Below are 269,548 nucleotides of genomic sequence, written 5' to 3' on the forward strand. Positions count from 1 at the left end.
CAGGGACATGTGGCAGTGTCTGGAGACATTTTTGGTTGTTACAAGAAGAGGGTGATGCTACTGGCAGAGTGGGCAGAGGCCATGAATGCCGCTAAACATCCTACAAGCTCCAACAGTAAAGCATTATCTGGCCCCAAATATCCACAGTGCCAAAGCTGAGAAACCCTGCATTAGACTGAGGTCGCCCTGTAGGGTGCAGTGCTGACCACTACTGTGAAATGTTCTGAGGGCAGCCCGGGCTCAGGAGGCATTTGTTAGTGCCCAGGCATTTAGAGGAGAGGCCTCCTGGTCCCACCAGACTTGCTGTAGTTGTATTTGTGTAAACTGATTGACTTTCCCCCTCTGCTCCCATCTAGGTGTGGTACCCAGGATAGGTGAATTAGACGCCTGGCTTGGTGGAGGAACAGACTGCTTTGTGAGATAGTGAGTTCGTCGTCAGTGGAGGCATCCAAGAGAAGGCAGCATGGCCACCTGTCGGAGATGTGGAGGAGGCGCCCTGCCTCTGGTCTGAGGCTGTCTAGTGGCGATTTCGAGGCTCCTTCAGGCAGGAGGTAAAGCGGGAGAGTGCCCTGCGTAAAGCTCTTGGCTTCCCCACCTGCCGGTCCGGAGCGGGAGCGCCTTCCTTCCCACGCGACTCTTCGCCAAGCTGGAAACTTTTCTCTAAGTTTTTCTCCCGGGTCTCCGGGAGCCGCCGGAGCGGCGGAGGCAGCACCCCGCGGCTGGGCGCCCGCACCCGGCGCCCCGGCCCGACACCACCCGCCGCCAGGTCCGGCCCCGCGGGCGCGCCTGCCGGGGTTTCCGTGTGCCCCAGGGGGGCTCCGGGCTGCGAGCTGCGGCCGAAAGGCTTTTGACAAAAAAAACTCTTGACCACCAAGGCCAGCCTCTTCCTGAAAGCCCCGCTCGCTCCGATACAGGAAGTAGAGGGAGCGAGCGCCCCAGAGCGTGGCGGCCGCGGCGGCTGTGGCTTCCCGACTCCGCGCGGGGCTGGCGGCGGTGCCCGCGCGGGCCCTTCCCCAGGGCAGCGCCAGGGGCATGCGGGCGCCCGGGGCCCCGCGGCCGGCGCCGCCCGGTGCCTGAGCCCCTGCGTTCACCGTCCCGGAGCTGCTGGCGGCATGATCCGACGGGCCGGGGCGCCCGAGTGCGCGGACCCCGCGGGGTGAGTCCGGGGCCGGCGCCCCCTCCTCCCTCGGTGCCCCAGGGCTCCGCTCGGCCCGCGTCCCTCCCGCCCAACTGCCCCTCCCCGCCCCCGAGGGTGCTCGGAGCTCCGGAGTAGCCCCGGCTGTGGGACCTCGAGGTGTCGGACTGAGACCGAACCCCTGGCCACGGCCAAGGCCGGTCTCCCGGTTCTTCGCGGAAGGGGGCGGCCCTGGTGCCTCTGCCGTACCCCGAGACTTGGCTAAACTTTTAAGCCCAGATGTCGCTCGCCGGAAGACCAGCTGGCACGTTCGGCGGCTAGGTTGGTGGGTGCCAGAGGGGCGCCTCTACCAGTCACAGCCGAAGCGAAGGGGCTGTGTGGACGCGGCCCCTCCCCGGGCTCTGGTCCCGCCTGGACTTTAGATGCAGTCACTCGCGGTCCGGGCACCGCCATCCTCCCGCACCCGCCGATCCGCCTGTGCCCCGTGCGCGTCCTCGGGTGCTGGAGCTCGGTAGGGCAAGGGGCTGCGGACCCGGGTCCCCGTAAGTTTGGACGCCCGCGGCCTAACAGCTGACCAGCCCGCCTACACCGAGGACCCACCGGGATCCCTCCCCCACCCCTCTTGCGGGTCTAAGGACAGTGACCTTCGGACCGGCCTTTGCGAAACCCGGAGCTTGGGGAGGGTCCAGGGTGCACGAACTGCGTGTGGCCTCCGGGATCCCCCGCCTTCACACACACCGGGAGAAGGCACAGCTTGGAATGCGTGAAGCCGAACCGGTTTGGGAACTAGCTTTCTAGAGGGGTCTCCGGCGTCTAGTTAGTTTCATGTCCCTCACCCCCCAGCTCACAACCTCGGACTTGTGGACATTGCTCAGGGCTATGCTCCCGAAGTAGGTTCCCTCGTGCCACCCAGCCCAGCCAACGTCCCGGGAAGCTTCAGGGGGGTGAGGAGGCTCCAGTTCAAAGGCGGATTCCTGGGAAAGCTTCTTAGAACCTTTCTGGGGGCTAAGGTTGATGGGCGCCCCCGGGGAAGCCAGTCCTGGCTCTTTGGTTTAAAAGTCCCGGGCTACTGCTGTGACGGACAACAAGCTGCTCACTGGCCTAGCTCCTGACCTCGGCTCCCAGGGCCTCAGTTCTTTGCTGTGTAAAACGGAGGGGTGAGCTGTTCTTGTGCAGTCCCGAATTGGGGGGCAGCTGGAGGTGACTGGCCCCCACGCTAGTGGGGGGAGTGTCTCAGAGGGGCCTGTGATGCAACTAGATCTGAATGTCTCCCTCGTCCCCGCTCCCCCATTTCCGCCCCAGCTGGGAAGCCCTGCCTGGATGTTTTCCCCTGGAAGTGGAAAGACAAATGCCATCCGCTGGAGGAGCTGGAAATTCTGTTGGGGAGGGGGGCCCCCCCAGGGGCAAGTATCTGCCACACCCAATACTGATGGGTGGAGCTAGCAGGAGTTTCCCAGGAAGGAAGGGGAGGTGAGGGGCCAGGGTCCTGATCCCTCTGACTTCCCATATTTCCCCCAGGATGACCTCTCCTTACCCACTTCCTCTTGCCTTTCTTTGTTCATTACTAGGCCAGTTACTTAACCCCTCCATGCCTCAATACCTATCTAGAAAATGAAGATAAGTAATAGTAACTAGCCTTTAGAGTTGTTTTGAGGATTAAATGAAATAATGCATAAGAAGTTTTGCCCATGGGCCCATGGGCAAACGTTTAATAGTTATTATTATTACAACTATTATCGTTTGTTGAGTGTAACCCCTCTGTTTGCCGACTGTTTAACTGTCCTTGGCCAGGTAACACCTACTTCTTAAGATTGGTTATGAGGATTGAATGAGTTAATATTTAAGTAGCTGTCCACAGGCAGCTAAGGGTTAACACACCAACACAAGCCTGCTTAGAACAGTGTCTGGCATATCATAAATATTAGATGAATATTGGTTTGTTGCTAAAAACGTCGCTTTAGTTAAGAGGACCTTTGGGGTTGGAAGAGTTAAATGAGATAGTATCTCATTTAACCTTGCACCCAGTACAGGAATCCCTTTGACAACATTCCTGAAAGGCACTTGCATACCTCCAGTGATGGAGAACTTGCCACCACTGTGGTAGCCTTTCTGACAGGCAGATATCGAAGAAAGTCTGCCTTCTTCTAACTTCTGCCATTAGAAACCCTGTTCAGAGGAGCCCAATCCTTCTTGGCTCTCAAATACTAGAAGGCAGTTCTCAGGCGCACCCATGCATCCTCTGTTCCCTGGGCTGCACAGTACCCAAAGATGACGAGGACCAATAATCTATGACCCCTCACCCCCCAGGCCACCCACAGAGCTTGCCGACCACTCAGGGCTGGGTCCTGAGTCCTCATCAGAGCCCATCTTTCCACCTGGCTCCCGAAGCCCCCTCCTCCTCGCTGGCAGAAAATGGATGTCCAGACAGCTAGGGGAACACCTCCCACCCCACACCCAGGGGCTAGGTGGGGGTCGCTTGGAAGTTAGCCTCCTGGAATAGGCGTATGAGGATCTTGGCAAGCAAGCTCTCTGTCTACTTGTTGAAAACGCTGTCTGGGGAGAAAGAAAATGCCGACAGGCTGCCCAGTACTCTGGACGAAGACACTTTTCTCCCTCCATTCATTCAAGTTCGTTCAACAAATAGTATCTGCATTAGGTGGACGTGGGGGCCCAGCATTAAACCAAGCCCCTGGCGGCTTGCAGGTGACTTTCCCAGAAGACAGAAAGGGGCTGTTCTGTAGCAGGTGGTCAGGGAAGGCCACTCCAAGAAGACGGTGTTTAGCCGAGGCCTGAAGGAAGTGGGGAGAGTGAGTCAAGCCCCTGGGGGATGTGGGGTGTGGTCTGTGTGTCGGACACAGAGAGGCTGGAGTGGAGTGGGGGAGAAGAGGCCAGAAGAAAGCTAGTCGGTGGGTAGAGGCTCTGGAGGGGGGCTCTGAGTGAGCAGGGGCCACGGGTGGCGTTTGCACAGAGAGGTGACCTGGTTTGGATTTGGACTGTATTGAGGACAGGCTGTAGGGGGAAACAGGAACAGAAGGGGGGGGGCGCCCTGTGGTGGCTGTGAGAGAGGGCTGGGGCCCCGGGTGGAGCAGGCAGTGGAGACGTGAGAAGCTGGAGCCACAGGATGCGCGGGTGGATTGGAGGTGAGGTGGGAGACAGAGGCGTCGGGATGATGTGGGTGAAGCTGTGACTGCCAGGCGGCCAGACGCCAAACTGAATGGCAGGGTCCTGTGGATGTGTGTGCTCAGAGCCCACGCACTTTCATATGTTTGATCAGTTGAGGGTCTGTTTAAGATTTTATTTGAAAAAGGATTCCACTCTTGGAAAAAATGTGGCCATTACAGACAGACCTCATCCAATCCCCTGATATGATGACAAGGAAACGGAGACCCAGAAAGAGGAAGTGCCTTACCCAAGGTCAGGGGAGCTGGGCCTAGGACTCGGGTGTCCTGAGCCTTGGGCCTGCAAGGGGCTGCCTGCACAAGGCCCCAGGGCTTGTGAGAGCCCTGGCTTTCTGCCTCATGGCTGACATAATGCAGGGGGCCTGCCAGTCCCCTTGAGGAGCCCCTCAGCCACTCCCAGCTCTAAAATGGGGACTCTTCCTGGACAAGGCCCACCCAGAACAGGATCCAGTGATGAATTCAGGGTCCCAGCTACCACTCTGCTCACTGACCCGGGTTTCTTTGTCGTCAGGGGCTAATGCTCCCAGGTGGTTCTGGCTGGTACTCAGCTGGGATACTGACCCCCTTCCAGACCCTAAAAGACACTCTGGCCCACAGGAAGCAAAAGGTACCTCACCAGCTTAAGCCTTCAGTTCAGGCCCTGAGAAGCCCCAGTGCACCCCTGGGAAGCAAGTAGGAGTGCAGGGGATGGGGGCACGGGGGCTGCTTGGGATAGGGGAGTCTCAGCACATTTGCCCATGGCCCCCTTCCCATCTCCCCTACCACTTGACAGGCCTTATCCTGGGCCTCAGTCCCTATACTGTGGTCTTTTTTTTTTTTTAATAAATTTATTTAGTTTTATTTTTGACTGAGTTAGGTCTTTGTTGCTGCACGCAGGCTTTCTCTAGTTGTGCTGAACGGGGGCTACTCTTTGTTGTGGTGCACGGGCTTCTCATAGCAGCGGCTTCTCTTGTTGCAGAGCACAGGCTCTAGGCGCACGGGCTTCAGTAGTTGTGGCACATGGGCTCAGTATTTGTGGCTCGCGGCCTCTAGAGCGCAGGCTCGGTAGTTGTGGCGCACCGGCTTAGCTGCTCCGCGGCATGTGGGATCCTCCCAGACCAGGGCTCGAACTCGTGTCTCCTGCACTGGCAGGCAGATTCTTAACCACTGCGCCACCAGAGAAGCCCATCCTCTTGTCTTTTTTATTTTGACTAGTAGCCTCGTAGGTGCAAAGTGGTATCTCATGGTGGTTTTGTCATTTACTGCTTTAAAAAAAAATTATACACGTAACAACACATGTTCTTTGTAGAAAATTTGAGACTATAGCAAAATACTGTGATCGTCTTGTTTTATATGTCATTCTGAAATCGTGCACCTCAGATTGGGACTTGAAACCACGTGCTGGGATTCAAACCCAGCCAAAACCCAGACTGGGACTTGAACCCACATGGCCGGGACTAGAACCCCTCCAAAACCCCCAGTCTTCCAACTGAGATCACACACCTGGTCTCAGGACTTAATGAAGCTCAGGTTCTTGATGGCTCATCGCAGAAAGGATTCAGTGAGACAAAGTAATAGGTAAGAAGTGAGAAACACACTCCACAGACAGAGTGTGGGCCATCTCAGAAGGTGAGAAAGGCCTATACTGTGGTCTTTACTGAAACAGCAAGTATTAAAATACAAGGACGCCTGCATTTTAATCTAGGAGATCAGGAAATCAAATCGGAAACCGGCCAGGAATGGGTGTGATATTTGAAGGGGGTACCCACCCTGGGCCCTGGCTGCCCTCTCAGGCCTCCCAGGAGCTCCCTTTTATAGATGGGAGTCTGAGCTGGCCTGCGGTGCCTCCCAGCCATGGGCCAGAGCAGAGGGAAGGGGAGAACGGGTGCCAGACAACCACAAATTCTGTCCTTCCGGCCTCTCACAGATTCCATCTGTCGTGGCGAGATTCTCTCCTGAGTGAGAGTCGTCCCCTAGGTTGTATCATCCAGGCAGTGACAAATGAGCAGCAATGAAGGGGGTAGGAGGGGCAGGTTCAGAGGAGGGAAGTGCCTGAGCAAAGGCTTGGAGGTGGGACAGTGTAGAGTGGGACTCGGGAGGGAGGGAGTCTACCCCCTGGTTATAGTGGGGATCCAGGGAACAAGAAAGGCAAGCTTTGGCCAGAGAGGGATTGATGGAAAGGGGCAAGGAGTATGAGGGGGACTGCCCACGGAGATCCATCCTCATCCCAGATTACCCTAGGAGTTCGGGGCACCTATATGCCCAGAAAGAGCCCCAACACAGGGGAGGTGACCAGGAAAAGACCCAAACTTCCTGTTTGTCCCTTGCTATCTACCTTCCATTAGAGAGTCCCCTTTATTTATTTATTATTATAAAGGCAGCCCTCTTTTTTTCTTTTATTTATTTATTTTTTATTTATTTATTTTTGGTTGCATTGGGTCTTCATTGCTGTGCGCGGGCTTTCTCTAGTTGCGGCGAGCGGGGGCTACTCTTTGTTGCGGTGCACGGGCTTCTCATTGCGGTGGCTTCTCTTGTTGTTGAGCACGGGCTCTAGGCGTGTGGGCTTCAGTAGTTGTGGTGCATGGGCTCAGTAGTTGTGGCTTGCGGGCTCTAGAGTGCAGGCTCAGTATTGTGGCGCACGGGCTTTGTTGCTCCGCGGCATGTGGGATCTTCCCAGACCAGGGATCGAACCCTTGTCCCCTGCATGGGCAGGCGGATTCTTAATCCCTGCGCCACCAGGGAAGTCCCGGGAGTCCCCTTTATTTTTTTTATTTTTATTATTTTATTATGTTTTATTAAAATTGTAAGAAACCGTGTGTTAATTTCTCCCCTGCTTTCTTTCTTCCTTTTTTTTTACATCTTTATTGGAGTATAATTGCTTTACAATGGTGTGTTAGTTTCTGCTTTATAACAAAGTGAATCAGTTATGCATATACATATGTTCCCATATCTCTTCCCTCTTGCGTCTCCCTCCCTCCCACCCTCCCTATCCCACCCCTCCAGGTGGTCACAAAGCACCGAGCTGATCTCCCTGTGCTATGTGGCTGCTTCCCACTAGCTATCTATTTTACGTTTGGTAGTGTATATATGTCCATGCCTCTCTCTCGCTTTGTCACAGCTTACCCTTCCCCCTCCCCATATCCTCAAGTCCATTCTCAAGTAGGTCTGTGTCTTTATTCCTGTCTTACCCCTAGGTTCTTCATGACATTTTTTTTTCTTAAATTCCATATATATGTGTTAGCATACGGTATTTGTCTTTCTCTTTGTGACTTACTTCACTCTGTATGACAGACTCTAGGTTTATCCACCTCATTACAAATAGCTCAATTTCGTTTCTTTTTATGGCTGAGTAATATTCCATTGTATATATGTGCCACATCTTCTTTATCCATTCATCTGATGATGAACACTTATGTTGTTTCCATCTCCGGGCTATGGTAAATAGAGCTGCAATGAACATTTTGGTACATGACTCTTTTTGAATTATGGTTTTCTCAGGGTATATGCCCAGTAGTGGGATTGCTGGGTCATATGGTAGTTCTATTTGTAGTTTTTTAAGGAACCTCCATACTGTTCTCCATAGTGGCTGTACCAATTCACATTCCCACCAGCAGTGCAAGAGTGTTCCCTTTTTTCCACACCCTCTCCAGCATTTATTGTTTCTAGATTTTTTGATGATGGCCATTCTGATAGGTGTGAGATGATATCTCATTGTAGTTTTGATTCTCATTTCTCTAATGATTAATCATGTTGAGCATTCTTTCATGTGTTTGTTGGCAATCTGTATATCTTCTTTGGAGAAATGTCTATTTAGGTCTTTTGCCCATTTTTGGATTGGGTTGTTTGTTTTTTTGTTAGTGAGCTGCATGACCGGGAGTCCCCTTAGAAGTGAGCTAGGGGCCAGGAATCATCTTATTCTTGGGACACCGCCACATCCTCCATGCAGCCTTCCATCCATGCCAGCTGGAGATTTTAGAGAAGCCAAAACCCCTTTAAAATATTATGTCTTCCTATTTAGATTATAAACCTCCAATTAAAAGGGATCAGGACCGTTCCGTATCTTTCTGTCCTGCCCACAGTTGTAACTCAATAGATGCTTGAAGAGGATGATATACTGAACAGGATTCTAAAAATCGCCTCGCAGCTTTCTCTTTTGTGTCCTGAAGCACCTGAGCTTCTGGAACTATATGCAAGGCGGCCCAGACCTCAGGGGTAGGAGGGCCCAGATCAGGGAGGTGAGGAATCCATCTCCCCTTCTGCAGCAAGAGGTGAGGCCGAGGCCACCATACCCTTCCCCCAGTCTGGAACGAGGAGGGGGCTGGCCACCCAGGGAATTGAGTAGGGACCCCATTCCCTTCATTATCCTCCCTGTCTGTGTCCCTCACTTCTGTGGGAGAGAGGCTGGGAGAAGGTGAAGGCAGCTCTGGATCACGGATAGACATGCAGCCTCAACCAAGAGAACGGAGTCAGCTGGGTGTACAGGATCTGGGGGAACCCTGGCTGGTCAGTGGGTCCCAAATGAAGGTCTGTGGTCCACTGAGAAACTGGGAAAATAAGGTGTTGTGTTGTGTGTGTGTGTGTGTGTGTGTGTATCAGCCAAGGTTACCAAGCTATCTTTTCTTGGGCAGAACTGTTCCTTATTCTGAGGTTAAGTCTTTTTGCCGTATTAAGCTTCTTTTCTTTTATGAAATGATTGGGCACATTGATGGTGGTTGTTAGATGTTAATGTCCTTTGGGCAAAATAAAAAGTTGCTAGAGGAAAGTCAGAAACACTGCTCAAGCTGCTTCAGTGGAATTTATCCATTTTGTGTCCCCTTCAGCCCCTCTGCCGTCCCTGCCACACCTGGCAATCAGGGAGTCGACCTAGTTATATTGTCCTTTGCTGATTTGGAAGATGCTTGGGGACGTGCATGCTGTAGAACATCAGTAGGGCTGGAGCGTATCCTAGGGTCCTGTGCCTTCTGGTGATTTGGGATAGTACTCTAGGGAGCACGTCCCTTACTCTCCCTTGGCCTCAGTTTTCCCATCTGAGAAATAAACTCAGTGATCTCTAAGGACCCTGCTCCTCCTGACACTCAGTGATTCCCTGAATTACTGGCCAACACATGTCTGGGAGCGATACTGGAGTGCCAGTCGGAGATGAGACAGCTCTTCTTTCCTCTGATACAACAGTCCAGAACATACTTTCATAAGAAACAAAGACCCAGAATGGAGACTTCTGGGTCATCACCCTGATCAAGTTTCTGGAAGAAAATGTCTTCATTGCTGTGGGGTGATTTTTGAAAAACTGGTGTTGCAAAAGGCGCGTGTCTTTTGGGAGCCCACTTTGGGGAAGGGCCCCTGGCTTCCTGGTAGCGTGCGCGGCCTGGTCAGCAGGTTGGGAAGGTTCCTTGGAGTGGCCTGTCTGAGTGTGACTTGGATCCGTGAGTGGCGCCTGCTCTGGTGCCGGCTGGCACGGGAGCCGTGGGGATGCAGAGGAGGTGGTGGAGGCCTGGTGTCGCCGGGTTCCTGGCTGGGAAGGCTGCTCCCATCGGGGTTTGAGAGGGGCGCGGTCTGAGGGAAGGCCCAGCAAGGGAGGGGTCGGGCAGGCCCCCCGGCTGAAGGAAGGGGCTCCCTGCCAGGCAGGCCAGGTCTCCCCACACACACCCAGTGCTGTGCTGCCCTGGCAGGGCCATCCCGTCCCTGCGCGGCGGGGAGGTGGGCCGAGGACACAGTGTGCCCGCTCCCCTCCCCCCAGCCTGCTACACACACACACACACACACACACACACACACACACACAGAAACCAGCCCTTTCCCTCCTGCCAGTGTGGCCTTGAAGGAGAAGAAAGGAAGTGGGCAGGTCCAGAGGAGCCCTTCCCTCAGCCGGGGTGTCCACAGGGTAGTGGGGAGGGCCTTACTGACTCCATTCCCGTGTGGCTGTCAGCCTCAGGCCTCTGATAGAAGGATCTGGAAGCTGTCAACACGGCCGCCGCCACTGTCTCCCCCCACCTGTCAGCGAGGCCCCCGAGCAGCCTCAGGCCCATCTCCTCTCTAGGCCTGGGCTTGGAGGAGGCTATCCCCCGTGGCTGGAACAGCTCTGGTGGTCAGGGACATCCAAAGTGGTGGCAGTGCCCCTTGCCCCATCTTGCCAGTAGCTCCTGGGGGTGCCCCTACTGCAATCTGTCCGTGTTTGAAAGACCCACCCAGCCTGCTATGAAATGTCAGTTCCCTTGTAGAAGAAACGGCCTACGGGGCGGTTGTGGTCAAGGCCTGTTGCTGCCATAGGTGCACAGCACCAGCGCACGCTCAGGCCACATCCTATGGGGCAACGGCGCCAGCCCGAGGACAGGGCCACTTGCGTCCTCCGTCCTGGGACCAGGCAGGGTCAGAGCTCCCCCAGAACCTGGCTCCACCTGCCAACCTGGAGCCGGGGGGTGGGGGCTGGGTGTAGGGCCCAGGATTCCAGGAGAGGGAGGTCAGGGTGGTGAGGGACTGGCCTTGAGGGGCTCTCTTAGGGGACACTTTGCCCCATGAACGTGGGCCCCATTTCATCACCGACTCTGGCATCTCAACTTTGTATTCCCTAGTTAAGAGATGGGACTTCAAATGCTAGACACCACCTCAGCTCCTTGACTACCATTTAATGTGAGGTGTCAGGGCTGATGGAAGAGCCTGTTTTCCCAAGAAAGAAAGAAAGAAGAGAAAAGGGGATGCAGAGGGACAGCCCTCAAGAAGGAGAGGAGACCCCAGTGGTAGCAGAGATGCATTCCCTCCTGCACAGGTTTTCCCAGGGCTGGGTTGCTCCCTGGGTTAATAAATGTGCATCTTCACCCACCTCCAGGGACCAGAGAAATAAAGGACTTTGCATCTGAAATTCACAATTTGACGATCTCTGGCTAAAGGGGAAAGCTCTCAAGAAGGAATGCACTGGGGATCTGTTTCCTCAACCACCATGGCCCCAGCCTCCTTAATCTCAGTCAGTGTCAGAGATGGATACTATAAATTTCTCTAGGGATATTGCAGTTCCAAGCAAGGACTTAACTCTACCCATGGCGCCTGATGACAGCATTTATTATGCTTGCTCTTTCTGTTCTTGACATTTTGACAGAGCATCCATCTAAAATATATTCAGGGATTCTTTTCCCAATGAATGTCTTCCACATCCATCCTCACCTATCCATCCATACATCCAGTTCTCCAGCTCTCCATCCATTTATCCATCCGTCTGTTCCCCCATGCATACACCCATCCATTCATCTACCCATCCGTTTATCAAACATTTGTTGTACATCTAGGAGTTTCCAGTTTATCTACTAGGGAATATAAGAGAAATATGCACATAATAAAAGTACAGGGCACTGTATTAAAAATTGCCGGGGTTCCAGCCACGGGGGATAGCCTCCTCCAAGCCCAGGCCTAGAGAGGAGATGGGCCTGAGGCTGCTCGGGGGCCTCGCTGACAGGTGGGGGGAGACAGTGGCGGCGGCCGTGTTGACACTAGGCTGGGGTGAGCAGGAAGAACTCCCTGGCAGAGGTGGCATCTGGATGGGGGCTTGAAGGATGATCAGGATTTTAACTGAAATCGGGCTTATGCAGGGAGGGGTATCTTAGACAGGAGAAAAGCATGAAGCGGGAAAATGGGAAAGGACAAGCTATATGGGGGAGCCCTAAAGAGCTTGGTTTGGGGACAGGAAAGAAGGGTTCTTTGTGCAATGGGCCTAGAAAGGGAGTTGGGGCCCACTTGGCTGCAGGTGGAAGAGTTGGATTTTACCACTGTGATGAAGACCCCAGTCTGCTCTCCCTCTTAGAGCTGAGCAACCCTGGGCAAGTCACTGGCCTATACCTGCCAGGACACCTCCCTCTTCCTCCTCTGCCAAGTAAAGCAGTGATCCCTACCTCACAGGGTTGTTACATGAGAGGCTGTTCTTACTTATTTGGGCTGTGGGACCAGGTGGGGGCTGCCACCTCTCTGTATATGGGGTGTGTGTGTGTGTGTGTGTGTGTGTGTGTGTGTGTGTGCTGTTGATTTTCAAAAAAATATTTTATTTTATGCCTGAAAAAGTTCACACACAGACACACAAATAGTGAAATTTAAAGCATCAAACACTTCATCTTTTTGAGGCTGCACCAGTCCAAGTGCATGTTTACTTAATTTCGATCTTTGGTGCACAGTTTTGAGCTGTGTGTACATGTTGATTAGTGTTCCTCTTTTTTCACTGAGTGTTATTTCCTGTACGTATTTCTACATGCCGTGCTGTGGACGTATGTTGCCTACCTATCATCTTTGATGGCCTTATCATATTATAATCATTTTAATGGTTGGAGTTGGCACAGACATATGTCAATGTTTTTCCAAGTCCCCTCTGTTTTAAATGAAGCCCCTGAAAACTTATGTGGGTCTAGGGTTTGGGGACCATTTCTTTGAGATCTATCACCATCTTGGGTATTTGAGTTCAGGGGTGAAGCAGAACCTGTTGATTGGCCCCCTGAATTTTAGTTGGGCATAAATTTTAGCTAACACTTCCCAGTTTCCTTGCAGTTAGGTGTGGCTATGTGATTAAGTTTGGACGGTAAAATATGTGAGGTGTAAAATTTGCTTGGTGATGTCCTTAAAGAGAAGGGTCATGCTTTCTGTTTTCTTTCCTCTTGGCTGGAATGTAATGGCTGGAGTTGAAGCAGCCATCTTGGACTCTGAGGTGAACTTGAGAATGGAAGCTATGCCGAGTAGAGCAACAATATAATATATAATATAATAAGGGTGTCAGACATGTTGACGCATCAGCCCAGCTTTGTACTACTTACCCAGACTTGTATATGAGAGAGGAATACATATCTACCATCTTTAACTCACTGTTATTTTAGATTTTCTATCACAAACTTAATCCTAACTGACACACACACACAATTATCTTTTGTCACATAGCACCAGAGTATATGCCAGAAATACTAAAGCTGCTTTGCAGGGCTACCTGCAAATCTTTATTTCCTAGCGGAGGTGGGAAGGAGGAAAAGGAGGAGAGGGGAGAGGTGTTTTGCATCAACTGAACCTCTTATTTCAAGGACTACATTGCAAACATTTTTTTTTTTCTCATATTGAGTGTTTGTGAGTTTTAGATCTCACCAGAAGCTTCAGACTAGTTATTCTGGTTTCAGTTCTGACTCCCAAACTCTGTGCTTTGACAGGGCTAAATATTGCTGAGCAAGGCAGCCATGTCGCTTCCCTCAGCCTCAGTTTCTTCATCCGCGCTTTAGATGGAGAACTCTCCTAGGTTAACTCTCCTTGTGCTGACGTTCTGATATTGGTTCTCCCATTGCCCCAGCATAAGAAAAGCCGGGACGTGTTCTGATTCAGTGCCTGTATCCTTGCTGGCTGCTGCTATTCATTCATTCATTCTTTCTTTCTTTCACTGCTTCTTTATTGACCACTCGCTGGGTGCCAGGCTGGGTTTGTGCTGACCACTGGCCACCAGGGGTCTTGAGTGGTCACCTTACCTCTCTGCTCAGCCTTGAGAAAGGTTTGTCCTGAGATGGCTAGGACTGGCCTTCCCTTTTCCAGGGACAGCACAGGCTCAGTTGGAGCCTGTAAGAGCCTGCTCCGAGCTGCCATCCCACAGCCCAGAATCACCCCTCCCTGCCCCCGGGCGTGAGGAGGGCCTCAGGGCTTTGCCTGAGAGGCCACATGTGAGACCTGGGATTGAGCAGGGTGGACTGTCTTGAAAGGCTGGGCGAGTGCCTTTGAAGTGGTTTGAAAGGCAGGCAGGGGGCTTCTTTCCACGTGCCAAAGCAGACCCCCATCCCTGGCTCTAGCATCGTCAGGCATCAGAGCTCAGTGTTGCTCTGGTGACCCCCTAACCCAGCCCCCGCTTACAAATAAGGCTCAGAGAGGGGAAGTGGTCACCCCAAATTCTCCCAGCTGCACCCAGCCTTTTTTCCAAGGCTCTGTGCAGGTGCCTAGGCTGCTCCTTTTCATGAGGCCCTAGAGATGGGTGATGGGGTGGGCACAGACACATCGGCCTTCACTGGTTGCCTCTCCCTCCAGCCTCTGGAAAGTGCTGAGCTCTTTCCTGCCTCAGGGACTAAGCATACACTCCCCACCTCCAACCTCCTGCAAAAGCCTTCCAGGCTGTCAAGCCTCTAGGGCTGTTGCATACAGTCATGCAGGTTGTTCACTGCCCACAGGCACCTGCTGAGAGGGAAACAAGGGGGCACGGAAATTTCATCCTCTTGCCAAGCCCTGTGTGAGTCAGGTGTGTGTGCGGGAGTGGAGGTGGGGCTGCCTGCATCCATGGGGAGCAAGGATCATCTTTTCCTAATTTGCACAGAGGTGCTGCATAGGCTACTGGGGACACCAGTGTGGCTTAAACAACAGCTGGGCCAGCAGAAGACCCATCGGCACCATCAGAGCCTCGTGCCTCATGCCTGTCACGGCATATTCTCTGTCTGTGGCCCCGCTAGCCTGTAAGCTCTCAAGGGCAGAGACAGTGACTCCTCCGGGCAGGTGTCATTGTCAGATCGGCACTGTGCTGGGCACAGAGCACTTGACTCAGAGAACGCCGTGCTGAGCGGGAGTTGTAAGGGCTGGAGAGGAGTGGCCCGCACAGGCTTGGCAAATGTTTGTCAAGGGCACATATGGCAGGTTACTGCCCAGGAGACTGGTGAGGAGGGACTGACCAGGATAGAGGGCCTCAGAGAGATGGGAAGGGGCCAGCCAGGAACTTGCAGAGGGGGCGTGGGCTGTGCAAGCCTGAGTAGCAGAGTGAGGGGGGTGGCTGGGCAGGGCGTCGTGCTCAACTCTGGGCGGGAGGCCCTGAGAGCAGAAGCTGTGGCCGGAGAAACCAGAGACACACCTGGCCTCACCCGGGCTCCACTCTGCAGGACCAGGGTGGAGCGGGGCACGGTGTGGGTAGTTGCCAAAGCCTCCCAGCTCCTCCCCAGCCCTTAGACTCCCACCCAGCCGAGTCCTGGAGCCCCTCTCTGGCCTGTACGGTGCTGGTCCAGCAGGTACCCGACAACTCAGCCTTGTCCCAAGATCCCCAGTCTTGTGGGCCACAGGAGTGGCAGGCAGTGCTTTGCCTGCAGGGTACAGGATGGTCCCCTGGAGTGCTGGGGTCCCCAGCTGGCTCAGGGGTGTCCTGCTCAGACTAGGGTGCGTCTGGGGGAGCTTTCCCAGGGAGGCGAGAGCCAAGCTGAGTGACGTCTAGGAATTTCCCAGGTAAACCTGGGCGGGGGGTGGGTGGGAGCGGGCACCCAGCGTGGCCCTCTTGCGCGTGCCGCGGACTCAGTGTGCCTGGAGTTTACTCTCCGCGTGGCCTGCGCAGGAGAGGGGACCAGGCAGCAGAGGCTCTTAGGCTGGATCCTGAAGGCCATGGAGATTGAGACAGGCTTGTTCCCCCCACCTTTTTTTTTTTTTCTGCGGTACGCGGGCCTCTCACTGTTGTGGCCCCTCCCGTTGCGGAGCACAGGCTCCGGACGCGCAGGCTCAGCGGCCATGGCTCACGGGCCCAGCCACTCCGCGGCATGTGGGATCTTCCCGGACCGGGGCACGAACCCGCGTCCCCTGCATCGGCAGGCGGACTCTCAACCACTGCGCCACCAGGGAAGCCCTCCCCCACTTTTAAAGTTGGGCTGTGTATTGGCTTCCTAGGGCTGCTCTGACAAAGTAGCAGAAACTGGGTGGCTTAGAACAATGGAAATTTGTTTTCGCAATTCTGGAGCATTCTGAAATCAAGGTGACGGCAGGGCTGTGCTCCCTCTGAGTCTCTGGGTAGCATCTTCCTCCCTCTTCTCAGCTTCTGGTGGCCCCGGCAGTCCTTGGGGTCCCTTGGCCTGCAGCTACATCCCCGCAGTCTCTGCCTGGTCACAGGGCCATCAGCTTTCTGTGTGTCCGTGTCCTTGTGTCTCCTCTTCTTATAAGGATGTCAGTCCTATCGGATTAGGGCCCTCACCCTGCTCCAATGTGACATCATCTTAACTAATTCCATCTGCAACGACCCTATTTCCACATAAGGTCACATTCTGAGGTCCTGGGGATTAGGACTTCGCCCTATCTTTTGGGGGGGACACACTTCAACCCCATAACAAGGTAAAATTTATAGAGAGTAAACTTCACCCTTTTCTGTGTACTGTTCTATACGTTTTGGCAAACGTAGAGAGTCAGGTAACCTCCGTCACAATCAAGGTATAGAACCGTTCTGTCACCCTCCAGAATTCCCCTCTGCCCTTTTGTAGTCAGCCCCTCCTCCGCCCCAAACTCTGGCATCACTCCTCTCTTCTCCATCCTTGAGTTCTGCTGTTTCGAGGACGTCATGTGAATGCTGCCTTGCGAGTCTGGCTTCTTTCACTTGGTGGTAGGTGTTGCAGACCCATCCGTGTTGTGTATCTCAGTACTGAGTTCCTTTTTATTGTTGATAGTGTTTCATTGCATGGATGTATCACAGTTTGTTTATTCATTCACCCCCTGTGGCACATTGGAGTGGTTTCCAATTTGGGGCAATTGCAAATAAAGCTGCTGCAAACGTTTGCGTATGAGGTATAGGTTTTTTTTTTTTTTTTTTTTTTAGTTTCTGCTTTATAACAAAGTGAATCAGTTATACATATACATATGTTCCCATATCTCTTCCCTCTTGCGTCTCCCTCCCTCCCACCCTCCCTATCCCACCCCTCCAGGCGGTCACAAAGCACCGACCTGATCTCCCTGTGCTATGCGGCTGCTTCCCACTAACTATCTACCTTACGTTTGGTACTGTATATATGTCCATGCCTCTCTCTCGCTTTGTCACAGCTTACCCTTCCCCCTCCCCATATCCTCAAGTCCATTCTCAAGTAGGTCTGTGTCTTTATTCCTGTTTTACCCCTAGGTTCTTCATGACTTCTTTTCTTTTTCTTAAATTCCATATATATGTGTTAGCATACGGTATTTGTCTTTCTCTTTGTGACTTACTTCACTCTGTATGACAGACCCTAGGTTTATCCACCTCATTACAAATAGCTCAATTTCATTTCTCTTTATGGCTAAGTAATATTCCATTGTATATATGTGCCACATCTTTATCCATTCATCCGATGATGGACACTTAGGTTGTTTCCATCTCCGGGCTATTGTGAATAGAGCTGGATTTTGCATAGGAATCACATGGCCGCTTGCATCGGCTGCTGTGTGAAGAAGGGCCTGGGGTTTGGGGGAGGAGCCCATGGGGAGACCGGAAGGATGCTTACTGTAGGGGTCGGGGCGAGCAGTGATGGAGGCCTGGACCAGGCTCTCGGCAGTGGGGGATAGGAGCCTACTGGTGTATATCTAGGATGGAACCTGGTGCTGGACTGCGTCTGCACCCCTGAGGCCAGGAGGCCACCTTTATTATCTCCCACCAGCCCGCCCTTCACCTCTGCAGGAGATAGTGGCAGTCGTGACCCAGCATGGCTGTCTGGACATGAGGACGTTGAGCGGGGAAAGGTGCAGCCAGAGGCGCCAGAGGCTCCCCTGCAGCCGCCCAGGGTCTGCTGGGCCCTACACGGTGACCAGGATGCGTGTCCAGGTTGGCCACAGTTGGTGCCAGCCTAACGAAGGGACATTTATGGTCAATCCTTGTTATTCACAGATTCTGTATTTGCAAATTGGCCTACTTGCTGAGATTTATTCGTGACCCCCAAATCATAGTGCTTTGCAAGTCATGTGCAGCCATGCACAGAGTGATGAAAAATCTTCTGACACTCATGTTCCCACCTGAGGCACCATACAAGGCGAATCTGCCTTCTAGTTTCCGTTCTCATACTTCAAACAAGTGTCCTCGTCATGGTCTGTTATGTTTTTCGAATTTTCATGCTTTTGGCTGATGCTTTCGCTGTTTAAAATGTCCCCCAGGTGTAGTGTTGCAGTGCTGCCTAGGGTTCCTAAGGGCAAGAAGGCTGCGACGGGCCCCGTGGAGAAAATACGGGTCTTAGAAAAGCTTTGCTCAGGCATGAATTGTAGCGCTGTTGGCTGGAAGTTCAAGGTTAATGAATCAACGATATGTATGAAATAAGGTGTCTTTAAACAGAAACACACATAAAATAAGATAGGTCTTGATCAGTTGATGAAAATGTTGTGACCGGCAGCTTGCAGGAACCTACCCGTGTGTTTCCCCCAGAAGCAATGGTTCTGTTTCCGCTAACTCAGAGTCCGTGGTGACTTTGTAAAACATACCAACTACAAATGCTGAGAATGGACCGTATGTACGTCGTATAGATACATCAGCCCCGAAGCTCTGCGCCAAACTCTCTGCACGTCACTATCAGCAGTTCATTCCTCTGGATTAAGAAGTGCCTGACTTGTGCGTGCTCTGTTTTTAAGACGCACACGTCCTTGAGATAGGCGCCATCCCTTCTGTCCCTGGACTTTGGTCCTCTCTCCCTCCAGTGAAACTCAAGGCTTGGAAAGGACAGTTTCCAAGGACAGGAGCGGTCAGTGACAGTATGTCACATTCTGTGATTCTCACAGACGCGTCTCTGTAGGGAGCAGCGTATCCATCAAGGCATAAAAATCGAGGGTCTTTGGCATTCACAGATTTGACACTAATATCACAGCGATTATGTCAGACCCCTTTGCTAAAAGCTGTTTCTCAGTTAATTGTCACAGCCCTGTGAGGCTGGGGTTGCAGTGCCCCATCTACAGGCGAGGAAATTGAGGCACAGCAGGTGACTCAGTGGAAGCCCTCAGCAATCCATGGCAGAGCCAGGACCCGAATCCAGGTTTGCCCGAGCCCAGAGCCTCTGACCTTCACCCCTGAACTCCCTGCATCCCTGTGCTGCATCCCAAGATTCCAAGACCCTGCTGACTCCCCTAGATCCAGGTGTGCCTGGATCCTGGGAGGGATGCTGCCCCCAGCCTTCTGAGCCCCACGGAGGGGGTGACCTCATAGCCCCCTCCCTGAGTTGGCTGTATATGATGGGCCAGGTGGAGAACCTTGGAGGTGCAGAAAGGGGCACCGACCCCACCCGCCAACCTCTCCCTTGTCATCCACTGACCAAATCACACCCTATAACCCCTGTCCTTGGAGTCGCTGGGAAACACTTTAACCCGGAGGGACGGCGTGTTCCTCCTCAGTGCACCTTCCTCTCTCCCCGCCCCAGTGCCTCTCGATGGTCCCCAAGGTAATGAGCCAGTGGCCTCGGCTTCCTCCACCTCCCACTCTTGAAACCTCACCACCAGTAACTTCCCTTATGCTAAGGCACAAGGGACCCTGCACACTGTAAAGTCTGACGGCGGGGGGGGGGGGTTGGCGGGCGGGGGCCGGGTACCAAAACCCTAGAAAGAATGCAGCTCTGAGGGTGGGATTTCAGGTGGGAGGTGGGGCGTCCATTTAGTTTTGTGAGGTGGGCCCAGACCCAGGAGGCACACTGCCAAGAAGCATCAGGACCGGCGAGCCTGGGGCGTGCTCGTGACCCAGCCGAGGAAGTGTGGTCACGACAAGTGTGAGGTGGGCTTCAGGGTGACTCAGTGTGGCCATGGGGTGGAGGAATGTGGTGCTTTCGCAGTTCCTGCAAGGTGCAGGTAGGGGCCTGGCGTCCACAGCCTGCGTCCTCGGGGTGCAGGCAGTGCCCGCAGGAGGGCGGCTGTCGGGCGTCAGCATTGCATTCGGCCCCGAGCCCTGGGCTGGCCCTGGACCTGACCCCACTTCCAGTTTAGAAATGGGGGTTCAGTTTGTCAAAGCACATCCCTCTCCCTCGGTGGTCATGTTTCACCCTTCTGGCAACCTCTGAAAGAGCGGGGGATGGGTATCCTTTCACTTGTTTCACTACTGAGAGAACTGAGGCCCAGAGAGGGGGGGAGGCTTGCCCAAGGACACACAGCAAGTCTGTAGCAGAGGCTAGCATAGAGCCCCGCTCCCTTTCCAGGGCAAAGCATTTTCTGCACCACTCAGAGCTGTCCAGCATGAATAGTGTCCCCAGCAACCATCGACGGAGCCATCGTGAAGCTCCAGATGCAGTCGACTGTTTTGTCCTCACAGCAGCCTTATGGGGCCTGTAGAGTTGTCAGTCTCATTTCACAGACCTTGAAAGGCTGGTCTCAGAGCGGAATTCAGTCAAGCCCCGGACACTAAGGGTGAGAGAAGGGGAAACGCCAGCAGAGGTCCAGCAGGGGTGGGGCCCTGGGTGAGGGCGTGCAGGGCCCTCGGCTCCCCTTCTGCGCTGAGTCCTGTCCGCCGTGGGGCTGCTGCTCTCTCCTCAGCCCCACTGTCAAGCCCGGGAGGGGCGGGCTGTGATCTCCTTCCCGTTTCCCCCAGATGCTGGGGAGCCGCTGAGTAAGCAGCAGGCCGGGCCAGAGACCAAGGTCACGGTGTGACCTGTGGGCTGCCACGTGGTGTGGGCGCTCCTGGAGGGAGGCTGGCGGGGGCAGACGGGGGGCCTCCCCAGCGCTGTCAAGGCCTCGTGTTTTCCAAGCCTGGCTCATCTGGGGAGGAGAAGGCAGCGGAAGGGGGGTGGGCAAGGACTCTGGCAGCTCTGTAGGGGCAGGCCTGGGGAGGCCTGGGCTGGGATCCATGTGCAAAAGGGGCCTTGTCTGCAGCCAGCCGCGGGGGGCAGCTCCTGAGAGAAGGGGGCCTTAAACGCTGGAACAAATGACCGAGGTCACAGTCTCCTTTCCCGAAGAATTTTCCAAGTAAGGTAATGGCTAATGGTAATAACATTGACACGTATATCGTTGTCTTTTTTTATCTTCTTTCTTTTTTATTTCTTTCTAATTAAAAACAAATCCCACACACAGTACACGACTTCACACACACTGAAAAGATTTAAACAATAGAAAAGTCTAGACCTACACTGTCCAATACAATAGCCACTAGCCACATGTAGCTATTTTACAAATTAAATGAATTAAGATGAGGTAATAGTCGCACTGGCCGTATTGCAAATGCTCCGTAGCCACAGGCAGCTGAGGGTGACCATACTGGACGGTGCAGACATAGGACATTTCCATCACTGCACGAAGTTCTTTGGGGCAGCTCTGGCTAGATCACGAACAGGGAAAACCCTACCAACTGAAAAATAATTTCTGGAATCAGCTTGGTTCCTTTGGACCTGTTTTATGTATTTACTTATGTCTGGGTGTCCACCCTTCCCATACGCAATTCTGTCTGATCCGCCCAGCTACTTGGCCCTATGAGTATGAGGATGATACTTCTCTCTCTCTCTTTTTTTTTCTTTTTTTTTTTGCAGAAGAGGAACTGAGGCTCAGAGAAGGTATATGGGCCAGAGGTAAGGGGAGGGTCAGAATGGGTTTGTTCCCTAGGGTCAGAGGCCCTTCCCTTGGTGTGTCCAGGTGACCGAGGTGCAGCCAGGCAGGGCCTACGGCAATCTTTTCACATCCCTGCACATTTCACTCAGTGGTATGTGAAGGAGAGGCCAGACAAGCACATTGATCTTCCAGGAAGACTCTCTCCAGGGCGTCTATTCTTCCGTTTTAATTGTGTCCCCTGAAATGTTCGCCTGTTATTTTCTGATTTTTGTAGTAATACACACTCAGTGTAAAAGTTTGGAATGTGCAAAAAAAAGTGTCAGGAAGGAGACAGAAATCACTTAATCCCAGGATTAACAGCCGCTGGCTCGTGGACCAGCTTATACTCCTGCCGGTAGAGCAGGAGCGGTCCGCTTCCTCCACAGCCCCGTCGTGTAGGTCTGCCTCACGATAACCGTTCTCATGTAAGCTCTTGTAGTTTAAATTCCAGATTCCCTGATTCCTCAGGCTGTTGAGAAGCTTTTCAGACCTTTGTTGGCCATTTGGATAGCCTGTGTGTGAAGTGCCAGCTCAAGCCTCTTGCCCATTTTTCTGTTATATTCGTTTTTATTTGTCTTGTCTTTTCATTATTGATGTGTCAAAGTTCTCTGTATAATCTGCTTCTGAGCCCTTTGTGTTACAAATGTCTTCTCCCACTCAGGGCTTAAATTTCACTCTCTTGATGGTGTCCTGATGAACAGAAAGTCTTCATTTTAATGCAGTCAATTTTTTAAATCATTTATTTATTTATTTATTTATTTGGCTGTGCTGGGTCTTAGTTGTGGCACGAGGGATCTCTGTTGCTGCGCGTGGGATCTTTTAGTTGCGGCATGTAGGATTTAGTTCCCTGACCAGGGATCGAACCCGGGTCCCCTGCATTGGGACCGCGGAGTCCTAGCCGCTGGACCACCAGAGAAGTCCTTTAATGCAGTCAAATTTAACAATTTATTTAAGGTTGGGGTGTGTGTGTGTGTACTGTTTAAGAAGTCTCTCTCTTCCATCAGATTATGAAGGTATTCTTTATTTCCTTCTAGAAGCTTTTTTGTTTTGTTTTTTACATTTAAGCCAGAAGAGTCTTTGTGGAACTGATTTTTGTATGAGCTGTGAATAAGGGGTCACGTTTCTGTCTTTTTCCCATGTGGATACCCAGTTGTCTCAGCACAGTTTGTTGCAAAGACTGTCCTTTCCTCAACATTCTACTGTGACCATATGTACATCAAGTGACTGTGTGGGTGGGGTCTATTTCTGGACTCCTCTAGTCCACTGACCTACGTGTCTGTCTCTGCACCAGTACCACACCTTCTTAATCACTGTAGCTCCATCATAAGTCTTGATATCCAGCAGACCAATCCTACCCTTTTCTTCAAGTGTGTCTTGGATGTTCTTGGCCCTTTGCATCGCATGTGCCTTTTCACAGAGCACCTTTGGGGTTCTATTTGGGAGTGCACCGATTCTTTCAGTCAGTTTGTGTAGAATTCATACCATGAGAGTATTAAGTCTTCCACTCTGTGGACAAGATCTACCCTCCATCTCTTTCTTGTATTGTATTATAATGATTAATATTTAACCTTACATTGTGAGTAGGAGTCTGGAGGGATTTGGCAGAGTGGTTAAGTACATGGACTATAGACGTAGAGAAGGCCAGGGTTCAAATCCCAGCCCTGCCATATTCCACAGCCTCAGTGAGTTGCTTTAACTTCTCTGTGTCTCAGTGTCCCCCTCTGTAAAATGGGAACGATAACCAGAGTTACCTGGTAGGGTTGTTTGTTTGGTTTTGGCCACTCTGTGTGGCATGCGGGATTTAGTTCCCTGACTAGGGATCGAACCCGTGCCTGCTGCATTGGGAGCACGGAGTCTTAACCAATGGACGGCCAAGGAAGTCCCTTTTAGGGTTGTTTGAAAAAGTTGACTTAGTTAATATACGTGAAGCAGAGCGATGCCTGGCACACAGAAATCTCTGGAAACATTACTAATTTAGTTTTGAGTGGGCCATACATTCGCAGGATTCAAAATAAAAACGTATTTTTTAAAAAAGACATACAGTGAAATAGTCTTCCCACCAACCTTATCCCCCATGTGGCCGTTCACATACCTGCCCCACTAATCATTAGTTTCTTCTGTTTTCCTTCAGAGCGACTTTATGCAAATACAAGAAGTTCTTCTTTTTTTTTTCCAACAAGGGAGCACAGTCTACATACTGTTCTGTACTTTGCTTTTGTCACTTAACCACATATACTGGAAACCTTTCCATGTCAGTACACAGAGAGCTTCCTTGTTTTTTTTGGTTTTTTCTTTTTTTACAGTTGCATAGTGTTTACAGAGGCACTGTATTCATTGATTTACCTGTCCCTTTATGATGGACATTAGATCGTTTCCAGTCTTTTCTCCATTACAGACAATACTCCAATGAATCCAATGAGTATCTCTGTCCAAGCATCATTTTGCACATGTGCAACTCTGTCTTTACAGATGTATTATTCCAGTGTTTGTATTAGGTTGAATATCTAAAATCACTTTCTCTGTAGGTCAAAAACGGTGGAATGTTGCCAATTTCATGTAGTACTAATATTTCCTTAACCACTCAGTCATTTAAAAGTTTTTATTGAGCACCTGTTCCATGCTGAGCCTGGACACACAGCGGTAGATGTGACCGACACCAGAACACAGAGTTTGGGGAGGGGAAGAGATGGGCATGTAGCAAGCAGTATCGTTTACCTTTTGATTGTTTCCAGTTTCTGATGACTGTAAGTCACGTTCCAGTGAATATCTTTGTCCATTGAGCTTTATCTGCATTTTAAAAATATCTCTTTGAGGGCTTCCCTGGAGGCGCAGTGGTTGGGAGTCCGCCTGCCGATGCAGGGGACACAGGTTCGTGCCCCGGTCCGGGAAGATCCCACATGCCACGGAGCGGTGGGCCCGTGAGCCACGGCCACTGAGCCTGCGTGTCCGGAGCCTGTGCTCCGCAACGGGAGAGGCCACAGCAGTGAGAGGCCCACGTACCGCAAAAAAAAAAAAAAAAAAAAAAATCTCTTTGAGCAGATTCTAGAAGGGGCGTGACCTACACTGTGCAGTTTACACCAAAACAAGAAAGCAGAGTTCTCTACTGCTCCTTGTACAGAACTCAGCTCAGTTCTGCATCTGAAACCCCCTTGACAAGAACTTTTCTTTTTCAAAGTTACGAACTGTTTTACTTCTTTTTCAAATAGGTGATATAATCACATGGTTCAAATCCAAAAGGCACAAAAGGATGTATGGGGAAGTGCCTCCCCTCCCAGCCCTGTCTGCTCATCTCCCAGTCCCCTCCCTCTCCCCCCTGCCCCCCACCCCGCCCCCGGGGGCGTCACTTGATTACCCTCCCCTGTCTCCTTGGAGATGCCTCAAGCGCATCTTAATGTGCACGTGTCACAGAGATGCACGGGGCCTGCCCACTGCCCTTGGTGACCTGGGTTCTTGTGTCCCCACTGCCTCCAGCTTCAGTCTAAGCCAAGAAATTGGTTCCCCAGATTCTGTCTTCTCCAGGAACCGTCTCCATGTTCAGTGAAGTTTCCAAGGATTTTCAGGGTGGAGGGGGCGGGGGAGGGAACGTCAGTGCTCTTTCACCGCGTGTGACTATTATTGTAAGTATTACGGTATTACGGTAAGTATTGCGGTACGTGGGCCTCTCACTGCTGTGGCCTCTCCCGTTGCGGAGCACAGGCTCCGGACGCGCAGGCTCAGTGGCCATGGCTCACGGGCCCACCGCTCCGTGGCATGTGGGATCTTCCCGGACCGGGGCACGAACCTGTGTCCCCTGCATCGGCAGGCGGACTTTCAACCACTGTGCCACCAGGGAAGCCCTCAAAGAGATATTTTTAAAATGCAGATAAAGCTCAATGGACAAAGATATTCACTGGAACGTGACTTATAGTCATCAGTCTCGAATGGCGTCGGTCCATAGTAGATGCTCAGTAAGTACTTACTGGATGAATGAATGTATGATAATAACGTCATTGAATGTTTGCTATATGCCGGGCACTATCTTGAACTCTTACAACAATTCCATAATGTAGTGATGCTTATATTTCCTATTTTAAATATGAGGAAATTGAGGCAAGAGAGGTTTAGTTACTTGCCAAGGCCACTAAACTGGGATTCTAACCCAGGCTGTCTGGTTCCCGAGCCTATACTTAAACTGCTAGTCGACATACCACTCAAGGCCTAATTGCACACAGCACTGGGGACAGAATTGGTACCATCATCTAGATCTAGATCAGAACCGGGTCCTGATGGGAGTGGCCAGTCCTAACCTAGGCCTGGCACTGGGGGAGGGGAGCTCAGCAGGACAAGCAGGCCGGGGCACGTGAGGCTGGATTCAAGGGCCTGGCTGGGATCGGGAGAGGGACTGGGACCCGTGAGCCAAAGAAGCTTACAGAGGGAGGGTGGAGGAACTCAGCCCCAGTTCCAGGAAGGCTGTGGGCATCCAGGGCTGGAGGCCGGGCGGAGGGAAGCTGTGCGCCAGCAGTCAGAGCATCTGAGAAACGGGGTCTGGGAACAGCCACCAGAAGGGCCTCAGCACTGAAGCCAGGTGCCTCCCGCGGGCTCCACCCAGGCCCCAGTGGCCAGGTGGACGGCAGGGCACCCAGCAGGCAGCCTGGGAGGCAGGGCTGCGAGCCGGGCACTGCCTGACACGCTGGTGGCGGAGTCCTGCAGCACACAGGTGTGGAAAGTTTGAAGGCCTTTGACCCACTCGACCCCTTGATGTGGGCTGTGACGTGCGAACTGAGACAGCCAGACCCGTTCTCAGCACTTCCGGGGCCCGGAAGACCTGCTTGAGCTGACTTCCCCTCTGCGAGGCTCTGGGCAGGGGCCTGCCGAGCCCAGTCCTGGCTTCCCTGGGGTGACCCACCGAGGGGTCGGGGGCTCAAGCTGCACCCGTGCTCCACCTCTCCTTGGAAGGCATTTTGGTCTCCAGGTGAGGAGACACGTAAGGAGCTTTCTCACAACAGGATTCCAAGCACAGTCCTTGGAGCCTCAGGCGTCTGTGGGAACCTCCTAGGGCCTCTTGCAGTTATTTGGCCGGTGGAACTGGGCTGGAAGCATTGGCCGAGCGTTTGCACATTATACATGTGAGAGATGCTGATTCTGAAACCGGCTGCCTCTCTTCCATCTCCATGTGACCTCTCTGGTCATCCTGGAGCTGCGTTGTCGGTTCTGTGTCCTCCAAAGGCTGGGCCAGGGGTGCACCCAGGCGGCAGCTGTAGCTCAACTTCCACACGTCCAGGAAAAAGCACTTGGTGGAGTGGAAGCCACAGAGAAGCTGGCCTGGCTGCCTGCCTTCTCTCAGGCTGTCTGCTGGGCCAGAGCCAGCCTGGCTCGGCAGAGTGCCTTCCGGTGGCACCGGGCCAGGGGTCAGTTGAGTCACAGAATCATGGAATGCATAGTGCTGGAAGGAGCCCCAGTCCTGGGTCTCGTCCGTGCTCAGACAATGCATAGCCCAGGACAGAGCCCATGGCAGACATCACTAGGAGATCCTAGCAGTCTTTCTCAGCTGAGCCTTTAGCATAACAGTCCAGGCAGCTGCTGCCTATCAACTGGGGTTCACAGGGAAATCCAGCCTACTTACTCCAGATCTAGTCTAGGCTTCTCATTTTACTGAAGAGGCCGCTGAGCCTAGAGAGGGGAAGTGAGTTACCCAAGGTCACAGAGTGAACAGCACAACCAGACCGTGGCCTCTTGAGTCTGAGCTCAGTGCCATTTCCTTTATATCATACCCATTCTCCTGATGAATACAGGATTTGCACGTAACTACTCATCTCCTAAACTCTTGTTACCTCCCTTCCTTTCCACAATGTGACCACAACCTCAGAATCCAAAAAAATTTCCCATAGTTCCCCAAGAATGTTATATATGTAGCTGCAGAAAAGCTGATGCTGTCTTAGGTCATGTTAATAGGAGTAAACTATCTAGATTGAGGGAGGTGATGGTCATGCTCCTTTCTGAGCTGCTCAAGGCACACCTGGGGAATCCTTTCCCTGCTCAAGACTCGACATTTCAGATGGAGAAAGACAGGATGAGAAAACAGTGGGTACTCAGAAGGATAAAAACGGTGCAGATGAGGGGGCTCAAAACCACTCCATTATTTATGATGAACTGATTCTCAACAAGGGTGTGAAGAAAATTCAATGGGGAAAAAATAGTCTTTTCAACAGATGGCTCTGGGACAACGGGATATCCAAATGCAAAAGAAGGAGGTTGGACCCTACCTCACACCATGCACAAAAGTTAATTCAAAATGGCACAAAGACCTAAGTGTAAAAGGTCTCAGACGAAAACAGGGGTAAATCTTCATGATCTTGAATTAGGTGTTGATTTCTTAGGTATGACACCAAAAGTACAAGCAACAAAAGAGAAATAGATAAATTGGACTTCACCAAAATTAAAAACTTGTGTTTCAAACGACACAGTCACCTTTTCATCAAGAAAATTAAAAGACAATACACAGAATGGGAGAAAATATTTGCAAACCAAACACCTTATAAGGCACTTGAATCTACATAAAGAACTTAACAACTTAATAATAAAAAGATAAATAATCTAATTCTAAAACAGGCAAAGAATATCTGAATAAACAGTTTTCTAGAGAATGTATACAAATGGCCAATAATTAAAAGATTCTCAACGTACTTATACATCAGAGAAATGCAAATCAAAATCACAATGAGATATTCACTAAACTTATTGTGGCGATCTTCTCATGATGTATGTAAGCCAAATCATTATGCTGTACACCTTAAACTTATACAGTGTTGTATGTCAATTATATCTCAGTAAAATTGGAAGAAAAAAAAGCACAATGAGATACAACTTTATACCTGCTAGGATGGCTATAATTATAAAGATAGATAATAACAGGTGTTGATGAGAATGTGGAGAAATTGGGACCGTCCTGAACGGCCAGTGGGGTTGTAAGTTATTTAGCCATTTTGGAAAACAGCCTGGCAGTTCCTCACATGCTAAATATAGAGTTACCATATGACCCAGCAATTCTAATCTTAGGTATATACCCATGAGAATTGAAAACAATGTCTGTACAAAAACGCATACTTGAATATCAGCAGCATTATTCATAATGGCCAAAAAGTGGAAATAACCCAAATGTCCATCAACTGATGGATACGTACAGTGTGGTATGTCCATACAATAGAATATTATTTGGGAATAAAAAGAAAGAAAGCACTGATGCATTCAGTGAGCTGTGACCACAGGGGTGAACCTTAAAAACATTATGCCAAGTGAAAGAAACCAAACATAGAAGACCGCATATTGTATGATTCCATATATGAAATATCAGAAGACAAACCTATTAAGACAGAAAATGGATAAGTGGTTGACACCAGCTGGGGCATTAGGAGGAAATGGGGAATGACAGCTAATGAGGACAGGATTCCTTGCTGGGGTGGTGAAAACGTCCTAAAATTGATTGTAATGATAGTTGCATAATTCTGTGATTATACTAAAAACCATTGCATCGTACACCTTAAAATATTATTAAAAAGCAAACCACTCCGTGTGCAAATTCATGGAGACAATGTGTGTAAACCACTGTGGGGCTCAGTGTCAGCCACAGGGGAAAAGCTGGTAAATGTTATCTCTGGGTACCACGTGGAAGAGGGGGGCTCTTCAACTTGGAGAAGAGACGGCACTAGGGGTGGGGGGAGAAGATGTGTTGGCCTTCTCCACATAGTTGAAGGGCTGTGTGGGGGTGGGGTGAGTTGTCCCTGTGGCCTTAAAAAGTGTAGAAAAAGAAACAAAAGGAGAAACTTCAGAGGAGCAGATTTCATCTCCATAGAAATTGAGGATTGCTTCTTGGAATGGGTTGCCCAGTGAGGTAGTGAGCACCCCGTCATTAGAGGTCTTCAAACAGATACAACTACGTGTTGGGATGGTACAGAAAGGACTCCAGCGTTAGGGGAACATCTGAGGTAGAGGACAGTGTTAAAATTCCAGTGGGTGTGCCGCAGCTGATAGGTTCACAAAGGCCTATTGTTCAATATTTAGGAACTTTAAGCTAATTGTTAAGCCATTGATAGCTTATTATCAGCAATGGTGGGAGTACTTACAATGGCAATCAGCATTCACTACATATCAGGACTTTTTTTTTTCTTTTGTCCTAGACCAGTGCTTACTAGCACATCACTGATCCAGACCAACTTCTCCAACAGGTCTTTTGGTATGCTTGTTACTCAACAGAACTTGGGTCCGCTCACCCACATACAGCAAAGCCAGTCTACTGACGCCAGGTTGTAGTGAAGGAAAGTACAGCGTTTACTGTAGGTGTCAAGCAAAGAGAATGGGCAGCTCATGCTCAAAAGAAAGACCCGAACTCCCCAATGGCTTTCAGGGAAGGGTTTTTTTTTTGTTTTTGTTTTAATTAATTAATTAATTTTTGTCTGCCTTGGGTGTTCGTTGCTGTGCGTGGGCTTTCTCTAGTTGCAGTGAGTGGGGGCTACTCTTCGTTGCGGTGCCTGGGCTTCTCGTTGCAGTGGCTTCTCTTGTTGCGGAGCACAGGCTCTAGGCACGTGGGCTTCAGTAGTTGTGGCACGCAGGCTCAGTAGTTGTGGCTCGCGTGCTTTAGAGTGCAGGCTCAGTAGTTGTGGCGCACGGGCTTCGTTGCTGCGTGGCATGTGGGATCTTCCCGGACCAGGGCTCGAACCCGTGTCCCCTGCATTGGCAGGTGGATTCTTTTTTTTTTTTTTTTTTTTTTCTTTTTGCGGTATGCGGGCCTCTCACTGTTGTGGCCTCTCCCGTTGCGGAGCACAGGCTCCGGATGCGCAGGCCCAGCGGCCATGGCTCACGGGCCCAGCCGCTCCGCGGCATATGGGATCCTCCCAGACCGGGGCACGAACCCGTATCCCCTGCATCGGCAGGCGGACTCTCAACCACTGCGCCACCAGGGAGGCCCGGCAGGTGGATTCTTAACCACGGCACCACCAGGGAAGCCCAGGGAAGGGTTTTTAAAGGCAACATTTGGGATGAGGGTTGCAGCTCAGGGATCTTCTGATTCGTTGGTGGTGAGGCATCAGGGTGGTGTTTTGGGACTCTTAAGCATCCTGGTTCCAGCCAGTCTGGGGTCTACTGCTTATTGTGGTCAGCATGTAGTCACCGTCCCTCACCTGGATGGCTTGTCTTAGTTTCTGCAGAACGATTGTTATGTATACCCCTTGAGGAGGAGCTAGGACTCTGTTTTATCACTGAACTCTTGTTGAAGCTGTCTTTACTTTTCTTGATTGACTGCTTTCCCTTTGTTTCTTCATTCTTTCACTTCCCTAATTAGTAACTGCTTGAATCTGCTCTTTGGAACGCAAGGAAGGCCTAGGAGACCAAAGCCTTTTTCTACAAACAAGAAACAGGGGACAACGAGGGGCTTTTGTATCCAGGAAGGCCCCAAAGTGCCCTACTCAGTTTTAATTTCCACTTTTCTTTGATACACCTCGATCCTGAGGGGAACAGGGGCGGGACAAGAAAGGGAATAAAGTTTTGGATTGAGAGGTTAATTATAAACTTGGCAGGGCAACTCAGTTCCAGGGGGGCTCACCCACCCCTGAAATTCCCAGATCCTTCTTTTCCAGTGGGAACCCCTTCCCTGCTCTGCCCCAGGGTCTGATGAGCCTTGACTTCCTCCATGAACTGTCTTGAGCTCTCCATGTCATCTAGGAGTTACCACTTAAGTGTCCGCCGGGTCTGGGTTCTTCCTTATGCTGTACCATTTGACCCTCACACAACCTTTGAGGTAAGTGGTGTAGATGAAAGAGTTCATCAGTAGTTGAGCTGGAAAATTTTGTTTGAGCCAACCTGAGCATTATAACCCAGGAGACAGTCTTTCAGAAAGCTCTGGAAACTGTTCCACCCTTTAGAGGTCAAAACACAAGTATATACGTTTTTGAGACAAAGGGCCATACTCAAATGACATATAATTGACAGTTTACACAATCCAGATCTACATTACAAAGCACGCAGTGGGTCATGGGTCATCGTGGCCCCTTACAAGATTAAGAAGGAATGTTATCTCCTAAGGAGGTCTGGTTAATGCAGATGCACAGCACACACTAAAGAGGGGGGAGGAGGCCCAAACCGGCAAAGAAAACTTTTATGTTTAAATTTTCTCGTCTTGCCATAAAATACGAATTTTATTTTCTCAGTGGCGTAGTCTCCCTGTTTACAGTGGGGGATACTGAGCCCAGGGAGGGTGTTTGTTCATCATATCAGAGCCTCCAGAGGAGGCGGCTCCCAGCCCCAGATGCCTGCCGCCCATGCTGGACTGTTCCTGTTGGCATCTTCACCTGTAGTTGGAACTCCAAGCTGTTACCCCCTCTGGCATCAGGTGCTGCTCTTTGGCCCAAGTCTTGTGCTGCCACAGTGCAGAGCAACAGCCCCAGTGACCTTCTCTGGCTTCTGCTCTGGTGACCTTGTGGCAGCTGTCAGAGGGTTTTCCTAAAAGTCCCCTGGGGCCTGATTCTTTGAATGGACTCATCTTGATTACCTTTCAGCACAGGCCCTCAAGGCTCCAGAACTGGCTTAAAAATGCCAAGAAAAAGTAGCGGGAGTCAATCCCAGGGAAATGGCCCTGGCGGAACGAACAGGCTTAGGTGTTCGGAGACCCCCGCTCTATATCGCCTCGGCTTGTGACGTGCTTTGGGACCTTGGGAAAAGGTGTGTGCATGTGGGGTTTTTGTTTTGCTTTTTAATTAAATATTTCAAAGGTAGCGAAATCTAGAGAAAAACATAGCAATGCCCTGATCATCCATAACTCAGCTTTGTTAAATCCTACCCTTTTGCCATCTTTGCTTCAGGTGTTTTAAAAGCAAACAGATCATTACAGAACTGGCTGAAGCCTCCTTCACACAGTTCCCTGACCCCATTTTCTTTCAGCCCCTCTGAGGTCACCATTATCCTGAATTTGGTGTGCATGTGTATCCACCAACAAGACACAGAACTGTTGTGCACGTTTTTACACTTTATAGAAATATTTTCATTCCTTCTGTAATTTGCTTTCTTCACTCAACATTGGGGATTTGGTTTGTTTGACTTTAAAAGCTCGTTAACTTTTTACTTTTGAAATAATTTCAGACTCCCAGAAAAGTTACAGGGTTTTTACAATGAATTCCTGTAGTACAGTCTTCATTCAGATTTACCAGTTATCCACATTTTGTCAATCTGCTGGTTCTCTCTGTTTCCTTCATTTTTTTTTGAACCTTGTGACAGTAATTTGCAGACATTGTGCCTCTTTATACCCATATATTTCAGTGGGTATTTCCCAAACATGGACATTCTCTTACCTGACCTCAGCACAAGAATCAAGATCAGGGAATTAATATTCATGCGGTTGACAGGATTTTGAGATTTAACCGTGTAGCGATTGGTTCCTACCTTTCAGCAGCTGTGCGATAGTCCAGGGCGGACTAATCACAACTTATTTATCGTTCTCTCATGGACGGACTTTGGTTGTTCCCATTTTTTCTCACTATAAATGCTTCCATTATCAATCATCTCCTTATACCATGTGCATCCTGGGAGTGGGGCTGCTGGGGCCTGGGCTACGGCACCTCCATCTCTTTTAGATTTTGGAAATCATTTTCAGAGCAGGTGCAACTGTCTTCATTCTCATGGAGTGCTGTACCCCGTTGGTGCTCTGGTGGCATTTAGGGGCTGAGCCATGGGCTCTCGCCTATCTTAGGCCACTTCTCATGTTGCTAGTGTTCGTAAGAGAAACAGGGCATGACCATGTGCGTGGTTACCCCAGGTAGAATAATGACCTATTGGAGGTGTTCTCATGTACCAGGCGATGCTTGATGCATGTTACATGTGGCAGGTATCACCAGCTCCATTGCACAGATGAGAAAACTGAGGCCCATAGAGGTTTAATACCTTGTCCTAGGTCCCACGGCCAGATATGGCAGGGATTGGGACTGAGGCTGTGTGAGTCCTAGTTCCTCATCTTCAGGCTGTGCAGAGTGTGTGAAATGACCAGCGCATCTCTGATTGTGAGTTTGTCGTGAGAGGGGTCCACTGAGAGGCTGCTGCGTCTTCCTGCAACATCCCCCCTCCCCCCACACCCCTACACGCCTGTCCCTGTCATCTGGTCCCTTCCCCTCTGTACAGAGGGAGTCATTTCATTTAAGAGCAGTCAGCGTGGAGGAGAAGGGAGAGGAGGAGGGGTGAGGGACAGCAATGAGCGACTGTCCTCCCTCACCCTGGGAGTGTCAAGGCACGGCTGGTTCTCCGGGCCTTCAAGGTCAGAGACAGAGAAAACTCCCCTCGGGGGCCTCTGGACAGTCCAGCCCCAGCTCAAGAAGTCGGCGCCATTTCAAAAGGAGGAAGGCTTTGGGCTTCTGGAAGCTCACGGTGGGCACAGGAGCCCCACCAGGCAATTCAGTTACAGCTCTTAGAGGTTTACTCTTTATCACTGCAGAGATAATCATCAAGCACGGCGTGCCCTCTCATCTCATTTACGCCCAAGAGAAACCCTCTCCGCTGGTTTTACTTACTCCCTGTTTTACAGAAGAGGAAACGGGAGTCAGCGTGGTTCTATAGGCAGTTAAGCCCCTTAGCGAGTCAGTGCAGAGCTGGGCTCGGGAGGCCCCAAAGCCACCAGGTCTCCACCCTGCATGCATTTTTGTGACAAACAGATGTATTTTCACATATTTATTTAAAATGAGTTTTAATCCTGTAAGTAATGCATAACTAGCGTACAAATTTGAAACAACTCCCCTGCACTTCTCAGAAATAACTGTCCTTAATGATGTCTCACAGAGCCTTCAGGAAATTATTTTTGTGTATAGTTATATTTCTATGTCTCAGTGTGTGTTTGTATATATTCCAAATGGGATAACGAACATTAATGAACGCTCTTTCTTTGCCAGGTACTACAAGGATACATATACATGGGAAATTTTTAAAATTTCTTCAAGGACTAGAATAGTGTAGAGGTTATAAACACAGACTCTGGATCCAGATTGTCTGGGTTTGAACGCCAGCTCTGCCACTTATAGGCTGTGTGACCTTGGATGAGCTATTTAGTCTCTCTGTGCCTCACTATCCTCGTCTTTATTTTTTTATTTTATTTTATTTTTAATTTATTTATTTTATTTATTTATTTTTGGCTGCATTGGGTCTTCGTTAATGTGCGCGGGCTTTCTCTAGTTGCGGAGAGCGGGGGCTACTCTCCGTTGCAGTGCGTGGTCTTCTCATTGCAGTGGCTTCTCTCATTGCGGAGCACGGGCTCTAGGTGCGCAGGCTTCAGTAGTTGTGGCTCGCGGGCTCTAGAGCGCAGGCTCACTAGTTGTGGCACACTGGCTTAGTTGCTCCGCGGCATGTGAGATCTTCCCAGACCAGGGCTTGAACCCGCGTCCCCTGCATTGGCAGGCGGATTCTAAACCACTACGCCACCAGGAAAGCCCTGTCCTCGTCTTTACATGGGACTATCAGGTATAGGGTAGGTATATTAGTTTCCTAGGGCTGCAGCAGCAAGTTATCACAAACTCCACAGCTAATAACAATAGAATTTTATTTTCTCACAGTTCTGGAGGCCAGAAGTTCAAGATCAAGCTGTCAGCAGAGCTGGTTCCATCTGGAGGCTCAGAGAGAGAATATGTTCCATGCCTCCCTCCTAGCCTCTGGTGGTGACCATCAATCCTTGGTGTTCAAAACTCATAACTCCACTCTCTTCCTCTGCCTTCACATGGCTTTCTTTTATCTCTGTGTCTTTTTTTTTTTTTGGCCACGCCGTGTGGATTGTGACATCTTAGTTCCCTGACCAGGGATCGAACCCGTGCCCCCTGCAGTGGAAGCGCGGAGCCCTAACCACTGGACCTCCAGGGAAGTCCTCTGTCTCTCGTTGAATTTAGGGCCCACTCTAAATCCAGAATGATGTCATCTGTAACTTAACTACATCTACAAAGAGCCTTTTTCCGAATGAGGTCACATTCACAGGTGCCAGGTGTTAGGATTTGGGCCTATCTCTTTGGGGGACACAGTGCAGCCCACTCCAGTAGGTGTGAGGATGACGGTGTGCTGTGGCTACTGATGGATGAAGGGGCACGTTGCTGCCCTGATTGGCATTACCAGGGCCCCTCCTACCCTGGTGTCATTTGTATACTCATGCATTTGTGTCATTTGTATACTCATGCACCTTGCACAGAGTGATCGGGCCGTCCCATAACATTGATTGCTGGGACCAGGTCTCTTTTTTTTGTTTTCTGGTTTTTTTTTTTTTTTTTAGCGGTACACGGGCCTCTCACTGTTGTGGCCTCTCCCCTTGCGGAGCACAGGCTCTGGACGCGCAGGCTCAGCGGCCATGGCTCACGGGCCCAGCCGCTCCGCGGCATGTGGGATCCTCCCAGACCGGGGCACGAACCCGTGTCCCCTGCATCGGCAGGCAGACTCTCAACCACTGCACCACCAGGGAAGCCCTGGGACCAGGTCTCTTTATCTCAATACAGCCACTTAGCCTTGAAGCTGGGGTGAGGCCTGCCTGAGGTCAGGATCGTGGGTGGGATGGAGACGGCCTTTTCCTGGTCCTCCCCTTCCATCCCACACTCCCCCCAAGTTCCAGCCAAGTCTGCACAAGGGGGCCTCAGTTCTCCTTACAATGAGGCTTCATTGGAACTTTCTGAGCTGCTTCCCTGGGACCCACACAGGCAGCCCGAAGCTGGCGCCCTCATAAGCTGGGAAACGGCGGGGCCTTCTCCCATACAGGCAGCATCCAGCCAGGATGCTGCACCCTGAGCTGACCCCACACCACCTGGGTGGCCCCCTCGGGCGGCCTCTCCACCCCAGAGCAGAGCTCTCCTCTCCACCTCACCCAGGTTTCATAGGCCGGTGACCGGATGCAGCACCACGCCAGGGAGCGTGGACACACCACGCCAGATCACTCCTTCCCTAGCTGAGGCCAGGATGCTGAGCCCAGACCTTGTCCCTGTGGCCCAGGGCAAGGGTTTCCCTGGTGTCTGACCACACTGCGTCTGGGTGGGGCAGCCTGGGTGTCCACGGACAACCCGCCCCTTGAATCGGAAGGCTGTTAGGACTGCTGATTAGAGCTTATTGCTCTCCTTCCCATGAGCAAGCAGAAGGAAAACGAGTCATGGAATGATTTCTCTTTCCGATGGAATTGCTCTAAAGTTTCTAGGCTCATTATTTTGCGGTAACAGTGCCATTAATTACCCGGGGCTCCCGGGGCTGCCTTTGCAGGGCCCTCGGCTGGATCTTGGCTGGTGAGAAGGTGGGCATGGGAGCTGGAGTGGCCGACCGTGCCAGCAGATGACGTATCCAATGTGGGCTCAAGTGATGGTCCCTGGCAGTTAAAGCTGGTGTGGCCAAGCTGTTTAATAACAGTAATCATGGCAGGGAAGCAGCCTGCCCGGGTGCCGGCTCAGGGCGTTCACGTCTCTGCCATCCTGCTCGAGCCCGACAGTCCAGCCTGGAACCCCAGCATCAGCACCAGCATTTAATAGTCTCAAGTGGGCATCCAGAGAGCTCAAGTGACACGAGGCCCAAGGTCAGCAGGGACTCAGAGATTAGAAGGCGACTTCCTGGCCCCGTTTCCATTCTTTGGCCTCGTCAAAGCAGGTGTCCATGTCACCCTGTCCCTTCAGGGCTCTGCTGCTCCTGTGACCTGGTGCAAGGCCCAAGCCTCCCCTAGCCTCAGCTGCTCCTGCTCTAACGTCTAGACCTTGCTGCGGCCTTTGACACTGACAGGCTCCACTCCAAGCCTCAGGTCCTGCCAAGTCACCACTCAGGGGGCCCTGAGCAAGCCCTTGTGATTTCTGCCCTGACCCACCCAGAGGGAAAGGAGAACACTGAAAGGCTTGGACAGTTCCTGGAAAGCAATATCCTAAGAGCCTTTGGCCTCTTGAGTGGTTTAGTCTGAGAAGCAGACAGATGCAGAAACTGAGACCCTAAGAGGGAACAGACTTACCCATGGACTTAACGAAGCTACCTGAGCCTAGTTAGTGGCAGAGAGGGAGCCAATTGCTTTCACTCCAGCTGCCGTTAGACTCCTAACTGGCCTCTGGGGGAAGCCCTGGGCCAAGTGAGAAGGTTTTAGGATGATGATAAAGCCTTTTGGTGCCAGAGGATGTTTTGTGTTTCCACGGGAGGTTGGAAAAACCTAACAGGCCCCGAATGCTTATTTCTGGGTAATTCTGGCCTCCACTGTTTTCACTGCTTTCCCAGAGGAGATGCTGGACCACATTTCAGGGCTTGGGAAGAGGTCACATCAGTATGAGCTGGGCCGCCCTGGCCTTGAGCTCCAAATGGGACCTAATTCCACAGCCTGTGGACACCCATGGGGCTGCCTTGCTGCCCCTTCCAGACCCATGACGCCTGCAGCTGCCTGGGACACTCCTGTTGGCCTGGTGACGTGGCACACTCTTCTGTGTGGACCCAGAGGGGAAATCCATAGGAACCCACGGCCCACGCAGCATCCAGGGAGGGAGGGCTCCTCCGAAGGTTTAGAGTGGAGGCATCAGAGGAGGGAATTTTTAGCACACTGACATTGCCGGATCTCTCATCACCACACACCTTTCTAGTCTGGTCTCTGCAAAACCCAACACCGCTAGACCTGTTTCATCCCACACTTCCCAGCCTCCCCACCACCCAGAGAACCACCAGGACCCTCGCCCTCCCCTTGAGGAAATGCGCCTCCCCTCATCAGGACTCCTGGCTCCCGCTGCCCTCTGACCTCAGCAAATGATTCCACTTTTCTGTGCCTCTAACAGGGTTCATCTTGGCCTCCTCCCACCCCCCACCCCCACCCCCCGGCAGCTCCTTAACAGCCAGCTTTATCTCTGGTGCCCATGGGCAACATCAAGGGACGTGGAGCAAAGGAGACGCACCAGCCACATCTTCCTGGCTTTATAACTAGCCCCTTCTGTCTGATTAAGGTTTTCACCCCTGCAGATATCCTGAGATTTCGTTCCTCTTGTAGAAGGCAAACAGACCACACAGCCCACCCGACTCAGGATTTGAAGCACCAAGATGCTGTTCCTCCTTTTCTGGAATCCAAACTCACATGCCAGTGTGTAGGGGGTCGGGTGGAGGGAGCGTGTTGGGAACGGTCTGGAACCTCTTAGGCTGGACCTCTACTTTGTCTTGCCATTTCTCAGGCCTGTGATTCTCCTCCTTTCCCTGGGGACCCTGACGTTTTACATCCTCAGCTTGGGGGTCAGGGAGTGTCGACTGGGAGGGGCACAAGAAAGCCTTCTGGAAATGTCTGTATCAGCATATCTAATAGAAATACAATGCAAGCCACATATTTGGTTTTAAATTTTCTAGTAGCCCCACCGAAAGTAAAAAGAAATAGGTGACATTAATTTTAATAATGTTTTACTTATCTCAATATATCCGAAAATTATCCTTTCAATATAAAATCAATGTAAAATATTATTAATGTACTATTTTGTGGTCTTTTTTTTTCATACCAAGTCTTTGAGATCCTGTGTGTATTTTATACTTACAGCATGTCTCAGTTCAGACAACTCACTTTTAAGAGCTGATGTGGCTAGTGGCTATGGTATTGGGTAGCACAGCTCTCTCTCTTGATCTGGGTGGTAGTTACACGGGTGTAGACATACGTAAAACTTTGTCTAACTGTATACTAAAGACTAGTGCATTTCACTGTGTATAAATTACACTTCAATTAAAAAGTGTTTTAAAAATCCTCTTCAGGGCTCTGCTCAAATGCCATTGTTTTCCTGAACCCACCCTGGGTTGGAATTAGCTACTTCCGTTGCACTGTGCTCCTGTTATATTTATTCCAATCTTGTGCTACAGCTGGTTTTTTCCGTGTATGTCTTACTCATTTTATTATAAGCGCCTTAAGGCGAAGATCACGGTTTGTTCATTTTTTTAATACCCCAAAGGGCCCCTGGCTACGTAGATGCTGAATAAATAAGCATGGTTGAAGTGAATCCCCGTTTGTTGTAAACCCCTCTCTGAGCTGGCGGCAGGACGGGCTGGTCATTTGATTCTATTCTCAGTCCTATTCCAGATGTTGGCAAAGGAAAGGGACAGGAAGAGGAGGAAGATGGCGTGGGGCCTTGCCTACCAGTCACTCCGAAGAACTGCCTTCCTCTCCGGGGCATCAGCGTCCTGGAGAAGCTCGTCAAGACCTGCCCGGTGTGGCTGCATCTGGGTCTGGGCCGGGCAGAGGCGACCAGGATCCTGCACCGGGAGGCGGCCGGGGTGAGTCGGGGTCTCTCCACCTCATGGCCGGTAGGCGGGTCCGGCTGTCAGGAACTGCGCGGGCTCCTACGGAAGTAGCTGCCCTCTGGACAGCTGCCCATTTGCTCTCTTTTCTTAGGTTTTATCATCTTTTCGACCAGAACTCAGGAGCAAGGGACTGGTGGGAGGTGCAGTTTCTGCTCTGGGGAGCAGGTGTCCCACTGGGGATGTACGGCCGGCGGGGGCTCTCTGGGCGTATGGGTGCCCGCGGCAGGACTGGCACTTTGAGAACTTAGCCAGGCATCCAGGGACTAGAGAGCATCCGAGCCGAGCCGGAGGGAACTGAGAAATCATTTTACACCCCCTTATTTTACATGTGAATATGAGGGGCTGTGTAATGGAATCGAAAGTGTTTTGTTTTGGAGTCAGGCTCTGTGAGTTGGGAAATGGCTTAAATTTTTTGAGCCTCACTTTTCTCACTTTGAAATGGGGCCATTAATAGTATTTTCCTCCTCGTGGTATAAGCATTAAAGAGGAAGATAGATGCCACGCACCACGCATTTTCTCTTACGTGCTACTTCCTTTAAAATTGTTTTTAATTTGTTTAATTTTAAAAGTGATACATATAAGTATTTACTGTAAAAAAAAAATATCAAGCTGGACAGAGGTGATAAAGTAAGAAGTAAAGTGTCTGATAAAGGTCTCTGCCACCCACTCTTTTTCACCTAACCTATTTCCCAGAAGTCTTTTTTGGTTTGGGGCTTTTTAAAAATTGAGGTGAAATTCACATAACGCAAAAGTAGCCATTTTTTAAGTGCACAATTTAGTACATTCACAAGGTTGTGCAAGCACCACCTCTATCTAGTTCCAAAACATTTCATCACCCCAAGATAAAACCCCGTATCCATTAAGCAGTTACTCCCCATTCCTTCTTCCCCTGGCCCCTGGTAGCCACCGGTCTGCTTCCAGAAGTCATTTCTGCTGGGCGTGTGTGGCGTATCTGTTCATTCATCTTCCATGCAGACACCCACATTTGTAACAGCTAGCATTCACCAAGCACTTTACTGTGTTCTGGGCACTGTCACATGTATTAGCACAGTTTATCCTCACAGCAGCCCTCTGAGGTAGGTAATACTAATATACCCATTTCACAGAGGAAGTAACTGAGGTACAAAGCAGTTAAGTGACCTCCCCCAGGGGACACAGCGATCGAGTGCCTGAGCTGCCTTTTGAACCCAGGCAGTCGGGGAGCTCCCGTGCTGTATCATACACACAGGTTGTATTTGACCAAGATGGAATTGCATCTTATAGCCATTTTTTGCTGTTCTTACCTTCAGTGTGGTATGTATCGCTACACTGTGTCCGGGGAATAGTCCAAGCTCCTAAACACAGGGGGCTCAGGTAGTTAGCAGACTAATTCATCTTGGACTAGATAAAATCCATCAAGTCAGCAGTTGTACCTGAACTTTGGAATTACTGGAACTCATGGGGCCTCCAGCAAAGTCTCACAAAGTCCCACAGAGGCTCCTGCCATAGTGAGTGGGGACCGTAGAGGCCTAAAGACCCAGCTGAATCCCTCCGGGGCCAGGGGAGGCCTCCCCCGCACCGGGCATGGCCCCAGGGTCAGCCTGGGAGAGGGTTGGGGCGAGGGGTGGGGGGCGTGGCAGGGAGACGCATCCTCAAGGAAACAAGATCTGTTGTTTCATTCCTCCCCACCTAAAGGCTTTCAGTTTCGAACTGCCTGAGGCTTTAGAGCAGATTATGAAACTGCATAGAAAATAAAATCAGGGATTCATACCAGCAGGTGTTCCAGTCGGTATTCCCAGGCTGCAACCCCAGCTGGTTGCACTCCCCTATTAGGATCTGAGGGGATTAGCATCCCACCCTTCTTGGGAGGATGCAGCTGAGAAACAGGCCCAAGCGCAAGGTTGTGGTGCTGAGGAATGGCCATCTTCTGGACCTTACTTGGTCATCAGGAGAGGTGTGTCCAGGCATGCGTGTAGATGGGGGTGGACCAGACAGTGGGGACCGTCCCGGGAGATGGCAAGTGGGTCTCCAAGGTGAGCTGCACTGGGTGTAAGTCATGCCCGCTTTGTCCAAAGGTTCGATACTCTCTTCAAAAAGTTTACGACAAGCCCAACTCAAAACAACAATAGTGGTTCTGTGTGGAGATGGCTCATTAATGGCAGGCCCTGTACCAAGTGTTGTATGAACATCATCTCATTTAATCCTCACAATAATCCTGTGAGGTGGACTCTGCCATTATCCTCATTTTACTGATAATGAAACTGTGGCGAAGAAGAGTGCCCTTGGGCTTCCCAGAAGCAGACCCAGAGCTGAGGATCTGGGAGGTGACCCCAGGGGACACCAGTGGGGGAAATAAGACAAGGAAGGGAAGGCAGCTAATAAAAGGTATGTGTTGGGCTTCCCGGGTGGTGCAGTGGTTGAGAGTCTGCCTGCCAATGCAGGGGACGCAGGTTCGTGCCCCGGTCTGGGAAGATCCCACATGCCGCGGAGCGGCTGGGCCCGTGAGGCATGGCCGCTGGGCCGGCGCGTCCGGAGCCTGTGCTCCGCAACGGGAGAGGCCACAACAGTGAGAGGCCCGCGTACTGCAAAAAAAAAAAAAAAAAAAAAAAAAAAAAAAGGCATATGTTGATGCAGGTTACCCCTGGGGGCAGTGGAGCTGGCTTCTGCTGGGGCACTTTGGGAGCCAGGGTAGAACACACATCTCAAGGTCATTCTGCCCAGAGGGCTGAGGGAGCTGATATTATCCACTGACTGCTGATAGCCATTGGTTCCAGGCGATGGGGGATAAGGATTCATGTTCCAGCACCACCTCTCTGCTCTCAGTATGAGAAGATCTGACTCTGGCCAGAAACAGCCGGTGAGCAAAGTGATGCCAAGCTGGCTGTTGGAGGCAGGACTGGGGTCCACTAAAAAGAGTGGGCAGGGCCCCAGCAGTCTCTACCACTGGGAGTGAAGTCACCTGCCCAGGGTCACACAGCTAGTGAGTTACAGGGCTGAGATTTGATCCCAGTCTTGGCTAAGCCAAAGCACGCCCCTCAGAAGGGTGAAGGTTAGTAGCCGGAAAGAAAAAGAAGTAATGTTTTGAGGTCAATCAATACCAGATGGGTTTGGGTATAAGACACGTTTTTAAAGATGGATAAAATCTGATCTTACCACTGTCCTCTCAGAGGGTCTGGTAGGGGCTTCATGCATGGATATGAATGGGAAGGCATGGGGAGGGGATGTCTCAGTGCTGGGTAAAAGGCAGGACAGCGAGTGACCTAGAGGAGGCGGGGAGCCTGTCCAAGTGGGCTGATCTGGGCAGACTTCCTGGAGGAGACAGATGCTGAGCTGGGCCATGCAGGATGGATGGGCAGGATTGGGATGGGGGAGCTGAGTGGGTGGATGGGTGATGGAACAGCCCAGGCTGAGCCCCAGAAGTGGGCATGAGCTGGGCTGGGGCACACGGGGAGGGAAGAGAGCACGACTGCAGGGATTGGAGCCAACTGGAGTCGCTGGAGGGCAGCACCAGGAAGCATTCATTGCCTTGCAATGCCAGCATCTGGCTCAGGCTTGGGTGCAGAGTATGTCTGGCTTTGGGTGTTCGTTAGAACAAGTGAATGAAGGATGGCAGGGAGGATGGGGCTGGTTCTGGGGAGCTGGCAAAGCCGGGCCAGTTGCTCAGGGCCTGCCTGCAGTGAGGGACAAAGGTCACGTGGCTGTGTTTACTTTCCAGGTGAGCACACAAGGCTTTAAGCCTTCATCCCACGTTCCGTGGCTGCAAGAGGCCCAGACACCTCTTCACCCCAAGTAGGTGGAGGTACCCAGGTCGCTATTTTATAACTCAGGGGCTGAGTATAGAAAACAGAAAGCTTCAGGCTGGGTCCTGAAGTGACACCCTTGGCCAGAGCCTTGAATCTAATCCCAGGAGTGAGACCACAGGCTACTGTTAAGACCGAAGGTGACGGGCTAAAAGAGGTCAGCCGGGCCCTTCCCGCTATTGCCCCCTTACTCTCCCTCTGAGACCACAGGGACTGGGTCAGCCCCGAGGACAACAAAATTGGAGGAGATGCACCTTCTGTTCAACTCTCCGCCCTCACACCCCACTCCTCCCTGTGAGCTTCTGTATTTTCAAGCAGAAAGCAAAGCCCTAAAGCTCATGCTCTGATAAAAGACTGGCCAGCTTTTACCCAAAGTTGTTCTTTGCATGATCTCATTGATCCTCACAGCGACTTCTATCTGGTTGGTCTTATTAGTGTCCCCATTTCCAGATAAGGATATGAAGGCACAGAGAAGTTAAGTCACGTGCCTGAAGTCACACAGCTAGTAAGAGCAGAGTCTGCGTAGTATGATCTTCAGGAGATGCTGGGAAGGCCCTTTGCTGCATAATATCACTCTCATGGAACTGTCTGAAATTCCACCCGTGCAATGGCTTCATCGTTTTTAAGATATAGACACTGGGTAGCCCCCAGGCTGTGAGAGTTCAGAGGGTCCTCAGAGATAACCTGGACCCACCCCTCATGGCACCAGTGAGAGACAGTGCTTCATCATGTCTGGGGCCAGTGGTCAGGAGACTGGAGATCCAGCCCCTTTGTCCCACATATCTGTATCACCTTGACCTTGTCCCACCCCCTCTACTACTCCCCATCTCCTGCAGTCTGCTTCTCTGATAAGGTTCTGGGAACATATTGGCCCATTTTTGATTTGCGTGTATCCAGAGCAAGGCAATCAAAAGCCATCTTTATTCATTCTGCACCCAAAGGGTGGGGTGTTTTTTTCTTTTAGTTTTATTTTAGAAGTTTTTGATTTATAGAAAAGTTTCAAGGACAGTACAGAGAGTTCCCTTACGTACCTCTCACCCAATTCCTCCCACTGTTAACATCTAACATGAGTATGGTACATTTGTCACAATTAATGAGCCAGTATTGATACATTAGTATTAACTAATGCCCATACTTTATTCAGCTTTCCTTAGCTTTTACCTAATGTCTTTTTCTGTTCCAGGATCCCATCCAGGGCACCACATCACATATAGTCATAGGTCTCCTTAGGCTCCTCTTGGCTGCAAGTTTCTCAAACTTTCTTTGTTTTTGACGACCTTGATGGTTTTGAGGAGTACTGGTCAGGTGTTTTGTAGAATGCCCCTCAGCTGAGATTTGTCAGATGGTTAGACTGGGGGTATGAGTTTTGGGGAGGAAGATCCCATGGGCAAAGTGCCATTCTCATCACATGACAAGGGTTCATACTGTCAACATGACATCACTGTTGATGTTGACCTTGATCAGCTGTCAGTTTCCGCTGTAAAGTTACTCCTTCTCCTCCCCCTTTCATACAGTTGGCTTTGGAAGGAAGTCACTCTGCACAGCCCACGCTCAGGGAGTGGCGATTTATGCTCCACCTACTTGAGGGCAGAGCATCTACATAAACTACTTGAAATTCTTACGCACAAGAGATTTGTCTCTTCTCCCCCATTTATTTATTTATTCGACCACTTGCTAATATCAATATAGACTCATAGGTACTTATTTTATGCTTTGAGTTATAATCCAACACTACCATAATTATTTTATTGCTCAAATTGTTCCAACTTTGGCCACCGGGAGCTCTTTCAGTTGGCTCCTGTGTCCCTCTGACATAACCCCATCCTTGTGCGTGTGTTTTGATTATTTGTTTGTTCAGAGCACTTCCTTACTTTCTTACACTAAAAGATGCTCCAGATTGTCTTGTATATTTCTTGCCTCAGTCCTAGGATCGGCCATTTCTCCAAGGAACCCTTGTTCCTTTTATTGGAGAATCATGTTAGAGACCAAGATCTGGCGTTATGTGTGTTCATTGCTACTGAAGTGTCATTGCTTCTAGGCCAAGAGGTGGTCTTTTAGTGAAAGAAACCTCTTGTAAGATTGCTTTTTGTAGTGAGGGGTTAGCTCAAGAGTTGCAGTAGCCTGAGTTGCATATGGACCAGTCCACGTTCAAGGCATCTTCCCCTGCTGTGAGACCAAGGAATACCAGTTACGTCCAATATAGTTTGGCGAAAGCATCGGTGAAACCCCTTTCCTGCCCCTTCAGGGTGCCAGGGCCAGGGAAGAAGGCACAGTCAGCAGGTCTGCTGTGTGCCGAGCACCGTCTCTCATCTTTCCAACAGCCCTGCAGAACAGGGGGCAGGCTCTCTATTTTATAAGTGAGGAAACCTACCTCTGACAGAGTAATATGGCCACTAAGTGATAGAGGGTGATTTGAACCCACCAACGGACTGCTTTCAAAGACTTTTTTTTAAAAAAAACCCACAGTGTCTCAGCCTCATCCCCAGAAATGCTGATTTCGTTGGTTTAGAGTGGGGCTCAGCCATCAGCTTGGTCTTAAAGCTCCTTGGGTGATTCTGATGCGCAGCCAGGATTGAGAAACTCTGCCCCATGCCAGGCTACAGCCTCGTTATAAGTAATGGGAAAGGTGGGCCACGTGTGTCCAGAGGGGGCTTCGGCCACTGGCCCCCTGACCTCCACAGACACTTGTGGTGCCTGGGAAGAACCAGCCACTTCTGTTCCAGCCCTAAAGAGCGTGATTGGAAAATGTCCCCAAGCAACTGGAAAATAGTCCTTAAAATAACAAAAGTAGAAAAGCAGACAGCTCTGGATTGTCCAGGCCAAAAAAGGGATAGTAAAAACAAAACCATTTATAGTGTATTTAGCTTTGGGTTTTTAAGTATTTATTTGAAGAGGAGGAGGGGAATGCAGTGGCTGCATAATTCTCTCCCTAAGCGTATTTCTGTCCCAGCTGTTACTGAAATCAGTTGGTCTTTCCAAAACCCCTCTGGCTGAAGGTGCATACGGAAAGGCTCCAACCCAGCCAGGGGCTCGAACCTCCTGGATTGCAATAATTTACCTGTGAAACTAACCCTCATGTAAGCCTCTTGGGGTTTGGGAAAGACCCCAGGACACTGATGCTGGGAGAGAATCTTCTAGAAGGAAGGAGTCCTGGACCCTTTAGTCCCCCTCCTTCACTAGACTGGAAAAGCCAGCTCAGAGAGGGGAAGTGACTTGCCGAAGGGCACAGCAAGCCAGGGTCAGCACTAAGAGGGACACTGTGTCCTGCCTCACAGCCCAGGAATCTGACCATGAACCCCCTGTTGTTTCAGGGGGTGGGGGTAGGGGAATCCTAGCTCTTCAAAGAACACTGGACCCTCAGAGTGGGCATGTTGCCCGTCAGCTTGTACAGTTGGGGAAAGAGGATTCTTCTGCTTTGGGCGAGTTCCTAATTCAGTCTATTGGGGGAGCTGACAAAAGGGGAAAAAAAGAAAGAGGGAACAGAAGGAGTGGGTGACTCAGATGTCAGCTCAGCAAGGCACCAGACGACACTTGTTCCCGTAGAGGAGAGACGCTGAGTGAGGACCCTGGGGCACAGCGAGCTTTGTAGGTGGCCCGGCTAATCGGAGAAGGCTTTCAGGAGCAGTGGCTCAGGGAGGGTCCCGGTGTGAGCTGGGAGCAGTAGTGTGAGTTGCTCCATTCCTAATAACCCCAGGCAGCCCACAGGCGAGGGTCCTGGAGGTGGACAGAGAAGGCCCCGGTGCCTGGACTTGCCACCTCACATTCCCTCACTGCTCACCTTCAGCTCTTCCTTTCACTCGGGGCTGAGACCTGAAGTCTGGAGCTGCTAGTGAGGGTGTCTTTCCGTGTCCAGGGTGCCTGGTGCCCCACCATGTTGCCTTTCTGAATCATTGAGCCATCCATGAACAGGAGGATGGAAACACTTCCTCTGTACAGCAGGGGGGCTCTGAGGCAGGTAGAGACACCATATATTGGGTGCTTATTATGTATTTTTTTATTTTTATTTTTTTTTGCGGTACGCGGGCCTCTCACTGTTGTGGCCTCTCCCGTTGCAGAGCACAGGCTCCGGACGAGCAGGCTCAGCGGCCATGGGTCATGGGCCCAGCCGCTCCGCGGCATGTGGGATCCCCCTGGACCGGGGCACGAACCCGTGTCCCCTGCATCGGCAGGCGGACTCTCAACCACTGCGCCACCAGGGAAGCCCTGGGTGCTTATTATATAGCAGGCACTCTACTGAAGTCACGTGGGCAGTTCTTTCATTAATCCTTTGAGGCACTGGGCCTGTGGTAGCTTCAGCCATAAGGCTACTGTTGTTTACCTAATGAGAAATATGGAGGTTTGGGGTCTAGGGCTGGTTTAGCAGTTCAGTGATGTCTTCAAGACCCAGGTCCTTTCCACCTCTCTGTTCCTCCATCTTCAAGGTTGGCTTTTGTCCTCTGTTTGTCACCTCATGGTTATAGAAGAGCGGCTGCAGCTCCAGCCATCTCACCCATTTAAAAGCAGGAGGTCATGGGCGAAAGGCTTTCTTCTCTTAGGCTCAGCCTTTTTGTCAGGGAACAGATGCTTTTCCAGATACCTTATTGGCTACCCTGACTGTGAGGGAGCCTGGGGAAGGGGGTGAGTGGCAGAGGGGAACAGAATAGCCATGATTGGCTTTGACCCAACAGGATTCATCTCCTGAGGCAGAATGCACTGCTCCCAGGCCAGAATTGTGGTCAGTTAGCAAGGAGAGGGGGGGGACTGGTTCTCAGGGGGCTAACTCATAGCGACCATCACAGGCAGGAACTATCATGATCCCATTTTGCAGAGGAAGAAGCAGCCTCAGAGCAGTCACACAGCTCAAGAGTAGCCAACGAAGGACTGAACTCTTAGAGTCTGGCTCCAGAGATCGTGGGCTAAAGTCTTACACAGAAGGGCCCCAAGGCCCGATGCTCTGGACCCTCCCCTTTCCCTCTCTCTTTGCCAGTCCTCTTCCTCACTGTATTCTCATCTGTACAAGGGGTAAAATATTCTAAACGCCAGGGAGGGAGTTGCTGCAAGGTATCTAAAACCTCTAACCAGTTGCCTGGCATAAAACACATGCTCAGTTGGTGGGTTGGCTGGGTTGGAGGACATGTACTATAATGGTCACAACCCTGATCTTAAGGTCACTGGCCTTGCATTCTTGTCCCGGCTCTGCCACGAACAAATAATGTGACCTCAGGACGTCTTTTTGCATTTCTGGGTCTTGGTTTCTTTGGCTGTAGAGTGAGGAGCTGGACATACCCGTGGCTTTCAAACTTCCCCACCAAGCTTTGGGGACCCCTCAACAGCACCTCATAGGAGGAAGAGAGGAGGGGGGTACCCAAAGGATGGGGTCCCACCTCCACATAACCCACAGCTATAGCATTACCTACTGTGGCATAACGAACCACTCCAAAATCCAGTGGCTTAAAACGGTCACTGTTCAACTTTCTCAGGATTCTGTGGGTCAGCAGTTTGGGCTGGGTTCTGCTGAGTGGTTCTTCTGCTGGTCTCTCCTGGGGTCAGTCAAACAGCTGCAGTCATCGGGCCAGCTGGCCAGAGATGGCCTTGCTCCCCTGTCTGGCGGTTAGTGCCAGCTGTGGGCTGGGCCTCACAACTCCAGCGGGCTCACTCAGCCTTCTTCACATGACAACTGTGGTCCAACAGGGTGAGCATGGAAGCAGACACGCCTCTTAAGGCCTAGGCTTAGACCTCCACAGGGTCACTTCTGCTACATTCTTTTTTTTTTTTTAATATTTATTTATTTACTTAGTTGTACTGGGTCTTTTAGTTGCGGCAGACGGGCTCCTTAGTTGCGGCTCGAGGGCTCCTTAGCTGCGGCTCGCCAGCTCCTTGGTTGCAGCATGTGGGCTCCTTAGTTGTGGCATGTGAACTCTTAGTTGCAGCATGCATGTGGGATGTAGTTCCCTGACCAGGGCTCGAACCCAGGCCCCTTGCATTGGGAGCACGTAGTCTTAACCACTGCGCCACCAGGGAAGTCCCCGATACATTCTTTTGGTTAAAGCACATCCTAAGGCCACCCTTCCAGATGCAGGGAAATAGACTCCACCTCTTGATAGGAGGAGCTGCAAAGAATTTGTGGCCATTTTAATCTACCGCATAGGTGAATGATCTTTTGAGTCCGTTTTCCTATCTCTTTGTTTGGAAAAAAGATGCATAATAATAATCGTATTAATAGTTATCATTTATTTGTCAAACAAGATTATGCAGATAAAAATCTTAGCATCTGGTTTAGTGCTCAGTAAATGGTAGCAATCTATAATAATAATAAGTATCAAGTGCATGCTCTATGCCAGGCATTGATATATATGACCAGCAATTCTCATAGCAACCCTGAAAGGTGGACATTATTATTCTCAGGCTCAGACGAGGAAGTCGAGACCCGAGGAGTAAAAGTAACTTGCCTGCAGACCCCCAGCTGGTAAAGAGCAGAGCTGAGATTCGAGTCCCCCTGCAGCTCTAAAAAGTGGGCTGCAGGGCGTAGAAAGAGAAGTGAGAGGGGCTTGGAGAATTGGCACATGGACCCCCCTCCAAGGGTGCTGGAGAAGGAGCTCTGGGAGGCACACCTAGCCCGTTAGCCCCCTGGGTGCTCACCTGCAACAACCATCACGGGCAACATCTCCTTAGAGGATCAGCAGTGGACACCTGGTGAGGGGAGGGGTGTGATGGGGACACAGGCAGTTCACTCAGATGCCCTTCTCCTGGCACTGGCTTTGGCTGAACTCTGCTGGGTTTAAGCATGGGAGCTGCACCTTAATCTAGAACGCTTTGTAGGAGTTACCGCTCCGCATACGTTCTTGCAGTGAGCCGCACAGCGACACTGTTTTTGAGGTGCTGTCTGTGGCTCCTTCCTAGAAGGGACCCTGTGACTAGCTGAGGTGCTAAACCTCCCCAAAGGGGAACGCAGAACAGGCCATCTTATTCCGAAGGACAGTGGCCAAGGCAGGCACCTGTCAGTGCCCCCTCCTCGACTGCCATCTCGCGGGAAAGGTCAGAGGACTCCTCTAGCTCCGTCCCTGCTCCTCCCCCACTAACTCAGCCCCCCAAACCCCCGACCCAGTACCTGATCTTGGCTTTTCAGATAAGAGCCCCAGGACTTGGCCACGGCAGAAGGAAGTGCTACAGGAGGCTTTGTGGCCATGCTGAAACAGTGGGTGTTGGATGCTCAGAATTGGGAACCTGAGCCCAGCCTGGGGGACTTTCCACCCCTGTCTGCACCCCTGGCCTGCAGTGAGTAGATAACACAGGCTTGATGGCAAGAGATAAGTGAGATGTTCTTGGCGGCACCTGGGTCTGCATCTTGCTTCTGTGCTTCCTGTTTGCGTGGCCTTGGGTTTATTTAACCTCCCTGGGCCCTGGGTCTTCATCCATCAGAAGGAATGGTAATAGTGCCTGCTTCATGGGGCCGTGGGGAGAGCTGGGTGATGCCAAGCGTAAGGTACTTGGCCCGGAGCGCAGACGTCAGCCGCTGTTTTCAGCTTCTGGCTCCTTACCCTCCGCTGAAGCACACTCTCAAGGAAATCCCTTCTGAGTTTTTTTCACAAGAAACACATGTGGTAGACTGATCCCCAGTTCTAGATGGAGCCCGAGACTGGGAGACTGAGGAATATCAAGCAGCCATGGGGAAGGAGGGTGGAAGCACATGGAGAATTAATCCTTAGCGAGCATCGGTGGAGACACGTGTATCCCATTGGGTGCTTTCCTAGGCAACGTCTCATTTACCCTTCCAACACGGAGGCGTGGGGCTTTGGTTTCATTTCTTGTTTCTGCTGGGTGGTCGTGGGTGTTATCCCCACTTACAGATCAGAACACTGAGGCTCAGGGAAGCCACGGAATTACCCAAGGCCACAGAGCTCACAGCTGACTGCTCTGGGCCCTCTGGGAGCCCAAGAAGAAATGCAAATTGTGACAGACTGTGACTCTCCCCCTAGCTGGAGGAGTTCCTGTCCGAGGGCTCTTATCTCCTTTCTTTCTGTCTGTGGAACGGGAGGGTGGAGAACGGGGTCCATGTCTCAGCGGAGTGAAGAAGTCCAGAAATAGTTACGTGCTGGGTGTGAAAGAGCCAATTAGACTGCAAGGCGGCATTGCTGGAGGTCCCAGTTGAGGCTGGCAACCGTGATTTGTCATTGCAGTCACCCTAGAGAGAGATCAGTGGGGGTCAAATAGTCCAGGAAGAAGTTGACAATCAGTGGCGTAGGCAGTCTATGTTGTACTGCGGCCCTGGCCCTCCACTCGTCTCTCTCGATCTCTCTGTCAAAAAGTCCATCCTTATGATAGGTGTCCTTATTGTTTTGTTTTATTCTCTTGTATTTTCTTTTGGAAAGATAAATGGTTGGTGGCATTTGCCTTAATGGGTCATGACCCACAGTTTGAAAAACACTGTTTTCCTTCCTGTGCCATTCCTGACACTCAGGGTGGCGAGGGGCCACTCTGCCATGTACATGTGCTTCTGAACCAGTGACCTGGCTTGTGTCCCTCACACATGTGCCCTACAAAGACAGAAACCCCCAGTTCGGTTTCAGTTCAGGAGAGTGCCAGCCTCAGCTCCTTCCTGGTCAGGGTCAAGGATCCAGCTTTGCTGTCTGCCTTCCCAGGGGCACCACCGGCTCCCCAGAGTTCCAGCAGGGGGGACCCCGGCGGCAGCCCAGAGTTCCCTTATTCCACACTCACTCCCACATATGTTCACTCACATGTGCGTTCACACACTTGCACACACTCACTATGCTCCGGGCAACAGTTCTCTGATACCAGTTGTATGTCCTACAATTCAGTTCAATTCTGACATGACTACCCAAAGCGAACACAGACCCCATAAGTTAAAGGGAAGGTCCCCAAAAGACTGCTTTCACTGCAGATGCCAGACACACGTGGGGTCCCTAGGCTCCCTACACTTCTGTCTGACTTGGTCACAAACATGACCCCTCTTTAGGTTTGATAATTTGCTAGGAAGACCCAGAAAACTCACTGGCAGCACTGGGCTTATGGTGACAGTTTGATTATAAAGGATACAACTCAAGAGCAGCTGAATGTGAGACACACGGGGGTGAGGTCTGGGCTGGGGAGGGGGACACGGAGCTCCAACACCCTCTCCCGATGGAAACGCGGCACGCACCCTCCCCACGTGTCAGTGTGTTCACCAGCCAGGAGATTAAATCATTGCCCGGTGCTTGAACTCAGTTTGCAGTCCCTCTCCCCTTTCCAGAGGTCAGGGTGGGGCTTTGGGTTCCAACCCTCTCGAATTATGCGACTATCTTTCTGGGGCAGCCCCTCCTTTAAGGTCCCACTTGAGCCGACTGTTAGCATAAACTCAGGTATGGCCCAAAGGGGCTCTTTATGAATTACTAAAGACCCCCATCACTCAGGAAAATCCAAGGGTTTTTGAAGCTCTGTGCCAGGAGCCAGGGACAAAGACCAGCTGTAATTTTTTTTTTTTTTTTTTTGCGGTACGCGGGCCTCTCACTGTTGTGGCCTCTCCCGTTGCAGAGCACAGGCTCTGGACGCGCAGGCTCAGCGGCCATGGCTCACGGGCCCAGCGGCTCCGCGGCATGTGGGATCCTCCCGGACCGGGGCACGAACCTGTGTCCCCTGCATTGGCAGGCGGACTCTTAACCTCTGCGCCACCAGGGAAGCCCCCAACTGTATTTTTTATAGCACCCACAGGCTTATTCTCACACACACACACACTCATTCTCTCTCTCTCTCTCTCTCTCTCACACACACACACACACACACACACACTCCTTCACACATGCTGGGTCCCATGGACCTGATGGGTAGGCGGCAGCTCGGCCTTGGATCTCTGAAGAGGAGCCAAAGTGACCTCTTTTCTTGGAAAGACGCGTTCCTGGGGGCATTCCGGGTCCAGGTGGACGCATCAGCTCAGTGACGCTGCCGCTTACAGCGGGCGAGGCTGTGCCGGGAGTGCAGAGAAGCATCTAGAGGAGAGCTGGCCTCCCGCTGGGTCCCCTAGGAGGGCCGTCCTTCCAGGTGGGGCACCAGCGCCCCCGCCCAGCTCGCATTTCTGCCCCAGAAGCCTCCCTCCCGCCTTCCTCTATCCGCTGGGTTCTCAGGCTCTCTCCACCCTGCCCCGCACGAGGAGAGGGGCTGGCATGCTCATTTCTGACCACGGTTCAATGACTGACGGGTGCATTGTGTCCCTACTCCCAAGAGGCCATCTCACGGAGGGCAGAAGCTTAAGCCAAGAGACTGCCCTCTGGGGGCCGGGGGCCGGGCAGCCGAGGGCTCAGGATCTAGATCCGAAGGGCCTGAGCTCAGATACCAGCTTCAGCACTTACTAGCCCTGTCGTCCTGGGCATTACCTGCCTCTCTGTACCTCAATTTCCTCATCTGTAAGATGGGGATAATAACAGCAGCCCCTCTCATAGGAGAGTTAAGTAAGATCATGCAATCTAATGAACTGGGGTTAAGGCTTGGGTAGAGGAGGGAAGCGATAATGTGTGAGCTGCTACTAGTCAATAATAACAATATTATTATAATGTTTTATTGACAATTATAATGACATTGTATTAACAATTATAATACTATAGCAATATCATAATATTAATAGTAATCAATAACAATGGCGGGTAATTTGGAGCATCACCCAAGGGGTGGCAAGACAGTGTGCCTTGGCGGGGGTAGGGGAGAAGCGCCATCTCTGTGCTTCTCCAGAGCCTCTCACGCTTGGGGCCACGTCCTCTGGAGGCCCCAGTGGCCCTGCTCCCCAGTCTTCTCTCAGCATCTTTGGCCAGACTTCCGGTCTTCCAAACTCTAGACCGGGCTCTTGGAGCCTGAGTGCGAACGGCTTAGACCCCTCGTGGGGACGAGGGGGGAGGGGAGGGGGGACACCGTGACCAAGTCCTTTCTCAGGAAAGGAAGGAGTGACCCTTCCTGGGGGGAGGACCAACCCTCTTCCTCCTCCCCAGGGGGAGCTGTGCCCCAGGAGGTTGGGGAGATTCCAGAAGGTGTCTGTCATCACCTGGAAGAAGGGACGAGCCTGGGTGGGGCCAGTGGAGACTAAAAAGAACATTTTAAAACCACAGAGTCTGTGAAAGGAATCAGGGGTCCCCTCCCCCTGATGGCCGTGGGGAGGGCACTGCCCCGGGGCTGCTCTGGGTGTAACAGTGGAAAACTTCAGAGTCACGGTCCCCTTAACTGAGCAGAACCATTGTTCAGAACAGGAGAAGTAAAAGTGACGCGTCTATAAACGCGCTGGCTCTGGTTTAGACTTCGGGTAGTGCTGGGTTACTAGAGCACAGATAGGTTCCTGGGGCTCAGAAGCATCGTTTTGTTTTTGTTTTTAATTTATTTATTTTTGGCTGTGTTGGGTCTTCGTTGTTGCACGTGGGCTTTCTCTAGTTGCGGCGAGCGGGGGCTACTCTTTGTTGCGGTGGGTGGGCTTCTTCTTGCAGTGGCTTCTCTTGTTGTGGAGCACAGGCTCTAGGTACACGGGCTTCAGTAGTCGTGGCACGTGGGCTCAGTAGTTGTGGCTCTTGGGCTCTAGAGCACAGGCTCAGTAGTTGTGGCACACGGGCTTAGTTGCTCTGCGGCATGTGGGATCTTCCTGGACCAGGGCTCGAACCTATGTCCCCTGCATTGGTAGGCAGATTCTTAACCACTGCGCCACCAGGGAAGTCCCAGAAGCATCATTTTCGACTAGAGTAAACCCACAGGAGAAGAAAGGGCAGGTCCCTCCCTGGGCAGGATGTATAGAACAGAGAGGGGCTGCATAGCGTGGGGTCTGGAGCATGGACACCAGCATCCAGGGCTGAATCCCAGCTCTGCCCCTTTCAGCTGTGAGGCCTTGGCCAGGCAAAGCCTCCAGGGTATGTCCTAGGGGCCAAGCCCATATGGGTATTTCCTCAGTTGATCTTCACACCAGCCCGAAGAGCCAGGTCCTGTTAAGGTCAGAGGGCACCTCAGTTTCTTCATCTGTGAAGTGGGGATAACAGCAAAACTCACGTCACAGGGTTATTGAGAGGATCAAGCAAGTGAATATATGCAAGGTATTCATAACAGTTCCTGTCACAGAAAAAGCTGCTGTGTATATTAGTTATTAGTTATTTTTTTTTCTATGGGGGAAAAATAGTGTGAATTGACTAATATCTATGATTGTTTCCAGCAGCCTCCCCCAGGGCATATGTGCTGGGGTGTGAGTTGAAATTCAACCCGTCCATTTGAGCTTTTCCAAGCGTGACCCTGGATCACTGCCTGTACCAGATTCAGCTGATTCCAGACCCGCTCCCCTCCCCCACAACTAACCAGCATCTCAAGGGCCAGGACTCAGGAATCTGCACTGATTTAGTTGACCCCCCTCGATGGACAAATGAGAAGTTGAGACTCAAGGAGCCAGGGCACATGGGCCATGTGACACATGGCTCTTGGGGCAGAACCCCTAGTTCTATCTCGAGATACTAGACTCCCCCACCTTGCCTTTTTGTTTCTGGAACATTCCAGATGACTTCCATCTCACTCTTGTCCTTCGAAATAACCTCCCCCCCAAATCTGACTCATGGAGTGCCCCCTTCCTCCATTGCAGACATTCCTGGTCCGCCGGGACAGCAGCTTGAAGCAGCCGGTGCTCTGTGTCCACTTCCCTTCCCCAAACGAGAGCTCATCCGCGGTGCTGGAATACACCATTAAAGAAGAAAAATCGAGTGAGTACCATGTCCCCATTCTGCCTGGAGCCACACAGCAGCGGCAGATGCTACACCCTGTAACCACAGACACTCCTCCCAGGCCAGAGGGTCTAAAATTAGAAGAAGGGGGAAAGCTTTCATCCGCTGAAGTTATTTGACCTGGTTTGTTTTGAACTCAGTTTATCACTCAAAGTCAATGCGAGTTTCCACTCACCCATGTCACAGCTTGATGGCTTTGCTTCCTCAAGGCCTCTATGAAGTTTCCTCTTGTTAGGTCATGGTGGAGAAAGGGAAGAAAAAGAGAGGACATGTCTGTGCTCCTGGGTCCTAGTGACAGTTCAGCACACACTCAAACCATGATCTTGGACAAGTCACTGAACCTCTCTGAGCCTCGGTTTTCTCATCTGTCAAATGGATATAATAGTCACTTCCTGTCTGTATCACAGGACCTTTGTGAGGGTCAAATGGGCAAGCACTTTGAAAGACAAAAATCCTGTGTGTGCCCAGGGCTGCTAGGAGCAGGCTTGAGCCTCCGTGGAAAAATGTTTGGGGACCCCCAAACAAGGGTGGGTTTGTACGCCATTGAAAGGGTTTGGGCTTCCCCCTCCTCTCGTGGGCCAAGCCAGGTATTAAGATCCAAAAAGCTTGTTGACAGAATCTGTAGACTATTCCAAGCACCGGCTTAGATCCTCTTACACATTGATCCAGGGATGTCAGAAGCTTTTTACTCTTGGTTAGCAGCAGAGTGACAACATTTAAAGAAGGTAGAATATTTAAGTATTTTATAAATATTATAAGTATATGATAGAAATATATACTTTAATCATATATTTACATAATTAAATGTTATATAAATATAATAAATGTTTTTAAAGTATTTATTAAATATTTTAGGGTGCTTGTTTCTCAAGAGACACTTGTGCCCGACACTGGGAAGATGCAAAGATGAAAAAGACAGAGCTCTGGCTTCAAGGCTCTCCCAGTGTAGTTGGAGGGTGGGGGGCAAGGTGGGTAGGAGAGACACAGACCTCAACACTTGCTGTGCAGCGTGACAGATGTAACTGCACAGGGACCTCTGGCCGAGGGGCACAGAGAATGCAGACCACGGTGGGAAGGATTCCGGGAGGGTGTCAAAGAGGAGGGAATACAGGCTGGCTCCGGAAGGGTGAGGATTTAGTTCAATTAAATGCTGCTTTTCTAGCTCCAGAGGTGGAGGAGAAAGCAAAGCAGGGGCAGTTTCCTGTTCTTGCCATACACTGAATAGGTGAAACAGTTCACTCATTCTGTATTCAACAGTTGATTATTAAGTGTCTGCTCTGTGTCTCAGGAGCTGTCCTACCATTGGGGACACAGCAGGGAACAAAACACAGTCCCTGCCCCTGAGAGAGGAGACAGTAAACAAGTGGGGAGAGTCATGCTATGGAGAACACATAAGTGGGAAGATTAGCCAGCTGTAGCAATAACAACAAAAAATGTAATGGGTTAAACCCAGAAGGGGCTAGTTTCCCAATCATGTGCAAGATTCCTGGTCAGTGGGGAAGGCTCATTCAGGGACCCCATCTGGAGCACGCAGCCCACAGTTTCTTGTGGTTGACTCCATGCCATATAGGCTGGAAGGCGAAAGAGGAGGCTTGTGGGCGGGTCTTACCTCAATGCCTGGAAGTAGGTGTGTCACTTGTGCTCACATTCCATTGGCTAGAACTTGCTCACATGGCCACACCCAACTGCAAGGGAGACTGGGAAATGTGGTCCAGACACCTGTCCAGGGAGGCGCAGAGGGGCTGAATCTTGGTGAACTGCTTGGAGTCTGCTCTCTGGGTAAGGGGTAAGGAGTGTGTGGGGTTGTTAATTTATACAGCAACCCTTAATGACTCCTGCCCTACAGCATCCAGCAGGGAAGACAATGTAGGGATCTCAGAGAGGAAGGAGAGTTTTACAGTTTCCCCAGACCAAATATATAGCACCCTCTGATGACTGCAGAAGGGGTGAGGTTGTTTGGGGCACCTGGGGCTGCACAGACCCTGGGTGTGCTTTTTTTTTTTTTTTTTTTTTTTTTTGCCGTACGCGGGCCTCTCACTGTTGTGGCCTCTCCCGTTGCGGAGCACAGGCTCCGGACGTGCAGGCTCAGCGGGCATGGCTCATGGGTCCAGCCGCTCCGCAGCATGCGGGATCCTCCCGGACCGGGGCACGAACCCGTGTCCCCTGCATTGGCAGGCAGACTCTCAACCACCGCGCCACCAGGGAAGCCCCCTGGGTGTGCTTTTGATCTCCTGGGAGAAGAGACAGCCCTCAGCCTGTGTGCTTATGGTCTTGTGCAGTCCTGCTACTTATTGAGAGTAGCCAGGCTCTCGGGGACCTGGCTGCCCAGACACCAGGTATCTACAATCCTTTAGAAGTCCAGGAGCCAGTTGTGCTCTTGAATTTCAACACTAACATTAGAAAGTAGCTGAAAGTGGGGAGTAGCATTGTGCTGAGCCTGTTTCACGTCAGCATGTGCTCTAGAAGTGGAAGGAGGGAGCGTTGCTTCAAGGGCAGGCTGACCAGGGAGGCTTCTTGGAGGAAAAGGGAGTTGGGCTGGACTGACGGAACGTCTGGAGGTTCTGCTTTCCTCCCTTGTCCCTGTGCTGCTTCCTCCACCTCCCTGCCCCATCTCCAGGGTAATCTCTTCTGGGTTTGCCCAACCCATCGACAACCTGGCTGCCCTGGGCTTTTGGAACTTGGTCAGGAAGCATGCACAGGCTCTATCTACCCCATGGAACCAGGATGTCATGTCTGCTTATGTGTCTCATTTCTGATAAGGAGCCCAAGGAATAAACCAAGGTGTTCGGGATGGAGGAAGCTTCCTTCCCTGGTTTCATGTCTTCCTCCCATGTGGTAGAATCCCATTTTCCATTTTTCATTTTTAAACCTTTAAAAATGTATGCTCAGCTCAGCTGAAAAGAGCAAACCAAACCCCCTTTGTGAAACATAACTGTTCCAAATCACGATTCGTGTCCATTCACTGTGACTACACGGATGCCATAAGTTTGCATGTGTTTCATTTCGCTTTTTTAATTTTACGCCACTGCTCCCCAAACCTCAGACCCCTGAGATCTGCCCCCAGAGAAACCAGACAACAGCAAGAAAGCAGCAGGTCGTGTGTTTCTTTGCCATGTTGCTTCGCTGCTTCAACCTTTGTCTTACCTTTCTGTTCAGTACCTGCCTCCTTAACGTGGTGTTTGAGCATGGACCATGGAAGCCACACAGCCTGTGTCGGATCCGAGCTCTGCCTTTTGCCACCTGTGTGACCTTGGGCACCTTGCTTAAGCTCTCCAGGCCTCTAAGGTGGGGGTGATAATGGTGCCTGCCTCACAGGGTGCTGGAAGGAGGAGTTAGTGTGTCTGAAGTGCTTGGGGTGGGTGGTACCCAGAGCACCACAGAGGGTTATAATTGTGTTGTTGTTATTGCTGAGCCTCCTGCAGGATTAAAGCAAAAGGAGGGGGCTTCCCTGGTGGCGCAGTGGTTGAGAGCCCGCCTGCCGATGCAGGGGACATGGGTTCGTGCCCCGGTCTGGGAAGATCCCACATGCCGCGGAGCGGCTGGGCCCGTGAGCCATGGCCGCTGAGCCTGCGCGTCCGGAGCCTGTGCTCCGCAACGGGAGAGGCCACAGCAGTGAGAGGCCCGCGTACCGCAAAAAAAAAAAAAGCAAAAGGAGGAGTGGAATAAGCCTGCACACAGGGTTCCAAGGCTCTGGGTAAATCACAGCCCAGCATGTGGGGCCTTCTAGTCCCTCCTGGGAGGAAGGAGCCACCAACTTCCTGAGTCCTCGCGTGGCCGTGGTCGCTGCAGTGGGGGGGTGGCCTGAGGAGGAAGCGGGCGAGGGAAAGGCCCAGAGCCTGGAACCGGGACCTTTTGCTGGGGTTCCCCACACAGAGCTGAGGTGAAGGAAGGAGACAAGGGGATCCCCCAAAGTGGGTGGTCAGCCTCATCTGTGACCCCACTCCGTTTGCTCTGAAAGGGAAAGACCCACGTGGACCACCTCTGTGCTTCTGTGTGCTTGGGTCACCCTCTAGTTCCTTGTGAAGCGTTTCTTGGCAAAACCCTGAACCAGTCAACTCAGGCTGGTTATGCTGCGGTGACAAACAGCCCTGCACTGCAGTGGGTTGTACACACACAGTAATGTGAGTGTATTTCTCACTCACGTCACCTGTCAGGTGAAGCTCTTTACAAAAACATTTCACTCTGCAATCCGGGCTGAAAGAGCAGCCCCCAGCTGGGGGCAGAGGGAAGGGAGAGAGAGGGCAGAATTCCAGGATGGGAGCCGAAAGGGTTTACTCAGAGGTGGCAGGTGTCACTTCCCATCACATTTCACTGGCCAAACAGGTCCGATGGCCAGGTCAGACTCAATGGGATGGAAAGTGTGATCCTCCCGCCAGCATGTGAGTAGCAGGGAGGGGTCGCGACTATTTTGAACAACGGTTACCATCTACTGCATCCCCGATTCCCTTCTGTGCTGCACCAAGGTGACAAGAAGGCTTTGCGCTGTCTGGGTCACCACTTAGCTTCATCAGGGACCCTCAGAGGCCAGATATGTGTCTGGTGGGTGGGGGCAGAGAACTGGCAGAAGAGACATTGGCTCAGGGGACATAGGAGACGAAGGAGCAGGACATGGGGTAGATGGAGGCTAGTCCCGCCTCCAGGCTCAGCCCTGCCCCTTTATGGCTGAAATTAGCCACCTGGCTGGGGGACACTAGCTACTTTTTCATTAATCTGCACCCTTGAAGATGGTGGCAATGACACATTCATGGGATGGCATTTTTCTGCTGGCCACCAAATAACAGAAAACCATTTGGCCCCACCTGTAGAAGAGGAGCTATGAGACAGCGGTGGATGATGTGGTCTGGCCCTTACAGGAAGTGACTGCCTGGTACTTGGCCTGAGCCACTTGGCTGAGTTTCGGGGGGCAGCCCCACTTCACTCCCTGCCTGTTCCCTATGCCGGACCCCTGGCTTTAGAGAGGCTGGCCTGTCGAACTCAGTTAGGATTTCTTCTTGCCCTGAGCAAATCTGCCACTCTTAGGGCTGAGGTTTTAGGCCAAGTAGTTGAATCGGATAGATACACTTGCACTTGGGAACAGAGCCCACCTCCTGGGCACACGCGGTGAATGTTGTGCTGATTGGTGCTGATGCTTATCACCGCTGGACTGGGGGGACCTTTTAAACCAAGGAAGGGAGAAATTCTAGATGAGTCCTCCTGGGCAGTAGAGATCTGTATGTATAGGAGGGCAGAGTGTCACCCAAATTGCCTTTGAGGTCCACACGGGAGATTTGCTTTCTGTGCTCTTGGGTTTGACCCTTTCACCAACTGACCCATTATCCTAGAATGAGATTGAACCTGTATTTGGAACAAAATGTGATAAGTCCATAAAAAGGTAAGGAATGATTATTATTAAAAGTCAGGGTTGGTGTGGAGAAGGCAAGGTCTTGAGATTTTGTCAGGGAGCAAGTATTGCCTCGTGAGCGAGTCTTGCGCTCTTGTCAATGCAAACCTTTTGAGAGCATGAGCTTTGGAAAGGCTGACAGTTCTAGGTTTTTATTCTATCCCTGTCACCTTCCAACATGAGGCAAGTTACTTAACGTCTCTGTGCTTCGGTTTCCTCATTTGCAAAATGGGAACATCTGCAACACAACTGTTGGAGGATTGACGAGTGAACTCAGGTAGGGGCGTGGGACAGTGTTGCCTGGCACAGAGAAGCACTCAGCATTGTGCTGTTGTGACTTAGAATAAGAAATATATCCATGGTCTTCATTCCCTGGCACAGAGCTCCTAAAACCTTTGAAATTGCCTAAGTGACAAGAGCCATAACTGTGTCTTGAGATTCAAAAGAAGCCCTTTCAACCACACCTGAGTTCATGTCCATGTGATGACTTTTGGAAAGTGTCTAAGGATGGGGGCTGGTTGCCAGGGAGACCAACCCTACGATTGGAGCGTTGGAACTTTCCGTTCCACCCCCAACCTCTGGGAAGGGGAGAGGGGCTAGAGGTTGAGTCAATCACTGATGGCCAATGATTTGATCAGTCATGTCTGTGTAATGAAGCCTCTGTAAAAAACCCAAAAGGACTGGATTCAGAGAACTTCCTGTCAGTGAACACATGGAGACTGGGGAGACTGATGCGCTCAGAGAGCACGGAAGTTCTGCACCTCTTCCTGCGTACCTTGTCCTGTGCGTCCTTTCCATCTGGCTGTTCCTGAGTTATAACCTTTTATATAAACCACTGATCTTGTGAGTAAATGGGTTTCCTGAGTTCTGCGACTCACTGTAGCAAATTAATGGAACCCAAGTGGTTGGAACCTCCGGTCTGTAGCCGACTGGTCACAAGCACAGGTGACAACCTGAACTTGTGATTAGTGTCTGAACTGGGGGGCGGAGCTGGAGGTGGGGAGTCTTGTGTGACTGAGCCCTTAACCCGTGGGATCTGACACTGTCTCCAGGTACATGGGGTCAGAATTGAGTTAAATTGTAGGACACCCAGCTGGTGTTGGAGAATTGCTTGGTGGTGTGGAAAAAACAGACATTGGGATTGATGTCAGGATAGAAGTAACTCTAACATCCTAGTGTTGTCTCCTGGACAAAATGAAGACGTTTATGGGGAAAAGCTATCACAGTGTCTGAGTGTAGTAAGCACTCAGTAAATACTAGCAGTTATAATTAGCTGTGGAGGTTGAGTAACAGGCAGCTCAGACCTCAAAACCATCACTTCCTTCAGCACCTTGCTTCTGCAGGACTCCTCTAAGAAGTTAATTCATTCTGCTTATCTCACATTGGTTATTACCCATGGAGGTTTTGGTTAAAAAAAAAAAACAAAACTAACCGCAGTTTGTATCTTTCTGTTTTCAGTAATTCCCTTTTCAGCCTCCAAAATTGGGGCTGGCCCAGGAAAAAATTACATCACCAGCTAGTTTAACTCCAAGAACCTGATTGTAAAACTTTGGTGAATTTGTTTCTGTTTTTTTGAAAATAGATTTTGAATCATAGTGGTGCATATATTATTTAGGCTTCCTTTTTCACTAAAACATTTTATTATGAGCTTTCTCTGCGTCATTAAACATTTCAAAGACTTTATATCCAATGAACTGCATGCTGAATGACACTTACGAAGGCTCTGTAAGACATGGCCCCTGACATTGGCCCAGTGATGAGACAGACACACACGCATTTAACCAGAAATGCAAGTCAGACAGTCCTAAGTGCTAGAATGTAAGTGCGCACTTAGAGGGCACCAGGAGTTTGTCTTGCTCTGAGACAACGGAACACAGGGGGAGGTTTTGACAGAGGCGGGAGAAAGATCTAGGACACATGGCCTTGGAGCAAGAGAAGAGGGAAATGGGTTGAGGGGGGAGGGGATGTCTCATCCCAGCACCAGGCCCTAGTGAGTGGCCTCAGCCTGTGTGTACAGTGACTGCCACCTTCAGGGCCTTTGCAGCTTCAGAAAACGTGTCTAAGGGAAAACAGTCCAACTCAACTGTTTCAGAGGGCCGAGGGCCTCTGCACAGCTACCCCTCTTTTAAGGGTGACTACAGAGGGGTCAGGCACCTCCTGGGCTTCCTGTCACAGGAAAGCTGTGCGTGTGGATTATTAATATTTGTGTCTGCAGCTCCCACCTTCCTTTCCAGCTGTTTCTGCCTCCTTCTGCCACCCTCCATGAATAGCTGCTCTCTGGAAATTCTCTAGCCGATAAACAGATTTATACGGACGTGTGAAAGACTAACACCACCGTAAAGTAGTGCTCCCGGCCGTGAGGGTGTGCATCGCAGTAGAAATAAGGTTATTGTACTGACGTTACAGGAGTGGGGCACCAGGCGTCAGCCAGCAAAGAGTGGGAGTTAGTTGGTCCTGGCTGTCCTGAAATAGCAGAGCAGGGGGCACCTGCTCTAGTTAAGGCGCATCTGGCCTCCGGCATCCTCCCCACGCCCACCACCCACCCAGGCTGGCTGACTTCCCGAGGAGACGACTTAGGTTGACGGTGAAGTTTCATGATGCGTCTCTAGCCTGATCTTGCCTGTTCGGGGCAGTCTCTCCTAGGTTATCTCCACATGGAGGCCCCCCCTTCCCAGAAGAGGAGTAATGCCTGCATCCCCACCTGGCCCCACCTGCCCCCTTTCTCTTCTCCTCCTCTGCACTCACTGTGTCACCCCCCACCCCTGTGCTGTTCTCAGGGGCTCGAAGCCCACTCCTCTGGGCCTCTCAGGTCTTCTCATCATTCTTTGTTGTCCATTTCATATTTTCATGTCTTATTTCCCTAGCTGGCTGAGGGTAGAGCTTATGTCTGATACAGTATCCATGGTCCCCATAGCCTAGCAGAGGGCAGGGCCACCACTCAGCTGGTTAATCACACCTCACAGTTATGCAGAGAGACGGCCTGGTCTGGAAAGACTGCGAGAGTGGGCTTTGAACCCAATGGACCCAAATTGAAACCCACCCCTTTGCTTTCATCAGCTGTGAGGTCTTAGCAACGCTGCTCAATCCTCTACCTCACTAAGCCTTGGTTTTCTCAACCGTGAAATGGCTTCATAATTGTAGTGATGACTAACTGGAACTGCATACAGTAGGTGCTCATAAAAAGTTAATCGCCTCTTCCCCTTCTCTGACTGCCCACCCCCCCCCCCCGCCTTGGCATAGGTCTTCGGGTCAGAAAACCTGGATCTGCATTCAGTTCTTCTGCTTAACTAGCTCTGGGAACTCAAGCAAGGTGTTTGAGTCCTGGGCCTCACTTTCATCAACCACAAATAGGGTTAAAGATGCCTCCAAGGAAATTGTTATGAGGAATAGACAAGAAAACATATTTGTCCATTTGATTACTATGTGTCTTGGAATGTTTCTCCTTGGGTTTATCCTGCCTGGGACTCTCTGGGCTTCCCAGCTTGGGTGTCAGGGAAGTTTTCGACTATAATCTCTTCACATATTTTCTCGGGTCCTTTCTGTCTCTCTTCTGCTCTGGGAACCCTGTAATGCGAATGTTGTTACGTTGAATGTTGTCCCAGAGGTCTCTTAGTCTGTCTTCATTTCTTTTCATTCTTTTTTCTTTATTCTGTTCCACGGCAGTGAATTCCACCATTCTGTCTTCCAGGTCACTTATCCGTTCTTCTGCCTCAGTTATTCTGCTATTGATTCCTTCTAGTGTATTTCTCATTTCAGTTACTGTATTGTTCATCTTTGTTTGTTTGTTCTTTAATTCTTCTAGGTCTTTGTTAAACATTTCTTGCATCTTCTTTTTTTTTTTTTTTTTTTGCGGTACGTGGGCCTCTCACTGTTGTGGCCTCTCCCATTGCGGAGCACAGGCTCCGGACATGCAGGCTCAGCGGCCATGGCTCACAGGCCCAGCCGCTCCGCAGCATGTGGGATCTTCCCGGACCGGGGCACGAACCCGTGTCCCCTGCATCGGCAGGCTGATTCTCAACCACTGCGCCACCAGGGAAACCCTCTTGCATCTTCTTGATCCTTGCCTCCATTCTTTTTCCGAAGTCCTGGATCATCTTCACTATCATTATTCTGAATTCTTTTTCTGGAAGGTTGCCTATCTCCACTTCATTTAGTTGTTTTTCTGGGGTTTTATCTTGTTCCTTCATCTGGGACATAATCCTCTGCCGTTTCATTTTGTCTGTCTTCTGTGATTGTGGTTTTCGTTCCTCAGGCTGCAGGATTGTAGTTCTTCTTGCTTCTGCTGTCTGCCCTCTGGTGGATGAGGCTATCTAAGAGGCTTGTGCAAGCTTCCTGATGGGAGGGACTGGGTGGTGGGTAGAGCTGGGTGTTGCTCTGGTGGGCAGAGCTCAGTAACACTTCAGTCAGTCTTGTCCACTGATGGGTGGGCCTTGTTGGTTGTTTGGCCTGAGGCAACCCAGCACTGGAACCTACAGGCTCTTTGTTGGGGCTAATGGTGTACTCTGGGAGGGCTCACACCAATGGGTACTTCCTAGAACTGCTGCTGCCAGTGTCCTTGTCCCCGCGATGAGCCACAGACACCCCCTGCCTCTAAAGGAGACCCTCCAACACTAGCAGGTGGGTCTGGTTCAGTCTCCTTTGGGGTCACTACTCCTTTCCCCTGGGTCCTGGTGCACACAAGACTTTGTGTGTGCCCTCCAAGAGTGGAGTCTCTGTTTCCCCCAGTCCTGTCAAAGTCCTACAGTCAATTCCCACTAGGCTTCAAAGTCTGATTCTCTAGGAATTCCTCCTCCCGTTGCCGGACCCCCAAGTTGGGAAGCCTGACATGGGGCTCGGAACCTTCACTCCAGGGGATGGACGTCGGTGGTATGATTGTTCTCCAGTTTGTGAATCGCCCACCCAGCGGTTATGGGATTTACTTTTATCGTGATTGCACACACACCCCCCCATCTCACGGCAGCTTCTCCTTTGTTTTGGATGTGGCATATCTTTTTTGGTGATCTCCAGTGTCTTCCTGTCAATGGTTGTTCGGCAGTTAGTTGTGACTCTGGTGCTCTCCAGTGCCTTCCTGTCAATGGTTGTTCAGCAGTTAGTTGTGATTCTGGTGCTCTCGCAAGAAGGAGTGAGCGCACATCTTTCTACTCTGCCATCTTGAGCCCAGTCTCAAGAAAACATATTCAAACATATCTAAAACCTGGCAGAGATGCAAGAGTGAGCTGAATACTACTGCATCCATTCATTCACGTGTATACATAGCTAGCATCTATTGAGCCCTAAGCTCAGATAAGACCAAATTCTGCTCTTAAAAGGGTCACTTGGGTAGCTGAGTAGGTTGAGGCAAGAGTGGAAGAAACAAGGCCAAGTGCTTTCGCGAGTGCTTTGTAGTTCTCACGGCATTCCTGTGCAGAGGCTTGCTCTGGGAGGGGCACCCCATATTCAGGACTCCTAGGGAGATGTTCCTGGGGAACTCAGCTTTGGGGGTTTTCCCAAAAGGGAAAGCTGTCACCTCTGAGCACTTCTGAAGCACTTCCCAGATTTGCTTGGCTCTGGAAGCTCCCAGACAGCTTCACCACCAGGAACAGTGACGGCATCGGTGTGAACGTGTGCAAAGCCATGGCAGGTGTCAATAAGTAGGGTTCTAATCTGGCTCCCCCAGTAACTTGCTGTGTGACCTTTAGCAAGTCACTCAATGTCTCTGGGCCTCCTGTGAAAAGGGACTCCTGACCTCACCAGGCAAGAGATGGATATAAAATCCCTTGGAAGGATGAAGCCCCACAGAGAGAGAAGGCGCTGTTCTTGGTTTGCCTGGCCCCAGACATCCCAAGCACTTGGATATAAAGCCTCATCATAGTGGAGGAAACTACATGTTGTTCAGTGTCCCATGCAGCCCAGCTGGCCACTTGGGAAGCCACAGTGTAATGCCTGTCCCACCAACTTCTCCTTTCTGCCCAAACTATTTAAGGAAGCAGTCAGAGGTGAGACCTTCTGGAAAGTTCTGTAGAAATGGACTGGTGACTTCAGTGTTTTTTTGTGTCCGTCTCCCTGGATCTGTTAAGAAGCAGTGAATAGTTTGCACTGCTTTTATTGGCAGTCCTGAGCCTGTTGCATACATTCTGTTGTGCTTATTGCTGTCTCAGCCTTGGTTTTCACAGCGGAAACTTTCAGGGAACTTCCCGTCTTGGGGATGTTCCTTTAATGTAGTCATTGTTCCCAGTCCAAGGTTGCCCTGGGCAGCCCCCAGGTGAGACCCAGTTCCTCAGTTCTAGGCCCTACCCTTGAAATCTTATAGCCTTTGGGCCCCAGTTATTGGGGAAACTCCCTGTGTACCAGGCACAAGGTGAGCATTCATGGAAGCTGTTCCTCTTGTCTTCACCATGGCCCTAGGAAGCAGGTGCTAGACCCCTATTTTGCAGCTGAGGGAATTGTGTCCAAGGATGGAACAGGGATTGAACCCGGGCCGTCAACTCCATGTTCAGAGCGGCTTCATCTGGGCCAGGTTGTTTCATGTCTCGCCTCTCATGGTCCTCATGCTCGTGATGCTCCAAGTCAGGGAGTGATGGGGAGTGCCTGTAGGGAGATGGAGCAGAACGTCACCAAGTATATGTAAGGACTTTGGAATCACCCTCAGAGTCTGAGGCCTTAGCTGAGATTTACCCAAGAGCTTTATGTTTATTGCACAGAAGAGAAAGCTGGAGAGAAAGGGGCAGACAGAGGCTGGACGGCTTCAATAAGGACAGCCCTGGAGAAGAATCAGTGGGGTCACCTGAGTTCCAGGCCTCTTAACAGTTCACCCTCTTGATGACCATCCGCAGGTGGGTTTGTCTCTGAGCCGCGGTTTTGGTGGCGCACCAGAGCCCGATCGTTCCAGCCCGTGAGGGTGCTCTTCCCAACTCTGCGCTTGAAATCAACATGGTGGGACTATTCACATCATGGAAATTGGCAAGTGCCATAAAATTGGGGCTTTCTTTCCCTGGAGAGCCAGTGGTTAAACATTACCAGCACACCACTGCTCAGTTTCCTCGTCTATAAAATGGGGACAGTAGTGCCCACCTCATGGAACCATTGGGAGGGGATGTATGTGTGAGCATTTTGCAGACTAAAGCATGATGTGTGTGTGTGTGTAGATATGATGTGTGTATTTTATGTAGTTTGTTGTAATTCTTACACAAAAAGCTGTCTCTTTAAAAAGGGGTGGGGCTGTATCTTTGCAGAAACAGGAAATAAGTTGGAACCAGGGAGTGGTACTGCAGGTGTGGCGTAGATTCCCCGAGGAATCGGGAGTAATGTGAGACTATAAACTGATCCTGGGATAACATCTGAGATCATGAGGTCCTCTCTAGTGGAAGCCTGAGGGGCTCCTTCGTACCGGCTTCAGGGTTCCAAGGACCAAAGCCCTGTCAGTCATTGAGAAGACATGGTGGAGTCCACAGTTTTCTTTGTGGCAGTGGCAGTGGCTGTCGTTTTGAAAGAGCCGACACACAGGCAGCCCTCGATGTAAAGGCTGCTTTGTCGCTTACTAGCTGGTTGAAACTGGGCAAGCTCCAGAGCCTTTTTGAGCTCGGTTTCCTCATCTGTGACATATGGGTTTGAGGAGACCCGTGGGGAGGGGCTTGTGGGTCTTGGCATCCCTGGACTGTATGTGGAATATGTGTTGGTTCTGCTCTCTCCCGGGCTCCCTCAGAACTCCATTTTCACAGCACCATCTTAGGATTCCAGGTGGACCCCTGGTTTGCAGAATGTGGCTCAGGGGTTGGTACAGGAAGCTCCCTCTATGCAGCCCGAACTAGAATGTTCTCCCTGTGCCTCTTCCTCAACTGAGTTATGACATGGAATATTCATTGAGAACTTTGCCGGGTACAGTGAGAGATTCTAAGGAAGTAGAATGCTGAGAGCAACCATTCCCTGAGCCCTTTATATGAATTAACTCATTTAATCTGTATATCAGCTCTAGGATATAAACACTATCATGGGGCAGATTAAAAATAGCTGTGCTGGGCCTCCCTGGTGGCGCAGTGGTTGAGAGTCCGCCTGCCGATGCAGGGGATACGGGTTCGTGCCCCGGTCTGGGAGGATCCCATATGCCGCGGAGCGGCTGGGCCCGTGAGCCATGGCCGCTGGGCCTGCGCATCCGGAGCCTGTGCTCCGCAACGGGAGAGGCCACAACAGTGAGAGGCCCGCATACCGCAAAAAGAAAAAAAAAAAAAAAAAAATAGCTGTGCTGGGCTTCCCTGGTGGCGCATTGGTTGAGGGTCCACCTGCCGGTGCGGGGGACGCGGGTTTGTGCCCCGGTCTGGGAGGATCCCACATGCCGCGGGGCGGCTGGGTCCGTGAGCCATGGCTGCTGGGCCTGCACGTCCAGAGCCTGTGCTCTGCGGTGGGAGAGGCCACAACAGTGAGAGGCCCACATACCGCAAAAATAAATAAATAAATAAAATAGCTGTGCTTTTTTTTGTCACTCCTCCCCTCAAGAGGTGGGGGGCTATGGCTCCTCTTCTTGAATCTGAGTCAGGCTGGGACTGCTTTGGGCAATAGAATAAGGCCAAAGTGGCACTATGCCAGTTCCATGTGCAGCTTTTTAGAGAACTGGCAGCTTCTGCTTGGACTCTGGGAACCCTGAGTTGCCATGTAAGAAGTCTGATGACTCTGAGACCACCATACTGGAGAGGCCCCGAGATATATGGACAGGGAGAGAGGCCCAAGGAGGCCTGCTGAGTCTAGCCTTCCAGCTCTGCCTGCCAAGGCACGGGCATGAGTAAAGGCTTCTTGGACCCTCTGGACCAGACCAGTCCCCCGCTGAGTATCAGCAAGTGACCTAGTCAGTGCTAGGAGCAGCAGAAGAGTCTTCCAGCAGAGCCCTGCCCAAATTCCTGACCCAGGAAATCATGAGCTACAATAAGATGGTGGTTGCTTTATGCCACTAAATTTTGCAAGTAGTTTATTGCACAGGAGTAGATACCAGAACAAGTACTATCCTATTTTACAGATGAGGAAACTGAGGAAAAGAGAGGCTAAGTGGCTTGCTCATGGTCACACACTAGTAAGTGGCGGGGCCAGGATTTAAACCCCAGCAGCCTGACTCCCCAGCACGTTCTTGGCACTGTGTCACACTACTTGCTCTTAAGTTGAAAACATGGCTCTGCTCTCAGGGAAACGTCTGTCTACTTTAGGGTGCAAGGATCACACACACTACATAATTAGAGAATCGCATGAGACATTTCACTTATTCTTTTACTCGAGTTAAGAACACTAGACCCTAGGGATACAGAGGTGATGATATTAAGAAAATGTTAGGATTTTACTGCCCTCAGAGGAAGGACCCCACCCCCCCAACGCTGGAGGGTGAGTGAGACCCCAGGGGGCCACCTCTGGGGAGTGAGGACATGTGAGCTGTATCTGGAAGTATGAACAGAACTGTCCCGTTTGGATGAGGGAGGAAGAACATGCGAAGTGGTGGGGCGGGATGTGCAAGGACTTGGAGTTTCAGGATGTTGGGGTCCGCCCAAGGGACGTGGTGTCAGCTGGAATGTAAGGCGTGCGGAGGGAGGGACAGGCAGAGAATGGGACCACTGGCCAGAGCTGATCACAGGGTGGCGTGCACCCAGGTCTTGCCACTCAGCCTTTATCTAAATGGCCACAGAGAATGGGGACGGGCTGGGGGGGGTGGGGAGGAGATCTGATGCTCCTTTTAAACAGAAGTCCTGTGCCACTGGGGGCAGCATGGAGGCTGGAATGCAGGGGAGACCCCTGGGGGCGAACACCAGAGGGGACTCGGCAACCATTTAGGGGCAGCGTGTGGGGCGTGGAGAGGAGGGGCCCCGGCCAGAGATATCCAGGAGGAAGACTGACAGCCCAGTTGGCAGAACTGGTTGAGGAGGGAAGAGGAGCCTGTGTGTCGGGGACCTGTGGCAGCGTCACCCCAGATCCAGGGGAAGGGTGGTTGGAGGGGGTGACAGCAGGGAACACGGGGAGCCACCGTGCCAGGGAGAAAGAAACCCACCACCATCACCCCGGTGCCTGGAGCAGTGCCTGGCACATAGTAGGTGCTCAGCAAATATTTGATGAATGCAAATTGAATAAACCCCTGGGTCCAGGCCTCTGGAGGGAGGGCACAGCCTGGGGTAGAGATCTGAGAGCCTCCAGGGGGTGAGATGCTAAGCCTGCATTGTCCCTCTGTGGTGGTCATGTCCTGTGCGTTCAAGAGGCCCGTTTCCACCTCTGTGCTTAGAGATAAGTCCACTCTTCTTACTGGGCGGTAAAAGTGCCATGTGGTAGTTAAAGGGGAACTTGAATTAGATGACGGGCTAGAGAAACCTAAGACTCTGAATCTAATTGCCGGAGGACTTTGAGTCCTGACCCCCAGTAGGTCACGGGAACGTCCCTGTGCCCATAGAGATGCTTCTTGCGGCAGCAGCAGTCGTGTCCCTTTCCCTGTCCAGGGGCATTTACCGTGATTCAGGAGAGCTCCCAGCCCTATGCCTGCCGGGGATTTGGGGAATGGGGGCGGTTCTATAAATAACACCCCTTTCTTCCACTCCTGCGTTCAGAGCCAGTGAGGAAATTAAGGGTCAGGACATCAGCTTTCCTACTGATGGACTGACTTGAAGGAAGCAGTTTGACCTCCAGCTGAATTCAAGTGCCCTAGCATCACGCCCCTCATGGAATTTGTTCCCTGAAACCACAGGCCTCCCCCTGGCAAGGGCCAACCCTGCCCCAGGGCTTTTACACCAGGGCCGGCGAGAAGAAAGCTGCATCCTGAGCCCAGCTGGCTGGGTCTTTACCAGCAGGTGTTTCAGTAGCATCTCAAAGCAAGTGAAATGTCAGTTGACTTGAGACTGGTCCCTTGACTGGTTCTTGACTCCACACTCAGTGGCTCTGCGCTGCTGTGAAGCGGACTGGAATGTGATTCCTGTGTCTGAGGTCGTGGATTCTTTTTTTTTCTTTTCTTTTTGCGGCATGGGGGCCTCTCACTGTCGTGACCTCTCCCGCTGCGGAGCACAGGCTCCGGACGCACAGGCCCAGCGGCCATGGCTCACGGGCCCAGCCGCTCTGCAGCATGTGGGATCCTCCCGGACCGGGGCACGAACCCGCGCCCCCTGCATCGGCAGGCGGACCCTCAACCACTGCGCCACCAGGGAAGCCCCAGGTCGTGGATTCTGAGTCCTAGCGGGCACTCCGATCTGGCATTCAGCTCCGTGCCAGCACTGATGTCGGGCACCCACCACGTGCAGGCAGCTCTAGGTGTCGGCATCCACAGGGCCCCTGGGCTCCTGCCGGTTGCCCTAGCAGCACAAGCTGGTTCTCCCTCTGGTGCTGGGTTTCTGAAACTCAGCACTCGACATTTGACGCTGGGGCTGTCAAATGTGAGCTATAGTATGTTTTGCTGTGTGGGGCTGTCCTGTGAGCTACAGTATGTTTAGCAGCATCCCGGGCCTCTGCCCGCTAGATGTCTGTAGTACCAACCCCTCCCCATTCCCCCCAACAACCTAAGATGTGTCCATGCGCTGGGGGGTAGATTTGCTCCTGGTCAAGCACAGCCGACTAGTTAGGCAACCACGAGCCACATGAGACTACTGAACACTACAGATGTGGTGAGTCTGAATTGAGATGAGCTGTAAGTGTAAAATATACACCAGATTTTGAACACTTTGTATGAAGAAAAGAATGTGATGTGTCTCAGTAATTTTTTTATATTTATGGTTTGTTGAAATGATACTATTTTGAATACATTGCGTTAAATAGAATATATGATTAAGATGAATTCTACTATTTACTTGTTTCTGTTTACTATTACTAATATGGCTATGAGCAAATTTTAAATTGCACACGTGACTCGAATCATATTTCTACTGGACAGCAGGGTCTAGAGAGCCAGCGGCCTGGTGTGCTGGGTGAGGTCACGGGCTGCAGAGTCAGGCTCGCTGCAGGTCACATCCTGGTACCACTTCCCAGCTCTGTGACCTTTGGTGAGCCACTTAACCTCTCTGGGTCTCACAGCTCTCATAAGTGGCAGTCACTTTCCTCTAGACCACAGATAAAAGTTCCGGAACTCTGGGGCTTCCCTGGTGGCTCAGTGGTTGAGAGTCTGCCTGCCGATGCAGGGGACACGGGTTCGTGCCCTGGTCTGGGAAGATCCCACATGCCGCAGAGCGGCTGGGCCCGTGAGCCATGGCCGCTGAGCCTGCACGTCTGGAGCCTGTGCTCCGCAACGGGAGAGGCCACAACAGTGAGAGGCCTGTGTACCGCAAAAAAAAAAAAAAAAGTTCCGAAACTCTGAGATGGGATGAACTTTATAAGCTCCTGAAGTTGAAGCTGGGCTGTTTTCTGGGTGGGGTAGTTTCTCGATGGGTCCTCCCGTGGCCCTCGGGGCTGTTTTTGCCATCAGGGTGGTGCCCTGAGCCACCTCCCTTTCCGCCTGTCCTTTCTGCTCCCAGAGAGAGCCATGTTTTTTCATGATGGGTACAATCAAAGATGCCTCCCCGCCCCTACAATCTGAGTGGAGGAGCTGGCGGATTGCTTTCCCAGCCTTGCAGCTCATTCCCTGTGGGTAATTCAAGCCTTGGGATGGCGGGCCTCTGCTCAGCATCTCTCCTCCACCCCTCCCTGTTCCTTCTCCCCAAACACCTCCCTGTTGCTTACTCTTTATTTAGTCTTCCCTGCCATTTGGCAATTCACACTTCTGTCCGATGTCTCCCCTTCTGTTTCGGCATCTGAACCTATAAAGAGTTCCCAGGCAAAGTCCCATCTGCATTGTGACAATTCATTCTGTATTCCTTTTCCCAGACCAAAATCCTCATCTACACGGTTGCTAAATACGGAAGTGCACCATCCAAGAAAAGGAATCTTTTATTACAGCTGGGACAGTGTAGTGGCAGTGGCTGCAGATGTGGCTGCCAGTGTAGATTCAGAGATCATGCTTTCAGTAATGACAAGATCGGTTAAACATACGGGGTGATCCAGGCGAGGCCCTGGATCTGGGAAAGAAGAAGAAGCTCGCCCTTGCTTTCCGGGATCTTCATTCTGGGCCAGAGTCAGGCCTGTGAACACATCATGATGTGGTGTAGTCATGCTCTAAATTGGAGTGTGTGTCCAGTGCTGGGGCCAGAGGGAAGGGAGCATAGTTCTGCCCAGGAAGCCCTCTCTGAGGGTAACACGGGGCCTGCCTGGTGGCTGAGGTGTGTGACCCATGGGAAGGCGTCTCTGTTAGCTGATAGGTGAGGGAGTCACACTGAGTGCATTCGGGCGTGAAGCACTGGGATGCCCTCCCTGTGCCCCACGCCACCTCTGCTGAACAAAAGGTGCCTCGTGCTCCAAGCTCCCAGGCTGGTGGCACCTGCTCATGACTGGCTGTGCCCTCGGGCCAGTTTCTTAAACTCTCTGAGCCTCAGTTTCCTTTCTTATGAGGATAATGGAGTTGTCATGATGATTAGAAATACAGAGGCTAGAACACAGTAGGCACTTGGTAAGTGGTAGATGAGTTTTTTTGTTTTTTGTTTTTTGTTTTTTTGCGGTACACGGGCCTCTCACTGTTGTGGCCTCTCGCGTTGCGGAGCACAGGCTCCGGACGCGCAGGCTCAGCGGCCATGACTCACAGGCCCAGCCGCTCCGCGGCATGTGGGATCTTCCCAGACCGGGGCACGAACCCGTGTCCCCTCCATCGGCAGACAGACTCTCAACCACTGCGCCACCAGGGAAGCCCTAGATGATATTATTACTGTTGTTGTTAAAACTTTGAAAATGATAACCCTCTATTACTAATCAAGAGGCTCAAATCTGAACAAAGCCCACACTGCGAAGTTGGAAGAAGGGGGCAGAACAGCAGTAGTCCAGGCTCAGAGTCTAGACTCTAGAGAGCAAAGGAATCAAACTGTAGAAAACACCCACGCTAACCCTCTTTCACTGGATGATGCTGCACCTTCTCTGGACTTCAGTTCCCCCATCTGTGCAGTGAGGGAGTTTGAACCAGAGCTGTCTCTAAGGGCCCTTTCATTCTGACTTTCAATAGTTCCCCATCCACTGGGAGGCATAGCTGAGTGTGCTTGGGTCTAGTCTGGGCAAATTTGAGGTGTGGTCGAGAACTCAGTAAAAAGACATTTCTGCCTTTTACGTCCTAAAATTCTTAAGATGAAATCAAGAGGAGATTGCTCCTTATGCCGAGAACAACCAGCATAGAAGGCCATGACTCATACCCAGGGTTTCCATGGACAGTTGCCCAGCTTGTGCACTGCTCAAAACTGCCGGGTAGGATTAAATCCAGCTGGCATTCTGCTCGTCACGTTGTGCAGTTTTGTGCAGGGCTGCAGCCACCTCTTTGCTCCCTTGCCAAACCCTGTAATGGGGCACTGGGAGCATGTGGAAGTGGCCCCCTGCTTGGACCCCTGGCCATGGCTGCTAGGCCCTCCCCTGTTCCTTTCCCATTGGCCTCTAGGCAAAGGTACATAGGGCAAAGGCTTGCTGTGCCCCAACTCTGAACAGAAGCCCCTGCAGCAAGTCCTTCCCTCAGGGGCCCATGGCTGATGGGGGAGACTGAGGGCTAAGGAGGGATAATGTACCCTGAGAGGCTTCAGGGCTGGTGGGGGTGTGCGGGATTTACAGAGGACAGGCTGGTAAATAGACAGGGAAGGGACTCCAGGGCCAGCCAGTGAACCAGGGGCCAAGATGCCCACCCTGGACCATCAGTAACAGCCAGGGACAGAGAAAGGGAACTGCTTTCAGACATTTGCAGATCAGCATCCTCTCCCAGGTTCCTGAGCTCTAACTTGCCCCCCTGCCCTCCACTCCCCACCCCAGACCTTCCGGACCTCGGTGTCATCTTTGGTGGAGGGGCTGCTATTCCTCACTCAGGGTCTGCCTGTGGGGTACCACTCAGCCTCTGCACAGCCAGCGGCAGGGTCCGGGAGGGCCTTGGTTACTCTTATCCTCACTTGGCCGTTAGAGAAGTCAAGTCTCAGAGACTTGAAGGATTTGGTCTCCAGGCTTGTGGGGGATGGAACCAGGAGCCCATGCCCGGTCAGTACTGTCCGGGTTTGGGCTTTGCCTGGAACGGGAACAGGAGTTTGCCCCACTCCGAGCTCCGGTCGTTGTATGGCTGGGCAGCAAGTCAGCTCCGAGAGCACAGGAGATCTGCTGCCTGGCGCTGGCCTGTTTGTTCTCACTTCTCCTGGCAACTCTCCTTCTGCTGGAGCCAGAGCTTCCAGAAGCCCTAGTCCAGCAGCACCCTTCCTTCTGGACTGGGTAGAGCCATTCTCCCATTTCACAGGTGACCCAGCTACACTGCAGCAGCATCTTGAAGTAAGTGGTACCAGAGCTGGGCCTGGAACCACGGGGTCCCCTGGGCTCCAGAGAAATTGCCACTCTTCCCACTTCCACCCCAGGAAACAGGGCAAGTAGTTTTCATCTATCACGGAAAATTGGGCCTGATGATAGCAGCAAACAGTCCTTTTTCCTCCTCAGCCACAAACTGTCCAGGTGGTGGCTCCCATGGCAACCATGGTGTTGCCGGGCAGCGGTGGGTCCCACGAGCCAGAAGGCAACTGTGACCTTCCAAGTGGGGAAGGAGCTGAGGGGGCATGGGAGGGACACCTGGAAGAATGGGCCTGGCCTCACCTGTCCAGCCAGCAGGTGACCCCCCCGTCCTGCTCCAGCTGTGAACCACTCCCCAGCCTCTGGTCACATTGGCTTTTTATCCTCAGGCTCTGCACTCCTGGCCTTTGCTGTCAGGGACCCAGCTTGGTGACCTAGGGCCCCTTTTAGGAAGTGGGATCAGAATGCATTAGGATCTGTCTTCCAACCCATTCTGGGTGATCCGTTTTAGAGAAGGTTGGCTCGACAGTGTCACGTAAGGCTCTGGAGTGAGGCCACTTCCTGGGCCCAGACTTCCCCCAGCCAGGTGTGACGGCCTTTTCTGAGAGGCCCAAGACCCGATCTCTTCTGCCAACACCAGCCCTTCCTGTGTCCTTCCCGGGCAGTTCTCTTCCATCTGGGAATGTGCCCATTGCATAAACGTACATACTGAGGCCTTGCTAAGTACAGGGTTTTTTCTTAGATAAAAATCAACGAACATCTCTCCCGCCCTCACCCAACCAAATTTTCAATCATAAAAGAGAATGAGCGGGTTGTTTGGAATCTCTGCCCCTCAGGAAGGAGTTTCAGCTAGGTCCTGTGGCCAAAACCATCGGCCAGTTCCCTGTCACCCTGCTCACCATGAGGCTTCCTCTCGATTTCTAAATCCATTTCCCCTTATTTCTACAGAGTATGAGCACATAAATATTTGTCAGTGGTTGAATACATAATGTCCTAGCTAAAGAGTAACTCTGACCCAGCCCTTTAAATGAGGGTCATACCTGGAGATTTATTTATAATTCCTGTTGTCAACCGAACTGTGTTTGAATAGAGATCTCTTAGGTTAACAAGGGTGTCTGCCAACAAGGAAGACAGTTTGCGTTTCTTTTTTTCTTTTTTTCTTTTTTGGCAGTACGCGGGCCTCTCACTGCTGTGGCCTCTCCCGTTGCGGAGCACAGGCTCTGGACGCACAGGCTCGGCAGCCATGGCTCACGGGCCCAGCCGCTCCGCGGCATGTGGGATCCTCCCGGACTGGGGCACGAACCCGTGTCCCCTGCATCGGCAGGCGGACCCCCAACCACTGCGCCACCAGGGGAGCCCCAGTTTGCGTTTCTTGAGTAATCTGTACACGTCACAATTTTAATAACTGTTGGCAAGGCGTACCTTCATTCTGCGTTTTCGTGTGACCGTCTTTTCCTCATCAAAGCCCAGGGTCAGGCTTAGGTGAACAGATGCTCATCCTTCACTTGTTAGTAAAGACAAATCAGACCCTAAAGAAGGCACATGCCAATAACCATTCTCTGCTTAAAATGAACATGATGTAGAACGTCTCACTTGTCGATTTCACTCACCTCAGTCACTAGGAATGTGTGGTAATTAAGCCAGGCTTGGCTAAACTTTACCTTTGGACCAACTATGAAGAAAATGTCTGCAGAGGGACTTAATAGTGTCAGTAAGATTGCACAGGGGACTTTGGTCTAAATAAGGATAATAACTGGTTAAAGACCCCTCATACATTAATTATAACAATAGATACTGCCAAATGCAAAGAAGAGCTGACTTTTCATTAAAACAGGTTGGAAATATCCCTACTGAATCATTTATGCAGCACCAGTCGAGTGCTTACTATTTCGCAAACTTGGACAGTATTCATTTTTTTATTCTCTTTTTAAAAATTTATTTATTTATTTATTTATTTGGTTGCATTGGGTCTTAGTTGCAGCAGGCAGGCTGCTTAGTTGTGGCAGGCGGGCTCCTTAGTTGTGGCTCACTGGCTTCTTAGTTGCGGCATGTGACCTCTTAGTTGCAGCATGCATGTGGGATCTAGTTCCCAGACCAGGGATCGAACCTGGGCCCCCTGCATTGGGAGCGCAGAGTCTTAACAACTGTGCCACCAGGGAAGTCCCATTTTTTTCATTGTTAACATAAAATTTGAAAGACCCTGTTCACGGATGAAAAGACAAGCTATAGCTGGGAGAGAATATTTGCAAATCACACATCTGACAAAGGCTTTGTTACTATAACATAAAGAACTCTCAAAACTCAAAATTAAAAACGAGCAACCCAAATAAAAATGAGCAAAGGATCTGAATAGACATTTTTCCAAAGTATATATACAAATAGCCAATAAGCACATGAAGATATACTTGACATCACTAATCCTTAGGGAAATGGAAGTCAAAACCACAAGGAGATACCATTTCATACCCACTAGGATGACTCGAATCAATAAGACAGACAAAGTACTGGCAAAGGTGTGGAGAAAGTGGAACCTCATCCATTGCTAGTGGGAATGTAAAATGGTGCAGTTGCTTTGAAAAACAGTCCCACAGTTTCTTAAACATGTAAGGCTTCCCTGGTGGCGCAGTGGTTGAGAGTCCGCCTGCCGATGCAGGGGACACGGGTTCGTGCCCCGGTCCCGGAAGATCCCACATGCCGCGGAGCGGCTGGGCCCGTGAGCCATGGCCGCTGAGCCTGCGCGTCCGGAGCCTGTGCTTCGCAACGGGAGAGGCCACAACAGTGAGAGGCCTGCATACCGCAAAAAGAAAACAAAAAACAAAAAACATGTAGAGTTACTGTAGGACTCAGCAATTCCACTTCTAGGAATATACCCAAGAGAAATGAAAACATATGTCCACATAAAAATTTGTACACAGATGTTCAATGCAGTATTATTTGTAGTAGCCAAAGAGTGGAAACAACCCAAATCTCCATCAGTGATGAATGGATAAACAAAATGTGGTGTATCCATCTAACAGAATATTATTCAGCCATAAAGAGGAATGAAGTGCTGACCCCTGCTGCAACACGGACATGGATGAACATGGATGAACATTTAGCATGATACTAAATGAAAGAAGCCAGACCCACAGGGCCACATACTGTATGATTCCATGTATATGAAAAGTCCAGAACAGGCAAACCCATAGAGACAGAAAGTAGATTAGTGGCTTCCAGAAGCTAGGAGGAGGGAGAGATGGAAAGTGACTGCTAATGGGTACAGTGTTTGTTTTGGGGGCTAATGAAAATGTTCTAAAATTGATTGCGATGATGGTTGCACAACTCTGTGAATATACTAAGACCATCATGCACTTAAAATTGGTGAATTGTATGGTGTGTGAATGATATCTTAATAAAACGTTTTTTAAAAATTCAACATTAAAAGAAACTGTCCAATTAGAAAATAGTAAAAGACATGAATAGACACTTGAGCAAAGAGGATGTACACACGAAAGGGCATTCAACATCTTTTTGAAATGCAAATTAGAGAAATGCAAATTAAAACCACAATGAGATATCACTCTACACCCAGTGGAATGGCCAAAATAAAAAATAGTGACAACACCCAGCTGGCGAGGATGGGGAGAAATTGAATCCCTCCTTCATCGCTGGTGGGACGTAAAATGGTACAGCCACTCGGGAGAGTAGTTTGGCCCTTCCTTTGAAAATGGAGGGTAGACTTACCATGTGACCCAGCAGTTGCACTCTTGGGCATATATCCCAGAGAAAGGAAAACATATTTTCATGCAGAAGCATGTACATAAATGTTCCACAGCAGCTTCGTGCATAATAACTAAAAACCGGAAATTCCCAGATGTCCTTCAGTGGGTGAATGACCAAGGGAACCATGGTACATCCAGACCATAGGTTACTACTCAGCACTAAAAAGGAATGGGATATTGATTCACTCAATACCTTGGACGACCCTCGAGGAAATTATGCAGAGTGGGAAAAGCCCATCCCAAAGAATATGTACTGCATGACTCCATTTATGACATTCAATAATGTAATCACAGAGATGGAGCCATTTGCTAAAAGCGCCATGCCTGGTGCTGGGGGTACCATGGAGAACAAAAGATACATACACAGTTCCTGCCTTGGCAGTTCATTTGTATTATTGAGTGATAAAATGGAATTTCTTTTTTTTGTTTGTTTAATAAATTTATTTATTTATTTATTTTTAGCTGTGTTGGGTCTTCGTTTCTGTGCGAGGGCTTTCTCTAGTTGTGGCGAACGGGGGCCACTCTTCATCGCGGTGCCTGGGCCTCTCACTGTCACGGCCTCTCTTGTTGCAGGAGCACAGGCTCCAGACGCGCAGGCTCAGTAGTTGTGCCTCACGGGCGTAGTTGCTCCGTGGCATGTGGGATCTTCCCAGACCAGGGCTCGAACCCGTGTCCCCTGCATTGGCAGGCAGATTCTCAACCACTGCGCCACCAGGGAAGCCCAAAATGGAATTTCTTAAAACAAAAAATCTTCTAACGGCTTTCGGTTCTTCATGGATAACTGACGTTGAGATTGTAAATGCTAGAAGCCAGGCCGGCGTGTGTAGACCTGGAGTCTCCACCTTGTCCCGATTCAGCCTTGATGGTGAGTCATGAGGTGAAAAGTTTCCTTTTCTCTAGGCAGGGGCAGAGCTCCAATGTTGTCACCTGTTGTCACCTTGGGACATAGCAGGTGGGTCTGGCTGGTGCTCATTCTCTCTCCTCACTCTTTGAAAGCGGGATGGTTTAGACAGGGTCTGGCGTATTCCCACCGCAGTTTCTGCTGAGGAGGCTGGAAGCTGTATACAGTGGAGGAGTTGCTGCCCAAGGATTCAAAGGTGACCAGAGGCAGCCGGCGTCTTTGTCAGGAGGACCCAGCCGGCAGTGGCTGACTCGGGGAGCTTGTCGGCTCTGCCCACAGTGCTGGGAGGGGCACCGAAGCAGCATGAGTGAGAGGACTCTGGGAACCCATTGGCTTCTGAGAACAATTTACAGAGAGATTTAGGAAATTCAAGAAAAATTTAGAGAATTTACGTATATGCTCATTATAAATGCTCATATATGCTCATTATAAAAATCCCAGAAAAACGTACAGGAAGTGAAATTCAGCCCACTCTGTATGTATGCATTTTCTTTTCTTTAATAATGGCTTTATTGACATGTATTTATTCCATGTAATCAGTATCAGACAATTCACCCATTTAAAGTGTACGATTCAGTGGCTTTTGGTATATTCAGTTGTCTAGCCCTCACCAAGGTCAATCTGAGAACATTTTCAACACCTCAGAAAAGGAGCCCCGTGTTGCACAGTGTGAATGTACTTAATGCCACTGAACTGTACACTTAAAAATGGTTTAAATGCTAAACTTCATGTTTTTCATAGTTTAGAACAATAAAAAAAAAGAAACTCCATCCCCTGTCCCCTGTCCCCTTTCCCCTCCAGCCCTAAGCAACCACGGATGTACTTTCTATCTCTGTAGATTTGGTTCATTCTTGATTCTGACACCAGGAGGCCTGGTCAGCCCAGCTGTCCTCCTCAGAGCCTTCCCTGCGTGCTGGGCGCAGGGCTGGGCACGGTGTAGGTGATGGGCAAAGTGAGACCCATTCCTGTTCTCAGTCTCACCGTCTGAGAAGCCTCAGCTCACGTCACAATGTGAGCACATTATACCCTGCTTCCTGAGCCAAAAATGTGTGATTTGGACAGTACCTCCTGCGTGTGGCTTTCCTGTGGGAGAGGTCAGAGTACCAGCAAGGCTTTGAGGCAGAAAGTGGACCTGGAGCTGATCCCTCAAGGCAGGGAAGGGGGAAACTGGATCCTCCGTGCACGAGGAGACAGCATGAGCAAAGGCCCAGAGGCCAGCAATCCCAAGTCGAGGTTGGCAGGGTTGGCTCCTTCTGGAGACCAGGGAGAATCTGTTCAAGTCACTCTCCTGGCTTCTGGTGACAGCCAGCAATCCTTGGCTTGTAGCTGTATTCCAATGTCTGCCTCCATTCACATGGTCTTTTCCTCTCTGTGTCTGTGTCCCAGGTCTTTACCTGTCTTTTTTTTTTTTTAATTAATTTATTTATTATTTATTTTTGCCTGTGTTGGGTCTTTGTTGCTGCGCACAGGCTTTCTCTAGTTGCGGCGAGCAGGGGCTACTCTTCATTGCAGTGCACGGGCTTCTCTTTGTGGTGGCTTCTCTTGTTGGGGAGCATGGGCTCTAGGCTTCAGTAGCTGTGACTTGCGGGCTTCAGTAGTTGTGGCACACGGGCTTAGTTGCTCCGCGGCATGTGGGATCTTCCCGGGCCAGGGCTCGAACCCATGTCCCCTGCATTGGCAGGTGGATTCTTAACCACTGTGCCACTAGGGAAGTCCTACCTGTCTTCTTATAAGGACACCAATCATTGGATTTAGGGCCCACCCCATGCATTCTGACCTTGTGTTAACTTGATTCCACCCGACAAGACCCCCTTTCCAAATAAGGTGACATTTATAGGTGCCTGGGGTTAGGAATGAAACGTATCTTTTTGGGGGACACAATTCAACCCACAACATTTGGGTACTTTACGATCCTTGTTATACAGCTGAAGAAACCGAGGCGCAGGGAGGATAAGCAGTAATGTGCTGGAGACACGTTCACACTCAGGCTGTTTGGCCTGGGCGCCTGCGTGCAACCACCAGGCCGGTGCAGGACACAGGGCGGTCCTGGAAGCTGAGCTCTACCACCACCCACCGGAACAAAGGATTGTCTCACTCTTACCGGTTTGCATTCACCTCTGCTCCAGAGCAGCGTGAGGCTGCCTGTCGGGACTCCCTCAAGTCCCAGGTGTCCCGCTGGGTTCCTGCAGGGAGGACCCTGATCTACGCAGTGGGAGGTCTGAGACTCTAACTCCTCTGGGGTCTCCCTCCCAGACAGACTTTGAGCAGACATTTATTATCTCCCAAACCGCATGCCACACACTGTGCTGGGCCCTGGCCCTGGCATACAGGAGCTCCCCCGGGTGTGTCCTTGGTGTGCAAGGATGCTACTCCCACGAGCAGGACGGGAAGGCACAAGCAGGGGGCTGGGGCAGAAGAGACCTGGTTACAAAGAAACAAACATGAGCCTTGACCATTGCTTGTGCTTTGACAAATCTACCGTTTTCACTGTAAAAATGTGATTGGGTCACTAGAAGTTTGCTTGGCCCCAGCTACAAAAGTGAATGAGCCCTGGTCCCTGCACCCGAGGAGCGGACCAGAGTGGGGTAAACGAAGTCTAAAGGAGCTGCAGGCTTTATAGAAAGTGCCAGGGGCACAGGAGAGGGAGGGACTGACTATCTTAAGGGTTTCATCTGTGTCTGCAGAGGTCAGACCATGTCTCAATGATGAAGAAAACCTGCTAATGGTTGAGCAGGCCCAGCATAGGAGGCTAGGCTTTTTGCGTGCATCATCACTAATCCCCCTTGAAGGATTCTTGAGAAAGGTCTTTACATTCCCATTTTGCAGTTGGAGCGTTCTCTTGACCTCTCCCAACTACCGGAGGGAGATCTTTTGGCCAGTTTGTGCTGCTTCCTGTGGAGAGAGTGGGCGATGCACTAATGTGCCACTAGGTGGCGCCATGGGCTGCCTCATGGCCATTAACTCATAGAGGCTGGTAATTCCGTGCGCTGATGTTTCTCAGACTTACCCTTTATGGGCATCTTCCCGGTACCTCCGTGTACTGTAATCTATCTAATATTTTTCTTTAAACTCCCTTTTAAATTTTTATGTCTATCCAAATGGGATACCATGGTCTCTTTGCCATAAATAAATGATGAATGTAATCTTTTAAAAAATCACGTTGGGCTTCCCTGGTGGCGCAGTGGTTGAGAGTCCGCCTGCCGATGCAGGGGACACGGGTTCGTGCCCCGGTCCGGGAAGATCCCACATGCCGCGGAGCGGCTGGGCCCGTGAGCCATGGCCGCTGAGCCTGCGCATCCGGAGCCTGTGCTCCGCAACGGGAGAGGCCACAACAGTGAGAGGCCTGCGTACCGCAAAAAAAAATAAAATAAAAATAAAATAAAAAATAAAAAATCATGTTAACTGTGTAGAACAGTGCAATAGTACTAGAAGGAAGGAAGGAATGTATTAAGCGATGAGAACAAAACGTGTTGGTTCACGTGTCCCCTGTGACCACCTCGCAGATCACCAACGCAGTGGAAAGCTGTCCTAGGCTTTGAAAATAGGACAGCAGGTTGCTATCACCTAGATGCGCGAGCGTTTAGGGTTGGAAGGGCTCTTTGCCTTTGCAGGTGGAGGATCTGAGGTGCTGAGAGGGGAAGGAGTGTACCCAGAGTCACACTGCTGATCCCAGGGTTGGAGCCAGGCCTGGAACCCGGGTCCTGCCTTCCCCCTCTGCCCCGTGGACGCTAGAAGAATCTCAGGAAATTGGAACTGAAGTGTGATGCACACATATTTCCTGGCTCCTCTGAGGCCCAAGAAAGTACACTGTGGGGTCCCACGTGCAGGGAGCATCACCTGTTGGGCATATGGAGCCCTGGGATGAGAGTCAGGAGGTGAGCGGATGGACGGCTGCTGAGACCCCTGATGAGCAGCTCGCCCAGGTGGTCTGGGCCCCTCGCCCTGGGGCTCTGCAGCAGTGCATGGTGGGGTGCCACGCTTTCCTTTGGGCAGTCCACCCCAGCTTCGGGCACTGACTGCCATACCCCGGCGCCCTGTCCCTCCAAGCAGCCATATCCACCCTGGGATGGGCTCTTGGGCAAATGCTTTGATCCCTCTTCCTTGTCAAAGCTGAAAAATATTGGGGTCACCCTCACTCTTGGATTACATGTGCAGCCAAATCAAGTGAGGTTCTAACAGGCCCTGGGGTTCTTGGGCAAAAGGCCAGTGGCCCCAGCCCAGCACCCCTGGACCAATGAACTTCCTGGAGGCCACAGCAGAACAGGGAAACTGTCCTCCTGCTGGCCCCTCACAGCCCTCAGAATTGTCAAGTGGAGATGACTTTGAAAGTTTAATTCACGACTTTTCTTTTTTTCTTTTTTTTTGACCACGCTGTGCAACTGGCGGGATCTTAGTTCCCGGACCAGGGATTGAACCTGCACCCTCAGCAGTGAAAGCGCCGAGTCCTAACCACCAGACCGCCAGGGAATTCCCTCAAGACGTTTTAAAATTCTGCTTTTATAATCTAGAGTCTTTTGCGTTATTTTGCTCAAAATGAGGAGTGTGTATTAGTTAAGGTAACACCATCTGCTATAATAGAAAGGCCCCTGAAATCTCAGTGGCTTAACACCACAGAAGCTCATTTTCTCACCTCCCTGTGGTCCAATGGGCAGCTGATGTACATGCGGCCGCAGCAGGCCGGGGGCTGCAGCAGGTGCCGTGACCTACAGTGAGCACAGAGCAGACACGTCCTCCCCAGGGACCTTCCTCCCCTTTGACAGGGACACTCATACAAGGCCTCTGTCATCTCTCCTCAGTATTGTACCTGGAAGGCTCGGTTCTTGTGTTTGAGGACATCTTCAGACTGATCGCATTCTACTGTGTCAGTAGGTGAGTAGCCCAGGCCCCCAGGAGGGCATCTGATGGCGACAGATGTCCATGCAACCTTGGGTGGGGACGGGGGTGTCACAGGGAAGCTCCCAGAGGGAAGTGTGCCACCCACAGGATGCAGAGAGAGGGGACAGTCCCCTGGCTTCACCCTGGTAACTGTGAAGGGGGGTGCTGGCTCTGCTGCTTGCTTGGACCGGCAGGTAAAGTCCCCTCCCTCACCACCACCTGTCCCCTGGGCTCACTGCCCGTCATAGCAGCTTCCTGTATTCCGGCTTCCAGGACAGCTTGGAGTCCTGTGAGGACCTGACCCGCCCCGTTAGAGGAGTTATAGAAGGAACTTCCTGTAGGAACAGTAGGAAGGGCTGATACCCTCCCTCCGTGGGAGAGGGCTTGTGATTGTGAAGCAGCTGCTGGGTGGAGAGGGTGTCTGGTAACCACCCTCAGAGCTGCTCTATTTATTCAGGACTGGTCGCAGGTCAACACGAATTGAAAAATACATTCTGGTGCCAAAAACCAATGGCTTAAGCTACAGGGACTTAAGCAGAGCTGGGCAAGATGTCTTGGGGTCCAGGGCCCCAGGCTCACCTCCCCCTGCTTCAAAGAGACCATTCATGTTGCCTCTGGTGAAAGCCACACTCAACCCAGAACACCACCACCCCCCATCTACCAGGACCCTCCTGGACCCCGTGGGCAGAACAGGTGATGCTGATAATAAGCTGCTGCCTGTTGAGGGCTCTCCAGGTACCCAGCATGGTGCTAGAGCTCTATATCCATTATCTTCTTAAATCTTGCAAATAATTCCACCCGGTAAGCGCTCTTGTTAGTCCCATTTTACAGATGAGGAAGCCGAGACTGAGAGAAGTTGCTAAACGTCGCGTACCTGGTAAATGGCAGCTTGGGGATTCAAAGTAGATAGAGCTCCAAGGTCCATGATCTTTTCTACAGCCGCCCCACTGTGTGCGCTCCACGATGATTCTGATGACCTAGCGTGTCCTTCTAGGCCCACAAAGCAAAGCATCAGTGGCTCCCTGACCCTTTGTACGTTATGACATGTCAAGCTCTCAGAGTCAGGCCCTTTCCTATTCTGAGTTCTACCTTAGTAGAAGGCACTAGTCTAGTGTTTGGCCCATGCTAGGTGCTTCGAGCGAGTGAATGAATGAATGAATGATGATGTAATTGCAGAGCCCAGAATTTGAGCTAATCGTAATCTCTCAACTACCTCTTTGGTAAAATGGGAACGATAATACCCATGCCGTAGATGCTGGAGGAAGAAGTGAGATAAAGGGACAGACAATCTGCATTTATAACAAGGCTCTCTGCAAACCAGGGTTTGGGAACTGCTTCTAAGAAAATGATAGTAACAGCTTAGCTGGGGGTCTCCTAGGGGCACACTTGGAAAGGAGGATCCATGTGCAGGGGTCGCTAAAGCACCTGCCCCCAAGGAGGAAGCGACAAGGGAGTGGGGAGCAGGACAGGGACCGGAGAGAAACCCAGCAAGGCAAGGGTCCATTGCAGGGGCCGTCCCAGCCTCAGCCAGATCCGTCCAGCAGCTCTGGAGCATAAAGCAGACCTCGGGGTCCACTATAAAGCCACAGGGCTGGGCTTCTGTACCCCCAAGCCAGCACACCCAGGCATTTGTGGCTCTCTGTAGGGCCACTAGGGCAGGCAGTGAGGCTCCAGTGTGTCAGGACAAGCCTCTGAGGGTCACAGGTGCTGGCCCTCAGGAGCAAACCCCTCCAAGGCTGGGCTATGGGTGCATAGAGCTGGTGAAAGGCATCCAAGGGGTCCGGTGGGACCGTGGCAGTGACTGCTACAACCAGCTCTGTGGACCAGGCGTCTGTTGAGTCAAGCTTGTGCTGCACGCTGCCCACAGAGCTCTTTCTAACCCTGCACGGTGGTGCCAGGGAGGTGTTTAAAAATGTGGATTCCTGACCCACACTCAGACTCAACACTGAGAACCCGTGGGCGTGGATCTGAGAATCCGCATCTTAGCAGCTCCCCCAGGAGCTGATCCAGAATTAACTAATACAAAAGTATTCATACCTGTCCGTAGGGTTGCTGTGTTACGGTAGTAGTAATAATAATATGATGTGATATAAGGCCCAAACTGGGTAACACCCGGCCCGATACTTGGCACATAGTAGATGCTCAACGAACACCCCCATCCTGTGTATGCATTTCCTTGGATCAGAAGAGGTGGCCCCTGGATAAAGGGCTGAACTGGATGCTGGAGGTGGGCTGGCAGACGTGCATGAAATCCTTAAGCAGTACTGGCTTCTGGAGAAGGAGGGGGTCCATGGTGCGGATGTGTAGAGTCTAAGTAGACGTAGGTGGAAGGGACGAGGGGGGCGTTCCCTCTCTGCAGAGCTCAGAGGTGGGAATGAGCAGGGGACATTCACTGTAGGAAGATGACATTTTGGGAGGCAGCGAGGAGGCCCCGAGTGCAAGGGAAGGCTCTGTGGTGGGCAGGAGCAGGGAGCAGGCTGGGGCAGGCCCTGGACGCCGGGGTCCCGGACTGGGCTGTGGTCGGCAGCCACCACTGCAGCATCTTGAGCGGTACACAGAGGAGGTGGGGAGGGGGTGTCAGAGATTGCCCTGGTGGTCGGGGGTGGCTGCCAGATGAGCCGAGCGATTCTGCTGGCCATTTCAGTACATGTAGTGGCCCAGGAACCTTTGGAAACCCCAGTGGCAGGCCAGACAGCCAACCAGGTAGACAGGCAACACCAGGATGAATTCTGCCACCCTTCAAACTTAGAGATTGGGGTAGTGGTGACCGGGCAGGGCCTGAGGTGGGGATGGTGCACTGAGGGCCCGTCCGATCTGGGTCCAGGCCTGGCCTGGCTGGAAGGGCTGACAGGAGGCCCACAGACGGCCTCAGATGCTCAGAATCACACAACTATGACAATGAAGCAAAGATCGACGGGCCACGCCCACCCCATTGACAATGGAGAAGTCGAAGGCCACAACCCAGGAACTCAAAAAAGGGCCCAGAATCTTCTCCCACCTTCCCCCATCCTGCTATTCCATAAGCAGAGTGTTTTCCCCCGTGAAAACGCTTCCCATGAAGGGGTGGGGGCACCCCGCAGAGCAGCACAGCCTGTATTGATGGGCAGAGGTGGTCTGGGAAGCTCCCCGGCGACCCGCATCCCAGGCGGCCTCTGCCCTGCTCTCCCCCGATCCAGTTCCCGAAGTTTAGACGGGTCCATTCGGCAAACACTCTTTGAGCCTCTGTGGTGTGTGCTAAGGGCTCTGGGGGCATCAGAGATGTGAAAAGCTGCCCGCCCCTTCCAGGAACTTCCAGGGCTCTCACGTAGTTCAAAGGGAGGAGACAGAGGGTGCGTTATAGACAGTAAGGCCATGAAGACCCCCGGGGACAGACGGCCATCATGCAAGGCTGTCAGTGGGCCTGGACGGATGGGATTTCAATGACTGGAATCAGGGTTTAGGGAGAAGGTTGTCAGGGCTGGGGATACGGCTGGAAAAGGGGGTCGGGGTCAGACTGTGACGGGCCTTGAATGCCAGGCTGAGACGTAGAATTGGGACCAGCCATCCTGGGGCCCCTGCAGGGCCACACTCCACTTCCTGCCCCACGGAACAGCCCTGGGCTTGAAGTCAGGAGGCCTGGGGCTCAGCACACTCTGCCCTCCACCCACCGTGTGTCCAGGCCTGGACATCTTCCTTTCCCTCTCTGGGCCTCAGTTTCCCCATCTGTGCAATAAAGGGGGAGGGTGTCTAGATCCCTTCTGGGAGATCTCTGGAGAGATCTCTGAAAAGATCCCCATTCAGACCAAAGGCAGCAGATAGAGCTGGCTGAGTGTGTCGTCAGGGGTGTCTGTCTGGCTGTGTGCTCACCAGCGGGTACCTGGCTGTAGTTTCACCAGGGGAGTCTGGCTGTGTGCCCACTGCACGTCTCAGCGTGGAGCAGCGGGGGTCAGAGGACTGGAAGGGGTGGGTCACTCGCCTTACCCAGAATAGCACCTTTAGAAGAAGCTGCCTGGACTTCCAGGGCCAAGAAAACTGGGGATAAAGCCTCTCCCCCCACCCCCTCCATGCCCAAGGAGGGTCTTAGCATCTCTGGGGCCAGTGCAGGCACAGGACCCGGATCTGATTGGTTGCTCCCTCAGCCTCAGGGCTCCTCCCCTCGGCCCCAGGGAAGTTTCCAGTCTGTGTGGCGCTCCCAGCCGCCAGCAGGGTTGCCAGGGTTCTTCCTTTATGGGCTGAGGATTTGGGGGCGGTGGGGGGCTGAGAATGGACACACAGGCCCCTCCTCGGACTTGACCTCCGACCCCTCGTGTCTCCACAGAGATTTACTGCCCTTCAAGCTGAGGCTGCCCCAGGCCATCCTTGAGGCCAGCAGCTTCACAGACCTCAAGACCATCTCCAGCCTGGGCCTGGGTAAGTCCCCTCTGGGGTCAGGGGAGGTGGCTGGGCCTTAGGAAATGGAGCCCCTGGATTGCCCCCTGCTGACCGCCTGTGCAGATGGGCGGCCCCTCAGGCTGACCCCAAGCTGGATCCTGAGTCCCAGCTCCCACGGGACCACCTGCACCCCTGCCCCAGGTGCTGAGCCCCTGTAGCAGGGAGATTCTCCCTCTTTTCGGAGTGGCGCCCTTAACAGCTGTCAGGAGGTCTGATGCACAGCCTTTCTGGGTCTAAGGGAGCTGGGTCTGGTCAGGACCCACACAGGCTGACCTGGTGGCAGGGCGTGGCCCGGGAGAAGCTGGACCAAACGCCAGGGGACTCCTCAGCAATGGCCAGGAACCTGGGGGCCAGCAGCTGCCACAGCCCTGGCCCCCAGCCCCGCCCTCGTCAGAAGGAAAAGCAGCGCGAACGTGATCGTGAGCTAGAGTGTGCCCCCCACTCCCTTGGCCTGCCCCTGCCCAACCACCTGATTCAGCACACCCACCCTGCCCCTTACCCTCTGACCTTTTGAGTGGTGACGAGGGGAGGGTAAAGGACAAGAGCGTTTCTGATCCCAGCCCTTCCACATAATAGTAAGAAGAGCTCATGTTTACTGGGCCCTTTCCATGTGATGGGCTTCGCTGAGCCAGTGCCAACCTCTGACATGGCCTCACCATGCTAACCCTCAGGGAGCCCAAGCTCACCAAGTCTGGAGCTGCCAGGAAGACAAGCCAGCCGCCTCCGCGGGCCCCCAATCCTAGGCAGAGGCCAGGTCTCGTTATGAACAAAGCAGTTAATAAGTCCTTATCAAGACTAAACCACACAGGGAATATAGCCAATATTTTATAGTAACTTTAAATGGAGTATCATCTATTAAAATTTTGAATCACTATATTGTGCCTCTGAAACTAACATAATATTGTAAGTCAACTATACCTCAATTTTTTTATTAAAAAGTCTAAACCATACCCAGGAACCTGCATCACACGTGGCTGAGCACAGCAGTACATTTTCACCAGTGGTGGTTGAATGGAGGAGAGGGTGATGGAGAGGGCAGGCCCAGGGCGTAGAGGAAGTGAGAGGCAGACCTGGGATCAGAGGCGAGACCCCCTGGTTCCCAAGCCAGCCACTGTCCACCACCCAGAGAGGCCTCTAGACAACAATGCAAGAGATGCCACAGGCAGCTCGTGGTCAAAGGCCAGGAAGTAGGAGGAGTCCAGGCCCCCGGATGTCCGCATTTAATGAGCACTGACCTCTTTATCTGCATTGATTCATCAGATCTTCAAACAACCCTGTAAAGCAGGTTCTGTTATTGTGATCCCCACTTTATGGCAGAAGAAACAGACACGAGGGGTTGAGTGACATGTCCAGTGTCACAGGGTCCATGGAGGGCTGGGCAGCTGGGCTCCAGCCCTCACCCACTAGCTTGTGCTGCCCCTTAACTCCTTATCCAGGCTCTCCTAGGTCTGGCTGACCCAGTTTATAAACTTCAGGGCCAGTTTTCAGTTCATATTGGGAATAAACCCTGAACTTGGGCCCCAGATGTTATAGTTGTTGGGCTCTTACCCTTCCAGAAGCTTCATGTGGGACAGGTGAGAGTCTTGTAACTCATACAGTCCAAGTGACGCCCCTCCTAAGATCTAAAATGGCACAGGTGACGCTTTCATTGCCACGCCCTTGGCACTATCTTGTGCAATCCTTGCATCCCCGTTTTAAAGATAGAAAGTCAGTTCTTAGCACAGCTGAGAAACTTGTCCAAGATGCTCCAGGCAGGCAAGAGCAAAGCTGGGATGTGTGCCAGGGGCTTCTGACTCCCAGCTCAGCCCCTCCACTGCCCCTCAGCTGCACCTCATGACCTTCTCAGTTTTTTTGCAGCGAGCAGTCAGCTGCCAGTTTTGAGGCCAAGTTGGGAGGGCAAGTGAGATGCATGGGCTCCATTCAGAGAGGCTTACCTCTGAGAGGAGTGTCGGTTAGCAGCCTCACTGTGGGTAGGTTGAAGCAGGCATCCCTAAGACCCACTGCCCCAGGGACCCGCAGTTTCCTCTCACCCTGGGTGGGGGTGGGGGCGGGGGCAGGGCTGCCCCTAAGCCCTAGGAACGGCTGTATGAAAGACAAGCTGCTCCTCTGGAGAGAAGCACATTCCTTTCTGGAATAGACAAGCCCTTCTATCCTGGGTGAGCTTCACCTCGAGCACGTTGAGGAAGTGAGGGGGGAGGTGCCCTCTGGGAAGCAGGCGGCAGTCCAGATTGTGTGTCAGCATTCACTTCCTTGGGAAGGGGTATTTAAATGAAATCTGAGTGCATTGAAGCTTAGGAATCAGGGTTCTTTTTTTTTAAATTTTTTGGCCATGCCATGTGGCACGTGGGATCTTAGTTCCCCGACCAGGGATCGAACCCGCGCCCCCTGCATTGGAAGCACAGAGTCTTAACCACTGGACTGCCAGGGAAATCCCAAGAACCAGAGGGTTCTGATCAGGCCTGGTGCCCCCAAGGGCTGAAGGTCAGAAGCGAGGTTTTCCCTGGAGCCGAGGAATGGTTAACTTTTCAGTCCTTCCCCAGAATGGATGGAGACCCGGAGCTGAAAGGGCACATCCTGTCGGAGGCCAGAGGCCCTGGCTCTGGGATGTGCAGACCTCCCTGACCCTCACCTGCGGTTGTGATGATAAATATGCGAAGAGCAGCACTTGCCAAGGGCCCAGACACACCAGGCATTGTGCCCAGCGCACCACACGTTGTTCTAGGCAAGGCACTCTTGTGGCAGAAAAGTGAAACCCACTCAAACGAGCTTAGATAAAAGGGGGTTTAGTGAAAGGCTGCCGGGGAATCTCCGTGATAGGAGCAGAAGGTCAGCCGGACTTTGCAGGCAGCAGACGCTTATCTCTGCACACAGCTCAGCCTCCTCCCTAAGCCCTGGTTCCCGCTCCCGACCCGCCACCGGCCAGGCTCTGACTCCCCACCTGGTGATCCCCACCTGGTGATCTCATAGTTGGAATAAGTTTATGAGGCACATGTGTCTTCTATCACTAGTGTCAGCAGTGGTTCTTTTTCTGGCACTCCACTCACTTTTTACAAAATGAATAGAATGTCATAAATATCCAAATCATTGCACAAGCCCTGCTGTTCAGACAGGGATGATGTTGCTGAAACGGGACTACTGACCTACAGGCTCAGCACCACGTGATCGCCCAGAATGGTTGCTCGTGAGCTGATGTAAGAAAGTCTGAGTTTGGCCTTGGAAAAGCCAACGTTCAAAGGTCTATGTAGGTATAAGCTTGGGCCCACAAAACTAACCTAGGGGGCAGTTCAGCACTAAACTGCATGCAGTTGATTCTGAGTGCAAAAGGAATCTAGAGAAAGCGGTGATAGATAGGGGTTAGATTTGCAGAGGTTCTCAGACATATTTGTAGTATGTATATGTTTAATATTTTTAAAATATGTGTAGAAAAAGCATATGTTCTATAGTGCTTCCAAGTTTGCCTGTAACTTGCTTTTTCCTTTACATTATACAATGAGAATTTTCCTACTTATTAAAAATTCATTGAAAACTCCAGATTGAACGGCTGTCCAACAGCCCGTCTTTAGGATGCCACAAAAACATTCACCCACTGATCTCACCAGACTTTCTAGCTGTTTTCCATGGCATCTGGAACACTTGGCTGCATTCACTCGTCCCCTCTTTGTTCTGCCGGTAGCCCAGGGCTCCTCAAGTGTGAAACCTTGGTCACCTTTGCCTTCAGGGTCTACAGCCCAGTTACCTGGCCTGGCCCGGGACCTCTGAGGACTGTAGGAGTGGAGGCCTGGTAGAAGGCATCCCCAGCTGAGACACAGGAAGCCACAGGGCCAGCAAAACATCTGCCTCAGTCCGAGGGCAGCACAGAGGCAGTGAGGGCACAGGCCCTTAGGGGAACTGCGACCACTGAGCTGAGCTTGGCCCAGTGCTGGTGGGCACAGATGCCCACAGCCGGGCCAACCGCAAGGCTTTCATGACAGCGTTCCGCTTCTCCCCTGGCCTTGGCATTGTGTAGGCTGCAGAGAAAGTTACCTACTTCCTTGTTTTTAAGCATAAAGACCTACACTGCCACTGAGTTCCCTAATAGGCCCTCAGACCCCAGGGTGCAGCTTCTCACCCCTCAGAGCGGCATTCGCTTTGGGGCCTCTGCCCTGTGAGGTACAACCACCAGGCCTCTCTTAGGGGCAGGGGAGTGGTTCTTAATCACCCAGGCCCCGGGCCCATTTCCCTGAACCCCACTGTCTGTTCCACTCTTGTAGGAATACAAATCTGAGCGGTGGAACATGTGTTCTTTTTTTTTCTGTGCATGATGGACCCCCCTGCTATCCTGAGGCGGGCGGTCCAGCTGGTGATCCATCACTTACGGAGCTCTTTGCCCTCCTTTTTGCCTCCCTCTTCTCATTTTCTCACTTCTTCTCTTCTTGTCTTTAGACCTCTTCCCATGGTTCAGGATGAAACCAGAGAAGTACAGTCCTAGGGTTGGTCTCTCCCGTCAGTGTGCACCAGGACCGCGGAGCCCAGGGGAGTGTAGGTGAGGCCTGAATGTGTCAGGAAGGCTCCACCAAACAGGTGACATTTGACCTGAGTGTTGGAGGATGAGTAGGAGTTTGCCAGGTGGAGAGGGTGGGAAAAGCATTCCAAGCAGAGGGGACAACATTAGCCAAGACCTGAAGGTGTGGCAGCCCGTGGCGTGTTCGGGAAGAAGTGAGCAGCAGAGAGAGTGGAGGGAGATTCAGTAGGCAGTGCGGGAAGGGTGTCCAGGGCCAGATCCCACAGGCCTTGAATGCCAGGCTAAAGGTTGGGAAGCGATTCTGGACAAATAGCAATCAAGGGCCCACCACACGCCCAGCATAGAGCCACAAGGAGTAGAATGGATTGGGGGCGGGGTGGGGGCACGGAGGCAGCCTATGGCCACGAGCTAGGTGAGCGGTAATGGGAGTGTCCGAGCATGGGTGGGCGGTTCTCTTGATCGTCTACCCCGTAACTTGCACCTTCTCCCAAAGGGTCTTATGAGAACTTGGAGGTGAGCCTCGGGGGCCTCAGCTCACCTATGGGGCTGCAGCCCAGTCACCTTAGACTGGCCGCCTGCTGCTTCTTGCTAAGAAACCTTCCAAGGAGACCATGCGAAGTACCCAGGAGAATGGACCGGTCATGGAGGGGTCATAGCTGCCCAAGAAAGTGAAGCACAGGGTCCGGGCAGCCCTCAGGAACAACCCGCCTGGATCTAGGGAGAGCCTGGAGACGCACCCTCCCCCTCCAGGCTCTCCGCGTCCTCAGGTGGTGGCTGGCATGGGCACAGAGCCTGGCATGTCAGAAAGCCAAACGAAAATTTGTCATCTTTAATGCTGTGGAGACAGCCGGCCACAGCACTTCCAGGCTTGGGAGTCTCTGCCCAAGACAGGGCTGAACCATAAGTCCCGCCCTGCTCCCCTGTGGATGCGCACGGCTCACTTTCAGTCAGTTTCTCGGCAGCCCCACCATCCTGGGATTACACTTTGCTCACCTTGATTGGGTTTCTGACCCCTTTGGCCAGCAAGGTGGCAAACATCCACAACCCCGAGAGTGCCCATCCCTTAGGGCGGGCACGCACACGCGCACACACATGCACGGCTGCCCTTGGCCATCTTGCAACATCTCCTTTCTTTTGATGTCAAGAGCCTGCTGTGTTCTTACCACATTCCCCGTTCTGGGGTGCTCACCACCCCACTACTCACGCCAGGAGAGCAACCAGGATGAGAAGTGTTGCAAGTTCCTATGAAGCGGCCCAGCACATGGCTTTATTTATTTATTTTTTATTATTTTTTAACATCTTTATTGGAGTATAATTGCTTTACAATGGTGTGTTAGTTTCTGCTGTGTAACAAAGTGAATCAGTTATACATATACATATGTTCCCATATCTCTTCCCTCTTGCGTCTCCCTCCCTCCCACCCTCCCCATCCCACCCCTCCAGGCGGTCACAAAGCACCGAGCTGATCTCCCTGTGCTATGCGGCTGCTTCCCACTAGCTAGCTATTTCACGTTTGGTAGTGTATATATGTCCATGCCTCTCTCAGCTTTAGAGCTAGTGTGACCTAGTTCAAATTCCACCTCCCTTCACTCACCAACCCGGTGACCGTTCATCTCCCTGGCTTTCTCATCTTCATCTGCCATACGGGGACAACATGAGGGAGGACACCAGAGGCCTGTGGTCAGGGATCGGTGAGATGGTCCCTGTAGAGCAAGGAATCCACAGGAGCCAGAACGCAATACACGTTTGTTCCTGGTATTGTCTTTGATGCTGTTTTTGGTAGTTTTCTTACTGATGACTCCCTCCCAGAGGTAAAGAGCCCTGGGTGAGAGGCTGGAGGCCTGGCTCAGTCACTAACAAGGAATTTGCACTATCGATCTCTAAAATGAACACGTGGAACAAGACCTGGGTTCCATACTCCTCCAAAAGGAGCTGCTTGAGTGAGCTTGCAGTGACCTGCCAGTCAAGTGACCTTGTTCTCAAAATGTGCTCCTGTGGCCTTTTGGGAGCATCCCGAGCTTTTGTCAGATTCTCCATAGAGCCTGGTACCGAGAGGTCAAGAACTCCTCTGAGCTAGTCAAGCCCCAGCGCCCTTTCAGCTTGGACGTCCCATGCCCGCTACCCAGAACAAGCATGGCGCTGACCATCAGTGCAGGCCTGCTTTGGTGGCCACAGCTGAGGGCTGAGTCAAGAGCAAGGCATGTGCTGGGACTTAACTCAGCAGTGCAGGAGCTCCAGCTCTCTGAGCTAGGGGCACAGGGCAGCTTCCTGTTTTAACGCTGAGATTGGCCAGAGGCAGACTCATTTTGCAGAGGGCAGGCATTCCCCCACTTGGGTGGTCAGGTCTGAGCTCACTGGCTACAATCCATAGTTCATTCTTCCTGCTGTGACAACTGCAGTGGCCCAAACAGGCCTAAAGCAACTTCTCTGTCAGGACCCCATCCTAGGGATGCCTAGATGAAGGCCTAGAAAGGTCCGGTGACCTGCCCCAGAGCACCTAGCAGGTCAGCATCAGGAGCTCCGGGGCTTTGTCCCCTCCATCCCCGTACGTACCTGCACCCCGGGGCATGGGTGCCCCCCCCCGTGGGGTCTCACACGCCAGGGGACAGGACTGAAGCTGAGCCTGTCACCAGCGCCCTCCCGGCCCCAGCCCGGCACTGCAGGGGAGGATGGCGTGGGGCTTCCCCTCTCAAGGCAGGAAGTAGTGGGAGAGGTTTAAAACAGTCCCAAAGGGGAAACCAACCCTCGGAGCGGTGAAGCAAGCACTGTGCGGCCTTCCCTCGCCCTGGCCCCTGCGCGGCCCACAGACACCGCCCGGGCCAGGCTGGGGCCCGGCCTCAGGACTGACCGCCTCTCCCTCCCTCATCTCGACAGGCTTCTGGGACTCCTCACTGAACCCCCGGCGAGGAGGTGGGAGCCCAGTGGAGGCCCCGAGAGACCCAGCCCCGGGAGCGCCCCCCGCCTCCATTCTCAGGTCATCGGCCCATTACGAAGACTGCTCGTGTGAAATCGAGCTGTCCATAGGAAACGGCCGCCTGTGGTTTGTGAATCCAGTCTTCATCGAGGACTGCGGCAGCTCCCTGCCGGCTGACCAGCCACCCCCGGGAAGCTGCCCCTTGCGCCCATCGCCTCCTGCCTCCGACGCTACCTCCCCCACCTCCAGGTGGGCCCCTCGCCGCCCAGCTCCCCCTCCCCCGCCGCTCCCTCTCCATCCCCCCGGCTCCAGCCGGCCTCCTCCCCCGGCCCCCCCTCCGGCCTGCCCTCTGCCCAGTTCTCCCTCGGCGGCTGCTCCGCCGCGTCCGCATCCCGAGGTCCTTCCTCCTTCACCCCCAGCGTCTGCCCCCTGCCTGGCACCCCACACCCCAGGCCCCCCGGAGCTTCCAAGCCAGCCACCCATGACAGCCTGTGAGAGGCTCCCACGTCCCCTCGCAGGCCTGGGCCCCCTCAGGGAGGAAGAGATGAAGCCGGGGGCAGCCCCCAGCCCCTTGCAAAACCCCGTCCCTCCAGCGCCCACAAAGAAGAGCCTCCCCGCCGCCCCTCCCAGACGCCGCATCACGGAGAAGGTCTCCCTGGAGGACCAGAGTGCAGGGAAGGCGGACAGGGGGGCGGCAGCGGAGGGAGACCCGGTGGGTCTTTCCAGAGCATCCCCGCTCCGCCCGCCTCCCCAGGGGACCTCCGGCAGCCCTGGGGACAGGCCTCAGAGAACCACAGAGCAAGGCCAGGAAGCAGTGGCCAAAGCCGGCGATCTGGGCAGCATGCCAGAGCCTCCGAGGAAGATTCGACAACCCCCAGTTCCACCTCCCAGGAAGAAACGGCTCTCCCGGCAGCTGGCCTCGGTCCTCCCAATTCCCCTGGAGACTGCCGAGCTTTCCACGGACGGGGAGGCCCCTGAGAACCCCAGGCCCGGTCCACCTGGAGAAGACCAAGGTCCTGCCCCCACAGCTGGCACTCAGAGCCCGCATTCCCGGCCCAGAGCCCAGCCCCAGAGCTTCGCGGAGTTCAAGGGCTCCCTGGCCTCCCTCTCGGACAGCTTGGGAGTGCCCTCCTTGGCCGCAGACCAGGACTCCTACTCGACCAGCAGCACAGAGGAGGAGCTGGAACAGTTCAGCAGCCCCGGCATGAAGAAGAAGTCGTCGATGATCCTGGGCAAGGCCCGCCACCGCCTGAGCTTCGTGAGCTTCACCAGCGTCTTCAGTGCCTTCCTCTCCAACAACCGCAAGCTGTACAAGAAGGTGGTGGAGCTGGCCCAGGACAAGGCCTCGTACTTCGGCAACCTGGTGCAGGACTACAAAGTGTACAGCCTGGAGATGATGACGCACCAGACCTCCAGTATGGAGATGCTGCAGGAGATCCGCACCATGATGACCCAGCTCAAGAGCTACCTGCTGCAGAGCACCGAGCTCAAGGCCCTGGTGGACCCCGCCCTGCACTCCGAGGAGGAACTAGGTGGGTCCCCATCCTGGGCAGGGGCTGGGAGCCGGTGGGAGCCAGGGATAATCCCAGATGATCCTCCCTTTCTGTGAACTAACCCCTCTGCTGTTGTGTCTCTTCCTTCCGAGTTCGGCCCGTGGGCCCAGTTAGATGGCAGAACCTCAACCACCTGAGAGCTGGGCAGGACACCCCCCCCCCCGCCCCCGCTCAGGATGCTCCTGGTTTTGTTAGGGAGACAAGTCACCAGGAGCGATCAGCGGCAAAAAAAAAAAAGCACTAAGACGCATGGCTGCTGAGGGTCAGAGGCAGTCCCTGCAGGAGATCTGGTGGCTGCAGAGATGTAGAGACCCTAGAGGGCATGGACCCTCTTATTCTGTAGGTGAGGAAAAAGGCCCGGGAAGGGGAACGGACTTGGCCAAGGTTACACGGGAGCCAGGGGCGGTGGGGAAGCTGACCGCAGGTCCCTGCCTCCGGGTCACCACGCCTCTAGCGGCAGAGGCTCTGAGGGCCTGGAAGGATAGACAGGAGTGGGGTGATGGAGGCAAGGGTAGACGTGTGTCGTCCTGTTGAAGAGGCTGGAGAAGCAAAGGGGAAGGGGGAGGCGGCAGGATGAGGACCAAGACAGCCAGGACCAGCCCTAGACCCAGACATGGGCCAAGCCTAGGCGTGCGTGGCAGGGAAGGGTTATCTTGGCCTCTACTGAGACTCAGCCATGGGGACATGGGCCCCTCCCTCACCTCCCGGGGATAGAGCAGCTCAGGTGTCTCCCTACAGGGACAGGACTTGGGACCTCCCCTACTGGGCCAATAGCTGAGACCCTGGGGATCGGGTGGGGCCAAAAAGACTTTCCAAGAATACTTCCCTACTGTCAACCAAAGCTGACCATTGCCTTGGTGTCAAGTTGACGTGGGTTCAAATCCTTGTTCAGGCCCCAAGTAGCTGTGTGACCTGCACCAGCAGAACCTGAGTTGGTCCATCTGTAGAGTGGGGATTATGGCATGTATGTTGCACAGTTGCTGTGAGATCAGAGATGACTAATTCTCATTCCACTAGCTGATCAGGACGCCTCTGGGATAAGATGACATTTGAACAATGAAGGGATAAGCCATGTGGATAGCCACGTGCATTTCTACAGGCAAAGGGAATGCCAAGTGCAAAGGCCCCGAGGTAGGAGCAAGCCTGGCCGGTTGGCAGAACAGCAAGAAGGCCAGGGTAGCTGGAGCAGCATGAGCACAGGGAGCAAACAAGGTGATGAGTGAGAGAGGTCACAGGGACAGGTCACAGAGGGGGCTTGTGGGCCACGGGAAAGCCTTCAGCTTCTATGGTGCATGAGATGGGAGCCATTACAGGGTTCTGAGCACAGGAATATCATGATCAAACATGGCATAACAAGATTATGCCGGTTGCTGTGTTGAGAATGGACTAAAAGAAGCCAGGGCAAGAAGCTATTAATATAACTCAAGTAAGAGATGATGACAGCCTAGGTCAAGGTGGAAGCCTTGGAAATGGTAAGAAGTCAGGTTCTGGCTATACTGTATTCTTGAGACTAGATTCAAATGGATCTGGTAATTGAAAGAGACACATCAAGAATAACTCTACCAAACATTTATTGGGCACCCAGGCCCTCCAGGTACAGCTGCACAGGTTGTATACTGCACAGCGCCCATGTACATAGCGCTCTCTGAGGTGGTGTACTAGTCAGCAGCCCTGTGAGAGTTCCATCGGTGCCAGGCCCTGTGAAAAGCATTAGGTACCATGTGTGGCTCCTGTGCCCTTGGCAGCGTGGCTTTTTGTTGAATGTACTGCAGTCTCGCCTGTCAGAACTGTGGGCTGTACCTGCCGGGACTGTGAGTGTGTCCTTCCAGGGACATGGGATGGGGGTAGCCACACTGTCGGGCAACAGGACGTGGGGGCAGGATGCCTGAAGCTGGTTTCCTCACCCTCCTGCTCTCGCCCACCTGCAGAAGCCATTGTGGAGTCTGCCTTGTACAAGTGTGTCCTGAAGCCCCTGAAGGAAGCCATCAACTCATGCCTGCATGAGATCCACAGCAAGGACGGCTCGCTGCAGCAGCTTAAGGAGAACCAGCTGGTGATCCTAGCCACCACGACCACCGAGCTGGGCGTGACCACTAGCGTGCCGGAGGTGCCCATCATGGAGAAGATCCTGCAGAAGTTCGCCAGCATGCACAAGGCCTACTCGCCCGAGAAGAAGATCTCCACCCTGCTCAAGACCTGTAAGCTCATCTACGACTCCATGGCCCTCGGCAACCCAGGTAGGTGGGCAGCCAGGAGGGACCCGGGCTGGGGGCGCTCTCCGGATCCCGGGAGCAGCGATATCGTATGAGGCTGTGACCCCTTCCCCTCAACAACCCCAGAGCCCTTGGAAAGCACTGGAGAAGCCTTCCCGGAATCAGAAGCCTGTTGGGGCAGGAGTAGCCACGGTGGGTTCCCTGGGGACCGGGAGCAGAGACATGGTTGGCTGCCACGCTGGAAGCAGCCAAGGAAGCCAGCCCATACTGTGCCTTTGTGTGAATTAGGAAAAGGTGGTGCTACGTTTGTTTCCTAGGGCTGCCGTAACAAAGTTCCACAAACTGGTGACCACAGAAATTTATTGTCTCACAGTTCTTGAGGCTGGCAGTTTGAGATCAAGGTGTCAGCAGATCCCTACTCCCTCTAAAGGCTGTAAGGAAGGAGGTGTTCCAGGCCTCTCTTCTGGCTTCTGAGAGTTCCTTGGCTTGTGGCAGCATTGCTCCAGTCTTTGCATGGTGTGCTCTCTGTGTACGTGTCTATGTCCAAACTTCCCCTTTTGATAAGGATGTCAGTCATATTGGATTAGGGGCCCACCCTACAACAGTATGACCTCATCTTAGCCAATTATATCGGCAAAGACCTAATGTCCCAATAAGGTCACATTTCGAGGTACTGAGGGCTAGGACTTCAACATATGAATTTTGGAAGGACACAATTCAACCCATAATGGCCACATAGATCAGTTACAGAAGTCAGTGGGGCAATTACGCTGATCTGGTCAGGTGTGCCTGAGCTTGGCTGGGCTGACTCGAGGGTCTGTGGTCAGAGGGGGTCTTTTGGAGGCTGGCTGGGCTAGGATGGCCTTGCTTATGTGTTGGGTGGTTGATTGGCTATTGACTGGTCTGGGATGGGGGTGACTGGGCCACGTGTTTCTCATTCTCCAGCAGGTTAGCCCAAGCTTGTACCCATGGCGGTAGTTGGGGTCCAAGTGGGCAAGTACAGCCTGCAAGGCCTCTCGGTATGGACTTGAACTGGCACAATGCCAGTCGGACACATTTCACTGACTCGTTTAGTCACAAGACTAGCCCAGATTTAAGGGGTGAGGAACCAGACTTCCCTTCTTGATGAGAAGAGCTGCAAAGGCACCTAGCAAGGGATGCAGATGTAGGCAAGGGCATCATTAGGACCATTTGTCATCAGTTGACCCCGGGCTCCTCCAGGCAGACAAGCACAGGCATCACTGCACCATGGTGCACACCTTACTGAACAGAGTGCTGGCTGGATTTCACCCCCTGACTACCCCAGCAGCTGGATGTCTCTGTGCAGTAAGCAACCTGCGTAACTGTACATGACAGCCGTGGTAATGGAGAGTGGAAGGATTGTTAACTTCTGTAGCCATACAGACTTAGGTTCAAGTTCCTGATCTGTCACTTACTACCTGTGTGACCTTGAGTGATTTACTTAACCCCATAAGACCCAGTTTGCTCATCTGAGGAAGCTGTTTTACAAAGAGGCAAAACTAAGACCCCTAATGGTTCAGAAGCCACGCTTGGCCACTTGTATGAATATTGGAAACAGCATATGTAAAATGTCAACCTCAATGCATGGTGCCTAGCAGGCTCGACCAGTGGTGGCTGTTCTTTTGGTTTTTGGGGTTTTTTTTACATCTTTATTGGAGTATAATTGCTTTACAATGGTGTGTTAGTTTCTGCTTTATAACAAAGTGAATCAGTTATACATATACATATGTTCCCATATCTCTTCCCTCTTGCGTCTCCCTCCCACCCTCCCTATCCCACCCTTCCAGGCGGTCACAAAGCACCGAGCTGATCTCCCTGTGTTATGGAGCTGCTTCCCACTAGCTATCTATTTTACGTTTGGTAGTGTATACATGTCCATGCCACTCTCTCACTTTGTCCCAGCTTACCCTTCCCCCTCCCCATATCCTCAAGTCCGTGCTCTAGTAGGTCTGTGTCTTTATTCCTGTCTTACCCCTAGGTTATTCATGACATTTTTTTCCTTAAATTTCATATATATGTGTTAGCATACAGTGGTGGCTGTTTTAGGGGAGGGAGTCTCCATCTGCCTTGGAGAAGGGCAGGCCGGTGTGGCCACAGGCCAACAGAAGACATTTGTTAGCGTGTGACTGGCGGATGGTGCAAGGTCCCCTCACCCTAGAAAAACTTCCTCACAGGCCTGGAACAGGCCAATTCCAGGTTGGAGTCACTCTTTTGGATTAAACTGACTTGGGTCCAACAGTCAATTGTGAGAATGAATACTGTTCCCCATAAGCAGATGCCACCCTGAGTTACAGCTGCACATTAACCCTTTATCATAATATTGGAAATGTGATCGGAAGAGAGAGGGTTGTAGCAGTGGAGACGGGATGCTGAAGTGGAGGGTTTTCTTCATGGAGTGGAAGTCAGACCTCGAGATGGGGTGTCCCATGCGGTGTAGAGTCCAGAGAACAGGCCAGCGTGTGAGCTCCACAGCTGAGAAACCGCCTCAGAAATCTCCAAGGAAGTAAGGTGGGGGTCAGCAAGCAGCCTGCACCCCCCAGAGCTCTCAGAGGTGGACCTCCTCTGCCCTAGGGATGTGGAATCCGGGAAGCTGTCCAGGAGCCCACAGCAGTGATGTGAGGCTGGAGGTTAAGTCCCCGTTGTGGCGTGGCAGAGGGCTGGCCAGGAACCTTCTCAGAGCGAGGCAGCCCCAGATCAGCAGCGGGGGAGGGAGGCAGGCTCAGGGGGTGTCCTGCGTGGTGTGTAGAGGGGGCAACTGGATCAAGGCAGGAAAAGAGACGAAGCCCCGTAGGACCCTTTGCTGGGAGTAGCCTCAGCGAGAACAGACAGGCGGGCCTGGGACCTTGGAGGAATGTCCAAGAGAGAGATCCAGGTTTCCTTCCCAGCTATGTGATTGTGTCCAGGTTACTTCGGTGCTCTGAGCCTCAGTTTCGCCTGTGTTAGGTCAGCACAGCTACACCCACGTTACGGGGCTGTTGTGACACTGAGATGGGTCTGCAGTTTGCATCCAGCCCAGTGGCTGGCACTTAACAAGGACAGTTACCTTCCCCTTCTGAACGTCTCATTTGGGCAGCCATTCTCCCTGCCTTGAGGGGGCTCGGGGCAAAGTCAGGGCCCAGGGCTCTACAGACCCTGAGCCGTTATCAAGGAGGCAGCTTTGGGCCTGAAATGGGCAGTTGCATCCTCAGCGAGGCCCCGTTTACTCAGAAGCCTTGAGCTTCCTGCAGTTCTTTTAAGCACTCAGTGTCCTGGCAGTGAGTTCAAACACTGTGAGTTTTGCTGACAGTGAATTTACTTACTAGAAACTTACCAACCAGCAGGGAATGGGGGAGGGAACGGCTAAATCTGAGGGAAAAGAAAGAGAGGCACTGCCGGAGCTCAGCCCGTGAAAGACCGAACAGAACAAGGACGCTCAGAGTTTCCTTGTCCTTGGCTGGCAGGGGCAGGGAGGCAGGAACCTCTGCTGATTCAGAAGGCAGCTCCAGGCAGGGAGACTCTGAGCCCAGAAATTCAGGACGGGATCAAGGCTCCGTGTGAAGATTCCCCACCAGGAACAGACCCACCAGGAACAGATGGGTTTCTTGGCAAGAGCCAGACAGTGGGTTCCCCTCCCACTGCTGAGTGAACCCAGTGGCTCCCAATCTTACCTGTGCCCCGAGCAGGCCTGGGCTGCCCCACTCGGAACCTCAGCCTCTTCCCCTGAGAGGAAGCAGTTCTGCCAAGAAGAGCAGGGATTTGAGGGTTCATTCAAGGACATGGGTGTGAACCCAGCTTCAGTGCTGCAGCCTTAGACTTGAATCTCATGGGGCCTCCGCTTGTGTGTAAAATGGGGATGATAAGACCTGCCTTGCAGGTTGCCATGCAGGGTAGAGGTGGCGGGGAGCACATAGAAGACACCTGGGCTGCGTGGCCCCAAGGAGGTACTAATCTTCCAGAGCCTCTGGTTTCTAGCCCCGTTCAGAAAGAGGCTGGGAACACCTCTCTCGGGGCTGTGGCGAGGCTCAGATGCGAACAGATACGTGGGTGAGTGTCCAGTAGATGTGGAGATGCAAGAATGGCTGCTCCAAATGTGGAGGATGCAGCCACACAGTGGTTTCCAAGCTGGGTTCCAGGAGGCACCCCAGGGGCCACCAGAGGGACACAGGACTGGGCTTGACCCCAGACAACCCTGCTTGTCCCTGTTTTACACACAGGGTTCCACCTGGGATTTTGTTTGAAATAACCAGCTCTGCTGCTAAATTTTTTGGCTTTTTGAGAAAACCTTTCATTTGGAAAACACTTCAGACTTCAAAAACTTCAAGAGTAGGAATAGTACATTAAAATAGGAACATCCACTTAACCCCTTGTGGACTGTTAATATCTTACGTCATTTGCTTTATCATTTATACTCTCTCTATGCATATGTAATTTTTTCCTGAATCATATAAGGGCAAGTTACATACATCTTGGCCCTTTACCCCTAAATACTTCTGAGAATAGGGATATTCCCTCACATAACCACATTAAAGTTGTCTGCTTTGTAAATTTACATCAATAAAATATTTTTCTCCACTGCACTGCCTGTATTCCAAGTGGTCACTGATCTAACAAGGCTCTTATTAACATTTCCTCCTCCAGTTCAGGGTCCAAAACAAGGTCAGGTATCGCATTTAGTTGCCTCCTTTCATCTGGAACGTTACAGCCTTTCTTTGTCTTTTATGGCATTGGCATCTTTAAGGAATCCAGGTTTCTCTCCCTGCCCCCTCCCCATCTTTTCTTTGTCACGAAAGTTCCTCATTTTGTGTTTGTCAGATGTTTCCGCATGATTAGAGTGAGGTTAGGCATTTTCAGCCAGATCCGGACTGACTCTTAAATTCTCTTCTGACTTTGACATGCAGTGACCTTAGGACCAGGTCTTCTGCTCATAACCTCCGCCCACCCGGCCCCGCTCCCCTCCCACACCCTCACCCCCTCCCGCACCCTCACCCCCTCACCCCCCAGACGCTTCCAGCGCTTTGCTACTCTGAGTGCGATCCCCAGCCCTGCCACCCCCACCGTGGAAGCCCTGGGAGGCATGGGCGACCCCATGGAGGGCACAGAGCCGGCTTGGCTGCCACCGGCCTCCACCACTGACCCACTCTACGCAGAAAACTGCCCTTTCCCCCACCCGCCCTGCCCCAGCCCCTCAAGTCCAGGAAAGAAGCTCCACCAGCCTGTTTCTCCCATTGCACGATGCTGGCAATAGTAACTGGTATCCACACGGCCTGGCTGCTGGCGAGACCTGCTGGGACAGTGGGAAAGGCAGAATTTAGAGACACAAAGCCTGAGGTAACAGCCAGGCTGTCTTTTCCAGAAAGGTAGTTGCTGTTAATGCCCATGATACAGATGGGCCAGAATCCAAAGCTAGGATATCCTTACTCCAGAGCCTGTGCTTCCATCACTGTACCAAGCAGCCAACCTGGGAACGGATCCCAAAGTTCCCGAACTCTGATCAAGTGCTTCCTCCACTATAGCAGGTTTAGGGGCCCGTGTCGGGTAGGGTGGGGAGTTCACCGAGACAATGGCTTTGGATAGACCTGGCCCTCTGTCCTGCAGCCAGGAGCAGACTGGATGAGCAGACTGCATGAGGCTCAGTGAGAGCAGTTAGAACTTCTAGAATCATCTGTCCCGTTACTTTGACAAACAAGCTATTCCCACCTCTTCGGTGTCTAAGACCCAGCATTCAGGGCTGGCCCCGCTGATGGGGAGAAATAGCTTCAAGCCCAAGAACTCCTCCATAAGATAGGAGTTGGGGGAAGGAAAGAAGAATGCAGTGCACACAAATGAGGGACTCTTTCTTAAAAGAATAAAGAGCAGGCAACATCCGGGAGGGCAGTGAAGGCCAGCGAGCTGCTTTCTTCTCTTCCTTCGGGAGTCTGAGTAGCTGGCTCAGGCAGGGCAGAGGCGGGGGTTGGGAGACCCCAGGTGCAGGGATCGATAGGCCTATGACATTGACTGAGGGTAGACAGGACAGAGAGGGAGGTCTGTCTGTTGGTTTCTAAAAATCGATGTTAAAAAATCTAAACTGGGGCTTCCCTGGTGGCGCAGTGCTTGGGAGTCCGCCTGCCGATGAAGGGGACGCGGGTTTGTGCCCCGGTCCAGGAGGATCCCACATGCCGCGGAGCGGCTGGGCCCGTGAGCCATGGCCGCTGAGCCTGCGCGTCCGGAGCCTGTGCTCCGCAACGGGAGAGGCCACAACAGTGAGAGGCCCGCGTACCGCAAAAAAAAAAAAAAATCTAAACTGATTTCTGATGACAAAAGTCACTAATGTTTATTGTAGAAAAAGATGATTAGTATTGTGGTAGATTTCTATCTGGTCTCTTTGAAATAGATACAGATAGGTAGGTAAATAGATAATTAGTTAAGGAAATACTTTCTGCTATAACAGATAAACCCTTCAATCTCTAACTCAGTACAAATTTATTTCTCACGCATGGAAGTCCAACTGGATGGAGGAGGGCTGGGGAGTGGGGAGTGGGTTCTGCTCCGTATAGCCATCCCGGGATCCAGGCTGAGGGAGGCTTTCTAAGTCCCCCTGGGCATCGACATGCAGGTGACAGAGAGAGACAGACAGAGAACATATGTGCTAGGCCTGGAAACAAAGCATAACCTTGTGTTTATGCCCACAACAGAAATGGGGTTCAGGACCTCTAAGATGTCATGTTCTGAGGATTAGAAGCCACGTTACCCTCCTGTCTTGCATAATAACCATCTGTAACATTTCTCACAGTCCAATAACCCAGAAGGCACCATGTTAATCACTTTCTATCTGTCTTGTCACTGAAACATCACAACCACCCCCACGAGGTGTGGGCACTGTTGTTATCCCCATTTTACAGCCAAGGAAACTGAGGCTTGGCAAGGTGAAGCAGTAAGCTCAGGGTCACACCTGAGCAGGTGAGTGGTGGCCCTGGGACTTGGATCCAGGTCCTGTGCTGGATTGCTGTGTTCTCCTGCCTCTCCAGGGTGCCCTGGGGTCAGAGATGACCTCAGGGAGGCCAGGCCCAATCACAGTGACTTCATGCATTTTCCAGCCAGGTTGGGACTTTTGGCTTCTGGTCTCTGCACCCACAGCCTATGTGGCTGACTGGCTTGTGGGCTGAGCTCTCCGAAGAGGAACCCAGGGAGCTGGAGTGCTTTCCTCAGGGATCCAGTGTTGCTCAAAGCAGAACTGAGACTTAAGCAGCATCTGCAAAAAGCACAAACAACCCAACAGGGTCGCTTTGGGAAGCTCAGTGGGAGAGAGGCTGGCTTCTGGTCTCACGTCAGTCACAGACTACAGGGAACCTCCCTCCCTCGGGCTCCAGCTCTTTCATCCGTGCAGCTGGGAGTTCAAACTAGACCAGTGGTTTTTTTTTTTTTTTTTTTTTTTTGCGGTTCGCGGGCCTCTCACTGTTGTGGCCTCTCCCATTGCGGAGCACAGGCTCTGGACGCGCAGGCTCAGCGGCCATGGCTCACGGGCCCAGCCGCTCTGCGGCATGTGGGATCCTCCCGGACCGGGGCACGAACCCGTGTCCCCTGCATCGGCAGGCGGACTCTCAATCACTGCGCCACCAGGGAAGCCCAGACCAGTGGTTTTCCAACTGGTCCCAGAGAACTCTCGAGGGACTCGAGGGACTGGGGACATCTTGCAAGGGGAACTGGGGAGGAGGGGAAACAGCAAACCAGCCCTGCTGTCCGACTCTGATCAACCAGAGCAGCCAAGTTCCATATAAGATACCCCTTAATGAAAGGATTCCACTGCAAAAGTAAATTTAAAACCTCCTGTTCTAGAGGCTTTCTACTTCCTGCCATCCTGTGTTTTTATCAGATAAGTTCATTCATTCAACAGTTCAACAAACATTTATTGACAGTATGGATGTTAACAGGAAAACCCAGCCCCTGTTTTTAGGATGGTCACAGTTCAAGTGGAAAAACAGAGCATTCAACAGGTGACAACCATGCAGTGAGATAAATGATATTCATTCATTCATTTAGCAAGTATATTTATTTATTTATTTATTTTTTAGGTGTTGGGGTAGGAGTTTATTAATTAATTTATTTATTTTTGCTGTGTTGGGTCTTCGTTTCTGTGCAAGGGCTTTCTCTAGTTGTGGCAAGTGGGGGCCACTCTTCATCGCAGTGCGTGGGCCTCTCACTGTCGTGGCCTCTCTTGTTGCGGAGCACAGGCTCCAGACGCGCAGGCTCAGTAGTTGTGGCTCACGGGCCTAGTTGCTCTGCGGCATGTGGGATCCTCCCAGACCAGGGCTTGAACCCGTGTCCCCTGCATTAGCAGGCAGATTCTCAACCACTGCACCACCACGGAAGCCCTATTTAGCAAGTATATTTATTAAACACCTACTACTGTTGAGGCATCGGATATAAACAGTGAGCACGATAAAGTCCCTGCCCTCATAAAGCTTTCATTACGTGGGGAGAGACAGCTAATAAACAAGGAAACAGAAATACAAAATATATCACCAGATGCTGAAACAGGCCACTAGAATGAATAAAACAGGCTAAGCGGTCTGGGGAGTGTGAAGGAGTTTGCTGTTCTGGGTTGGGAAGTCAGGGGAGGCCTCTCTGAGTTAACATGGATTTGTTTTTCTATTCTTCAATGACAAGCCCAGGGAAACCCATTATAAGGGCACTGAACCTAGCTGGTGGGGAGTGGGGGTCTTGGGTTAAAACTTCCTGGAGGAAGGAAGTGGCTTCAGGTGGGAATCATGGCAGAGGGTTAGGGCCAAAGCAGATCACAGTCGTGAGCTGTGTGCTGCCCCAGGATGGTTGCACCAGCCACACCCACTTTCAGTAAGAGCCCAGCCAACACATTCCAAGGGGCAGTTATGATAAGAAGATAGATTCTTTCCTCTAGATCGGGATCTGCAGGCCAACTCTGGCCTGCCACCTGATTTTGTAAATAAATTTTTATTGAAACAGCCACGTTCATTCATTTACACGGTGTCTCTGGCTGCTTTTGTACAATGGCTGAGTCGAAGAGTTGGGACGGAGACCATGTGGCCCATGAAACTAAAAATATTTACTATCCAGCCCTTTACGGAAAAAAATTGCCAGCCCCTCTTTTAGAAAATGCTTCCTAAAAGACAAAACTTTATTTTTAATCCAGCCACTTGTTCGACGCTCACAAGGGCTCTCAGTAACAGACTGAGTTTTGTTATTACCTCTGGTTTGCAGATAAGAAAAGAGAGGCTCAGAGGTAGTGGCCCCAGATCACACAGCTGGTTAAGTGGCCGAGTCGGGGGCCTCCTAATCCAGTGTCCTCACGGTTTGTGTGACCCAGGTGTGCACGCTTTAGCTCATTTTTATCAGAGCTCTTCTCCAAAATCCCCCAGCTTATGAAACACGCATAAGGCCCCCAGCCAGCTCTTTAAAATGTAATCGGCTCCCCCAACATCTACAGATGGAAAACAGATGTGACTTTGGCAGAAAGAAAGCAGGGATCAGCAGGAAATGCAGGCTGCAGCCCAGCAGGCCTTTCAGAGGTACAGCCTGATGGATGCGATCTCTGATCCACGCAAGACAGATGTTTCGACCACAGGTGAATTATTTTGTAGCTGTGCCCCAGCCTCCCAGTGCTGCTGCCTGAGGCCCCACTGTGTGCAGGGCTGAGCCCCGAGCCCTAAGCCTTGGGCTCCAGGCTTCAGGGAAGGAGAATGCAGCCCTAATTATCCCTAGGATATCGAGTGGGAACCAGTGCATTTAAATGATGCTTAAAGCTAATGTTTGTCCACAAATAGCTCTCAGGTCAGAGATCCTGTGTGGGCATTTCTCACCACATCAGGGAAGAGAGACCCAGATTCTGCTGACCAGCTGTGGGGCCTGGAGCAAATTTCTCCCATCCCTGAGCCTCAGTTTCCTCACAGTGAGGTTGGACTTGATGAATCCAAGGCCACTGGTGTGCTAAGTCAGCGATGATACAAACCATCTCATGGGAGACAGCCATCTGCATCTCTTCCCCGCTCCATGTTCATGTTGGTAGCTTGAAGTCAGCCACTGTGGAAAGATTTACGCCATGCAAATTGGCAAATGCTGCAAATCAGAGCTTTTTTTTTTTTCCTTTGGAGAGCCAGTTGTTAAGGATTCCCGTCACACCACTGTCTAAGGCCCATAATGGATCCTAGCTTCCTTGATCATGGCCCCAACCATGGGCAAGACAGAGTGGTGCCTGGTGGGAGCACTTGTGGGTCCAGTTCAGCTCACTGTCAGTGTCCTACATCCCAAGCCCGGTGCTGGAGACTGGGAAGGCAGTGATGAGGCAGAGGCTCAGAGATGTTAAGTGACTTGCCCAAGCTCACACAGTCTCCAGCCCTGCCTTCAGGGAGTCCACAATCCAAGGAAAAGGGCAGGCTCTGAAACAGTCAAGGGTATGGGCACTAGAGCAGGAACCATCCACCTGTGCTTGAGGATGTGGGAGGGCCAGGAGAAGTTAGTAAGGAAAGGTAGGGAGGGCAGTCCAGGCAGAGGGAAACCGTGTGTGCAAAGGCACGGAGGAGTGAAAGTGCCCGAGGAGTTCACCCGAGATTCAGCACGGGGTGGGGGGGTGTCCCATGGGAGTGTGATGGTGGCAGAATGCCATTCTGAGTTGCAAGTTGTCGTTCTGAGTTCCCCCTAATGGGGGAAGGGCTCCTGGAGTCTGTGTAGAGGCCCATCCGAGTCAGCGCCAGGCCCCGGGCTCTGAGCTCTTGCTGGGAGCTCAGCATTCATTCATTCACTCACCCAGCACCACCTCTGCCGTGCGTGCTCTGTGTACTGGGGAGACGGAGAGGAAGTGCTCACCGGTCGTTGGAGTGACAGACCTGGGTCGAAGGAGTCCCCTGCAGTGGGCTAGCTGAACGCCGTGTCATGGAACCAAGGAGATGGGCCCCAAAGCCCTTCCTGAGAATCAGCCGAGATTCTCAAGAAGGGCTTGGGGAGAAGAAGAAAAGGGCAAAGCACTTTCCATCCCCACCGCGCACAGAGCCGCAGTCCAGAGGGCTTCCTTCCCCATCTCTCTAAGTCCTCAAACCTTGGGCTGGAGCTGGACCATCCTTCTGGCTGGACGTCACTGTCCCTTCAAGCAGGGTTTCTCACCTTAGCACTCTAGACATGTGGGGACTGAGTAATTCATCTTTACGGAGGGCTGTCCTGTGCACTGTAGGATGTTTAGCAGCATCCCTGGCCTCTATGCCAGTCGCAAAAGCAACTCCAGACATTGAAAAATGGCCCCTGAAGGGCAAAATCACCCTGGTTGAGAACTACTGCTCAAAAGCCAATGAACTTGCCTGATTGTATTTTGGGGTGAGCTCTTAATACAATACCAAGAAAAAATTGGTATTCTTGGAGGCGGAGTAAAAATTCAATCAGCTCTTAACCAATGCATGAGTTATAGGTGAATTCCAGAAGGCACAGAACTGTTTCACATCCATGCTGCCGGACATGCCTTGTTCCCTAATTCATAAATCAAACAAGAAAAGAATCTCCCGTGTGCCAGAATTCTAATGATTAAATTAGCAACATGGAAGACAACGGCAGGCACAAAATAATCTTTCCCCAGGAACTCTAGTCGTGTCTCAGGCTCATAAAGGTTTATGGAAGATGTTCTCCAAAACTGACTAATTCTGTGCACAGAGGCACAAGAACCTCGAAAGGAATGATCAGAGAGCTCAGAACACAGAGCTGGAATAAGAGGGACAACATTCTTCCTTAGTGGGCATTTCCGTGGAGGCGGTATAGGAGCACTCCACTGTACATCATTTCCTAGAATTCTCACCAAAACCCCACTGGATGTCATGCTGTCTGTGTTGGTTCACATGTGTCTAGAAATGCAGGCTCAGAGTGGTTAGAACACAGCTCACAGTCTTATAGCTGGTAAGGAGTCCGGATCTGACTCTGCTTTTCAGTGCTGTGTGTTACCAACCCCATCAGCCGATTCATTTTACAGGTGGAAAAACTGAGGCCGCCTGAGAAAGCAGAACAGAGATGTCAATAATAGCTCACTTTTCCATTGCGCTCCATGGGTACCGAATCACTTTCATATTCTTTTTCTCATTTCATTCTCTCAAAAAACGTGATAGGCCATCAGGGCATCTTTTAGGCCCATCTCCACCCACTTCCTTCCCCAAGGTATCTATTACTGTCAAGAGGCTCCGAGCCCCGGGGAATATCTACCACAAAAGCAGTCGTGATAAGTTAGTCCTTTCAGAGGTATTTACGTTTTAGAAGAAACCCTAGGGAAAGGGCACTGCTTAACCCAAAAGAATGAAGGTTGGAGGGGAAACTTTAGGCCTGGTAGCATCTGGTCGAGGGAGAGCTTCACTTTTGCAAGTGGAGAGATGTGTGGTTCCCAAAAGACGTCAATGTTAGACAAACATCTGCTTCTGTGTGCTTCCATGAATAAGTGTGACGTGAACTTGACTGAAGGTGTTTCAGAGGAAGAGCTGGGAAAGGGGAAGGGGCTGGGTCTTGCCCACGCAGCAGAGGGCACTTCTCTCGGTTCCTTCTTCCTAAACCCAGACTGTGTCTCAGGCCTCCCAAACAGGCTGATCCCAGGGTCGCCCCCTGTCATGAGAGTCAGGAGAAAACAGGAAGGTTCCTCTTCCAGGGGTGACCACCCCCCACCCAGCAAACCACCGTCCCCTTGCCCTGGGCAGGGAGCGGCTCACAGGGAGAGCCTCACACTCACCACCTTCTGCCTCCTTCCTCTCCCAGGGAAGTCCTACGGGGCAGACGACTTCCTGCCGGTGCTCATGTACGTGCTGGCCCGCAGCAATCTCACGGAGATGCTTCTCAACGTGGAGTACATGATGGAGCTCATGGACCCTGCCCTGCAGCTGGGGGAGGGTGAGTCACCACCCCAGGCCCATCTCCGGAACCCTGGGGCCCATCGCCCACTGCTGACCCAGCCACACCAAAGGCTGGCTGGAGGGCCCAGCAAGCACCTCCTGGATGCCAGACTCCACTAAGCCCTGGGACACAGCCCCTGTCCTGGGGCACTCACAGACTAGCAGGGGAGCTGGGCCAGTAAAGAGACCTTGGCACCTATGCTAGACAAGGGAAGCCCAGAGAGTACCAGAGCACATTACTCAGGCTGTGCAATCAGGGAAGGCTTCCTGGAGGAGGTGATGCCTGAGCTGAGCATTGAAGGATAAATAGGGGCCAGTCAGATAAAGAAGGGGGAGAGGCAGTCTTCACAGAGGGAACAGCAGTTGCTGGCAGTGTACAGGATAAGGGGACAATGGTCAGCTCTTAGACAGGGGTGGCCCTGGGGACTCAGCCAGATCTGGGCCAGGTACCTGTCAGTGGGAGGAGGGTAATGCTGTGGTGTGGGCAAGAGGCCATGCACTCTCCTGTAGGATGATGGCAGGGGTGTAATTTGTCCCACCCTCACCTTCCCTTCCCTTTCCTCCTTCCTACCACTTTGCCCCATACACTTAGCCTCGGCCACCCCTCCACCAAGAACCCCTGAGGTGCAGCCAGCCCAGATAGCAGTTCTGAGGGAGCCCCAGGCTCCCTCTGAGACACTACCCCCAAAAGGGTGAAGAGACTCTTAGGCCCCCAGTGGCCCCTTTGGGTTTCGTGGTTCTTGAGATAATCTGGCCCTCTTTGCATCTGTTTGCATTTTTAGACTGTGTTGGTCTCTGGGGGGGACCGTATGACGTGGCTAGTTCTGTGAGTTCTTGGAAGCTCAGGGGAGCGTGTAAAGCTGTGCAGGACTGGCCCGCCCCCGTGGATTGTTGTAGGGTCATAGAGAGTGTCAGGGACAGAGCCCTTTGGCGGGTGGAAGGATGGAGCGAGGCTGTGGGGCCCAGCACTGGCCGGCTCTCTGGCAGCGGTCAGCCCTGCCCTGGCCGCCGTGGCTCCTGTTCCATCCACCAGCCTGCCTCCTTGCTGCCAGACGGGACTCCAGGCCAGGCGCAGTGGCGAACAGGGACAGGACAGGGACATCCTTGGCCCAACTACCCTCTCCTTATGGACCTGAAGCCCCCCACCCCAATCCTGCCATAACCTCCTGCGATCCTGCTTCCTGTTCCCGAAATCCACAGGGGGTTCGGGTGGGAAAGCTGAGGTCCTGCAGGCAGGAGAGCTAGTCTGTTTGGGGCTACATTAAGTATTTTTTAAAATTGAAGTATGGTTGATTTACAAGATTGTGTTAGTTTCAGGTGTACAGCAAAGTGATTCAGTTATATATGTTTTTCAGATTATTTTCCATTATAGGTTATTACAAGACATTGAATATAGTTCCCTGTGCTACACAGTAAATCCTTGTTGCTTATCTATTTTATGTATAGGACTACATTAAGTATTTTTGAGGCAAGCCAAGTACAAATGAATACATAAAGATCTTAAACATTTCACACTTTCTGACCCAAAGCTGCCTGAACACCCTGCAGCCTGCCCCTTTTAGACTTAAGGGTCAGAGCCCCCGCCCCACCTCTGGACCTGTGGGGAAATTTCTAAGGGATCTATGGGGTGTATGCTGGAAGAAAAGATGGCAGGGCAGAGCCTCGCATGCCACCACGTACCGCCCCTCCCAGCAGACCCTGCCCAGGGCAGCTCTGAGGACCATGCTGCACACACCAGGAGGTGGGCTGTGTGGCATGGGTGCCTCTCTCTCTTCCTACGCCCATAGCCAGGGTGGGAGGTCCCAGCAGCCAGGACAGCCCAGCCTCACAGGTGTTGGACTCTGACAAAAGGATGACTTGGGGGTCTCCAGCAAGGGCAGGAGCTTCCACCCAAGTCTGCCAGCTGGTAGACCTCCATCTAGACATATCTGGGCCCAAGAGCAGGAGGACAGGGTGCCAGGCGGGCAGTGTTCCTGAGTTTCCCCAGCTTCACCCTCCTGTCTTTGCTGGGTGGTGGCCCACAGGGTGCTCCGTCACCAAAGCCTCTGAGGTGCAGTGAAAAGAGGGGCTTGCCTGGGAGGTGACGAGGGGGGTGGGGGGCGGAGAAGCAGAGCCCCTGCTGGCCAGTCCCCGCCCGTGGTGCCCTGCAGTCAGACATGCCCGGGACAAGGGCAGGCCCCTGGGGAGTCCCTGCTCTTGAGAACTTGTTACTCCATCCTAAAAGGAGAACTAACACAGAGTGTAGAAGAAAGAGCAGTTTGGAGGCTGGATTTGGTCCCAGTTCTGCCTCTGATCGGCTGGAGACCTTGGGCAAGTTACTTAACCTCTCTGGCTTGGAAAAGGGAAGGCATTGAGCTAGATTTGGGGTTTTCAGACCATCTGAGCACCTTCTACAGAGGCAGCTGGGGGGAGGATGAGAGATGGAGCAGGCCTCTGCCTTCTTGTGTTTCACAGTCTGAACAAACAGATCTGCATTCACCAAAAAGCCTGCAAGTCCGTCACGTTCCTTCAACTGGTTCCACGTGCTGGAATTTGGCAAAGATTGTGACTGGGTCCCACTTTTTTGCAGCAGGCTTCTGGAGAGTGAGCAATCAGGGACTTCCTGTAAGAAGTAGAGAGGACCTGAACACTGGGCTGATGGGACCCTGACCCCTCTCTCTGCAGCTCCCACCACTCTGGGCAATTACAGGGCAGATGGGAGACCCAGGCGGCTGCTGGGCACCTGGCTGGAGCCAGCTCAAAATACAAACCTCTCCAGAAGCACCCTCATAGATTCCTTTACCCACATCCCGTCTGCACCCTGGCTGACAGCTGGCCATCCTGGGCTAGTAATCTCTTAAGAGAGGCAATGAGGTGTTCCCATCAATGGACAGCACCCTCTCTCCCTGAAGAGAACACTCGACTCCAAAACTCACAGTGCGAGGAGTTGCCTGCCACCTAGTGGTCATGGCGGGAACTGCAGGACCCCAAGTCCAAGGGAAGTCTACTGGGAGAGCCAGGAGGCTGTAAAAAAAGCAGGGCTTGAGCAGGCAGGACTGCACTGGCAGGGCTTAGAGTTCCTCCCCTTTGCCCAAGAGCGTGGGGAACCTCCAGAGCAGCTCCCTTAGGTCACCTAACCACCGTGCAATACTCACATGTTACCTAGCACTGCACTTTATGTGTATCCATCTCATTTACTTTCCACAACATTATGGATTGTGCAGATGAGGAAATGGAAGCATAGAGGACACTAACTCACCTGAGAGCACAGGGCTCTCTGCTGAAGGCTGAGACCTAAACCCTGCTCTCTGACTCCAAAACTGACCATTCGCAGTCAGCACACTGCACTCAGCTCCTCCCTTCCCAGCCAGGGGGATGTGATCACGATGGGAAACGACCATGGGGGAATGCCAACTGGAGGACAGGGCTCTCTGCCGGCAAGAGCTGGAGGCACCAAGGAAGGCTTCTTGCACACACAGGCTTTGAGCTGGGTGGGAGAAGGAGACCCATGAGAGGTCTGCTGGCCCTTCTCTGATAAGGGACACCAAGCCAAGTTCCATGTTGGCCTTGATATACCTATTTCAAAAAGTGTCTTCTTCCTACACTGCCATGAAAGGGCGAGTGATCCTGTGGCAATAAACCCCTTTATCTCATCCCCCGCCCACCCCCGTCAGGGTATGAACTTTTCCCATACTGGTTGTGAAATTTGTAGGAATATGTAGACAGCTTCATCCAGTGGAGCAGTTAGGAATGCTTTGGGCTGCACATAATTCACGATGTAACTAATAATGCTTTAACTCAGAGTGAGGGACTGGTTTGTCTCTCGCATCAAGAAGTCCTGGGGTAAGCAGCTGATAATGGTGGCAGTTTTTAGCCCCGCCATCAGGAAATCGTAGACCCAGCTCTTTCCATTCTCTTTAGGATGTGAACTTTTGTCGCTGTGCCTGTCACCTCCGATCACAAACAGCTGCTGTGCCTCCAGGCTCACCTCTGTGTTCCAGAAAAGAGGAAGCGGGGAGAGGCAAAAACCAGAAGGGATACACTAACTGCGTCTGTCCCTTGCAAAAGGCTTTCCTGAAAGCACCACTCAGGGACTTCCACTTACATCTAAGTAGTCAGAATGGGGTCTCCTGCCCTCTACCCTGAACTACAAGAGAATCTAGGAAGTGAGCATTTTCAGTTGAGTGCTGCTTTACCCCCACAAAAGTGAGTTCAGTTAATTAGGAAGAAAGAGAAGATGGGATTTGGGTGGCTCGCTAGCAGATGGGCCTCATGTCAAAACTCATTGCCCTGGTACCCAAAGGGCTGGGGAGAGGCTTGGTGAGTGGGAAGGAGGCCCAGGGAAGCACCGCAAGACCTTGGCCAAGGCACCCCGCCCCCTCTAGAGTGAGGGGCGAAACAAGGCTAGTGCTTCTCAAACATTTTAACCAAAGCCTCCAACAAGCCAAGGAGAGTAAACTTGTAAGCATCTGTGCAAATTATTATCTTTTACCTTAAAACTTCATGTAAAGTTTGTAGTCTGAAGTATTTCAAAGCTTAAATTAGGAAACATTAGGTATTAGGAATATGTGTGAATTAACTTAAGGTAAAAAGAAATGGAGAAATAAACGAATCAAAGTTTTTACTTTCCTTAAATCTTTAAAAAGTAGTGTGTGATAGTATGACCGTAATTAAAATTTTCTCCACATATTTTTAAGTCGTTTTTTAAAATAGGGTATATACGACACATACAATGAGGAGTCTCCCACCCACCCATGTCTCCAAGGCACCCCTTTCCCCACCCTAAAGACATCCGTGGTTCTTGTGTATCTTTACATTGTAAAGCTCATTGTAAAACTAAAAACTCATTTTAAAACATCACTTAAATACAAGCAAGAGTTACGTCCCAAAAGGAACAAGCTTTGATCAGGGCCGTACAGAGCAGGGCTGGACTTGAGGAAGCTTGTGAGGCTGCGGTGGGCACAGACCTGAAGTTGGGCCGGTGACCAACGGGGCGGCAGGCGCCTCCTTGCAGCGGCGATGGGTGGGGCTTAGAGAGGTGGGCGGGGCGGGCCGAGCTGGGACCAGCCCCCTCCCTTTGGGGGTGGGCGGAGGTGGTCCTGGCTCAGCCTCCACACCCTTTCCCGCCGCAGGTTCCTACTATCTGACCACCACCTACGGGGCCCTGGAGCACATCAAGAACTACGACAAGATCACGGTGACCCGGCAGCTGAGCGTGGAGGTGCAGGACTCCATCCACCGCTGGGAGCGCCGGCGCACGCTCAACAAGGCCCGGGCCTCCCGCTCCTCCGTGCAGGTGACGCCTGGGACCGAGGGTGGGAGGGGGCCGGCGGACCTTGCCCAGACCATCCCTACTGCCCGCCGGCTAACAAGCCTGACGCCGACTGGCTGCTCTGGCCGGCCAGCCCAGCCCCCAGGGGCGTTCACGTGGGAGGCGAAGGCACCGGCTCTCACCTGCCAGCGTGTGCCCAGCCCAGTGGCGGTTGGGGGATGGGAGTGGAAGTTAAGGGGTGGAGACTACAAAAGTATCAGCAGACCTCGGTGGGCAAACATGGTAGGGATATGGGACATTTATCCACTCTTCCTTAGCACCTATGATGTCCCAGCAGGCTGTTAGGGCTGGAGATGTGAACAGTAAGTCGTCCCAGCGAGAAGCCCACGAGCTGATCTACAGCCTTGCCCCCTTGTGCCTGGACAAAGGCAGCAGCTGCCAGGGGTCCCCCTGCCCCAAGCCTACCCCCTCTAATCCAGCCACCCGTCCTTCCCCACCTCTCTATACAAACTCAGTATTCAAGCCATTGGTGGCCAGACTCCTCCCCCCCGCCCCCCCCCATTATCCCACACCCCCCCAGGCTGCATCAAATCAGCTGCCTCTAATTCCCTGAACACACTGTGCTCAACTCCCTCGGGCTTAGCCTCTGCCCATACTGGTCCATCTCCCCTTCCTCACCGGCTGCCACTGCCCATCCTCAGTTTCTCCAATAGCCCCTCCTCTGAGAAGCCTTCCCTGACACCCCCTCCTGCCCCTCATTCCCTGTGGCCTGGGTTAGATGCCCTCCTCATACATGCCATCTATGTATGAAGCTATCACCCTGAGAGAGAGCAGGGCCCATTGCTCACATGTCTTAGGGGTCCCAAGCCCAGGGCCTGAGACAAAGTGAGACTGGGGTGCATGCAGAATGGCCAGAGTTAGGAAGGTGAGCCAGGCTGCGATCCAGAGCTGCAAATAGCTCTACAGACTCACTTAACCTGACACCCGGAGCTCACTGGACCTGAACCCCATGCCTGGCTTTCCAGATGGCCCTTCTGTAACCAGCAGAGCCCAGGCCGGGGAGGCAAGAGGCTCAAGGTATGGACCCAGCTCTGTACTAGCTTGCTGTGTGACCCCGAGCAGTGTCTGCCCTCTCTGGGACTCAGTTTTCCTATCAGCACAGGGGGACCCTGGACTATTTGAACTCTGCCTCCCCAGTACCTGTTCTAGGCGGCCAAGCTGATGTCCCCTCTCCTCTAATCAGTGGTGTCTTGATAATGTTTAGTAACTGGGTCTCTGGGGAGGGAAAAAGAAAACCCTCTGATCTCAGCTTCTGTCGATTTCCATGGTATAAATGCTCCCACCATGGCTGATTTCAAGCTACTAACTTGGCATCACTGAACTTGGAGTTGGGAAGCGGGTATGAGCCAGCATGAGTTGGCAAGTGCCAGCTCCAGCACACCACCACTCCCCACCGCCTCCTGGGACGGCTGTCCCTCCACCAGCTCTTGGGATATGGACACTCTTGGTCCAAGCCTGACCCAGGCATTCCTTACTTCTTGCTTCCACCCTGTGGATTCCCAGGCCTGAGCCAGGCAGAGCATCAGTGCCTCCCACTTAGGGAGGCAAAGCTCAGGAAGAGGCTTGGGATGAGGAGTCTTCTCAGCACTCTTTCTGGGGTATGGGGAGGTCACCACCCTCTTCCTCCTCCCCCAGTGCCTCTTCTGCACCCCATGCCCTAAATCCCTCCCCTGGGAGTGAAAGCCCAGAGCTTGACAGTCATCAGGTGTAAAGGGCCCTTGGGAGGCCTAACGGGGGACAAGGAGAGCACAGGCAGCCACTGAGACCCAAGGAAGTGGGTGGGCTTTCCTCTCCCGGAAGAAAGACTCTTGACACAGAGCCTGCCCTGCACATGCACTCACTACTCTGCAGCCATAATTACCACCATTCTGAAGGGGTCATCGCCCTCATATTCCTCCTCCTCCTCATCAGGAGACGGCTGTGCTGTCACCATCCTTCCACAAGGGGGCAACCCTGCACACACCACTTCCTACCCGTCCTCTGGATCCTTGGGGGAAGGGGGACTCTTCCAGGCTCTGAGCTAGTTTTATGTGCTTCCTCACAGCCACGGAGTAAGGACTGGTTTTATCCCCGGTTGACAGTTGAGGAAATGGAGGCTCAGAGAGGTGTAGGTCACGCAGGGGGAGCAGATTCAAAGCCAGGCAGGGACTCCTTCCACCATCTCTGGTGGAGGAAGGTGTGAGTGTGCTGTTCTGTGCGAATGCTCCCATCCCCAGCCTCGCAGGCATCGCCTCACCCTTGCCCACGTAGCTTATGAGTTGCAGCTCCTCCACCTGTCCTGAAGCCCCCATCCTTCAGGCCCAGCTCCCCAGTCCCTTTCCCCTAAGTCTTCTCCCCCGCCCTTCCCTGCCTGCCTGCTCCCCCTCGGAACACCACGCTTCTCACCCCCAGGCTCTTCCAGCCCTAAGGCCTGAACTGTTAAACCTGCTTTAGCTGCCTCAGCTGAGCCATGGATGCTGGGGGTGGGTCTGAACCTCTGGTTTTATTTATGCTGCCCTGCGTGCCCAGCATAGCGCCTGGGACGAAGAGGGGCTCAGGGAGGAAGAGATGAGAAAGTGAGTGACAGATGAATAAATGATGGCGAGCCCGTGGACTGGCCACTAGGGGGCGGGCGCTCTCACTCATTGCCGAGACTGCAAGTCAACCCACTGACCTGGAACGGTCGGCCCCATCGAGAGCTGAGGCTCAGAGAGGGAAGGCCCTTGCCTGAGATCACACAGCAGGGTCAGCTGCAGGTGCCCCGACTGCCTGCCTCACGACCCTTCCTGCCATCCATCCGCTCTCTACAGAGAGGACAAAGGACTTGCTCAAGACCACGCAGCTCCTCACTCCTGTCCGAGCTCCCAGCATCGGGACGGGGGTGACCCGACGCCGGCCTGGTCCCGCCGGTGACCCACGCCCCCTGCATCTCGCCCCGTAGGACTTCATCTGCGTGTCGTACCTGGAGCCCGAGCAGCAGTCGCGGACGCTGGCATCGCGGGCGGACACGCTGGCCGAGGCTCTGTGCGCTCAGTGCGCGGAGAAGTTCGAGGTGGTGCAGCCCCAGGACCACCGGCTCTTCGTGCTGGTGGACGGGCGCTGCTTCCAGCTGGCCGACGAGGCGCTGCCGCACCGCATCAAGGGCTACCTGCTGCGGAGCGAGCCCAAGCGCGACTTCCACTTCGTGTACCGGCCCCTGGACGGCGGCGGGGGCAGCGGGGGCCCGCCCTGCCTCGTGGTGCGGGAGCCCAACTTCCTGTGAGCCCGGGGCTGCAGCCCCTCCAAAGGCAGTGTTCACCCAGGCGGAGAAGCCGTCAGAAGACCCGGCCCGCGCCCTCCCCCCACACACTCACACTCAGCCACACCCACACACGCACGCACACACTCTCCCAGCAGGGATGCCCACACGTCACACGTGCTCGCAACCCACTGAGCGCGCGTAGACCAACGTGGCACTTAGGCAACGTGCTCAGTGGCCCCCAGCGTGCTTCCTGAAGGAGAGTCATAGCCCCCTAGAGGCCACGTTCTTCATTAGGCAGAAAGGGAAACGGGCTCAGAGAGAGAAGGGACTCTCCAGCCCCCTGAAGCAGAGTCCAAGCCCGGCCCCTGTTCACACACAGCCCCTCAGGCCAGCCCCTCTGCCTCTGCCCCCCCATGCCCACCCCATCCTCAGTCTTTCCAGGGGAGGGCTTCCCATTTCCCCAGGACTGTCCTCAGGAGGAGTGGCCTGGCCCCAGCTGCTCCCACGCCCCTCTTGCCGCAGGATGGAGCTGGGATGCTCTGGACACTCCCAGCATCTCAGGAGCATCTCAGGGTGTGTGAGCAGACAGCCCTCCCCCAATCCCTGCATAAGAGCCTGCGCTCGGCTCTCAGCACCCACAGCCCCGCCGCAGCTCCCAAGCCCCTCCAGGAGCAGCCAGATGTGCGCTGGGACCTCCAAGTGAAGCCAGCTCCATGGCTACGTGGGTGAGCACAGCCTCGGCCACGGGGGACATTGACAGGGCCGTTGCCTTGGGGGGCACCCCAGGGCTGTGGCACCTGTGGCAAGAGGCACCGTGTGGGGAGTGTTTAATAAAAGCCCTTTTTGAAAAGGCGTCTCCTTCTCTCGGGCTAGAGCTCTGCTCAGCCAGCCAGGCCCCCCATTAACAGCCTAATCCCCCTCCCAGGTGGAGTACAGAAGACCACCTCCTTTCCACCGAGGGCCCTATGTTTTTTTTTGTCGTTGTTGTTTTGTTTGTTTGTTTTTGCGGTACGCGGGCCTCTCACTGCTGTGGCCTCTCCCGTTGTGGAGCACAGGCTCCGGACGCGCAGGCTCAGCGGCCATGGCTCACGGGCCCAGCCGCTCCACGGCATGTGGGATCTTCCCGGACCGGGGTACGAACCCGTGTCCCCTGCATCGGCAGGCGGACTCCCGACCACTGCGCCACCAGGGAAGCCCGAGGGCCCTATGTTTTGACAGAATCGGCAGCATGCTCTCAGCCCCCCGGGCCCTGGCCCCTGTCTGCCCCTCAGCCTGGTCATCTCCTGTCTCCTCCCACCCACGGTTCCCTCCCATCATTCCTGCCTCTGCCTCCTAGCCCAGGAATACCGTTCCATATAGCCTTTGCGTGGTCGAACTCTCTTTATCCTTCAAAGCCCGTCTCCTCCCCCTGGAGGAAGTCAGCCTCCTCTGACTTCCTAGGCTGGCCAGATAGTCCTTGTCTATGTCCCCCAGCCCCCTCGGATCATCTCTCTCACAAGAGATAGCTCATCAAATTGCATTTGTCTGTTGATATTTCTGCTTTCTCCACCAAATTTGGACCCTTCATGTCTGCGTCCCCAGCATTGATTAAAATATGTGTTTGCTGAGTGCCTGTTAAATGTCAGCACTCTTCTAGGCCCTGGGAAACAGCAGAGAACAAAACAGACGAAGCTCACGTGGAGCCCCAGTGTGAACAGCAGTGAGCGGTGTGCCCAGGGCAGGTCGGCTAGACTCACCTGGATTATACCCCTGGGCAGCAACCAGCTCGTTCAGCCAGTCAACAAACATCTGTCAAACTCTGGCTCCAGGCCAGCCCTGTGTGAGAGGCAGGGATTGCTCCAGGATGCAGCCAGCCAGCCCTGGAGGACTTTCCAGGCCGGGGCTCGGTATAACAGACATGACAAAACAGGCAAACAGCTTCTGATCTGAGGCTACCCTCAGATCACAAGCTGAGGGTAGCTGGCTCTGATCCCAGGTTGCCCTTTCCTTCCCCATCCCCCTACCCACCAACCACTGCAGACACTGTTGCCTTCCTGAGCTTCCAATGCTCCCTGCAGCCCTGAGCTGAGCTGGTCATACAGCCTCGTGCCCACAGCTGTACGGCAAAGTGCCCACCGCCTCCCACTAGGACTGAGGCTGGTGGGGAACGTCAGAGGCGGGTCCATTTACCCAAGCACCCTCTTGGCCACGTGGGGCCCAAACTTGGGGTGGGGTTGGAGTTCGGAGGGTGGATCGGACACCAGCCCAGCCCTGGGAGTCTTCTGTCCAGCCAGTGAGCTGGAGCGGGGACCACTGTAAGAACACTGTGTGTGTGTGTGTACATGCTTGTATGTGCACAAGCATATGTGCCAGGCCCACCGTCCTGGGGCCTCTCCCATCAGAAGAGGCCAGAGAGCAGGAGGGGTGGGGGTACCTGGACCCCTGTCTTCTGGATGCCTTCTCCCCCCGGGGAGGTGCGGGGGCCCGATTCAGGGCACAGAAACACCCTCGCATGTACTGAGCCCTCACGGGGGTGCCTGGCGCTGGTCAGTGGCTGCCCTGTGTGATTTTATTTAATCCACACACCAGCCCCTTGTGGGAGGCATTTATGGATGAGGACGCGGAGGCTCAAAGGAAGGTGGAGAATTAGTTAGTCTACTTGGGCGGCCTTGACAAAATACCACTGATGGGGCAGCTTAGACAACAGACATTTATTTTCTCACGGTTCTGGAGGCTGGAAGTCGCAGATCAGGGCTGGTTTCTCCTTGGCTTGCAGACGGCTGCCTTCCCACTGAGTCCTCACACAGCCTTTTCTCTGGGCCTGAGCAGCCCTGGTCTCCTCCTCTTCTGAGAACACAGGTCCTATTGGATTAGGGCGCAGCCATATGACCCCATGCTACCTTAATTAACCCTTTAAGGCCCTGTCTGCAAACACAGTCACATTCTGAGATGCTAGAGGTTAGGGCTTCAACACATGAACTTGGAGGGACCACAACTTGGCCCATAACAAGGGATGACTTGCCCAAGGTCACACAGCTGGTTAGAGGCCAAAGTGAGGTTTGAACTCAGGGCTAACCTACCCCCAAATTCAGGGCTCTCTTTTCTACCCGGTGCAGCATCCCAAGTGACCTGTTGGTAGAAAGCCAAAGTCAGATGAGCCTCGCCCGCCAGGCCCGCTCTGGGTGAACTTGCCTGAGGCCATGGTGAGCATCGCAGGGCTGACCTGATCCAGAGGCCCAAGATGCAAGTGAAGCGGCCTGGTTTCTCCACAGGCCCCGAGCAGGGGGTCATTGTGTCCAAGGGTGATGGGGCCACAGGCTGGGACGTAGGACAGGGGCTCGGCCATGTGTCCTCCCTAGCGTTTGTCCCCTCACCCCTTGGCCGGCTGGCTCCCTCCTTCCCTCTGCTTTTACTGGCCCCCTCCAGTCCCTGAGGCTGAGACTGGAGCCAGCGGTGCTGGGAGAAGCTACGAGGGCTTCTGCAGAGACCAGGGCATGCCCAGGCCCTGCTGCTCCTCCGTCCCCAGGGCCTACCAGTGACAGCTGGGTGCAAAGCCCTGCCCATCGTGAGAAGTCCCAAACTGCCCCTGCAGACACCTGGCCCACGATGGCCTCACAACACCTTAATGTGTTGAATCCAGGTCTCCCTAGTATGAGCAAGTTTCTGCTGGGGGACAAGGGACGGGCCTGCAAGGGAGGTGGGCAGAGAAGAGCAGAGGCTCTGAGTGGGAGGAGGGACAGAGGGAGGAGGGGAGGGTCCTCTGGGTGCAGTGGAGACGCCTCCCTCCCCCAGCCACAGACCAGCCTGTCATCCCCACTTGGCGGCTGAGGCTGTATCTGGGAGGCACGGCACCCGTCTGCAGACGCGGTTGCAGATGCAGTCGTTATGTGTGCACTCAGCTGGCGGGAATCCAGGAGCTGGCCACCTCCTGCTCTGCAGGGTTATCTGGGGCGGGGAAGCGGGGGAGCAGCTGGGGCAGGAACTGGGTCCTTCCTTCGCAGGAAGGTCACGCGGGGCAGGGCTTCGGGGAGAAAAGCACTGATTCACAGTGGCTGTGGCTTTTCCTCTTCCCCAGCTGTCAGCTATTTGCTGGAAGACAGCGGTTTCCCAGGAATGCCCTCCAGGAAACCTCTTTGCTGCTGACGCAGCCCTCAACCAAAAGGGAACTCTGAAATCTGGCTTCATAGTCGAGAAACTTCTCAGCTGGAAGGTGGGAAGAACCTCCACTTGTAGTCAGGAGACCTGGCTCCAGGCCAGCTGCGAGCCCTCGGCAAGATGCTCAACATCTTTGTGCCTCAGTGTCCCCATTCTTAAGAATGCTTATGCCCAGATCTCCCAGGCTTGTCGCAGGGATCAGACAAGCTCCCGGGTTGGGGCAAGCGAAGCCTTAGATCTTTCAGAAAAGGGAAATAAATTCAGAGCTAGTACATGAGGGCAGGGAAGTTGTTCACGGCCAAGGTTGCACAGCTGAGGGGACACGTGGGGTTGAAATCCAGTCTGGGCTCCACTTGTCACCCTGGCACAGGACTGTGTCCACCCAGAGAAAGGGACACCTTTTCCACATGATGGCATTAAATGGTCTATAGGGAGTCCAGGTGAACTCAAGCCTGGGGGCTACCGAGCCATGCACATATTTTCTGTTTAATGTGAGCAGTGTGGTGACAACAGTCAGCATGGGATATGACGGGGTCCTGAGGGAGGGGAGGGCATGTAACCCACCTGGAGGAAGCAGAGGGCTTCCCTGCAGACAGGGATGCCTGAGCTCGGTCTTGAAGGATAAAGGGTTGGCCAAAGCAGAAGGGAACTGAAGAACTCCTGAAGATTGCTGGAATTCTCCATGGATCTCTTGCATGTCTGGTGAAGACTCACTGACAGCTTTTATTCCAGACTATCTTCTCTTTTTCTTCTTTTTTTTAATTTTAAAAATTTACTTATTTATTTATTTTTGGCTGCATTGGGTCTCTGTTGCTGCACGTGGGCTTTTTCTCTAGTTGTGGCGAGCGGGGGTTACTCTTCGTTGTGGTGCGTGGACTTTTCATCGCAGTGGGTTCTCTTGTGGAGCAAGGGCTCTAGGCTCTGTAGTTGTGGCACACAGGCTCGGTAGTTGTGGCACATGGGCTTAGTTGCTCTGCAGCACGTGAGATCTTCCTGGACCAGGGCTCGAACCCATGTCCCCTGCATTGGCAGGCGGATTCTTAACCACTGCGCCACCAGGGAAGCCCAAGACTATCTTCTTAAGAGTATTTGACTAGCCTTGGAGGATAAAGAGAATTTCTCCCTTCTGGGAAGAGGGCAGATTTTTTTTTCCTGACCAAGATGATAAAATAATGTCTCTCAATTTGGAAGCGAGTATCTCCCCGCAGGGTAAAAGTGGGACAGGTCTGCTCACAGCATTCTTCCTCAGCCTGATCCAGACCCACTGTGTGCATAGCCTCTACCAGGCCCCACCTCCGCATCCCCCTCAGGGCACTCGGCAGACAAGAGGGGTCGAAGCAAATATGAAGCACGTGCGCCTGGTTGCCAGGGGTAATGAAGTCCCTTGTCATGGCCCCAGGAGTCTCCTGACAGCACCTGTGAAACTGTGGCAGGTGACCTTGTTAACGTAAAAGTGGGGTAAAATCTCTGGCTCTGGACAGTTTCTGACAAGGAAGGTGAAAGAAAGTGAAAAATCGCAGAAAAATGAAATAGGAGTGTGCTGTATGCAGGGTCACCAGTCATTTCCAGATTGCTTGTACATAAAGCCTGAGGCAAAGAGTAGTGGAAGGTGAGGATGAGGGGCAGCTGGCCAGGCCCTTGAATAGCCCCGTCTGGCAGCACAGGGAGTCTGGAAATTCTCCACCCATGTAGAACAGAACTGGAGGGGGCCAGCCTGGAGGCAGGAGCAGTGAGCACTCCTAGGAGTCAGACTGTTGTCATGAAAAGAAACCAGCTTTTCCTGGAGAAATAGCTGATCTCAGCTTTGGGACAGGAAATGTAGAATGAAACATCTTGATACACCAGTTACGAAGGAAGCTATGGAAATTTCCTAGGGTCATGTCAAAAGGGCTTGGGAGGGCTTCCCTGGTGGTGCAGTGGTTGAGAGTCCGCCTGCCGATGCAGGGGACAAGGGTTTGTGCCCCGGTCCGGGAGGATCCCACATGCCGCGGAGGGGCTGGGCCCGTGAGCCATGGCCGCTGAGCCTGCGCGTCCGGAGCCTGTGCTCCACAATGGGAGAGGCTGCAGCAGTGAGAGGCCTGCGTACCCACCCCCCCGCCACCAAAAACAGGGCTTGGGAGCCCACCTTTAAGATTCCATCAGCCAGGGCTTCCCTGGTGGCGCAGTGGTTGAGAGTCCGCCTGCCGATGCAGGGGATGCGGGTTCGTGCCCCGGTCCGGGAAGATCCCACATGCCGCGGAGCGGCTGGGCCCGTGAGCCATGGCCGCTGAGCCTGTGCGTCCGGAGCCTGTGCTCCGCAACGGGAGAGGCCACAACAGTGAGAGGCCCGCATACCGCAAAAAAAAAAAAAAAAAAAAAAAAAAAAAAAAGATTCCATCAGCCAAAAATGAACAATTTGAGCCTCAGTACAGAAGTACAATGGACTGAAACCCATTAGACACGTCTAAGTCCTCTGGATACTGCTGCTGATTTGTAAGAGAGCTGGGCGTCAGAAAAACATGCTCAACAGCAGCTTGAACGTGTAATCAGCAACGTCCAGACTGAGGGACTCTACTGATCCACAGCCTGGACTCGTCAACAGAAATTGGAAGGAAAAAAAAGGATGAGGAAACCTGCAGAATAAAGACTAAAACGAGGGTCTAGGGATACACACTTGTGATAAAACCACAAAGAACCCAGGGAGAGTGGTTACTCTTTGTGGGGGGTTGGCTGGGGTGTTCTGTGACCGGGATGGAGCACAAGCACGGGCTTCCAGGGTGGCTGGTGATTTTACGTGTCCGTTTGACTAGGCCACGGTGCTTATTTAGTCAGATATTATTCTGGATGTTGTGGACTTTTTGGATGATGTTAACATTTAAATGAGTAGACTCTGAGCAAAGCAGATGACCCTCCACAATGTGGGTGGGCCCCATCCAATCAGCTGAAGGCCTTAGGAGAGCAAAGATTGACCTTCCCTGAGCAAGAAGGGATTCTGCTAGCAGGTGGCCTTTGGCCTGGACTCCTCCCCCTGGGTCTCCAGCTTGCAATTTTGGACTTACCAGGTCTCCACAATCATGTGAGCTGATTCCTTCAGATAAATGTCACTCTCTATATGTATACACATCCAACTGGTTCTGTTTCTCAGGAGAATCTTGACTAATACATCTGGTAAAGTTCTATTTCTTGACTTGGGTGGTAGTCACAAGGATGTTCATCTAATTCACTAAGCATTACACTTGTTTTGTATGGTTTTCTATATCTGTTTTTATTTTATAATGCAAAGGCAAAAAAGTATTATTTGTATATAGGTATGTAAATATGTAGAAAGGGCATTCTAATGATGAATACAAGCTGACATGTGGGATTTCTGGGGAAGTAAAGGGTTGGCCACGTTTTACTCCGAAAGTTTCTGTACTATGTACCTCTTATGACAGAACATGTCTGTACATTTTGGATATAACTAGGGAAAAAATGCTGGTCCTAGTTGTGATACACATAGAAAGGTCACCCTTATCAGAAATCTAATAGAAAATGGCTTAATACGAGGGATGGAGAGCCATGTCTGCTGGGGGCCTGTGAACCACATGAGGAGAAAGAAAAGTCAAGGCAGTGTGACTTACTTAGGAAACTGCCATTCATTTGAGAAATGAACAAGTTGCTTTTAACCTTTAGAACCATGAACATTCAAGTTACTGCACTTGTTAAATAGTTAAGTATATTTTTGTTCTACAGGGAGGACAAATAGTAAGAGAGAAGCAGGGTCACAAAGTAGTTAACAGTTCTAGAAAATAGAACAGAATTTTTACCACCTGAACGTTGAGGCTTTTTTTTTTTTTTTTTTTTTTTTGCGGTACGCAGGCCTCTCACTGCTGCGGCCTCTCCCGTTGTGGAGCACAGGCTCCGGACACGCAGGCTCAGCGGCCATGGCTCACGGGCCCAGCCGCTCCGCGGCATGTGGGATCCTCCCGGACCGGGGCACGAACCCGCGTCCCCTGCATCGGCAGGCGGACTCTCAACCACTGCGCCACCAGGGAAGCCCTTTTGTGCCACCAGGGAAGCCCCATTGAGGCCTTTTAAGAGACTCCTTTTAAATATTCTACTTGTCAGTATTTGCATTTCGTTGAACATCAGCCGGCCCTCAGGGCTGCCCATTCTTGAGCTATAGTGATACATGTTCACACACCTTACGCTTCTTGTACTTGTTACTTAAATCCCTAAAGCTCCCCCAAATCTGTAGGACAATAAGAGTTCTTTATCCTGGTCACGTGACTGGATGTATTAGGACAACCTCATGGAGAAAGGATAAACTGATTAAAAATGGGCCCATTAGAAACAAAAGTATCACCCTTGAATCTGTCACAGATATAAATAACCCTCTTTGCCAGTATCTCAACTTCCAGTCCGTACCTCCAAACTTTAAAGGCGTCAACCCCTGCTAAATAAGACAGGTTTCACTACATAAAGACAGGTGGTCACAAGTGTCGTGGTTTAGTGTTCCTTTTTTCTTTGCTCTCTAAGTCATCTAGGTATATGGCTTATTTTAAAAAAGAACGTTTCTGAAACATAATTAGCAAACCACATAATTCCATTTGATGTGTACAAGTCACTGGGTTTTATTTAGTACATTCAGAGCTTTACAACCATCATCGTGATCAGTCTCTGAACATTTTCATCAGCCCCAAAAGAATCCTCATGCCCATTAGCTGTCACTATTTCCCCATTTCCCTCTCTCCCTGGTTCCCGGCATCACTCATCCACTTTCTGTTTCTATAGATTTGCTTATTCTGGACATTAGATACAAGTCGAATCGTATAATACAGGGTCTTGTGTGACTGGCTTCTTTCCCTTGGCTAAATGCTGGAGCTGTAGCAATGCTTCATCCTTTACATGGCCGTGTAATATTCCACTACATGGAGAGACTTAGTGTTACTTTTAAATGTCTTTCACAAACCCACGGTGAGTACCACCCCGTGTGGGACACTGGGCCAAGGGAAACAAAGGCAAGGCAGGCAGCCTGTGCCCTCAGAGGAGCTTAGATAACCTCCCAGCCCCCAGGCGTGGTGTAAGGGCAAACCCCTACAAGTGCTGGAAAAGACCCAAGGAAAATGCAAATGCCGACGGACAGAGGAGAGGGGACTTTTGTGTGTGGGAGAGAAGGAAGCTGAGGAAGACAGGGCACTTTCAGATACACCTTGAGGATGGGTCAGATGGAGGGAAAGGCACTCCAGGGCACAAGGCACAGCAAGGAGCAAAGGCACAGGAGCCTGAAAAGTCCAGGCGGTCGGGAGCAGGGAGAACAAAGTGGCAGGTGGCGGTGTGGGACAGGGGAAGCTGGAAGACACAGATGGGAAGTGGACCCCACCAGGAGGGGCCAGGAGCATAGACTACAAAGTCGGGGACCTGAAATTAATACTCGGATTCAGTTATAAATCTTTATTTTTCAGACTTGTCCATTATTGACAAATAAAATACAAAAGCAATCAAAAATTATACTATTTTCTAAAAATAGTTTTTCATTTGGGGTTTATGTCCCTCTTCCATAAAATCACTGTAAAGACTTAAGAGGTTCTGACTTCAAATTCCTCAAAGACTCTTTCACTGGCTGCAGAAGCCCCAGTGAACGAGTCGCTCCTTAAAAGGCATGGGCAAAAAAACCCTCTTAGAAAGCAAATGCACCTTTCTCAGTGCAGAGATTAGCCTCCCAAATCTGTGGGTTTTTCAGAGGATCACACAGGACCTGTAGGAGCTGGGGAAGTAGGTAAAGGTGAGCAAGCCATCCTGGGGGAGGCCTGGAGTGCGGCCCGTGTGGCCCGATCACATCCCCGGGAGGGCCTGCAGCCGTGGGGGGAGCCTCCCTCTGGCCCCAGCTCTTCTGTCTCTGATCAGCACACATTCTAAGGGACGTGTTCACATTCAGAAGAGCGTCGACAGCAGTTCAGTAGTAACCAAGGCATACCTTGTTCATGGACAATTTTATTCTGTAAGAAACGGGAAGAAGAAGTTGTTGAACCCAAAGTTGGTCAACTCTAAAGAAATGAAGATGAATAGAACCCACCACGGAACATGTATGACAGACCCACCCAACCCAGCAACCCCGGGGATGCATCTGTTTTGAATTCGTCCACAGTGAGAGGCAGAAGCCGGCAGAAGCCAAGTGCCCAGGTGCAGAAGAGGACAGCAGTGCTACGTGTGTCCTTCTGCTTTCAGAAGGACACCGACCCTTTAAATGCCAGGTGCAGGGTTACCTGTCAGTCGGATAAGGGTTTTCACAAAGGTTGACCAACACGTACAAATGTCTCAAAGCATACTCGTACTGGAGGAAAACAAACCAAAAAGCATGATCAGACATCATCATTTTAGAACACGATCAGCTCCTAACGTGGGAATATGTAAAGCATCTAGACCAGTGGTTCCTGAGAATTCCCTGGCAGTCCAGTGGTTAGGACTCTGCACTTTCACTGCTGAGGGCCCAGATTCGATCCCTGGTTGGGGAGCTAAGATCCCACAAGCCGCCTGGTACAGTCAAAAAAAAAGAAAAAAAAAGTACACCAATGGTTCTTAACCTTTAGTGAGTCAGGGATCCCCTCCCACCTTTAGATTATCTGGTGAGACTTATGGACCATCTCATAAGAAAAATGCAAGAGTCATGGACCACAGTGTTCATTGCAGCTCTATTTACAATAGCCAGGAGATGGAAACAACCTACGTGTCCATCATTGGATGAATGGATAAAGAAGATGTGGCACATATATACAATGGAATATTACTCAGCCATAAAAAGAAACGAAATTGAGCTATTTGTAATGAGGTGGATGGACCTAGAGTCTGTCATACAGAGTGAAGTCAGAAAGAGAAAGACAAATACCGTATGCTAACACATATATATGGAATTTAAGGAAAAAAAATGTCATGAAGAACCTAGGGGTAAGACAGGAATAAAGACACAGACCTACTAGAGAATGGACTTGAGGATATGGGGAGGGGGAAGGGTAAGCTGGGACGAAGTGAGAGAGTGGCATGGACATATATACACTACCAAACGTAAGGTAGATAGATAGTGGGAAGCAGCCGCAGAGCACAGGGAGATCAGCTCGGTGCTTTGTGACCACCTAGAGGGGTGGGATAGGGACGGTGGGAGGGAGGGAGACGCAAGAGGGAAGAGATATGGGAACATATGTATGTGTATAACTTATTCACTTTGTTATAAAGCAGAAACTAACACACCGTTGTAAAGCAATTATACTCCAATAAAGATGTAAAAAAAAAAAATGCACATGTGCAGGGGGTTGGCAGCACCCTCAAGCCCAGGTAAGGACTCCTGGATGAGAACTCCCTGGCCCTGCTCCCCTCTGTTAGCTCGGACTCCCCCTGGCAGCCTGGATTTAGTCTGGGACACAGTGGTGAGGGAAACAGATGGTAAGTGATTGCCAAACAGATGGCAACTAAGACGGAAATAACTGGGGGTGTTTAACTTGAAAAACACTTCAAAGGAACCTGAGAACTCACAAGAGGAAGAAAGGAGAGATTCACTTTCTGTGATTCCAGCAGGCAAAAAATGTAACACCAGAGGATTAAGTATTTGTTAAATAAATGGGAATTTTAAAAATCATTAAATAAAGAGAATGCTTTGTTAAATAAATGAAAAATAAAATTAAGAGCCTCTTAATAATGGAGAGCTATCTCCCAAGTGCCCAGCACTCCATCCTCAGAAGTATCTGAGGATGTCCATGGTCTGCATGTCACAGCCCAGAGAGAACTTTCTGCAACAATGAAAATATTCTATAACGTTCTCAATTCAGTAGCCACTCACCACATGCGGCTCCTGAACACGGGAAATGTGGCTACTGAAGCTAAGGAACTGACTTTTACGTTTGGTTTCATTTTAATCCATTTATTTCTTTATTTTAAATTAATTTTTTTCTATTGGGGTAGAGTTGCTTTACAATGTTGTGCTAGTTTCCGCTGTACAGCCAAGTGAGTCAGTTACACATACACATATATCCATTCTTTTTTCAGATTCTTTTCCCATATAGGTCATTACAGAGTACTGAGTAGAGTTCCCTGGGCTATTTAGTAGGTTGTTTAGTTACCTATTCTATATATTGTAGTGTGTACATGTCAATCCTCAATCAATTTAAATTCAAGTTTAACGAGCCACGTGAGGCTAGTGACTACTGTTATCGAAAAGCATGGGTCTAAAGCAGGACTTGGCAAACTTTTCTGTCAAGGGCGAGACAATAAATATTTGAGGCTTTGTAGGCTGTGTGAACTACTCAACTCTGCTGCAGGGTGAAAGCTATGTGACTGAGTGTGGCTGTGTTTTGATAAAAGTTTATTTATAAAAACAGGCTGTGGAGGGAAAACCCAACAGGCTGTGGGCAGGAATGGGCCTGCGGGCCACAGTTTGCTAACCCCTTCCCTATAAGGAGCCAAGCATCGTGCAAGTACTGACCAGAAAGGAGGCTTTTTAGGTACCTTCCAACCCTGACATTCGACAACCTGCAGAAACTAGGTCCTTTCTTCTCCTCCATGGGCCAGGGCCTGCTTCAACAACAAATCTGGGGAAGAGGTCGGAACAGACCCAGAAGGGAGAAACCTGCGTGGCTGGTGTGAGGGGCAGGGCGGAGGGGTGGGGTTTGGCAGGGACGGCGCAGTGTGAAGAGAAGGAAGTCCCCTTCAAAGGCCAATGGAAATGGCAGTTGAATGGTCTATGACTGGTAAGCTCTCCCAGCCACTGGGACAGTTCAGAGTGTCTGGGGCCAAGATTTAGGGTCAGTGATTTTGGATGACCTTTCTCCTCTCACATCCCCACCAAAGGCCTCTGAATGAGCCTGTTGCTTCTTCTACAAGGCGGAACCTTCTACAAGGCAATGCACCTGATGTGATTCCCAGTGGACAGTACTAACTCAGGTTTGGGGCTTAAGATGCAGAGGAAGGCCAAGCTAGTTGGCCCACGGAAGGCAGGATGCAGAGGCCGGCAGCCCCAGGGTCTGGGCTTACCGTGGGGTTGTGCCAGTTGAAGCAGTGCGTGCGGAAGTGCGACACGGCTGCCTGGTAGCAGTCGTGCGCCGTGAGCGGGGCTCTCTGGGACAGGAGCCTGTCTACTTCAGCATCGGACCCTGAGATCAAGGCGACAATCTTCCGCACTGACTTCTCGATGACATTTCTGGCCTGTGAAGAAACACATCTTTTCCAAATGTACCTTACTTAACGTAGTCTCTCCTGGAACCCTGGGCCAGTTAGATGCCTCTTTCATAGAGCCTCCACCCCAGTATGTTGAAAGAGATGCCAACAGATGCTTTCCGCGGCCAAAGATGCACCCGCGAGGCTTCTGTTACAGCTAGAACCCTTCAGAAATACCCTGCCTTTTAGGGATCTTCGGGCACGATGGAAGCATTTAAATCTGAATACCTGAAGAGCAGGTATGGCCCAGGCTAAGGAAGTGGGGGGTGCGGGAGGGCACGTAGAAATTGTGCCCCAAAGTAGACTGTTGTCCCATAAGCGGTGCTGTGTTCACAGGCACCTTTGTCCGTTCTGGAAACCATCAGATGCTTAGACAGAAGGATGCAAAGGGTGGACATCATTTTCCTCCCAGATAATGAAAACCAGCGTCATTAAGGAGAAAGCTGCTTCCATGTCAACCAAAACTTTCAGTCGAGTCCCCTGACCCTCCCGCTCCCCAGCCAGGGTTTGTTCCATTCATACCCGAATGCTCCCTACCCACTGTGTGCCAGACCAGCAGGTCTCAACATGTGGTCCAGGACCACGGGGGTCCCCCAGGCTTCTTGGGGGCTCCATCATGTCCTCCCTTTCCCAACTATGTATCTGTGTAAGGTTACACTTTCTTTATATATCTCAACCAGAACAAAAGAGCCCAACAGTGAATGCAGACACAGGTACGATGACCCAGCTGTCTTCTGTAATGCCAGGCAGAAAACAGATTTGCAAAAGTGTAGTGATGTCACTCTTCTCACCCAAATTGTTTTTATGTTAGAAAACAATTCTTTTTCGTAAAAAATATATTAACCCGGGCCTCCCTGGTGGCGCAGTGGTTGAGAGTCCGCCTGCCGATGCAGGGGATACGGGTTCGTGCCCCGGTCTGGGAGGATCCCATATGCCGCGGAGCGGCTGGGCCCGTGAGCCATGGCCGCTGGGCCTGCGCGTCCGGAGCCTGTGCTCCGCAACGGGGGAGGCCACAGCAGTGAGAGGCCCGCATACCGCAAAAAGAAAAAAAAAAAAAAATTTAACCCAAAATGGGTTTATTAGGATTTCTAAGTGAGTTACTATTTTAAAAATCTCAGTGTTCATTTCTAATGCAGTAAATATTGATATAACCCACACCAACAAAAGCTCTTTGGGATCAATAATTTTAAGAATGTAAAGAGGTCTGAGAGCGAGGAAATACGAGAACTGTTATATCACACTGTGGTACAAACAACTACAACAAAAACCCCATCCTGGTTAATGTACCACGTGTAGGACGGCTAGCTGTCAGGATTATGAGATATACGACTTTAAGACAGATCATACGGATTTCTTTTTTCTTTCCTAGAAAATTCAGGCTGTATCCCAGCACATCGATCCCTGTGCTGTGCTGATGAGGGGATAGAGTCTACACAGCTGGCTTTGTTGAACAGACAGCCTTTGCTCAGCATCTCGTGAGAACACACCTGGTGGTTCTAGCCACACAGCTAGAATTCGCAAAGAAATTCGGCCAGTTGCAAACAAACCGATGAGCTGCTGAAAACAAACCCAGTCATCGTGAAAGATTGCTCAAGCATTTTACGAAGAATTTGGGGCCGTGACTATGATTTCCTAAGGCAGCAGAAATTTTTTGTGCACTGGATTTTTGTTTTTAAATATGATTAGCTACTAACTCACTAAGCAGCAAAATTAAAATGTCTTGTAAGCAACTAGGTGTAAAAGAGGAAACACCCATATGCCATGGCTTCTTGGCAGGAGACAGGCTTCCTCTCTTTGCTTCCTGCTTCCAAAGAGGTCAAGGCCAGTTTACTGATGAAGAATGAAGCTGGCCACTGCCCTGCTCACTCATGTCCACTTTACAGCGAGTACAAAGCCTGGTTTCCTTTCCCATGTACTCCCAGTGTGGCAGGAGGAGGGTGACCCCAGAGCTCTGTCACTTGGCTCCCACCAACACGGACTTATGCTCAGGAGGCAGAGACAGGACTCGCACACGCTGCCCGGCAAGGCTGGGAGCCGCAGCTTCGCCACCACTTACCTGCAGCTGCCTGTCGATCTTCTCGACAAGACGCCTGGACTCCTGCAGATCATTGGTGCTCATCAGTTTCCTTTTCATGATGGTGAGGGGCACCTCGGGGCTTGGAGTGAGGTCAAGGTGTTTGACTGGGGGCAGGGAGATGGGAGAACTAGCTTTGTGTTTCAGACCCTGAAACTGCATCAACTTCATGGCAGAGATGGACTGGGGAGGGAGGGGGAGAGGGAGCGGGCGGGGGTTGGGGGGAGAGAGAGAGAGAGAGAGAGAGAGTCAGTTTAAGTGGGAGGGGCAGATGTGCCAAACATCCCTTGGGTCCTGGAGTCCACAGCTCACCCCATGTGGTTTCAGGACCACTGAAGGGTCACAATCGCAGCCTGAAAGCACGCGCTTGGTCTTTAGCAGCGGGCGAGGCAACGCATTTGACCACCTGAAATCCACCGATGATGAACTTCGAAGCTGCTTGACATCCTCTGCAGCAGAACCGCTACCCAGTTCCGCCACGCTCGTACCAGAGTCGTTTCAGCCAGGGGTGACCCTGGGTTGTGCTCACCCCTCCACGCTCACCCGCCTGCCCCTAGTGACCAGCAGAAGGAAGGTCAGAGCATCTGTCCAGGTCAGAGCTGAGGTCTGGGTCCACTGAGATGGGCAGAGCTAAAGACACCGAGGGGCGGGGCCGACTTGGCATCAGGGCCTAACAAGCGGGCCCGACTGCCTGGCTGCGTTTGCCTGCGGGGGTCACTGCAGACTGGATCCCGATTAAGAGGGAAAGAAATGCTACAAGCAGTCACGTTCCTAAGCCAAGCGACGCTAATCTAAAAACAGTTCTAAAACAAAAAATAAAACATACGCACACGTATATAGAAACATAATGCTTAGAAGAGATCCTTCATACCTCCTCAACCAAGAGCAGACGTGGCTAATGCTGAGGAAATTGTAAAGAACAGAAAGCTCAGGGCAGAAGAGTTGTTGCTGGTCCCCTCCCTCCCTCCAATCCTTTGACCCTGCCCCCTCTGAATTACCTTTCCCTGGCCTTCTCGCTGCTCTATCTCCCCACTACCCCACCTCAAAAGCCTGGCCAAGCCCACGGCATCCTGAGTGCACTTCTCGTGGCCCGTGACTGCCCTGCTGACTCCCGGGCCCTCCAGTCCACACTCTGCCCGAGAAGTGCCGAAGGGAATAGCTGTACTGACCACTCACAAGGTCTTCTAGAAGGCCAGTGCTCACATCAAAGGAACAGAACTCAGCTGGCGAGCTCTCAGCTGGTGGCAGGCCACCTGGGGCATGATGTCTGGTCGTACAGACTACTGGAAGCCCCGCACACATCACCTCCTCTGCACATCCCGCGGGCTAGCCCCAGGGGTGGCACCTAAGGCCCAAGCCTTCAGCAGCCACCTGCTATGACCTCTGTCCGGACAGCCCTGATGGACTGACCTATTTTACCACCTAGGTCCCTTCTGAACATAGCTGGGGGGGTGGGGGGGTAGGGGCGGTAAAAGTCTTGAATCTATAGCCAAAGGGTCAAGATAACATCCTGCAACTGCAGGAAGGCTCGACCCCGGAGGATTCAGGGTGTGAGGTTCTACGGGGCAAAGCCACAAAACTCACAGGAGAAGCTTTCGAGTCAGTAACCTCTCACTGTGTGTTTCGTGCACGTGATGGACCCCCTTCTTTTTGCTCCTCAGCACCTTGTGCGCTAGGGCTTTGACCAAGGAGGAAACAGAGAGGTTTCAGAGAGGCCAGGTAGGTTGCCCAAAGTCTCACAACTTTGTGAGTTTGAACCTAAGTCTGATTCCAAAGCACAGGCGGAATCTCCAGGATGGAGCGGCCGCCTCAGCCGTTCCTCACCCAGATGGATTCCGTTTCCCTTCACCGGGAGAGAAACGTCCCCGGTAAGTCAGCCTGAGACTTGAGGCATCATCAGGACTACGAGGCTCCTCTCCTCACCTTGTTTCCATACTGCATGACGTGGCTGGTGTTGGTGTGGGACTTCACCAGCTGGTACTGCCTGTGGAGGGTCTCTTTGGTCAGATCCTCCTGCGAAAATGAAAACAGTCAAGTCCTTTGACGATCGCAGCTGACAGCTAAGCCTCAGCTGGGCAGCCGGCTCCCGGATGGCTCACCACGTCCGAGTCTTCCATCCAGTTGACACTGTACCAGTCCCCCAGGAACGTGGACCGCGCCTCATCGTAGTAACACGCATAGGACGACTCCCTGGGGTTGGCAGCAGTAGTTGCATAAACTAGAGGAATTAAAGACACATTTCAGTCGTGTTTTATTCTCGGCTGTCTGCGGATTCCACTTGAAGCTTGAGTTCCTCCTCCTTTCCTAGTGCAATCAAAGCAGGTCACCTATGATCAGCTCAGGGAGGGCAGGGAGACCTCCTTGTATCCAGCCCTGTTCACTGAGTTTCAGTAACTCATCTAAAACTAAATGTGGAAAAAGAGAAGCCAGCTGATAGACGCTTTCTGCAGCAATGAGCAAGCAGGAGTGCTTCCTAGGACATCCAGCTATTTTGGAATAGTGCTAACAGATTTGAGTAGCTCTGGAATCTTGAAGGATATGGACCTCACTTCATTTCCACAGAAAGTGAACATTTATTAAAGAAACACTTAGATGGACTGAACATATGAAATAGCTACCATTTACTACCTAGCTACCATGGGCTCAGAACTATGCTGGACAAATGTCATCACTTAAAATGTAGCTCTCCTAACAGACACTATATCTTTATCCCCATTTTACAGATGAGTAAATCTGAGGGTCCAAGAGGGTAAGTCACCTGCCCAAGACCAGAGAGCCGGAAAGCAACACATCTCAAAGGACAGAGGCCGGTCCAAAGACTGTGATTTTGGTCAGAGCACCACAGAGTTCATATCCAGAGCTTACATCCCTTCATCGCCTGACCACTAACCCTCCAGGAGTAGAAGAAGCTCAGAGCTGCCCACAGGTATCCCCCTACTTCCAAGCACTAGGCTGGCCTAGGCCTGGCTTATGTAAGACACTTGGTTCTTCCCATGGGCAGATTCAGAGAATGTCCGATTGCACCGTGTAGCCAGGTGCTCACCCAGCCCGGCTCAGAGGCCCAGTGCTCCCACTACCTACCATTGATGTTGGGGGGCAGGTGGCTCATCATGGACCCAGACTCGCAGGCTTCAATGTAGAACACCATCTGGGAGGTGAATGAGACAGGTGAACTCACCCCGCCCAGGCACAGACCTCTCGCAAATGCTACTTTGACTTTGCCCACTCTCTTGCCCTGTTTCTTAAGAGTCTTTCACTTTTGCTTTTGGGAGACATCTCTGCTGTAAGAAGCAGAGGCTACAGAAGCTGTTGTCATACAAACCAGAAGCACCCAAATTTATGCATGGCTAATAGAATAAAATGATCTATTAGCTGAAATAACGCAGAAAAATATGGAGCCACAGATGATGCTAAGGAAAACGGATCTGCCATCCAACGCAGGGAGCAGTTTCCAAGAGCAAAACACGTTACTAACACATACACGTCTGAGCTACACAGGTTCCATACAGGGTGCAAAAGGGGCCAGAGAGGGCCAAAGGGAACATAAGAAGGTGGTATTTTCCTCCCCAGCTGCCCCAGATTGGTGACAGCCCTAGAAACAGTAGTCCTCAAAGTGTGGTCCCTAGACCAGGAGCATCAGCATCACCTGAAAACTCAGAAAGGCGAACCCTCAGGCCTCTCCCCAGAACAACTGAGCCAAATTCTGGGGCTGGGGCCCACACTGTACTTTAACAAGATCGCCAGTGATTCTGATCTAACAGCTGAAGCTGTAGAATCACAGAAAGTTAATCCTGGGAGACCAGAGGTCAAGACTGATTGAAAGGACACCCTTTCCAAAAAACACAGCCCATCCAGAGTTAGGAGGCCTGTCGAAGAACCATGGGCTTTGCTTCCACTGCATCCCTCACATTCCTCCCCCAAGGCCACCCCAAGCACTGACATTACCTTTTGGTACATCTTGTGTTTGTGCATGTAATGGATGGTCTCATTCAGGTCCTTGACGTGAAGCTGAAAGGTAAGAATATGGACATTCAGACCAAACACATCAAGAGAAACCATTTGCTGGATAACCCACTAATCAAGTCTTAATGATGCTTTATAAATTCTTATTTAGAAATCCTGAGAGATAATCGTGGTGAACAGCATTATCCGAGAACATCATCGAGGGCTTTAATCACATAATAAACAGGGGAAGCAGATGTGCTTCCTCATCACTTTGTCCCGAGCATTCAGGGACTATGTTCTATGACTGTGTCCAGTGTACTGCACCCAAGTTCAGGGACAGAGACTCATACTGTGATGTCAGGAGACACACAGGGAAAACCTGCCGGAAGAGATGCCTCTGGATAGATTTCAAGCTGCTAAATGTGACCTCACCCTCAGCAGCCACATACAAACCTACGCTGTAGGATGTTAGAGACACACGTCACAGGTGGCCTGCCAACACTGAGGTTTTGTTTCCCATTCTCCCAGCTTGTTTTTTTTTTTTTTTTTTTTTTTTTTTTGGCCATACCACATGGCTTGTGGGTCCCCCGACCAGGAATTGAACCCGGGCCCTCGGCAGTGACAGTGTGGAGTCCTAACCACTGGACCGCCAGGGAGTTCCCACCCAGCTTGTCTTTAAAACATTAAGAAAAACTCACATCGTCGTTAGGAAACACCAGTATTCCAGTGGCTCCGTGGTCAGTGAAGTAAACGAACACGTGGTCCCGGGGGCCACTGCCAAGAGACACGCACACGAGCATGAGAGTCCAAGTGGACCATTTCTTATTTCTACTTCCATTTCTCTGAAAAGCCACCCCAATCAAAAAACTCAGGAGAGGTCTGAGGATTACAGTCTCCCCACCAGGTGGGAGGAGGAGCCCAGGAGCCCGCCGTCCAGCCTGTTCCCTCTGCTCCCACTGGGTGCCCTTCTGAACCACGAGGCGCGTCCCAGAGCCTGGAGGGTCTCAATCACGGCCGGGAGGGTGCTCAGCAGACAGCCCAGGGTGATCTGGATAGCAAGGCCTCTGGCAACAGGGCCTCATCCCGGGCGGCCATGCTGTGCCACCAGATCTCTCCGAAACGAGTAAGGGGGCCAGGACACACCGCCAAGCACGGTCCTGCAGCTCCGACTGCCCCTCCGGGCCCCTCGGCCTGCACGCGGCCTGGGACGCCCACCTGCACCCCCTCATCAGGCTTCCACTCAGAGGGCCCTGCTTCAAGGTTGCAGAGATGCAGCAACTCACTCGGAGGCAGTTTGGTTCATCCCGCGCGGATGTCCGTCTCTGCTCTAACTCACACGAGCTACTTGTGCCCAGGTCTCCCCTTGGGCATAAGGGAAACAGCACCATTTGCCAGGTACCTGAGACTCTCTGAAGTCATGCTCCTAAGGTCCCTGACGTCATGTCAAAATGCTGCATAAAGAGATGCTAAACAAGACATCTCTAACCCACAGCCATCAGGGTAAGCAATGGGATGAGTTTTCTCCCATACGGAGGTTTGCTCTGAACTTACAAATGTCCTCCTCCCACTGGGCTGACCCGCCATCAGAGCACAGGGTCGGCAGGAGGCGGGGCAGGGGCCCTACAACCTGATTGGCCACAGAGCCTCACGCCTGTCTTGGCGTGTTCCACTGGTAGTGGAACCGACCAGCACTAGGATCCACAGACAACAAAACACAGCGGGTTTAAGTGATAGGGAACATTTCACTAAGGCTAACCAGGGACCCTGGATCACAGGGTTAATTCGTTACAGAAATAGGCTGCCAAAAGAAGCCACCAGGTCTGTGCAGCCTGTCAGGGCAAAGGTCCCCACGCTGCCATCTCTCACAGGTAAATAGTCCGGGAACAAAGGGCAAGGCCTGTTTGAATTCTCAGTTCTGGGGTACCACGTCATTCAGAAAAGTGTGACAGCCATAAAACAGACATTACCTCTTCAAGACCTTTCCAGATCCTTTGCCCTTCACTGCCTCTGCATCACCTCTCAACACAGCAAGGAAATTTTGCGGGGTGACATCCTACAAAGAATTGGGAGTTGAAATCAGACGCAGCTGTCACTCCAAATCAGTGCGTTGGCTGAGTCTGTCGCAGAGGGCCCAGGCCACCGTCCACATACCTCCAAGGCTTAAGGTTTAAGGGCAAACACTTTGCAACCAAGAAAGATCCAGTGTTTCCTGGGCATGTGCATGACCTCGTCTCAAGTATCATCTTGTCTTTGGCTGATGCCAACTCAGCAAGCCTGCCATTCCTTCTTGACCATTATAAAGTTCATGTGGAGAAACCCAAAGATGTCGGTAGGTAGGGGCAAAGAGCAGAGGAAGAGCACACCGCCTCAGAGAGACAGCAAAGCAGGCGGCAGAAACATCAGCGCCGACCTTTGCAACCAGCTTGCCTCCTAAAAGGCCAGTTCCCAAGGACACTCAAAGTCCTTAAAGGGGATTTTGTAAAATGGATATGCAATCGTTAAAAACTGTAATACAGAAAAGCACAAGGAAAAAAAGACATCAAAATTCCCACCACCTAAATTCCAAATGTTTCCCTATATAACTATATAGAAACAATTTTATAAAAATGGAATCATCTATATGACATGTATGATGTGTCTGATTTAAATGTTCTTGAATTTAAAAGAGAAAAATAAAACTGAAAGAACTGCTAAACTTCAGACATTTCTCTGTCACAAGGAATATTAGTTTCGATCCCTCTAACATCACGAGAAAGAGACTATGAAATCCATGAGGCTGAAGTCATAATGGTGTTTTTAGAAATGTGTCAATGTGTACAGCCTCAATCAACTGGGAAGCATGTAATGTTCTAGAAGTTATATACTATCATAATTAATGAAAAACTATCTTACAAAATTTAGAGATATATTTTGTACTAGGGCTGATGCTGAGAAAATTGATTTTCAGAAAAGGGCACAGATAATCTATAATCAGATCACTGGCAATATCCTAAGAAAATCAGGTATTATGGAAGGAAATCTATTATGAGGCTTAAAGTACAATAAGATTAGAAGCTAAAGATCAGTAGACTACAACTAACGTTCTTTTTTTTCCCTCTGCTTTCTTTCAAAATTCTCAGAAATTACACCTCAAGCACAAATCTTAATACAAACACGAAACATTAACCAGGAATCAGTCTAATGAGGTTCTGATTCCAGAAGTACAAGAAAGAGGGAAAAATCATCACTGAAATGAAACAGACGCCGCTGGCTCCGACCCCATGACGCGCCTCACCTCGCCCGTGTAGTCCTTTAGAATCCCCTTGTACACGTCTGAGCCGTTGGGCCGGTTGATCACAATTCCTGGGGTGGGGTTGCTGAAAATCAAAGGACACGAGTGAAGCACACAATGTGACGTATCTCTGAAATCTATGTCTTCGTGAATACACCCCTGTTACGCTTTAAAATACTCAACGACCGTGGTTGTCACAGACATTCCTCATTGCCTCTGAGGTCACCAACGTGTTAGTGATTTTAGCAGCTCGGGGGTCTCAGTGTCCCACAACTCCTGAGTTCCTGGCAGGAGCAGCAAAGGACTGAGCTCTGCAAACCGAGGACAGGGACCCAGGCCCCTGTGTGCCTGGCTTCCTGCTGGACACCAGATTGCATCTTGGGGGCAAGATGTCATCAAGAGATCTATCAGAGCAAAACTACTTTCAGAAAAAGACAGAACAGAAAACAAGGCTTTCATACAAGAGCTTAGGCGTTAAAGCTCAGGATGGATTATGAGCTGTTAACGTGATCACAGTACAGGGCCATAGTCTGGGAACCAAGGAGCCGGGAGACTGGATAGGGTTAGGGTTAGTACCCATACAAGGAGCTGGGAGACTAGAACGGGTTAGATGTTCTAATGTATTCTAAGATACAACTGAGCCTTCTGTGTACAGGGCCTCTGAGGCGTCCCTGCTCAGAGCTTAGGAACAAGCACCACAGAACCCAATGATGAGTCAGTTCCCCAAGCTGAGAGGGAACTCATGCTTTAAATCCTTCCAAAGCCCCAGTGCAAGGACCTTCACCACCATTTCCTATGTCCCTGCCATTGCTGGGTCCCACCAAGATACGGTCAAAGCTCTAGATGAAGCAGCCATGTGGAATTTCATCCGGGAGTCTGTTTATATTCTAACGTTAGGCCGCTGATCTAAGGATTCCTGAGGGTCTGTGTGCATTTTTTAAAATGCCCGGAAGTTCCTCACCATCAAGTTCAAAGCACTCCCTACTCACTCTTCAGAGTTAGCGATGTCGTCATACATCATCACGATGATCTGCTCATCAGGAATCCCATTTCGGTGAACAATCTGGTAGGCGTGGCACGCATCAGCCTGGGAGAAGTGGTTTTGTCAAGTGTTAGATTTTTCCCGGAAGGAAGCCAGTTTTGGAGTTCTAATGAGCAACATGTTCTTTCTCATGGAAGAGGTGCTGTGAACCGCTCCCTACTGGGCAGGTATTTAAATTATTTTAAAACACACTCATTTACCTTTTTCAATTCAATTCTTAAAAATCCACCCCCCCCCATGAAACTTTCATTCATCAGGCAGTTAGTGTATATGTGGATTACACACACCCACCCACCATCACCACCACCATCACATCTACAGGCAACAAGGGCCTTTGAAAGTCCTGAATAAGTTATTCTCATTTTCCACACCATAGAAAAGTCTCCTGAAAGCACTGATTTAGGTCTGAAGAACAGAATGACTTAGAATGATGAACCAGCAGATTAAAAGCTTAGCGGCTAGTTCTGTATCACACAGGATTCTTCTGGTTCCAGTAACTTTAACTGCCATAGTCGCTGTTCAGAGAACTGAGTGAAAACTCAAAAGTTCAGCTCAGGAATTGAAATGAGGGATGTGCTCTTTACTTTAAAAAATAACAAGGATTGGGACTTCCCTGGTGGCACAGTGGTTAAGAATCCGCCTGCCAACGCAGGGGACACAGGTTCCAGCCCTGCTCCGGGAGGATTCCCATATGCCACAGAGGAACTAAGCCCATGCACCACAACTACGAGCCTGCACTCCAGGGCGAGCCACAACTACTGACGCCCGCATGCCACAACTACTGAAGCCCACGCACCTAGAGCCCATGCTCCACAAGAGAAGCCACCGCAGTGAGAAGCCCGTGCACCACAGTGAAGAGTAGCCCCTGCTCGCCACAACTAGAGAAAGCCCGTGTGCAGCAACAAAGACCCAACACAGCCAAAAATAAATAAATTAATTAAAAAAAATAAATAACAACAAGGGTGACCATATTAAGGGTAAAAGAAAAACTTTGCTAATATGATTCCTTGTCCATAAAAGGGTAAAGACATTCTTCGCTTCCTTTTTCAGATGACACATACTACACTCCATGACATGGAAATCATTTGAGAACAGAAGGGAAATATGTTACCTAACTTTCTGCTTTTATTTAATTATGTCTTTCCTAGGACAAAGAATAAAAGAAACAGTTTGCCCAGCAACTTGCCTCTCTAAGGAAGAGGGCTTTAGGAACTGGACTTCCACAGATCATATTCTACACAGCTCTTAGCACATCAATTAAAATAAAGCTTGCCCGATGTGGGATGGACCTAGAGACTGTCATACAGAGTGAAGTAAGTCAGAAAGAGAAAAACAAATATCATACAATATCATTCATACGTGGAATCTAGAAAAATGGTACAGGTGAATTTATATGCAAAGCAGAAATAGAGACACAGATGTAGAGAACAAACTTATGGACACCAAGGAGGCAAGAGGGGGTCGGATGAATTGGGAGATTGGGATTGACATATATACACTACTATGTATAAAATAGATAACTAATGAGAACCTACTGTATAGCACAGGGAACTCTACTCAGTGCTCTGTGGTGACCGAAATGGGAAGGAAACCCAAAAAAGAGGGGATATATGTATATGTATAACTGATTCACTTTGCTGTACAGCAAAAACACAACACTGTAAAGCAACTATACTCCAATAAAAAGTAATTAAAAAATAAAATAGGGCCTCCCTGGTGGTGCAGTGGTTGAGAGTCTGCCTGCCGATGCAGGGGACACGGGTTCGTGCCCCAGTTCAGGAAGATCCCACATGCCGCAGAGCTGCTGGGCCTGTGACCCATGGCCGCTGAGCCTGAGCATCCGGAGCCTGTGCTCCGCAATGGGAGAGGCCACGACAGTAAGAGGCCCGCGTACCGCAAAATAAATAAATAAATTAATTAAATTAAATTAAATTAAATAAAGCTCACCCACCACCAAACCCAGCATTTTGCCTGTAGATGCCCCACACAAATGGACTTTATAGCAAAAGATGGGTGCTCACAATACAGCTGCTAAATGTTGAGTGGGTGAGTCTAAGACCTGGCATTCAAGAGCTGTTAGATGAACAGATGACTGAATAAATATGAAAACTCATACATTTATTGACTTTCTTCTATTTGCCAGGCACTATGCTCAGAATTTCTATGCACGATCTCATTTAATTCTCATAATAACTCTATGTGATAATTATTCCCATTTCATAGATGAGGTAATCAAAGCTTAGGGAGGGGGGGTGACCTGTCCAAGTCACACAGCTCACAGTGAAAGATCCCAGGCATTCTGACTCCAGAACGTGATATTGCTTCAGACAGGGACAATCAAGAAATCATTAAAACTGTAAAGGCCCAGGAAGAGCAGGGGGCTGAAAATCTAAACATAGATGATTTTTAAAAAGCTACTAAATATTACACACACATTAAAATGTTTAAGTCCCCATTTCTATAAAATAACAAGGACCCTCAAACACCAACTGCGGTAGGATGAATAACAGCCCCCCAAAGATGTCCAAATCCTAATCCCCAGAACCTGTGAATGTTATACTACATGGCAAAAGGGAATTAAGATAGCAGATGGATTTAAGATTGCTGATCAGCTGACCCTAAAATAAAGAGGTTATCCTGGATTATTCCAGCAGGCCAAATGTAATCACAGGGGTCCTTATTTGTGGAAGAAGGAAGCAGGCAAGTTGGTGTCAGAGGCATAGAATGTAAGAAAGACTGGATTGCCACTGCTGGCTTTGAAGATGGAGGAAGATGCCACAAGCCAAGGAATGTGGGCAGCCTTCAAAAGCTGGAAAAGGTAAGAAAATGGACCTCTTCAAGAATCACCAGAAAGGAAAGCAGCCCTTTGGACACTTTGATTGAACCTAGTGAGACGCATTTCAGATTTCTCACCTTGAGCTGTAACATAATAAATTTTTTTTTTTTTTTTTTTTTTTTTTTTGCGGTACACGGGCCTCTCACTGTTGTGGCCTCTCCCATTGCAGAGCACAGGCTCCAGACATGCAGGCTCAGCGGCCATGGCTCACAGGCCCAGCCGCTCCGCGGCACATGGGATCTTCCCAGACTGGGGCACGAACCCGTGTCCCCTGCATCGGCAGGCAGACTCTCAACCACTGCGCCACCAGGGAAGCCCAATTTGTATTGCTTTAAACCACTAAGTTTGTAGTAATTTGTAACAACAACAATAGGAAACTAAAACATTGATGGTGGAAGCATAGTGTCGTTGGCACTGGGCTTGGGAAAACATCTTGACATTATCGGATCAGACTGAAGCATATACCCTCCAACCCAGCAATTCTACTCCAAGCTATACCCTAGGCCAGGGGTCCCCAACCCACGGGGCCGCAGACCACTACTGGTCCGCGGCCTGTTAGGAGTTGGTCTGCGCAGCAGGAGGTGAGTGGCCGGCAAGCGAGCGAAGCTTCATCTGCCGCTCCCCATCGCACGCATTACCACCTGAACCATCCCCCGCCCACCCCAGTTCCGCAGGAAAAATGTCTTCCAAGAAACAAGTCCCTGGTGCCAAAAAGGTTGGGGACCCCTGCACTAGACTTTGTGTAACGGGAGAGTGTTCACAGCGTCTCTGCAACAGTAAAAATCAAGAAATAGTCCAAAGCACCATCAATAGCTGGAAAAATAAACTACCCTATGTTCATATAAGGGAATATCAGAAAGCTCACATAAACGGAATACCTAAAATTGAATGAAATACAACCCATGCTTCAAGATACATGAGTCTCAGGAACATAATGACAAAAGGAAGTCATAGAAAAAATATTCACCACAGTTTACTTTATATAAAGGTCAAAACAGACTAAAGTAAACATTGTTGTTTAGTTAAATACATATATGATAAAGTCTAAAGCAAAGCAAAAGAAAACTCAGGAACTTGCCCTCTGGCAGGAAGGGAGGGGGATTGGATCACACAGGGAACAAGGTGCTAGTAATCTTCTTTTGCTTTAGTTGGGTACAAGGTACACAGGTATTCATTTTATTTTATTTATTTATTTATTTATTTTTTTGGAGTACGCGGGCCTCTCACTGTTGTGGCCTCTCCCATTGCGGAGCACAGGCTGCGGATGCACAGGCTCAGCGGCCATGGCTCACGGGCCCAGCCGCTCCGTGGCATGTGGGATCCTCCCAGACTGGGGCACGAACCCGTGTCCCCTGCATCGCCAGGCGGACTCTCAACCACTGCGCCACCAGGGAAGCTCCATTTTATTATTAATCTTTAAACTGCACACATGTTATATAGACATTTGTTTTCTATTTCATAAGAAAAAAAAATCAAACCAATATTATATCAGATTTCACCTTCCCTATGATGAAACTGGAGTGAGCAGGCACACCACCCACTCACCTCAGTGCAAGTCATACTATTATTTATCTCTCCTGTCAGATATTAAAAGGCAGGTTCATCAAAAACCAAAAAGAACTTAGGAATAAATTTAACAAAAGAAGTGCAAGACCTGTACAATGAAAATTATAAAACAGTGCTGAGGGAAATTAAAGAACATCTAAATAGAGGAACATCTCATGTTCGTGGATCAGAAGACTTACTACCCTTAAAATTTTAAAAAACCGATCAGCAGGGATTTCTGCAGAAATTGACAAGATGATCCTAAAATTTGTACAGAATTGCAAAAGACCTAGAATAGTGAAAAAAATATTGAAAAAGAAGAAAGTTGGAAGACTTTCACTTCCTGTTTTCAAAACTACACTGGGAAAGAAGAGTCTTTTCAACAAATGGTGTTGGGACAAGTTGGATATCCATAAGCAAAATGATGAACTTAGACCCTCACTTCACACCATATACAAAAATTAACTTGAAGCAGATCGTAGACTTAAATGTAAGGGCTAAAATAATAGAACTTTTAGAAGATAACCTAGGAGAAAATCTTTGGAACCTTGAGTTATAACTACAAAGATGTCATAGATATGATACCGAAAGCATGGTCTATAAAAGGAAAAAACTGATAAACTGGACATCATAAAAATTAGAAACTAGTGCTTCAAAATACACCAGTAAGGGGCTTCCCTGGTGGCGCAGTGGTTGAGAGTCCGCCTGCCGATGCAGGGGATACGGGTTCGTGCCCCGGTCCAGGAAAATCCCACATGCCGCGGAGCGGCTGGGCCCGTGAGCCATGGCCGCTGAGCCTGCGCGTCCGGAGCCTGTGCTCCGCAACGGGAGAGACCACAACAGTGAGAGGCCCGCGTACCACAAAAAAAAAAAAAAAAAAAAAAAAAAAAAACACACCAGTAAGAAAATGAAAAGACAAACAGCAGAGTAAGAGGAAAATGTCTGCAAAACACATGTCTGATAGAGGACTTGTACCTAGAATATGCAGAGAACTCTTTTTTTTTTTTTTTTTTTTGCGGTACGCGGGCCTCTCACTGTTGTGGCCTCTCCCGTTGCGGAGCACAGGCTTCGGACGCGCTGGCTCAGCGGCCATGGCTCACGGGCCTAGCCGCTCCGCGGCATGTGGGATCTTCCCGGACCGGGGCACGAACCCGTGTCCCCTGCATCGGCAGGCGGACTCTCAACCACCGCGCCACCAGGGAAGCCTTGTAGAGAACTCTTATACCTCAATAAAACAATCAGTCCAATCAAAAATAGATAAAAGATTTAAATAAACATTTCACTTAACTAGATATACTAATAAGCCCATAAAAAGATGATGTCCACGATCATTAGTTATTAGGGAAATGCAAATTAAAACCACAGTGAGATACCACTTCATAGCCAGACAGACAGTAACAAGTGTTGGTGAGTATAAACCAGGAACCTTCATCTACTATTTGTGGGAATGTAAAATGATGCAGCCATTTTGGAAAATTGTTTAACAGTTTCTTAAAAAGTTAAGTATAAATTTACCATGTGACCCAGTAACTTCTACTCTTAGGTGTCTGCCCAAGAGAAACAAAAACATTTGCCCGTATATACAAAGGCCTGCACACAAATGTTCTTAGCAGTATTATTCAAATAGACAAAAAAATGGAAACAACCCAAATGTCCACCAACTGGTAAACAGAAAAAAAATGTGGTTTATCCATACAATGGAACAGTATTTGGCAAGAAAAGGAATGAAGTCCTGATGCACGCTACAACACAGATAAACCGCAAAAACATGACCCTGAGAGAAGCCAGACACAAAAGACCGCGTTGCAGGGCTCCACTTGCATGAAATGTTCAGAAAAGGGGGCTTCCCTGGTGGCGCAGTGGTTGGGAGTCTGCCTGCCGATGCAGGGGACACGGGTTCGTGCCCCAGTCCGGGAGGATCCCACATGCCACAGAGCGGCTGGGCCCGTGAGCCATGGCCGCTGAGCCTGCACGTCTGGAGCCTGTGCTCCGCAACGGGAGAGGCCACAGCAGTGAGAGGCCTGCGTACTGCAAAAAAAAAAAAAAAAAAAAAAAAAAAATGTTCAGAAAAGGCAAACTTACAGAGATAGAAAGTGTATTAGTGGTTGCCTCGGCCTGGAGGTAGGGAAATTGGCCCAAGGGATCTTACTGGGCAGATGCAAATGTTCTGAAACTGGTTTATGGTGATGTTTGCACAATTTGGTAAATGTACTAAAAAAATCATTGAGTTGAGCACTTGAAATGGGTGAATTATACATGCTCTGTAAAATATGCTTCAATAAGACCATATATTTTGGAAAATATATTCAGCCTGTCCTGTTAGTGCTCCCCTACACTGTCTGGGTCCTCACCACAACCTTGACAAGCAGATGCTTTTACGCCCATTTCACAGATGCGGACAAGCTCAGGAAGGGCTCATTGTTTCCAACCCAGATCTCCTGCCCCCGACCATGCCCTACGCCCTGCCTCCACACAGAGTGGTCTCAGAGCCAAGCGGTGATTCTCTCTTGGGTCCTTAGAGTTACTTGGTTGCCTCTAACTTTCTTGATTCAGAAGGGTTTTTGGTTGGAGTCAAGCATTTACTGGTACCCAAGAGAGACAAAAGGTAGGGTTAGGGGGCTTCCCTGGTGGCGCAGTTGTTGAGAGTCCGCCTGCCGATGCAGGGGACACGGGTTCGTGTCCCGGTCCGGGAAGGTCCCGCATGCCGCGGAGCGGCTGGGCCCGTGAGCCATGGTCGCTGAGCCTGCGTGTCTGGAGCCTGTGCTCCGCAACGGGAGAGGCCACAACAGTGAGAGGCCTGCGTACCGCAAAAAAAAAAAAAAGGTAGGGTTAGGCCAAGTCAAATGACTTGGAGATGGTGTTAAAGGTTACTTAAATGAACTCCCTGGAACATATCTGATCTCTATGCATTTTTCCCCTTAAAACAGAAATGCCATACGAGATGCCATGTGAGAGGAGGGTATTAAGCAAGACTTTAAAGAAAGGGCAGGGCCCTCTGGACGACTGAACAGAGACTGCTGACTCAGCTTGCTTCATGGCTTGCATAAGGAGTTCTGATGGGGCTTACTAATGCATCCCGTGATGTCCTGGTGCAGGCCACTGTCCGGACACTGTGCTGTCTTACCTCAGGCCAACTGTAAGCAAAATAAGGATAACCGGCTTGGAGCAAAGGCTAAATACTTGGCGTGTTCTAGTCACTGCCAAGGGGTCCACTTTCAAACCAGGTGGGGGCTGGGAAGTGGTTCTCACAGGCTGCTCATTGAGAGGATATTACCACTTGAGGGTATATTACCACTGAGTGTATATTACCACTTCCTGACATGTGCTCTGAGTACGGCAGAGGCTAAGCCCTGGGTCTGGGCTTTGTGGGGATGCCTCACTGAGCTCATCACCACCTCAGATCTTCCAGAGGAGAATCAGAGGTTTAGAGTGAGACTACGTAATTTGTTCAAACTAATACAGCAGGTGAGCGGAGAGCAGGAATTATACCTGGGGTCTGTGTAAGTCCACGGCCCTGCCCAGCCTCTGGCTTGTACAAGGACAGCCCTCCTGGGCTAACTGCATTCCCCCAAGTCAGTCCTACTCCACTCTGCTCTCCATCCATGTTTCTGTTTTTAAAATATACGTGATATTTTGCAACAAGATGGATTAACCTCAAACACATTATGCTGAGCGAAAGAAGCGACACCACAAAGACTGCATATTGTATGACTCCATTTATGTGAAGTTTCTAGAGAAGGCAAAACAATAAAGACAGAAGGCAAATCCTTGGTTGCATGGGGCTGGGATGGGCACAGGCATGGGGAACTTTCTAGAATGATGGAAGTGTCCTAAAACCGGACTGTGGTAATGCTTGCACAACTGTATGAATTTACTAAAAATCACGAAACTATAGGATAGGTGAATTGTATGACATGTAAACGTATACCTCTTCAATAAAGCTGTTTCTAGAAAGTGTAATTGTACACACTTGTATATAAAATGAAAGGCAGTCTCAGAAATGTAATGACTCTGCCCTTGACCCTCCATCGTCCTATCTTCTCCTCCCGACTCTGACGTGTGTGCTCTAGACTTCTCCTTCTCCCTCTCTGCTTCCTCCTGGCCCCAGGATACGGATGTTCTCAAAGCCTTCCCGGATGAGGTGGAGCTCCAGCCCCCAGCTCGAGACCAGCAGAGGGGAGGAGGTACCAGCATTCTCCCAGCCCCTCACCCCTCCTGCTGTTCTCAAACCACTCCTGTCCTACTGCCAACACGCCAGACCTCCTCCTTCAGTGCCCCACTGCCCAGCAGTGACCTCAAACCACCCCCCAAGCCCCCTTCTCCTAGTGACGCCTGGCTCACATCTGCCTGTCCTCCCAACTCCCACCATCCTCAGCGTCCTCCTGTTGGCCTGGGCAAGGATGAACTTCACCTTCAATCTACCTAACACCACCCCCCACTGCCCCCGCTGGACCTTATACTTTCCTTCTCGGCGTGCTCAAATCTCTGCCCTAAAAGAAACCCTCCTCCAGTCCTGTTCCTCCCCTGGTGACCTACATACTTCTTTTTCCCCCTTACAAGCCTGTCGGAAGAATAGATGGTACAGCTGTCCCCGTGTGCGGCTTAGCTTGCACTGCGGGGCCTCTCTCTCTGTCCTACATGCACTGAAGCCTGGCTTCTGCCTCTGCCACTGCAGGAGCCTGTCCTCCCAAGACCGTCCCCCCAACACTCAAGAGGCTGCACGCCCCACCAGCATCACCCCAGACCAACCAACTCCCTCTCTGTCATCCCATTATCCCAGCCAAAAATGGAAAACAGAGAAATCCAATTCGGTTTAACCAACATAGGTTAAATACCCATCAGAAAGCACAGAAAAGCTCTCTGCCGTGATTTAATTGTGCCTGGTGTACTAACCGTCCCTAAACAAAAGAAATTTGTGATAATGAGTGCTGTGTTCACTCAAGGAAAATAGAAACCTCTATAAAAATGTAAGTTTAAAGGTCTGTGTAAAGGGGCTTCCCTGGTGGCGCAGTGGTTAAGAATCCACCTGCCAATGTAGGGGACACGGGTTCAATCCCTGTTCCGGGAAGATCCCACATTCTGTGGAGCAACTCAACCTGTGCACCACGACTACTGAGCCTGTGCTCTAGAGCCCATGAGCCACAACTACTGAGCCCACGTGCTACAACTAGTGAAGCCCACGCACCTAGTGCCCGTGCTCCACAACGAGAAGCCGCCACAGTGAGAAGTCCCCGCTCGCTGCAACTAGAGAAAGCCCACGCACAGCAATGAAGACCCAACACAGACAAAAATAAATAAATTTATTTTTTTTAAAAAGTCTGTGTAGGTTCTAGGGGAAAAGTTCTTTCAAATGCTGTTTTAGTGCTTGGTCTCCAAAGTCGAGATGGTAAATGTTGGCAGTTGGCCGAGAAGAGACCCGTCCGGCTGGGATATGGGCTGAGGCCGGAGATGACTCAGCACCCACGTTTCCTCTTCACAGCCTCAGTGCCAGCATCCTCCCTCATTTAGGGATGAAAATTTCAGTCTGTGGCCACTTCTTTTTGCCTTGCTTGCCTCATTCCATTTTGATATGGAATATTTTACCCAGGGAAACTAGCAACACTTAAAAATGTTTTCTGGGGCCTCCCTGGTGGCGCAGTGGTTGAGGGTCCGCCTGCCGATGCAGGGGACACAGGTTCGTGCCCCGGTCTGGGAGGATCCCATATGCCGCGGAGCGGCTGGGCCCGTGGGCCATGGCCGCTGAGCCTGCGCGTCCGGAGCCTGTGCTCCGCAGCGGGAGAGGCCACAACAGTGAGAGGCCCGCGTACGGGGAAAAAAAAAAAAAAAAAATGTTTTCTGGGGCAAAGGTTAATCAGATACCTATACTTAATAATATTTAACCAATACGTGCTTTCTTAAGTTGGTTGTATAAAAACCAGGGTGGCTGATGAAGCAGCCTATCCACTATCAGTGACCTATATTTAACACTGCATCTTTCGGACTCATGGTTAGAGGGAGGAGAAAACTGAGCTGGGCAGTTAGTACTCGGGTTGCTCCTCTTTAACTGGGTCAGGTCTGGATTAAGCATTAAAAAGAAAAGGGATCATTTTGCCATAATAATTTTTCAATCGAGCCAAATTTCCTATTCAGCTAACATACAAAAAACTTTCAAGAAATAGGTCATTCAATAATCATCAAATTATAGAGCTGGTAGGAAGTTCATCTAAACCAACCCCTAATTAACAGATATGAAACTGACACCCTGGGAGGGAAACGCACGTGAGGCAGCCCTGCTAAGCCATCAGGAACACAGATACTAGGTCCGTGCTGTCTAATACAGCAGCCGCTGGCCACACTTGGTGACTGAGCACTTCAAATATGACCAGTCTAAACTGAATGTGACGTGAAGGTACACGTGCACTGGATTTTGATGACTTAGTACTTTTTTTTAAAAACGTAAAGTATCTCATTAGTAAATTTTATATTGATTACAAATGAAATGATGATAGTTTGGCTATATTGGGTTAAAGAGGACATATGAAAGTTAATTTCACTTGTTTCTTTTTAGTTTAAAAAACAACAGGGCTTCCCTGGTGGCGCAGTGGTTGAGAATCTGCCTGTCAATGCAGGGGACACGGGTTCGAGCCCTGGTCTGGGAAGATCCCACATGCTGCGTAGCAACTGGGCCCGTGAGCCACAACTACTGAGCCTGCACGTCCGGAGCCTGTGCTCTGCAACAAGAGAGGCCGTGATAGTGAGAGGCCCGCGCACCGCGATGAAGAGTGGCCCCCGCTTGCCACAGCTAGAGAAAGCCCTCGCACAGAGACGAAGACCCAACACAGCCATAAATAAATAAATAAATAAAGCAAACTGTCAACAAGTAAAAAGAAATAAACACTATTAAAAAAATAAAAAACAACAAAAATGTAGCTACTAGAAAATTTACCATGACACAGGTGGCTCTCTTGTTGGACGGTGCTGCTCTGGAGCTAGTCAGTCTGGGTTTGAATCCTGGCTCGACCACTTGCCATCTGGGCCACGTTGGGTTGAAGTACTGACCTTTTCAAAGCCTCAGTTCATGCATCCATAAAAAGGGAACAAGAACCAGACCTACTGCATATAACCCCACAATGGTTAAATGACTTCATTTGTATAAAGGGCTCTTAGATGCAAGCCCAGCACCTACCGTGATCATCTGTGCATCTTGTCTCTGAGAACTGAAAGATTCAATGACTTTTTTTTTCTTTTTCTTTAATTTTATTACTCTTTTTTAAAAAATTTTTAAAATTAAAAAAATTCTTTTAATATTTATTTATTTGGTTGCGCCAGGTCTTAGTTGTGGCAGGTGGGTTCCTTAGTTGTGGCAGGCGGGTTCCTTAGTTGTGGCTTGCCAGCTCCTTAGTTGCAGCACATGGGCTCCTTAGTTGTGGCATGTGAACTCTTAGTTGCGGCATGCATGTGGGGTCTAGTTCCCTGAGCAGGGATCGAACCCGGGCCCCCTGCATTGGGAATGTGGAGCCTTATCCACCACACCACCAGGGAAGTCCCTAAAATTATTTATTTATTTATTTATTTATTATTATTATTATTTTTGCTGCACCACACAGCTTGCAGGATCTTAGTTCCCCAACCAGGGATTGAACCCGGATCCTCAGCAGTGAAAGTGTGCAGTCCTCACCACTGAACCACCAGGGAATTCCCTCAATGACTTTTTAAATAACAACTTTATTAAGGTATAATTCACATACCATAAAAGTCAACCTTTTAAAATATACAATTCAGTGGTTTCTAGTATGTTCACAAAGTCATGCAACCATCACCACTATCAAATTCCAGAACATCTTCATCACCCCCAAAAGAGACCACACCCATTAGCAGTCATTCCCTCTGCCCAGACCTTGCAACTACTAATCTACATTCTGTTTCTCTAGATTTCCCTATGCTAGACTTTCATATATAAATGGAATCCTATGGTCCTTTGTGACTGGCTTCTCTCACTTAGCATAATGTTTTAAGGTTCCGCCATGTTGAAGCGTATACAGTACCTTGTTGTTTTTTATGGCCAAATGTATGGATGGACTACATTTTGTTTATCCATTTATCAGTTGATGGACACTTGGACTGTTTCCACTTTTTGGTTAACGTGAACAAAACTGCTCTAATCATCTGAGTACAAGTTTTAGGGGGGACATATGTGTTTATTTATTTATTTTAGTATATACCTAAAGAGTGAAATGCTGGGTCATATGGTAACTGTGTGTTGAAACTTTCGAAGAACTGCCAGACTGTTTTCCGAAGCAGCTGCACCATTTTACATTCTCACCTGGAGGCTGCACTTTTAATGTATTTACGAATATAGATTCTTTCCACTCTGATTTCTGCCAGGCTGATTTGCTGGGAATGCCAGGAAAGATGAGGAGAAAGGGGTAAGGGCACAGCAGCAGGGCAGAGGCATGGAGGGCAAAGAGGCCTTGCAATGCTTTGACCAGAGTCCCGTCTGCACCTCAACTTGCTGTGTGGCCTCGGGTGAGTCACCTCCTCTCTTCTAGTCTCAGTTTCCTTATTTATAAAATGAAGGCATTAGACCAGTGGGTCTCAACTGGGGACATTTGGCAAAGGCTGCAGACAACTTTGGTCATGACAGTGGGTTGGGTGATGCTCCTGGTATCTAGAGGGCAGAGGTCAAGGATGCTGGTAAACAACGTACAATGTGCAGGACAGCCCCCCAACAATAAAGAATTACCTGGACCCAAGTGTCAATAGTGCCAAGGCTGAGAAACCCTGCATTAGACTGAGGTGACCCCAGATGGGCCACTTTGAGAAACTGCCAAAATGTTTTCCAAAATGACTGTACCATTTTATAATCCACTCAGCAATGTGGGAGGGTTCCCATTTCTCCATATCCTCACCAACACACTTATTTTTGCCAACCTAATAGGAACATAAATGGTTTTTTAAAAAGTCTGTTCTAGTAACAATGTCCAGGATTGTTTACACAATGCCCGTGTCATAAAGGAAACGATTAGTCATTTTCTTACCTGGTGCCTATAATTATACCAGCCATTTGATCCTGCGACAATCACCACCCAGTGCTTGCCTCCGTCCTCAGGATCGTCCACGGGAATAGCACCAACTCCCAGGACCAAGCTGAGCAACACAGCGACTTCCCAAATCATTCTGCTCCTTGGAGTTCCACTGCACAAATCTGGGAAGAAAAAGGCTGAGTCAAGCAAAAAAGGAATGACATGAACAGAAGAACATTACTGGCCGTAAGAAAAGATCACAGCAAATGGGTCAAAAAGATAAGACGATTTAGTCATCAGACACAACATGCTGAGGATAAAAATGATGACGAGCAGAATTTTATTCTTAGCTCTGCGGCCCTTTTCCCCGGGTGGAGCAGGGGGCTGCCCATAGTTCCCAACCTTCACTGTGGGTTGAAGTTATGAGTATAAACCAAAGAATACTGAGAAAGCTCTTGGGGCAACCTTTTAAAGTTTTTGTCACAACTTGGAATATGGCAGACAAAATTCATCAACAAACTTGACTGTGTTGGAAAAACGCCTACCACATGCTATGAACTGTTTGTAAGAAAACAGACATATAATGTGTGCATAGCAAAATGCGGAAGACAAAATTTAACAGCAGTTATTCTTGGGTAGTAGGTGGAATTAAGGATGATCTTTATTTTTGTCTCTTTTACTACAATTAATATATATTAATTATACAATAAAGTTTGTAAAAATTCAACATACATTCAATATAAACACGGGGGGGGCACTTTATGTTTGTGAGTTATCTGGATAAGCTATAGTCTAACACTGGCAGCCCAAATGAATGTCTTTGCATAACACTTACAACCCATTTACATTATTCTGTACAAGAGGCAGGGCAAATATTTTAATCCTTGTTTTACAGGACGGGGAGGTTGAAGCACGAGAGAAGTGACTTGCCCAATATCTATAGACAGTCAGCTCTGGGCAGAGATCAGAACCAATGCCTTCCGAATTCCTGGTCCAGCCTTTCTGCTACATGGTTCTGCACCTCAAGACTTTATTCTTAATGAAGTACACGCCCAATTTTATACTTCATTGCCAAAACTTTAAAGGGCTTTAAAGCACAAAAGGCAAGACTGAGGCCACTTCGCATTACTCAGACAAGTATGTTATCTTACTGCCCTGTGTCCTGACTATGTTATTTTAAAAAACAGCCTTCCTGTGACAGAAGCCAGGCCTGTCACTCTGAGACAAGAGGAAAAACAGTCTTTGAGCATCTCAGTCTGCTCTGAGATACAGGGACTCAGAGCAGAACAAGGTCTAGGAGGCTAACCTCTGCCTCCGATGCCTCCTGACAAAACAGTGCTCATTCACTCATTCACTAATTTATTCACTCATTCATTCACCCACTGGGCCAGAGTCTCCTGAACTCCAACCCTGCCAAACAAAGCGCTGGGTGCCAGGAACGCAGCAGGGACAGGACAAAGCCTCTGTCCTCACGGATCGCACAGCCAGCGAAGGCTTGAACCACGTCTAAGCCTAAGAAACCATCCTCAGCATCTGTGCCTGACACTGTGCTGAAACTCAAAATGATGGATTTCCCCCCAAGTGAAAGAACAGGAAGCCCTGAGTCTGGTAAAAGTTTAAAAAGTAAAAGCACCTTGGGCCAGCGCTTCTCCAACTTGACTGTACGCCGAGATCACCCAGGGGGCTTGTTAGAAGGCAGATGCTGATTCAGTAGGCCTGGGCAGGGTCTGAGACTCTGCATTTCTGACAAGCTCTGGGTGATGCCCAGGACAACACTTGGACTCACTGCAGGCCTCTTCCTTAACCCTGGCAGGCCCTAGTCGGCTCCGCCCAGAAGCCTGGCATCCCCGTCAAGAAACCACACTACTCTATCCCCCGGATAACTCCTCCCAAGAATTAAGAATCTGAGTTGGTGCTAGATCCAGGTTTCTTTAGCTCCACTGCAAGGTCATGGATGCACGGATAACTACAATAACGTGCCCCAGGTTTGTTTTCAAGATTGTCTTGAATCGGTCAAGGTGCATAACAGATGAGGGCAGTGGACTGCCCAGGCTGCCCCAACACTGGAACCTGCTGGTCTGTTAATACGTTAGCGTGTATCGGAGGATGACCTCCCAAGTCCACTCGACCTGCCCAGAGCTCACCATGGGGCAATAAAAGGTGAAGTTATACAAATGTATGAAGCAGCAGCAGTGAGGTCAGGCAAGAGACAGCCAAACTCCCGTCCCCAGAGCTCTGCAGTGGCCTCCAAACGGGAGGGGAGGTGTGCCAGTGACTGCTGAGGTCCTCCAACCAGCAGCCTCCGGGCTGCAGCCAAGCCTCCCAGGAAGCCATCCCATGCGGTAGGTGTCGGCAAACTTTTTCTGTAACAGGTTGGAAAGTAAGTATTTTCAGCTTTGCAGGTCACACCATTTCCATCACAACTCTTCAATTCCCATTGTATCACGAAAGCAGCCAGAGACAATACGGAAACCAGTAGACATGGCTACGTTCCGGTAAAACTGAAACAACAGGGAGCCAGAATGTGCTCTCAGCCCACATGACTGGTACAGCCTGGGGGTTTTATCATCTTTCATCGACAATCATGAAACAGGCTCTCTGGTTTGCACACCACTCTCTTCTGAGTTTTGATCATGCGACTTAATCCCGAAGGGGCTCATTCCTCTGGAGACACTGGTGTGTGACTTTTCCCCCTCTTTTTTTTTTTTTCCTGTGCCTCACAGCATGCAGGATCTTAGTTCCCCTGACCAGGGATCGAACTCGTGGCCCCTGCAGTGGAAGAGTGGATCCTTAACCACTGGACCACGAGGGAAGTCCTCCCCCTTCATATTTAAATAAAATACGAAAATTGAATGGTTGCCTGACTGTGAACAACAGAAGAGAGATCACCAGCTCAACTCCCTATATTAGCAAACAAAAAACACCACCAGGTTATTTTCACAAGTTCCAGTTTACCTTTCATTCTTTTACTAAAATACTAGCAAGTTACACCTCGGTGAGGCAAAGTACCTTATTCATACACAAGTGATATTTTCATGGTTAACATCTGGCGATGGTTCCTGTCTATCTTCTTTTTTTTCTTCATCTTATAGACACAGAGATGTTGTTGTTCCTTGAACACAATGCCAAGTTAAAAGCCTCACAGGGACTTCGCTGGTGGCGCAGTGGTTAAGAATCCGCTTGCCAATGCAGGGGACACAGGTTCGAGCCCTGGTCAGGGAAGATCCCACATGTCGCAGAGCAACTAAGCCCGTGCGCCACAACTACCGAGCCTGTGCTCTAGAGCCCATGCACCACAACTACTGAGCCTGCGTGCCACAACTACTGAAGCCCACACACCTAAAGCCCGCGTTCCAACAAGAGAAGCCACCGCAACGAGAATCCCACGCACCGTAACGAAGAGTAGCCCCCGCTCACCGCAACTGGAGAAAGCCTGAGTGCAGCAACGAACATCCAATGCAGGCAAAAATAAATAAATAAAATAAATAAATTTTTAAATAAATAAATAAAAGCCTCACAGTGTGACACTGATTGGGAAATGCCACTTAAAAAAACATACTAATGCTATTCTGGGAAACATATGGGGGCCTGGGGCAAAGGAAAGATGTGAAAGTAATATAATCCTTCCACTGCCCTCAGCAATGAATACATCTCAAAGCAGCAGGTCTCAGACGGCAATTTCCTGGTCAGCAATATTCTTGACAATGTCAAAACATGAAAACAAAGTCATAATCTTGCAGCATACCTATTATGCTTGTTTCATCAGAGTGAAAAGTTCGTGAGGAAAAAGTAAATGATCCCTGCCAAACGAGCCCTTGGTGACTGCTATTTTTTGCTCGTTGTCCTCCATGGCACCAGTCACACAGGCGCTGTCATCTACTTCTTCCTGTCTACCCACCCACCCATCCAACAAACATGGCCTGAGCACCCACCAGGCGCTCACAGGCACTGAACAGGGCGCCAAACAGATGAAACCCTTCGCAGAGCTGACACTCTAGCAGGAAGAGACAGACCATTCAAACGCACAGGTTGTCTGGAGGTGGAGTGCTGGGGAAGAAATAAAGGTGGGGGAGGCAGTCCTGGCGGGAGTGGCAGGTATCATTTTCAAAAGGGGAAGATTTTCAGAAGGTAAGGGAGCCCGCCTGCGTGTAGCAGCAAAACCCTGGAAGCAGCATAAATGGTCATCTACAGGAGCCTGCCTAGTTAAATCAATTATGATCCATCCTTATCATGGGATGCAGCGACGCCTTTAAAAGAGGAAGGCAGTTTTTAACGTGCCAAGCGTGGAAAGACCTCCAAGGGCATGGTTAGGGGTATGTGTTCAGTCTGCTAACTGTTTGCAGGGAGAAAATGACCCAGGTAGTTTTTGCTCTAACCAGGGGCGGGACGGAAGTCCCCCCAAGAGTCCTCTGTGTTGCCGCACACGGTGGGAGAGTGGGCTATGTATGTGTCTATGAGCCATGCAGTGTGTGAGGCACTTTACCATCCTCACAACAGCCTGTGAGCAGTCTCATTACTCCCTTCAGCTGAGACGGACTCGCAGAGGTGGAGAAACTAGGTAGAAAGTGGCACCGCTGGGTGACACACAGACCTCATTCCAAAGATTGCGTCTTCCACTACACCACCTTGCTTGTCACAAAAAGCACTGTTTATGTGAACATCTGGGAGACCCTGCAACCACAGATGGGAGCGCTACACCCCACACCCCAGGGCCTCCAAGTTTCCCCCAGTAGCAGGATACCCACAGGGCTCTTCACCACCCTACTTTTTTTTTTTTTTTTTTTTTTTTTTTTGCGGTACGTGGGCCTCTCACTGTTGTGGCCTCTCCCGTTGCGGAGCACAGGCTCCAGACGCACAGGCTCAGTGGCCATGGCTCATGGGCCCAGCCGCTCCGCGGCATGTGGGATCCTCCCGGACCTGGGCACGAACCCGTGTCCCCTGCATCGGCAGGCGGACTCTCAACCACTGCGCCACCAGGGAAGCCCCACCCTACTATTTTAAAGCGCTTATTGGTAATCGGTTATAAAGAGCTCTTAGAAGAACCCGTCAAAGGACAACCTGAACCACACAAAGTCAAAGTGAACGGACAAGCCTTTACAAGTGAATTTCAGCAGCCTCCAAGGACAGGTCCTCACTGGTTCTACTGGTCCTGCGACCCTCTCAGGCTACAGGGCTACATGAGGTCAGTGATTCAATTGAAGGACTCCGCTGGACTTCAGGAAGTGTACCATCAAGTGGGGTTTATCCATTTGGGAGGTTTGGGACAGAATGCCCATTCTAGATCAACTGTTACCAGCAATGCAGGTAATAGGCTACCGTTGGAGGACCATCTAAATAGCAGAATCAAGTTCAACTCCATGTCTGACACCAAAGCCCACACCTTAACCACCATTATGACCTCCCACCATCAGCCCTGTCCTTGCTACTTGCTCTGGGTTAGAGACAGCGAACCATCAAAGCCAGGAGAAGCAGCTGGGCAGACAATGGTATCTGTGAAGAGCCTTCCAAACCTACAAGTTTTTGATCCTGCTCTCTGTTCCCTGGGGGCTTACAACAAAATCATCATGCAAGTGGTCCCTGGCTGACAACATGCAAGAGAGACAAGGACAGATGACAAGGACCCCTCCTTCACCAAACTGAAGTCAAGCTCCTCTGAGCCCTCTTCCCGACTAGACCTTGGCCTGCTGGGCCCAGGTTTAGCAAGAATCCTGCAAGAACCTCCATCTTTGACATCTAATCAAGCTGCTCTTAGTAATTTTTCAGCCACTGACCTCCCACTCTGCCTACTGGTGATAAGTCTCAGCGGTCCTTGATGTATTTGGAGTTGAACTCAGTTCTATACTGAAGTCTCTCTCTTCTAATGCAACAGCTGGAATAAAACCCATCTTGCCATTTTTTAACAAATGTCAGGTGCAATTACTCTTTAGTATCGGACAGGTAGTTACTAAGTCAAGGGAGACCCTCTCTGGGCCTTAACTGTCCATCTGTGAAATGAGACGGTAGAACTAAACTATTAAGGGCCCATTCAGTTCTCAAATCCTTTGATTTCCTGTTTCAAGAGTGAAATTTAAAAAAAAAAATCCAAATAGGTCTTATCTCAAATCTCAAACAAAATACGGATTTTGTTCAAGTTAGGTAGTCAAACTTTTTTCCAGAGGGAAAATTTCTGATTCCGTGGCAAAACAGATTCTAGGTTAGAGCGTGTCCTTCAAGGTTATCTAATTCTGATTCTATGGAAACTTTGTTCACAACTCTGTACACCACTGGGTACTAGCAATGCCAGTAATTCATGTCTAAGGACGTGCAAATGAATTCTATCTAGTGAAGGTTCAAGTGACTCCCCTGGTGAAAGAAAGAAGCCAGGCTTCACAATGCACATTTCAGTATCTCTCATCTACAAATGTATTCTGGAATCTCCTTTGAACTGGTTGTAATACCTCACTGAATCTCCTCATTAATAAGTTAAATACAATCTTTAACACTTGCTCATTTTTACATCTGTATAGAATTAGGACTTCACTTTTTAAAACTTGTCTTTTAACATTACAGAAGGTACTAGCAGCTATATCATATTTCAAAATAGATATAGTCAAGAAAGCATAATGTATATATTATTTTTTATCTTTTACATCAAGGATTTGTTTTGGACATCTTTATTGGAGTATAATTGCTTTACAATGGTGTGTTAGTTTCTGCTGTAGAACAGAGTGAATCAGCTATACGTCTACATATATCCCCATATGCCCTCCCTCTTGCGTCTCCCTCCCACACTCCCCATCCTACCCCTCTAGGTGGTCACAAAGCACGGAGCTGATCTCCTGTGCTATGCCACTGCTTCCCACTAGCTACCTGTTTTACATTTGGTAGTGTATATATGTCCATGCCACTTTCTCACGTCATCCCAGCTTACCCTTCCCCCTCCCTACATTTTTTAAATCTACTAATAATTAGAATTAGGAATCTAGCAAAGTAAAATTTGACCAATGGTTAATGGTTTTTCCAGTTTTATTTTCACTGCTTTTATTGGCACTTGAATTCCTTTTTTTGAATTTCTTCCAAATTACTATATTTTGAAACCTGGGATTAATAATAGTTTGTAGTCTTTTCCCAAAATCAATGAACATGACTTTTATAGCCAGATGTTCATAACTAACTTTAATTTTGCTATAATTTATATTTTACAAAATTGAAGGATACACGGTAAACTACAGAAATGTACAAAGTATAACATAAAATACCTGTTACCATAATCCAGATCATCAACTATTAATATTCTGTAAATCCGTTAACCCTCTTTCCCCATAAACAAAACATTACAGAAAAAATAGTCCCCCATGTCCTGTCCCATTCTCCCCATACCACAAGGTAACCACTGCCATAAGTTATTTCGTTCCAATCAATTTATTATACTTTAAAAAATATATACCCACTTTATAAACATTCCCCTACTAACAGACATTTAGGCTGTTTCAATTTTTTTACTATTACAAACAATGTTTCAAAAACATTCTTATACTTATCTCCTTGTATACAAATGTCTCTTTCTCTAAGGTACTTTAGGAGTAGAACCACTGAGTCTTAAGATATACCTATTTTGGGGCTTCCCTGGTGGCGCAGTGGTTAAGAATCTGCCTGCCAATGCAGGGGACACAAGTTCGAGCCCTCGTCCGGGAAGATCCCACACGCCGCGGAGCAACTAAGCTTGTGCACCACAACTACTGAGCCTGCGCTCTAGAGCCCCTGAGCCACAACTATCGAGCCTGCATGCTGCAACTACTGAAGCCTGCGCACCTAGAGCCCGTGCTCCACACAAGAGAAGCCACCGCAATGAGAAGCCCGCTCACTGCAAAGAAGAGTAGCCCCCACTCGCCGCAACTAGAGAAAGCCCGCGCGCAGCAAAGAAAACCCAACGCAGCCAAAAATAAAATTAAAAAAAAAAAGATACACCTATTTTGCTAGCAGCTGTACTGTTCTAAGATACTCTTCCAAATTTCTATCACCTCTTGAGAGTATCAAACTTCATAATTCCTAATCTGATAGATATAAAGTGATCTAATTATGGGGTTTAATTTGTGTCTCCTGGATTACAGGAAAATTCAAGTCTTATATAGTTAACCATTCAGATTTCAACATCCTCGACATATGTGATAATTTCCCCATCCTAAACTGGGATTCGAATTTTGGTCTACAAAGCAATGTCTGCAGTTTAAGGGGGGAAAAAAATGCTGGTAATTTCCTTAAAAGATAGTCATAGATGGAAAACTCAAGAGACAGCATTCACTTCAGTATATTTTTACTGAACAATACTGGGTATGGTGTTCACCTTCACAACCCTTTTCTCATCTTCTCTCCCTTCCCACTGCAACTGTCTTTAAAACCCTCAGCAATTCTCCTGGGAATTACTGCAATGAGCTCCCTGGTATGCCCTCTCTCCGACACTTTTCCACATTAGAGAGTATCTAAGATACACATCTACTAAATTCGGCTTCCAGGGCTTTCAGGACAAAATCCAAATCTCTTACAGCAGCACAGGAGGTCCTGAAAGATGTGCCTCTCTGTTCTCCACTATCCACATGAAATCCCTTGCTCCAACCAGGCTCCGGGACTCCAGGTCCAAAATTGGTGCTCTTTCCCTGCCTTCATCATGCTGTTTTCCAGGCGAAACGCTCTTCTCCTTCATCTCATTAGCTCCTGCCCGTCCCTCAAGCTCCATTCAATCATTCCCTTCTCTGCAAAGTTCTATCTCTTCCCACAAGTCAGGGTTAGATGCTGCCCCTGGAACACTGGAATGGTTCATGGTAGACTGCCTCTCCCCTTTACGAAATAATCCCTGCTCAAAAAGCTTAGTAAGGCTCAATATATGTTTGCTAACTAATGCAGCCCTGGAGTAAAGAAAGCGGGGCTACTCCACTCACTACATACCACACGGCAACTCTCAAATCCTGGGCATTGATTTTCACCTCTCAAACGAAGCACATGACGCAAAGTTCCTTCTCCCAGCCCCCAGATTCTGCAGTTCTTGGCACTGAATAACACATGTGGGTATAACCTCAACTCTAATAGTTAGGAGAGGGGACCAAATCCAGATAACTTTCACTTCCATGATTGATGTGAATCATCCTGTAACTCCCACCAGCTCAAGCCTCTGAGAAGTAGAGCTTTCCTGATTTCTCAGAAGCGATGTTTTTATACGTTTGGGTATATTAGTTGTGGTGGTTAACATAACCCCTTCTCCCTTGGACTACTGAGATGTAACTGGAAACAGGTGCAATCCTCTGCATTACAAGCCTCCACAGCTTGACCTGTTTCTAGATTGTGAAGATGGGAACCAGGCCCCAGACACCTCCCGGCACTCTCTGGCTATGAGACCTCAGTAAATGTGCTCTCGTCTCGGGTCTGTTTCTCTCTGAGCTCGGAGGAGCCTGGGTTTCCAGCCAGAGCACGCGCAACAGGAGGAGCCCCACCCTGCCAACCAACAACCCCACAGCATGGCAGGCTGAGAGGTCGCAGGGTTTCCCTCGGGATTCATCGTTGGCAGAAACTCCCTTTCGCTGGGTGAGAAATGGATTACTCAGAAAAGGCCGGGGAAACTGAAAATCCCCGCCTTGAAGCCAAGAGCTGCGGCAGATGGGCGGCCCTGGTCCGGGGCTTGGGACCCGGCCGCAGTCCCCTGCCAGGAATCACGGTTACCTGGGGTGGGACCGTGGGAACTCCTCGAAACGCGCCGCCTCCAGCCAGCCACCTTCCGACGGCAGCCCTGCAGTGATTGCAGAGCAGCGTCCTCGCTCCCCGCTTTGAGGGTCTGCTGCGCCGTGGTGATTGGCGGAGCTTCGGGGCGGGGCGTCTTCGAGAGCCAATGGGAAGCGGGAAAGAGGCCGGAGAGTCGCAGGGACTACGAGTCCCAGCGTGCACCCGCAGGGCCTTCTGAGCTCCGAGGCTAAAGAAACCCAGGGAGGCGGGTACGCAGTGAGCTAGGGCTGGGTGGGTAGGGACGGGGTCCTGGAGTGCGTGGGAACAGGGTGCGCAGTGATTCCACCCAAGGATCAAAGCCAGCGCGCGGAGCACTTTAACCCTCAGTTTCCAAACTTGTGCACATATTTGGAACCACCTAGAGTCGCTTCAGAGACACTGATGCCTCCGTCTCACCCTAGAGACTGTGAGTTCACTGGTCTGCGTGTGCCCTGGGTTTTGGAATCTTTAAAGAGCCCCAGGAGATTCGATGTGCAGATCCGTTTCATCCTCGTAACAACCCTACGAGAGGGAGGAACTATTAGCGTACAAATAGGGCAACGGAGGGAAGTTTTGTCAGGGAGGTTAATTTTCTGAAGGTCACAGACCTCTGAAGTGGCAGAGCGAGAATTCGGAGCAAGGCAGTCTAGTTGCAGAATCCCGTGCTTTTAATCCATATGCAATGCTACTTCTCAGATGGTTGGTATTATCTCTCAGGGAGAGAAAAATGAAATACTATACATACAAAGTGCCATGTTGTGGAGCACAGAAAGTTGAGTTGAATTATTGTGAGGGAATAAGTCCAGTTTTGCTGAAGAACATCAAGACGTCAAGTGCAAGATATAGGACTACATTCATGGGTTGTCTTTTTTTTTTTTTTTTGGCGGGGCAGCTTATGGGATCTTAGTTCCCTGACTAGGGATTGAACCCAGGCCCTTGGCAGTGAAAGCACAGAGGCGTAACCACTGTACCGCCAGGGAATTCCCTGATCTTCTTTTATAATCTTCTTTTACAGTAAATCATGGGTCAGCATACTACCCTGGGCCTACTGCCTATTTTGTGAATAAAAGTCTCTAAGAGCACAGCGTCGGTAATTCCCTGGCAGTCCAGTGGTTAGGACTCCACGCTTTCACTGCTGGGGCCGGGTTCGATCCCTGGTCAAGGAACTAAGATCCCACAAGCCGCCGGTGCTGCCAAAAAAAAAAAAAAAAAGAACACAGCCACACCCATTGGTTTAGGTATGACTGTTTTGGGGAACAAGGCAGACATGAGTATTTATAGGAGAGACTATATGGCCCACAAAAGAATATATATACTGTCTGACCATTTACAGAAAAAGTTTACCCACCCTGAGTTAAGCAGCTGGCCCGAGATCACAGCTCCGGAGTGAACATGGGCTTCAAGCTCAGGTCTATCCTAGCCCAAGGTCAATTCTCATGACCACTATGCTTTCACAGTCTTCCTCAATGGGGAGCATTAACATTATATGCCAGGTGTAACTGAACATGGAGAGAATTAGGATTCTGTCCCTTACCCTTGAAAACTTACTGTCTAGTAAGAGAGGCAGAGTGTCCTTAACCACTCCCTCAATTCACCCAGAATAGATAGCGACCTCTGGCTGGTGAGGCTTTCACAATTGAAATGGAATAAGAATAGTGGCCTGGTGCCAAGCATGTTTAGGCAAACAAAGGGCCTGGGGTAGCCCCCTCAGTCTCCCTCAGCATCATTGTGGGCTGAGAGCTCAGAGTTGGGACAAGAGAAGGTGGCTGAAAGTTGAGGACCATGGGGAGGGGGTGGGTGGCTGGGGGTTGCCATGGTGACGGTCAGGTAAGCCTCAGAAGAGGCTGTAAGGTGTCTAGCCTAGGCCAGCAACGGGGAGGAGACTGAGATGCCAGAGGCCTGGAATGGTAACTTGTAGGTGGTGGGCTCTGCCATCAAGCTACCTAAATCCAAATCCCAGTTTTACTACTTACAAGCTGTGTGACCTGAGCAAGTCGCTTAGCTTCTCAGAGCCCGGGTTTCCTCAACTGTTGAATGGAAAAAACGGCACCTACTTCATAAGGTCTCTCTGAGGATTAAATTTGTTAACACAGTACTTAGCACCAAGTAAGTGCCCTATAAATATTAGCTACTCCCTGTGTTAGTAGGATCTTTGGTTGCTGGGCTATAAATTAAGAATCCCAATTAGGAAAAGAAGATGGGGATCTGGGCTTCCCTGGTGGTGCAGTGGTTGGGAGTCCGCCTGCCGATGAGGGGGACATGGGTTCGTGCCCTGATCCGGGAGGATCCCACATGCCGCAGAGCGGCTGGACCCGTGAGCCATGGCCACTGAGCCTGTGTGTCCGGAGCCTGCGCTCCGCAATGGGAGAGGCCACAACGGTGAGAGGCCCACATACCGCAAAAAAAAAAAAAAAGAAAGAAAGAAAGAAAGAAGATGGGGATCTGACTTTGGGCACTGCCTGGGCTCCTGGTGCCCACTCATGGGATGGCAGCAAGCTATGTGCTAATAGGAAGCGCCAGGAGCAGAGAGGTTGGCACCAAAGCACACAGGTGGCAGGAAGGTGGCAGGTTCCCCGTGGACATACAGGCATGGGCACCTCCCCCATCAAATGCCCCTGGCAGAATTCTCACAAGAAAAGTCACAGTCTGGGACTCTTGCCACCATTCCACGCAATCAGGTTAATGAGGCTCAGCTGGATGTGGTCAATAACTCTCACCAGAGATAAGAGCCCTGAGGAGCCATGTCAGATTCAGACCCTTTTCTTATCTAATGGTGGGAGATTAAGTGAGATTAAGTGAGAGATTAAGATTAAGATTAAGATTATAAAGCAACAAGAGTTGGGGAGAGTGTGAAAGAAATTGGTTAGGTTTAGAGCGGGTTTCTCAACACTTCTCAGCACTACTACATTTGGGGCCCAGTAATTCTTTGTTGGTGGGAAGGTGGGGGCCTGTCCTGCACATTTTAGGATGTTTAACAGCATCCCTAGCCACTACCTATCTGATGCTAGTAGCTTCCCTCTCCCAAGCTGTGGCAGCCAAATATATCTCCAGACTTTGCCAAAAGTTTCCCCCATGTTGAGAACCTCTGGTTTAGAGAGAAAGAGAGAGTTGAATATATCATTCATTCATGCATTCATTCACTCCATTTGATGTGATGGTTAAAGGCCTGGACTGTGGATCCAGACCACCTGGGTTTCAATTCCATCTCTGCCACACTTCCTGGTTGTGTGACCCTGGGCAATCATTTCACTTCTCTGTGCTTCATAGGGTTGTTATAAAGACCAAATAAAAACTTAGTTCAGTGTCCAGCCAAGTGTCAGCTATTCACTGAGTGCATGATAAGTGCTGGACCCTAGCCTCAGCCCTGAGGGTCCCTACAGTCAATTCCTCTCACCGCAGACAGACTGATCTTATTTTTAAACTTAAGTATTTCAATGGAAGTATAATGTACATAGAGGAAAATGCACAAATTATAAATGTACAGCTCAATACACTTTCACAAAGCAAACACGTCCAGGTAACCAGCACCCAGATGAAAGACTGAGCCTGGCCAGCACCCCAGAAGCCTCCCTTGGGCCTTCTTCAGGTGATCTTTTTTTTTTTTTTTTTAATGTACCACACCCTCCCTTCCCCTGAGCATTTAACTACACTGTTCCCTGTGACTCCCAACTCCCTTTGTTTTTATTCTGACCAAGTACTACTTATTCTTTTTTTTTCCTTTTTTTATTGTAGTAAAACATATATAACATAAAATTTGCCATTTTAACTATTTTTATATAGCATTAATTACATTCACATTGCTGGGCAACCATCACTACTCTCTATTTCCGAAAATTTTCATCATGATTTCCAGCTCAAAAACCATCCCATCCTTCCAGAATAAAATTCTGCCTGGTTCACATCGCCTGCCTAACCCCATGACCTCATTTCCTGCCAAATGACTCACTCCACTCCAGCCTGATGGCTTTCTTGCCTTTGTGTATGCAGCTCCCTCTTCCTGGAATGCCCTTCCCCTTCCAGACACATAACTAGCTCCTGCCCAAATGGCACCACCTCCTCAGAGAGGCTGCCCTGGGCCAGCCAACCTAAAATAGCGCACAAACCTCTAGCCTTTCTAGTTAGCTTTTTACCTAGCTTTATGATCATTCTCTAGCCTTTTACCTAGCTTTATGATCTCACTTTATTTTTCATTAGTTCATTTCCTGGGACTCCACTAAAAGTTAAACTGCTTGAGAGCAAGACCCAGTCTATCTTATTAATTTCTATATTCACAGTGCCTAAAATTGTATCTGTCATATAGTAGGTGCTCACTAAGTAGGTATCAATTGAATTAAATGGCATGATACAGGTAAGTGCTGTTTGCTGTGCTCCTGTACTCAGGCGGGGCACCATCTCTTCTTGGTTGTTTTTTAAGGATTTCCAGTCAATCAATAAGCATTTATTTACCTCTGTGGTAGGCAGTAGTCTAAGAATGACCCCCATAACCCTCACTCATATATAATCTGCTCCACTTTCAGTATGGGTGAAACCTCTGAAGATGATGAGATATCATTCCTGTGATTATGTTATATGGCAAAAGGGAGATTATCTGGGCAGGTGAGCCTACTCTAATTGTATGAGGCCTTTAAAAGCAGAATTTTCTCTGGCTAGTGCTAGAGAGAGTCATTGCTGGTTTGAAGATAGAGGGGCCACAGACATGCAGGCAGCTTAAGGAGCTAAGAGAGGACTCCAGCTGACAGCCAGCAAAGAAATGGGGACATCAGTCCTACAAACTCAAGGAATATAATTCTGCCAACCAGCTGAATAAGCATGGAAGTGGATTCTTCCCCAGAGCATCCAGGTAGACACCCAGACTGGCCAACACCTGGATTTCAGCCTGTGAGACCCTAAGTGGAGAACCAAATTGAGTTCACCTCTGATGGCCACGAGGCTACATAAGCCTACCCTGTCTCCAGACACCATTTGGAAAAGAGGAGGGAACAGAAAGTATATTAGTTAGAATGCAGAGTCAGCTGCTATGACAAAAACCAAAGTGACAGTGACACAAACAAGATGGGTTTCTCTCTTGTGAAACACTTCAAGTGTTAGCAGTCCAGGGCTGATAGAGAAGCTCCCTGGTGCTGGGGACCCAGATTCCTCCTGTCTTGAGCTCTCCCATTCCTAGATTGTTGGCTTTATCTGGTCCAAGATGGCTCCACACCATGTCACCTTGCAGGCAGCCAGCTGGAAAATGTACATGTATATTACATCCTGCTGGCCAGAACTGAGGCACATAGCCATACCTGGCTTCAAGGGAGGCTCGGAAATGCAGTCTTTAGTTGAGCAGCCATGGACCTGGCTAAAACTCAGGGGTTCTGTTATTAAAGGAAGCAAGAGAGAATGGGTATTTGGGGATATCCAGCCATTTCTGCCACAAGAAGACAGCCTGAAAGACTAATCAGTTTTCCCCCAAAATCTGAAGGAAAGTGATTTAAACCAGAAGAATCTGAGAAGCCTCTCATTGGCAACTTTAAGCCGTCTTCCTTCCCCTGCCCTTTTACCCTGCAAGATCCAGTTGAAGGACGTAGAGGAACACAATATTTTCTGCACATCCGAGGGGGCTGTGTAAATTTTTAACCCTACGAAGAAAGAAAACAGAACTAAGTAAACTTTGTAGTCCAGCTCTGTTCCAGAACAGCCAGGCAGGCCTGCACCTCACCCTTGGGAGAGGGAGAAGGGAGTTCCATTGCCAACAAGCACTGGCACCGCAAAGCAGATCTAGCGAGAGGAGCATGAGCCTTCTGCAGAGGTTCCGTAAGCGCTCAGTAAATTCCAGGTGACAACAGAAGAGGAGGAAGTTGTAGGGTAATCAGAGACAGGCCTGAAGTCAAGGACCTCAGGAGCCCAATTTTAAAGTGTCTTTTTTCCCTTTAGTATTAAAGCTGTCATGTTTTTTAAAGCTCACTCAGGACCTGTTAGCAGAGTATTATTTTATCATTTAGTCCTCTTTAAAGGATTAATTAACTAATAAAGTCTATGAAGTGGGGGCTATTACTATTCCCATTTTACAAATGAAGAAATGAAGGCTCAGAGAAATTAAATAAATGGCCCAAAGTCTGTAAGGGAGGTTAGCCTGGAGAGCAGGGGTCAGGAATCAAGCTGGGCGGGGGCTTTTCTCCTCCAAGGATACTGTCAGGGTTGTCTTCATTACCTAGTGGGGTATGCTTTTCAGAAGGACCAAGGTAGAAATTCTAACTGGTCTTAATACAGTTAGTTCTTGAAGGGGAGACACTGAATTGTATAAATGAACGTGTGTGTGTGTGTGTGTGTGTGTGTGTGTGTGTGTGTGTGTGTGTGTAAACACAAGTCTTATTGTGAAATCTGAAATCTCTGGCCCACCCAAGGGAAACCCACAGTTTTTCAGACTCATTTCTGGCCACACTGTATGTCACCACCACAGTCCTTTCTTCTTTTACTTCCACTTTTTTTCCTCCAAAGTCACTCTTTTAATGTAAAAACATGTGCTTGGGAGGAAAAGTCTTGGTTTTGGCTTGGAGTCAGGCTCAGGTACAATGCTATGTGTCTCAGACCACCAAGGCAGAAAAAAATATTTAAAGTTCTTTTGTTTGTTTGCATCAGAGCAATACTGTGGACAATAAATCACCTGACCCTTTTAAGATGACCTTCCATGTAATATTTTGCAAAATAAATCAGGATATACTTGGAAGACAGGGACACTCCATAGGAACTGTCATGGATCAGTTCCCTAGAAACAAAGCCTGGGAGGTTATCCTTGTGCAAGTGAGTTGTTGAGGGCATGTTCTCAGGAGAAACCTAGAGAGGAGTGGGGGAAAGGGACAGGGCAAAAGAAGGAACTCTGAAGAGATATGGATTCAGGAAGAAGTGGGCCTCAACCTGATCTCACGAGGAACTCTGAAGCACACCTTGTACCTTAGAGGTTGTTCCACCCACCTTGGCCAGTCTTTGGCCATGAAGAGGAAGTATAACCTCCAGGGCATCTCCTGGTGGGGGACAGCTTCCCTTAGCCAAAGGCAGAGTGGGAACCAACGTAAGAAAGGTGCAGAGTGAGCTCTTAGCAGCCAACACCTGGTAGTTCGCTGGCCCAGTGAAGGGATCCTGGGCAGAGGGCACCAAGAGCATCCACTACACTGGAATCATCACAACTTAAGCGTGATACTAAAGTCGAGTATATATAATAGTTTCTTGGTGTGGTCTTCTGGTTACTTATTTATTTTGGTTAATTTTAATAGACTTTATTTTTTAAAGTAGTTTTAGTTTCACAGCAAAATTGAGCAGAAAGTACAGAGAATTCCATATACCGCCCCACCCCCTACCCGCTATACACACAGCCTCCCAAACAATCAACATCTTGCACCAGAGTAACGCTTTTATGACAGCCAATGAATCTACACTGACACATCATTATCACCCAAAATCCATAATTTACATTAGGGTTCACTCTTGGTGTTGTACAGTCTATGGATTTTGACAAATGTATGATGATATTGATCCACCATTACAGTATCATACAGAATAGTTTCACTGCCCTAAAAATCCTCTGTGCTCTGCCTGTTCATCCCTCCCTCCCCCAAACCCCTGGCAACCACTGATCTTTTAACTGTGTCCATAGATTTTTCTTTTCTAGAATGTCACGTATTTGGAATCCTACAGTATGTAGCCTTCTCACATTGGTTTCTTTCACTTAGTAATACGCATTTAAGTTTTTTCCATATCTTTTCATGGCTTGAGAGTTCATTTCTTCTTAGCACTGAATAATATTCCATTGTCTGGATGTACCACAGTTTATTTATCTGTTCATCTACTGAAAGACATGTTAGTTGTTTCCAAGTTTTGGTAATTATGAATAAAGCTGCTATAGACATCCATGTGCAGATTTTGTGTGGACATGAGTTTTCACTCACTTGGAGAAATACCAAGAAGCACAATTGCAGCATCACATGGAAAGAGTATGTTTAGTTCTATAAAAAAATGCCAAACTGTCTTCCAAAGTGGCTATACCTGTACCATTTTGCATTCTCCCCAGCAATGAACAAGAGTTCTTATTCTACGTTCTCACCAGCATTTGGTATCTTCAATGTTTGGGATGTTGGCCATTCTAATAGGTGAGTAGTGGTATCTCATCATTGTTTTAATTTGTTATTCCCTAATAGCATATAATATTGAGCATCTTTTTATATATTTACGATCATTTCTATATCTTCTTTGGTGAGGTGTCTGTTCAGGTCTTTTGCCCATTTTAAAATTGGGTTGTTAATTTTTTCATTGTTGAGCTTTAAGAGTTATATATATATATATATATATATATATATATATAGGATAATAGTCCTTTATCAGATATGTCTTTTGCAAAATATTTTCTCCCAGCAAGGGACTGGGATAGAATGGGGAGTGACTGCTAACAGGTACAGAGTTTTCTCTTTGGGGTGGTGAAAGTGTTCTTAAATTAGATATTGGTGATGGGTGGAGAACAGTGAATATATTAAAAACCACTGAGGGAATTCCCTAGTGGTCCAGTGGTTAGGATTCTGTGCTTCCACTGCAGGGGGCACGGGTTCCATCCCTGGCTGGGGAACTAAGATCCTGCAGGCCGCGTGGTATGACCAAAAAAAAGAAAAAAAGAAATCTAATTTTGCAAATTCCCTGGTGGTCCAGTGGTTAGGACTCCACACTTTCACTGCCAAGGGCGTGGGTTTGATCCCTGGTCGTGGAACTAGGATCCTGCAAGCCATGCAGCGTGGCCAAAAAGAACAACAAAAAAACCCACTGGGGGCTTCCCTGGTGGCGCAGTGGTTGGGAGTCCGCCTGCCGATTCAGGGGACACAAGTTCGTGCCCCGGTCCGGGAAGATCCCACGTGCCGCAGAGCGGCTGGGCCCGTGGGCGATGGCCGCTGAGCCTGCGCGTCCGGAGCCTGTGCTCCGCGACGGGAGAGGCCACAACAGTGAGAGGCCCGTGTGCTGCAAAACAAAAGAAAAAAAAAAAAAAACCACTGAATTGTACCCTTTAAAAGAGTGAATTTTATAGTATGTGAATTATATCATAATAAAGTTTTTAAAAATTTGTGCTTTAGAGCTAAGAGGTATAAACATTTTAATTGAATATTTTTATAGACATTTTTAATAAAAAGTTGGGTTTCAGGTCAGAGCATGACTTCCATATTTACATAACTTTAGTATCACTCTCCCTCTTTTTAAACTTTTTTAAAATTGAAGTATAGTTGCTGTACAATATTATATAAATTACAGGTGTACAGTATAGTGATTCACAATTTGTAAAGGTTATACTCCATTTATAGTTATTATAAAATATTGGCTATATTCCCTGTGTTGTACAGTAGATCCTTGTAGCTTATTGCATACAAAATAGTTTGTACCTTTTAATACCCTTCCCTTATATTGCCCCTCCCACCTTCCCTCTCTCCACTGGTAACCACTAGTTTGTTCTCTATATCTGTGAGTCTGCTTCTTTTTTGTTATATTCACTAGTTTGTTGTATTTTTTAGATTCCACATATAAATGATATCATACAGTATTTGTCTTTCTCTGTCTGACTTATTTCACTTAACATGATGCCCTCCAAGTCCATCCATGTTATTGCAAATGGCAAAATTTCATTCTTTTTTATGGCTGAGTAGTATTCCATTGTGTGAGTGTGTGTGTGTGTGTGTGTGCGTGTGTGTGTGTACCACATCTTCTTTATCCACTCATCTGTTGATGGACACTTTGGTTGCTTTCATATCACTCTCCCTTTTAATTTACACTCTCTGTATTTTATGCATCCTTGAAAGCTACCTTCAATCCTTTCTGGAATTAAAACTAGATGTAAATAAATAAAGACAGAATGCCTGGGACTTCCCTGGTGGTCCAGTGGTTAAGAATCTGCACTTCCACTGCAGGGGGCATAGGTTCAATCCCTGGTCAGGGAACTAAGATCCTTCATGCTATGTGGTGCAGCAAAAAAAAAAAAAAAAATTAATAAAACCAAAAGAAAAAAGAAAAAAGACAGAATGCCTGATTCATCTTTGGGGGTCTGGAAATTTTCACAGGTGTCTTTGCAGTATATTTTCAGCAGCAAGAGTGAAACTGAGAATGTGGTGCTGAGGTCCAGCCCCAGGGGTTACAAGTCACATGTTCATTCTGCTGAGTATTAGGGAAGTACACTTAGTTAACAACACAAATGGTCAACATCTCCTTTGGCCAGTAAGCCCTTCTTAGTCATTTGACAGATGCACTTCACTGCCTTTGACTGTCATGTGCCAGTGTGGGCTGGCCTGGGTCAGGTGACTTATCCAGAATAACTGAGCTCAGTAGAGCCAGGCATTTCCCCTAGAACTGTGTCCTGGGTGAAACTTCTTAACATTTTGACCTGCCTAGAACGTCATACCTTAGTGTACACTGATAGGCAAATAGAACAATTCTTAGCTTCCTGGAATCAGAAGGTGCCTTGGAGGAGGCAGTGAGAGTGGAAAGAAAATGAACTATCCCGAGACTGGCTGGGCAACCTTAGATGAATGGCTCCACTGCCATGGGCCTCCAGCCCTTTCTCATCTTGAAAATGAGAGGGTTGAACTCAGTGATCCCTAAGACCTCTTTCAGCTCTACCGATTAGCTGGTGTAGGGCTTCCAAACTCTTGGATTTCACAGATCATTACAGTTCCCACAAGCCTTCCGTAAATGACACAGGGTGTTTACTTTGTACTTTCCAAGGAAGGACAATAAAAAACCAACTACTATTACTGCCATTTTCTATCACATCATTTCTAGGAAGAAAGGATATATTAACTTTAAAAAACATGGGAAGGAAATAATCTCAGAATAAAAGACAGTCCTTGTTAAGAAAAGGGGTTGGCAACTTCAGCATGTGCACCCTATACCCATTCTGTCCTTCTCATTGTAAGAAACAGCTTTATTGAGATATCTACATGTATTACAATTCAATCATTTTAAGTATGCAATCAATAATTTACAGTAAATGTATAGAGTCGGGCAACCATTCCCACAGTCGAATTTTAGAACATTTCCATCATTCCCAAGAGACTCCTTATGCCCATCTGCAGTCACTCTCTGTTCCCACCACCAGGCCCCAGTTACCACAAATCTACTTTCTGTCTCTATAGATTTGCCTTTTCTGAATATTTCATACAATGGAATCATGCATTATGTAGCCTTCTGTGTCTGGCTTCTTTCATTTAGCATAATATTATAAAAGTCCATCCGTGTGTGCATGTATGAGTACTCCATTGTTTTGTTTTGTTTTGTTTTGGCTCAGTAATATTTCATTGTAAGGATGTATACCACACTTTGTTTATCCATTCATCAGTTGATGGACATTTGGGTTGTTTTCACTTGTTAGCTATTGTAAATAATTCTGCTATGAACATTCGTATATGAGTTTTTGTGTGGATATGTTTTCAATTCTCTTGGGTATATATTGGGTTGGCCCAAAAGTTCGTTCGGCTAATAAAGTTCTTTGTGAAAATGAGGAAAGGGTCTTTTATTTTTACTTAAAACAGAACAAACTTTTTGGCTGACCCAATACCTACAAGCGGAATTACTGGGCCCCCTAAAGATGTCTATGTCCTAATCCCTGGAACCTGTGAACATGCTTCCTTACATGGCAGAAGAGACTGCAGAGGTGATTAAGGATCTTGAGATAGGGAAATTATCTTGGATTAGCAAAGCAGGCCCAATATAATCACAAGGGTCATTATAAAGAAAAGAGGGAGGCAAAAGAGAGTGTCAGAGTGGTGTAGCATAAGAAAGACTCAACTGGCCATTGCTAACTTTGAAGATGGAGGAGTCCATAACCCAAGAAATGCAGGCAGCCTCTGAAAAATCAAGGAAGCAGATTCCCCCCTAGAGCCTCCAGCAGGAATGTAGCCCTGCCAACCCCTTGATTTTAGACTAGTGAGACCCGTTTTGGACTTCTGACCACCAGGACTATAAGAGAATACATTTATGTGGTTTTAAGCTACAAAGTTAGTGGTAATTTGTTACAGCAGCCATGGGAAACTAATACACTGGGTCATAAGCTAATCCTAGCTCTACTTTTACATCACTAACAGAACCATTTAGGGAGACATCAGTGGTTGGAATTAAGAGCACAATTTGCCAGATGTATGGGTTCAGAATCCAACTCTACTACTTACTGTATGTGATCTTGAGTAAGTTTTCTTAACTTTTCTGTTCCTCAGTTTCTCCATCTGTAAAATGGAGTTAATAATAATACCTTTCTTGCAGTCTGTTATGAGGATTGAATGAATAGGACTTTTAGTACAATACCTGGCATATGGCATATACAGAATCATTTACTGTTATCATTATTCACATTGTCTTCCCAGAACAAAGGAACACAGGTGAAACCAAAAATTTCCTTAAACCTTTCAAAAGATATTTTCTTCCTCCCATCAACTCTATTAAAACCTCAAAGTTCTTTAGACCAGGTTTCCCCTAGAGCGAAGATAAAAGTTTGAAGTCCCGTCCCTGGAGACTTATTTTTGAGAAGAAGGCTTGGCCCAGCCTCCTAGCTGAAGAAGACAGTGATGTTCTGCCAAAATGTTCTTGGCAGATCTGGTTCCCTCTACCACATCTTGCTCAGAAATCACTGCTTGGTCCAGGGACAACTAGCTGTTATGTGTTTTCATCCAGTCCCACAAAACATGGTAAGCACTTTGCAAATGTTGGCTGAATACCAAATGAATGTGCGAGAGTTGAGCAGAACAACATTGTGGTTCTTACTTCTGGTGACATTCTTTCTAGAGTAAATGAAGTCCCTTTCTGACTTTTGGATGTAGAATAACTTTGGAGATGATATAGCCCAGGACCCTGATTTTGCAAATAAAGAAACGGAGACGCTGAAGGAAACATGACAGCTAAGATCATACAACAAGTTAGCTACAAAGCAGGACTTGAACATGGCTCTTCTGGTTTCCAGCCCAGATGCCTCTCTAGGTGTTGCTACACATCAAAGAGTCTAAGATTTGGGGCTGAATCTGGGCTGATCTCTGGTCATGCCCTGAAAACCACTTGTTGAATCAAGTTCCTGGTATCATGTTGTCTCATTTTCTTATCCTTCCTTTCCCAAATAAAACTTCCTTTTTCAATTTTAGTGTTCAGTAAATCAAAGAAATGCTATCAGTATTATTTCTTTTGCATCTTCTTTCTATAGCCTCAATGAGCATGAAAAGATATTGGCAAAATCCACTGTTACCTTTGGCTGATATCCCAGGACACATGACTTCCCCAAACTAGGGATGAATTGCATAGTGAGGCTGCCTTGTGACGTTTAGCAGAACACACAGATAGTAATTAACATGATTTCAAAAGTAAAAATAGTTAACCAAAGTTGAACAAAAGTAGACCTAAGTTCCTCTTTTTTTCTTCTTTCTCTGTAACAAAGCACTTGGTTAAAAATGAAATGGCTGACTGAGGAAATAAAAAAATCAAAACGGGAAACGGTAAATGGCTAACAAAGCTTTAGTACTCAATAAAGGACTCCCAAACAACTTTATGCTTTCATAAATGAGTGAACAGACCCTGAATCTATGAAAAGTTATGCAGAGTGTACGAATAGATTCAACACTCTTCTTAGGGATGCTTTATGCTAATAAACTCCCAGGACTTCTTACCTTCCTTTATATCATTAAGAGAAGGACCTCTGATGTCTTCATACTATTCCTACCCCTGAACAAATGCTCTTTTGTTATCCCCTCCCAAAAAATTCTTTACCCAAGTCCTCTAAAAGATCTCTTTATTTCAAGCACTATGGCAGTATTTGGATCTTTGCCAAATTTTTTAATGTTTTATTTCTTTTTCTTATTTCATTACATTAACTGGGACTTTTAGTACAATGGTGAACAGCAGTGGCTATCCTGGCTTTTTAAAAAATAATTTACTTTGTTATTTTGAAATACTTCAAATGTAAGACAAGCCTATAGAATAACAAATGTCCATATACCCACATTCCAGCCTTATCAAGCGATAACATCATGTCATTTTGTTCTGACCCTGAAAAAGCTTATGTCTGAAGGCCCCTCTGTCCCTGCTTCCTCAGCCCAGAAGTAACTACTGTCATAACTTAATGTTTATTATTCCTGTAAATTTTTATACTCTTACTAGGCATGTATACATCCATAAAAAGTATATAGTAGGGGATATCTGTATATGTATGGCCGATTCATTTTGTTGTATAGTGGAGGCTAACACAACATTGTAAAGCAACCATACTCCAATTAAAATTAATTTTAAAAAAAGAAAAAAAGAGTATATAGTACAATTAAAGGCATGGAGGAAACTTAAATGCATATTATTAAGAAAGAGGCCAAACTGAAAAGGCCACATACTGTAGGATTCCAACTATATGATATTCTGGAAGAGACAAAGGTATGGAGACAATACAAAGATCAGTGGTTGCTAGGGACGGGGCAGGGAGAGATGAAAAGGCAGAGCATAGAGGATTTTTAGGGCAGTGAAAATACTCTATGATATTGTAATATGATGGCTATATGTCATTATACTTTTGTCTGAACCCATAGAATATACAACACAAAAAGTGAACCTTATTGTAAATTACGAGCTTTTGGTGATTATGATGTGTCAGTGTCGGTTCATCCTTGATAAAAAGTGTACTGTTCTGGTGAGTGATATTGATAATGGGGGAGGCTATACCTGTGTGGGAGCAAGGGGTACACGGCAAATCTCTGTGTCTTCCTCTCAATGTTCTTGTAAACCTAAAACTGCTCTAAAAAAAGAGAAAAGTCTTTTTAAAAATTACATAGGGCTTCCCTGGTGGCGCAGTGGTTGAGAGTCCGCCTGCCGATGCAGGGGACACGGGTTCGTGCCCTGGTCCGGGAGGATCCCACATGCCGCGGAGCGGCTGGGCCTGTGAGCCATGGCCGCTGAGCCTGCGCATCCGGAGCCTGTGTTCCGCAGAGGGAGAGGCCACAACAGTGAGAGGCCCGCGTACCGCAAAAAAAAAAAAAAAAAAATTACATAGTATTGGGACTTCCCTGGTAGTCCAGTGGGTAAGTCTCCATGCTCCCAATGCAGGGGACCCGGGTTCGATCTCTGGTCAGGGAACTAGATCCCACGTGCCCATCCCACAGCTGAGAAGTCTGCATGCTGCAATGAAGATCCCGCGTGCCACAACTAGGACCTGGCACAGCCTAAATAAATAAACATTTTTAAAAATTACATGGTATTATTTCACAGATTTAAACGTTTTCAATAGATGTTATTATACCATATAAACATCCTTCAGCAACTTCTTTTTCTCACTCATATTTTTAAAATAAAAACAGGCAATTCTGATCAACTAGGCAAGTATGTATCAAACATTCCATGAGACACAGTGAAAACAGTGAAGAGCTCAAGCTCTTGCTCCAGGCTGGCTGAGCAGAATGCCTACCTCATATCACATTGTCTTTTCTTGTTTTAATTTTTTATTATGGAAAATCTCAAACGTTTACTAGAGTAGACAGCACAGCATAATGGACCTCCGAGTACCTACCTATCAGTTGTTGATCAACCAATGGTCAGTCTTGCTTGATTTGTATTGAATCCCACCAAATCCCCAAAATCCACATTATTTTATAGTAAATCCCAGACATTACATCTTATCTGTTGTAGTCAGCCCCCAAGATGACCCCCCAGTGATCCTTACCTCTGATTACTCACGCCCTTGTTTACTCCCCTCCTACACTGAATCCGGGATGGTCTGGGTAGCCTGTAAAATTCGGTGAAAGTGTTGGTTTCTGATCTCTGAGTCTGAGTCATAAGGTATTGCAGTTTCCTCATTGGCCTCTTGGATTGCTCACTGTGGGGGACAAGGCTGGGTCTAGGACAGCGGTCCCCAACCTTTTTTTTTTTTTTTTTTTTTTGCAGTACGCGGGCCTCTCACTGTCGTGGCCTCTCCCATTGCGGAGCACAGGCTCCGGACGCACAGGCTCAACGGCCATGGCTCACGGGCCCAGCTGCTCCGCGGCATGTGGTATCTTCCCGGACCGGGGCACGAACCCCGTGTCTCCTGCATCAGCAGGCGGACTCTCAACCACTGCGCCGCCAGGGAATCCCCCCCAACCTTTTTGACACTGGGTACCGGTTTCGTGGAAGAAAATTTTTCCACGGGAAGGGCCGGGGGATGGTTCAGGCGGTAATGCGAGCGACGGGGAGCGGCAGGTGAAGCTTCACTCGCTCTCCCCACCGCTCACCTCCTGCTGTGCGGCCTGGTTCCTAACAGGCCGCTGACCGGTACCAGTCCGTGGCCCGGGGATTGGGGACCCCTAGTCTAGGATGACATAAGCAAGGCACCTAGGATGCAAAATATAGGGAGGCATTTACTCTCAGGTGCCGACCCTACACTTGTATAACCCTGAGAGTGCGTGCCTCATTCAATTTTGCCCTCTAAGTGACTCACTTCCCTCACTATGGTCCCAGCCCTGGTGGGGGAAGCAAGCTGCCATTCCATGAGGACACTAAAGCATCCTTATAGAGAAACCCATGTGAAGAGAAACAGAGGCCACCCATCAACAGACAGCACTGACTTGCCAATCAGGTGAGAAGCAGATCCTTCAGTGCCAGTCAAGATTCCAGATGACTGCAGCTCATGGAAGACCCTCATAAGACAATTTGATCCAGAACTGCCCAGCCAACCTGCTCCCAAATCCCTGCCCACAAAACTGTGGGAGATGATATATAACACCATATTGTTTAAGCTACTAAGTTTTGGGATAATTTGTTATGCAGCAGTCGATAACTAACACAGAGACTGATACCTGGAAGTAGGTGCTGCCTTAACAAAAAGCTAAAAATGTGGGATTGGCTTTGAGATCAGGCAAAGGGTGGAAACTGGATGTACCTTGAGGAGTGTGTTAATGAAAGCCTAAAGGGCCTCAAAGAGGCAGTTAGAAGTAGCTTAATGGCCCCCAGGGCTCTGACCATGAGAGGTTAAAGGAAAATGAAGAAAATATTATCAAAAACTGGAAGCAAAGGAATTATTGGTATTTAATGGCAGAAATTTTAGCCACATTGTAATCCATAGTAACATGGAAAGTAGACAATCTATCTAATTAAGTGAGTGATCTAAGAAAATTTTTAAGCAGAGGGTTGAATATTCACCTGACTTCTTATTGCTGCCTATAGTAAAATGCAAGAAGAAAGATATATGTTAAAGAAATAACTCTAAAACATAAAATTTTCAGGACTTGCCAGATTTGAAAATTCCCAGAATCTATAGATAGGAAACAATGCTAAAATTAAGAAATGACTTCTGGGGAAAAAATCAGAACACAAGTTATAAAAACATGGTTTAAAGATGAAGCCAAGGGCTTCCCTGGTGGCACAGTGGTTAAGAATCCACCTGCCAATGCAGGGGACATGGATTCGAGCCCTGGTCTGGGAAGCTCCACATGCTGCGAAGCAACTAAGCCCGTGTGCCACAACTACTGAGCCTGTGCTCTAGAGCCCACGAGCCACAACTACTGAGCCCGTGTACCACAACTACTGAAGCCCATGTGCCTAGAGCCTGTGCTCTGCAACAAGAGAAGCCACCACAATGAGAAGCCCACGCACCGCGGCAAAGAGTAGCCCCCTGCTCGCCACAACTAGAGAAAGTCCACATGCAGCAACGAAGACCCAACACAGCCAAAAATTAATTAATTAAATAAATAAATTTTTAAAAAGATGAAACCAAGGGTGGACTATAAAATCCTTTACTAACATGTTAGAAAGATCTAAGGCAGTGCCTCAAATAATGGTTCAAACAATAGGACTTATAAGAATTTTAAGAACATTATTCTTAGGCAGTCTCAGGCAAAGCCCAAGTAGAGAAGAGATTATCTTAGAGATTTGTGGGTGTTGACTTGCCTAGTAACGTAAACTCCAGTAAGATTCATAAGAGATCTACAAAATTTTAAAGAGAACTATATTTGGAGAAACACTACCGGTTTGGACTGAAATTAAGAAATCTTTGGACCCCCCAGATTCTGTAGGCAGAAGAGTCTAAGAAAACTACCTCGTTGTAAAGACAGGCTACTTTTCATGGAAAAGGAAAGATGATGTAGACGGTGGAATCAAGAGCCATAGTGAATCTTCTCAAGCCTTGAGCCCTAATCGGGGAACTAACAACAGGTGCCTATTGGATTTCAGAATCCACTGCTATGGACTAGTGATTCTTGTGTGCCTCCTAGTCCCCCATTTTTGAATATGAGAATCTATACCAGTTACCCTATGCCTGCTTCACCATTGTATGTTGGCAGACCTCATTCAAATTACATCAAGGTTTACATACACTCATTTGTATGTGTGTGTTTATAGTTTTATGCAGTTCTATCACATGTATAGATTCATGTAAGCACCACCACAATCAAGAATTCAAGATACAGAACTATTTCATCACACAAAAGAACTATTTTTAAAAGCATAATCTCAATATTATTGTCACACTAAATAAATAACTATAATTCCTTAATATTGTCAAAATCCAGTCATTGTTCAAATATCCCCAATTGTTTCATATTATTTTTTGCTTTTTCGTTTTCATTTGTTGGAATCAATATCCAAGTAACATCCATACATTGGAATCTATAGGTTCCTGTCGTCCCCCCACCCCTCCTTTCTCTCTCACTCTTTCTCTGTTTTTTGTTATAGTTTTTGTTTGTTTTTCTACCTTGCAATGTATTTTTTTAGGAAATCAGGTTATTTGTCCAGTAGAGTTTCCCTCATTGTGGATTTAGCTATTATATCTCCGTGGTGTTTTTAACATGTTCCTTTCTGAAGACTTGATAAGATTCAGATTCTAATTTTTGACAAGAATGCTATGTAGGAGACGGTGTATACTTCAGTCAGGAAGCACCTCATGCCTGGTTACCTCCCTCTTTTCTTAAATAACAGTTTTATTGGATATAATTCACATACCATAAAGTTCAATTGCATGGTTTTTATCATATTCACCAAGTTGTACAACTAACACGACTATCTAATTCCAGAATATTTTCTTCATCCCAGAAAGAAATCCCATACCCATTAGTGGTCACTCCCCATTCTCCTCTGCCTGCCCCCCTGAAACCACTAATCTACTTACTGTCTCTATAAAGTTGCCTATTCTGTACACATCATATAATGGAATCATGCAATATGTGTTATTTTGTGTCTGGATTCTTTAAACACTTAGCATAATATTTTCAAGGTTCATCCACGGTAGCATGTATTAGCACTGCATTCATTATTATGGCTGAATAATATTCAGTTGTATGGATACGCCACATTTTAAAATCCATTCAACAGTTGATGGACATTTTGGTTGTTTCCACTTGTGTCATTATGTGTAATGCTGCTGTGAACATTCATGTACAAGTTTTTGTGTAGACATATGTTTTTATTACTCATATATATACTAAGGAGTAGAATTTCTGGGTTATTGTTGAAACCCATTTAAGTTTTCTTGTAGCTTTTTGTTTTCCTTTGGCCACGTGGCTTGTGGGATCTTAGTTCCCTGACCAGAGATTGAACCCAGGCCCTCAGCAGTGAGAGTGCGGAGTCCTAACCACTGGACCACCAGGGAATTCCCTCTTGTAGCTCTTTTTGTTCTTAGTATATATGTCTGTGGAAATGCGCAGTCAAATTACTTTGTGTTAAAGTGAATTGAAATAGTTTCTGTTTGTGTGGTTATGCCACAACTCAATGTACAGATGTATTTCATTCTTTTCTTTTGATATGGGGGATTTATTTTTAAACTTAATTTTGTTTTATATTTATGTGAAATATTCATATGGGCTTCCTGCCTTCCTTTTTTGCTTCCTTACTTAATAACCCAGTTGAGAAGTGATTGAACAGGTGCAAGTGAGGAAAGTTGCCAAGTTTGGAGGTATCCCAATATCAATCAGGACTCATATAAGATTATTGGCCCAGCAGGTCAGTGCCCTGACAGTGGGGTCCTCAGCAAAGAAGGTGGCCAAGTTGGGCAGTGACAAAGCAGATTTGGGAGATTAGTTACATAAAGTGGGATTGAGCAAATACATAAATATATTGAGGATAATGGATAATAGAGACCAGGTTTCTCATTGTCAGAGAGGAGAGTTACAAATATGAAAATGGCAAGTCTGGAATGAACCTTGTGGTATTGGATTGGGATTGGAAGTATTGGTGTAAACTCATGGTTCTCAAAATATAAAGATGCACAAGTAAACAGCAAGTAACAGTAAACACACTTAGCCCCCAAATTTTGGTTTCTAAATACCACTTTTTTCTAGCAAAAGGAACCAGGGATCCTTGGGGAAATTACTGATTCTAGGAGGGCACAGAAAGTATAAGATGAGTCCAAAACCTCTTGTGGGGTCCCAGAAAGTAAGGAAGTGCTCTAAAAATGATAGTGACATGTCAAAAGGACAAAGAAGCCAGATTCTAGGACAATTTGAACATCAAAACAGTTAATAAGCGTTACAGATTATAGGGACTTCCCTGGTGGTCCAGTGGTAAAGAATCCACCTTACAGTGCAGGGGACGCCAGTTCGATCCCTTGTCAGGGAACTAAGATCCCACACACTGTGGGGCAACTAATCCCGTGAACCACAACTACTGAGTTTGCGCGCCTCAGCTAGAGAGTTTGTGTGCCACAAAACTACAGAGCCCACGCGCCCTGGAGCCTGCGCGCCACAACTAAAGAGAGAAAACCTGCACGCCACAACTAGAGAGAAGCCCATGCGCCACAACGAAGAGCCTGCGCACCGCAATGAAGGATCCCATATGCCTTAACTAAGACGTGACGCAGCCAAAAATAAATAAAATAAATAAATAATAAATAAATCTTTTTTTTTAAAAAAAGAGTAACATTATATTCCATTGAGTAAAACAGGAATCTATGAGTCTACTCTGATATCAATAAATGAATGAGGAGAAAGAAAGCACTTCCTTGCAGTAGAATGCTAACTAATAAATGTAGAAGAAATGATGCAATCAGAAAATCATCATTTGGCAATCATCATAGCAATAATGAATTCAGGCAAGCAACATCAACGGATGTTAAGTCCAGCAGGTGAATGTTGGATGAGAAACAGGATATTTACATAATCTTGAAATGTCTCCCCACAAAGTATTTATTAACTCAAAAGGAAAAACAAGTAACTTCATGATGGAGAATCTTGGCAGAGTACATTGTCTTCCACTTTGAGGATGGAGCACAACTTACTCAACTATCCCTATTGATGGCCCTTTGGGTGGTTTACAGTCTTTTCCTATCATAAATAGTTTACAGTGAATAGTCTTGTGCATGCCTCCTTTTGTATTTGTATCTGGGCATTCTTTTTGTAAGATAATTTGACTTCAGGACCCCACCCAGATAACTTTCCTCAAGATTAAGATTATTCATTCATATTAAAAAAAAAATTTACTGAGCACTGCTCCAGACGCTTTTGAATTTGGAAATGAACAAGAAAGCAAACTTCCTGCCTCCATGGGGCCTGTTTTTTAGTGTCGACACAGAAATAAACAAATAAAGTAGCATCAAGTGATGATAAATGCTATGAAGGAAAAGACAACAGAATAAGGGAATAGTGAATGATAGGGTAGGTTCTATTATTGGACCGTTAGGATAGGGAGCCTGAATTAATGCAACAAGCTCTGTGAATATCTTCAGGCAGAGGGAACAACTGCAAAGGCCCTGAGGTGGGAATGAAAGCCATACCTCACTCCCGCTCTTTGGAAGAGGCAATGAAATTAGCTCAGGCACTGCTGTCGATGGAGGCTGCTTGCAGCCTGTGGCTCTAGTACACTTTCCCCTGGAGAGCTCCCTTCACCAAGGGCATTTTCATGTAATTTTACAAAGCAGCCACTGTCATCACATTCCAGGGGTGAAACTGGATCCTTTTAAGGTGAACAGAATGCTTCTTGTTTGCTCAATGCCTCTTCAGTGGCTCCTGAGCCAAGATTATGACCCCTCCAGCATGTTCAGAATTTTCTCCCAGCACTGACTCCCTCACCCCTCCAATAAGCCTGGGAGGGCAGGGGGCCCAAGGAGTGAGACACAGGGCTGGGTCTGCACTGGGATTTCGGCCAGGCTTTGGGTGGGATTTCTACTCTAGCACTTGGCTTCAGAGCCTCCGTTTTCTGCCTTGTGTCCTCCCTAACAATATCCATCTTTGAGTCTCAGAACTTACCAACCACCACCTCTCCCCATTACAGTCGTTACTGACACCAGAACCAAGATCCTTGTTCCTTGAAGAACAAGCTTCTTGTTCCTGGATCATTGTCACTCTCTCCTGCACAATGCCTGTCACTATCCTCAGTGATTCCAATGTACGCACAGCTATTCCTTCCAACACCCTGAGCCCTCAAATCCCATGTCATATCGTAGAGCAGACCATGTCATTATCAGTGTATTAGTCTGCTCAGGCTGCTCTAACAGAATACCATACAGTGAGTAGTTTAAGCAATAGAAATGTATTTTCTCATAGTTCTGGAGGCTAGAAGTTCAAGATCAAGATTTGGTTTCTAGTGAAAGCTTTCTTTCTGGCTTTTGGCCTTCTCACTGTGTCATCACTTGGTGGGGAGGAGAGGATGGGGATGAAGAAAGAGCACTCTCTGGTTTCTTTTCTTTCAAGAACACTAATCCTATCTCATCAGGGCCCCACCCTTATGACCTCATTTAACCTGAATTACCTCCTTATAGGCCCTATCTCCAAATACAATCACATTGGGGATAAGGGCTTCAATACATGAGTTAGGGGGGATACAATTCAGTCCATAGCAACCAGGAACCCCCCAGTCTTCCATACTTCAAGCATCCCATTCTCCACCACTTCTTCCTACCTTCCACTTCATTCTCTCCAGGACCTCGGCCCTAACAGTCCTTGTAACCCTCCAGACTCTACAATCCATTTCACCCAATGTGCTTTGCTGTCTGCCACTTACCTCATGCTCTCACACGCTTTAACTCACTTTAAATTCCATGGCCACTTTCATGGGCTCTCTCATTTCCTCAGACTTGCTTAGCTGAACCTGGCTAATCCATTGCTCCCCCTGCTTGGTCCGGGGCTTATGAGGCAGAATGCCACTGCTGGGGATCATGCAACCAGGCTGATACATCAGGGCCCAGCTTGAAGTGGGCCCTGGATGCTATCCAGAAATCACCCATATTCTCCCTATAATTTCGGTTCCCAGTCTGCTAAGTGGCACTTTCACATTTTCTCACTCCTAAAACCCCAAGACCTCCTCCCAAATCCTCATCTTCAGCTGGTGACCTCATTTCCTGTTTTTCTGAGAAAAGTCAATCAATCAGAAGAGAACCTCTACAAACACCCCCAGAACATCCATCACTCTACCTGCATCTATGACTGTACAGTCTTTGCTTCCTGTGAGGATGTGCAAGCAAAAGAAGAGCAAAGAGCATCTCACTCTCCATCCAAGTTTACAAAGATTAACCCACTGCAGCCGCTGACAGTGCACTTGGTACTTCAGACAAAGAGATTATGGCAATAACAGGACGAAGCACTCTGTGCTTCAGACAGAGGAAATTAAAGATGGTAACAGGATGCTCTGTGCTTTGGATAAACAGGTACTTAGATAGTTTGATGCATTTCAGGAAGAATTTTAATGAACCCTGCTTTTTGCATCCTCCGTACATAGAAAGGCACTATAACCATTAACTTGAGATACCTGTTCTTTGTGATTCAGTAATCTTTTACCAAGAAGTATGCTGATGCAAGTATTCCCTAACAACAACAAAAATCACATATAAACTAGCCTCCCCCCCGCCTCTTTGGAGCAGTTCCTCAGAGCTGTCGGAGTTGCTGTCTCCCAGGCCATAATCCTTAGTAAATCCTGAATAAAACTTAACTCACAACTCACATTGTGTGTTTTTCTTTAAGTTGACAGATGGACAAATTGTTCCATGTTCCCAGCTAAGGCATCCCCTCCACACATGTCCCATATGTACCATCCCCCCTCATCAACTCAAAGGCATTGCTTCAACTTCCCTTCTTCTCTTGCGTTATCATTTTTTCTTTCTCTTTTGGATCTTTCTTGAAAGAGAGCGTTTCCATGCTGTTTCTCCTCCAATCTTTAAAAAAAGGAAAAGCAGGGAAAGAAAAAAATCCTCTCTTGACCCCATCATCCCCTCTAGAAACTGCCCATTTTTCTTTTCCTTTACAACAAAATTCCTTAGAGGAATGGTCAGACTCACTCTTTCCAGGGTCCCATATTCCACTCTCTCTCTCTTTCTTTCCAGATAGATAGATAGATAGATAGATATAATGGAATACCACAGAATAATGAAAATTCCTCATGCTACAATGTGATTAAATATTCCACCTAGTATTGACAAAATAAGCCAGACACAGGAGAAAACATACACAAGGACTTTATGTACGTAAAGTTCATAAACAGGTGAAATTAAACTAGATGGTATAGCTATGCAAAGTTAGGGGTGCTGACTTAAAAAAAAATGCACAATGTGAGAGTTGTGAGTTAAGCTTTATTTGGGGCAAAATAAGGACTATAGCCCGGGAGACAGCATTTCAGCTCTGAGAAACTGCTCCAAAGAGGTAGAGGGGAAAGTCAGTATATATGTGATTTTTGGTGAAGGGGGAATGCATGCAATCAAGCACATATTTTTTGCAGAAGGTTTCTGCTAGTCCCGAGGAGCAGACGTCACCATGAAGGATTTCAGTGGTTTTCTAGACATGAGGAAATACAACAATTGGGCTCATAAAATTGTCTCCTGAAAATATCGAACTATCTGAAGACCTGTTCTGCTAGTTTTTCCCAGAGCACAGAGGGCCTCATTTCTGCCCTCCACGCTGAATTCTTTTCAGGGGGTATTGAAAGTCAGCAGCGGCAACAGCTCATGATTTAATACTTATAGAGGTAGATGGCAAGTGCCAATTTGTAAGTGACCTTTTTTTGGTGTTCTGAGACTCATTTCCAGTGCCTACTGGAAAAAAAGCCACACAACCTAAGAGCTGTGAGTTGCGTTTTACTCAGGATCTTATTGAGGATGATAGCCTGAGAAACAGCCTCTCAGTAACTCTGAGAAGCTGCTCTGAAGAGGTGGGGGAGGAACCAGTATATACATGAATGTTTTTGTCTAGGAAAACATGTAGTGAAGCATACACCTTGGTGAAAGGTTACCGCTAATCACAAACAGTATCTCAGGTTGATGAGTTTAGTGCTTTTCTGTGTATGGGAAGATGCAAGAATCTGGGCTCATTGAAATTCTTCCTGAGATATGCATCTTAACTATCTGGAGCCTCATCCTGTTTATCCAAAGCACAGGATGCCTCACCTGTTTTTTCCATTCTGAATTCTCCTCAGGGTGCGCAGTCACTGGGCAGTTGCCCTAGGTTGTGATTTAACCCTTTGTATAACTGGAGGATGAGTGACATTCTTTGTTCCTCTTTTTTTTTTCTTTTTGCGGTACACGGGCCTCTCACTGTTGTGGCCTCTCCCATTGCGGAGCACAGGCTCCGGACGTGCAGGCCCAGCGGCCATGGCTCACGGGCCCAGCCGCTCCGTGGCATGTGGGATCTTCCCAGACCGGGGCATGAACCCGTGTCCCCTGCATCGGCAGGCGGACTCTCAACCACTGAGCCACCAGGGAGGCCCTGTTCCTTTTTTTATACCAACATGACGGGGGTGAGGGGTGTGCCCCACACTAACAAACGATTCTCAGACACCAACTGGGTGTCCTAGAGTTCACCTCAATTCTGACGCTATCTACCTGGAGTTAGCATCAGACTCCACAGGTTAAGGCTTCAGTCCTACAAGACTGCCCCTCACCCCGCCCCTCACTTTAGAGGCCAGTCCCAAGCCCAGGCTGTTATCTGTGTTAGCTGCTTCTGACCAACCAGCTAAAGATTGGAGCTTCCAACACCCCTCCTTGAACTTCAGATGCCAGTTGCAAGGCCAGGTTGTTACCTGTACTTCTAACAAACTGACTATAAATCAGAGGTTTCCAAAACGCCCTCCTCGGGTTTGATGAATTTGCTAGAATGGCCCACAGAGAGACATGTTACTTACTAGATCACTGGTTTATTGTGAAAGGATAGAACTCTGGAAAAGCCAGTTGGAGAACTGCATAGGGTATTACCAAACTGAACTTGGGTCTGCTCGCCCACCACACAGCAAAGCCAATCTACTGACACCAGGTTGTGATGAAGGAAAGTACAGTGTTTATTGCAGGGCAAATCAAGGAGAACAGACAGCTCATGCTCAAAAGACCCAAACCCCTGATGGCTTTCAGGGAAGGGTTTTTTTGTTTTGTTTTGTTTTGTTTTTTGCAGTACGTGGGCCTCTCACTGTTGTGGCCTCTCCCGTTGCAGAGCACAGGCTCCGGACGCGCAGGCTCAGAGGCCATGGCCCACGGGCCCAGCTGCTCCGAGGCATGTGGGATCTTCCCGGACCGGGGCACGAACCCGCGTCCCCTGCATCGGCAGGCGGACTCTCAACCACTGCACCACCAGGGAAGCCCCAGGGAAGGGTTTTTAAAGGCAACGTTTGGGGTGAGGGCTGCAGCGTGCATAACTTTTTTCTGATGGGTGGGTGGTGAGGTAACAGGGTGGTGTTTCAGAAATCTTAATCATCCACCTCCTGATTCCAGCCAGTCTGGGGTCCACATGCTTGTGGTCAGCAGGTAGTCATCATCACTATGATAAGCAGGGGAAGAGAGGGCAGCGTGGGATCTTCATTTTTGCAGAACAACTCAAAGATATGCATCAGATTGTTATATATATATATCCCTTGAGGAGGAACTAAGACTCTGTTTTGTTGCTGAACTATTGTTTCTTGACTGCTTTCCCTTTGTTTCTGCATTCTTTCACTTCCCTAATTAGTAACTGCTTGAGTCTGCTCTTTGTAACTCAAGGAAGGCCTAGGAGACCAAAACCTTTTTCCACAAACAAGAAACAGGAGACACAGAGGGGCTTTTATAACCAGGAAGGCCCCACAGGGCCCTGCTCAATTTCAATCCCCCTTTTCTTTGCTATTTCTCAATCCTGAGGGGAATAGGGGTTGGTGGAGAAAGGGAATAAAGTTTTGGATAGAGAGGTTAATCCTGAACTCAGCAGGGGAACTCTGTTTTAGGGGACTTGGTTTCAAGCGCAGGGTAAGTGGGAAGGGGCACAGAGATTCTATGCCCTCTGTTGGCCACTTTGCCCCCCATCCACTCATATTCACCAACCAGGAAGCTCGCCAAACTCTGTCCTGTTAGGTTTTCTACGGTGGCTCTATTACAGAGGCATGACGGATTAAATCATTGATCATTGGTGAAGTATTCCATTTATTCTACCTCCAGCCCCTCTCCCCTCCCCACAGGGTGGGAATGAAAGTTGGTTGGTTCTCCTGGCAAACAGCCTCTACCCTTAGTGCTTCCATCACTTCACTAACCCAAGACACTTTTCATCACTCTCAACACTTAGGAAATTCCAAGCGTTTGGGGAGCTACGAACCAGGAACTGTGGACAAAGACAAAATTATATATGGAGAAATATATGTTGGTCATCTGAATGACCAGATATATATTCCTTATAAATCACAATATCTCAGACCTCTGTAAAAATAAGGAACTGATCTCCATAAAAATCAGGACTGTTGTTACCTTCAGGAGAGAAGAGGGTTATGGTAGGAAAGAACCCTCAGGGGCCTCTGATGCACCAGCAAGGTCATGTTTGTACATGTATGTGATATGTATTTGTACACTCCTCTACATGTGTTATGTTTCACTTTAAAAATAGGTTAAAAAAATGCAGGGGAAGTTTGTGTCCAAGCAAGTTGCGTGTAAAATATCCTGAACTCTTCCTACATTAAAATACCTAAAAAACACTAGATAAAAATATTTTTAATATAGTTTATATATATACATGATATACTTATAAAATACATATTTACATACATGTATATTGCCAACTTAAAAAAATGCACGATGTGAGAGTTGTGAGTTAAGCTTTATTGGGGGCAAAATGAGGACGACAACCTGGGAGACAGCATTTCAGAGAGCTCTGAGAAACTGCTCCAAAGAGGTAGAGGGGAAGGTCAGTATATATGTGATTCTGGTGAAGGGGAAGGGCATGCAATCAAGCACATACTTCTTGCAGAAGGTTTCTGCTAATCACAAGAAGCAGATGTTCCCATGAAGGATTTTAGTGCTTTTCTAGATATGAGGAGATACAAGAATTGGGCTCATAATATCGTCTCCTAAAAATATTGAACTATCTGAAGACCTGTTCTGCCAGTTTTTCCCAGAGCACAGAGGGCCTCATCTCTGCCCTCCACCCTGAACCCCTTTCAAGGGGTGTTGAAAGTCAGTGGCTGCAGCAGCTCATGATTTAATCCTTGTAGAGCTCGATGGCAAGTGCCAACGGCAAGTGACAGTTTGTATGGACAATATCAAGGTGTACACATACAATATATGTTTACATATGAAAAACCACAATGAGGCACCACTGGATACCCACCAAATTTGTGAAGCTGGAAAAAACCATCATTTTAAATGCATGAAGGAGTTAGCAAGAAAAAAAAAAGTATAAGAAATCTGCTGATGCCAAGGTCAAAACCAGATTCCAGAGGTGAGTGAGCCTTGAGGTTAATGAATAAAATGACAGAAGGAAAAAATGCGATCCTTGCTTTGGCTCTGGGTGGAGAGGTAAAAATCTCCTGGGAGTACTGGGGCCTTCTGGCAGCCCTCACGTGTCCATTCTCCCTTTAATTTACTCTCCTTAGGTTTTTGCTCTATAGCCCCCAAAACAACTCCTGCCTAGACTACCAAAGACCTCCACACTTCTAAATCCACCAGTCATTTCCCAATCTGAGCACACTTGATCTCTCACAGAACTTTTTTTATTGATGTGAAATTCACATAACATAAAATTAATCATTTTACAGTAAAATTCAGTGCCATTTAATACATTCACAACGTTGTGCCACCACCATCTCTGTCGAGTTTCAAGACACTTTCATCACCCCAAAAGAAAACCCTATACCCAATCAACAGTCACTCCTCACTCCCCTAACCCCTAGCAGCCACCAAATCTCCTCTTTGCCTTCATCAATTTACCTACTCCAGATATTTTGTATATATGCAATCATGCCCTCTCCCACAATTTGATGCAGTTGATCACTTCCTCTTCCTTTCAACATTTTCTCCACGAGGGTTCCAAGATCCCCACACTTCCTGGTTTCCCTTAACCTGATCTCTGAACACTGGTGGGTCCAGGGCTTAGTCCTGTACCTCTCCTTCTCTCTGTCCCCACTCACTCCCTGGCTGACTCACCCAGTCACGTGGTTTTAAGTTCCATCCATGTTCTGATGACCCCAAGCTTTTCTCTCCAGCCAGGACTCTTCCCAGAACTCCAGACTCACACATCCCATTGCCTACCTGACATCTCCACTCGGCATGTCATACTTGTCCTAATCAAGTCTGAACTCCTGACCTTCCCCACCAAGCCTGCTCGTCCTGATTCATGTCAAGTCCTCCTTCTGGGTCCTCCAGCAGAAAACCTTGAAGTTTTCATCCTTGACACTGCTCTTTCTTTCATACCCTACATTTGACCTGTCAGCAAAATCCTATGGGTTCTTTTCAAAACAGATCCAGAATCTGACCACTTCCATCACCTCCACAGCTATCATTCTGGGGCAGGTGTTCTCCTTTTTCACCAGAATTATTGCAATCACCCGATAACTGTTGTCCTACTCCTCTCCTTGGAGCCCTTCAATCCATTCTCAACACACCATCCAGAGGGACGTATTAATCAGGGTTCTCTAGAGAAACAGTATGTATGTATGTATGTACGTCTGTATGTATGACAAGGATATGGAATTGGCTATTGGTTCATGCAGTTATGAAGGCTTTGAAGTCCCGTGATCAGCTGTCCTCAAGCTGAGACCCAGGAAAGCCAATGGTGTGGTTGCAGAGTCTGAAGGTCTGAGAACTAGGAGAGCCAGTGGTGGGAGTCCCAGCCTGAGCGCAGAAGACCAACGTCCCAGCCTAGACAGTCATGCAGAAACCGAATTCTCCCTTCTTCTGCCTTTTTGCTCTATTCAGACCCTCAGTGGATTGGTTGATACCCATTCACATTGGGGAGGGCAATCTGCTATACTCAGTCTACTGATTCAAATGCTAATCTCATCTGGAAACATCCTCCCAGACACTCTCAGAAATAATGTTGAGCCAGATATCTGGGCATGCCCAGATCCAGTCACGTGGACACATAAAATGTATATCACATTGCTAAACGTGAGTTAGAGCAGTTCTCTGCTGGAAACCTTCTAATGGCTTCCTAACACTTTTAGCATAAAATGCAGAATCCTCCACATGGCCTAGAAGGACCCATATTACCTGACCCCTGTCTGCTTCTCCACCCTCACCTCCAGCCATTCTGCCCCTTCTGCTCTTACAGTCCTGGCCCCCTTTGCCCCTGATTTCCAGGTCCCTGCACTCACACTCCCCTCTGGCTGGAGCACTCTTCCTCTCCCTTGCCCCATGTCCTCTGGGCTCACCCCTTTACCTCCTTCAAGCCTTTACAGAGGTGTCTGCTTTTCATTCAACCTTCCTGACCATCCTATTGAAAACTGCAGTTTCCACCTGGAACACTGCCCCCTCCTTCCCTGCTTTGTATTCTCTCATAGCACTTAGCACCATCTCATCTCAGCCAGAATTTGACTTATTTTATCTGTCTCCTCTCATTAGAATATAAGCTCCACAAGAACAGGGATCTTTGTTTTGGTCCCTTTTGTTTCTATCCCCAGCACCTGGATTTGTACTTAGCGCATAGTAAATGCTTAATAAATATTTGTTGAATCAATCAATGAATGAATTTTCCAAGAGACAGTTTAAAGAAAGAAAAGGGGTTTGTACTGATCAAGATAAAAATTCCTTATTGTTCATAGAAAGGAGAAACCTTTTAAGGATCCCGCTTTCCCCAAGTCTCTGCCTTAGACATCTCACATGTATCCTTTTAAGAGAGGGGCATGGTCTTGTGAATTCAGTCCTAGACCTGTCTGCTCCTACCCACTGACAAGGTGGACATAAGACTCGTCACACCATGCGCGGGGGCTACAGGATTGAGTAGACTGAGGTATGTTCACATACCCAGACTTACTCACTAATTCACTCATTCATTCATCCCTCTGGCCTCCCTTGCAGGACTTACTACCTTGTTTGTAATTGTCAGTTTTCTTATCTATGCACACAGACTTTGAGCTCTTTGACAGCAGACGTTCTGTCTCCTTAATGCCTGGCTGTGCCTGGCACAGACTAGACAACTCAACAAAGTGGAAAGAGTGGGTGAATGGAAAACAGTGGCCAGAGTGAAAGAAGGCCAGCAGCTGGGGACCTCACGAGGCTTGTCTTCAGAATGGGGGGGCACCTGTCTGGATGGAGCAGAGAGGACCTGTTGGGGGAATGACATTGGATGGGTGAAGCTGGGCACCAAGTCCCTGCTAGGCTGCTGCAGTTCCCTAATTAGGGGAGAACAGACCAGTCGGGAGGGACATGAGTTGAAACAAGCACACATTTATTTGGCTGCCTCCTATGTGGCTTCACACAGCTACCCCACCTGCATTCAGAGGATGGATCCCCAAAGCATGATTAACAGTCAGTTTACGTGGGTCACTGACATGATGTCAATGACCCAGGTGTGCCCCTTCCTGGGTCCCATCACTAGACTCAGGCACACTTCTCTCCTCCTTCTGCCCAACGTCACCGGGGAGCCCCACCACTATCCCTCCTTCTCAGCCTCCTGAGGAAAGGGGGCTGGGTTGGCCCAGCCCCTTGGTCACGCCACCAAAGTCACACCTGATTGCAAAGATGATGTCTCCCCTGAGGGGTGATGAAGACCCCTCCTCTCAGGCCTGAGGAACTCCACCAGGCTTTTTTATGCTTGCATGATGGAATGCCTCCAGCATTTCAGTAGAATGTTCCACCCCCATGTTTCTGGGGTCCTTGAAAACCAAGTAGGGGAACTACTTGAGGTGAGTTTTGGGAGGAAAGAGATAGATTGGCCTTGTGGGTTAGGCAGGCTGGATGGGAGGGGTCCAGGAGGTCCATGGCAAGACCCATGCCTTCATTTTGGATGGAACTAGGACTTTGGGTGTGGATTATGGATGGAGAAGAATAAGCAGAAGGTCATGCAGGGGGAAACTCAGAGAGACATAAAAATCATACCTACCATTTATTATGCACCTGTTGTGTGCCAGGTATTGTGCTGGATGCCTACATATGCAATAGATTCTTTCTGAGGTACCTACCTATCTCGTGGAACCAGCTTCTCTAATCCACGGGGTGGGACCACTGCATTCATTCATTTAACAAAATATGTATGCACCTACCAAGTAGTAAGCCCTGTCCTAGGTGCTAGATACACAAGAGAAAGACAGATGTGGTCTCTGCTTTCATGGAGGGGAGATGCACACTAAGTAAATAAACAAATAAAAATACATTATACAGATTATTATAAATTTGCATAATTATAATTGTACAAATTACAATTATACAAAATAAAATTGTATAATTATAAATATTATAAAGGAAAAGAATGAGGTATCGTGTGGAGCAGGACAGGACCTAGTTGACTCAGGGTGTCCAGGGAAACCTCCAGAGGGGGAGAATTTTATACCAAGACCTGAATGATGGGAAGAGACTGGCCATGTGAATGGGGAATTGTGGGTGATGATGGGGTGGGGAATGTGTGGAGGGGACATTTCCAAGGCAGTGGGAACATCAAGGCCAATGTTCTTGAGGGTGGGATGACTGGACACTGTGAGTCTGAGGGGCAGCTGTTCCAGATGCAGCTGGCGAGGACAGCCTGAGCCAGATCCTGCAGGGCCTTGTGGGCCACAGTAGGGAGGCCGGGTTTCATTTTATTTTATTTTATTTATTTTTTGGCCCTGCCTGGCGGCATGTGGGATCTTAGTTCCCTTACCAGGGATGGAACCGTGCCCCCTATATTGGAAGTGCAGAGTCTTAACCAGTGGATCTCCAGGGAAATCCCCCGGGTTTCATTTTACACACTGTTATTTGATGTGTTAATTTAAAAAGTATATAGATTATTGAATCATACAATTTTCAAATATTTTGATAACTGTATTTCAATCTTTCCACTATAATTTCTTTTGTCATACTGTGCATATTATTTTATGGTTTAAAAACACAATTCTGCCTCATGGTTCCAGTGGGGAGAGAAAGAGGAAGCAGGGGGAGCGGGCAGTTAGGGGGGACCCACAAACAGTTTCTGCTGCCACCGCCAGGGCCGCCTCTGTGCTCTTGGCCGTGGGAAAGGAGATGTGAATCCCGGGTGCAAGGCCGCACCTACGGGAGGGTGGGCAGTGGGACGGCGATGGCAGATACAAATAAACTCAACATGAACAGCCTCATCCAATGGCTGTTGGAAGTTAGAGGGTCCCAGCTAGGCAAGAATGTCCAGCTACTAGAGAATGAAATCAGAGGGCTGTGCTTAAAGTCCTAAGAGATCTTTCTCAGTCAGCCCGTCCTACGACAACTTGAAGCACCGCTAAAAATAGTGGTAATACCCACAGGTAATACTATGATTTGCTTCGACTTTTGGAGTACGGTGGTTTCCCACCAGAAAGCAATGATCTATTTCTTGGGGACAGGGAGAAGCAGCCCTTGGAGAATATCTGCCTCTTATTGGCTAAAGAAAATCAAATATCCCGAGATTTTTTTCTTCTCAGAGGAAACCACGAGTGTGTCAGTATCAATAGCACGTATGGATTTTTATGATGAATGTAAAAGAAGGTACAACATTACACTATGGAAAACTTTCATAGACTGCTTTAACTGTTTACTGATAGCAGCCATTGTGGATGAGAAAACATTCTGCTGTCATGGAAATTTGTCCCCAGATCTTCCACCTATGGAGCAGATTCCAAGAACTGTGCGGCCAACTGGTATACCAGATCGAGGTCTTCTTTGTGATCTTTTGTGGTCTGACCCAGGTAAAGATGTCTTAGGCTGGGGTGAAAATGACAGAGGAGTTGTCCTTCACATTTCGTGCTGAAGTGGTTGCCAAATTTCTCCATCAGCATAATTTGGATCTTATATGTAGAGCCCATCAGGTGGTTGAAAATGGTATGAATTTTTTGCAAAGAGGCAGTTGGTCACTCTGTCTTCTGCAACTGATTATTGTGGAGAGTTTGACACTGGAGGTGCCATGATGAGTGTGGACAAAGCACTAATTTGTTCTTTTCAGATTTTAAAGCCTGCAGAGAAAAAGAAGCGAATGCCAGGAGCCCTTTAACACCTCCAAGGGGCATGATCACAAAGCAAGCAAAGACATAGGTGTCATTTTGACACTGCTTAATTGGGACTTGTAACATATAGTATATGATCTTCATTTTTTAAATCGTAATGTATATTGGTCAGCTTGCTCAAATAGTGTTTGTGGGCTTGCTCCTTCCATTTTTGACTTAATGAATGATATTTGCTAATTATAACAGCAAATAAAAGACTCTCCACTCCCAAGAAAAAAAATTTTTGTTTTGTTTTTTAATTCTCTGGGATTTTTTGCCAACAATTTTAATGATGGTATTAAAGCTGTACACCCCAGGACAGTTTATCCTGTCTAGGGGGTAAGTGTGCAATTGATCTATTTTAAATTCAGTACGATCCAAGAATAATGCAAATACTTGTTTTCTTTAGGATATAGAGAGAGCCCTAGGGTGCTCAATCTGTACAAGTTATTGTCATAAAATGCATACTATTGACACAAACCACTGTGAACATATATTTTTAAAACTTTGTTTCAAAGGATTGCTTTTTTCTCTTACTGTCTTGTCATGTACAAACCAGTAACTTTCAACCTTGCCAGCATCACTGGAATGATGTAGATTTAATTAAAGCACACTTTCCCCTACCATATACTTAAAATGATGATTAAAGCCATTATTTTATTTTACTTTATTTTTTTAAATAAATTTATTTATTTAATTTATTTATTTTTGGCTGCGTGGGGTCCTCCTTGCTGCATGTGGGCTTTCTCTAGGTGCGGGAGCAGGGGGTACTCTTTGTTGGGGTTCATGGGCTCTAGGCACACAGGCTTCAGGAGTTGTGGTACGCAGGCTCAGTAGTTGTGGCTCACGGGCTCTAGAGCACAGGCTCAGTAGTTGTGGTGCACAGGCTTAGTTGCTCTGCGGCATGTGGGATCTTCCTGGACCAGGGCTCGAACCCATGTCCCCTGCATTGGCAGGCGGATTCTTAACCACTGCGCCACCAGGGAAGCCCCAGAGCCATTATTTTAAATGTTTGTTAACTCTTTCCTAAAGCCAAAGTTTCTGTTGACATACGTATTGACACTCCTCTAAGTATAAAGTGTCTTGGTTGTGTACACTTGCTGCCTTCCTGGGGATTCAAAAACAGGTTTTTGAGTTTGAATAGCGATTAGTAACATAGTGCTGCTTAAGCTATTAATGATTAAAGTTAATAACATTTTGTACAATTTCCATATAGCCTATTCATTAAGTAATCTTTGTACCATTACATCAGGCCTGAACCCGTTCATTCAAAAAGCTTCAAATTAGGGCTTCCCTGGTGGCGCAGTGGTTGAGAGTCCACCTGCCGATGCAGGGGACATGGGTTCGTGTCCCGGTCCGGGAAGGTCCCACATGCCGCGGAGCGGCTGGGCCCGTGAGCCATGGCTGCTGAGCCTGTGCGTCCGGAGCCTGTGCTCCGCAACGGGAGAGGCCACAACAGTGAGAGGCCCGCGGATCGCAAAAAAAAAAAAAAAAAAAGCTTCAAATTAAAGAAACAATACTGTTTTTTATGAGTGACCAATTATGCTTTCTTTGGTCTACATTCTTTATTCTACAGTGAAATTGAGGCTTGTAAGTCAAAACAAAGGAACTAACTTACTACCACTAGTTTATACAGAACTCAGGATATCTATGACTTTTTAAAACTATGATCTGTTATAATGTTTCAACAGATGACCCTTTACAATATCATGTGGTAAAAATGAATTCAGACTTATTAAATGATGAACTTGTTAAAACACACACACACACACACACACACACACACACGCACACAATTCTGCAAAAGTGTCCATAGCACAAAGAAGCTAAGATGTAGGTCAATTCCCTGCACCCAAGCTGGACTGGCCTTCCACAGGATCCCAGAATCTCAGAGCGAGGCTCTTAAAGAACACCCAGGGAACTTCATGGCAGTCCAGTGGTTGGGACTTGGAGAGCTTTCACTGCCTGGCCAGGTTCAATCCCTGGTCGGGGAACTAGGATCCCGCAAGCCTGTGGCTCACCCCCCAGCAAAACAAAATAAAACAAAACAAACCCAGTACAGGGTGCAAAGAGTGCAAAGACTTTTTAAACTCCCTAGTAGCTATATCAAGAGCTTCTTGGTAGGGCATGGGGAAAGACTGGGAGGGGCTCTGCATACCTTCTTCCCTGCCCCCCTCCCTCTTCCTCCACACTCTTCAATCAGGACTGCTTGACTTGGATGCATTTTATATACGGGGCATAGACATAAAGATTTCCTTTAAAGAAAGAAGCCTACGGTATAACAATCACTCACATACACCTTAAAAACCACTAACCACCCATTTTACAGGTGAGGAAACGGAGGCCCTGAGAGAGAAATGGAATTGCCTATGATGCCAAAGCAAGGCGTGTGATGTTTGTTGACTCTCAGGCATCTGCTTTTTCCAGGACAGCACAAAGCCTCTTCTCCACCCAGCCCTGCTGCCAATGTTGGGTCATATGGGGGTTGGAGGCCTCTGAGCAGGGGCAATGACAGGCTGAGGATGTGGGGTGAATGGGGGCCTAGGAGGTTTCATCAGGGCTGCAGTGGCAGAGGGACTCATCTCTGGGAGCAGCTTAGCATTCCAGGTGACATGGAAAACACCAGAAATGGTCTGTCAATCTGGAGGAACTCCCACACAGGTATGGGAATATGAAATTCCTGGGTGTCACCCAGCGTTGATTCATGGAAATATTACATTCTGTGCTCTATAAACAAAACGATCCAGCAATACTCATTTTACTTGTCAATCCAGATGTAATATACATACATACAAACATACAAGCGTATGTATATATTTTTAAACATAAAGTGCCTCCTGCTGCTGGAAGCTAAAAATGCACAAAGAGGTTCACAATTTCATTCTTCAGAGTTGCTCAACAAGGAGTAGAATCACAGAAACCCAGAGCTGAAGAAACATAGGCATCTTCCAAAGAAGGTCACAAAATCCCTAGGGAAAGCCTGCAGAGCTGGGCAGGTGACATAAATGAGGGGCGTCAGGCGATCTGAGAGGCAGGGCTGTGAAGACATGAGGAATGCATTCAGCCTCCAAGGGCATTCAAAGTTAAAAAAGTGTTTTTATATTATTAACTTTCAAAAAATAATAGATTCTTATGGTACAGAGTTCAGAGGATACATACAAAAAAGGATTCACTGAAGAATAAACCTCCCTCTTACTCCTGTTGCCCAGCTGAACTCTCCAAGGAGGGAAAGAAAGTGTCCCTCAAGAGATAGACTCTACTCATCCAAGATATTTGTACACAAATGATAGCATATTACAAACACCATTTTTTAATTTTTGGTTTTTTAAAACATCAGATATTGTTAAGATCTTGGAGCTCTTTTCGTATCCTTGCATGAGAGCTTCTGTTTTTTTTAAACATCTGCATAGTACTTCATTGGATGAATGTACCAAGATTTTTAAATCAATGAACATTTAACTTGTCTCCAATATTTGCTATTATAAGCAACGCTGTAATTAATAACTTTGTATATGTGTGAGTATATCTGTAGGATAACTTCCTAAAAGTAAAATTACCTTCTCAGAGGGTATGTGTATTTTTTTTGAATTGTTTTCATTGAGATATAACATACATGAAATAAAGTTAACAGTTGTTAAGTACAGAGTTTATGAACTCTTACATATGTATCCATACCCATAATCAACACCAAAGTCAAGATATAGAACATTATCAGCACTCTAGGAGCCTCCATCTTGACCACTCCTAGTCAATATCTGGCCCCCAAAGGTAACTACTATTATAACTTCCATAATCATAGATTAGATTCACCTGTTCTTGTCCTTCATATTATAATTATGGAATTATACAGTATGTGGTCTTTTTTTTTTTTTTTTTTTTTTTCCGTACGCGGGCCTCTCACTGTTGTGGCCTCTCCCGTTGCGGAGCACAGGCTCCGGATGCGCAGGCTCAGCGGCCATGGCTCACGGGCCCAGCCGCTCCGCGGCATATGGGATCCTCCCAGACCGGGGCACGAACCCGTATCCCCTGCATCGGCAGGCGGACTCTCAACCACTGCGCCACCAGGGAGGCCCAGTATGTGGTCTTTTGAGATAGGCTTCTTTTGTTTTAATTGAAGTATAGTTGATTTACAATGTTATGTTAGTTTCTCATGTACAGAAAAGTGATTCAGTTATACATATATATATTCTTTTTCATGTTCTTTTCCATTATGGTTTATTACAGGATATTAAATATAGTTCCCCGTGCTATATAATAGGACCTTGTTGTTTATCCATTCTATGTATAATAGTTTGCATCTGCTAGTCCCAAACCCCCAATCCAATCCTCCCCCGCCCCTGGGACTAGCTTCTTTTAACTCAACAATATTTCTTTAATTCAAGTAAGTCTGATTCATCCACGTTATTGCATGTATAGTTACTTGTTTTTCATTGTACATGTCTTTTGACGGACACTTCACCTCCATTTCTCTTGGGTGGAACTGCTGACTCATAGGGTAACCCTATACTGGGCCATAGAGTAGGCCTATGTTTAGCTTTAAAGACAGAGCCCAAGTTTTCCAAAGTGGTTCTATCACTTACAGTTGTGTCAAAAACGCATGAGTGTCCTAGCAGCTCCACAAACTCATCATTACTTGGTATTTTTCATCTCTTTACATTTTAGCAATTCTGGTGGATGTGTAAAGGTATTTCATTGTGATTTTAATTTGTATTTCTCTGATGACTAATAGTGTTGAATACTTTTTCCTGTGCTTTGGCCAATTGGATATTTTCTCTTGTGAAATGCTTTATATATTAGTCTATTTTTGTTGGGTTGATTGATATTTTTTATTGATTTGTTGGAGAGCTTTATATATTCTATATATAAATCCTTTGTCAGATATATGTATTGTAAACATTACCTACCAATCTTCGGCTTGCCTTTCACTTAATGAAAGCCTTGTAAGCTTTAATGTTGCTGTGGTTGTTGTTACTCTTGTTGTTTTTGATGAAAAGAAATTCTTAATTTTAACAAAGTCCAAATTTCAATCTTTTCTTTTGTGGTTAGTATTTTTTTTTTTTTTTTGGTGGTACGCGGGCCTCTCACTGTTGTGGCCTCTCCCGTTGTGGAGCACAGGCTCTGGACGCACAGGCTCAGCGGCCATGGCTCACGGGCCCAGCCGCTCCGCGGCATGTGGGATCTTCCCGGACCGGGGCACAAACCCGTGTCCCCTGCATCGGCAGGCGGACTCTCAACCACTGTGCCACCAGGGAAGCCCTGTGGTATTTTTTGCATGTGTCTTGTACAAGGCGAAGTTGTAACCTCTTTCTGTTGGCTGTGTTGTTTCTCTGGCTAATCCAGCCTGGCCCCGATGACTTCTAGGTAGTATGTCTCTATATGCTGACTCTCTCAGGGAGTGTACATGGGAATTCTTGAAACATTGGGGTAGTCTGCCCACTGCCATTTTTTTTTTCATATGGGAGATCTGGCTCTGCTTCAACTTCTTTAATTCTCATCCCTTCACTGATGAACAATATTGTTTCTGGAGTCACACTGATGTAGGTTGGAATCCCAGATGTATTACCTACTTCCTGTGTGACTTTGGGAAAGTAACTAAACCTCTCTGAATCTCAGTGTCTCCATCTGTTAAATGGGGTATGTATTAGATTTCATTAGGTAAGGCTGCATAAGAAACAATTACAAATCTCTAAAAGCAAAGGTTTCTTTTGCACTCATGTGACTTGTCAGGCGTGGGTTGCTTCACATCTCTTTCCTTCCAGGACCCAGGCTGAGGGAGCAGCTCCATCTGGGACAGGCCATTCTCATGAGAGAGGGAAAAGATTGAGAGCGTTGGTAGGAATACATAATGGCTCTTAACACTATTGCTCAGATGTGGTGAAAGACACTTCTATTCACATTCTATTGGCCAAAGCAAGTCATGTGATCAAGCCTGACATCAGTAAGGCTGGAAAGGACACTCTTCCTACAGGATGCGTTGCAGTCACAAGGCAACAGGTGATGATGTATAATCCTTGCTGACCTGAAACAACTAGGCTGCCAGGTATTTCTTCAGCAAAGATGAGTTTTTTGGAATCAGCAGAGAATTGCAATTTGGGGTCTGCAACCATGGTGAGCCACATGTAAGTCCCCACACAGCAAGGAAAGGAGAATGCTGCAATAGAAAGGGAAAGGGGTTGGAAGGAATATACTAAAAAAAGTGTCCACAGCTTTTCATTGGCTGATTTGTTACTAGGAGAGAAAAGGGGTCTTTCTACTTCTTGGGTGAGAGAGCTCTCCCTTCTGGTCTCCTGACTCTATTTAATTTAGGTTTCTGTTTCTTAATTTTTTACATCCTTAACAGGAGGAGTCACTTAATAGCTGGCAACAACAATGCCACCTACCACAGGATAATAACAGTACCTTCCTTATGGCTGTTTTGAGAATTAAATGAGGTGAAGCAGGTCCAGTGCTTAACACAGTATACTGCACTTAGTAAGTACACAATGACTATTAGAGGCTATGATTATTATCATTATTACTATTATTATTTCCCGGTGCGCTAAACCTTATTTGAGAGGAAGAAAAGAAGGAGCTCCCAATATTTAATTTGGAGACAATAAAACGGTGAGTCTAATGGCTCAAGCTTTGGAGTAATATGGACTCCTTACTAGGGCACATGATCTTAGACAAGTTACTTAACCTCTAGGGTCCTTGGGACTATGTTGTAGGCTTGTCATTAGGGCCAAATTAAGTCAACCCTGTGCACAAAGTAGGTGCTGAGTATTTGTTGAATTATTATTAAATGTGGATTTTAGACTTATTTCAAATATTCAGTGAACTGTTATGCATAACATAACTACAGTACAGCTGTATGGAAAGCCCGTTACTGGCTTTTTCCATCATTTGTGTCTCAGCTCAAATGTCACCTCCTCAGAGAGAGACCTTCCCTGTCCACATCATTTAAAGCGCTTCCCTCACCTCCAGTCACTTCTCCCTATTATCTTGTATTTACAGCTCTGGTAAAGCTCTGAAATTATCTTGTTCGTTCAGTGGTTTATTTAATATGTCTCTGCCTCTGTACTCTCATCCCCCGTTGAGGATGGGCCTCAACATCCTCATTCGTAAAACTAGGCGAGCGAAGGAGAATGGGGAAAGGTAAACGCCGGCCGCTCCACCTGTGTCTCGAGCCTCCCATTCCTTCCGGCAGGGCACCGCCCCTGCCACCCACGTGGCCCGCCGTGGGGCACGCGCCCAGATGGGCGAGGCCTCCAATGTTGTGTCGGCCGCGTGCGGGCCGCGGTGCTAGGGAGGCGAGCTACGTCACACGCACGCAGGCCCTGCCCCCGCCCTTGCTCGCCACAGGCGGAAAAAGGGAGTGGCCAGGCGCGAGGGCCCCGCAGCCGGCGGCGCTGCTGCCTGAGCCGCCTGCAGGTGGCTGCTCTAGGCTCCCGCCCGCTCAGGCAGCTCGGAAGCCACTCTGTTTTGGGGTCCTCGCCGCTCTTCCACGTCTCCCGGAAGAGTAACTGGGCCGTGGGCGATCGAGGGCCAGGTTTGCTCAACCTGGGCCCTCTCCCGGCCGGCTGCTGAGGACGGGCGGCCTGGGAGGGTGACCAGGCCGCGGTGCAGCCGCTCTAGAGTCCTCAGGTGAGGTGGCCGCGGGGGCCCGAGGGGTCCCCTTGGGGCCTTAACGGCCTTAGAGGCGGGGGCGGCATCCCCTCAGCGGAGACCCTGATCTCTCCGCCCCGCCGGGGGCTCAGGAACAGGGCAGGGGAGCCCCCTTGGGCCTCCACGGACGTGGCTTAGTGCCCTCCCCTTCCCTCCCTCCCCCACCCCAGCCTGGTTTGGCCACTCTTCCCCCTCCGGAGGCTCAGTGCAGTGAGTAGGGAGCGAAGTGGGGGTCTGTACTCTCCCACCTGAGATTGACAACAGAGTCCCTGGGACCGACCAGCTGATCCCCAGCCTCCCTTTCTCTGTGTTGACACTTGGCCTTCGTGCAGGCCCTGCCACCGCCGTCGGCCGACCCATCCCCATCCCCATCCCCATCCCCATCCCCATCATCCCCATCCCCATCCCCATCCCCATCATCCCCATCCCCATCCCCATCCCCATCATCCCCATCCCCATCCCCATCCCCATCATCCCCATCCCCATCCCCATCCCCATCATCCCCATCATCCCCATCATCCCCATCCCCATCCCCATCCCCAACCCCATCCCCATCCCCATCCCCATCCCTTGCGCGCTCACCCTCTCTCTTCAGCTCGGCGTGGACCATTTACTGGGCGGACTTTCTTGAGGGTTCTGTACCTCGGAAGTCTGCTAGAGTTGTTCTTTTGTCCTCGGGGCAAGTGCCTAGGGCCCATCTTAACATTTAATTGGGTACTCAATCTTAAGGCGCAGGCTTTTGTCTTAAAACCCTTTAAAACTTTACAATGAGAGGCACGATATAAGTTAATAAGTATGTTTTGATTGCTTTATTAGGAGAGATCATTTGTTCCCTACTTACCACCAGTGTTTACTCGGGAATGATACATACTCTGTAGGGAGTTTTATATGTTATGGAGCATGTCGCTTCCATTTTCATTGGATTTCACATAAGCTCTGTGAAATACACGGGCATATAATCATCCCATTTTGTAGGGAACGGGTTTAGAGGGTGAGTTTCTTCTTGAGGTTGTTCGGATACTGGGAGGCGAGATGGGGAACGCAGGGGTTAAAAGGTGGGTTTGGCTGTCTTAGATTTGCCTGTCTGAGCTGCTGTCTAAACTCTGGGATCTTTCTAAACCTTTCCCCCCATTTTTTTTTTTTTTTGGTGAAAAAGGGGTATTGCTACTTACCACACAATGTGGTTGTGAAAATTATGTGTGCTAAAGATAATGTTTGCAGGACACCTAACATAAAAATTAATTCCATTCAGCAGTATTTATGGGTGCCTACTGTGTGCTGAGAATTCCTTGGTGAGCAAAACAGACATGGCGTTTATCCACCCACTCCCCGCCTCCCCTTCCCCAAGAGGGAGAGACAGGGGGAAAAAATACATATAAAACATGAAGGGATGTGAGGGAAAAGAATAGTGTGTGAGCAGAGAATGATAGGACCTAATTTAGATGGGACAGAAAAGCCATTTTGGGGGCAGATGACGTTCAGGTGAAGACCAAGAATAAAAAAAAAAGTTAACTGTGAAAGAGCGCTCCAGGCAAAAGGAACAATGTGCACATTCAAGAAATGGTTGTTGACTTTTTTATATGCTACTCTTCTATGAAATGGAAACTAGTTATTTCATCATCATCATTTTGATTTATTGTGGCACTGGATAAGTACCCAGATAATATGCATCAAATGAATGTCTGTGCAATCGTCTGAACTTAGCTTAATGTGCATATAGTAGGTACTGAGACTCTAAATTATTGAAGGTATATTTTAGACGTGTATGTGCATATCTAAATTATCCATGATAGTCCTTTGTTGAAATAGGAATAACAGTGGTAGTGGTAGGTGTAATTATGGTAGCAGCTACTCAGATGAGTGCCTACTGTGTGCTAGGCATCTTTCAAAGTGTTTTTGAATGTAGTATTTCATCTTAAAACCATCCTGTAAAGTAAGTACACTTATTTTCCTCATTTTCTAGGTGAAGTTTCTCAGTTTCAGTCAAGTAGTTTGCCTGAAGTTACATAGTAAGAGGCAGGGTCAGGCTTTTCCAACCCAGGACTATCTGGCTCTAGAGCCTGGTCTTAATCGCTGTGCTCTGCTGTTAAGCCACACTGATCATTTTATATCCTTTTTATAGGTTCACCAACAGGATTATTCTGCTGCCATCATGTCCTGGTTTGCTGATCTTGCTGGAAAGGCAGAAGATCTTTTAAACAGAGTTGATCAAGGGGCTGCAACAGCTCTCAGTAGAAAAGAAAACACCAGCGGCATTGTTTACAGCAAAACTACTGACTATCCTGAACTTCACCAGCAAAATACAGATTTGACTTATCAGACAGGACCCAAAGCTACGTACATTTCCTCCGCAGCTGATAATATTAGGAATCAAAAAGCCACCATCTTAGCTGGGACTGCAAATGTGAAACTAGGATCTAGGACATCCGTGGAGGCCTCTCATCCTGTTGAAAATGCATCTGTTCCTAGGCCTTCATCCCAGTTTGTTCGAAGAAAAAAGTCAGAACCTGATGATGAGCTGCTGTTTGATTTTCTTAATAGTTCACAGAAGGAGCCTACTGGGAAAGTGGAAATCAAAAAAGAAAAGGGCAAAACACCCGTCCTGCAGAGTTCTCGGACAACAAGCGTCAGTTCTGTGGACACCAGTGTAACCACCATCAAAACCATGGAAGAACATCCTTCTGGGAGCCAAAGCCGTGGTAGTTAATCAGTCCTCTGTTTCTTTTAGAGTTAACCATATTGGATGTCATCATAGCCTAAAATGTTTTGGTAGCATTTGTCATGCTCTGTTTTGTTACCTGTCCCTGCTGGCGCAAGGGCAGGCTCTTTGAAGTGTGTGGTGTAAATAAGGGGGACAGCATAGAACACAATTAGCCAATGTACGGTTACAGTAGGGACCTTTGAATGTTGTCTGTTGGTAACTTTACCCAGCCCAGCATCTTTTTTTTTAATTAATTAATTTATTATTTATTTATTTATTTTTGGCTGCGTTGGGTCTTGGTTGCTGCGCACAGGCTTTCTCTAGTTGTGGCGAGCGGGGACTACTCTTCGTTGCAGTGTGTGTGCTTCTCATTGCGGTGGCTTCTCTTGTTACAGAGCATGGGCTCTACGTGCACGGACTTCAGTAGTTGCGGCTCGCGGGCTCTAGAGCTCAGGCTCAGTAGTTGTGGCACACGGGCTTAGTTGCTGTGCGGCATGTAGGATCTTCCGGGACCAGCGATCGATCCCGTGTCCCCTGCATTGGCAGGTGGATTCTCAACCACTGCACTACCAGGGAAGCCCCCTACCTTTCTTTTTTTTTTTTTCTTTCATAATTGAAATTTTATTGGTTGTTTTGAGGATCAGTACACAGACATTTCAATTTGTACACAATTCTCAACATATGTACCAAAAATCTAAAAAATCATACAGTTGTGATTCTTTTCTGAACAGTTATTCCAGTGACTTTCCAGCTTAAAATTTGGAGGCAAATTTTCCTTCACAGGATATCAAGTACCAGTATCTTCAAATATTGATATGCTGTTATATCGTAAGTCCCACTAATTCACAATTTAATATCATGTACACTACATACTCAAATTGTCAATCGTTCACAGCACATTAACAGTTACTAGAAGAACTGGACTACCACGACCAAAGATGTTACAGAGTGCACAAAATTCTGCCCAGGTGAGCCAAGATAAGGGGTGAGTAGTTTGCTTTAGGAAACAGTTCTACCAAAAACAACATGGGAAGAGAAGTAATTTAAAGTGTTTAAGACATTAAATGCACAACTGACTTCAAACTGACATTTAGTGTGCTTTGTATTATAGGATATAAAAGCTACCCTCCGTCTGTGGAATGTTAAGCTGGCACCCAAGACAATCAAAGCCTCCCATATTCAATATCCCACTATTTTCTGGTTGTACCAAAAAATAAACAACCAGCAAATGATTTCACCTCTTAAAAAAAGAATTTACACTTAAAAAATGGGATGAGGTGGGATTCCCTCCTTTTAAAAAATGTTTCTAGAGCTACTAAAAACATTGCATTTACAAAATAGTTGGTAAAAATATTCCTCTGGATTGTACAAGAAGGGAGACAGGGACCACTGATAGGACCAGGTGTGTGATACTAATCAGACTTGGCTGCTTTCTCTCCTGCTTCATCAGAAGCTGGGCTCTCCTCGTTTTTAGTTTCTCCGTTTTCTGCAGGTAAGTCTTCTTTAGTCTCTTGGTTAGCCACTTCAGCCTCTTTTCCCTTTGCTCCCCTTTTCCCTTTTGTTCGCACTTTTTTTGTCTAAAGATTTATCCTTTCCTGCCGCCTTTTTTGGCTTCGTTTCCACTTTTGCAGGAGCCGATTTAGCTGACAACCTCGCCGACCTCCTCTTGGGCTCCTCCTTCGCCACCCCCTCGACCTTCCTCTTGGGCATCGTGGCAGCGGGCCAGCGCGTGCCAGGTGCCTGCGGGCCGTGCTGAGAGCCTGCAAAGCTGGGCTGCCTGGCCGCTGCCACTCCTCCCCCTGCCCGAGCTTCTTCCTTTCATTTTTAATGTAAATATCCAAGGCTATAAATGTCTAAATGCTACTTTAGATATATCTTACAGGTTTGGATATATACTTTATTTCTTTTTAAAATCTTATAAAATTAAAAATAATTTTTAAAATTGTCAATTTTTATTCATTAAAAAAAATCTTTATTTTGGAAATTTCAAATATACCAAAGTAGAGACTGATGGTTCCCCTCAACCCCCATATTAGCTTTTATCCAGTGATCATAATCAACAGCTCATAGCCATTCTTGTTTCATTTATAACATCTCATTTTCAATCTCTTTCTTTACCTCTACCCACCACAGAATTATTTTGGAGCAAATCACAGATCTCATATCATTTCTTCTATAAATATTTTATTAACTCTAAAAAATACAAGTTTTAAAAACGAACAGTCACATCATTATCACCATAAAATTAATAATTCCTTAGTATCATCTAATATCTAGTCAGTATTCAAATTTCCCTGTTTGTCTCATCATTTTTACACGTTATTGAAATGGGAAAATCTTAGTTGTACAGACAAATGGCTACACCTATGAAACCCACACCTTTATCACGATAAAGAATGTTTCCTTTGCCCCAGGGAGTGCCTCATGTCCTTTTCCAGTTAATCTCCCCACCCATCCCCCAAGCACCCACTGTTGTGATTTTTTTCCCCTTAGATTATTTTTGTCGGTTCTAAAACTTCATGTTTGCCAGCAAAAAGTGAGATCATATAGTATGAATACTTTCTTACCTGACTTCTTTTATTCAGCATGTTAGTGAGAGTCACTCATGTTATTGAGTATATTAATAATTCTTTTTTATTGTGTAGTATTTTACTGTAGTATTATACCACAATTTACCCAGTCTCTTTTATGGACATTGGGGATTTTCCAGTTTTTGTTTTTTGTGAATAAAGGTGCTATGAACATTTTTGTACTTGTCTTTTTGTGGAAAAATGTTTTTATTTCTGTTCAATAAATACCCAGGAATGGAATTACTGGGTCAAAAGGTAGGTACATGTTTAATTTCATAAGAAATTGTGAATACTTCCCCACAGTGTTTATGTCATTTATATTGCCACCAGCAATCTGTCTATAAGAGTTCCAAGTTGTTTAATATCTTCACCAACATTTTATGTTGTCTTTTTAATCTTAGCCATCTAGCGGGTGTGTTTTATCCTTGTTTTGGTTTTAATTTGCATTTCCTTGATTACTAAAGATGTTGAGAACTTTTTCATTTAGATATAGTTCATTCTTTTAGCACATACTTAATTTTTTTGGAGTAAGTAAAAAGTGTATTTGCATCACATTTAATATCAAAAACAAGATGAAACTGAATTAATGAGTATCTGAATTAATGAGTATCTCTTTGGGTAAGGCAGTTTAGACTCCAGTTTGGTATATAACAAATTGCTCTGACCTGTTATTACTCTCCTTGCCTTGAAACCCACAGCTGTTCTTTTATGCCTTTCCAGTATTTTCAATGTTGAAACTTCTCCCTTTTTTTCAAAAATTATTCATAGACAGAAGGGAGACCAAAACCCTAGTTTAGCTAAACCCAACCACATAAATTTCTTTACTTTTTTTTCCCCTTCCCAGAACTGTATTCTTGTATCTTTTCTTTATTACCATTTGTTCAGTGTGTCCAGACCTCGAGGGTCCTTACAGATCTATAGGCTGTATGTATGAGAATGAAATTTCAAAAGAGGGGAGTCTATTAAAAATTTAAGTTTACTTTTTATGGTGTTTCAGCTATAGCCGTCAACTTGAGCCAAAAGTCATTCTACCACAGTAAGCTACTAGTAAGCATATATAGTGAGCATTCCAATGTAACAAAGATGTATTTGGTTTTTTTACAGAAGCTTCTAATAATTCAGATTCTGGCCATGAAGGCCAAGAGATTTCTTCAAAGGAAAATGTATCATCAAGTGCTGCCTGTGCTGATCACAACCCAGGGCCTAAAGATGATGGGAGATCACATGAACTATCTAATCTTCGACTGGAGAATCAACTGCTGAGGAATGAGGTTCAGTCTTTAAATCAAGAAATGGCCTCATTACTTCAAAGATCCAAGGAAACTCAAGAGGGTAGAGCCTTATTTAAATTACCCAGGGTTAGGAATGTAGCATTTCAAAAATAAACTAAAAACTTGATTATATCTAAACTATTAGAAAGATTTTAGATGGGACTTGTAAAATAGTGTTTTCACAGAAATACAGGGCCCAGATTTGGAAATGGGAACAATCATCCTCCCACCCACCTGAAACAAAACACTGGCCTATTTGGTCATTCTTTAGAAACCACGAATAGGAAGATAGTTTAAGCCTTGTTAGACTGACTTTAGAAGAAACTTCACTTTAACCCAGACTAATTTAGACATAGAAATAGTTTTTCCAGAGACCCTGTACAGTTTGCTTCAATATTTAATTTTTTTTTTTTTTTTTTGGTTGGCACTCTGCACTGCATTGCTCTTTCTGCACCAATTTTCTAGGTTAAAAGAACATCTTTTTGCCACAGTAACTGAAAGAAACATTTCTTTCCAGTGTTTATCTTCAGGTTTTGTTTTTGTTTCTTTTGGTCTTACTGGGGTGTACATCGTCTACCCTTGATTTGGATGTGCATTCTTTACTATCTGTAGCAGAACTCCAGAAATCCACTGACCATTTTAATCTTGTGAACTCTCGGCTGTCTACTGGTTTTGGCTCCCAAATGCCTTATGACATATCTCCAGAAAAAGACATTTGTAGAAGAGCAGCTAGCTTCATGCCTGTTTCCAACCAATTAACTGTAATATAGATATGAATGTTGGCCTTGGAAAATGGAGGTCTCTCTTGGAGCAAAAAATTTGAAGATATTTGTAAGCTAATTTTGGCAATAAGTACTAAAGGGATTCAAAGGAGAATCTTTGTGTGCTCTGAGAAAGATGTGTTTACTTGTATGAAGAAATTTCTTTCTTTTTCTTTTTTTTTTTTAAGAATTAAACAAAGCAAGAGCAAGAGTTGAAAAGTGGAATGTTGACCATTCAAAGAGTGATCGAATAACTCGAGAACTTCGAGCACAAGTAGATGACCTGACTGAAGCGGTGGCTGCAAAGGATTCCCAGCTGGCTGTACTGAAAGTGAGACTCCAAGAAGCTGACCAGCTGCTGAATACTCGCACAGAAGCACTGGAAGCCTTACAGAGTGAAAAATCACGGTAGCTAATTCTATTAATATTGAGAAAATGAGCTAGAATGTTTATCAATGCAAGTAATGATAAACATGGTAGTAAATACCGTCTTATCAAAATTTAACTTTGTAAATTTACAGGAGAGAAAATGTAGCTTTTGGTAATGCTGGAAATGCGTGTGGTTAAAAATGGATTTATTATCTGAATTTTGAGATGCATTGTTAGCAAATTCTGAACTTAAAAATATTTGAAGAGCAGTGTCATTAATCTTTTGACATACAATGATGTGTGGCGTGTGCTTATATTTGGATGCCTAAAAATATAGATTACAGTCCATTAAAAGGGAAAAAGATTTCTCTAAGAATGTTTTAGTCAAGGCATCTTTTTTGTGCTCATATGCCAATGCTCTAAAAATTATTCTACCTTTTCATTTGTATACTGTGGAAATGAGTTATTTCAAGCGATGTCTTTTCTTTTAGAATAATGCAGGATCACAGCGAAGGTAGTAGCCTGCAGAGTCAAGCTCTACAAACTCTTCAGGAGAGATTGCACGAAGCAGATGCCACTCTGAAGAGAGAGCAGGAGAGCTATAAACAAATGCAGGTTAGAATGGGGACAGCAGGGCTCTGGTTATTTGGATGAGGAGGAATCGCTTTACACTGTTCATAACATATTTACTGTAATAAAATTCTGCAGTGCATTTCAGAAAACTCTGTTTCTGTGGCAGAAACTAAGTATTTGAAAATTTAGCTTGATCCTTGCTAAATTTAATTTTCTATGTTGAAAAGCAATTAAACTACTTAATATTCATTAGATATATACATCTTTTCATTTAATTTGGTTGTGCAGCCAGCATTACCATTATTTGATTAAAAGCTGATTTGAGGCATCTCATTCTTTTTATTTAAGCTTTTTCTGATTCCAATTTAATCTGGTTCTGTTATTTCAAGAGAGAGTTGTACATAATGTTTATTTAGAGTTTTACACTTAAGTGAATTTTTGCATCTAGTTTCGTGATTTTCAGCTCTGTCTACACATTAGAACCTCCTGTGTGGTTTTAATACTTTCTGATGCTGAGTCTTCATTCCCAGGGAGTCAGATCCCATTGTATGAGGTAGGGCATAGGTGTTGGTGATTTGGATTTACACGATTTGCAGGTGTAGCTAATGGGTAGTCAGGGTTGAGAACCGCTGGCTCAGACTGTCTTTTCAACAGGTGAAAATAGTTCAGCCCTAGAAGTAAGTAACAGGTAATATAGGCTTTTAAAATTTTTTATTAATATATTTTATTTACCACAGTAAAATATCCCAAAGTACTATATCTCATCATGTAGTTAATGTTAAGAATTATTCATGAGATATTTTACGTTCTTTTTTGCACACTGATTCCTTACAATATGGTGTGTTTTACAGTCACAGCACAGTTCATCTCAATTCATTCACTCAATTTTCTTCAGAAATACTCGATCTGTATTTAGATTTCATAAAATTTATAGGTGAAAAAGTTGTCCTAAACCTACTCAGAATAACAGTTCTTCAAAAAGTTAAGCATAGGGTCACCATATGCTGCAGCTATTCTGCACCTAGGTATATACCCAAGAAAATTGGAAATACATGTCCACACAAAAACTGGTACATGAATGTTCATAGCAGCATTATTCATAATAGCCCCAAACTGGAAACAATACAACGTCCGTCAGTTGCTGAATGGATAAACAAAATGTTGCATATCCGCACAAGGAGATATCATTCAGCCATAAAGAGGAATGAATTATTGACTCATGCTATAACATGCATGAACCTTTAAAACATTATCCTGAGTGAAGAAAGCCAGACACAAAAGGCCACATATTGTTGATTCCATTTGTATGAAATGTCCAGAATAGGCAATTCTGTAGAGAAAGAAAGTAGATAAATGGTTGCCAGGGGCTGGGAGGGAGGGGGACGAACGGGTAGAGGATTTCTGTTTGGGGTGAAAATGTTCTGAAATTAGATAATGGCAATGGTTGCACAACTCTGAGAACACTACACTGAATTGTTTCAGGAAAACACTGAATTGTACATCCTAAAAGGGTGAACTCTATGGAATGTGAATTATGTCTCCATAAATCTATTATTAATTGAATTGAGCTTCAGTATGTTAAATTAATTTAAATGAATAAACTTAAAAATGCAGTTCTCAGTTGCAGACACATTTCACATGCTCAGTGTGCCTCATTGAGCGGTCCTCCTGCTCCTTTTCTTCCAAACAGGAGTTCATATTGGATCCAAGGTTTGTGGGCTTTAGTCATTGGCGTGTAACTATAAAAGCTTTCTGACTTCTGTCTCGCCTTCTGAGTTTTTTTGGTGATGGGAGCTTTTGAAAATAAGGGTAAAATATAAATAATTCTTAGAACTAAATTTAGGCTAAGGGACAGACCATGTGTTTTTTAGAGTGTACTTTAAAAGTTTCTTAAGCTAAAAAAATTAGAGGGAATAGTTTATTAGAAAAACTGAAATAAAGGAAAAACATTAGCCATGATATTAGAAAAGATGTAGCTGTGTACTTGTGTCTTCCATTTCTTTTCTAATAGATTTTCTAGTTTTCTGTAGACCTTTATTCATTGATCAGCTAGCGTCAGACCAGACCTAGTATCCAAGTGACCAGATTCACCTGGGAAACTTCTTAAAAAACAGATTCCCAAGCCCAGTCTTGGAAATTCCAATTCAGTTAAGCCCAAGGAAGGCTTTGGGCAGCCGTGTTTTTAACAGACTCCCTCACTGATCTTGACGAATTGCCATGTTTGGGAACCACAACCGTAGAGTTCCTGTTCTTCAGTTCCTAACAAATGAAGAACCTTTTTTACCTCCCTATTATGTTGTTGGGCTGAGCTAATAAATCCCATGAGATATCTGAATGGATGGTTGTAAAGTATACCTCAAAGCAAAATGATATAATAAGTATAATTTAAACTTTGTCACAGAGCGAGTTTTCTGCACGCCTTAATAAAATGGGAGCGGAGCGCCAGAATTTGGCAGAAGCAGTTACCCTGGCGGAAAGAAAATACTCAGAAGAGAAGAAGAGAGCGGATGAGCTACAGCAGCAAATCAAAATGCTTAAGTCCAACTTGGAGTCCTCTAAGCAGGAATTAATTGACTACAAGCAGAAAGCTACCAGAATACTCCAGGTAAGCGTGAGATGCACATGTGTGAATGTTAAGATAGGCCAGATGACCGAGAGACATTCTGAGACTTTTTATAGATCTGTGAGATACTTTGTTCCTGTTTGACTGGGTTGGCTTGCTTCAGGTGGCTTGCTCTTCTTAGAAATATTACAAAAAAGATGAAATGTCTCCTGTTCCTACCACTTTTTTCCTTTTAAGAAAAAAATTCATTCCGCCACTACCTAGTTCAGGTCTTCAACCTGTCACCTTAATCACCAAAAGCCATGTTTTTTCCTCAGTTAGGTGTTTCAAGATCTGGTCTTTGTTCTTCCACTAAGTAACCATGTGCTGTTGAGCAAGCTGAGCCAGAAGAAGGCAGCAGAGAGAAAGGTACAGAGGAAGAAAGAGGACAGACTTACGGAGAAAGGGCTTAAATGAGGTGAAAGGAGATGGAATCAATGCACAGGCGGAAGAATTATCCCCCCCCCAAAAAAAATGAAAGGGCACGTCTTCACTCTGATATGAAAGGCAAAGGAAAGAAGTTGAAAACTACATTAGATGACTACAGTCTTAGATCTAAGGGAGGGGGAAAACGCTGGGAGAGGAGATCTGAGAGCTGGAGGAGGCCTAGACCAGTCCCTCTGAAAAATTCAAGAGAGAATCAACAAGGAAGAACATAACAACTGTTAAAAACATTGCTTTTGGCTCTTTTGACCACTTTGATCCATTTCCCTGTCCTTCTCCTTTCTTTTAATGCCAGACGTGCGACATCTGCCAGACGTATGATATCTGCTGTCTTCATTTTAGAACTGTTAACTTTAACTCTTGTATGTAATTTCTGTCCCCACTACATTTCTGAAATTGTCTTCTGAAAAGTCTTTAGTGACCTAAATGCTTTCTGTCCTCTTACTGGTTTCCATCCACTTTGATTTTGGTAGAGGTTTTGACCCTGTGAACCCTCCTACCTTCTTGAAAGCCGCCTTCTGATGTTACGTGTACTGCCTTAGCTCTGTCTTCTCTTTACTGCTGTTTCTCTTGGGTCCTCTTCTTCTGTCCTTTTTTGTTATTCTTTTTTATTTTGCTTTGTCATATACTCTGCTTCTGTCACTTGATGTGACTTCAGCATGGCTCCAACTTCCCACCTGGTTTCTGAATGCCTGCCATGCTTCTCTATGTGGGATGTCCCAACCCCCAAATCAGCTTCCCCTCCATTCTCCTGTTTTCATAAGTGATATTGCCACCTTCCTAGGCAGTGAAACTTGAAACTGCAGTGTCCTTTTGACTCCACCTTTTTCCTTTAGCGCCTGCCTCCTATTGGCAATGAACCCTTTTTTATTCTACCTCCGTGAAATATCATATCCATCTCCTCTAAACTCTTCTTTCTAATTATTTGTGTTGTATCAGTGTAATTTGTTAATTCATCTAAGAGGTACTTAATTGAGCACCTAACTATTCACTAGGCACTTTGATAGGTGCTGAGGATACTGAGCTCCAAAGATGTGTCCTCTTTCTTAAGGGAGCATTCAGTATAGTGGGACAACACTGAGGCAATTGATAAAATGAAATTATTGGCGCAGTACTGTGGGAGCTTGAAAGAAGAAGTCCTTAAAACCTGCCTGGAGATGTCAGGGATCACTGGAGATGCTGGATGAAGAGAAACTTGAAGGATGAGTAGGAAGACCCGTGATAGAGAGGAGATTTCAGGTAGAACAGCCTGTGCCAGAGCAGAGCGGGCCTGAGGGAACATGGTGTATTTAGGAGACAGCAGCTAGTTCTCTGTTGCTAGAGCATCAAGTATTAGAGATTAAGAGATGGGAGAGAAAACTCAATGGCAGCAGATGCCAGATTGTGGAAGGCCTTGCATACCATGCAGAGGAGTTTTGATTTTATCCTATAGGTGATGGTAGGGGGTGGGGAGGTTTCGGAGGACTTGAGCAGCATGATCAGATTTGGGTGTAAGAACTGTGGCAGCCATGAAGAGGTTAGGCGAGTGTTGGATGTCTGTCTTGTTTACCGTTGAATCCCCAGCACAGTGCCTGGCCCTTAGTAGGTACTCAGTAAATTGTTGAATACCTCGAAGGGATGAGGAGTGGGATGGTGAGGTGTAGATGATAAAGAGGCTTTTATCAAAAATAGTGGCAAGAAATTATGAGGACCTGATCTAAGTTTGTGGCAGTGAGGATGACAAACCAGGGACTGCTGGGAGAGTTGTAGGAGGTAGCATATATGAGACTTGGGGATTTAATGGGAAGAAGAGAGAAAAAGGTAAATGGAATCTAGGATGATCCCACGTTTCTGGTGTGAGTGTACGAGGGATGTTCCCGTGTGCTACTGCAAAAGGGAAAAAAGGAGAGACAGCGGTCTAGGATTGAAGGAGATGATGATAAATTACGGTGAGTTTGCAAAATTGACGTGACATCGAGGTGAACGCATCAGGAAGGCCATCAGAAGTGTAGGCCTGAAGCTCAGCAGAGAGGTCTGCTGTTTTTTTTTTTTTTTTTTTTTGCGGTTCGCGGGCCCCTCCCCGCCGTGGCCTCTCCCGTTGCGGAGCACAGGCTCCGGATGCGCAGGCTCAGCAGCCATGGCTCACGGGCCCAGCCACTCCGCGGCATGTGGGATCCCCCTGGACCGGGGCACGAACCCGCGTCCCCTGCATCGGCAGGCGGACTCTCAACCACTGCGCCACCAGGGAAGCCCAAGAGGTCTGCTCTTTAGCCACATGGAGGTATGGATATATAAATATAGATGTAGATCTAATCATGTTTATTATAGAAAATTTGAAAAATACAGAAAAGCTGGAAGACATCACCCATAAAAAGGAGAAACTTTTTGATGGAGGAGAGTGGCTTTCAAATATTTATTTATGGTGAAGGAACCAATGGTCCTTTTTGTTACTGGCCTAGGATTACAGCACTTTTTAAACTAGTCTTCCCATGTCAAATCTCTTCTTCCAACTTATCCTTTATACTGGGTGTCGGCAAAGTTTTTCTGTAAGGGGCCTGATAGTACCTGTTGTAGACTTTGAGGGCTGTATGTGATCTCCATCACATATTCTTTGTCTTTACTTTTTTATAATCCTTTGAAAATGTAAAGAACCATTCTTAGCTTAGTGAGCTACGCAAAAAAAGGCCACAGGCCAGATCTGGCCCATCGACCATAGTTTGTGAGCTACCGCTTTAACCCTCTGCCAGAGTTACCCTCCTCAACCGCACCTCTGGTCATATCACTTCCTTATCCACTTCCTGGTAACTGGCTCTGGACCGCCCAGTACAATTCACACATTTTAGCCCAGTATCCGAAGCCCTCACACACTGGTCCTGACATTCTGTCTGAATGCATCCCAGGATACTCTTGGGCCCTCGTGTTTTTTTCATTTTATGCTTTGTCCTCTGTTTTCTCTACACCTTTTAAAATCTTAGCCATTTTCCAGGACCAGCATAAGAGCTTTCTTTCAAGTAAAGTCTTCTCTTCCCCAGAAGTGTATTTTTTTCTGCTCAGAACTCTGCCTTGTATCGGATATTTGTCACTTCCCTTTTGATTCGTAAGGCAGAGGGTGCTGTCTGGAGTGACGTTGTCTTTATTACATAGGACGCTTAGCATAGTGCCAAACCCATTGTAGGTTCTCCATAAATATTTGTTGAGTGGAATGTGATTGGTGGCGGGGGGGAGTATAAGAAAGGATGAGAAGAATCTTGTTAATAACAAGTTTTCAACAATAACAGGGTCCTGGGGACTACAGTCCAAGAACGCTGTTACAGCAAAGCTCTGTTGCATTTTTATCCCTATGGATTTAACATTCTGTGGACTTTCTCTGGTGGAGAATATAATTGGAATATTCCCATAACAGTTTGATTTGTGTGTGGTAGATGATATTCAGTGTACAAGCTAACTCTGCTTTGCTATTCTTTTTTTTATGATAGTCTAAAGAAAAACTGATTAACAGCTTAAAGGAAGGGTCTGGTTTTGAAGGCCTAGATAGCAGTACTGCAAATAGCGTGGAACTAGAAGAACTTCGGCATGAGAAGGAGATGCAAAGGGAGGAAATACAGAAACTGATGGGTCAGATACATCAGCTGAGATCTGAATTACAGGTAAGATACATTACTGTTCAGCTTCACAGACAGCCATTTACCCTCAGGTATTAGTAGCTTGAGACATGATGGATTCTATATTTTGAGGGAAGGGTATTGGTGAAATAATGTGTGAAACTTTGGGAATATTAGTTACCATACAGAAGTGAATCTAAAGCAATAAGTTTCTTGTCCATTGATTGACTTAAAGTTATAGGAATAAGAAAGATAGGTAACCAGATTCATTCATTCAACAGATACTTACCAGGTATTTGCCATGTGCCAGACATCTTCTAGGCTTAGAGCTATAACAGAGAACCAGACAATCTTCATATTTATGGACCTAACATTCTAGTGGTTAAAAACATTAGATTTGGGCTTGTCTCTAAAACTAGGGTGTTGTCTAATATTAGAATGGGCTTAGGGTTGATCTTTTATAGTTTCACACGTAATCTTATAATTTATAGTTTGCGTAATTAATATATTTAATCGAAAGGTAAAATTGGGCCACTTATTTATCTTAAACATGGGGTCTCTGACATAGGAGGGGTCTCTGAGGATGGGAAAGATAAAAGTGTGTGGTAATGAGCCTTCTCTTCTTAAAAAAGAAAAAAAAACAAAACAACTTTCTGCCAAGAATACTTATCCATGCATTAACTTAGATAATTATTGATTTGTAAGATGTACATGAACAACAGTGGCAAGTGTGGAAGTTGTGAGAATGGGCTGGCTTGTCTGGGGCATGGGTTTGACTGTCAGATCTAGATGCAGATCTTGTATCCTGGCTTTGGCACTCAGTAGATGTGTTACCTTACACCAGGTACCACATCTCACTGAGCCTTAGTTTTCTCATCTGTAGGTTGCATACGAGAACAAGGTTCTCTTGAGAATAAGGGATACTATGTATAAAGGGCCTAGCACTGTTTCTGACACATAATAGGCTCAGTAAATAGTAGCTGCTATTATTTCTGGGTTTTTTTCTTACTGCCCTTTAAAGTGTAGGATCTTTTTTCTCTAAATAATTTTGAATTCCAAAGACTTAAGTCCCATGAATTTGAAATTGAATAAATGCTAAACTTTTTCCTACCTATTCCGTGTCTTTTGCATGAGATTATGAAAAATATGATTTGTTTTACTTTAATATCTCATCCCTACCCCAGCATCATTGATAACATTGACACATTTTCCTATCCTTTCTCAAGAAGTTTATGAAATTGATAATAAGGACCATAGGATTAGGTCTGGCAAAATGGAAGAATTGTTAATTATAGCAGCTGTCATTTGCTGAGCACTTCATGTGCCAAGCGCTGCATAAAGCCCTCGACATATGTCCTTTCATTTATTCCGTACCAGAACCCCGTGAGGGAGATGATGCATTCTCATTTTACAGTTTGAAAAAATTTAGGTGCAGAGAAAGAAACTAACTTGCCATGACTCGTAAAGTAGCAGAGCCAGGATTAGAACCCAGTCTGTCTGATTCCAGGACATGTGTCCTTAACCACTGCGCTTACTGCCTATCTCTTGAGAATTCATCAGATTTAGTCAAATTGATAACAAAGATTAGTCTACTTCCTACTCACCCTGAAAATGGTAGGGAAAAATAATTTAACTTATTGCTGTTTTCCACTAAGTCCACAAAGTTGTGTGAATTTAGAGTATTTTACTGTGGTTATATGGGAGTATCATTAACCTATCAGTTCTTTCAAACAATATGCGAAGTGCCAGAGTTTGTGGAGATGAGTATATAACACAATGTACCAAAAGATAAAAAGCAAAGTTAAGATGCCAGTTTTTGTTTCATGTAGTACTGTATGAATGGACTTGTGCTTATTAACCCACAGAGAGAAAATACAGAAACCTAGAGCAATGTTCTTTGCCACTAGTGGATTTCACAGATATCTAGAAGCTGCTTTTTGAGTTTGAAGAAGTGAGAATAGTGACACCAAGTGAAGAAGTTAAAGTGAGAAATATGGGAAGATGTGAAAACAGATAATAGTAATAGAGCTAAAAAAGAAATATACTAACCTCAGGTGATATGAGAGAAAAGTTATTTTTACTGTATATTACTGTATGTTGATACCCACACATGTACAAAACTACTTATAACCTGCAATTTCAGGGGACTAACGCAGTGAAGTCCTTTTTGATGTTACATTTCTATTCTTGAAATTGTTGCTTTTGAATAGAGAGACACATCTCCCAGTGAGCCGCTGTCTGCTCCTGGTCATTAAACCAAATGGTTTCTGCTGCAGCATCCTGTTCATTTCTCTCACCATTTGCCGTGTTATATAAGGAGGGGCCAGTTTTTGTGCTCCGTTTAGTCTGCGTCTGTGTCTCATTCATCTTTATCCCTCCAGTACCTGCTGAGCCCTGTTCACGGCACATAATGATCACTCAGTAAATACTGAACTGAACGGTTCATTATTGCTTTCACATGTACGGTTCATCTTTTTAGGATATGGAGGCTCAGCAGGTTAGTGAAGCAGAATCAGCAAGAGAACAATTACAGGATCTGCAAGACCAAATAGTTGGACAAAGAGCAGCTAAACAGGAACTAGAGGCAGAATTGGACCGACAGAAGCAGGTAAGGATTTTAGATTGATGATTACCTAGGAAGACTGTCCACTAGCGGTCATATGAGGAGACTGCTAGTAAAGCAGCTTACTGAAATTCTTAGAGGATGAGCTCAGAGGTCCCTCCTACCTTATTACTAACCCACCCTCCTCATTGTTTGTTTGTTTTAACAGGTGAAATATAGCGACACAAAATGATTTTGAGACTTGCTTAATATCACACAGCTAATTAGAGAACAGAATAGAATCCAGGATTCCTGTCCCAGAGCCCAGAATTCTTTCTACTGCTCTGTCTGTATTTTATTGTATCTCCTTGTCAGAGTATGTATGTTAGAACACTTGAAAACATCAGTTGATTTTTGTATTTTATCAGATTTTTACTTTCTAGAAACAGTAGTAACTTTTATTTAATAGAAATATAAATACAACATGAGTGCCATAATAGACTGCTTTTTCTGTTTTGAGAAAAAATGCTTATAACAGACTTTATTTACAAATCATGTTTAAAATTATATTTCATTATTCAATTAGCAGTTGTCTGCTCTCCAAGCCAAATTATTTTACTTCAATGTACTTATATGATAGTTTCAGTACTAACACAGTTAAACATGTTTACAGTCACATTTTCACAATAAGAATCTATATGTAATATTCGTAACATCTATAATTTACTGAGTAACAACATTGTTATAGGTACTTAGTATACATTATCTTATTTCATCTTCACAATAAAATCACTATTCATTTTACAAAAGGGAAAGCTTTGTATATTTCTCAGTGCATCACTTATAACGTTTCCAGCTTTGCATACTTATATTCTTTGAAGATTTTTTTCATTAGGATGTATCATTTCTGAAACTGGTTCTATTTTCAGGGAAGTGTTTGTTTTTATTATGACAGTGATTTCCTGAGTAGTAAGAGAAAAATTCACCGAGTAACAACCTGTAGGGTACATCGTAGGCTATCTTAGATAATTTGGTTGTAAGATTAGCTCTCCTTTCAGAAATTGCATTTTAATTTATTTAAGGAGCTAGTATATATTAAAAGGCAAGAATTTGATGTTCTTGATGTTTAGTGAGCTAACTTTCATTTTATTATGGCCGATGGTTTTACATATCGACTTGCAGTGCCCTTTTCTGAAATGAGGGAATTAAGTATAGAGGAAAGTGGAGCTGAATGTAGCTCTAGGCCATTTATTTAGTAATCAGATGTTCTGGATGGGAAGTACTTAATCTTGGGATTAAATAGTCCTTTAAGTAATTTAAGTAAATTTCAGCCTTAAATTTTATGCTAGCCTAGAGCTTAAAAGAAACTGGGCAAACCTTCTTGTAAATTATTATTCCCCTACCTAACCTAATTACCTTCCTCATTTTCTCTTTTCTCACTTATCTCAGTTTTTTTAGTCTGTGAAGTGAGCAGGTTGAACTAAATGTCTAAAGTAGTCTCTAGCAGTTTGATTCCATATCACGTTACTTCTTCATACAGCTCCCTTTACTTTGCACCGTTAAGCATAATGCTTTTGAAGGTACTTAATGATTTACTCTTTCTTTCCTGGCATTGCTTTACTCTTTAATTCTCACCTGACTCTTACTGATCCTGTCCTTCATACAAACTAGTTTGGTGCAGTTGTTAGTGAATTTGGAGGTATTTCTTTCTTTCCTCTCTCTGTGTTTTATCAGTGATGGAGCAAAACAGGCGCAAGATATTGCCTGATAAAAATAAGCCCGTGAAAAGCTGCCCAAAATCATCAGGGACATGCAAATTGAAACCACAGTGAGATATCACTACATGCCCACTATAATAGCCACACTTACAGAGACTGACAGTACCAAATGTTGGAAAGGATGTGGAAGAACTGGAACTCTCTCATATTCCTGTAGGAATGCAAAATGGTACAGGTATTTTGAAAAGCATTCAGAAAACAGTTTGGCAGGTTTTCTTCCTTTATGCTAGGCATACACTTATCATATGATCCAGCAGTTCTGTTCCTATGTTTTTCTACCCAAGAAAAATGAAAACATATGACCAATAAAGACTTGTGCTCTGGGACTTCCCTGGTGGCACAGTGGTTAAGAATCCGCCTACCAGTGCAGGCGACTCGGGTTCAAGCCCTGGTCCGGGAAGATACCACATGCCGCAGAGCAGCTAAGCCCGTGCGCCACAACTACTGAGCCTGAGCTCTAGAGCCCGTGAGCCGCAACTACTGAAGCTTGCGCACCTAGAACCCGTGCTGTGCAACAAGAAAAGCCACTGCATTGAGAAGCCCACACACTGCAACGAAGAGTAGCCCCCGCTTGCCGCCACTAGAGAAAAGCCCACACGCAGCAATGAAGACCCAACGCAGCCAAAAAATAAATAGATAAATAAATAAATTTATTAAAAAAAAAAAAGATTTGTGCTTAGTCATCATATACAAATTGATACATCGTGCTGAAGTATTAACTTTTCATCAGATCCCTTGAAGTCTGTTCATTTACTCATTCAGTATATACACAGCACATATTGATCAAGTGCCTACCTGTGTCAGGCATTGTTTCAGGTACTGGAGATGACATAGGGAGCACTGACTTAGCTTTTGTTTATTTGTGCCTCACTTTGTAGGAATTCCACTACATGGAAGAAGATCTGTATCGAACAAAGAACACATTGCAAAGCAGAATTAAAGATCGAGAAGATGAAATTCAAAAACTCAGGAATCAGGTATGAAGCAGCATTCACAACTTGGGCAAAGATACCATTGTAAAACTACATTTTTTTTAGGGATACAGTAAGACTTTCTTTTCCTGTATTTTCACCTGAATCCTATTGTTGGAGTAGTGAGGTAAGTTATTTTCAATGTGATATAGAATGAATTTCCATTGAATGCCATTTGAGTCTGCATTTGCTGTATTCTAGGGCTGGCTTCTTATACAGGTATCTTGTAACCAGTCACCCAAGGAGATGTGAGTTACTCCAGAATTTCATACCATCTAACTTCAGTGGTAGTTTTGCTGATTGCCAGTTTTACAGTGTGTTTTCCTAAGAAAAATCCAACAATACATTTTCTTATTAATAGATCTTTCGTTAGAGTCACTAAGACCTTTTTATAACTGAAAATGTGAAACATAGAAAATAATATGTGCCTACCACTCAGATTTGCCAGTCTTTATCATTAACTGACAAAATCGTGCATTCACTTACCCTGTCATTATACACTGTCCTTTCCCCTCTTATATTCACATGATTGACTTAATAAATAATGAACTTATTGATCATTTAAATAATTTGCATAGATTGACTAGTTCATTTTTCAGTTAGGTGATGACTTTGTTTGAACATGAAAAGTCAAATAATTTAATTTTTTTAAGTTCTTAGACTTCTTAGTAGTCCATAATTTAAAATGTTTAAAAACTTTAAATTTTTATAAGAGTTGGGGACAGCTAACTGATTTTGAGTGTTCCCTTCTCCTTCCCTTTCCTACATTTGTGAAATGATTACAAATGGTAAGATGACTTGCTAACAGAAAATTAAAAGAAAGCATAAACCATCAGTCAGTCTAATGCTTAGGTAAACATTCCAATATTTTAAAAATGTTTATTGAGTACATACTATATCTAAGATATCATGGTATTTTTGTTAATCAAGAAATAACCATAAGAGGTTATCTCTGAAAGATTTTTCATCTAAGTAAGAAGGAAGTTGTACAATTTAAAAAGATATCAACCCCTTAATACACTGCAAAACAAAACAAAACAAAACAAAACCCCACTCAATTAGTGAGTTAAGATATATACTGAATGAACAATAAAAAATGCTGTTTCTGCTTATTACCTTTGGGCCTCCTCGGAGAAAAATATCTTGGTTAAAAAATTACATTGCATGGGAGTTCCCTGGTGGTCCAGTGGTTAGGAGTCTGCCTTCCAGTGCAGGGGACATGGGTTCTATCCCTGGCCGGGGAACTAGTATCCCACATGCTGTGGGGCAACTGGGCCCGTGTGCTGCAACTGGTGAGCCTGCGTGCTCTAGAGCCTACACACCACAAACTAGAGAGAAGCCTGTGCACCGCAACGGAGAGCCCGCTTGCCACAACGAAAGACCCCACATGCTACAAATACCCAATGCAGCCAAAAAAAAAAAAAAATTACATTGCAGTTTGACTATTTTTTCTTTCTTTAAAAACTATTTTATGGGACTAGATAAAAACTTGTGGAAAAAAATGAACATTGATCTTTATCCCCTAATTAGACTTGTAAAATTAACAAAAATTGATTTGGAATGAAGCTAGGCGTAAGCTACAAAGCTCCTACAAGAAAGTACAGGGAAATCTTCTGCAATTTGGGAGAAGACAGATTTCTTAGGACACAAGAAGCACTAACCATAGATGGAAAAAGTGATAAAATTGGACTTCATCAAAATTAAAAATTTTTGCTCATCCAGAGACTCCATGACAAAAATGAAGAGAGGTCAGCAACAGACTGGGAGGAGCTGGTTACAATGCATAGCTCAGCTGACAGAGGGTTTGTGACCAGGATAAGGACTCTTACTGAAACTAAAGAGATGTAAAACTAACTTTTTTTAATGGACAAAAGACTTGGGTAGACAGTTCACAAAAGAAGATCATGAATAGCCAGATAAGCACAAGAGTAGGTGCTCAAAATCATTAGTCATCAGGGAAATGCAAATTAAAACCTCAGGGAGATACAGCACTCCACGCCCACTAGACTGGCAGAAAGTGGAAAGATTGGCAGTACCACGCGTTGAGGATGTGGTGCAGTTGGAACGGTCATACTCTGCTGGTGGGAGGGTACAGTAGTACAGCCACTTTGGAAAACTGGCTGTTTCTGATAAAGTTAACAACATACATCTAACCTACAACCTCAGATACTTACTCAGTATAAGTGAAGCCATATGTCCACAAAAAGACTTGTACAGGAATATTTGTAGTGGCTTTGTTCATAAATAGCCCAAACTGGAAACAACTGAAATGTCTGTCAACAAGTACGTGGGGGCTTTCCTGGTGACGCAGTGGTTAAGAATCCGCCTGCCAATGCAGGGGACACGGGTCCCTGGTCTGGGAGGATCCCACATGCCGCGGAGCAGCTAAGCCCGTGCGCCACAACTATTGAGCCTGCATGCCACAACTACTGAAACCCGCGCACTTAGAGCCCGTGCTCCGCAATAAGAGAAGCCACTGCAACGAGAAGCCCACGCACAACAAAGAGTAGCCCCCGCTCGCCGCAACTAGAGAAAGCCTGTGCTCAGTAACAAAGACCCAACGCAGCCAAAGATTAATTAATTAATTAATTTTTTAAAAAAGTATATGGATAAACACATTGCATACTACTCAGTGATAAACAAACTACTGATATGACAACATGGATAAATCTTCTTATTTTTTTAGTTTTTTAAAAAATAAATTTATTTTTGGCTGCATTGGGTCTTTGTTGCTGCATGTGGGCTTTTTCTCTAGCTGTGGCAAGCGGGGGTTACTCTTAGTTGCGGTGCGCGGGCTTCTCTTTGCGGTGGCTTCTCGTTGTGGAGCATGGGTTCTAGGCGCAGGGGCTTCAGTAGTTGTGGCACGCGGGCTTCAGTAGTTGTGGTGCGCAGGCTCAGTAGTTGTGACTCGCAGGCTCTAGAGCGCGGGCTCAGTAGTTGTGGTGCACGGGCTTAGTTGCTCTGCGGCATGTGGGATCTTCCTGGGCTCAAACCCATGTCTCCTGCATTGTCAGGCGGATTCTTAACCACTGCACCACCAGAGAAGCCCTGGATAAATCTTTTTAAAAAGCCACACACAAAAGTGATCATACCGTATGATTCCATTTATAGGAAATTCAAGAAAAGGCAAAACTAAATTCTGGTTATAGAAAGCAGAGCACTGTTGTCTGGGGGTGATGGAAATATTCTGTGTTTTGATCTGGGTGTTGGTTGCACAGTTAATACGTTTGTCGAAACTCATTTTATACTTAAGATCTGGGTATTTCACTGAATGTAAATTTTACCTCAACTAAAAAATATTGAAGTGTGGAGTAAGTAGATTGGGGATCACAGTACAGTCTTAAAATTGAGCATTCCTTTTTAATAGTAAGTAAATCTTAGTTTATACTCAATATAATTCCATTTCATAGTTACTTATTGTAGACCTAGCCCTGCAATTAATTTGTGGGAGTGCTGTAAGCGGTTTAGAAGGAAGGAAGCTTGATGGATGGTAACTAGACTTACTGTGTTGATCATTTCACAGTGTATACAAATTTCAAATCATTAAGTTGTATACCTGAAACTAGAAGTCAGCTATACCTCAGTGTAGTTTGTAGTTTGCCCTAGGTTGTAGCTAAGAAGTGGCGGAGCTGGGGTTTTCAACTTAGATCCGTCTCTCAGCCTCTTTTCCAGACTGTGTTGATGCAGACGGTGATTCTTGTCCTCACAGAGCTGACTGGCAGTTTCATTGAGGAGGCAAAATTGTTACCATAGTGAAGATAAATGCCAAGGTAGTCAGCAGGAGTCTAAAAGAAGGCTGAGATCAGCTCGGGCTGGAGTAGTTGGAAAGGGCTTCAAGGAAGAGGCTTTGAAGGGAGGCAGAGACTGGAGAAGAGAAGGGGACTGGGTTTGCCCCAAAGGGAACATTTGAACAGCAGAGCAGAGGCCAGATGGGAGCAGAGGACGATGACACAGGTGAGAGCAAACAGAAGGTGGAATGAAGTTACTAAGGAGCAACTGTCAGCCAGAGCCTGCTAGGAGAATTCTCCTTTCATGTCCCAGAGGGCCATATGCAAAAGGCACTCTTATCCTCACAGATGAGCAGACAGATTGGGGGAAGTGTAGCAACTTGTCCAAGGTCAGGTAGCTAGGAAATTGCAGCGCAGAGATTGTGGTTTTTGCAGTGTGCCACAACTGTTGACTTATGGAGGATTTTGAATCCAGGTTGAGAAGCTTGAACTGTGTCCCGTGTACCAGTGCTTTCAAGTGTTTTTGACTGTGATGACATAGCAAGAAATAAAATTTAGGGCTTCCCTGGTGGCGCAGTGGTTGAGAGTCCGCCTGCCGATGCAGGGGACGCGGGTTCGTGCCCCGATCCCGGAGGATCCCACATGCCGCGGAGCGGCTGGGCCCGCGAGCCATGGCCGCGGAGCCTGTGTGTCCGGAGCCTGTGCTCCGCAACGGGAGAGGCCACAGCAGTGAGAGGCCCGCGTACAGCAAAAAAAAAAAAAAAAAAAAAAAAAAAAAAAAGAAATAAAATTTAAATCATGTCTCTATACTCACACACACTTACACGTATAAAACCAAAACAGAAGTTTCACAAAAGAATACTCACACACTATATGCTGTGCCCTCTATGTACTATTCTGTTCTGTTTTTTTAAATGGCAACTGTGACCCACCAAATTGATTTCATGGCCCACTAATACAGTTTGAAAATCGCTTCTGTAGATGGTGAAAGAATCGTAGAGTTTTGAGAAATCACTTAATGCCACGGTTTACCGGTGGGAATGTAGTAACGTGGTTTCTGTATTGTATGCCTTTCATTTTATGTAGTAATCTTATGAATACTTTGCCTTTCAGCTTACGAATAAAACTTTAAGCAACAGCAGTCAGTCTGAGTTAGAAAATCGACTCCATCAGCTGACAGAGACTCTCATCCAGAAGCAGACCATGCTGGAGAGTCTCAGCACAGAGAAGAACTCTCTGGTCTTCCAGCTGGAGCGCCTTGAGCAGCAAATGAAGTCCGCCGCTGGAAGCAGTAGTAATGGGTCTTCTATTAACATGTCTGGAGTTGACAGTGGCGAAGGTAAAAAAAAAAAAAGGGGAATCTCAAACGAATATTTCATTGCCTTAATTTTCAACGTTGCTAATTCAAACATGATTTGAGAAGTTACAGAAAGACCATTTTTGTTTAAAAAGAAGCTTTATCTAACAAAGCAGCCACTTTTCTCGAGGCCTGGGCTGTGCACTGTTTGATATGATCGTTAATGAACTGGACAGTGGGCTGATTACTATCCCTCACTGGTTTCGAACCTGGAGAAGAAGGCCCAGGACACTTAACAGGGTGGTGAGGACAAATAATTCAGTTGAGAGGGGCTTTCAGGAATCTCAAAGTAAGACTTGCTTTAATAACCGTAATTATGAATATTAAAGTTAATACATAGTCACATGAGTATATCGTGCTCTATAATTTTAACAGAGAAATGTATAGATTCTTAAAATACATGATCAAGAAGAATGTTGACGATTTTAGCATAAGTTTCAACAGATCAGGTTTTTAGTCTTAGAACTTCATGACTACTTTGACTACAAAGTAGTCATTCAACAAATCTTAGTTCTTTGGCTTTAAATTTTTAATAAATTTCAAATAACATGTTATTTTATATATATTTTTTAATAACACAGTCTCACTATAAAAAGAAATGCCAAAAAAAGGAAATTAAAACCACCTGATAATCTCTTGCCCTCAGGTAACATTTTGGAACATCTTTGTCCAGACTTTTTTCCTATATATGTTTGCAGCACTTGTTTTATTGATTTTTAATTCTTTTCATATAAATATATTTTAATAATATATTTCATACAATAATGTATATATTGCTTTATAGAAATTTATCACATGAAAATACTGTAATTTGTTTAATCAGTTCCTTATTGTTGGAGATTGATAAATGATCAGAAATGGAATTGTTGGGTCAATAAACACACACATTTAAAGGCTTTTTTTTTTTTTTTTTTTTTTTTTTTTTTGTGGTACGCGGGCCTCTCACTGTTGTGGCCTCTCCCGTTGCGGACCACAGGCTCCGGATGTGCAGGCTCAGCGGCCATGGCTCACGGGCCCAGCCGCTCCGTGGCATGTGGGATCTTCCCAGACCAGGGCACAAACCCATGTTCGCTGCATCGGCAGGCGGTCTCTTAACCACTGCGCCATCAGGGAAGCCCCCATTTAAAGGCTTTTGATTCTTGTTCCCTAAATCAGCAAATAATTATTAAGTGCCCACTCAGTATCAGGTGCTGTTGCAGAGATACAGTGGTCAACAAAAGAGGCCAGACTCTCTGCCCCATAGATCTCACATTCTGGTGTCGTGGGGGAATACAGGGGAGGAGACAGGCAGTAAACAAGTGGTATGAGCTGGAGATATGTGCTACAGAGGGAAATGGAGCAGAGAAAGATGTGCAGGGTGCCACATGTGAGGAGGGGATAGTAATTTAAACAGGGTAGTCAAGGAAGACCTTGTTGAAAAGGTGGCATTTCATTAAAGCCCCAAAGGAAGTCAGGTAGTAGACTATGAAGAGATCTACAGAAAAAGTGTTCCAAGCAGAGAGAAGTGCAAAGGCCCTGAGGCAGGAGTATAGCTGGCACATTGCAGGAGACCAGTGCAGCTGGAGTAGACTGAATGAGGGGCCAGAACTTGGAGGAGGCTGTTTAGGTCTATATAAGGACTTTTACTCTGAATGAAGTCGGAAGCCATAGAAGGGTCTTGAGAGGAGTGACTGAGCTGACCTGTATATTTTAACAAGTTGTCTCTGGCTGCTGTGTCAAGAGTAGACTGCAGAGAGCTAAGCACTGAGGCAGGGAGACCAGGGAGGGGCATGGTTTTAACCCACGTAAGGCAGGCTGGTGACTCAGACCATAGTGGGGATGGAGGGGGTGGGTTCAGGATTTATTTTAAAGGAAAGCAGATGGAATTTGCGGGCAGATCAGATGTGGAGTTTGAGAGAAAGGAGTTAAAGGTTTTTGGAAAAGTGGAGTTGTGTATTGAGATGGGGAAAACTGCAGGAAGAGAAGGTTGGCAGCAAGGGCAGGCAATCAGGATAACTGTGTGCCGTGTGCTAAGTTGAGATGTCTACTAGACATCCAGATGGAAATGAAAGGGTGATCGGACGAGCCTGGAGTTGGAGGTGGACTGGGCTGGAGATGCGAATTTGGGAGTTACCAGCTTCGTAGAAAGGGTGTGTGGCCTCACTCCTGCTGGCCCAGGAAGAAAGTGCCCATGAATGCTGCCTCTCACCAATACTTGGTAAACTCTGATTTTTGCTAACTTCATGGGAAAATAATTTTCTTAGTTTTTAAATTTTGATTTTTGCGGGTATGGAAGTTTACATATCTAAACTGTCTTCTTTTAATGTTTTCACCTTTGGTTATTGCTTAAAAGTTGACCTTGAGAATTTCTTCCATATGTAACATAAGGTATATTCAACTATAATTTTGTGAGAAAGTTGACTTTGATGTCTGTACGTTAATTACTTATTTTCTTGTTTAAACAGGCACACGTCTGCGAAACGTTCCTGTTCTTTTTAATGACACAGAAACTAATCTGGCAGGAATGTATGGGAAAGTCCGCAAAGCTGCTAGTTCAATTGACCAATTTAGGTAAGCAGTGCCAGAACCAATGAGTGATGGACCGTATTTTTGTAACATTCTCCAGTGATTTCAGTCATACTGAGTCCTGTCCAGCAGAGCTGATACTGATTGATTGATTGACTGCGCCATGTGGCTTGCGGGAGTAGTTTCCTCACCAGGGATTGAACCAGGCCCCCTGCAGTAGAAGCGCGGAGTCCTAGCCACTGGGCCGCCAGGGAATTCCCAAGCTGATTTTTTTTTTTTTAAATACTTATTTATTTATTTGGCTGCACCAGGTCTTAGTTGCGGCACGTGGGATCTTCGTTGCAGCATACGAGATGTTTAGTTGCGGCACGTGGGATCTTTTTTAGTTGTGGCATGCAGGATCTAGTTCCCTGACCAGGGATTAAACCTGGGCCCCCTGCCTTGGGAGCACGGAGTCTTAAGCACTGGAGCTCCAGGGAAGTCCCCCTAGCTGATATTTCAGTGTCATGAAATTGCTTTAAGAGGTCTGCCAGTGCCTGTATTTTGTTGAAGGTGTTTAACTCTGATCATTTCTCTTCTTTCTGTAATAAACTCTGTTTAAAAACTCATTAAACTTCATTGAGAAAGCCTCTATCATGTAAATGCATCCATTTGAATGTTTTATATCCTTACTTCATCATATGATTAGAATAAAAGATGCCACTATATATAAATGAATAGTACTTATTTTCATATATATTTTATATATACTATATAAATAACAATTTATATGTATGTTATATATATTTATAAATAAAACTTTTTATACTAGTAGTCATCCACCCTATAAAGAAAATGTTTTACCAGTATATGTGTATAGCCTTGATAAAGTTCATATCTAAATAACCTACTAAACTCTCTTGCCTTTTAGTTTTTATAATTAAACATAGTTTAAATGAATTGTTGCCTAACAGAGCAATCTTTCCTTACCTTTTTGTGTCAGAATAGAGCTATGGTATTAAAAATGAGGATGATTTACTAATTTGGTTTCCTGAAGCAGTGAGCCTTGGATGCCATAGTCACTGTCTCCACACTATTGAGCACATCTATTTCAACTATTAATTTATTCAATAAACATATTAATTTTCAGAGAACGTATATGCAAGGCAAGGCATTGTGCTAGGGGTAGTGAAAGAAGCAGAAGGGCATAGAAGAAAGGTGTATCTGTACATGTATCCATCTTAGGGAAAAAATGTTGCAGAAAGGCATAGTAATAGGTCTGGACATCGTAATGCTTCCCACTCTTACTTAAAGTGTCTACTTGAGTCTCTGTAGCTGGGAGCCTTTTAGAAGTATGTGTCCATGCTGAAGCTCCCAGATTGGCTATTTACAGGTTCACTCCAACTAGACTCTTTTTTCCTATTCATGTATTCACACTTGCCTTTGGTTCCTAAAAGAAAAACGATTGCCAGAGGGACCAAGTTTGCCTTCTACAGTTGTAGCTGAAGAATTAAGAGGAATAGCTTGTGCTAAAAGCTTAACAGTCAATCCCCAAATAATGATAAAAGTATTTGCTCACTGCTATGATATTTTATATGGTTATTTCAAGTAATCATTTAACAATCTACTATAAAACAGAAATAATCTGTCTTTTGTGGTAGCCACATAAATAGTTTAAATGAGTAAAGTCTTAAAAAAACATGATGAGATATTACCACATGTTTTGAGTGTAACTCTCTCCTCTCTCTCCACCCCTGCCACCTGCACAGCATCCGTTTGGGAATTTTTCTCCGAAGATACCCCATAGCACGAGTTTTTGTAATTATATATATGGTAAGTAAACTTGTTTGCAAAAACAGTGCTGCATTTGATTTTTAGCTAGTTTTTTTCAGCTGCTGATCTTTTTGACTAAACTTTTAGCAATTTTGAAAGAGAATAGAACTCATTTTTGGTAATTAAGATTTTTTTTCTTAAAGCATGCAAGTAATGTTGATAATTCATTATGTCTAAAAAATAAATTGCTTGAAGGCTTTACTGACAATAAAACTAACTGTAGTGCAGTTTAATGATTACCTTTATTTCTAAGCCCCTCCAGTGATACAACACAAAACAATTGATTTCATTTTTATCTTGAAGTAAAGTTTAATTATTTCCATGTGTTTTGCTTTATTTCCTAAAGGGATCTCAAAGTTGATGTATTTTCTTTCTTAGATTTCTTAGCTCTAATAAAATGGTTACCATAGTTTGGGATGCCATGTCATATCTTCTGTGAGCCTAAAAAGCCCACTGACTGTTCTGAGTGGGGATGTCTAAAAGTAGTTGAACTGAATTAAGATGGGCAGTTTTCTTGAGAAGAAATAAAAGCATACGTAGAAATTTCCTTGAGAGCCACTAGAGGGAAGAGTTACTCCTTTAAACAAAAAGGTTTTAAGATGAGGGGGATGGGGAGAGCAAAAGAAAAAAAATTGAATGGCATCAGAAAGGATTCAGAACACGCCCACATCTGGGTGGGGGGATCATGAGGAACACAGGCACCCTCTGTCAGCATGAGATGCGATGTGGCACTTCTTGTGTGCAAGGCAACTTCGTGATGGAACCTCATCATGTCAGCACCACCATGAGGGAGTTAGTGGAAATGTATCACTGCAGGTCCTGTTCTGGACCCTAAATCGACCTCTGAGACCTGACACATTATTCCTGTGAAGAATGTCTTCCCGTCACCTCTTCACCAAATCATGGCTAAACCCTCTTTCAAAACACCAACCACAACTCTGTTCTAAAAAGCCTTTCCAGCCAACTTCATGTATACCTAGCCGTTTTAATCAGGCCATCTACTCTGCATTGTAATCCCCTGATGGGTTAGTTATGTGTACGTGTGCACGTTGTGAATGTGCTCAAGACTTTGCTCCTCTCAACTGAATGCTGTAGGTATTGTAGCTCTTTATTACCTTCCATTGCACTTGTTAGCTCATTTGACTGTACAGTTGTTTCTTCCTTGTTTATCCAGTAAACACGTACTGCGCACCTGCACTGTTGCAGACACGCTAGCCACAGGAATACAGAGACAAACGAGACATAGCTCCTGCCCTCAGTGCACTGCACAGTGGGCCTTCAGGGAGGATTGATTTATTGGCTAATCCATAAATTGTTTTTTCTTTCTTCAGGCTTTGCTTCACCTCTGGGTCATGATTGTTCTGTTGACTTACACACCAGAAATGCACCATGACCAACCACATGGCAAATGAACGGAGCCTGGTTGTTTTGGTGATTGGTCGTCTCTCTCCAGTTTTGGGGTCTGCAGAAGGGTCACTTGCCTGAGATGCCTGAGGAGGGTACACAAGGTTATTTTATCACTACAAGCTTTTAACTTTTTAAGTTATTATACAAGTACTCGGCTCCCAAAATCTTCCTCTGATTTCCTTCCAATGGTAAGAGTTTCTAAAAACAAAAATAATCTAACGAGCTCAGCTCTTGCTTTTTCTGAGGTCAGGGGCTCAGTGTATATATGCATACACACGGAGATGCTGGGAGTGTCTGCCTCTGTACAGACCATCCTGTATTTTAGGTGACACTCATTATGGGTTATAATCAGGGAAACTAATTGTATTTAGTGATATAAATAAAATGTTTTCTTTTTGATAATTCAGTCTGCTTTGTATTTTCATATGTTTAACTTTGCAAATGTAGATTTACTTTTTACATTGTTAAATGCTTGATTGGTATAAATCTTTCTATAAATACGTAAGTAAAATTTACTGTGCATTTTTCTTTTAAAAATAATAAATTTTCACTCCCATTTAAACAAGACCTTTCCAGATGGGCGCTCACGAGCAGAGACAGAAATCACAGCTGATGCCACCTGTAATTGCATTAGTGGTGTGTGCGCTTCTTTTCCTCCCCCTCCCACCCCACGTGCTGTCTTCCTCTCATTCTTATTCGTTCATCCATTGTCTCCCTTCACCTCTTTTCCTTTTCTCTAGCCTATACCTTGGGTGGGCTCAGGACATCCACAGCCCCTCTGGTAGCATTTAGGAATCAAATTTGGTTTAACACCCTTTGTTTTTAAAATACTCCAAGGCAGAGACGATACAGAGTTATTCTTTGAAAAGGGACATTTTCTTTGCCTTAAGTCCAGTATAATGTCTGTTTTGGCTTTCCTTGTCATCTACACGTCTGAATTCTCATTTTGTCCATGCCAGGCACTGGCAGTCTCTCTTCGTATATAATTAGCATATGTAGATCCTGGGCTGGGCAAAGGGTATAGTCCTTCCTGTCAGGAATGCCTTTGCAGTAGCCTGCTGGTGCCTAACAGAAAACCTGACCAGTTTCTACTCTTAATGATATTTATACTATGACTTTAATTGTCCTATAAATTCTTCAAAAGTTTTGGTATGCTAGATGTATATGTTTCTTATTTTTCATCAGAGAATGAAGTTTTAAAGGTCATCTTAGGTGTGTTTGGGCTTTTTTCCAATTTAACATGAATGAAAAGCGTAGAGAGTTCTATACCATCTAAAAGTGGATATGAGATTTTGGAGGGTAGGGTAGAGACACGTTATTAAATCTACATGTCATAGTTTTTTTAATTAATTAATTATTTTTGGCTGTGTTGGGTCTGTTGCTACACGCAGACTTTCTCTAGTTGTGGCAAGTGGGGGCTACTTGTTGTGCGCGGGCTTCTCATTGCGGTGGCTTCTCTTGTTGTGGAGCACAGGCTCTAGGCGTGTGAGCTTCAGTAGTTGTGGTGTGCGGGCTTCAGTAGTTGTGGCTCACGGGCTCTAGAGCGCAGGCTCAGTAGTTGTGCCGCACAGGCTTAGTTGCTTCACGGCATGTGGGATCTTCCCGGACCAGGGCTCAAACCCGTGTCCCCTGCATTGGCAGGCGGATTCTTAACCACTGTGCCACCAGGGAAGTCCCTAGATGTCATAGTTCTTATTCAGGTGTGATAGCCTATTAGAGTCTGAGCTGTGAAGTCAAGTCTTATCTCAAACAGAGTGAAGAGTTTAGACTTGTTAATATCTTTTAAAGGTTTTTTTTTTTCTCTTCTAATTTGGAACCATTTCTGGAAAATGATTAAAACCAGGTTACATACTTAAAATGGAAAATGGCACCTGCTTCATCATCGTGTATTGCCAGACTTCCCGTCTCTGCATGTCCTCCTGGTTTTTGTTGGGAAGGCTCTAAATCTTTTGTTCAGTTTTTATGCATTCTTGGCTTTGGAAATAGTTTGACAAAGTGTTTCTGAGATTATTTTTCTGAAGTTACTTAAATCTTTAATTGACTTTCAGTTTCTGTATTCTTGACCACTAACACACTAGGGGATTTTTAAAAGTCTCCCATTCACTTATCCTCAGATAACATGAAAGCTTCTTGACTTACTTAAAAGGTTTGTGTGAGAGCTGAATTTTTTTCTTCTCAATGTACTGCTTTGTATTTTTAGCTGTCAGTTGGAAAATAAGATTATTTTATTATCTTAAGATTTCCCTTTCTCTAGACTTTGTGCTTTCTAAAACCTACCATTTCTATTGCTGCAGGACAGAAACTTCAAAGGAAAAGCATGGGTTGTTAAAACGTGGAACTAGGTCTACCCTGGTTAGTTTTGTTGATAAGGGAATAATGTCTGGGGCTGGACATTCTAGCCTTCATTTAGGAAGACTTCTATACAGCTCACCCTGGAGGGGAAAAAACCCAACCTACTCAAATACGCCTCGCTGGGCTCCAGCTCCCTACTTTAGGAGGTCAGCTGTATTGGAGAAGGCCAGTATGGGCATCTTGGTCTAGATGGAAGTAGAAGGACAGAACTGGCAAAGCCAAAGGGGCTAATAGCCTAAAGCCCTTCAGGCTGTGATTGGTCAGAAGAAAGAAATGACAGAAAAATGTCTTGTGGTTATTCTGAACATGTTGAGGCTAGTCTAGTATTCTCAGGAACTCTTTCCTGAGTGGGAAGGCTGTGGATTGAATGTTTCTGAACTTTTGCAGTTCTAATATGTGGTCTGCTCTTCAGACACAGATTCCAACACAAACACCTCCAAGTAAAGGAAACTTTTTTTTTGTATGAACAGGTGAATCATCAAGTGTGTTACACACAGAAACCTCATTTACAGAAGATGTCTCGAAGAAGAAAAGTGGTGGTAAAATAATCTTAAGCCATCACAGGACTATAAGATAGTTCAAATTACATACCCTTGTGCTGGCCCCTTCTAGGAACTGGGAATAGAGTGGCGAACAAAAGTCCCTGCCCTCTTGGAGCTTACCTTTGAGTGGGGAAGGCAGACTACAAACATATGCATAATGTGTCACTAAGAGTTAAATGCTGTGAATAAAAATAAAACGAGGCAAAGGTGTAGAGAGACATGGGGGAGGAGAGAGGGAAGTCCCTGCAGAGGTGACACTGGTGCAGAGCCTGAATAAGGTGACAGGCCATGCATAGTGGAGTGGCAGTGGGTTAAAGTGCAAAGCCCCTGAAAGGTGCTAAGTTTGCTGAAGTGAGGACAGGCTGAACCTAAAGAGGTGATTTTCCTGTGTAGTTGCAAAGAATACCAGGTCAATGAATTGGTACTTTCCCCCATAACTTCTTGTTCTCCGCATTCATAGTTAATGCCTCATCTTTGTTCAAGTCAAGGACAAAGAGAAAAATGAAATCCAAGAGCAGAGCCCTTCATACCTGAAGGCAATATCTCTCATCCTTTGACCAACCAGCCTGAGCATGGCTCCCTGTCCGGCACCACCGCTGTTGTGCTATCAGAGCTCGTAAACTCAAAATGACATTTCTGATCCCGTGAGGACAAAGATACTACCTTTTTTATCCACTATTATATCCTTAACGCCTAGAAACACTGCCTGACACATAATCGGCCTTCAGTTGTTCCTTGAACTTCATTGACTGAATCAGGCAAAACACTAAATTCACGCATGTCTCCTCGAGAGCTCCTCGGACCTTCACTCAGCATCTGTCCCGTCCACGCAGCACCTCTGGTTTCCAAAACCAGAGCGAAGAACTGTAACTGGCCAGGTGCATTGCTAGTAGTGAGGACTTAGATTGGGCAGCTTGTCAGGGTTTTCCCAAAGAGGGAAAAGCCATAATCATTTAAAATATAAAAGCAAAAGGTGACCTGAGGATTTCGCTGGTCCTAGATGTTCATAGTGAAGACCTTTAATCATCAGGGAAAGTTCAGTCTTAATGACTCTCCCAAAAGACAGGCAAGGCTGCCTTACAGTGGAGAAGCCTTCTGAAAGCAATAAGATATTTAGATTCACTTTTTGAAAGTTCTGCAAAGCAACATGTAGGTACAATCAGGGTCTTTTCTAATGTCAAATTAAGTTTCCTCTCTGCTCCACTGGACCTCTCCTCTTTAGCCGATTCTTGTGGTGCTAGTTAAACTGAGTTTACACAAAGTATATAATAAGGTTTATGCATGTAAACTTATCAACTATTAACAATTTGCTTTAACTCACAAATGTGGCTTAAGTCAACTGAACTCAAGAATTAATTAAAACAAATGTAACTGGGGCTACAACATGATTTCTCAACGTGGGCTGATATCACCTTCAAGGGGGTGAAAATTGATTTTTAGATGGGGAAAAATATCTTACTGTTTATATATATAAAGCCCAAATATACATGCAGTACATAACAGTATATCTGTGACATCAAGATTTTATTGGGGGCTTCCCTGGTGGCGCAGTGGTTGAGAGTCCGCCTGCCGATGTAGGGGACGCGGGTTCGTGCCCCGGTCTGGGAAGATCCCACATGCCGCGGAGCGGCTGGGCCCGTGAGCCATGGCCGCTGAGCCTGCGCGTCCGGAGCCTGTGCTCCGCAGCGGGAGAGGCCACAACAGTGAGAGGCCCGCGTACCGCAAAAAAAAAAAAAAAGATTTTATTGGGGTAGGGAGTAATAATGAAAAAAAAAGGTTGAGAAATACTGGGCTAGAAAGATAAAGCAACCTAGATCCTGCCCTTGTGGAGCCTACATTCTTTTTTTTTAAATTTTATTGTTTTATACAGCAGGTTCTTATTAGTTATCCATTTTATACATATTAGTGTACACATGCCAATCCCAATCTCCCAGTTCATCCCACCAGCACCACTGCCACCCTCCCTGCCGCTTTCCCCCCTTGGTGTCCATACGTTTGTTCTCCACGTCTGTGTCTCCATTTCTGCCTTGCAAACTGGTTCATCTGCACCATTTTTCTAGATTCCACATATATGCGTCAATATACTGTATTTGTTTTTCTCTTTCTGACTTACTTTGCTCTGTATGACAGTCTCTATGTCCATCCACATCTCTACAAATGACCCAATTTCATTCCTTTTTATGGCTGAGTAAAATTCCATTGTATATGTGTACCACATCTTCTTTATCCAGTCGTCTGTCGATGGACATTTAGGTTGCTTCCATGACCTGGCTATTGTAAATAGTGCTGCAGTGAACACTGGGGTGCGTGTGTCTTTTTGAATTATGGTTTTCTCTGGGTATATGCCCAGCAGTGGGATTGCTGGGTTATATGGTAGTTCTATTTTTAGTTTTTCAAGGAATCTCCATACTGTTTTCCATAGTGGCTGTATCAATTTACATTCCCACGAAAAGTGCAAGAGGGTTCCCTGTTCTCCACACCCTCTCCAGCATTTGTTGTTTGTAGATTTTCTGATGATGCCCATTCTGACTGGCGTAAGGTGATACCTCACTGTAGTTTTGATTGCATGTCTCTAATAATTAGTGATGTTGAGCAGCTTTTCATGTGCCTCTTGGCCATTTGTATGTCTTCTTTGGAGAAATGTCTATTTAGGTCTTCTGCCCATTTTTTGATTGGGTTGTTTTTTTTAATATTGAGCTGCATGAGCTGTTTATATATTTTGGAGATTAATCTTCTGTCCGTTGACTCGTTTGCAAATATATTCTCCCATTCTGAGGGTTGTCTTTTCGTCTTGTTTATAGTTTTCCTTTGCTGTGCATTTTAAGTTTCATTAGGTCCCATTTGTTTATTTTTGTTTTTATTTCCATTACTCTAGGAGGTGGGTCAAAAAAGATCTTGCTGTGATTTATGTCAAAGAGTGTTCTTCCTATATCTTCCTCTAAGACTTTTTTTTCTTTTATAAATTTATTTTTTATTTTTATTTTTGGCTGTGTTGGGTCTTTGTTGTTGTGCGTGGGCTTCCTCTGGTTGCAGCGAGCGGGGGCTACTCTTTGTTGCAGTGCGCTGGCTTCTCATTGCAACGGCTTCTCTTGTTGCGGAGCACGGGCTCTAGGTGCGCGGGCTTCAGTAATTGTGGCACGTGAGCTCTAGAGCACAGGCTCAGTAGTTGTGGTGCACGGGCTTAGTTGCTCCGCGGCATGTGGAATCTTCCCGGGCCAGGGCTCGAACCCATGTCCCCTGCATTGGCAGGCGGATTCTGAACCACTGCGCCACCAGGGAAGCCCCTCCTCTAAGAGTTTTATAGTGTCCAGTCTTACATTTAGGTCTTCAATCCATTTTGAGTTTATTTTTGTGTATGGTGTTAGGGAGTGTTCTAATTTCATTCTTTTATGTGTAGCTGTCCGGTTTTCCCAGCACCACTTATTGAAGAGACTGTCTTTTCTCCATTGTATATCCTTGCCTCCTTTGTCGTAGATAAGTTGACCATAGGTCAACTAATAGGGTTTATCTCTGTGGAGCCTACATTCTAAGGAAACTGGTTTTTTAAATCATGCATGATCTGCCCTCACTGCCTCATGAGCTTCAAGCCACCCCCACATCTACTACACTCCAGCCTCTTGTACTGTCCTAGTCTGTTGCTGTTCCAACTATTCACTGCCTATTCTTATGGGAAGATTTTACTTCCTGTCCCGCTGATGTCAGCCTTGGCCATATGACCTGACTTGCTTTGGCTGATGAAATGTGAGCGGAAGGGACATGAGCCATTCCCAAGCAGAAGTTTTAAGCATCATCTTATGGTTTTGCCCCCTAACTTGTTCCTCCACCATGAGCCCAACATGTTCTAGGCAGGGGCTGCTCCTGGAATGGAGAGGATGTAGAGCGGAGCCAGAACATGGCGCATGTCAACAGTGGACCTGTAGCTTGAACAAAAAGTAAAACGTGGCTCTTGTGAGCCCCTGAGATTTGGGAGTTTGGTTGTTACTGCATCACGACCCAGCGATAGATGACTAATGGACCCACCAATGCCCCCTGCTTTCTCTCCACCTCCAGACCTCCCCTCTGCTTAAAGACACTTCCCTTCTTGGTTCCTGGCCCCTCCTGCTGTCAGCTTAGATGCTTCTTTCTCTATTAGGTCAGAATTCCTCCCTTCCCCTCCCCACCAAAAAAATACCAGGCTAGGTGTCTCCAGTAGGCAGAATAATGTCCACCCCCCCAAATGTGTCCATGTCCTAATCCCTGAAACATATAAATATGTTATGTCAAAACATTGCAGATGTGATTAAAGATTGTAACAAAAGGAGATTATCCTAAATTAACCAGTTGTGCCCGATGTAATCATAAGGGTCCTTAAAAGATGGAAGAAGAAAGCAGCAGAGTCAGAGATGTCATGACAGCAGAAGTCAGAATGATTGAATAGCTGGCTTTGAAGATGGAGGAGGGGCCATGAGCCAAGGAATGCAGGCAGCCTCTAGAAGCTGGAAAAAGCCAGGAAGCAGATTCTCCCCCTATTCCGCAAAGGAATACAGCCCTGCCAAGACTTTGATTTGAACCCAGTGAGACCCACTTCAGACTTCTGACCTCCATGACTGTAAGAGAATAAATTTGTGTTGTTTTTAGGCACTTAGTTTGTGGTAATTTGTTACAGCAGCAATAGACTCTGATACGGTGTCCTTCCCTGGTTATGAACCCCAATCACACAGTAGTTCCCTAAACATAATACTGACACTGAATTGAATTGCCTCTTAACTTTCCATCACGTCATCATTCTGGAATGAACAAACAACTTTCTAAACCAGGACTAATGAGGAACAGTGATGGGTGACAAAGTAGTATAAACCTAAGGCTGGATGCTACAACTTTCTGGCTTGTGTAAGCCAGCTGTGGTGCTGGGCAAGTCACTAAAATGTCTCTGACCCTCGATTTCCTAATCTTTAAGAATGGAGAAGCTGGAAAGAATCACAAAGGATTTCCCCAGGTAAAAAGAGCATTTTCTAAGTTGAAAGTGTATCTGAGTGTTAGTTTTTCATCGGGTGCTATGTTTATTTTAAAGCTGGATGGGAGTGAGAAAGTAGAAAACGGCCCTACTGACAGTCAGCCATGTTCCCAGCTGAACATGAACAATACTCAGAACAAGACATTGAAAAGGCCACTCTTGTGAGCCCCCAAATTACTAAACACCCCCCTACTCTGACAAGCATTCCTCCTTTCTGAGCAATTGCTGCTGTTTCACCAATAACAACTCAAGCCCCATTTTAACTCTCCTTCTAGGTGACAGTCACTGAAGTATTCAGTCACCCAGTTTCCCCTGCTTCTTGACAGCATCCAACCCAGAACAGGCCCCTCGTTCTTTAATGCCCCCCACAATCATCCAACACAAACACAAACCCTAGAAGAAGCCCCTCTCGTCTCCCCTGCTGGGATGTTCCTGAGGACACCTCCTCCTTGGCTGCAGCAAGCTTGGTAAACCTAACTTTGAAAGTTTATGTTTTGTTTATTTGTTTTGACTACAGGTGTGGTCTTTGGTCTTCATATTTAATTCTAAATTCACAGACCCGCAAACAGGTTCGGAGACCCATCAGGGTCCTCTAATTAGCTATAAAAATGAGATGAAACGTGTCTTTTGTTTGTTTTCATGTAGCCATGGGCTTAGACTATTTGGTTACTGAACATGTCAGCTTACCAGATCTGTCTGGCACCAGGTCTTCTGTTTACCATCTTGGCGAGAACTTTCCAGTAGCTTTTAGTCACTGGAGAAAACCTGCCATATTTTTTCAAATAATGCTTCGTCCTGCGGCAAAGCCAGATGCATTCTGATGAGAGTTTTTCAGTGTGAGAGGAAGCAGGTGTGTGTTCCCCGCTGCCATCTGATTTCTTTCTTTGAGTTCTAGAAGCAGACACTCCATCAGCCACCCAAGCAGGAAATTGCCTTTCTACAGAAGGTAAACAAGAGGGTTTGCTTTATTTTCAGCCATAATATTGGACCTAAAAAACATTTCAAATCACTTAAAAAAATATGATTATTAGAGTAATATTCCTATTGTGAAAAATACAGAAAAGTGTAAAGAAGAAAGTATCATTCATCCATAGACCCATCACTCTAATAAGTCTTCACATCTGCACCTGTTTCCTTGCAGTCTTTTTTCCCATTGTGTATGTGTATGTACATAGGAAGGTCCAGAAGTGGAGAAAAAACAGCTTATAGTGGAAGTCACACTGTATATTCAATTTTCTATTTTAATTGTATTTCTAAATTACATACTACATGCTCATTATAAAAATTCTAAGCAATACCATATGCCATACCATACCAAAGTTCTGGTGCCCTTTTAGTGCCTCCCTATCCAGCCACTTCCCAGTGATAACTCCTCTTAAGTTAGGAAGAAATGAGCTTTAGTGCTCAATTGTAAATACTCAGTAAATAAGAGTTTAGTGGTGGGTAGGGGTGGGTGTGGCAGTTGTAGAGTGGATTCTTCCCATCCCTTTGTGGCGGACAGACCCTAAGTTGACCCCCAAGGATCTCCTGTCCATGCCTTTGTGTAATTCCTTCCTCATATGTGCAGATGGGATCCGTGACTTGCATCTAACCTATAGAATACAGCAAATGTAATAGGATATCAGTGTCTTGATTTGGTTACATTATAAGGCAAAGGTGGTAGGATGTCAGCTTCCTGATTACATTACATTATGTAAGATTCCATCTTAGCAGACTGGATTCTCCTTGTTGGCTTGATGAAGTGAGTGGCTGTGTTGAGGAAGCCCATGGGTCAAGGGATGGTGTGTAACGTTTAGGACCTGATGGCAGCCTCCAGCTGACAGCCAGGAAAAAGCTAGGCCCTCAGTAATACAACTGCCAGGAAATGAATTCTGCTGACAACTTGCACAAACTTGGAAGGAGATTCTTCCCCAGTCAAGCCTCCAGATGAGACCTGGCCAACATCTTGATGATAGCCTTGGAAGACCCAGAACAGAGAACCCAGCTAAACTGTCCAGACTGCTGACCCACAGAAGTTTCAAGATAATAAATGGATATTGTTTGAAGGTGCTAGAATTGTGGTAATTTGTTACACAGTGATAGGAAACAAATACACCTTTTCTATGCATTTCCATGCTGTAGGGCTAGGACTCCTTGGGTGCAAGCAACAGGTACCAGCTCAAACTGGTATAAGCAAAAAGGAAATCTATAGGTTCACCTAACTTCAGGCACGTTTAAATCCAGGTACTCAGACAGTGTCAACTGGTATCTTTCTCTTTCCTTCTTAGTTCTCCTGTGTCAGCTTGACTCACAGGTAGCTACTCCCCAAACAAAGATGACCACACTGCTTCAATTCACATCCTCTCAACCTGACAACCTCAGTGAAAAAGAGTACCACCTCTTCCCCACGGGTCCAGCAAGAGCCCTGGGGTTGATGTCCATTGGCTCTGGTTGGACTAACTGAAGACATACGCCCACCAATCCCTGGAGACAGATGGATGTAGATGGCCCCCACATCCAAACCCCATGAACCAAAAGAGGGAGGGTGGGTGCCAAAAGAAAATAAGGGTGCTGCTAGTTATGCATGTTATAATCAGTGCAAATGCAGTGATTACAAACAACAGCCGTCTACCATGGGTACACGCATATTTGTACATCCAGATGTATACACAACTTCATATCCTACTTTGATAACATAATAGTATCTGACAGTATTGTAGTAAATACCGCCCATATTATTTTTTGCCAATGTTTTTAAAAATAAACATGAAAAACTTTATACTCACAGAAAAGTTGAAAAGAACACAGTGAATATCCATATATCCTTCACCTAGATTCCTCCATTGTTAATATTTTGCACCATCTGTTCTCTCTTTTTTTTTTTTTTTCTCTGAATGATCTAAAAATAAATTGCAGACCTCATGGCACTTCATCCCAGGATAGATCCCAGCTTGGATCTGAGAAGAGAGGCAGTCTCCTATATAACAAGAGTACCATTGACACAGCCAATACATTTCACATTGTGCAAGGATATTACCTAATATCCAGTCCGTATACACATTTTCTAATAGTCCAAAAAAATGTTCTTTCTAAGCTGTTTAAAATTGTTTTCTGGTCCAGGGTCCAATCCAAGATTACACTGGATTATCCCATCCCCCCCAGTCCCTTTCATCTAGAACAGCCCTTTCTCCCCCTGCCCCTTTTTTAGTCTTTCTTGCTTTGATATTTAAAAAAAATATTTTTTACTGGAGTAGGGTTGATTTACAATGTTGTGTTAGTTTCAGGTGCACAGCAAAGTGAATCCGTTATACATAAACACACATCCACTCTCTTTTTTAGATTCTTTTCCATGTAGGTCATTACAGAGTATTGAGTAGAGTTCCCTGTGCTGTACAGTAGGTCCTTATTTGTTACCTATTTTATACATAGTAGTGTGTATGTGTCGATCCCAATCTCCCAGTTTATCCCTCCCCACCCCAATATTTTGAAGAGTGTGGGCCAGTTATCCTGTAGAAAGACAAACAACATGGATGTCTGTTTCCTCACAATTCGATTCAGGTCTCACATTTTGGGGAGGAATTCCTGTACAAGTGATGTCAGATCAGCACATCAATCCCGGAGCCACAGAATGTCAATGGTGCTAAGTTTGACCACTTAGTTAAAATGGCTCCTGCCCAGTCTCTCCATTATAAAAGCATATTTTTCCTTTTTTTCTTCTTTTTGGTAATAAGTATTTTGTGGAGTGATACCGTGAGACCATGCAAATACCCTTTTCCCCAACAAATTTTCAGTGGTTTTAGAATGCACTGGCAAAAAGAAAAAAAAGAATGCACTGGTAATCCTTGCCTGAATTACTATATTGGTGGTTACAAAATGATGATTTTATAAATATATCATTTTTTTTCTACCGTTGTTAGCTGGCCTTTTTCTTTCCCACCACTCTTTTTTTTAAAAATACTATCACTGTGTACTTATGAATTCTTTTTTAAAAAATTATTTGTGGGGCTTCCCTGGTGGCGCAGTGGTTGAGAGTCTGCCTGCCAATGCAGGGGACACGGGTTCGAGCCCTGGTCTGGGAAGATCCCACATGCCGCGAAGCAGCTAGCCCCGTGAGCCACAATTACTGAGCCTGCACGTCTGGAGCCTGTGCTCCGCAATGAGAGGCCGCGATAGTGAGAGGCCCGCGCACCGCGATGAGGAGTGGCCCCCACTTGCCGCAACTAGAGAAAGCCCTCGCACAGAAACGAAGAGCCAACACAGCCATAAATAAATAAATAAATAAATTAAAATTTTAAAAAAGGCAAAATTCCTTTAAAAAAATTATTTGTGTTGAAATCCAGCGTGGTCATTATCCTTGTTGATAATGAAACTGTCCCAGGTTTGGCCAGGGGGAGCCCCTTCCAGCCAGCTCTGGTGTCCTTTCCACCTGTGCCCCTTCATTTTGGAGCACATCTTTGCTTTCCAGCATACCAAGATGTTCCAGTCTAATCTGGAACATCCCTTTCCTGGACCTGGAATCAGCCATTTCTGCTAAAAAGGTTCCTTTTCATGGAGAAAGATAGAAAGCAAGATCTCGACATTAGGACCTTGCAGACAAGTTTTCAAGTTGCTAACCACATAATATTTCCAGTAACTGGTTGGACCACCACTTAACTATTCCGTTAATACTGGGTACTTTGGAGGGAAAGAATCTTTCACTATTCAAAATAACACTGTGATGAAACTCCTTGTGCATAAATATATTTTTTGAACTGAGTGCCTTAGGACACATTCCAGAGGGGAGTCACTGGGTTAAAGGTAGAGGCACTTCTCCGACGCGCTTTGCAAGTCACCCAACTGCCCTCCAGAGAGACAGTAGCCATCTTGCCACCCACCAGGAGTAGACCAGTTTCTTAGTGCCTTCTCACCTGCAGCAAGTATTAGAATAAAAACGAGAGAGCAGTTCTTAAAATCCAATGGAGAGCACAGTATCTCATTGGTTTAATATTCATTTGAATACTGGTTAGGTTGAATATAATCAGGTAGAATATTTTTCATGTTTATTATTTGAATATGTTTTATAAAATCAGGTCATTTTAATGGGAAGACTCAGTAAAAGAGGAACTGCGTGAGTACTGTCTAGGTTCTCGTAATTTCTAGATAGTGTATGTGTTTGGTATGATCGCCAAGTGGGAGGGGGACAGACTCTGCTGGGGTCACCAGCAAATGAGGCTCAAAGACCCGAGGCCCCCAGCCTCTGGTCAGTACCTGCTGCAGCACCCAGGGCACCCCCAGGGGACCAGTGCAGCACCCTTCCCTGCGTGCAAAGCCAAGTGGGGAATCACAGCCACAAAAGGAGCCCTTAGTTCCTGCCAAACAGCTCTATAAGCCCCAAGTGGTGGCCTTCACCCCAAGGATTTTATTCTTAGAGGTCAGGGCACCTATCAGGAGGAAGCAGCATGCCACCCGGGGTTTGACTCACTTCCTTCGATGTACTGATCAACAGTCAACGTTAGGGAATGCTGGAAAGCAAAGGAGAGAGCTTGTCACCAACATGAGAGCATGCAATGCCACCATTTGTGGCTGAACGATTAAGTACACAGTCAGCCGGCAATAGGCCATCTGCTTCCAACCAAGCATCTATAGACAGAAGAGCTTTGGTCCCATGCCAGCTAGTCATAGGTTTAATACCACCATTGTTTCAAAGTAGTGAATGAGTGTAAACAATAATTCAAGATATCTGCAGCAACTGTAATGGGATATCAAAATATCTGTGACTTCCACTGGAAACATATTCACAGGTATAAAACTGTGGTTGGTTGTCTATATGCATAATAAAAGGAAAATGCTAAATTTTATTCAATAATAAACAAAATAATGATATAACTTTCCCCATTTAAGTTCATGGGTCCCCTGAATTCTATCCAGAGACCTCTCAAAGGTCCAGCAGTGGTTAACAACCCCTGCATAGATGGAAGGACCCTGGGTCCCTGGGCCCCTGCTAAGAAGGCCACCTGATGACCACCTACTTGCTCTGAGTGAACAATAAATGAACTCTTTTTCTACTAGGCCACTGAGATTTGGAAGTTGTTTGTTACAGCAGCTAGCATTACTTGTTCTAACCAACACAGAAATCAAGCCTTAGATTCAAGAAGTCCAACGAAGCCCAGAAAGAGGGGCCAGGATGAGAACCAGGCAGTCTGACCGCAGGGCCAGTCTTTTACCCCCATCCCCACACCCACCCCACTGTCTTCCTGGGTGTGTGACTGGGTGTATGTCACAATCTCTCTGGGCTTCAGATACTTCAGCCTTTTGTTTTCTTAGTGAACAAATATGAGACAAAGACAAAACAAGACCTGGGAATGCTTTGGAGAAAGAAAAAACACAGGTTCGAGGTCAGAGTGAAAAACAATACCATTAAGATACCATTCCTCAGCAACAAGTAGTGGGAATTACGCACCTGCAGCTCAGACAGACCTGGCTCTGCCAATTGCTTGGAGAGTCACTAGGCCTCTCTGAGCCTCTGCTTCCTTATCTGTAAAATGGAGACCTAGCCCCTGCAGTGATTGCAAAAATTAGATGAGATAGGGTATGCGACTGTGTCGGATTCTGCCTGGCATACATCAGGTGCTGGATAAATGCAGGCTCCCTTCTCCAGTGTCTCCTGTTCACTGGGAAACCCCAGGGGCTTGGAAGGGACACTTGGAGCAGTTTTGCCAGGGCCACCTGATGAAAAGAGGGTGTCTTTGCAAGCTCTGTTTCCTTGCTCAGCCTATGTGGATTGCTGTTTCCTGCCAAGGCTTAATTAAATCCTGGAGCGGTGAGCACAGATAATTAACGGTGAGGCTCATTAGGCGTGACTTTGGTTAATGTCTATGACTGTGGAAGATCCTAGTCACGGGCAATTAGTATTTATCATGTAATTAGGATGCTCAGCTGGCAGGAAGGCGGTGAGCAGCTTGGCTGTGTGGGGCAGCAGGTGGAGGGCTGGGCCTCGCCTGGGCATAGCAGGCTGGATGCCAGCCGGATAGGGACAGGCGTCCTGGGAGGGGTTGTGGCCGAGCTTCCTTCTGTGCATGGAGGCCACACGGACAGCTTGAACCCTGAGCAGCTCTGCCTTCAGCCAGACGCTTTCAGCTCAGGGATTCAACAAGCAGAAGCCCGGCAGGGGCGTACCTGAACTTTGAGTTCCAATAAAATGGGAAAAGAAACTATTGAAAATTTTACATTGTCTTTATTTGCATTCTGAATAGGTAATATATTCACATAACATCAAAATGTATAAAAAGACAAACTGTGGAAAACTTCTTCCCGCCCTGACCCCCATCTGCCCAGTTCCCACCCATCTGCACCCTAGGGTGAGACTGATAACTACTGACCCTGGGTTTCTGTGGATCCTTTTCAGACGTGATGCTTTGCATGTACAAGCAAATCCAAATATGTACCCTCTCCCCACTTGAAAAAAAAGTATTAGCATAGAAATATACTGTTTTGATTCTTGCTTTTTTTTTTTTTCTTTTTAACAATAAAGCTTTTCTGGGCTTCCCTGGTGGCGCAGTGGTTGAGAGTCCGCCTGCCGATGCAGGGGACACGGGTTCATGCCCCGGTCCGGGAGGATCCCACATGCCGCGGAGCGGCTGGGCCCGTGAGCCATGGCCGCTGAACCTGCACGTCCGGAGCCTGTGCTCCGCAGTGGGAGAGGCCACAACAGTGAGAGGCCCGCGTACCGCAAAAAAAAAAATAAATTAAAGAAAAAATAAAGCTTTTCTTTAGGGCAGTGACACGGCTCTGTGTGATACTATAACGGTGGATATATGTCGTTATAAACACGTCCAAACCATGGACAAGAGTGAACCCCAGTGTGAACTATGGAGTTTGGGTGATGATGATGTGTCAGTGTGAGTTCATCAGCTGTAGTAAATGCACCTCTCCGTGTGGGTGCTGGTGGAGGATGCTCTGCTTGCCGGGGCATGTGGTAGATGGGAAATATCTGTACCTTTGGCTCAATTTTGCTATGAATCTAAAACTGCTCGAAAAAATAGCCTATTAAATTTTTTAACTTCAGTTTTTAAAGAGCTGCAGGGAATTCCACTGGACAGATGTGTCTCGGGTTTTTTAACTGTTGCCTGCTAGTGGACATTTAGTTCTAGTCTTCTGCTCTGACAAACAGCACCCCAGTGAATAACACTGAAGGGACGGTGACTACTGTGATCTTTACGTGGGGGTGTGTCCCTGCAGGCCAAATGCGGTGACAAAGAGATCTTGGCGGGCAGGACAGGGTGGTCCACCATCCCTTGGGCCACTGTCCTGTGCTCTGTTTGCAGGAAGGAGAGAGAGAAACCCCAGGTAAACGAGCCTTTTAAACAGTTGTGTGGATCACTTCTGTCCCCATTCCACTGGTGAGGACGTAGTGGCACAGCCACAGCTGGCTGCTGGGAAGTGTGTCCAGCTGGAAGCATGCCTGGAAGAAGGGGGCACAGAACTGGCAGCACAGATAGCCAGCAATCAGTCCCAAGGGAAATCCCCAGACCTGCACATACTGGACCCATGGATAGAGACTGGAAGATAACGAGTTCTTAGTAAAATGTGTTTGATAGACAAACATCTCTTGAACCGTGAGCTCAAAAGAAAGACATGAAATTTGGGAACCACTGACCAGATGATCCCTTCTGGCTCTTTAAAAGAAATCTTAAAGAAACCCACAAAACAAAACCTAAAATCCAGAAAACAGCAAGTGTTGGCAAGGATGTAGAGAAATTAGAACCCTTTGTGCACTGCTGGGGACTGTAAAATAGTCTTACAGTTATGGAGGGCTTCCCTGGTGGCGCAGTGGTTGGGAGTCCGCCTGCCGATGCAGAGGACGTGGGTTCGAGCCCTGGTCCGGGAAGATCCCACATGCCACGGAGCGGCTGGGCCCGTGAGCCGTGGCCGCTGAGCCTGCATGTCCGGAGCCTGTGCTCCGCAACGGGAGAGGCCACATCAGTGAGAGGCCCGCATACTGCAAAAAAAAAAAAAGTTATGTACCATGCTACATCAAACCAAAAGAGATCTTTGTACACACACACACGTACACACACACACACACACACGGAGGAAATGACAGCAAAGTGCTCACAGCATAATCTTCAGGCAGGCATAAGACTACAGGGGTTTGTTTTTCTTCCTTTCCTCTTAGTTTCTCTCAGTTTCCAAAAGTTAGCATACAGTTTTTTATCATGAAAAATACCCCACTTGTGGATAAACAAACTATGGTGCCTCCAGACAGTGGAATATCATTCAGCTCTACCCATTATGCCTTCAAATGACAGGGAGGATTCTGAAAGGTGTATGCTGAGTGAAAGAACCCAGTCTGAAAAGGCCACACTTTTTTAGTTGTATGATTCCAACTACAGGACATTCTGGAAAAGGCAAAAAAAAGATGGAGACAGTAAGACGATGAGCCGTTGCCAGAGGTTAGGAGGGAAGAGGAGAATGAATAGGTGGGATGTTCAGGGCAGTGAAACTACTCTGTATGACCCCGTGATGGAGGCTACACGTCAATGCATTTGTCCAAACCCACAGAATGTGCAGCACCTGTGAGCTCTAGGGGAGTCGCTGCTTAACGGGTACAGAGTTTCTGTTTGAGAGACGGATAGCGGTGATGGTTGCAGAAGAGGGTGAAAGCACTTTATGTCACTGAGCTGTACACTTGAAAATGGTTAGAATAGTAAATTCTGTGTTATGTGTATTTTACTACAACTAAAAAAAAATCGTGAACCCTGTAAGCTCTAGACTTTAGGAATAATAATTCACTGATTGTGACAAACGTGCCACATGAATGCAAGGGGTTTGTAGGGGAAACTGAAGCAGGGGGAGGCAGGGGCTCTACAGGAACTCTCTGCACTTTCTGCTAAATTTTTCTGTAAACTTAAAATTGCTCTAAAAAAATAAAGTCTTTTCATTAAAAAACAAATCCTCACTTTGCTTTTCATTAAAACCACAGCCTGGATTTTGTCAACAGCTATCTTGCAGGCTGTATGTCTTCCTGGTGGATCTGGACGGGCTCTTGTGCCTGGAGAGAAGGATCAGCTATGAATCACTCCTTGGATTGGAGAGGTGACCAGTCTCAGCCTGGCCTTGAGAGCAGCCATTTGTCATCCTGGTGGGACACTGTTCTCTCCAGGGACGCTCATGGGACGGGGGACACTTGTGAGTGTCGCCGTTCTCAGGCAGTGTCAGAGCAGGGGTGGGGGGTGAGGGTGAGGGGATGTTCCCAGCCAACAGGTGCAGGGGTGGAGGGAGAGAGACCATGAAGCCACCCTTCCCCCTGCACTGGGGTTCCAATTCCAGCCTCCAGACCTCAGTCACCTCATCTGCAAATGGGACAATAACCTTCCTTTGCTCCCCACTCCTGCCAAATCTCCTGGATCTCTGGGGCACCAAGAGGGGTACAGCCCTGTGCTGGATGCTACATACAGCCTTGCCCCAATCCACAGGGGAGAAGGCAGAGGCCATGGAGAGGGCCAGTGATCTGCTTCAGGGCACAGCCTCCATCCGCTTTGGTGGGACTGGGCTTTGGGCATACTCTGTACTCTGACAATTGCCTGGAGTGATTTCTGGGGGCTTAAGGTAAACTTGAACTTTTTTCCAGAAAGATCCTGTACCCAAGGGCCCTGAGGCAAAGGCTGCTCTTTTCCTGCTTTGTATTTGTTGTTTTTAAATAATTTACCATTGATTTTAAGTAATTGCATTTGTTGTAAATAATTTACCAGAAAAAGAATCAATGTTCTGTGTGGAACATTTAGACCATGGAGATAGAAAGAAGAAAATTAAGGTTACCTCTATTCACACCACCCAGAAATACGGCTCTGGACATTGTGAAGGACACCCTTTTGGTCCCTTTTCCCAGGGCTCTTTACTCATTCATTATACAAACTCTTATTACCACTTCCTGGTTGTCAGGCACTGTCCTAGGCTCTGGGAACACAGTATGACAAATAAGATTTGGTTTCTGACCTCAAGGAGATTTAAATGGAGACACACATGCGTGCAACATGCACACACGCGCACACACACACTCTCTCTCTCTCTCACTGGGTTTGGCTTCCATACTCAACATAATGATCATCAGGAACAAGACGTCTTGGGACCATTTTTCCCCACTTAATGTACTTTGAACACTTTCCCAAGTGATTAAACATGGTTTCACAGAACCATCTAAATGGCTACATAGTGTTCCATTCTGTGGATGTGCCATCATTTATTTAACCAGTCTATTGTTGAACATTCAATGCTTCAGTGAAGAGCTTTTATAGCTGCATCTTTGTGCACAGCACTGGTTCTTTCTTTAGGCTAACTACCTAGAAGAGGAATTGCTGGGTCAAGTCATGTTGCTATTTATTGCCTAACTCTCCTCCAGAACAGGGAACTGGCTTTCTCTCCCTTTGGCAAGACAAGAGTTCTCATGTCCTCCTGCCAGCACTGAGCATTGTCAAGCGTTCTAAGCTTTTGTTTTTCACTTTTTGATATAATTTCAGATTTACAGAAAGATTGTAAGAATAGTGCAAAGAACTTCCCCCTTACCCAGGTTTACCAAGTGCTAACATTTCCCCCATTTGTGCGTCTTCTCCCTTTTTTCTGAACAATTTGAGACTGCGTTGCAGGTATCATGACTCTTTACCCCAAGTATTTCACTGTGTTTCCTAACAACCTCTTACATAACCACTGGACAATGATAAAAAGAATCAGTAATTTAGCCTTGATACAATACTACTATTTTCTAATCCATAGTCCATATTCAAAATTTACCAATTATTCTAATAATGTCCCTCCTGTCCAGGATCCAAATGCAGGATTGATTATACAAGGGGTTTAGTTGTCACTTCTCTATGGTCACCTATAACCTGGAACATTATACATTTTTAATACCTTTGCCAACATGACAGGTCCAAATAGTATCCTGTTGTAATGTTCATGTCCTTGATTTCTGGTGAATTGTTCATTTGTCTATCTCCTTTTATGCACTGCCTACTGGTGTCTCTGTGTCCCCTCGGAGGGGAGGATGTCCTCTTTCTCTCATGTATTTATACCAGTACGTTAGGAATCAGACGTGGTTCCTGGAAAAAGGGCTGACCAGTCATCGCCCCCCCCCACAACCCGGATCCTCCCGGTGTCCTGTCTCCAGATCGGCCTTTGGCCAGGGTTTTGAAAGAGTGCAGTTGTCTGATCGGAGCAAGGACACCCCATCCTTCCTTCTAAACTCTGGGGAGGATGAATGTGATTCCTGTTGGGTTTGACGTTTCCTGTGGGATCTGACCCTCTGCCAAGCTGGGCTCTGTTTCCGAGAGGCCACCTGCTGAGTGTCAGCGGCCCCCAAGGTCGCTACTAATCGATGGTTCCTGGCAACCAAGGCCGGTCTGTGTCCTGGGAGGAGGGATTGTGCGCAATGGAAAGCCCCCCAGGGCGCACCGCAGGGCTGCACCTGGGCCAGCACGGGCCTGGACCTGCCTAAGATGGACAAGCGCTTAACCCATCTGAGCCCTTCGTCTTCCAGGAAGACGGAAAATGCCAAGGTTCACAGATTCTGAGACACCAGCCGGGATACAACGGTCAATGCCGGCACCACTCCGCATTATCTTATCACTTGTAAGTGTTATTTTGTATATAGATTTTATTAAATCAGTTATCACTCTTTTGTGCAGTCATAAAAAGCAAACTAGAAAAAAAAGAAATGTCAGTAGTCACAATCTGACTCTTCTGAATCACATCTTTTTCCTTCTCTCATGTCTTAATTTTTTTCTAATAAGGGAAAATTTAAATACACAAAAGTTTGTGGAAATAGGGTAATGAATTCCCAGGTAATTGTCATCATCTCTGGTCTTATCCCCACCCCCGTCCTGGATTAGTATACAGTAGACTTCAAGACATCATATAATTTCCCCTGTGAACAGTTCAGGTTTTGTCTGCAACACATAAGGTCCTTTTATTTTCAACATCATCCTAATATCACATCACACCTAAAAAATAACATGGGCTTCCCTGGTGGCGCAGTGGTTAAGAATCCGCCTGCTGATGCAGGGAACACGGGTTCGAGCCCTGATCTGGGAAGATCCCACATGCTGCGGAGCAACTAAGCCCATGTGCCACAACTACTGAGCCACTGAGCCTGTGCTCTAGAGCCCATGAGCCACCACTACTGAGCCCATGTGCCACAACTACTGAGTCTGTGCTCTAGAGCCCGTGCTCCATAACAAGAGAAGCCACCACAATGAGAAGCCTGCACACCACAACCAAGAGTTGCCCCTGCTGGCCACAACTAGAGAAAGCCCACGTGCAGCAACGAAGACCCAACGCAGAAAGAGAGAAAGAGAGAAAGGAAGAAAGAAAGGAAGAAAGGAAGGAAGAAAGAAAAAGGTAGACGTTTAAAGAAAGAAATCATGGTTTTTTTTAAATTTATTTTATTTATTTATTTTTGGCTGTGTTGGGTCTCTGTTGCTGTGCGTGGGCTTTTTCTAGTTGCGGTGAGCGGGGGCTACTTTTCGTTACGGTGTATGGGCTTCTCTTTGCTGTGGCTTCTCTTGTTGTGGAGCACGGGATCTAGGCGTGCAGGCTTCAGTAGCTGTAGCACACGGGCTCAGTAGTTGTGGCTCACGGGCTTAGTTGCTCTGTGGCTTGTGGGATCTTCCCGGACCAGGGCTTGAACCCGTGTTCCCTGCATTGGCAGGCAGATTCTTAACCACTGTGCCACCAGGGAAGACCCTATAATGTGATTTCTTAGTACCATGAAAATATCAAGTCCATGTTAAATGTTCTCATTTTTCTAGAGTCGGTTTGTAATGGCCTTCGTGTAAATCTATTTTGTTGATACGCCTCTTAAGTCTCTCTGTTATCCCTCCCTCATCTTTCTCCCCTTACAATTTGTTTGTGGAAGAAACTGGGTCATTTATTCGGCAGAGATTTTCCATTTTGGATTTTTCTGATTGTATTTTACAGTGTCGTTTAGCATTCCTCTGTCCCCTGTATTTCCTGCAAACTGGCAGTTAGAGGGTTTTTTAGACAATCAAGAGGAGAAAGTATCCCAGGTGCCTCTCTTGGTCAATGTGAATTTCCCTTAAAGGGGGTTTGGAAAAGCGTTAGAAATTATGGAGATATTGGGACGGTGGGATTGGGACCCGCTGGGTAAGCAGTTTGGGGTGGGACACGTCCCCCTCTGTGTCTCATCTCAGCCGAGGAGCTGAGCGTTGCCTCACTGCCCCTCCCTGGTGCTGAATTTCTGGAATCATTTGGGTAAGAAGGCCTCCGGGGTGCATCACTGATTGGCAGCAATGAGCTTGGCCCCGGTTTCTCCAGCCTGAGAACTGAAGGCAGCTGGTTCACCTGGTACCAGGCGACCTCAGCTTCCTGTGCAGGCACCGTCAGACCCTTGAACATGGTGCCCAGGAGTGGGGGCTGGGAAGCCGGCCTGTTTGCAGACGTCCCAGTGGTGTCTGAACCACGTTCCTCCTGGTCACATTTACTGGAACATTTATTTCCAAGGTCCCCTGAGTGCTGCTCTTTCCTTAAATAACCCAGAGAGGGCACCACTGGGTCTCCTCGTGCACAAGTCCCAGTTCCTAGAAACAGTTCCAAAGGTTTCTTCCCGTCCATTTTCTTTTCTTTTCTTTTTTCCTTTTCTTCCTTCCTTCTCTCCCCCTACCTCCTTCCTACTCTCTCTGTTTTTTTCCCTCTTCTTTTTTTAAAATTAATTGTTATTGGACTATAGTTGATTTACCATGTTGTGTTAGTTTCTGCTGTACAGCAAAGTGGATCAGTTATACACGTATACACATTCTTTTTTAGATTCTATTCCCATAGAAGCCATTAGAGTATTGAGTACAGTTCCCTGTGCTATACGGTAGGTCCTTATGAGTTATCTATCTTATATACAGCAGTGTGTACGTCAATCCCAACCTCCCAGTTTATCCCTCCCCCCACCTTTTCCCCTCTTTAATGACCAACTCAGCCATTTTTCAGTGCATTAAGGGGAGCTGCTACTTAAACAACCTGCAGCAGGTGGGGGATTGCGTGGAGCTGAGTTGCATGAAGCAGGGCCGGCCCCGTGGAATTGGGCTTAGTACCCACAAAACACAGATGAGGGGTCGGGAAGTCCGGGTTCAAGTCCTGCTTCTGCCGTCAGCTGTGGAAGACCTCCCTCCCCTCCTCCTCTAATGGTCCTACATCCTGACCCTGCCACTTAGCTGCTGTGTGAACTTGGGCAAGTTGCCTGACCTCTCTGAGCTTTCCTCACAAGTAATATAAGGCAGGTAGTGGATCCCTACATCACGGGATTAAATAAGGTGATGGTCTGAACACAGAGCCTGGTGCACAGTAAGCGCTCCATAGCATTATTACTTATAAAGACAAGGTCGGGCTCAGGAACTGCTTTCCCTCTCAGGTCTGAGAAATGCTAGTCTATTAATGATTACAACCTGTGAGGCTAAATGGTTGGGGGATGTCGTTTCATTGTGGGTTGAAGTTTTACTTTCCCCCATAAAGTGGCCTCCTCCTCCCCAGGTGATGCAGACCCAACTGGCCCCTGCGAGGTGGCTCTGATCTTCTGCTAGGGCAGGATTATCCCGGGGCCTGCTCCCCACGTGGCTCCATGGGCCACACTGGGTCCCTGGCTGGTCCTTTCAGCAGTGGAGGGAGGCAGTGAGCAGACTAAGTGATGGCCTCTAAGTCGAGGCCCAACCCCAAGTGTCTGATGGAAACAGGGTCTGGTTTCCAGGCAGGCTCGGAGTGCCTGGATGTAGGAGTCCCTGTGGGCTCCTGTGGGTGGGGCCCTAGGCCACGAGTTTCGGGGAACAGCAGTGACAGAAAACAGGCCTGAGTGCCCGGCCCTAACTTGAGTAAACCAAGAGGAACCGGTCTGTGTGGCAGGGCCTGTGCTTCCCTCGGCGTCACGCCAATGGCTTCTGATGTTTCCATCAGCGTAGGAAGAATGGGGCTCAGGTGGCCTTTGTCACGCCTCCAGAGGAACATTTTGCCTCAGTCTCCCTTGGGGCTGGGACCTTCTGAGTCCACCCCATAGGCCAGGTTTGAGGCAGCTTGGAAGAAAAGGTCTCATCTCCTGCTTCTGGAGTCTTCCCTTGAACCCAGAGCAGGATCCGGGCTTCTCAGGAGCTGCTAGCATATCAGGGCTGGGCTTGGAGACCTCACCCTGCCTGAGAGGAGTGACTGGGGAAGGCAGTTGGTGGGCAGGGAGGATGCTCATCTTTATGCAATGGGAATATCTTCTCCATCAGGAAAAGATGATGATGGGGGAGACATAATGGTGGAAGAAATAATGGGCTGAGAATTTTCCATCATAGATGATAGCTATAAATCCTTAAGTTGAAGAAGTACAAGGAGTCTTGAGCAGCATTAAAATAAATGACTCCACAAATGGACACACTACAGATAAACTTCAGGACCCTAAAGTAGAAGAAAAGACCTTAGAAGCTCAGGGAGAAAAGACAAACTGCTTACAAAGGGACAACAGACTGCTAACCACAGCAATGGAATCTAGAAGATAATGGCATGCTATTTTAATAATAGTTTGAAGTGCTGGGGGAAATATAAGCATCAATTTAAGAATGAGGGAGATACAGAGACTGAGAGAGTTATCACTACCATGTGTTGAAGGCTCCTAAAGAAAGAATAAAACCCAGCCCCAGAGGACGAACGCATTATAAGAAGGAATCTTGATCAAATCAGTTCGGAAACACAGATACATTTAAACAAATATTCACTGCAGGAAACAACAGTCATAAAAATGACTAATTTGAGGAAGCTAAACAATAGAAATACTGATCAATAAAGACATGTAAGACAACATGTAGGGCAGAATTGGAGGAAAATACTTGAAGTTTTTTTATTATTTGGGATAAAAGGGAGATCCTGACAAACCTTAGACTTTATTATATCAAGCGGGTTAAAAATGTAAGAGTAACCTCTAAAGGAAGGAAAATAGAATGTATGACTTCATACCACTAGAAGAGCGAAAATTTCATCAATCCAATGAAAGACACCAAAGAAGGAAAAAACATGAAATAGACAGGTAAATAGAAAACTGGAAATAAAGGGTTATATATAAGTCTAAACCATCACTATTTGCAATAAATGTAAATGAACAAAATTGCCATTTAAAAGGTAAGGATTTTCAGACTGTGTTTCAGAGAAATCCACTGCCTGCTGGTAATAAGAACTCAGACTCTTCTTAATTTCACAGACTCAGACCCCAACTCCAAGATATTTGTCATTTATTATGAGCACTTTTTTCTTTTCCAACATTTAAAATGCTTTTGTCATCTTCCAACAATCAGATATGATTATACCATTTATACAGATGAGGAATCAAGGCTGTGATAAATTTCATAACATCCCAGGTTCCTCAGCTAGTGTGTTGTAGGATTTCAACCCAGGTCAAGAGGACTCCAAGTTTAATGCCCTTTAAAGCCCTAAATCTGCACTTCCTTCTTCTTCCCCTGTTCAAGTGTCTCCCTTGGCTCCCTTATAGCTACAGATCATCCATTAGAGTCACTTGATCTGTTTGACTGATCTGTTTACTCCCATGCAGTGGTACAACATTGTCTTAATTCTTGTCCTTTTATATTTTCATACTAGGTAAGGTTCATTTCTCTTTCAACTTTTTTAAACTGCATTTTTACATTCATTTTCCTATGTTAACTTTAAAATAATTATGCCAAAATTTAAAGACACAGAACTTTACTGGTATTTCATTCAATTTTTTCCATATTCACCTTTTCTTGTATTTCCCTCATTCATCAATCTTAAATGACATTTATTCTCCAGAGGTTCTGCAATAATTTTCTAAGGAGGTCCCACCCTCACAGATATTCACTGAACTTCGGTTTTCTAAGTAGTTAAATTATACCTTCTTCAGATAATGTTACTGTGTTTATTCCTTTCTGGGAGTTATAACCCTTATTCCTGTTTTCTGCCTTTTTGCATTGGTTAGAACCTCCAAAGGACTATCAAATAATATTGGTGACTGTGGCAGACCTTGTGAATTGTCTACCCCAACCTCCATTCTCTCTTTCCTATTTAATTACAGAATCCTGATTTTTAGCTGGGTACATTGCTACTCAGCATTCTTTGCAGCTACATGGGGCTACGTGTCTAAATTCTGATCAATGAGATGTAAGTGTTAGTGTTATGTGAGACTTCTTCAAAGTTCCTGTCCTCTGCTTCCTTCTACCTCCTGCTGGCTGGAAAAGTTGATATGATGGCTGGGACTTTAGCTGCCATCTTGGATCACTTGTTAGACAGAATATTGACCCTCAAAGATGTCCATGTCCTAATCCTTAGAACTTATGAATTTGTTAGTTACTTGGCAAAAAGAACTTTTGCTTGTGTGATTAATTTAAAGATCTTGAGATGGGAAGATTATCCTGGTTTATCAAGATGGACTCAATCGTAATCACCAGGGTGCTTATAAAGAAAAGAGGAAGGTCACTTCCCTGGCGGTCCAGTGGTTAAGACTCTACGCTTCCACTGCAGGGGGCTCCAGTTCGATCACCGGTCAGGGAACTGAGATCCCACATCCTGCGTGGCATGGCAAAAAAAGAAAAAAAAGAAAAAGAAAAGAGGAAGGCAGGAGAGTCAGAGGAGAGAAAGCAATGTGAAAAAGGCA

General features: G+C 47.9%; 3 protein-coding genes and 2 pseudogenes across 6 annotated transcripts; 3 read left to right on the forward strand and 2 right to left on the reverse strand.

Annotated features, from left to right (window-relative positions):
• Positions 1-457: 457 nt before the first annotated feature.
• Positions 458-124,297, forward strand: RIN3 (Ras and Rab interactor 3). 2 transcript variants are annotated; one of them, XM_082619529.1, is made up of 10 exons: positions 471-1,156; positions 39,537-39,741; positions 56,110-56,227; positions 86,387-86,459; positions 90,763-90,854; positions 98,251-99,822; positions 101,772-102,080; positions 114,783-114,914; positions 120,028-120,191; positions 123,148-124,297. In XM_082619529.1, the coding sequence occupies exons 1-10, from the start codon at positions 1,113-1,115 to the stop codon at positions 123,466-123,468; spliced, it is 3,030 nt and encodes a 1,009-aa protein (XP_082475655.1). In that variant the 5' UTR covers positions 471-1,112; the 3' UTR covers positions 123,469-124,297. The 2 variants fall into 2 exon arrangements, with proteins under 2 accessions (XP_082475656.1, XP_082475655.1); XM_082619530.1 differs by lacking the exon at positions 114,783-114,914 and having other exon boundaries at positions 458-1,156.
• Positions 124,298-132,978: 8,681 nt separating this feature from the next.
• LGMN (legumain) lies at positions 132,979-170,259 on the reverse strand. Its single transcript, XM_082619532.1, has 14 exons — positions 170,149-170,259; positions 160,474-160,640; positions 147,023-147,120; positions 146,037-146,118; positions 144,730-144,815; positions 143,461-143,536; positions 142,763-142,825; positions 141,899-141,965; positions 140,917-141,035; positions 140,741-140,830; positions 138,800-139,000; positions 136,561-136,731; positions 133,806-133,873; positions 132,979-133,538 (listed from the first exon to the last, which is right to left on the reverse strand). Exons 2-14 carry the CDS (start codon positions 160,609-160,611, stop codon positions 133,496-133,498), a joined length of 1,302 nt encoding a protein of 433 aa, XP_082475658.1. The 5' UTR covers positions 160,612-160,640; positions 170,149-170,259; the 3' UTR covers positions 132,979-133,495.
• A 33,263-nt stretch (positions 170,260-203,522) lies between these two features.
• On the forward strand, positions 203,523-204,484 carry LOC309802949 (serine/threonine-protein phosphatase PP1-gamma catalytic subunit A-like; annotated as a pseudogene). Its single transcript has one exon. The product of its transcript is annotated as a serine/threonine-protein phosphatase PP1-gamma catalytic subunit A-like (transcript).
• A 7,372-nt stretch (positions 204,485-211,856) lies between these two features.
• Positions 211,857-243,453, forward strand: GOLGA5 (golgin A5). The gene is made up of 13 exons (XM_082620202.1): positions 211,857-212,058; positions 214,202-214,778; positions 218,455-218,682; positions 219,571-219,790; positions 220,243-220,366; positions 222,726-222,929; positions 226,826-226,996; positions 229,431-229,559; positions 232,150-232,248; positions 237,084-237,309; positions 239,772-239,877; positions 241,581-241,644; positions 242,976-243,453. The coding sequence occupies exons 2-13, from the start codon at positions 214,232-214,234 to the stop codon at positions 243,054-243,056; spliced, it is 2,199 nt and encodes a 732-aa protein (XP_082476328.1). The 5' UTR covers positions 211,857-212,058; positions 214,202-214,231; the 3' UTR covers positions 243,057-243,453.
• On the reverse strand, positions 214,787-217,414 carry LOC309803655 (non-histone chromosomal protein HMG-14-like; annotated as a pseudogene). Its single transcript has one exon. The product of its transcript is annotated as a non-histone chromosomal protein HMG-14-like (transcript).
• Positions 243,454-269,548: the final 26,095 nt, after the last annotated feature.

This window comes from Mesoplodon mirus (assembly GCF_964341445.2).
Source record: "Mesoplodon mirus genome assembly, chromosome: 4".
Lineage (NCBI taxonomy): Eukaryota > Metazoa > Chordata > Mammalia > Artiodactyla > Ziphiidae > Mesoplodon > Mesoplodon mirus.

Bases quoted from the DNA above. Each gene is read 5' to 3' on its own strand.
- RIN3 (XM_082619529.1), top strand. From the start codon at position 1,113: ATGATCCGACGGGCCGGGGCGCCCGAGTGCGCGGACCCCGCGGG. The intron at 90,855-98,250 runs GTAAGTCCCCTC...TCATCTCGACAG, and splicing joins CATCTCCAGCCTGGGCCTGG to GCTTCTGGGACTCCTCACTG. The intron at 102,081-114,782 runs GTAGGTGGGCAG...TTCCTCTCCCAG, and splicing joins CATGGCCCTCGGCAACCCAG to GGAAGTCCTACGGGGCAGAC.
- LGMN (XM_082619532.1), bottom strand. From the start codon at position 160,611: ATGATTTGGGAAGTCGCTGTGTTGCTCAGCTTGGTCCTGGGAGTTGGT. The intron at 144,816-146,036 runs GTGAGGCGCGTC...AATTCTTTGTAG, and splicing joins TAAAGGACTACACGGGCGAG to GATGTCACCCCGCAAAATTT. The intron at 140,831-140,916 runs GTGAGCCATCCG...TCATTTTCGCAG, and splicing joins GGATGGAAGACTCGGACGTG to GAGGATCTGACCAAAGAGAC.
- GOLGA5 (XM_082620202.1), top strand. From the start codon at position 214,232: ATGTCCTGGTTTGCTGATCTTGCTGGAAAGGCAGAAGATCTTTTAAAC. The intron at 226,997-229,430 runs GTAAGATACATT...TCATCTTTTTAG, and splicing joins AGCTGAGATCTGAATTACAG to GATATGGAGGCTCAGCAGGT. The intron at 239,878-241,580 runs GTAAGCAGTGCC...CCACCTGCACAG, and splicing joins AGTTCAATTGACCAATTTAG to CATCCGTTTGGGAATTTTTC.